This window comes from Vulpes lagopus, chromosome 13, assembly GCF_018345385.1.
Source record: "Vulpes lagopus strain Blue_001 chromosome 13, ASM1834538v1, whole genome shotgun sequence".
NCBI classification, from domain to species: Eukaryota; Metazoa; Chordata; class Mammalia; order Carnivora; family Canidae; genus Vulpes; species Vulpes lagopus.
In genome coordinates, this window is record NC_054836.1 from 38,098,972 (window position 1) to 38,363,558 (window position 264,587).

The 264,587-nt window shown below is 41.2% G+C and overlaps 1 protein-coding gene across 5 annotated transcripts; it reads right to left on the reverse strand.

The window, feature by feature from the left end:
• Positions 1-1,864: 1,864 nt before the first annotated feature.
• OSBPL3 (oxysterol binding protein like 3) lies at positions 1,865-177,758 on the reverse strand. 5 transcript variants are annotated; one of them, XM_041727835.1, is made up of 24 exons: positions 177,487-177,758; positions 112,035-112,166; positions 88,629-88,868; positions 67,236-67,352; positions 67,019-67,072; positions 65,944-66,057; positions 62,106-62,273; positions 61,428-61,551; positions 59,423-59,526; positions 59,124-59,216; positions 57,937-58,093; positions 47,734-47,864; positions 44,697-44,804; positions 38,173-38,307; positions 37,174-37,267; positions 32,412-32,662; positions 29,476-29,613; positions 19,247-19,310; positions 15,853-15,931; positions 14,306-14,450; positions 11,280-11,424; positions 7,149-7,275; positions 5,893-6,015; positions 1,865-2,215 (listed from the first exon to the last, which is right to left on the reverse strand). In XM_041727835.1, exons 3-24 carry the CDS (start codon positions 88,722-88,724, stop codon positions 2,119-2,121), a joined length of 2,664 nt encoding a protein of 887 aa, XP_041583769.1. In that variant the 5' UTR covers positions 88,725-88,868; positions 112,035-112,166; positions 177,487-177,758; the 3' UTR covers positions 1,865-2,118. The 5 variants fall into 5 exon arrangements, with proteins under 5 accessions (XP_041583769.1, XP_041583770.1, XP_041583772.1 ...); XM_041727836.1 differs by lacking the exon at positions 59,124-59,216; XM_041727838.1 differs by lacking the exon at positions 44,697-44,804 and having other exon boundaries at positions 47,764-47,864.
• Positions 177,759-264,587: the final 86,829 nt, after the last annotated feature.

Consider the following 264,587-nt stretch of genomic DNA (forward strand, 5'->3'; position numbering starts at 1 on the left):
CCAAAATAAAACATAAGGTCAACTGAGATAACAGCAGTGGGACAATTTTTTTAAATTTCCAAATATGTATAACAAAGCTACATCCATTCAGGCTGCACGTCTTGCTTGTGTTGTGGGTTTTTTTGGTTTGTTTCTTTGTTTTTTGTCTTTTTTTTTTTTTTTTAGCCAGCCTCTGGAGGAGGCCCATTTAATAGTCAATATCGCTAAGAGTCTACATTTTCCTTCACAATGTGAAAACTAGATTTGTTTTCCTCTTGAGCATCCTTAAATCTACAGCCTGCTTTTCCTGTCTGTGGAGAATTTGGATACATGCTTGAAAAGAAAAGAACAAAAAAAAAAAAAAAAAAAAGAAAGAAGAAGAAGAAGAAAAGAAAAGAACAAAGCACATACCAAAGAATTGGACTGTGTCATTTAAACTGCTTAGAAATGGAAATGATATTCACATTGTACTCATCTTGACTTCTTGATATGGAAGGAATGGATGCAATATTTAATGAGCCATTTATTGTCTTAAAAATGCTACTCACTTGCAGATTCCAAAAGGCTGCTAACTCCATTTTGAAAATGCAATGCTGTCCGACTACTTGGTTATTTGGTGTGACACTGAAAAAAAATCATGCGTTTTTTCCCTTTACTTATTCTACTTTTCATTCATAGAATTCTATATGCTCTGGAATTATTTAAGTATCTGTAAGTGTTTTCTGGAGAAATCTTTTTACTACACCATTATACTTGATATTCCATAGGATTGTTATGGACATGAGAGCAAAAGGCTTAAAAATCAGGCTTTGGTTTTAATGTAATCTGGGTAGAAGATGGCATTGCTTTGATAACACACTTCGACTGCTGCATAAATTGTGTTTTTGTACTTTAAAGTAACATATTTAAAAAGACAAAGTTTCCCCTTTCAGTAGTTATAATCTGTATTACTCAAGACTGCTGCAAAACTCACAAAAGAGTGAAATGAGTAAGAAGAAAGTATAGGGAAGAGATAAGACAAAGCGTTATCAGAACACAACACAAAGGAAGGACATGAATTCTCTACATTTGTCTATAAGGCAGATGGTCAAACTTTTTATACAAGATCTAAATTACGGTGTTATTAAGAGGTAGAAAATACCAAAACAGTATTTAAGAAAAACTTGTTATTTAAAATAATCAGTTATTTTGCTAAACCTTTAGAAAGTCGAACTGCAGTGTGGAATGTACTGTATGTTTTATGCTAAACTGGAACATTCCACACTCAACAGAGCTAGAGTAAAGGGTGGGGAACCTAGTGCGGGGTGGGGTGGGGGTGGGGGAGGGAGTGGGAAGCAAAAAAGTTAACTTGTCAAGAATTCAGTTCTCACGAAGGAGAATCTCCTACTGGATCTCTGGGATGCCACTCTAGCATTTAATTAATGGGAATTTGTCAGATTAATGACAATTTCTCTGAGTAACAGGGTACAATTTTGCACATAAGGCAATAAAACTCTAGGGAGGGATGAGCTCAAATGCTTCCTCCTCTTCAGGAAGGTGCCACATCTATCTGATATAAAAACATACATTCCACTAATCTTATGCCATCCTCCCAACCACCAAAATGCAAATGCAAACATTCTTCAGACTCCAGCACCAGCAGAATTGTTCTGTATGAGCAATTCAAGAGCTGTCGGAGGCAAAAAGATATCTGAGCTACCAAATTAAACTTGGGTAGCTTACGCATGAGTGAGTAACCCTGCGTATTCTTATTTCTTAATGCACCTGGGAGAGATAAATTTTTTTCTCCAACACAATTTTATAAGGCATAAATTTAATTTGAATTTTCCTAACCTTTGGAAAATTAGTGTTAAAGCTGCTTTTTTTTTAAACCCACACATTAACATTCAATCTTTCATTTTATTAAATAGTTTATATATAAAATGAAATATCAAGGTGTTCTACATTCATATAAACAATCATGATAGCATTTGAAATTGTAAAGAAACCTACTGAAGAAAATACATAAATACTTACAATGCTAAGCTAAGCACAGGTGATCATTCTAGATAATTTCTCCTAAATACATAGACACAGGTTTGTGGCTTTGGAAAGCAAACACAGGAGAAGTCTAAGGGTGCATCATTCTTCTTTCCTTCTTCACCACAAGACAGGATGGTCCAGTTTGGAAAAACCAAGATCTTTTCTAAGTTCTAAATAGGTACCATTGCTCACCCAGGAGTCATCACTGGATTTCCTGTGAAAGAGAAAAGAATTTCTTGAAGGTTATTGAGATTATTGTCACATTATCTCTTTATCTCCTTTCTTTTTCCCCAACCCTGGGCCTGGCTGTCTTTCTCATAGGCTTACGATAGCCCTGACAGTCTCCTAAGGGACCTGTGAGGGAACAGGAAGCCTGGAAACCAGGCTTTGTTACTCCTAGCTTTGCCTTCTCAAACTCAGAGGCTGTGAAAAATGGTGCTTCCGAGAGAAGCATGGATAAGGGAAGAGTCTGTCATACACAAAACACGGCTGGAAAGAAGGCCACCACCTTGGGTGTGACTATGTAAAAGCTGCAAATCAACCAGGTGGTTGATACCAAGTTACAAGTTCACGTTTAAAACAAAAGGAATTGGAAGACATAGGAGTCAGGAGAGAATAGCCTTGGTTTACTTTCTTTGAGTAGATAATATAATAAATAGATAAAAATTCAAAAGCTACAAAAGAGTGGATAGCTAAAAGTTTTCTTTCTATTCTTATCTCCCAGACTCCCAGTCCTTTTTCTTCAGAGGCAATGATCTTATAAGCTTCACTCTTTCAGAGAAATTTCATGCACGTGTGAACATGCGTACATATACATACACGGTCTCTCCTATTTTTTACACAATGACAGCACCGTATGGTGTCCTACCCTTTGAATTTTTGGCATAACAATATCTACTGGAGATCATTTTCCATTGTCACAATAGAGTCAACAAACTATAGCCCAAGGGCCACATCCAGCCTTCTGCCTATATTTGTAATATTGTTTTTTTTAATTGAAGTATAATTAACATACAGTGTTATATTAGTTTTAGGCGTACAACATACTGATTCAACAATTCTATACATGTCATTCTATCAGTGGTTACCATACATTATTATAATATTATTGACTATATTACCTATGCTGTGTTTTTCATCTCTGTGGCTTATTTATAGCTAGATCTCCTTTAATCTTACTACCTTTTTATTGGAATATGACCACACCCCTTCATTTAGCTATTGTGTTTGGCTGCTTTTATGCTGCCCAGTGGGCCTGGGTAATTACTACTAAGACCTCACGGCCCACAAAGCTAACAATATTTACCATTTGTCTTTTATAGGAAGAGTTTGGTGACTCTGGCAATAGGGAATCCTAATTTCTTTTTAAAGAATTGCATGATATTCCACTGGAGAAATGGACCACAATTCAACAAGTACCTCACCAGTGAGACTTAAGGAGGTTATTTTTAATCTCTAGCTACCACAAACATATGTTACTAATGTGACAGACATTTAACAGTATGTAATTTTATATGAGTGAGAACAGTTACATTAAAAATTAAAAAAAAAAAAAATTCTTGTTAAGTAGGGACGCCTGAGTGGCTCAGCGGTTGAGCACCTGCCTTTGGCCCAGGGCCTGATCCCTGGGTCCCAGGATTGAGTCTCACATAGGGCTCCCTGCTGGGAGCCTGCTTCTCCATCTGCCTAGGTCTCTGCCTCTCTCTCTCTGTCTCTCGTGAATAAATAAATAAAATCTTAAAAAAAAAAAATCCTGTAAGTAGAACTGCTATGTCAAAGAATATGTGCATTTGTAATTTTGTCTCATATTTCATGTTTTAGAAGCAAAAGTGGAGAGTGCCTGCTTTCCCATGCTCTCAGGAACACAGATTTTTGTCATGCTGGGTTCCCTCTTCTAATAAAGAGATATGTCTAAAATGAACCAGTCTGCATTTCAGATACTTTACTATGACACAAGGAGCCTCACTCTGTCCCAATTCTAGTTTCTACTTGAAATTCCTGCTGATGCTTTCTTTGTTCCTACAGGCCTCTCTGTCACCTCTTTGCCAGGACCACTACTCCTGAGGATTCTTTGCCTTTTTTCCAGCTCTTTATTTGCTGAATCCAATACTCTGAGAATTTCATAGACAATCACAAGGAAAAGGAGCTGTGGCCACCTGACTGCAGCTGTGTTCAGTCCTTTTCCATTCCATTCTAGGTGGTTGCAACAACAGCCTAAATAAGGTTTTATATTTTGCATTTAAATATTAATTCATTTCCCATAGAGTTCCACAGACTTTGTGAAGTTATTTTTGATGCTTTCACATTAGGTTGAATTGATGAATCTCCCTACCTAGTTCTTGAGACAGCTTGGTTACCCGCAAGTTTTAATGATCCTAAAAAATACTGCAATGAACATCTTTATAAATGTAGACTTCCTTGTTCAAAATGACACTAGATGAATTATGAAAGAAAAAAAGAACTGACCTACTTAAGGGTATATGTGTATATCTACCAATTGATCAGTAAATCAATGGATCAATCTGTTAATCCATCCATTTATCTCTCGCCTTTTTTTTTTTTTTAAGATTTTATTTATTTATTTGAGAAAGAGAGCAGAGAGCACAAGGGAGGAGTGGGAGTGCAGAGGGAGGGGGAAAAGCAGGTTCTCTGCTGAGTGGGCAGCCCGATGCAGGGCTTGATCACAGGACCGCAGGATCATGATCTGAGCCAGAGGCAGACGCTTAACCAACACCCCTATCTCTTGCCGTTAAAAAAAAAAAAAAAAAAAAAAAGTTTAAAGTGTCTTGTTTTTAAAGTATTTAAACAGAGTCATGAATATTTTGGGATGAAACTCTGGCCAGTTGAATAATCTTCATTTGCTTGTAACCTGAGTTTGTAGAAATGATTAGAAGGGATCTGAAAAAATTCACATTGGTTCCAGGGGGAAAAAAGCATTATATTTTAGAGATAAAACATTACTTGTTGCTATTTTGCCATTTTGGAACACACACTTCATTGCTGCTGCTGCTGCTAGATTAGTAGCTAATTCCTGTTGTCCACTAAAACACAGTGACAACAACAAAAAACCCCTTGAAACAACAAAACCCAGGCTGCCCTGAAAGTATGCCTGAGGTGGAATGGGTAGGGCAAGAATCTGCTGTTCTTCTATATGGGCCTGGTTTAATGTTGATTTTTATTTATTTATTTATTTATTTTAATGAACAAACAAAAAAAGCCTCTAAAACCATACAGAGCCCTGGGTTATAGGCAGGAGGGCCAAGCCCTGGTCCAGGACATCTGACTTGGGCCTTCCATAGATCACCTATGTTCCCCGGGCCTCTGTTTCTTCTCAGTTAATATAAAAGAAGGGGTGAAGGGCTGATGATCTGTGATGCTCCTTCTAAATGGTTAAGTCGATTTTTAACAACACCTTTAATGGCAAGTTATTTTAAAATTAATAAGAGGGGCACCTGGGTGGCTCAACCAGTTAAGCATCTGCTCAGGTCATGATCTCAGGGTCCTGGGTTCCAGCCCCACGTCCAGCTCCCTGCTCAGCAGGGAGTATGCTTCTCACTCTCCCTCCGCCTGCTGCTCCCTCTGCTTGTGCCCTCTCTCTTTCTCTCCCTGTCAAATAAATAAATAAATAAATCTTCAAAAAAAATTTTTTTTAAACTAAAATTAATGGTAAATGTTCCCAGTCCAAACTGCAGTGCTTTGGAATGAATCAAGCATTAGATCACTTGCAAGTACCATGTTCCAGAGGAGAGGTTTTGGCACTCTGAAGCAGGAGAGACCCCCACATCGCTCGCATAGGGGGAGGAGACGCCCCCTCCCTTTCCGTCCCTGTGAACCAAAGCCTCAGGAGTCATCAGTCCCTGCCAACCCAGGACCCACGTGACGTGCATGCACCTGAAAAACCGTGGCTGGTGCTCCACGCTGTTTTCTTCCAAGACCCGCCGCCTCTCTCGCTGCAGCTGCTCAATCCTCTGCTTTTGTATTTCAGCTTCTTCTATATTCCCTTCTTCAAGGAACCTGGGGCATTAAAGGGGAAAATAATACAATACAAATTCCAAGAAAATATTGTAATCACGACTACTAGAACTATGTTTCTAGGATTGGAGATTCAGTCCACTTCCCTAATCATCAGGCCCCTCTCCAACCCTAAAGATAGTATTTTGTGGTACTTAGTGACATAGTATTTGTTGAACTGGTGGTACATAATGGTTCAAAAAATTCTATCTATAAAAAGGAATTTGTCCCTTTTGTCCCTGTCTCTCATCCCACCATGCCTTTTTCCAGGAGCTGCAGAGCGCATCAAACTGTTGAGTCTGATAGGTTAAGAATTAATATGTCAACATGCTTTTAAAAATATGTATTTCTTTCAGTGAGACTGAGCATCTTTTCATATGTTAAAGGGACAGTTGCATTTCCTATTTCATGAGCAGTTCATTTTCCTATGTCCATTTTTTTTTAATGAGTTGATCTTAATTTTTGGAACCAATTCATGAAATAAGTCGCAAATATAGATTTCTCAGTTTGCCAGTTATGTCATTGATTCTGGGTATGTATATATACATGTGCATATATGTATATACACATCTTTAAAAATATGAAAATATATATATAATATACAAAAAAAAAATATATAAGTATGAGTGTATATGTAGTATATATGTTACTTTGTCATGAAGAGGGAGTCTCTTTCCTTCTGGGTGGGCAGAGATAATTATTTCCATTTTTCAGAATAAGAAACTGAGACTAAGAAAGATTACATAGCTTATTGTCAGCAAATGTAGGATCAGAAGTTAGATTTTTACACACTAAAATAACTTAAATCTGAGGTTATAAGGGAGTTGGGTATCCTTCACTCTTTCAGATACACGGAAGTTCTATATTATTGGATGCAATAAAACTCTTAAAAGTAAACACTTTTTTTGGGATATTTCAGTAGAATCAAGGCTCTACTGATGAATAAAGGTCAGGCCACATGTAGAATTAAGCTGGGTTCCACTATTTCCATGACATGATTGCTTAGAGTCCCCCTAGATCTCTACTGCTGATGACACCATCTCTCGGGTGCCTCTGGTGGTCTGGGAGTTGTTAATAAGATTTTTCATAAAGAGTTTTACATCTCTGGAGATAAAGATCTTTTAAAAAGTACTTACCTTTGGTCTGGTCTAAACCGAGTGTCAGTAGGTGGTAATAAAGGCTTTGAAAATGGATCCATTTCATTTAATTCTAGTGCAAATTGTGTGAAGCCATAATATTGCTCATAGCCTTTTGGCATGGGGTCTAAAAGAAAAAGAAAGCATTCATCTCTAACTTGCTTTCATTTACATTATATTTTAATTCCTTCACCTTTTTCATCTCAGACCAGCTATAATTTTTCTCTCTCAGTTTTAAATTCCTCCATTTCTATTAAAGTATTCTGGCTATCAAACTGGTGGTGACCATTCTTGTATAAATCTTTTTCTCCAGAAGTTTTCTTCTACCTACAAGGATAAGACCTCTTTTGTGTGGTCATATAGGGAATTTATGTAATGCCATGAAGTTTTTATACTGTGTAAGCTATAAAAAAAGTTTGTTACAAAAATAAACATGTTAAAAAGAACTCTGGGTCCATTTTTTTCCTGACTAACAAGACTCTCACCCTGGAGAATTGATTTTTCATTTAAAAGATGTCAAATCCTCCTGGAACTCTGTCTAGTTCCTAGAATAGTGCTGAACCCATAGCAAGTGGTCAATGCTATTCTTTACTTCCATTCCTGCCCCCCCTTTTGTTTTACCAACTCTTGTCCCTGCAAATGTTATATATTTAAATTTAAATCTAGTTCAGCAGAAGCCAGGAATAAACAGGGATTAAACCAGCAGAGAAATGCTGCCTGATGTAAAGAGTACAGAGAAAATGGAACCGAACGAAGTAAGGCTGTTGGGCTACTGCCATATATAGGATGGGACCCTGGAGCTGTCCGGCTGCAAACACAGATTATCATTCAAGAAAAGGCAAGAATGAATGGGAAGGTGATTCAGAGATCATTAGTGCTGCCCTTCCCACCACAGGCCCAGACTACACAGGCCCGGGGGGAAGGCTGCTTCCACCTTTCAAAGGGTGGGGCCACTGGTGGAGTTTCAACTTGCCATGCTGCCACCACCCAGAGCCTTAGGGACCTTGGGACAGAGCCACTGCCCCAACGGATCTGGAGGGCGGGGCACTGAGCCAAAAAATATCATCTGCTGTCTTAGGATCTAATGGCATTTGCTTTACTGGGTTTTGGACTTACCTGGTACCCATCGTCCCTGTCTTATGCCTCCTTTTTTGGAATGAAAATGTCTATCCTATGCATGTCCTGCCATCGTATTTAGAAGCACATTTTGGCTTTATGGGTTCACAGCTAGAGAAGATGAATTATACCTCAAGTCTCACCCATACCTCATTTAGATGATATTTAGCAGAGACTTTGGATTTTAGACTTTAGAGCTGATGCTGGAATTAGTTAAGAATTTGGGGGCTGTTAGGATGGAATAAATATTTTACATGTAAGGAGGCTGTGGCTTTGGGGGGCCAGGGGCAGTGTTACAGACTGAAGGTTTGTATCCTTCCAACATTCATACATTGAAGCCCGACCCCTTCACATGGCTGTATTTGGAGAGGGAGCCAAAGAAAGTCATTAAGGTTAAATAAGGTAAAAAGGGTGCAGCCCTGGTCTGGAGGCTGTCTGCAAGCCAAGAAGAGGCTCTCCCCAGAGCCCAAATTTGCCAGCACCTTGATCTTTGATTTTCCAGCCCCTCTGATTTTATCCCTAGAGCTGTAAGAAAACACATTTCTGTTGTTAAATCATCCAGTCTGGGACACCTGAGTAGGTCGGTGGTTGCCTTCTGCTCAAGGCGTGATCCTGGAATCTCTGGATCGTATCCCACATTGGGCTCCCTGTATGGAGCCCGCTTCTCCCTCTGCCTGTGTCTCTGCCTCTCTCTCTCTCTGTGTCTCTCATGAATAAATAAAATCTTAAAAAAATAAAATAAATCATCTGGTCTGTGGTATTTATTATAGCAACCCTAGTGGACTAATCCAAGTGTATTGTCTTAACTTGAATCCCAGCCAAAAATCAACCTTTTTTTATGCTTTTTTTTATATTGGGTAAACCAAATGTAGACCAATAAAATCCACTTCTAGCCTTAGCAGGCAGGCATTGCTTTCACATACAAATACAAACACTTTCCACGAACTGTTCTGTAGACCCAGTTTTCCAAGCTTAGGGAGTCCTTTCTGTCTAATTTAAAATCTAATCTGCTGTGTATCCTAGTCATGAAAATAGCAGCAAAGCTTCCTATCGTGCATTCAAAAATCCAGCCCAGTCTCCCAACCACCAGAGTGAAGACAGTGCTTCTTCTTGAAGATGGGCCAGCGACTCTTATAGCCAAGGCAGAAACACAAAGTCAGTGAGCAACAACAAGAAGCGTAACAGCTCACACCGTGTGCTTTGTCAATGTGCTACTTTAAATCCCAGAGACAATGGCTGTTCTCATCTCTGATACACACTTTAAGCAAAGGATAGTTGAGTGTCTCTCTGAACTTCAAAAGCTAGGAAGGTGGCCACTGGTGCCAATTCATTCTGGCTTCAAGGCTACCTCTGTGACAGTAGATGATACGTGGCTGCTACCTAGCAAAAGAGACACTGTTGGTTGCTTACCCTACAGTTATTTCCTTTTCTTACTTGCTAATGGGAAACTGATCTGTTCAAGTGGCATTGTGTCCTCCCTAGGGAGTGAATCTTCTTCTTTTTTTCTTTTTTTTAAGATTCTATTTATTTATTCATGAGAGACACAGAGAGGCAGAGACACAGGCAGAGGGAGAAGCAGGCTCCCTGCAGGGAGCCCAATGTGGGACTGGATCCCAGGACTCCAGGATCATGCCCTGGGTTGAAGGTGGTGCTAAACCGCTGAGCCATCCGGGCCAGCCCCTAAGGGGTGAATCTAAGCCCACCTGAATCTATCCTGCCTATCCAGTTGCCCATGACTGACTCAAGCATGGGTTTGGACCCACTTGAAGCTGACAAAACTTAATGACACGTTTGCTGGGGAATCCTAATAAATATTTCATTCCTGAAAAAAGAGAGGCACAAGAGAGGACAGTGCTTTTGTCCTTGCTTCTCCCCTGCCTAGTGAGCTGTCACATGAGGATAAGATAGTGAATCATGATAAATGTTTTACACCCATGAACAGAGACATCACTGCCATATTGGGAGTGGGAGAATGTGGTCTATGCTCTTGACACAGGTAACTTGCCTGTGTAGCAGCAACAACTTGCCTATGTAAGGCCATCCAACCCCTTCCTGGTTAAGTAATAGCACACATCCTAATGGTTTAAGTCACTATTAGAATGGTTTGTTGTTGTTGTTGTTGTTGCTTTATTTTGATCAGCCTAAAGTGTGCTAATGGTGGTATCTCAGAAAAATTATTTATAATATGGCCAAGACTTGGCAATACACTTTTCAGATTAGAAGATGGAAAAAAGTCTTAAAATGTTTGGGGGGACATGTTATGAAGGTTTGGCTTCCCTGGCCCTTCTCCCCACAGCTGCTTCAAGGGCTCAATATTTTTCCTAGAATTACAGGAGAGATCAGAGTGGCTGATGGTATTGGGTGAATCTGGGAGACCCCTCACTTTGGAGAAGCCCCAAGTCACTCTTCTTGTCTAGAACACTTTTCTCTTTATTTATTCCTACTCCAGAATGACCTCTTGTACTTCACCGACACTCCTTCTCCATACTCAGGGTAGGCACAGGAGTGACATGCGGAGCCTGGAAGATTTCCTCGGAGACAGTGACCATGGATTGGCAATGGCTTTGTCCTAGGATTAAGAACCTAGGAGACCAATTGAGGTGTGGATAAGCAGGAAGATGAGTCAGATAGGATTAGTGAATGAAAGAAGGGCTGGTCTCTTGAACAGAGTTCAAAGGTGGGAAATGTCAGAAAGGGAGACAGAACATGAAGACTCCTAACTCTGGGAAGTGAACTGGGGGTGGTGGAAGGGGAGGAGGGCAGGGGGTGGGGGTGAATGGGTGACGGGCACTGAGGGGGGCACTTGACGGGATGAGCACTGGGTGTTATTCTGTATGTTGGCAAATTGAACACCAATAAAAAATAAATTTATTATTTAAAAAAAGCAAAAACAAAAAAACAAAGCAGGTAGAGGCTGGAGACACAGGACTGTGGACACAGATGCCAGCCCCTCTGCAGTTCCTTTGGCCATGTCCGCCCACCCCCTGCCCAAGACTGATTAACCCAAATACTAACTCGCTCTCCAGACACAAGCGGATGAGGAGGAGCCACCGCAGTAGATGCTTTCATGCCACTTCCCGAATAGCCGATGCACCGCCTTTCCATTCTTGTCAAACACTGTACCTTCAATCTCACGAGCATTAGTGCTCCAGTATTTTGCCTATGATTCAAATGAGAGTTATCTGTTTAGTCCTTTGGAGTCAACTTATTACAGATACAAGAGAAAAAAACCCCTAGGAGTGATTCCACATTGCAATGAGTTTGCCAGTTCTGGGTTCTGGGCTTTTTTTTTAGTCATACTTTTAATGACTTAATAAAAATTAACACTAACCCTTTATTTATAGTTTGCAACGCAACAGCGTTTGTGAAAGATACAGGCTCCCCCCTATCTTTGCTACCTACAACATCAGAAGGAAAGGCTCAGGTCTCACACATTGGCCAAGTAATGTGGTTGGGTCCTAAGCCCCCTCCTCTGGCATAGCTGCTCCCTGGATGTCACTGCGGCTCTATTGCAATTGAAAAGTAACTCATATATATATTTTTTTCCCGGACAGTCTTTAGTAAACCACCAAAGGAGGCTCCTTTGTAAAGCACCCAATTTTCCATTTCTCTTATCATTTCTCCCCCAAACCAGATTTGTTCATCCAATCCCCTGGCACGTTATACAGCCCATATGTACCCCGTGGAGGGGTCCTGGTCTGAGAGCAGCTCAGCCCTGCGCAGCCCTGCGGGTTTCGTACAGTACCGCAAGGTGGCCAGCAGAGGGGGGTCTAACTCCCTAGAGTTGATTCTTCCCCAAGTCTCCCAATTACCTGGGCGCCCTAGAAAAATCTCTACGAAAGAATGGAAGGCATTACTTCATAAATCACAATTCCTAGTGCTATTTTCAGCCCAAACAGAATCCATATTTGGAAACCAATAAAGCTGAGCGGCACTTTGGGGCCACATTCCGATGGTCTAGTTTCCTCATTCTTTGTCTCTGGGGAAGATGGGAAGGAGAGAGCGCAGCAGCATCACAGAGCTGAAGCCCAAACCTCAACCTGAAGTCTCTACTCACATAAAAGTGGAGGAAAAGGGAAACAAATGCTGTCTAGGTTCGTAAGTTTATTCCAAAGCAGGTGTCAGATTTTCTGTTACAGACATTTGCTGACCAATCCAATGCTGGCAATACCGTGGGATGCCCCAGAGGAAGGCAGTCATGCTCCACTGGGAACGGCTGTATCTGCTTTTCAGATTCTCTCCCAACAGCAGAGGTACAGCCGATGTTCTAATTCCCTCCTCTCTCACAGCCACAGGAATCAATTCTCTTGCCCTAAGTGTGCAAGGACCAGGTGGGTGGTAGAAATGGGACTGAGCACCTTTCCTCGGGGAAGGTGCCGAGAAGTGGGTACCCTCACGTAGACTGGGGGTGTAGATCCCCACTCCAGCTTGCCTTTTTCTTCTTTTTGCAGAGAGCCTGCATGAAGTTTGAGGCAGGTTCATTTTTATTTCACCCTAAACACTATTAGCTTTTTACCTGTCTACATCCCAGTCTGAATTAAAGGATATAAGAGAGATCCCAATCCACCTCTCTCCATAGTGTCCCCTAGTATCAATAGGTGGTACAGAGAAGCACTGCATGAAATTCCACAATTAGAGCCTAATCTCTCTGCTTATGATTTTGATCCTAATTAAATGCAAATATTCCTGTAAGACCATTTTAAGTACATGAAATTTTTAAGGGCAAGAGGAATCTAAGGGAATCGAAGCATTTGGAAAGGTAAGCAGACTATTCCATGCTTTTGCCTTTGGCCAATCTGTTCATTTATCCTATGAATGTTCATGAGCCTTTCCAGACATCAGCCTACAGCAGTGAGCAAGATTAGATCAGGCTTTTGCTTTTCCGGAGTCAGGGATGGTGAGGAGGTGCAGGGAACAGAAAATGAAAATACACAAGCAAACCAGCAGCGAGCAAGCTAACTATGGGGAGGAATAAAAACTCTGAAGAAAATGGGATATGACAGGAAGTAACTAACAAGGCAGGGCTGATGGTGGAAGGATCTGGGGAGAGGGGCTCAAGCAGAAGGAGGTGGAGTGAGAAAAGCCAGTGTGGTCAGAGGATGGTGGGGAGGGAAGGGGAAACGGGGTGGTGGGAGCTGAGGTAGGAGAGGAATGAGTATGTGTGTGTGTGTGTGTGTGTGTGTGTACATACCTGTGCATGTACAGGTAGGTGTGTATGCATGTGTGCACACATGGGTATGCACTTACAGCCATGCATAGGTGTGTTGCATGCACATATATGTGTTCACACACATGCATACTTGCAGGTGTGCATGTGTGAACATAGGGCTGGGTGGGCAGTGTATACTGCATAGGGTCTTGTGGGCCACTGTCAGGAGGCAGGCTTTTATACTGGGAAAAATGAAAGTTGTTGGAGGATTTTTGTGATATACAGCATAACTTTCTTTTTTTAAATTCTAGTAAAATAGACAACAAAATGGACCATTTTAACCATTTCTAAGCATATAATTCAGTGACATTAAGCACATTCAACATGTTGTATAACTTACATCATCATTATAAATTTCCAGAACTTTTTCATCTTCCCAAACCCCAACTGTGCATCCATTACACACTAACTACCATTACCCAATCCTCCAGCTCCTGGCATCACCATTCCAAATTCTGTCTCTAGGAGTTCAACTGCTCTAGGTACCTCATATAATATGCATCCTTTTGTGTCTAGCTTATTACACTCAGCACATTGTCCTTAAGTTTCATCCATACTGTAGCATGATGAGTTATGTTTTAAGAGGGTCCCTTTGGCTGCTGTACTGAAAGACAGATCATTAGGGAGTATGAGTGGAAGGAGGAAGGCCAGAGCGGCCATGGCCCTGATCCAGGTGAGAGAGGTTGGCAAGGGGACACCAGGGAGTCCCTGGCATTACAGGCCTGATGGTGCAAAGGGGAAGGTGAAAAGTTCCCTGAGATATCCTGTGCCCTCAAGCCCCAGCTCGGCCAAGGCCTTTCCAGGGTCAAGCTTATGGGGCCACTTGGGTTACCTTTATAAAATTCACTTTGCAGTGGCAGGAGTCATCATTCAGGTTCTTGATGACAATCTCTCCATAGTGCTCAATCCATCTCTGCCCACTTAAGATGTTATGGATGCAAGAGGTCACTTTGTTCCACTCAAAATGATCTCCAAAGCTAAAAAGGAGGAAACAGTGACGTTAACAATTCCCAGAAGAGACAGCAGTGAATGCAAACAAATATTGCTATTTAAAAAAATAAGTCACAGTGAATTACTCATTCCTCCATTTATGGAAGCAGCACTGACTGGGCGCCTAAGCCGTGCTGGGCTTTCAGAGCTTCCACTCTCCAAGGAGACATGCATGCCACAGAAGGCCACGGCAGCCAGAATCAGGCACTCTGGAAGCTGCCAGGGACCTTACCAGAAGCTGGTGAGCTCCTGGAAAAAACCACTCTCTCCTTGGAAAGAGGAGAAAACTGAGAGCCAGAGATGACTTGCCTAAGTCAGCAAACTGGAAAGAAAAGGGAAGAGGCAACGGGGAAGGTGTGGGGATCTTTTGCAATCTGCTCTCTCTCTACACACATACATACGTGCATACACACAGAGATATGTGTATGTGTATATGCAGAGCCATGCATCTACCTTATATATAAATCTTAAGATACACATATCTTAAATCTTCTCATAATGAGAAAGTATTCAGATGCTACTTACAGAGTCATACAACAGTTATGAGGATAATGGTAATGAGACCAAACACTTACATGGCATAGACCCTGTGCTAAGTACTTTTTTTTCTATGCTTTACGTATATTATCTGTTTAATCTTCACAACAGCCCTGCGAAGTAGGTGGCTTGTTATTCCCATTTTATAGATGAGGGAACTAGTGATCAGAAGGGTTAAGTAACCTGCCCAAGGATCTGCAGTTAGTAAGCAGCAGTGAGCACATGAGTCCTGTTGGTCCTGTCCCAGGAGCCACCCTTAGAGCCAATTTGCTTTCTAAATGAGTATCAATAATCTCTGTTAGATCAAGATCATATTTTTCTTAAAAGGAATTTTGACAGTGAGATAGGACAACAAATGAAAGCAAAACTACCATTCTTAATTTTGTTAAAAGGGGAACTGAATTTTTAAAAAGCTTCTATTCAGGGAACTTTGGATTCCAGGTAGCATTCCTATTTGAAGGAAAGAAAATGTGAGCTTGTCAAAATGAGCTAAATTTGAACTTACTGTCAAACCAATTAAAAGAAAACAAACAAACAAACATGTACTCAATACCCTTGATGATAAATGGGAATGCCATTCTTAAAGCTATATCTTGGCCCTAAATTCTTTTTTTTTAATTTTTATTTTTTATTTTTTTTATTTTATGATAGTCACAGAGAGAGAGAGAGAGAGAGAGGCAGAGACATAGGCAGAGGGAGAAGCAGGCTCCATGCACTGGGAGCCTGATGTGGGATTCGATCCTGGGTCTCCAGGATCGCGCCCTGGGCCAAAGGCAGGTGCCAAACCGCTGCGCCACCCAGGGATCCCTTGGCCCTAAATTCTATACAGTTCTTAACCACAGAAGAACTTACGCTGGTAGAGTCACATGGGTCGTGCCAATGGGAACAATTTCCATGGATTTGCCCCAGAATTTGTTTTTCCATCTCACATCTGAAATGAAATACCAATTAGTACATATTTGGCAGGAGAGCTACATAGATCAAAGAATTCTTAGACTGGATAAATGATCAATCAGTATATAGAACAATCTTTTCATAATAAAATCCATTATCATATAGAATAATTTTTCATTCAGTATAAGTACCACTGAGTAGCTGGAACAGAATCAGGAAAACTAAAATTATAAGATAAAGTCCCTCCCTTTAAGAACTCACTGTACATAAGGCAGACAAAAGTGAAAACAAGTAATGTTCAAACAGAGAGCCACGGGCTATAACTGAGTATGTTGTAAGATGAAATGGAGCCAGAGACAGGAATGATCAGCATGCTTGGGGAAAGCATAAGGAGAGGCCTGTCTGAAGGGGCCACTTAGCCTGGGCTTTGAAGAATAAGCAGGAGTTCACCAGGCAGAGAAAAAGCAATATAAAGCAGAAGACAGCTTGTCCTAAGGGAGAGATGTATAAGAGAACAGGGTGTGCCTCTGTCTCATGGGTCTTGGATTGTTTAAAAAGAAGAGCAGAGGAACAGATTGAGTACAAAAACAGTGGGCTCAGAAGCCAGGCTAAGAAATCTGGTTTACATGCACTAGGGGAAAATAAAATGTTTATTTAGCCAGAAAACTCATGTGATTAGATACAGACTTTGCAAAGATAATTGGGAGTAATATGGAGAATGGACCAGGAGCACAAGAGATGAGGAACAAAATGAGGAGTTACAAGGCTGCTGTAATTGTTCAAGGGATAAGTGAGGGTGAAGTGAACTGAGACAGTAGCAGATAGAAGGGAATGATCCCAGAACCATGAAAGACATAGAAATAGAACTAGTTCACAAATTAGATGCAGATTCTGAAAGACAGGGAGAATTTGTAGACAATTTCATATTTTTCTCATTTGCATAAGTAATGATGGCACCAACAAGGAGATCAAAATAGAAAAAGAATAGGATAGAAATAGAATTTTAGAAAGGATGGCAGAGACAGGTGATCCCTCTGACTGCCACATGACAATACACAGACCACAGGGGAGCAAAGGTAAAAGCAAGGATGCCAGTAGGGGGCCATGGCCATGACCCAGAAGAGTGATAGGGCTCGGACCAGGCAGCCCCTAGCCACATATACATGATTCCACTTTTATAAAATATCCAGAATAGGCAAATCTATAGATAGAAAGTACATGAGAGGTGGCCTAAGGGTGGAAGAGGTTGATGGAAATAGGAAGTTGGGGTAATGGGTGGGTATTGGTTAAAGGGAGTTCTTATTGGAATGATGCAAAAAATTTTTTTAAGATTTTACTTATTTATTTATTTGTTTATTTAGAGAGCTCACATGGAGGGGGTGGAGCAGAGAGAGAGAGAGAGAGAGAGAGAGAATCTCAAGCATACCCTGCACTGAGTGCAGAGCCTGATGCAGGGCTCAATCCCATGACCCTATATTGTGGGGTTTATAATATACATAAATAAAATGTTATGTCCACAATAGCACAAAGGTTAGGAGAAGGGAAGTGGAAGTATGCTTTTGCAAGTTTCTTATACTATTTGTGGGGTGGCATAATATTAATTGAAGACAGACTATGATATATTAAAGATACATAATACAAATCCTAAAGTAATAACTAAAAAATGAAACAGAGGTATAACGAATAGGTCTGCAAAGGAGATTTGATGAAATCATAGAAAGTACTCAGTCCAAAAGAAGGCAGAAAAAGGGGGAAAAAAAAGGGAGCAAAGAATAGATTCAACAAACAGAAAACAAATACTAAGAGGCCACATTAAACTCAATTACATCAAAAATCAAAATAAATGTAAATGGTCTAAACAACCCGATTAAAAGGCAGAGAAATGTCATATTGGATTAAAAAGCAAGATCTGGGAGTCATGAGCCTATGGGAACAGGTGGGATGGCCCAGAAAAGGCTGGTGAGAAAGAAAAGAAGGGGGCTAAGGAAAAACTGTTGTATAAGGTAAGGGGCACACAGAAACTACTTGGAGAAAATCCTTCCCATTACCTAATCTATAACTTAAAAATAAAAAGTGTTTATAGTGTCAATGACACTTAGTAATTAAAAGGTTAGAGGTCTTATAAGAATTATTCCCAGAGGGTTTCAGTGAAAGCTGGAGACATTTCTAATCAAGCTTCAATTCTAAACTTTAATAGCAAAGCTTCAGAAAAATTAATATGGTACTTGTAAATTACACTGGTAATATTGCCTCCAGAGCAAGGAACTGGGTAACTGGGGACCTGGGTGGGGGAAGGAACTTTTAAAAAAATATATTTTTTATTTATATGTTTTTATTTAAATAGTTATATATATTAAAATATAGATTATATATATTATAAATATATATATACTTTAAAAACTTAAATTTTATAGATTTTTAAAATTATTTTATTTTTTTAAGATTTATTTTTATTTATTCATGAGAGACACAGAAAGAGAGAGGCAGAGACATAGGCAGAGGGAAAAGTAAGCTTCTCTCAGGGAGCCCGATGGCAGCACTGGATCCCAGATCCTGGGATCACGCCCTGAGCCGAAGGCAGACGCTCAACCACTGACCCACCCAGGTGTCCCTATAGATTTTTTTTTTAAAGGCAAAGGTGTAACCTAGTGTTATCACTGTCAACAGAGAAAAATGCTTTAAAAACTGGTGTGTGCTCATTGTTTAAAGAGCCAGGATGCTCATATTTCCCTTGTATAGTACACTCTGCCTTTTGAATAAATATATTAAGTTAACAAAATTAATTAATCCATTTAGGAAACATTTGCTGTCTTACTTATTCTACAGAACAACCCACCCTCCAAAATACAAACTGAATATAGAGACAACCTCCAAACCAAAAAAAAAAAAAGAGTCAGAAATCTAAAATGTGCTGTCTAGAAAAAAATTAAAACTTTCAAAAGCAAAAAGAACTCTGTTGTCTAGACTCTGATAAACATCTGTAAATATTTAGTGTCTCTTGAAATACACATGGCATTAGAGAAATGTTACACAAGGAATTAGAGAAATGAAATACACAATGGATTAGAGAAAAAGTTACAGGAATAAATGGTGGTGGCCCAGACAGAGATGAAGAATTTTTTTTAAAGGGGGAAACAACTAAATTATCCTTCTAAATCCTTATTTATGAAGTAGGCAAGTATCAGTAATTGTTCAGGGAGGAGAGGCAAGAACAGCAAGTGGTGCAGATCCATGCAACAGGGCCCAAGTCCGGGCCCATTTTTTACCTTAACAAGCATCTGCAGTAGTTCCTGAATGAAATAAATCTGACATTACAAAAGATGATGAAAGACTAAATACGTGAGCACATTACCTTGCCAGAAAACAAAATTTCCAGACTCAGCATGACATGCAGAGATAGGTGGATGGTGGCTGACCTGATGGAAACAAAGGCCAGAAAATAAAAATTAATTCATTTTTCTGTCTCATGAAATCCTTTCCTTTGCCCTTGCCTTGAAAGTTAACACAGTGGGCAGCGTCTAAGTGAATGAAAACTTTAGCTTTCCTTCAACAAATCTGTCCTCAAGAGGGCGCTCCTGATACAGTCAGCCCCAATTTGTTCAAGTTCCTAAGGCCTGGGAAGATAGGAGGTGAATGAACTCACCAGTGAGGAAAAATTAAGAGAGGGAGACAAACTCCTAACTCTGGGAAACAAACAAAGGCTTGCTGAAGGGGAGGTGGGTGGGGGGATGGGGTACCTGGGTGACGGGCACTAAGGAGGGCACTTGATGGGGTGAGTCCTGGGTGTTATACTATATGTTGGTAAATTGAATTTAAATTTAAAATTTTTTTAAAGAAATTAAAAAAGAAAGAAAGAAATCAGGTGAATGGAAACTTCCAGAAGTGTGGGAAAAACAGCCAAGGGGCAAATGCTGAAGATAGAGACACATTTTGAAAGATATGAAAATGAAAGTAGGGTCAAGCAAGGAATGCCTGCTCTTAAACCATATAATCTGACAGTGGATACCAATGTAATAATCTCTATTAGCCGCTGTGAAAGTACCTGCAAATGTTTTAATTAAAATACCAGATAATAGATATTTTTAAATGCTACTCCTGAGCAATGCAAAAATGCTCTTGGCTCAGCAGGTTTTGCTCTCTTGAAAACCCTGCATTACAAAACTCAGCCCCTTTTCAAATCACCTGTAAGAACAGATCCAAGATAATTTTTTAAAAGAATAATGTTTCTATTTAAAAAAAAGAAAGAAAGGGCCAAGCAGTTATTAAAGAAGCGTTAATCAACCGGTAACAAAAATATTTTATTCATTTTTTTGTCAAGATAAAAATATCTTGAGTAAATATGTAATTTTGTCCCAGGAAGGAGAATTCCTGTAATGGACACTGTCTCACATTTCCCTGTGTTTTGTCACTGGGGTCATTACTTCTGTTCTATTCACTAATGAAGAAGCTAATGAGAAAATGGTTCCTGAGTTGGATTTCTTCATTATCTTAGTAACTCAAGGCAAGTGAGTGGTGTCCGTACCATGATCATAATTCAGTACCAGTGAAACCAGAGTAATGTTACCAGCAGTGCTTCAAAATATCTCTGCCTTAGCTGGCTCTTAGGAAAAGTATCTTACATTTAGAGCAGCTAGCCTAGCTAACTTCATATTACACAGGAGGAGACCAAAACCAGAACAATTCAGTAATGCTTCCTAAACACACCGACAGGGAAGAAACAAAGGTAAAACCCAGCATTTTGGGTTTACATCGGTGGTTTTCAGTGGGGAAGTGACACATCTTCAACCGTTCACCTTGCTCCGGACCCTCAGCTGTAATGAGGAACACAGTCTGGAAACCACTTTGTATGTGCCTGCCACTTTAGGTGGAGAATTCAAGGACAGGCTAATCTAGAATCGTGCCACATGCACATTTAACTGACGGAATTTTAACTGTACCAGCTTGATTCAAAGAAAAGTAGAGACAAAGATTTCAATAGTTCCATGCATCTTTCAGGTCTCAAAGAACACAAATGGCAGATCTGATATGAGGTGGGAGATGTAAATTTGCTACCCCATGGATGGTTTTCATTCCCATAGGCCTCTTAAGAACGTAGCCTCTCTCTGTGCCTATGAGACACAATTTTCCCGGGGGCAATTTTCACTTCCAGCACGATTTAAAAGCCTAAGTCCTAAAATGCAACTCTCTGCTGGCCTTCATTGCCTTTTTTCCATTGAACTCCTTGGAGACACTTTATATTACAAAATGCTGCATCCCTTGTTCCTCCTCCCTCCCTCACCAGCTCTCAATGTAAAGAGTGGAGTTAACTTTGAAACCTTGGCATCATATAAAACTGATCCCTTTCCTTCCCTTTTCCCTTGCCTACCCCACAGTGCAGCAGGTGAGGAGCTATGGAAAGTTCCCCCTTTCCCCAGAACATAGGCATATTTTCAAGTAGACTATTAAAAGTAGATCATAGTTATTCTCACAGAAACAATGTAGTAAAAAACATAGGGACCACAGCTTTGATCAAGAGCTTGGCCATTTTATAGGTGTGCCAAATGTAAACATCAAAGCAAAATACAGTATATACAAACTATAAACTTCCTCTGTAATAATTTTAAATCCCATAAAATAGGGACATATTATCCATATGAATTATAAAAGAAGTCCTATCATACCATAAAATATATATATGTCCCATAAAACTGCAACTTTGACCTTCTGAAGCTCTCGTGTCAGATACAGGAATCCGTGCTTAGCAGAATGCTTTTATATGGATTCAAAAGCTGCTTTCTGAATGAAAATAAGGTTTTTGAATAAGAGTATTATAAAATAATAATAATAATTGATATTTATTCAAATAAATGTGACTTTGTTTATCTTTTTCTGGCTTAAGAGGGCCTTTGGGAGTGATGTATTTCGCACACGATGCTTTTAAGAAGTTTACAAAGCTTCCCAGGAAAATTAAAGTGATTTATTATTTTTCTTCGATACATTTTCTCACAACAGGTATTTACTCATGTAACATTTCTGGAGCATCTGCCGTGTGCTGTACTAGGGTCAGGGAGTAAGGGAGCCTTCTAGAGTCCCAGACGTGTAGGTCCTAACTCAGCAACATCATCTATTGGCCAAAGGGCCTTTTTAAGCCCACCGGGCCTGAGTTACCTCATCTGTAAAATAGGGCTAATACCATGGGCTTTGCAAACACAAAGATGACATGTATAGTGTTATAGGATCCTATGCTGTGTAGGAAGTGGGCAGTGGCTACCTTTTAGCCATTTTTCATGAGTAGTATTCCCATTTAGTTATCATAATGACCTTGTGCCTTCGCTAGCCTTATTTTATAAATTAGGAAACAAAGAACCTGTCCAATGCTACACAGTTAATGAGTGACAAGGGGTGGCACTTTAAGCTAAGGTCCTCTGATTTCAGATCTAATGCTTTTTTTCTTTATGTCCCGGTTGCCTCTCTATGGCTGCTCTCAAAGCTGGGCTCTGGTCCTCCCAATGCCTCCGTACACCATTAAGATCCCATCTCATGGATATTTAGACAAAGAATCTTTTGAGTCTGACCTTCCAACTTCTCTGAGTCTCATTTATTTCATTGTAAAATGAGGTCGGAGGGTACTTCTGACTTCCAAATGCCTCAAATCTAATATCTAATTCTCAGTGTCTCTTCAAATTCCAGCATCGGTGGATGTCGGCCAATTGGAAAAAGATTATACTAAGCCTTTGACTAACTCAAAGGCCCATTGAAAGGGGGATAATTCAAGGCTCATAATTTAATTTTTGTTGATAGCCATCTTTCTAAAATCCACAGGAGTGGAGAATGATGAGCACATTTTAACCTTAGTGTGGGACTTAGTTGACTTTTTATTCTCATTACATCTTAATCCAGACATAACCCAGAAAGGTATCATATTTTGAGTCTGAACTGACCCAAGCCTGAAGCAGACACTGACTGTCAGTATACTGGATAAATCCAATTGAGATAGGCTTTTAGCATCCCTCTCTATCTCTTCCTCTCCAATCCCAAATAAGAGCAATTTCCAATTTGTAAAGATTCCCAAACATTCAGGAATTTAGTATATATGGCTTTTCTTTTTAAAGATTTTATTTATTTATTCCTGAGAGGCAGAGACACAGGCAGAGGGAGAAGCGGGCTCCATGCAGGGAACCTGATGTGGGACTTGATCTCAGGACCCCAGGATCATGGCCTGAGCCAAAGGCAGACGCTCAACTTCTGAGCCACCCAGGCATCCCTAGTATATATGGTTTTTATTGTGCAGGTATTTATATGTATCTTTGTTTCTATAAGCCCAGAGTCAGTGAGTTCCCCGACTAATTGAGAATTCCTGTGGTTTATTTGTATATCTCAAGACTTTCTTCACCCTGGCCTGATCATTTTTGATTTATGCTTTGAATGTACTTTATAAAAGAGGTGAATGGTATAGGGGAAGCAGATGGGGAAAGACTATATTTAATATTTGAGTATTTTTGTGACTATATCTTTTTCAGATTTAGAAAAAAATCCCTTAAATACATCACTTCTGCAGCTGCCCAAAGATGTAACTATACAGTCTACCTAGTTCCTAACTTGCCTCTGAACTCGATGGGCAGCTTGTAGAAAAGAAGACAAATGCCAGGTGAGAAATCATGCAGGTACCAGGTGAGAAATCCCATGGCATTCCCCATTCACTGACTGCCTTTGATGTGTCAGGCACTGTCCTAATCACTGGTGATATAATGCAAAACAAATGAAACAAAAATCTTTAGCCTCTTGGGGTTTACATTTTAGTGCAGAAGTGGGAGAGATATATAATAAAGAAATAAGGACATAATTTATAAGTAGTAACGGATGTTAAGCAGAAGCATGCAGGGCGGGGGGGGGGGGGGGAATGGTAAGTGGGCATGCTATTCCAGACAGGGTGGTAGGGGCAGGACTCTCTACAATGGAATCATCTGGGGCTAAGAGAAATAAGAAGTTAGCCATGTGGAAAACTGGGAGGAAGGCATTCCCAGCAGAGGACACAGGCATTGCTCAGGGCTGGCAAACGCTCCGTATGTTTTAAGGGAGGCAAGAGGCCAGTGTGGCTGAAGCTAAATGAGCAGGGGTGGGAGAGGCATGCTTTCTGGGGCTAGCATCTTTGGGGGGGGGGAGGGGGTGCTTTGTGGGGCCATGGCCAGGACTCTGGATTTTATTCCAAGTGACGTGGGAGATCATTGGAGGGTTTAGAGCAGGCTGTTCCTCCTATTTGGAAGCAATCGCTCTGGCTGTTGGGTGAAGAATTGGCTATGGAAACCAGAGACAGTTAATGAGTCTACTGCAATGATCCCAGTCATTGATGACCTTGGCTTGGGCTTGGAAACCAGCACCAGTGAGGGAGGCAGGGACAATAGGTGGCTGTGTAAGGCATGCTTCGGGGGGGAAGACCCCAGGATTCGCTGATGAATAGGATATGAATTCTAAGAAAAAGCTGTTAAGGATGATGCCACGGATGCTGGCCTGATTTTTTGGGAGAATGCTGTTGCCAACTATATTCTCTTCCCCCACGTTCAGAGTTAACCAGTTTGTTTGACAAACAATGGTTTCTTGCCAAAACCAGAAACAAAAACACTTTATGTGATGACTTGACCTAGAAGTGGAGAGCACTGGTTTAGCTGCCTTGTATTTGAACTGTTGCTAGTTTTATTTGAACAGCCTGAATTTCCCTTCTGATAACGTCTTTAAATAAGATGCCACTGTAATCAGTAGTGACTAACTCTGCCTACTAGCAGATAAAAAAGCTATTTTATCATGAGCCAGCATGCAGGGAGAGAAGTGATAGGTATGGTATTTATAAGTCTGTCCAAGAATGTATGTTCAGAGTTCTCGTGACGAGTAACAGAAAAGCAAGGAGAGCTGAGGCCAGAGAGCAAAGGAAAAAAAAGACTTCATTTGAAACTTTGATAGTTTAGTTACTTCCAATAACTCCATTTAGCTTTCCCAGCACAAATTCTCAAAGTGCGTGGCTGGGGGAGCGGGGCCCAAGGGGAATGCATGGTTAAAATGACTCCAACAGGGATCTGACAACCGAAGTTCCAGATCATCAGGAAGAGCCACGTTTAGGTAATAGCTTAACTGTGGAACCTTTAGATCCCAAACCTTTCCCAAAGGTATAAAAAGAGAAGCAGCTTTCTGAAACCACCCAGTCTCCAGTGAGGCTCAAAACCCGTTCGTTAGCAGCCTGCCAGGCAGCAGAAACCAAGTAAGGAAGAACTTGTCAGCAGGAGACTCAGTCCCTGAGGAGAAAAAGGAAGTCCTTTCTGAATTCCCCCTTTTTCTGAGCTTGTTCAGACAGCCAAGGCTGCATCACATTTCTTGGCACAAATCGAACTGCTCCCCTGAGAAAGTGGAACAGAGGCCAGGGATGGTTATGATTTACTCCTGAACGTTGTGCATTCACAAAGGCCACTCCCCAGACCACAACGGGAGCTGGGAACAAAGTCCCAGCTGAGTTTGGAGGATGAAAGGTCTAAGGGACAATGGCAGACAAAGTCCCAAAGTCTGATGGGCATTCAGAACACTTTTTCCCTTCAGCAGACTATGACCCTGGCAGCTCTGAGCCCAGTAACTATACGAGAGAACCCAAGAAAGGAGAGGAAGGGAGGCCACTGGGGTGAAACAGAGGGAGTCAGCTGCGTGGGGCACTGGGAGAGGCTGACGCTCCAGGCCTGCTTCCCTGCCTCTAACTGATCCTCGCTTCACCTGCCACACAGCAGGTATTTTGAAGATCAAATAGATCCTGTACGAGTTTGAAAAGCATAAAGCATTCTGCAAACCTAACGGTTCATTATTGTGGGGAAAATTTGAGGAGCAAATGCTTTCTCTGGTTTCTGACCACATAAATCATTTTGATCTGCATTTTGGGGTCTTTGAAAAGGTGAGAGACAATACAGAGGAACAAGCTGTGATGTAACCAAACTCTGTGAAGAAGCAATTACTTCAATTTCTTTGGCCACTGACTACTTCAAACACCCACATCCCCAGCCAAACCCCAAGACAACTACATCTCTGAGCTAAAGGCTCGGAGAAAACGAATAGATGTAGCTTTTCAAATCTAGAAAATTCCACAGAGACCCTTGTTTCCTTCCAGGTCCTTTCACTGGGATATATGAGTTCCATCAACATCCTTGTTTGAATAAAACTCCACCCAAAAATACTAATTTGGGAGTCCTACCTGTTTATTACATTAATCATTCAGTAGGTAGAGAGGTACAAGAAAGCAAAGCAAGCCCCAAACTCCGAAAGCTGAAGCATATCACCTACACATAATGCATACTGGTAGGGTCTCCATCAAGGTAGAATGTCTCCCGGGCCAGAAGAAGAAAGAGCCATACTGGCAGGTCCCAGCATGAAACACAATAAATAGTCTGGCACTCTCTTTCATTGTGTTAAATTAGAAGCTCTTCATGCACAATGAGTCAGAGGTCAGGGTAAACAAGGGTGAGAAAGGCAGTGCAGGAGGCTGAGCTGATGTGTCTCCTGGTGCCCAGGAGGGTCCCAAACGCCTTCCACTCTGGGGGCGGTAGGCAGCTGAGTGCCTCGAATTCAATAGCCACCTGTCCTTCTCATTGTACACGTACCTGGTAATTAAATTCTGGTTTCCCAAGTAATCTGTTCATGGAGAAAGTATGCCTGGCCATGTGACCAAGGCCTTCTGGGCCCCATGGTAGGTCTATTTTTTAGAATTTAAAATTCTCAGAAATAAATAAATAAATAAATAAATAAATAAATAAATAAATAAATAAAAAATGTCACAGAATAGCATTCTAGGTTGTACATCAATTTCTTAAAGGCTTAGCTAGGGTGACTCTGTCCTTGAGAGACTCATCCATTCTTGGGTGTTGTAAAAGAACCAACTCTCTGAGGCCATAAGGCTAAGGTCCAGACAGATGAAGTGGCTCCATCATGATCAGGACTGGGGGTGCACTACACAGCTGGCTTTCCGTCAGACACTCACCAGGGACAGAATGCCCCCTTCAAAGCACTTGAATTAGTAGAAGAGATCTATCTTATTTGCTATTCTTAACACTGCATAAAAAGCAGTTTTTAAAGCTGCCCCTAAAGATGAGAGCAATAACCATGTACTGAGCACTTACTGTCTTCGGTGTAAGTATTCTTTATCTCAGGGTAGTATTTCACTTGAGCCTTACTGCAACCTATGTGTTAAGCATTATCATTCCTATTTTATAGCTAAAGACATTATTGAGGCTCAGAAAGTTTACATAGCTTATACAAGGCCACACACAGAGGAAGTGGTGGGGTCAGGGTGTGAAGCGGGTCAACATTACACCCAGCACACCCGAGACTACGAATAATGGCCAGGATCCCTTTCTTGCTTATTTCCTCGGGATCCATTGCATGGAACCAAAGACTGAGTTATGTAATGCTCTTTCTGTCTTTGTGCACACGTGCCCACGAGCTCTGCTTTCTCTCTCCGTGTCACCGTCACAGGTAGGCAAGCAGATCCTGAATTTGGCCCTGCCCTGTCAGGGGCTCTTGGGATGGAAGCACAGCTTTACGCAAGCTCATGTTACTACTCTTTTCTTACACCATTCATCCTGTCCTGATTGTCTGCTGTAGTCTGGGCTATTTTGGGCCTTTATTTTTTCACATGAGTGCATATAATGCCATGGTAACCCAATTATATTTTCATTTATTCTCTTTCCATTTTAGCTTTAGTATTTAAATAACCCAGTTGAGTTTGAATCAAATTATCTTTTCCTTTTAACTACTGATTTAACTCTCACTTCCCCAATATCAGTATTTAATTTGTTTTAGCTTCTAACTGAAAATCTACTAAAAATGTGCTTTGGGATTATCGTATATTCATTTTCCTTTGAGTTTCAGAGAACACTGCTAGTAATTGACAGTCAAGACCAGCACCATCCTCCTAAGTCTCTCACCACCTTTCCTTTCCTATCCTCCAAATGCAAAGCCATTGATCAAGGAGGCAGCAAGATAACAGGAAGGAAAATAATATGCTAGCAGCCCACCCATTTTCCCTTAGTTTCCTAAGAACTACGAGAGAGGTGTATCAAAGCAATGGTGTTTAATATTCCCAGGCTGACATTTAGGGATATGAGGAGGGTGGATGTGTTGAGTCATTGTTTCAACTAGGGGTGAGAGGAATATTTTTTATTTTCAGTATCAGTGCATCCTATTTTAGCTAAACAATTGCTTACTGACAGATATTTGGGATGTTCCCAATATTCCACTATTACAAACTATGGTGTCATACAGCAATAATGACAGCAACCACTCATGTAACACTTCATGTACCAGACACCATTCCAAGTGTGTGGTAGAGAGTATCACTTATTTTTTAAAAATTTTTATAAGATTTTATTTATTTATTTGACAAAGAGAGAGCACAAGTACGTGGAGCAGCAGGCAGAGGGAGAGGGAGAAGCAGGCTCCCTGCTGAGCAGGAAGCCTGAGGTGGAGCTCAATCCTAGGACCCAGGGATCATAATCTGGGTCATAACCAACTGAACCACCCAGACGCCCAGAGAGTATCTCACTTAATCATCACAAAGCCATCTGAGGTCTGTCCCACTGTTATTATTTCCACTTTAAAGAGGGAAACTGAGGCACAGAAAGGTTAAGTTTCACCCTGGGTTACAAACCTAGTGAGATGTAGAGCTGAGATCTGAACCTAGGCTGGCTCCAGAGACCCTTCTCTTTCTTCCCAAATATTATTATGTGCTAATGCTTAGGTGCAAAAGTCTCATGGAACTTCAAGGAATGCAGGCTCCATAAGTACAAAGTATGTCCATCCATCAAATGAAGACAGGTATTATCTGCCCCCAGCCCCCATCCCAGTACAGTCTTCTCACATCTACAACAAGGCTGTGTATGAGTTACATGCATTTATTGAGGGTGCCTGGGTGATTCAGTCGGTTAAGCATCTGCCTTTGGCTCCAGACATGAACTCAGGGTCCTGGGACTGGGCCCCACATAGGGCTCCCGCTGAGCAGGGAGCCTGCTTTTCCCTCTCCCTCTGCCTGCTTCTCCCTTTCTGCCTGCTTGTGTTTACTCTCTCTCTGCCAAATAAATAAATAAATAAAATCTTTAAACATATATTTATTGATTGAATATGTACATGAATGAATGATTCCTCTTAAATAAAATCAAGAATAATGCCTTTATTTGGTGCGGCATTTTGATGGGGCATTCATACTCTAGAAGGACAATGTCAATGAGTAAGGGTATAGGCTTTAAACCTTTAAATCAGTTGGGCAAATGTTTCTTCATACTTTGAAGATTTGTCTCACTATGACTTGACACAAAGGGCTCTGTTGATGGATATAGTCAAAGGAGTGCTCAGCATTGCCAGTACCTTTGTGCTAAGGGGGTGGTTTGGTTTCAGTAGAAGGGAAATCATTCCTTCTCTTTATGTGTAAAAGCACTGTAATTATCTCAGTTGCTTTAAAGCCAGTGAAAGGTGGACAATAAATATTTCAAAAGCACATGTAATGGAAGGCGTAAGCAACTCCTCCAGTGCAAGTGGGCAAACAGGGTGTATACAACAAACAGAAAGGGTATATGTATCCACCTGTTCGGAAAAAAAACGGAAGCCTTTGTCCTCACGGATACACTCATAGGTTTCTCCAAGAACAGGATTAAAGGGCTTGCTCCCGGCTCGGAAGTAGCTGGATGCATACGCCGATACAGCAAAGGCTGCCACATACACCTAAGGAGAAGGAGGACAGAACTTTATTATTTCTCTGTCATCAAGAATTTTTTTTTTACAAAGACATGAACAAAATAAAACACTTATTTCTCTCTTTATGGGTTTATGGGTTATTTTGGAAATCCAACAATTTGTCTCTGGTTTAAAGACAACCAAACCAACTTTGGTTTAGAGTTGGTTATATATAACCAAATGAATGAATAATGTTCATTTTGGCCCAGAGGCCAATGAACCAAACATTAGCAAACTGTCCATCTGTCCTGATTCCAGCTGGTAGAGGCTTTCCAAAGGATGGTATTTATCAAGTGAACCACCCTGTTTTTGAGCTGTTAGGCTAGGTTCAGGGCCTTTAACCCTGATAATATCTGAGAAGCCTGATTTTCAGAAAGGAGAAAGAAGAAGAATGTAAAAAAAATCCAAACTTCCCTCAAAATTCAGGAAAAGGAACCATTCCTAATTTGATACTGTAGAAACTACTCTGACAAAAGAAAATCTGAGATAGCAATTTCCTGAGTTTCCTGTAATGGGCCACAGGACAGCGCACAGTGCCTTTCAAAGAGTCTAGCTTTTCTGGGAGGAAAAATGAAAAATCAAAAGGAAAAGGATAGATTATAGGTAAACATGAAATAAGCATTCACTGTGAAGCTCTCGGGAATTTTTTTTTTAATCAGTTCTCCTTTCAGGACACCAAAGAGACCCATTATTTTTCTTATCTTTTTTGGGGTGGGTGGGGTACAGATAGTTGAACCTAGGTCGTGATGGCAACTTTCTCTTTCTAAGTGAGTAACAATCTCAATGTCTCCCCTTCCCAGCACATTTCATGAAGTTTCTTATCCTGTCAGGGGAATTTGGGTGGGGGGGGGGGGCTGAGTGCCTTTCATAATGTTCACTAGTCATATAACTTGTCTTAAGCCTTTTGCAACTAGAACCCAGTTTACCACTCACACCACAGAATGCTATAGAGCATCTAAGGGTAGCTCATAAAAACCAATTCGGTATGCTCAATTCTCTTTGTTCTGGAAATCTGGGGATCTGTTCCTCTCTTTGTTTCCCCATATGCTTGTTACCTGTTAAACAATAAGCTCACATTGTCTACATGGAATTTTGAATCAACCCTGAATCAACCTCACAATTTAAAATATAACAAAATTTGTAATAGAACCTGGTATCATTCATCATGCTGCAGGGAGAAGGGAGGGAGGGGGCCGACACGATGAAGCATCCTCCTCTTAGGCTTGCAAGAAAAGAACCTATGCAGGCGCAGGAGCTGACCTACAGGGCAGTGAACACCCCCACGGATGCGGTTCCTACACAATGCTTTCCTCTACTTGCCCTTCCAAGTGCACTGTACTGGAATGCAAAGCCTTCCCTCAAATTCCTTCTCAAGGTCAAGTACACCAATCATTCATCTGACATCCTAAGGGTCTCTAAATTGCCACAAGAATGAAACACTGAGATGAATATTTTCATCTTCAAAGTCAATTTTTTTTTTTTTAAGAAAAGAGCCGACCACAAATGTTGACTTTTAACACTCATTTTAGAAGCTATTTGCCTCTCTTTGTTTGGCAGAAATTATCTAGCAAAGAGTAGCAAAGAAGATTAAAAAAACACACACAGCTTGTTTTTTCTCTCCTACTCTTATTACCATTAGTATCAAGAAAGCCTCTTTGATGGAGAAGTCCCCAGAGACCTTGGAAGGAAGGACGGTGGGATGCTTCTCTCATCCACCGCTGGATTTCCCCTTCATCTTCAAACCACTGAAGTAATGAAGTTTTAATAAGGGTCAAACCTATGGAATGCTCAGAATTTTAAAAAGAATGCTGTCTTCCATCAGTGAAGGGATGATTTAAGGTCAGGTCCATGAAGCCCAGGGATGTGCCGACACCAGTTTAGCCCACCAGTAAATGCCCAGGACAGAGACCGCATTTGTCGGGGAGACAATGAAGTGCCAGCCTCCCATTCAAGCAATGACCTGACTGTGGGGCAGGTAATATATGAGGGAATAAAAAGAGGAAGGAACACTCAGTTTCAAAGAACAAAGTTAACTAACTAGTCACCAAAAGGGCTGATTTGGCTATCATCTGACCACGTGGTCCCTTATCTCCCCCCACCCCAAGACAAGGATGAGAAACACGTGGGGGCCCATTCATGGGATGACCCATCACTTGATTGGAAGTAATACTGAGTAGAGGACAGAAGGTGAATTTTTTCTAAGATGAGCTGCTTTTTTTTTTTTTTTTTTAACTTACTCTATAGAATAAGAGTCAGGGTGGAACAATCATCTTTCTTCTGTAAACCCCTTGACTAGGAATGTTATTTTCGAAAATCTCGTCACTCGTGGGACAATTCCAAAAAGAAACAAAAACATTCTCAAGGGAAATTCACCCTGGACAAGAAAAACAACTTGAGAAATTAAAGTCTGTCCACCCGGGATCATAAAAAAAATAAACGTGCTGACAGCCCGCAAGACATGTTTTCCAGTCGGGCCTATCAGAACAATCACTTGGAAGGTTCTGGAGAAAAAGGAAGTGTAAAACCACAAAGCAGAACTACCCAGAGGCACCAACCGTCACATAGAAGCTCCCCCAAATGGCAAATCCTGACACATGCCTGAAAACAGCCAGGCATAGGGGATCTAGGCCCTGGTGAGAAATGACCCTATCTAAAGAATAATCCAAAGGAAAATCAGAGGAGCCCAGAGCTCAGGCCCTGCACATCTTGGCTCTGCCTGGTGGCTCAGGAGCAGAGGCTGGACCCACAGCTGAGCTGGACCCACAGCTGGGCAGGGGGTTCCTCACCATCCTTTCCAAGGCACTGGGGATTTGTGCGGCCTTGTCCAGAAGCTCACTGTACTCCAGCTCCTCGCAGAGCCGCTGCAGTGTGTTCAGGGGTTCATTCAGCTCCACTGGCATCGCCACCTTAGACAGATCCTTCCCAATGTTATTCCTCAGAATGTTCCACAAACTGATGTTACTTGCGTTGGGGCACGGAGCCGGCAAGCAAGTTCTTCTTCTGGACTTGGCTTCTCCACCACTTTCAAGCACAGGCCCTAAAAGGGAAAGAAGCCTCGTTGATTTCTGGAAGACTTTTTATTTTATTGTATCATTTTTAAAAATTCAGAAATAAAACCTTACCCAGCAAGTGCTCAATTCTACTGTTAATCTCAGTTGCTGAGAATGGGACCGCAAGTCAGAAAATAAAAATTCTGTGCAGCTAACTGAAGTCAAATTGCATGCCCTAGAACTCATGGCCTCCTTTCCCAGGGAGGTCTTCAAGGTCTGAGTCAGAAGCTAGTGCCGCATAGCTTAAATAAACTGGAAGCTGGACTTGTATGCTCATAGCAGGTTACTGTTTATGTCTTTAAATGCTTTATAAATTTTTATTTAATTTTTAATCTTTTTAGTGTGGGGTTTCAACTTCTGACCTGGAGATAAACACCTGAGCTGAAATCAAGAGTCAGACCCTTAATTGACTGAGCCACTCAGGTACCCTCAACTCTTTAGATTTTTAAAAAGCACTACAGACTCTGGATAAAAACTTTTCAGCTGTTTTAAAAATCACTTCAAGGGGCACCTGGGTGGCTCAATGGTTGAGCGTCTGCCTTTGGCTCAAGTTGTGATGGTGGGGTTCCAGGATCGAGTCCTGCATCAGGCTCTCCACAGGAAGCCTGCTTCTCCCTCTATGTCTCTGCCTCTCTCTGTGTCTATCATGAATAAATAAATAAAATCTTAAAAAAAAAATCACTTCAAATTCTGATAAAGAAAACAATTATGTTTATTACAGAAAAATGGTAAGAGAAATTAAAGTCTTCCATTATTCCACTACCCACAAATAGGAGCTATTTATATCTTGGAGTATTTTCTCCATCCACAGAACTCATATAGCACATCTAGTTTTATGTTCTGCTCATTCCCTTAGCTATTTTTCCATGCTATTCAATATTCTTCTAAAGCATCATTTATAATGACTGAAAAAAATTCCATGCTATGGATTTGCCACAATCTACTAAATCATTCCCAAATGATAATGATAAACAAATCATAGATTTGTTTCAATGTTTTGCTATGATGCAAAAAGGAAAAGGTAGTGAATATTTATATTCTTAAAATTTGATTGTATCTCTGAGCGTTCGCTTAAGATACATAGACATGAAATTACTGTGTCAAAAACTAGAATCACTTTTAGACATTTGATTCATATGATCAGATGGCTCCTCAAAAAAGCTATATCAATTTCCTATTTATCATCAGCATATATGTGTCAATCTCCTAAGAACTTTATGGGCTTATCATCATTCATTTTCGATTTCTGGCCAATTGTTGGGTGGATGGTGTTATTTCTTTGTTTTAACTAACATTAAAAAAATTCTTAGTGTGATCTGGAATGTCTCATGAACACTTCTTTACTGAATTATCTGCTTTCCTATTTATATATTAAGATATATTTTTTTTGTTTTTATATTTCTTTTACAATCAAATCCCTATTTGTCATTTATCTTTAAATTTGGTACATGTGGTTAGTTGATGAATAAAACATTTATATCTTAGGTATTTACATTTGTCAGTCTTTTCCTTTGTGACACTTCCATTGGCTCAGGCTCTGATAGTCTTTTCCCATCCCAACTGAGCCTATGCAAATGAAATCTCACCAACATATGAGGAAAAGGGCATTTTATTTGTATATATTTATCTATTAAAAGTAAATATTTAACATTTACTCATTGTAAAGCCAATTGCTCTGAATAAAGAGGCTTCTTTGATAAACAGAAAAGTATGAAAATGGACTCACACTTTGCAGTGTCACATTAACCTAAGCATCCAATTTGTTGTTGAATTTATTTTAATTGCTTGACACAAGCAAAAATCTGATTTGCCCAAGTAAATAGCTGCAAATGAAAGTAGTTTTTAAAAACAGTTTTCCATGTAATCTCAAAATATTTTCTCTGATTGCACAAATCTAGATTTTGAAACACTATATGATGATTACTATCAATGAATGACCAGTATCTATCTAGTTTTTACTCTGGAGCAGCAGGTCTTCAAGCATTTTACATATATTACCTCAGGTATTTTTACATATACTTTACATATATTACCTCGTAAGTAACTTGTCCTAGAACACATTACCAGCGAACGGCAGAGCTGAGGTTAACGAAGGCAACCTGGTCATGAACTTACTCTCTTAAGTCCTGAACCTCCCACAGCACCCATCACAGTGACAGATCCTAATATTTGCCTCCTGATTTGGGGAGGAAGAAATCAACAGGAAGCATTCTAAGTATCCAGCATTTACTATGGGCCCAGAGAAATTCTCATATCATAAATCATCAAGAACTTGATTCAATCCCTATTTCCTTTCGTAGGCGAAACTGTGTCATATAATGCAAAGGTTACTATTTTTACCTCTAGTCTTCTCGGTAGTGTCCTGATGTTTAGAAGTCTAATCTTCAACAGAGACAGTTAAACTGGAGGACACCTATTTTTACCTCTAAATGCTGAAGAAGAAAGATGAGTTTGGTCTAGTGTTTGTTCAAGCCAAGGCAATGTGTTAGTCAGTACTTCAGCAAAATGAATGTGGAGTAAGGTAGAGAGAACCAGCCTTAGCTTCTCTGCTTTTCATGGCTGATGCCAACTCAACATAGCTGTGGTCTTAGGTTCTGGGGCAAGTCTTGTTTCCACCTCTGACCTCTGAACCCTCTATCCCTGCACTCCCCTTAACCCCTTCCTTTAGGCCTCAAAGAGAATGAGGACTGCAGCATTTGTCTGTCTTCCTCATCCATGGTGGGAGTGCCATTTCAGTGGGTGTGCTGTCTGTCAAGGGGATGTGATGTTTCTTCATTTCTCTTTCAGTTCACTTCCTTGTTTTTCTAGAAAAACAAGTAGCTCCTATAGTGTTGGATTTCTCCTTTGAACCACTGGTTCTGACTTTGCACCAAAGGGTTCATCTCTTCAGAAACATTTCAAGCAAGATAGAATGTAATGAGCATCAGACTTCTAGCAGGTCTGACGATGAAAGGATGTTTTTTCCAAAGAAGTAAAATTACCTGCCTTTTCTGTGGTCCCCGGAGAGTAGGCCCTTTGGCATTCAGATAACGTCTCATCATTATCATATTTCACATATACTTACTAACCTGGGAAGCACTAAAATAGAAAAAGCAATGACATGGTCCCTATTCTCTGGGTAGATATGAAAATAGGTGGTGCTCTGGTATCCAATACATGGCACAGACAAACCCCAAGATGTACTGAGTACAAAGACTGGGAATATTTGGTGTTACAGGATCCATGCCAAGAACTGTCCAGTGGGCCAATTCTTCTTAAGGGCAGGCACCTTCTTCTTCTTTTCTTTTTTTTTTTTTTTAAGATTTTTATTTATTTATTCATGAGAGACAGAGAGAGAGAGAGAGAGGCAGAGACACAGGTAGAGGGAGAGAAGCAGGCTCCATGCAGGGAGCCTGACGTGGGACTTGATCTCCAGGATCATGCTCCGGGCCAAAGGCGGCGCCAAACCACTGGACCACCAGGGCTGCCTGGCAGGCACCTTCTTTTTTTTTTTTTTTTGTTTTGTTTTGTTTTGTTTTGTTTTTTTTAATTAATTTTTATTGGTGTTCAATTTACCAACATACAGAAAAACACCCAGTGCTCATCCCGTCAAGTGTCCACCTCAGTGCCCGTCACCCATTCCCCTCCAACACCCACCCTCCTCCCCTTCCAGCACCCCTAGTTCGTTTCCCCGAGTTAGGAGTCTTTATGTTCTGTCTCCCTTCCTGATATTTCCCAACATTTCTTTTCCCTTCCTTTATATTCCCTTTCACTATTATTCATATTCCCCAAATGAATGAGAACATACACTGTTTGTCCTTCTCCGATTGACTTATTTCACTCAGCAGGCACCTTCTAAAGAGACTTTAGTCTGCCTATTGAACTCCTAAATCAGAGGTGTCTGGGGAGACACTCCAGGTACCCCAAGGCTCAAACTAACATTTCTTGGGCATTTTGCTCTTGGGATCAATCAGTAATAAAGGAACATCTTAGGATAGCTTGACAGCCCCATCCTCCCTTCTAGGAGGTAGCAGTTTGTTACTTCTGAGGGGTGGGGGGAGAGTACTTTTAAATGTGTTATCTTGAAGAATCTGAGGCTAAATTACCACTTAGACCAGACCTTTTTACTACATGATTTCCACTGAATTCCTAAATCATGAAAACCACTAGGTATCTAAAGGCAAAAAGCTGTATTATAATATGTTTGCAGAGAGAATTCTTGACCATATCAGAAGTACATGTTGTACTAATTTTTGATATTTATGTGATAATTGGTATACATTCACTTTATAAAATAGAAGTTTTCATGAGCAGACAAGTATATTTGAATGAATACATTTTTAGCACACGTGAGTGCTATCTCCCTACCTCGATTATATAAACATCAAGGGTAGGGAGCATGTCTTAATTTTCTTTTACAGCATGTGTTACAGTTCAATGCCTATAGCAGGCACTATATCTGCTTGCTAGTATTCTGTGAAGAGGCAAGGTTTCAGATATCAAATAATTTATATCTTACCCAAGGTCTGTCTCTCATTATCTAAATCATTACTGAGATTATCTAAGGAAAGATTATCACTTATGTCACTGACATAGGAGTCATCTTCAGAAATCTGTGGGAAAAGAAAAATACATTAGTGTTAAAATAAACCAGATTTTCATCGAACCTTTATTCCAAATCAAACATCTTGAATCCCACCATTAAAAACCTACAGAAATAATTTTGGGTTGTTTTCATAGAGGCCTATACACCAGTCTGCATTGGAGGTGTTCATAATAAACACCTGTTATTAACATTTTTATACTTTCTTGGCCAATTATCCCAAAGAAAACATAAGTAAACTCAGGGCTGCAGTTATTACAGAAATTCTTATTCAGACTGTGTTTTCAGAATTTGTTACTGTTTACATAGAATGAGTTATAATTTGTCTTTTAACCACTTGTGAAAGAAAAGAATCTTCTATGGAAATTAAATAAGATTAGTACTTCTATACTTAAGAGAGAAAATTATCGATCTGCATTTTCACAAAGTAATGCCAACTATGGTGTTTGCTTATTCAGGAAACTGATTTTAGTGCATCAATATAAAACAGTATTATTTTATACTAATTATTATAACACCCATATTGCAATTATTATAATAATATAATAATTGCATGTTATAAATTGGTATTGGTCAAATTCAATGATTAAAAAAACCCAAGATGCTAATTTCCGGCTCTGTGATAGAAATACTACATCACCAAATTAGCTAGTAGTTAAAATTATGACAAATAATTGAAAAGATGTAAAATAAATCAAGTAACAGAAATGAGGAAGTACCCAACACCTTCTACTTTTCCAACCTTTTCCCTAAGGTCTTGTATCTTTTGTGTTTTGGGGGGTAGGGGTGAGAAGAAGATCCTCAGAATGGAATGGCAGAAAGAGGCCATTGAGTTTAGCATTTCTGAAGATGGGTATTTACTGGTAAAGCCACAAAAGAGATTTTGAGGCATCAAACTGAAAACAGTGCTCAAACCTCATTTTCTGACGAGCTTGGAGATAATAGAACTTCCTGTGCATCAAAAAACTCTGAAAGGGAATCAGTGATGGAGAGTCTGCTCTCGTTGGAAAGCTGATGGACCAGAGCTCGGTTGTCATCTCTCAAGTTTTCCTATTTGAAACACAAACACAAAGTTGCATATAATTAGAAACAGTCTCCAGAGAAGTAAAATAAACAACTGATTTCACTGCACAATACATAAGGTCACAGGTGCATGCAAACAAGCAGCTCAAAGCAGAGGTCAGCTCCCAAGTGGAGAAGCAGCAAGCCTTGCACAAAACAAAATGAAAAACAAAGGTCTCCTCCAAATGGGTGCCTCACTGTCGCGGCTCAGGCTCATGCGACACATCTCAAAGCAAAAAGAGACTCTCCAGGCCAGTCTTCGTTCCATTGAAGAGGGGGAAATTCCCACACTCTCTGAATCATATCCTCTTATTCTCTACCACTGCAGGATGTTTCTTTTCATCCTAAAATTTCTTCTGAATCAGGGAATGTCCTGGTGTGGCTGATTCAGAGCAACCCTGCTTTCTTCTGCCCCCACGCTCTCCCAGAGGCCTACATACTGCTCTGGAGGCATCCCTTGACAAATCCATAGCGTGTTTTGGACTAGAAGTGCCCCTGGTGGCAGATCATTCATTATTCATGGATGACTGAAAGGAATTCTCTTTGCCCGGCTCTCTCCAACCACAATGACTCTAAGAGCGAAGGAAACTCTCAATCCCCTTTAGAAACCTCCCTTTATAAACAACACAATGGCATATCATGATTTTCTCATCTTGCACAGCCCTCCCTTCCCTACTTCACTGGGTCTAAACTCCCACCCTAGGAAGGACCTGAATACTTTGTGTGGGCATGTGCTTTGTGCAAATTCAGTACAACTCAACAAATTGAACAACCGCTCTGTGCTGGCCTTGGGGGTGATACCAGGATGAATGAGACAAGGTTTCTGGCCTGAATGAGTGGCACAGAGAACGCACCCAACACAGGAGATTGAGGCTGTGGAAGGGAAAGTATACAGAAGGGAAGAGGAAGGTGAGATTGATTCTATTTAGGGCTTTGGTTTAGGGAGGGCTTCAGAGAAGAGGTGACGCCTGACTGGACCTTTGGAATGGGAACAGATTCAGGACAAGATGACTCAATCCCTTCAAATCAGAGGAGTAGATTCATGCTCTGAACTTCCCTACAGCTCACATTTCTCAGGGCTGATAAAGGAACTGCTTCCGCATCATTGTTGTGTCTGAAAAATGAGTCCCAGAATAATTTGAGGAACAAGAGTTAAGGCAGATTATGTCTTTTGCAGAGTTTTTTTTTTATGAGTTCAGTATATACTCTTCGGTCTCCTAAACAAATTATATTCAAGAAGGGAATGTGATAACAGGAGGGCCACAGCAGATTTTCAAAGTGGCCCCTTTGGGAAATGTTTCCTTCGGGAACTTCCTCTTTGATTCTTCCTAAATAAGATAACTGGTCTCTCAAAGTTCTTAGCCATTTTAATACCCATACAGCATTGTGAAAAGCATGCATCTTCTCTGCCCTGATCAAGAGACCACTTTAGGATCTACAAACAATTACCATAGCTGTCACCTTTAAGGAAAAGGCCTGTCTCCTCACAGGAGGAGTCACCTTAGTGAGTAACTGAGCCCCTTCAACACCCACTGAAACAGAATCTTCCCGTGTCTTTGGTGTGCTACTGCCGCACAACACTCTCATGATTTACTTACTTGCTTTATTCACAAATTCATCATTAGTCACTCCTGCTCTCTTTCTCCTTCTAGACTGGTGGATCAGAAGGATTGGTTGATCAACAATAAAAATTATACACCTAGCCCTAGCCCCTTCTGTTCCACTGCTCCAGAAACTTCCTATTAATACCCACTGAAAACTCAATGGACTGCAGCACCCCGAGCCCCAGCGTACTACCTTACTTACACACACAGGACCACACTTCTTAAATATCAACCTGGTCAGTTCAGTTCAATGATTTCCCCACAAGTTTAGAAGGCCTGAATGGTTGTTTTATCTATTTCTTACATTGAAAAAAGATAAACAGAAAAGGGAAGGAGAGGAGCACTCATAATCCTATCACACTAAAACCACTATATGCATTTTGATACATTTCTCTGCCATCCTTTTTTTTTTTTTAAAGATTTTATTTATTTACTTATGAGAGACACACAGAGAGAGAGAGGCAGAGACACAGGCAGAGAGAGAAGCAGGCTCCATACAGGGAGCCCGATGTGGGACTTGATCCCAGGACTCCAAGATCATGGCCTGGGCCAAAGGCAGGCACTTAACCGCTGAGCCACCCAGGGGTCCCTCTCTCCTTTTTTGTACATAAAGCCTTGCTTTGTTTTAAAATAACTGTACATGCGTATATATTTATAAACTTCTCCCAAACATTATACCATAATCATTTTTTTCAAAATTAACATTTATCTTGAGGGTAAAAGTAGTATGTGTTTAAACTAGAAAATACAGAAAAATGTAAATAAAATACATATCATTTAAAGCCTCATCACTCAGATGTGACCCCTATTAACCTGTTGGTGTATTTTTTAATATTAAAATATTTGGGTGGGTATGTATATGGTATGTATGCGTATGTATATATACTATATATAGACTTAAGTTTAAAATACAGGGATCACACTGTACAGTCTTTGCATAGTCCCCTATATTCATTTAACATTATATTGTGAATTTTTCCCTAGGCTATTAGTTTTTTGAGACATTAACTTCAGTTGATAAATAATATTATATACGTGCCTTACAGAGTAACCCTTTTATGTACTGGAAATAAAAAATGCTTCCAAATTTGTAAAGATGGTAAGCATGTTTGCAGATGTCTTTTATAAATAATAAGCTATTATCCTTATTTTTTAGAATCACTATCTCTGTTTAGAATAACATCTCTATGGCTAGTTCCTTTTAAAAGAAAAAAAATGTTAGACCTAATTTTTAATAAAGAAATGCAAGTTAAAGCAATTAGGTTAACATAAATTTTTCTGAATTGCAGTATTTATGCCCTTAAACATAGAGAAAACAGAGATTCTCAAGTTTGTTAATGTAATTAGGTTTTACATATATATATAATTTTATATATATATATGTAAAACCTAATATATATTATATGTTATATAATATATAAAATTATATATTATAATATATAAAATTTATAAAATATATATAAAATATATATTTATAAAATATATAAAATGTTAACACTAGGGGAGACTAGGCCAGATGCATGGGACCTCTCTCTGCATTTCTTTGAACCTTCTGTGAATTTATTAGTACAAAGTCCAAAACAATCTGTATTTGGGTTTTTTTTGGTGAACTGTGTCTTTTTTTTTTTTTTCATTCATTTGTTGAGGTCTTCAGTTGCTTGTTATTACTTATTAATTACTTACATATCAAAGACATGCTCACTTATTTGGCATTACCTGTCATTTTTCCTGACAATATTTTTCCAAGTTTATGATTTGTCTCCTTATTTTTTCACACACAAATTTTTCCCTAAAAAAAAACCAATCAGATCTAGTCAACATTTCTTTTGCATTTTTTCTATTGTTTCCAAATTTAGGAAGTCCTCCCTACTCCAGCCATTTGATAAATATTTAAACTGATCTATTTCAGCTTGAGTTTTTATATTTAACTCTAATTCACTAGCGATTCATTTTAGTGTGCAATGGGAAGATTTAAACTGCTTTCCAAATTGCTTTTGAGCTGTGCTAACTGAATTTATTGAATAATCCATCTCTTCTCCATTGATTTTTTTTTAGTCTCTTCTATCATATATTTGTTTCTTTTATATGAAATAGTGTTTATGTCTGAGATAGTTATTTGGTCCATTCTCACACCATCCCCAGAATATTCTCACTACTGGAGCTTCACTCTGTCTTATTTTCTGGCCTGGCACATTCCTCAATATATAGCAGGAGTGTGAGACTATTGAGAAAACACTTCGGACTCATCAGATGGGGACTGAGGTTCCAGCTAGGTCTCTTACTAGCTGTGTGCCCTGGGGGTAGCTTTTTTAACCTCTCTGATTTCCTTGTCTCGAAAATGAGACTACCATCACCTACCTCAAAGAACTGTGGTTAGAATTTTGTGAGTTAATGCATTCAACTGCATATGGAATATAGCAACCAGATAGGCAATTAAAAGAAGTTCCCTTCTTTCAGATGTTTCTTTAAAGTCCTTGCCTACTTAGTTTCTTAAATGGACTATAGATTTGGTAGAATGTTATCCCCCAAAGTCACTTAGCCTTTCATATGAAACCTAAAATAATATAAAAACTAACGTGTTGATCATATTAAATTTTCACATTCAGAAACACAGAACAGGAGAACTTAATAGAATAATGTGGGAGTAATTTCTGACAGGAGAGGGGGAGATTCTAGAATCCGGGAGCCAGGTTCAATGTCACAGATGGGTAATTTGCACAACTCAGAGGTCAGAGGTAAGGGAAGAAAACAGAAACACAGAAAACAGCAATCCCACTGTGGAGACTGTCATTCCCTGATGGAATGCTTGGGGTATCTGAGCCACCAAAGAAAAATAAACGGGAATGGAATTTTTAGGCTCTGGGGCGGCCACTTCCACTCCCTCTCTGGTTTCCTGAAGACAAGAATGGCTTTTCCCTTTCTGGGAAAGTGAGCCTGAGTCACTCAGTAAAAGCAGGATAAGACATGGAGATCAGAAAATCACTGCAAGAGGAAACAGCAAGGAGAACACTCCATCGACAAGATTCCAGAAGGCTGTTTTGGAAAGTGTGAATTTGGGCGATGTTACCACTCCTCCTCAAGGACATTTAAGCCTTCACGTACCTTCCTTGTTAGATCAGTTTAAAAACCTACATTTTAAAAGACCTGTGATTCTGGTTTCCTTTCCCAAATGCAAATAGCCCCAAGTACATAGAATCATAAATGAGGGATCACCTTGCTTACACGGGTGAATATAATGAGGTGGTGATGCTATTGAGAAGGCAAGCACTGCCTGGAAACAGACACGAACCCCACCCCCCTGCCACCAGCGCCATGGCATGTGGCAGCCCACAGCACTTGGGGATGTTGGGTCACACTGATTGCTCTAAAGATGATTCAAGGGATCCCTGGGTGGCTCAGCAGTTTGGCACCTGCCTTTGGCCCAGGGCGTGATCCTGGAAACCTGGGATCGAGTTCCGCATCGGGCCCCCTGCATGGGGCCTGCTTCTCCCTCTGCCTGTGTCTCTGCCTCTCTCTCTCCTCTCTCTCTCTCTCTCTCTCTCTCTCTGTGTCTGTCATAAATAAATAAATAAAATATATTTTTTTTAAAGATGATTCGGTTTAGAGCTGAGCTAAAGTGACTGAAAAGATCTTTTGGTGGGGAGTGAGCATGGCGAGGAATGTCATGGTCAACCACTGACACGTCTCGGAAGTAACAGTGGCCTGGGAGTCTCTGCAGAGATAGGGTAGGTTCCTCGACAGAGAAGAGGGTCCCTTGGCCTGTGGCCCAGCCTGTGGTCCACGGGCTGTGGGTGCCCAGGCCTTGCTGACCACCGTGCTGATTTCAGCCACTACCCTTCTCAGTGCCTGAACACGTGGCTTCCCGCAGAGTGAAGTAGTGTGTGGGGGTTTGGCTTTCTTTGAGGACAGGAAAAGGAGGAAGAAGGATTAAGCTTCAACCTTAGAAACACCTTTTAAAAATTTACATACACACGCACACACACGCGCCTGGTACATCACCTTCCTTCTTTTTAAGTGCTCTCAGTCTAATAAGTTAATGAAAAATTTAGCATCTCTGAGGCAGGCACATACATATGATAGCCAAAAACAGTTTCAAGCCTTATTATCCTTTTCTATTTATTTTTTTAATAATCCACTTCTATCTTTTCTGCAGTTTCTCATTTTAAACACAGGCAAAGAACATTTTGTGTAAACATCCTGAGTTTTGAGAAAAGACATTTTAACATCCTACTGGTTGACCAAAAGTCTTCAAGTGTAACACAGTATTTTTTCCCCCTCACAGGGTACAGCCGTGCTTTGAAAAGAAAAAATAAATCACAGGAGAAGAAGAAGGGAACAGCCACAAAGAGAGGGGAGAGGGGATCTCATGGAAGGGGGCAAAGAGGAGGGGGGCAAAGAATGCTGGCGGGGACTCTGGGATACCGCAGGGCAGAGAAAATGAAGATGCTTCAGAAGGAACAGGAGAAAATGTTTGTCCTGCATTTCCACTCTGGTAGTAACTAATAAAAAGATGATACTTAGGAGGAATGGGGGCAAGAAATACAAAAGGAAGAAGACTTCTGGGGGGAAGAGCATTTAATAATGCAGTTAGCAGGTACTCAGGAAAGCCTTGGAGGGGGGCTCCCAGGCAGCTCCGGGAGGAGGGGGGCGGCCAGAGATGGGAGCACCACCTCCCCCTCCGCAGGGGGAAACAGGTGCAGAGGGACCAACGGAGGGTGTCAGGTGAGGGGCCGGCGGTCGTGGAAACATTCCCAGCCGAGAAGCCTTACCCACCTCTGCCAGACTGTCACCCGAGTTGGCAGCAGCAGGGGGATCGAGGAGCAGAGACTCAGCATGGATTCTGCATAAGCGTTCTTTAAGGTCTGTGTTTTGTGCTAGGGCCTGGAACATGTTAAAAATAGTGGGGCTCTGTTAATAAATACATGTAGTGGAAAAGCACAGCAGTGCGCCTAGTGGGACGGAGCCCTAGGTAGGGGCACTTCCTGGATCTTCTTGAATATCATCCCACAGGACACTGGTTCTGGGATGCTCCTGAGATCAAAGACCCTAAACTTTGGAAGTGATGTCCGTTTTCTAGTTCTCACTTCTGCAGGTGGAAGCAGGGGTTGGTAAGGCTTTCCTTCAGGTGGAGAAGGAAATCTCCAGCATGTTCAGCTGGCATTAGGGCCAGTGGCTTCGTGGCCCTGCCCCCTCCCCAGCTCCCTCCTTATGATCCCATGTGTTTCTCATCTTTAAAGAAGACGTTGCTCCCACCCCTTATGATTGGACATCTTTTAATGTTATTTAATTTTCATACCAGTTGAACTGGATCTTAGGAAGTATGCTTGGAAGTAAGGTTTTGTGGAGGATTAATTTTATTTCCCAGTATAGGTAATGACTGTTTTATTCATTCTTCATGCCTACGACATTTTTATTGAAAACAACAATAATAACACACCTTCACTTACCTGGGTAAAGGTTAAGGACCAGGCCCTGGGAATGCAGGAAGGGATGTGAGCACATGTAAACCTATGCCCTGGGCAGGTCAGATTCCCTCTCCCAACCTCCCAAATGGAAAGGAACTGGCTGGAAGGTAGAGGAAGATGTTTCTAAATGATTTTCTCTCAAAAGGGACAAGTGTGCCTGATTGTCCGCCCAGACACTCCCACAGTCAGCTCCTCAGGTGCCCGCACACAGATCTGTCTATCTGTCTTCCAGGCTCTCTTCCAAGAAGCTTGGATCCTTTCCCATCCATTAGTGCCCACAGGATCTACCTGCTGAGACCATGGAATGGTTTGGCACTGTCTGATTTGCTGCCTGGATCTCAAACAAGATGTTGGTTTTATTTTTTAATGCCTAGGAATGGAACGGGTTATTTGGAAATTCTTGAGGATCATTTAGGAAACACTGAGTAAATGTCCTTAATTCACACAACTACATGTAACAATCTCTGTGGGGTACTCACTTTTTTCTAACATTTTGCTGGTTATCTTAGCATAGGTGGCTAGAATCTTAGCATGGCCTGGAAAATGTATTATTTCAGCAGCTTCTGTTTCCTTTGTAATAGGCAGATGAAAGAAGAATACCAAGATTGCATATACAGCACAAACACATCCATTCTGATAGCCCTGAGATGACACTAACATTTTTATTTTTAGAAGACAGGTCTTGAATCTAACCCAGAATCTAAGCCAAAAAAAGGAAAGAAAGAGTCATTCTGTTATATCTTAAGTTTCCAAAATCTGAACATGGGAGAGAATAAATTCCTTAGAAGAGTAATGACTTTGGCCTAAGGATACTATGCCCTCTATAAGACAAGCAGATGAAGAAGAGTCGTCCAGACCTCCAAAGGAGGAGGGCACGGGAGAGGAAGATACCCCCGTGAAAGGGACTTGTGGGAGCCCATCAGAAGTATCTTCTGAAAGTATTAATGGTCAACCTACTGGGAACAATAAGACATGCTTTGTAGCACTAAAAAATAAACTTAAAAAAACAAACAAAACAATAACCTCACTTCTCTCAAACCCAAAAGCACCCAGTGTGCAGCTGGCTGTCCCTTGCAATCTAAAAGAGGGTGTTTCTGTCCCTGACCTTAGAAAACCCAGAACTTCTCAGGGTTGGCAACATTAAGACTCTCTGCATAGAATAAGTCCACACTATTTTTTATTTCTTTCAAAGATAACACACTTGGAATGTCAACAGAGTAAATATTCCTTAAGTATTTCTCAACAACAAATATGTACTACTCGTAATGTTTCTCATTAAAGTGTCACACCAAAATCATTTCTTTTCTCAGTAACATGATGAATCGAAAAGATGAACGGATATTTTCTAGTTCTCTCAAAGCCTGAATCAGCCCCTGAAAACAAGATCCTAAAATTCATCACCCTAACCTAACCCTAACTGAAAAGTTCAGGATTGCTTCAGCTGGTAATTTCACAAGTGCATGCATACTCTCTCTTTACAGTAGGGATTCCAAAGGACAAGCAAAGATTTGGAGCAAATAAAATAACATAATAAAATAAAATAAATATATAAATAAATAACATAATAAATATGTTATTTTTAAAATTCTCCAGATTTTCGACAGATACAGAGTGAACAATCAGACAACAATGCCAGCTGTTCAAAGCAGAGTCCTAGGACACTGCGCCTGAATGGAGCCCAGCTAGAATCAAGAGGAAAAAAGCAGAGAGAGTGAATAACAGAAGGGCTTACTGAAAAATATTTGAGGCTTGACAGTGAGTTTTCTGTTATGAAAACACAATGATTATCTGACATTCCTTATGACTCATCTCTTTGTGCCCATGCAGGAAAAAGAAGCTAAATGTTTTATATTACCAAATCAAATCAAATGACTTCCAAGTAACTTTGAAAGAGTGGTAAGTAGGATCAGTGCTGGGCAGCAGAGAAGATAAGAGTGAATTTAAAATTGCCTTCTGCTGTCATTTGCAAAGTCAATCTAAGCTTGAGAAGTCTTAGGTGCGGATATCTCCAAACCGCTGGATTTTGTATTAATAGACAAATGTCTGTAAGGCCCACACAAACGCACAACAAACACTTTACAGAAACTAAAAATCAAGATAAACAGAAGGAAACCAAACTTAAAGCATCTAATGCTCTGTGAAATACTAGCTACTAAGACTTGAGATAGGCTCGGTTTTGGTGTTCAGAATTAGCAGATCTGATAAAAGGTTAAAATAGAATTTAGATAACTTGTTTGGCTTTTTCATGAATTTTCAAATACAACCATGGAGTTGGGAAATATTAAAAAAATTCATGAGATTGGCCACGTTGTCAAGTGTTTCTGTGACACAAACATGCAACTTACGGATGACAGGGCACGCTTCAGGCCAATGACCTGGGCAGAGGGGGAGGAGGAGACATCCTGTTCCATCAGCTGCTTCAGCTTCTCTCTCTCCGTCGATATGGTATTAAAAGCTGACCTTAAAGCGAAGTAAACTATAAAGATATAATCATTATAAAAAGGAGTAAAGGAAGAGGCATTATTAAAAACAACACATGTATTTCTTATTTTAAAAAAATGTAGAAAAGTAACGGCCCTGAATAGTGAACTGAATAGTATAGCAAATGGACATTCTAAATTGACTTTTAAAAAGCACATCTGGTTGGGGCACCTGGGTGGTTCAGTGGTTGAGCATTTGCCTTCGGCTCAGGTCATGATCCGGGGGACTCTGGGATTGAGTCCCGCCTCAACATCCCCAGGGGGAGCCTGCTTCTCCCTATGGCTCTGCCTCTGTCCCTGTGTCTCTCATGAGTAAATAAAATATCTTATAAATAAATAAATAAATAAATAAATAAATAAATAAATAGCACATCTGGAATGTACAACACCAAGAGTGAACCCTAACTTAAACTATGGACTCTGGATGATAACAATGCTTTGTTGTAGGTTCACTGACTATAACAAATGGACCACGCTGGTGGGATGTCGACAGTTGGGGAGGTTGTGTAGGGTGGGTGGAGGGGACATTCAGAACTCCGTACTGTTTGCTCAATTTTTCTATGAACCTAAAACTGCTCTAAAAAATAAAGTCTATTTAAAAATTTAACATTTTTAATTTTAGCATATACATTGACCAATTCCAAACCTCCTGCCCACTATACAATTCTAGGAATTTATAACTTCTCAAGATATTTGGACACTGGAAAGAACACTTCTGGATTCTCAATTATCAGTATTTAGTTTTGTTTGTATCCCCAAAGACTGAAAATGTTTGCAAACAGAGCTTATTGGTTGTTGGGGAGTCATGGCGACAATGCAACCAAGAAACCAGACAGCACCTTAACCAGGTGACCAAAATGAATCACCAGGGAGGCTCAATTGGGCTTTTTGTGCCTCCAGATGTAATAGCCAGAAAAATACAACACCTTCATTTTTGTTGTACCCCGAGCCAGGGAGAGACCACTCCAAAGTGAGGAACATTCTTATGTTTAAAAATTGACCTGTACCTTTCAAAAGCATCAATTTCATCAAAGAAAAAGGCTGAGGAACTATTCCCAAATGCAAGAAACTGAAGAAGAGACATGACAATGAACACAATACGTGATCACAGGGGAGATCCTGGATTGAAGGGGAAAGCGCTCTTTGAAGGACACTGGAACCACTGACAACACCTGAACACAGAAGATAGAAGAGATGAAGGTACTGCTTCAACATTAAATTTCCTGAAGTTCATAACTACGCTGTGGTTAGGTAGCAGACTATCCCTATTCTTAGGAAATAGAAACTACAGTACAAAGGCACTTAAAAAAGATATGATGGATGATTCTTACCCTCACACGGTTCAGAAAAATAAATATGTACACATGTGCACACATCTAGGGTGTGTGTAGAAAGAGGTAGGTAAGGGACATGTGGCAAAATATAAAAAATGATGAATCTGGTTAAAGGATAGATGAGAGTTCTTTGTATTATTCTTGCAACTTCACTGTACATTTGAAATTATTTTAGGGTGTGGCCTACAGTCTTGTTAGGGTTCTAACTGCTTGATCCAGAATCCGCCACCCAGCTATATACTTGGCATTCAGCTACTCTGTTCACTTCCGTGAGCCCTCGCGTACATGAGAGCTTAGCACTGCTACGCACTCAGATGCTGGCACCAACGTTTTTAAAAACCGCTAACATATACAGGAAAAGATTCGTCAAATTTTGATCACATTTGTATGACTTATCTCCTAGGGATGGGGAAATGCCATCTAACTTACTTATCGTGGATATCACATTTGAATAATATCTTTCCAGTCTCTTTTAATATATTTTGTTTTAGAAAGGTAGGAAGAAGGAAGAAGCAGAGACATACTTCTTCTCAGATGGCCTGGTGTATTATTGAATTCCACAGGCTTGCATTTTTAGAGGCACTGTCATTCAAGAGTGGCCGATTGAGTATCACAGAAACTAAATACACATTATTGACTTACTTCCCTCATTTCCAGAGCCACAAGGACAGCTGCATCTCTCCATAAGCTGTTGCTGAATTTGTCTGAGGTTGTCATGTTCCGGGATGGATTTAGACCGTCTTCGTAAAGTCATCACACAAATTAGTAATTTGTTTAAATACACACACACACACACACACACACACACACACACACACACTTTCCTTAGTTTATTAAGCACAATTTATTTCTTCTGTGAACAGAACACAGGGTAAGTAGGTGCTCAAAGCAAATAGTTACTAAAATTTCCTAACAATGTCTATGGAACACACTTAGCTCTTTGATGTAAACAATTCCATTGAGCAAAATAATGGGCAGCACTGCAGAGTGAGCAAGTGTGAGCTCCAAACCAGCCCTGGATTCCTCCCAACTCTATCACTGAGTCATCACATGACCCTGGACAAACATCTGCTGTTCCTGGACTCCTGTTTCCTCATTTGTAAATGGGGGTCATGATTGCGTTTATTTATAAGATGGCTATGGGGATTCGATATGATAATGCAGGTATAAGACTTAACCCAATGCGTAGTACATGATAAATAATAAATGTTGCTGCCATAATAATGGTGATGGTGATAAAAGCAACACACAAGGGTGAGAGTGATGGTGATTTGAAATATGGGCACGAGTTTTAGGAGAATACGTTGGTCTTTTGCCAGGACAACATTTGTAAATAACTGGATGCAGGATACAGGCTCTATGAAGGAGGGACTGACCAGAATCTGTTCAACAGTTGGAAGAGCAGCCTCAGCTGGGGAGCAATGAGCCCCACAATTAACATTTCACATCCTGTTAGATAGGCACCCCCTCCTCTCACCCACACATGCTCTATGGGATACCCATACCCAGCTGAGGATGGGTGGGGAATTTCTCTTCACTGCCAAGGGGTTTTTTTGTTTTGTTTTTTTTGTCTTTTGGTATAAGTGTCCTTAATTTGGTATTACAGTCCATTTTTTCTCTTTTTTAAACTGAGGTATAATTGATATTAACATTATATGAGTTTTCGTGTTTACCATAAAGATTTTGATTTCTGTGTCCACTGCAAAATGATCCCCACAATAAGGCTAGTGAACATTGGTCACTTTAGTTACAAAAGAATTTTTTTTAATTTTCTTTCTTTCTTTCTTTCTTTCTTTCTTTCTTTCTTTCTTTCTTTTGCTGTCATGTCTATTGCTCTAGAATAAGTAAATGTGGCACTCATCTGGCTGTCACTTTACCAGATCAATTCCTCTGGCTCTTAGACAGCCTGCAGTAAAGGAAGGTCTCCCACTTGATGAGAAGATTCCATTTAAAATTGGCAGTATCTACACTGCTTGGTTCAAAATGGATAGCCGACAAGATTGGAGAGAGCATAAAATAAGCAGAAAGAAACTCATATAGTCACTATATTTAATTTTCAGATGTAAATTGCTTTCTAAACCACCTGACAAAGGAGCTTGGATGATCAAACTGCCATGCACTGGATTTCTTAAATGACTGTTTAGGCCCACTCAGAGGGCATCAAAAGAGTCACTCACAGCAGCCTAAGGATCCAGTACATGCAGAATGATTGCTGGAGGCTGCTTATGGGAGACCATATTTATATAAATCGTTAAAGACACAGGATCCCAGAGGTGAGGAATATTCTCTATGACACAATGTTTTCTCACTAATTTCTAAATGATGCTAGAGAAAAACCACTACAACAAAAAACTTACAAAAATAGAAAGATCCAAATGACTGTATCACATCTGTGAATATCCAACAGCAAATAAAATCACACAGAAAATCTTCAATGCTCAGAGCTGCAAAGAACCCCCAAGATCACTAAGGCCACCTACGGTATAGGATGGCCAACTCCTCTCTGTCTCCAGACTCCCTTGCCTGTGGTTTTGGGTCATGTTTCTCAGAGCACTTGCTATTTCCTAAAGCAGTTCGCTCTGCCCCTAGACTGCTGTGGGGAAGGAAGTCCTCCTGTTTCCAAGTCAAAATTCCCCTCAATGTCTCCTCATTGTCAAGTAGAACTACCTCTTCATTCATGCGGTGTTCAAATATGGAAAGGCAATTATGGCATCTCTGCTTACTCATCTTTCCCAGCCAGGCTTTAGCTGTTTCTCAGACCCCCTCACTGTACTAAGACAGTGGGATACAGACAGAATGGAATGCCATAAGCCTCTCGGACCACTACCTCTCCCATCTCCACAGTCTTCCATGGTATTCTTTTATTAAGTTAGATGGTAAGAGTATAGTTAGCATGGATGGATGGTGAAAGGAGGTACTAAAGGACACCTGTACTCTCAGTCTGCCTGAGCTCTACTGTTTAATGTGCTCCTTTTCTAGCAGTTTCTCCTCATCACAAAAGAATAAGGTCTGGGGGAAGACCAGAAGACAGCACTTTTATGGAGACAGTATGGTCCAAGGCAAAGACATTTTGTAATAAGGCAAATGTGAACCAAAATCCTACTTGTACCACTTGGTTGCCATTTTGATTTTGGACAAATCCTCGGTTTCCATATCTTTTATGTGTGGATAATGCCCACATCTCATGAGTACTCTAAGGAAACAATGAGAAAACATGCTATATTGTATAATGCCCAACCCACAGTAGGACTCATTATTAAAAAAAAAAAAAAAAGGACTGATTATTTTTCTTTCTCTCTTTTTAATGAAAAGCACATTTTGGTGAATTTTCTTTAAAATGATAACATACCCAAAATATATCCAGAGTGGTTTGGTCTTCTGTAATCTGCTTCCTCTAATTTTCAAACCTCACAAAATACCCATGGTTTTAAAATATTTTCTGATATTGTACCCAATGGTTCTTTCATTTAGATGCATTACATAATCTGATTAAACGGTCCCACTTATTTTGTGATGATTTACATAAATACAATTGCTCAGTAGAGTTTTATACTGAATTCTAAATTATGTTTGATAAATGATCTGGCTTTTCTTTAGATTCTGTATGTCTTCTAGCTTTTAATATGTGGAAATGATACCACTGTGACATGCTTGGCTTTTTATCCAATATTTCCAGAAACTCCAAACAGTTCAGAAAATGATCCTGAAACAATTAAAACTCAACACAGGAAAAGAATCAGGAACAAAAGAATACCAAATAACGGAATACAGTTTTTAACTTTGTTCTACTTTTAACCTTTTCATTTGTAAATGAGGATTTCCCTTACTGAAAATATCTTCAGGGAAGTATCATTAAACTTATCCTTGTTTCTTTTCAAAGTAGAATGCAAATGCCCCACTTCCATATAGGATCCTGGTCCCATCCTAGTCCTTTCCCTCCCTATAACTGCTCACCATACTCAACCATTCCTGTTTCAGCTAGGAATAGAACATTGTCTCCTAAAACTTTCATGTAACAATGAGCAACAGCATGAATTCGTCCTATCCAGAACAAAATAATCAGTCACAGAAAACAGTTGCAGAATTTGAGACCAAAAAGTCAGAAGAACTACTTTAGGACATTTAACAGATGAGGCAACCGAGGCCCAGAGAAGTTAACTGGCGAGATGAAAATTTCACAGCTAGTCCTAACAGAATGAATGCCTATCTTCTAACCCAGGTGGTGCAGAGGGTTAGCTCCATAAAGGCTTATTATTTACCATGGTTCTTGCATTATGTTTCTCAAGAACTTTTTTTTTTTTTAAGATTTATTTATTTATGATAGACAGAGGGAGAGAGAGAGGCACAGGAGGAGGGAGAAGCAGGCTCCATGCCAGGAGCCTGACGTGGGACTCGATCCCAGGACTCCAGGATCACACCCTGGGCCAAAGGCAGGCGCTAAACCGCTGAGCCACCCAGGGATCCCCTCTCAAGAACTTTAGTTCCTGGGTATCAACAGCTACTGGGGAGTGGGGGAAAATGTTCTAAATACATTGAAAATCACTGACTTAAAGCTAAGACTTCTCTGCTGCAGGATTTCTCAGGGCCTTTAATATTTACTATTCTTGTGTAAATTCAAAGGGAGCCATAATCAGCAGTATTTTCCAAACATTTTTAATCCTGTAACTCTTTTGTTTTTAAAAGCATTTTATGGGCAAAGTGTTCAGTGAAATATATTTGGAGAAATGTGAATGTTAATATATGCAATGTAAATTCCTTAATGACTTTAAAGTTTTAGTACTCTTTGTTCTCTGTTTACTTATATGTGTGTCCACATACACGCAAAGCCAAACACATGAACCAACGAAAACTCAATGATATACCATAAAAATCAAATTCTGTTTATGATATATGAGGGATTTTTTCAACTATGATGGGTATGAATTGGTTGTCTACCTTGGATCTAATCTTCTACAAAACAGAATTCACATACATTTAACAAATTAAAGAAAAAGTAGGCAACACAGACTATGTCACAACAGCAGTGGAATTCCTACATTGAGTACATCTGCTCTGGAATCACAGTCAATAGATTAGTCATATAGTCAAGAAAGTACAATAAAAACCGACCGTGACCCGATCAGCCTCACGCAGGAAGAAAGGTCAAGATGCTTTTTTAGAGTTTGAATGTATGGAAGTGAGAAAGCACGCGAGGTCACAGGACTGAGGAGTAACTCCATTCCAGGAGGCCTTTGAGTCACAGCTTGTGTAAAAGCGACTCCCAGAGATCTTTCGGTCTACGCAAGTGGACTTTAGAGCCACAGCACTGAAACACAGCTTGTTAGGCTCCCTGTGGAATTTGAGTCCGTAAACCTGTGGGGCAAAGGCTGTTGGGGAATAAGTGCACCTGGGCCTTTCTCGGAGCTCAAATCTTGACCTACTCCAGGTATGCGGCTGGCTCTGCAGCCAGCTGTTTCTAACAAAGCCTGAAAGGCAAAACATCTGGCCACAGCCCATTATAGACAGTCTGTGAGGCTGAGCCCTCCGCAGGAGGACAGAATCAGTGGATTGACTCAATATGGGCATTCTCTCTCTGCTGAGGGAGCAGCTTCTTCAATTGTAAAAGTCAGGATATCCTTGCTGTGGAGATGCATTTTCTTCTTGTTTATAAAAAGACAGTTTGTGGTTTGGTGTGTGTGTGTGTGTGTGTGTGTGTGTGTGTGTGTGTGTGTGTGTTTAAAGATTTATTTATTTATTTATTTATTTGAGAGAGAAACAGAGAGCAAGCAAGCACAGGTAGGAGGGAGAGAGAGAGAGAATCTCAAGCAGACTCCCTGCTAAGTGTGAGCTCAGCTCGAGGCTCAATCTTATGACCCTGAGATCACCATCCAAACCAAAACCAAGAGCTGGATACTTAACTGTGCCACCCAGGTGCCCTGGCAGTTCATGTTATTTAAAAGTTATGCTCTTTTTCAGGAATTTCCTCCCAAAAAGCCTAAAATACAACACCCTAATTACAATTGATCCTTTAATACTAGAGAACACACAAGGCCTGCGTGAAGAGCTTTGAAAGGCTGGAGGCAGGTAATTCTTCTCCTTTAACAGACTGACCCTACAACTGCATCATAAATGCTGACAAAGTTCTGACAGCAACTAGGACGGGAGTTTGATTGAGGTAGAGGTTTGTAAAGAACAGGAAATGGTTTCCTCATAACCACCATGTTTTATGTTTGTGGGGTAAGGGAAAAGCAAGCTGAAAGAATCAGGTCATGGAAGAAAAACACAGGGCTAGGGGAATAAAGGAGCAGAGCCAGTATCTTCCTTCCTTTTACTTCAAGCACTGTCCTCTCATTTTTAAAAAAAATTTTGTGTAAGAGGAGAGGATGAAGAGGAAGAGGGAAAGTTTTAAGCAGACTCCATGCCTAGTGTGGAGCCCTACATGGGGCTTGATCTCACATCCTTGAAATCATGACCTGAGCCAAAATCAAGAGTCTACCACTTAACTGACTGAGCTACCCAGGTGCCCTACTGCCCTCCCATTTAAAACTTTTAAGCTCATTTGCCTCTTTAAAAAATGATAAATTTACCATATTTTTTAAAAAGATAAATGGTAAGATAATAAGCACTTACAACTGTAGTCTCCATTATTAAAATGCTGGTGTAGAACATTCCAGACTTTTTAGTACACCTATACGTGCCAGATTTATATAGTTTCTGTACAAACAGCATCATACATATACACTGTTTTGAGAGCTGTATTTTTACTCAATGATATGTTGTGAACATCTTTCTATGTCTATAAACATAACCCTGGCCAGCCCATCCATAAGGGTGGTGAGACACCAAGTGAGGAGCACAGACTCGGGGCCAGGCAGGTTAGGATTCAAGTCTCAGGTTAGCCACTTTCTACCACTTTCTTATTTAGGAAGTTTTCCAGCTTCTTCCAGCCTCGGCTTTCTTATCTGTGCAATGAATATTACAATAATATCTGTTCCACAGGTTGCTGCTAGAATGAAATGAAATAGTGCATGTGGGATCCCTGGGTGGCGCAGCGGTTTAGCGCCTGCCTTTGGCCCAGGGTGCGATCCTGGAGACCCGGGATCGAATCCCACGTCGGGCTCCCGGTGCGTGGAGCCTGCTTCTCCCTCTGCCTATGTCTCTGCCTCTCTCTCTCTCTCTGTGTGACTATCATAAATAAATAAAAATTTTAAAAAAATTGAAATAGTGCATGTAAAGTATTTAGTCAATATCTGACATAATAGCTATGTGTTCAATATAAGGAAGCTATTTTTATTATTGTGGCTGTTGACTATTCTATCATATAATTATATTGCATTAAACAGTCCATTTTCCCTATTTTGGGGCATTTAGGTTATTTCTGTTTAAAAACTTTGTATTTTGAAATCATGACAGATTCACAGGAAGTTGCAAAAATACTACAGAGAAGTCCTGGGTACCCTATATCCCATTTCTCACAGTGGTAACATGTTAGAGAACTATGCTACAATATCAAAACCAGGAAACTCACATTGACATAATCTACAGCCCTTATGCAGATGCCACTAGTTTTACATGTTCTCATTTGGGTCTGTGTGTGTAAATACAGGTCAATGCAATTTCATCACATGTGTAGACTCATGGAACCACTACCACAATCAGGATACAGAACTTTCCATTACCATCAAGATCCCTCTTGCTACCCCTTCATAATTCACCCATATTTTTTTTCCTTTTCCTAAGCTCTGGAAACCACTAATCTCTTCTCTCTATAATTTTATCACTTCAAAAGTATTAATAAGTAGAATCATACACTATGCAACCCTTTTGAAACTGGCTATTTTCACTCATCTGTCCTTGAGATCCATCCAAGTAGCTACACATATCAGTATTTGTTCCTTCCTGTTGAGCTGTATTCCATTGCATGGACGTCCCATAGTTTGTTTAATCATGTGCCTGTTGAAGGACATTTGGGTTGTTCCTATCTTTGGCTAATGCAAATTAAGCTGCTCTAAACATTTATGTATAGGCTTTTGTGTGGACTTAAATTTACACTTCTCTAGGATAAATGGCCAGAAATGTGAATGGTAACTGATGTTTAGTTTTATATAAAGCTACCAAATCACTGTCCAGAGTGGCTGTACCATCTTGCTTCACCACCAGCAACATATGAGAGATCCGGTTTCTTCATGTCCTCATCAGCATTTGGTACTGTATCTTTCTGGAGCTCTAACAAGGGTATGGGAATACCTCATCCTAGCTTCAATTTGCCTTTCCCTACAGCTAATGATGTTGAACATCTCTCTAATTTTGGATATGTTAAACAATGCTACAATAGATCTCTTTATTCAGATAAGTTTTAAATTAATTTCTACAAATGAATTTTTCAAAGTGGAATTGCTGGATAAGCAGATTTTTTTTTTTTAACTCAAAACATAATGTCATACTGCTTTCCAAAAAAGCATCAATTTATACTCCCACCAGCAGCATGTGAGTTCCTCAGCTTTTAAAGAATACCTAATGCTCTCACTATCTCCCCTAAGGGCTTAAAAAAGAAACTTTGTGTTAATATATTCCCTACTACCAGGGAAATAAAATAAAAATTAGATTGCCCCAAATCAATTAATAGATTGATTTCTATTTCTTTAATAGAGCAGAAAACGAACCAACCAAGATCCCCTCTCCAAGGACATCCCACACCCAGACATGCATCTGACAGTTTCATCAAACATATCAAGAACAAAGAATATTCACTTACCTTTATGTGCAATATGACACAGGTCTTCTTGCATTTTAGAAAACTCTGACGAGGTTTCAGAGCCATCAGAATAATTTTTCTCTTCTCCAAAATCTAATGTTGACAAATTAGGGTTGGAGGAATGAAGTCTTATTGGGCCCGAGAAAGGTTTAGGGACCTGAAGTGACACCAAAGGGAGACATTTCTTTTCAGATGTAGGTTGCTTAGACTATCTTGTTACTAAGATTAGAAAGCTGTAGGAGAACATTTTATAGGTAAATCTTTCTACTGGGTGATAAGTTCAAAGAAAATAAATGAAAACCCAGGAAAACACTTTCTCCAGCAACCTGCTCTGGCTTCTTGCAAAATAAAAATGGGTGAGAAACCACATTTCTTCTGGAAATGATAGAAGCATTAAAGCTCTAGGTTGCAAATGACAGCAAAAGCTGCCAGGCTCTTTCTCCTTTATACTCAATTCCTTCTTCCTGGCAATAATCATCCAGTATCTGGGTTGTTAACAGTGGGTAGGTTTAAAATGTTTTCTTAATTTGCATCTGGTGCTTCTACAAAACTAACTTCTCATGGGCTTGTACACAAATCACCCTTTACTTTGAAAGTACTTACGTCCAAACCATAAAGTGCTTTGAACCAGAGTCTATGAGAGTAGAACAGATGACTTAGCCATTACGTTTCTGATTTATTTGACCCTAACAATGTCCCAATTTAATATGCAATGACCGAGCTGCAAATCTTGGCCTCTGGCTTAGCTATGCACTGGGGAAGTCGGCGGCTAGCGTAACACAGTGAAGCCCTGATGGGGGTTTGGGAGGTTGGAGGCAAGAGGCAAAAGAAAGTCTGCAGGATGTCGCATTTCCAGAGACTCCAGCCAGTAGGTTCCAAGGGATGGTGAATCCACTGACTGGCATCAGAAGAGGTGGGTCAGAACACACATGCAGGTGGGGAAGAGGGCGGGCAGGCTCTGCATGAAAGAAGGGAAACCGAAGTCCTGGAAATGGCTGTACTCCCTCCCACCTGGTGTCATTTTTCCCTTACCCAATTCCATTACATGCTTATTGTAGCATGCAGAAAATCGAAGTGATTGAATTTCTCTCTGCACAGGGTATTTGCAAGAACAGCCACGGAAAATCCTATCAGAGTCCAAGCAGCCCCCAGCATGAGACACAGAGAGCAGGGGAAGCAATGGTTACCTGTAGCATTCCTTTAGCATCTTTGCCAATAGCTCTGGACCGCCACCTCCTGTGTGATCTTTTTTCCTTTTTGGGACTTTCAAAAGCTCCACCCTTTGTTTCAAAACAGGAAAGAGAGCATAGAAAGTAAGGTCCACCAGACCACAGAGAAAACTGCACAGCAAAGTGACCACCTCCATCCCCTTGAGTTTGGCTGAAGCAACTGACTGGACAACGTCCCACTGTTAGTGGCGAGGCTGGGGAGCAGAAAGGAAAGCAGAAAAACGCCAGAATGCAAACAGAAGAGGGACCTGGCTGACCTGGATGGCATTGATAGCCGGCGCCGAATATGTCCGATGCAGAACATCCATATTCTGTAGGAGCTGGCTCATTTCCACCAGGTAGGCATGACAGTGTGCCAGGTCTGTGCAAGACAGGCAAAAGGAAGATTCATAAGCCCTTACCTTGGCATCCAGGTTTCCCTGCACTAGGGCCAGCTACTTTTTATTTATTTTTATTTGCCAGCTACTTTTTAAATTTAGCTATACTCTTCAATTTATATCTTTATAAAGATGAAATTTTATTTCATTTTTTACAGAAGAGGCAGTAAACTGCCATGGTTAAGGGCACAGATTTGGAGAATCCGAGGCAAGACTGCCTCGGTTTGAACACTTCTTGAACTCTGAATCTTGGGCGAATTACGTAACTTCTCTGTCTTCAGTTTCCTCATCTGGGAAAGGGAGATAATTAAACACTTGCCTTCATGAGACAATCGTGAGTGGACATATGGGGCATGCTTTTAGGATGCTGGCACACTGTAAGCACTCAATAAATCAGCTATCATCATTATCATTATTTCTAATATTGCAATAATAGGGTGTCGTCATCTGTGTTATCAGGACTCCAGGCAAGTAAATGAAACAAAAATGAAGGTTGTACTAGTCTCTAAAGGTAACTGTCAATCGGGGACCCACCTTGGGTCCTCGAGACCCACCCATCAAGATGACCTTGATGATCATCTGCACATTGACCTGAGAGCACCTTAGTGTTTTCACACCAGTTCCTTGGTTGCTAAGTCAAAAGATAGTTCTTAATTTGATGTTCACTGGATGATAGTGGTTATTTCCACTGAGAAATCAAGACCCAAATGGCTCTCAAACTTTGGCATCATCAGAATCAACTGGAGAACTTGTTAAACCACAGATCATTGAGATCCACCCACAATTTCTGATCCAGTCTACCTGAGAATTTGTGTTTCAAATAAGTTTGGAAGCCAGGCCAATGCCGCTGGTCTACAGATGGCACTTCAAGGACTAGCTGTGCCAAAATGTCACTCAGTGAAGCTCACTCAGGAGCTTCACTGAGTGACATTTACTGGGAGGGCAAAATCTCTACGGCCCCAGGTGTGATAGTATCTGAATTCAACAGGAGAAAATGTACTTTTCAAGGCCAATGCCTGGCATCTTTCTCTCATAGTAGTTCTCAATCATAGCTCAACTGGGGAAATTTTTAAAATTCCATATGTCCAAGTCCCATCGTGAGATAATTAAATCAGAACATCCCCAATCCCAGTGGTGACTTGTTTTGTTTTATAGTTCCCTGGGTGGTTCTTAGCTAATTAGGGTTGAGAACACTGAGCTTCCTGATAGAAGTGTTCTTAATCCCGATTCCTTATCAGAATCATTTGAGAAATTAGAAAATCAGTGATGCCAGGACCCAAGTGCAGACCAATTTAACGAACTTCTTATGGAGAGTGGGTATTCTTGCCTTTTAAAAGCTCTTTTGATGAGCACTGGGTGTTACTCTGTAAGTTGGCAAACTGAACAACAATAAAAAATAAACTTACTATAAAAAAACAAACAAAAAGTAAAAGCCCTTTTGGTGATTATAGTGTGCAGCCAGAGTAGAGAACTCCTATTTCGTGGGGATCTCCATTTGATTCACCCACTCACCTTCAGCAATGACTCCCAATTTTGGATATATACTAGAGTCAGTTTTGGCACTTAAAAAAAAAAAAACCATACACAAAAAAACAGAGAGATGTGCAGAGACCACCCAGGGAGACTGTGATTTAGTAGGTCCTCATGGAAATCGCACCTGGGTACTTAAAGAATATGAAAAGAAACCTGTCTGCATGCACACCCAGGTGAAGACGTAAAGCTCTGCAAGGAGAATGTCATTTATTCATCACCAGTGCAAATTCAGAAGCAAACTCTGGAGGGAAATGTAGACCAGTGATGGGGAAATTCACCTGAGGTGTAAATACTCAACAAGCAAAATTTCAGAGCCATGACAGAAAGAAGCAGAAGTTTCAAGTCACTTTACCTTTTGAGCATTTTTCCATGTCCTCTGAAGACTGTAACCATAATGGAACTCGTGTCTCACCACCACAAGAAAATGATAAATTGCTTCCAGTTTGAATCGAGTTCTGCTTTGATATACTGCTACGCTGTTCCACAGATGACAAAAGCATGTTATAAATGAAAACAGAGCCCAGTGGGAACACTTTAGGGTAAAGGACAACAAAGTGAGCTAGTTGCTAATGGAAGCCATCTGCTTGTCATGGGGAAGAAGCTCCTACAAAGCACTCCACTAGAGACCTGAAGCTCTGGCTGTCACCTCAGCCTGGTCATACCATGCTCTCATACCTGGGGCTGCTCTCCTGAATTTCTTCTTTGGTCAAATGCTAATCATGACAAAATAATGATATAAATGTTGAGAAATCTTGCAATCCTGCATGGCTATAAACATACATCCTGCATTTTGCAATCAAATAAGAAAACCAAAGTCAAAATGGTCAAGGGAGAGCTGGAGCATTCGGCCCTATTAAATTCTTCCTTATGTGCTGTTTTTCAGTTACTGTCCCAGTGATAACAGATACTCCTCTGGCCCTGGTTCTGACCAGCAAGGCCAACACATTCCTCCCCACAAGCCCCCCAGTTGGGACTCCCCTGCACAAGCCACCCCCCGCTTCTTTTAGATTAATTATTGGCAAACTCTTACCTTCCTACTTGAAATGGAGTCCAAGACCCCAGGTGCAGAGTCTGTGACAGTGGATCCTGGGAAGTAGTGATTAACCTCATGTGGAAACATGGCGATTTCATTCTGACGATACATTCTGTGGTGGCGGAGTTTGGAGACCCACTCATCAAAGATTTCTTCTGACTTGACCTAAATTATAGTAAAAAGAGGGAAACAAGAGCATCACTCAATGAAAGGAGCAATTATTCATCAAATTGAGACACCTTCTCTTTACATGTTGGCACATGTAGAAATGTAGAGATAAGTTTATTGACTTAGTTCATATTTAGGTGGTCTATGGGAACAAGTTTGAGGAAGAAATGGTGAATAATAATGGTCTTTGTAATCTTCATTTGGCCTCTCCATGAAAGGATCCAATTGTCATGCTGTTATTAAGAAAGCAAACCATTAAACAATGAACTAGAACTCCTATTTATCTGTCTCAAAGCATTTCCACATTTACTTGTCCCCACCTTTCCTATTCTTACTGAAAATATTAGCACCATGTTTCTTTTTAAACTCTTTTATAATTCAGATTTTTCAGATTAATCTTCTCTGAACTGGAACAAATTCGTAAATTCTTCCCAAAATATTTAACCTTGTTAATCTTCTTTGACAAAGAACACATTGCTGAGGAATGTGAAGTCTATTTTAAAACATATTTCTCCTGCACTTGGAAATAGAGAAAAAATGTGAAAAACTATTATTGGTGATTTCCAAGATTTTTCAAACACACCTACACAAACGTTTAGCCACTCTCTCCATAAATGAGTATCAATGTCTACTTTCCACAAAGAATAATGTTTATAACTAGCAACTTTTATTATATAAAGTATTTCAAATGTTTATAAAAGTACTAGAAAGACTATAACAAGCACCTATACACTGGATATTTCTTAATAGTCAATGTTTTGTGTGTGCAAGGGTGTATTAATATTTTTAAAGTGAAAAACAATAGATACCCACATATTAGAACAGACTCATGAAGTGGCAACTTAAAATCACCCAAAAGGATGCTAACCCTTCTAAGAAGAAAACTCCAGGTCAATCTGTTAAATCTTTACTACTACCACTGCTGAGAGCAAGGATGTCAGGAAATTTAGGAAATGTAAGGTCGGCTCTTAGGCTTGTTGTGTTGATTAGAAGTACATGCAGGAGATCCCTGGGTGGCGCAGTGGTTTGGCGCCTGCCTTTGGCCCAGGGCGCGATCCTGGAGACCCCGGGATCAAATCCCACATCGGGCTCCCGGTGCATGGAGCCTGCTTCTCCCTCTGCCTGTGTCTCTGCCTCTCTCTCTCTCTGTGTGACTATCATAAATAAATAACAATTTTTAAAAAGTTCAAAAAAAAAAAAAAAAAGAAGTACATGCAGGACTTAAAACACTTCCAGGTGCTACTGAATATATAATATACAGGAAAAAGCAATACAAACAGACTTATACCTATTTATCTTCCCCTAAATTATGTCCTCGAAATGTATTTCCTTTCCAGATACAGTTATAGCAGGGATTTTACAGGAATCTTACATCATCCTTTGCACTGATCTGCTCTCAGAATCCCTTAGAAATTGGTGCCCAAAGTATTCATCTTGACCCATTTTTTTATTGGTTAAATGAGGTAGAGGAATAAAAGCACTTTATTAAATAACTGTCCAGCCTTCTGTTCCAACCCCACAAGTAGTTATAGGACCATAGGTGGACAGCCACTTAACCTCTCAGCTGTCCTCCCTGATTCCTCATCTATAAAATAAGATGATGGGACTGGATGGCCACCATTTAAAAACTGCCTGACTCAGAGGCTATCAACGAGGACCCTCAGATAACCACACATACCCACACTAACATTCACAGCTGACATTCAAACAAAGGAACAAGAAACATGAACAGAACAAAGTAAATCAACACAGAGAAATATTAAACTGTGTTTCTCATGATATTAGTATCCAATGTTATTCTAACAACGAATCCTTACTAGCTGCTGCACCCCCTGGTTCTTTAAAAATTAGGAATTAATAATTACTTTTAACTGGAGTAGTGGATGAACAAGAACCTATTATTTCCTGATCATGTCAAAACAGAATTAAGCATCATTGGAAGTACATAGAGACACAATTGAAACTATTCTAAAGGAGACTGACCTTTAAAACAAAGGGGGGGGGGGCGGTCTTTCTTTTTTTCTTTTTTTTTTGGTCATTCTCAGCCAAGGGACATTTGGCAATGGGAGACATGTTTTTTTTGGCTATTATAACTGAAGGGGGCTTGTTATCAATATCTAGTGGGTAGAGGCCAGGGATGATCCTCAACATCCTATAATGCACAGGACAGGCCCCACAGCAGAGAATTTTCCAGCACCCTGTGTCAATAGTGCTGAGGGTGAGAAACACTGCTTTACTCTGGGCTTAGGCCAGGAAACAGTATGGATTTGACTATTTTGTGCAATCAATCAACCACACGTATTTGTTATGCATATATTTATGTAAGCACCATATATGTGCTTTGGGGCATCTTAAGACACGGAGCTCATCATCTCATGCTTTCATTTTCCCAACCCCCAGCCTCCATTCTTAATTTTCCAAGTAATTTGTCTAAGTAAGAAAAGAATCTTAACATCCTCTCAATTAATTCCTCACATTTGAGTACCACCTAATAATTACACACAAATACTAAACTATTGAGCTTACAGCAGGCTGGGCATTATGCCAAGTTTTTTACAGGCTGCCTTACAACATGGGCACTATAATTTTCATTCTGGGGAAGGGTAGTGAGAAAACGGAGACTTTCGGGGATTAAAAAAATTTGCCAAAAGCCCATAGCTAGTAAGTAGCCAGGCAAAAATTTAAAACAGATCGGGACCTCTGAAGCTCTTATATCATGCTCTTAACCATCTATGCCACCAGCAGGGAGAGGGCAGAAGGGGTTAGTTAAACCACTTTCAGAGGTACAAATTGGAGGCCCATACTTAAGGAGGAAAGTTCTTGACATTCACTGTAGTATGAGAATTTTAATGGAATCCCTGAAGTGGTAAGATTAATTTTTTTTCCAAGATTTTATTTACTTACTCATGAGAAATACACAGAGAGAAGCAGAGACACAGGCAGAGGGAGAAGCAGGCTCCATGCAGGGAGCCCAGTGTGGTACTTGATCCCGGGACCCCAAGATCACACCTTGAGCCGAAGGCAGACACTCAATCACTGAGCCACCCAGATGCTCCGGTAAGACTAAATATTAAATGTTGTATTTCAGGAAGACAATTTTTTTTTTAATTTTTATTTTTTTATTTTATGATAGTCACAGAGAGAGAGAGAGAGAGAGGCAGAGACACAGGCAGAGGGAGAAGCAGGCTCCATGCACTGGGAGCCTGATGTGGGATTCGATCCTGGGTCTCCAGGATCGCACCCTGGGCCAAAGGTAGGCGCCAAACCGCTGCGCCACCCAGGGATCCCTCAGGAAGACAATTTGAACCTATGGTTAATGGTTCTCCTCTAAAGGTGGTACAGTTTGGGGGAATGAGTTATTTGGAGACATGAAGATTTTTTTTATTACTGATTGTTGGCACAATCAAGGTATGTGTGTTGGAGGGATGGGGGACAAGGATGCTAAGCCTTCAGCAGTTGTGTGAGACAGTCCTGCACAATGAAGACCCATCCCACCCAAATATTAATAGCATCTGTTAGAAATGCTTTTATAACAAAGATCTTCTACATGTTGCTTGGATCTTTTGAAATATTCAAAGAGCATCACCAATAGTTCTTTAACTTACAATCCCTTTTGCAATATAAAGAAACCGTGCCACAGGAGATGGATCCTGGGAAGCAGCCTCACCTTCAGATGGTAAATGTGCTCTTCCGTATCCAGATCTATGCATTTTGATGACTTCTTTACGGACATTACCGAGAGCCCAACATCAATGCAGCCATGCAGCTTCTCTCTCTCTATCTGCAGAGGCATGAGAAGAGGGCGACTTGAGGTTCATGGTGTTAAAAACAGTAGTAACATCCCGGACACTCCTCCCCTATAGCCTCCCCTTCAACATCCACCAATATAAACGCAACAACTACGACTTACCAAGCACTTAGTGTGAATTAAGTACTGTACATGCATTGTCTGTTTTAGCCTATGAGGGCTAAGTACCAAGTGGTTTGCACAGCCAGTGAGTGAGTGAGGAAGCAAGAGAGCAAGCCCCACAGATCAACTCCCACAGCAATGAAATCACCTGTTAACTGCACTGCCTTCCACAGAATTAGTTTCTAGTATCTAAATTCATGTGGAAGTGACTTTAAAAGGAGAGTAAGGGCAGGAAGCTAAGATAAGTCACTGTGGGTTAGGGATTATGCCAAGTTTTCTACATGCAGCCCTACAAAATGAGCACTCTAGGAGTCAAGGGAAACAAGAGAGGATGAGGGTAGTCCTGGGTGAGAGGAGGACCCACACCAGGGGCAGGGTCGTTGTAACAGTCATTCCAGCCCCTGTGAGCTGTCTACATAGTATTAACAACAGGAAACTGTTTCCCCTTCATCAAGCGGCTTCTCCACCAAAACCCCTGGCCCCTGTAATAGTGAAGTGACACCTGTCCCATGTTTTGTTCCTGCTATCTCACTGGGAAAATGTTTTCTCCCACCCATAGGACCCCCTCAGTCCAACCCTAAGACATACACAGACCCCTGGATCCCTAGTAGGATGTTTAGAAGAACCCTTCACCTTCACTTGGTGGGTGAATTGAGCCAACTCAGAACCCAGAGCAGAACCTCTCGCCCATGTGAAAGAACTATTATTACTCCCTATGGTTTCCAGTTCAGAGAAATGCAGTCTCCAAATGTGTACAACCTCATCCATGAGCTGACAACAATTAGCCCTTCAGAATTCTTTAATAACATAGTTGATTAATGAGAAGACTTACATCCGTCTGGCTCTTGGCATATTTCAAAATCCCTTTGTCCAGATAGAAAAATCTCTGTAGGGAAGAAAGTAGAATTCACTAAGACATTCCATTTAAACAAGCACCCTTCTGTTGGTCCCAATTTTCAAATTCAAATTAAATATAAGTGCCTAAGAACCATGTACTGAATGGGGTAGTGTGGAAACAAATAAAGGTGAAGCCAAGGCCAGTGTCTTACCTTGTGCCAGCCTTTCAAGGGCCATTTCCTCTTTTTCAGCAAAAATCCTTTCTGGATGGGTGGCTCCTGGGTGTAACTCATCTCTCCCCTCAGCCCTTCCACCACTTCCCAGCTGTCCTGTTTCAATAAAACAGATCATGCTAAATGTCTACCTTTAATAATAATAATAATAATAATATTCAGAAGCACTTCATCCTATTGGTAAATCCATCAAAGATGGTGAACTTGGCTGGTTTTTGGGGGGAGAAGTTATTAAAAGTTAATTTTCATACAGGTCCTGGACATCATGGATTTAATGCTATAATTTAATGGCATCAAATTTAATTTATTTTTCCAAAAGCCCTCTCCTAGAAGGGAATGTTTCTCTTAGTGCTTGAACATGGCTAATGGTAAAGCTTTACTGTAAGTTCTATACCCTGTTAGCTCACCACTAGACTTCAGTTTGAATTTTAACCAAAAGCTATAGATACCAGGTGATAATATGGTAAAACTGGCTTAAGAAGTGGCTGAAAAATAGGATATTGAATGCAAACTGGTAAACATGACAAATTGGTCAAAATAATGATTCAGTTGCAAATTAATCTCTTCATATTTAAATACTGGAAATACTGAAGCATCAAAAAAATGCTTTTGAAATGAGAATTTTCATCCTCTTTTTCCAGAAATGTTGCCTGCCACACCCTCCTTTTGTTTCAAAAACTTCTGGTGGGGGTGGAAGTAATTATTGATTTACTGAGCTGTTCATAATTTTGAAGAGGTACAAACTGTTATTATAATTAATCTTCTGTTGTTGGCTATCTAGGGTAGTATCAACTAATTGAAAAAGAATTTAAAAGGGAATACTGAAGAAAAACACTAAAAATTCTGAAAATTTATTTTCTAGTGCTTGAAAATGCACAAATCATTGCGAAATTGTCCCAAGATAGACCCAAATTGGCAATATCTATTTTAGTGGCTGAGATAATAGATTTTTAGTTTACTGATGGATTAACTTATGTGAAATGCACAAATCTTAGAAGTACACCCTGATGAATTGAATTTATAGAATGTACACCCTGATGATAGAATTGATAATCTATACCATTAGTAACTACCATTCAGATTAGAGAGAAACATTTCCAACATAGGATAATTTAGTTTTGACAAACATCTCCTTCCCCACCTCCTCCAGCTTTTTTGAGATATTATTGGCATATGACATAAGTAAGTTTAAGGTATACAATGTGATGATTTGATAACCTCTATTTCCCTACCCCCATCATTACCGCTTTTTTGTGTAGTGATAAAACTTAAGATCTATTTTCTTAACAACTTTCCAAGAATATAATATGGCATATAATCACCATGTTGTGCATTAGTTCCCCCAGAACTTACTTCTAGCTGGCAGTTTGTATGATCTGACAAGCATTTTGCCATTCCCACCTCTTCCTATCCCCAGGAGACTCTTTCCATGAGCTCAGCTTTTTCAGATTCTGCATATAAGTGACAACATACGGTATTTGTCTTTCTCTGATTTATTTCACTTAGCATAACACCCTTAATGTCTATCCATGTTGTTGCAAAAGGCGGGATTTCTGTCTTTTTTTATGGCTGAATGAAATTCCCCTCTGTGTATGTATCATGTTTTCTTTATCCATTCATCCACTGATGGACACTTAGGTTGTTTCCTTGTCTTGGCTACTGTGAATAAAGCTGCAGTGAACACAGTGTGCAAATCTCTCTCTAAGAAACAAATGTGTCCTTTTGGTCAAGATTTCATGTTGACTTAACTTGCTCTTAGTCAAATCTCCAGACAATAGGTGAGGGTTACAGGTAGAGGCCAAAGAACTGGGAGATGGACAGTAAGTGTGAACCAGCACCAGAAAGCAGAAGCAATTTGATTTAAGCCCCAGGAAATACTCTAATGACAAGGCATGGAACCATAGGACTCTTGCGTACTCTGGCTCAGTGCTCTGTGTTGTTCTCAAGCTTAGCACATGGGAAACACGTGGTAACAAGAACACTTCTGTACTTTAGCAACCGAACTCTTTTTATGACAATCCTGACAGATCTGCCTTCTATCTAATTGCACTTTACTGTGAATATAGTTAAAGGTACATTCCAGACTTTTGAAATGTGGTAGTGGTATCCCAGGGTCTGGAGTTGTAAAAGGGAATTCTTCAATGGAGAAAAGCAAAGCTTATATTTAGCTCTTTCTTTGGAGGACTTTTTCAGAAAGGCAGCAATGTCAAATGAGATTTCTTTATAGTATTACCAATTATTCAAAGTGACTTAATCATACTCAGACAATAAATGGGGGATGCATATTATTAAGTGATGAGAAGCCTACGTGCACGTACGTGCACACACACACACACACACACACACACACACAACTTCTGTTCGCATGTATTTCAGCTTAGAAAGCCATTCCTCAAAATCTAAAGTGTCCTCCCTGTCAAAATTGTAATGAATTTTTAAGGTCAAGTTAAAAGTTCCAGCTCCTCTAGGAAGCCTTCTTCAAAGGAAAGTACTATTTCATTCTAGAAACTCCATCAGCATTCCATCTACCTTTCCAATGGTTCACCACTTATGATATTATATGTAAGATTTTATCATCCCTACCAGACAGACTCCTTGAGGATGTAAAGTGTCTAGTTCATTTCTGATTTCTTCACAATGCCTAACCTGCTGTCCTGTGAATAGTATAACGTCTGGTTGGCTAATAAACAAACCTGGTCTTAGAATAAGACTGCAAACAGATTTTTGTTCTTGGAATATTATAAATCAGCATGCATTTGAAATGTTCCCAAAATCTTTGGGCCAAATAACTATTTACAAACTAAACAGACTACATTCATATTTGTGAAAGAGGGTGCATGTGTGTGTTATCATTATTAATTGGGAATCTATGGCTCAAAATCTTTTGGAAAGTATTCTAAGGGGATCAAGTCCTATCGATTTGTTTAAGACACCCAAACAGAAGGCAACACACAGTGATAATACTAGACAATCATGCATGTCTGCTCAATACATTCAATTGTGCAGAATGCAAATGCCAAGAGGGATTAGATGTTAATTGCATACTTTACAAAACTGAAAAAAAATGGAATGAGATCATATCTGTAGTTTAAAGAAAAACAAGAATTAAATTTGAAAATTGTCTCAAGGATTCACGTTAGAACTGGATCTCTCCTGAATTCTTAAGACATAATACATTCCTGCCAGTGAGCCAATGCGGAGGGCAGGGAATCAGACTGCATTTGTTGGCATTTAAAGGAAATAAGTCAGAAAGGGTTTGCATTTATTCCAAAGAAAATATCATATTTTTTCATCACTTTATTTTCTACCTGGGCTCAGAACTTAAAAGTCTTACCAGGTTGGAAAAGCCAGATTTGAAGTATTTAAGAAAGTGAAGACTCTGCTTGACTCAGGAAGGAAGCTCTGCAGCCAACTCCTTTTCTGGGCTTGCCGTCCAAATCCTCCCCATCCAACTTCCTTGTCTGTCACAGTCCTTGAGTCACTTGGCTGAAACCTAAGAGCCAGCATTCCCAGTGGGGGCAGTACCTACCCTCTGGGGCTGTGAAACAGTGGGGGTACTTTTAGTTCTCACAGTATCTCTGATCTAATGGTTGGGGGATCCAGAGATGGTAAATGTACCACAGTGCCTCTTAACAATGAAGAAGTTGTCCCACTTCCCACGTGACTTTCCAAAGTGCCAGTGGACTCTTGTAGGTGAAATCTGTTTATAATTTCTTGAGCACAGAATTTGACTCTGTTTCACATCCATACCAAACTATTTCTGCATGGTTTTTATACACTTTGAATTCTTGGTATTGCAACTACTGGATAACTGAGGGAGGACTACATTTCCTTCTGTTCAGGACTTTAACAAGCATCACCCGCCATTTTGGAGAATTGTCACTGAAGGCCAGGCCACTTGTGGTATTTGAGTTAGTAGCACAACACACCTATGTGGGTCTGCATTAGTAGCTGTCACATTTTATATATAGGTATATCTGACCACATCATTATATCTTCTGGCATAATCATATGTGGGCTTCTACACAGTAAAATAAATATTTTAATATTAACCACTTTCTTTGAGTTTTCCTTTGTATTTCAGTAAAGTATTACGGTGATATTTTCAGAATTATGTGTACAAATAAGTCAATAACAAATTTCATTTGAGGAGAGTAAAGGGGTCATTAAAATATTGTCACAATATGGGATATTGTTTTGGTGGAATTAAGAACCACTGCAGAACCTGACACAAATTCTATGAGAAGAAATTATATGTCCTCATGGAGTAGTGAAATCACTTCAGAATTGTGAGGGCCTAATTAATTAATTAATTTCTCACAAGTAGTCCTATTGCTCTCATCCTCAAAATGTTTATCCTCTATGTCCCTTCTTCTCTGTTCCCCAGCCACCATCCGGAACCCAAGCTCTCATCCAACCTGGCTTCCCAAGACTCTCCACTTCCATAATCATTCATGGGGCCCCATTATGCCCTACTCTCCATGCAATATACAAATGAATATAATACTTGTCTGCATTTCCACTTCTGTGGTTTATTTATATTGTTCAAGCCTTCCAGAATCTTCTCTTAATCTTTTCTACCCATGCAAACCCTTCAAAATTTTAGTTCAGTTTTTGAAATTTTCCTAAATTACCTAAACCACATTAATCGTATACTCTTATAAATATAATAGTATTACTGTCTATTACCAGATAACTTAGTGTTTAAATAACTCATGACTTTTTTTCCACTTTCATCCCCAGGGCTTTGGTGTTTACTCCTCGGAACAGTTATAGGGACCATCTTTTCAACATGAGATATAGATATAGATATAGATATATAGATATAGATATAGATAGTTTTTAGCAATAAACTATATATATTTTTTATTTCTACATCATAAATATCATTCTTCTACATATTATAGTATGATGCATATAGTATAATGCATATTTTTTATTTCTACATCATATATATATCGTTCTTCTACATATTATAGTATAATGCATATTCTGCTATAATTTAAATACATAAATTCTAATTATGAACCAGAGTAAATGCCAAGCAGTGGCCAAGATCTCGAAGCAATTTGAAGGAGTTAGGATACACCGTCCTATAGAGACCAGCAAGGTCTGGGGTCCTGCTCGGAGCTACCAGGTTTCCTATCTGTAATCCCACTGAACTAGGACAGGAAGTCAGCCTGAGCTATTTAATGCTGCCAATTCTTTGCTCATTCACTTTTTTATATTTGAAATGACTGCCCCCATCTACTTCTCAGCCTGAGAATTCTCATTTGCCCCAAACCTTCTCCTTGGGGCACAAATTCTCTCCCTCACCAGCACTGACACAAACCTCACTCATACGAGTCTCTCTCTGAACCAGAACCTGGGTTCCAGGAGAACAGGGACAGGGTCCCTCTTTGCAGTAATCTCACTGCTTGGAGACATGGGGGCCCTGAATAAAATATTCACTGAATGGGCCAGTCTGAGGAGCAAAGGGGTGTGAGAAAGGCTCAGCAGAGTCCTCGGGGTGAAGGATTTGAATCCTGTGTACTGGAATGGGGCAGAAAAAAAAGCAAAGATACCAGCTTCTCTTGGCTAAAGGGACCAGATGTCCTGAAATAGCTGTTTGTGTTCCACACACCTGGTGACCGGGCAGTAGGACAAGCACCTTGAGCTGAATGTCCTAAGATACAGTACAGGGTGGACTCGGGGCCCTGGGGAAGATCAAGGCCCTACTGAGTTGGCCCAGCAAGGCTGGGCTGGTGTCCTGCCCTGAGGGGGAGTCAGGCCAACCACTCACCATGAATATAAGATGGAGAAAGAAATGCGACAGGATCTGGGGAAAGCGGCTTCTTAAGGTTTTCACTTCATTTTAACTGAAGACAGTCTGGCACTGTCGTCCGGCATTAAATTCAGTCTGTTTTACTGAATGTCAAAAGAGTGCCAAATATAGAAAGCTGCTTTGTGGTTGGAAAGGCAACTAAGCATTTATCCATGCTCATGAGCTGGCACGGTTCATTTCCATATTGCTGAGTGCACGAGTTGAAAGCCTTCCCCGCACCCCCCCAGCACAGCTGTTTCCACAGTGTACGTCTCCTCTGCAACTTTCAAATGCTGGATTCTCAGCACTGTCCTTCCAGTGTTGTCAGAAATAGAAAATGACCTAAAACTTTCATTTTTCCTGCAGCTGAAGAGTGTTGTGGAAGAAGTTTTGTGGCTGCCTCTCCCTATCTGGCATGACCGGGGAGTGGGTTGCTCTGATTATTTATTTGAATTGCTTATCAGGTTTTTTTTTTTTAATTCATGAAGCAGCAACACCCAGCATTAAATCACATGGAGCATAATCTAACGGGTCTTTAATGATTTTAAAGGCATTTCTGATATTTTTTAAAGAGTTTATTTATTTGAGAGAAAGGGTGTGAGCATGGGGTGAGGGGGTGGGGCAGAGGGACAAGCATACTCCCCGCTGAGCACAGAGCCCAGACTGGGGCTCGATCCCAGGACCCCTGAGATCATGACCAGAGCCAAAGTCAGATGCTTAATTGACTACACTGCCCAGGCACCCCAGCATTTCTGATTTTCTCTCTCTTTTTTTTTAAGATTTTTATTTATTTATTCATGAGAGACACAGACAGAGAGAGACAGAGAGAGACAGAGAGAGAGAGAGAGAGAGAGGCAGAGACGCAGGCAGGGGGAGAAGCAGGCTCCATGCAGGGAGCCCGACGTGGGACACGATCCCGGGTCTCCAGGATCACACCCTAGACTGAAGGCAGCTCTAAACCGCTGAGTCACCCAGGCTGCCCATTTCTGATTTTCTAAAACCTCGGGATTATCAATATTATCTTTTATGATTATACTATGAACATATGGAAATACTTCTCAGTTAATATAACGACAGCTTTAACTGATGCCAGATCAATTCTGTACTTATATTCAATCACTGAGAGTTGTCATTGTTACTTCTTGTCCAACGGTTTCTTCCTCAACTCAAATTTTTTAGCATCAGCAGGCCTGACAGCAAGAGCAATTTATTATTTTTTTTTTTTATGATAGTCACACAGAGAGAGAGAGAGAGAGAGGCAGAGATACAGGCAGAGGAAGCTCCATGAGAGGCAGAAGCAGGCTCCATGCACTGGGAGCCTGACGTGGGATTCGATCCCGGGTCTCCAGGATCGCGCCCTGGGCCAAAGGCAGGCGCCAAACCGCTGCGCCACCCAGGGATCCCAGCAAGAGCAATTTAAAGGAACAAATTAGTTGGGGGGATGATGTGTTTGAACTAACACAGTGCTTCTCAACCTGTACCGTGCATACCAATCACTGAAGAGCCTTGTCAAAATGCCGATGTTAGGGGCAGCCCAGGTGGCTCAGCGGTTTAGTACCACCTTCAGCCCAAGGCCTGATCCTGGAGGCCCAGGATCGAGTCCCATGTCGGGCTCCCTGCATGAAGCCTGCTTCTCACTCTGCCTGTGTCTCTGCCTCTCTCTCTGTGTGTGTGTGTGTGTGTGTGTGTCTCGCATGAATAAATAAATAAAATCTTTAAAAAATATATTATTTTCAGTAGGTCTGGAGCGAGGCCTGAGCTTCTGCACCTGCCCAGGTGAGGCTGCTACTACTGGACCACGGGAGCACTTGAGAGTAACCACACTCCAGGTGACCAGGCTGTCTTGAAGAATTGGGGTTTGACTTCATAGGCTCTGAGGGCCAATCTGGGACTAATGGGGTAAGAAGTACAAGGCCCTGGATCCCAGTACTGCACAAAGGACAGATCATCTGATTCTTTAATAATCAGTGCAATGAACAATTACAAAAGCAACATGGAGCCAGTTGCCTAGTCACTGGAGAGTTCCATCGGAGGCTGGCAGAGGGACTCCAGGGGGATTCCTAGACCAGGAAGGAGGTCAGAATAAATGGACGAAAGCCCGTCCAAATCTTACTTCCCAAACTCATGTCATGATAAAATTGGTACAAAGTCTCAGTTATGTAGGATGAGTAAATTCTAGAAATCGGCTGTACAACACTATGCCAATAGTTAAAAATATTGTATTGTTATTGTATTGTGAACATAAAACTTAAGATAGAAGATCTGTTAAGTGATCTAACCATAATAAAAATAAAAATAAAGTAAAATAACATAAAATAAAATAAAATATTGGCTGATAAAGTCTCCTAAAGCAAACCAAAAACCAGTAGCACTAGCTTCTATCTAGTAACCTCAGGTACAATCCCTGATCTTAGGGTCTCAGTGAGAAGAAAAAAGGAAGTCTACACAGGGAAGAACCCACTCTGAAGGCTACATGGGGAAGAGAGTCATGACGTGCCAATGGCCATCTCCTTCCTCTCCCTTCACACTCAGAGATGCAGCTCACGCCCAGGTGGGAGTGGCAGGGGGATGACATTGGGATGACTTAGTCCTTAAAATGTGTTAAGCCTTCATTATTTGGGCAGTCACAGACCAAAACTCTGGTGTCTTACTTAGATAATGGCGGAGTATGAACTCAATCTTGGGGGTGAACTCTTGAGCTAGCACAGGAGGTGAGGGGGAAGAAAAGGAGGGTCATTGGCAGCAGGTGATATCGACAATAAGGAGAGAAAAAAAAAAAAGAAAAACCAGGTGATGTGTCAGCTGTGTTGCTAACTCCACCTGAGGTCCAAATAAAAGAAAAATGCTTTCTAGTCATGTTAACCACAGATGGATTTATAATTAAAACAGTATTAATAAAAAAAGCCTTTAATGTACACATAATGATTATTTCTACCCTGCTGCGCACTCAGCAGCTATGGCTGTAATTACACTGGTACTTTTTTTAGGATCTTCAAATAGATTTGTGGGTTATTCATTTTGTTAAATATCCCCCTAATTGTATGCAAGCTCTTCAAGACTACGGACAGCATCTTTTATGCACTCTTTTCTCTATAATCCTCTCCTCTGTCAACAGGACCCAGAGAGTTGTAGCTATGTTTAAGATAGAGACAGCAAACCTATAAATGTCATCGTGCTGTGGCCGTGCAGCCCACCAGAGAGGTGGGAAGGGGCGATAGTTGCTACTGTGGTAGCAACGATAGGAATACAAGTAATAACTACTGCTTCTTGATGATCTACTATGTGCCCCCAATGACTCCATAATGAAGGTATTACTACCCTCACTTTACAGATAAGGAAAATGAAGCTCCTATGTAGTCTGGCCAACATCACAAACTGGTAAGTGGGCTGCAGATCACACAGACCCTGTCTGCTCAGTGTCCACCCAGGGTGAGATCACCTATGGGTAAACTAGAGACCATGCAAGGCCACCTGCTGCCCTGCCAGCCTAGCTCCTCGCACCCTGCACTGTTCTCTCCCCAGGCAGAATCCGTCTGTTTCTGGCAGCACGTTCCTGCACTTAATAGGTACGTGTGTTAGCCAGTGATGACACGATAACTCTATCCACTCAAGGGACTCAAGAGACTCTCCTGGGTTTTTTTTCCACACCCCCAGGGTACAGAGGTACTGATTTGTTTTCCCTCATAAAGTCATGGAATAGTTTTTTTTTTTTTTTTAAAGATTTTATTAATTTATTTGACAGAGAGAGAGCAAGAAAGCACAAGCAGGGGGAGCAGCAGAGGGAGAGTGAGAAGGAGGCTCTCCACTGAGCAGGGAGCCTGATACAGGGTTCGATCCCAGGACCGTGGAATCACGACTTGAGCCTAAGGTAGACGCTTCTCCGAACTGAGCCCCGCCGCAGGCTTCCCAGAATAATTCTTTTAAACCTCAGAGTTTGAAAGAAAACGTGGAAGTCATATACCTAGCTCTTTCATTTTAGAGATGAGGAATCCAGGATAAATGATTTGTGTAGGACCACGAAAATAGGTGAAGGGCTTCTGAGGACCAGGACCAATCTTCCGACTCCAACCTGGTACCCTTGCCAATACCCCTTGCTAAGAATTCTCTCACTGTCACAGTGGCAGACGGCCTCATGGAAGGCTCCCCACCCCCACCCTGGCTCACTCACCACACAGGGGCAGGTGCATGTGGTGCCAGGGAAAATCTCCCACATGGACTCCTCTGTGAGTGGAACTCAGCCAGAGGCACAAAAGGGGGAGACTCTCTTGCACTCTTTGTTGTATACCTTCCAGCACCATTTTAATATTTTATCTTTACTATCTTTTCATTTAAAAAAAAACCCATACTCTTTTTGGCATGTTGTAGAGCTCTGCCCTTTGGTGTCTGAGCCTGGAGAGAATCACAGACTCTCTGTATTCAGACATAACACTTTGGCACTCCAATTACGGGGTACGTAACTCCTGAAGAAAACCCACTTCATTGCTGGATGGCGCTAGCTGATAACAGTGTTCTGACAAGTGTGCTCAAAACTGTTTTTTCAAAGCTAATTAAAATTTGCAATCAAAGTAGAGACACATTCTGGCTAACTAATGCACATATAATTTAGAATCATAGTAGTAGGTGCCAGAATAAACTCTTCCTGTCCCTGATCCAAATCATCCATGATTTTTTCCTCCGTCTGTAGAAGAATAACTGGTTCTCTAATGAGAACCTAGTGACAGGATAAGATTGTGGAGAGCCTTATGAATCAAAGAAGGAATGATCCAGGTGTTCAGTTAGACTCTGATTCGTAACTGGCCTTCTATTTAATAAGGCAGCTTCTCCTCATAGGTCTGAAGCTTAGCATCAGGCCCTAGAGATGGAAAGATGTAAAACCAGGTGCTGGCCTCCAAGAAGCTGGCATATATTAAAGATACAACAAGGAGATAGCACAAGGCCGAAGACTTGAAAATGCGGAATGGGAGATTCAGAGGAACATGCTGCAGGAGTTCTCGAGCACAATCACACGAGCTAGACCCACCTTAGGAAGAGGACTTGAGCCAGGACTCAAAGAAAAATGGACACAGAGTGCAAAGGAAGGTTTCTGCAGCTGTCTGTACAGCTGGGTGGCTTAACACAAAAGCCATTTATCCCCTCACAGTTCTCCAAAATTGAAGTATCAGCAGAACCTCACTGGCTCTGGAGGCTCTAGGGGAGACTGTGTTTGTATCAGCTAACGTTGCTATAACAAAATACCACAGATTTGGTAGAGGCTGGGGAACCTAAGATCATGGTGCTGCTAGATTTGGTTCCTGGTGAGACTCTGCTTCCTGGCCTCTACACAGCTGCCTTCTTGCTGTGTGCTTACATAGCCCTTCTCCTGTATATGAGAGTGAGCTCTGGTGTCTTTTCACTTCTGATAAGGGTCCTAATCCCATCATGAAGGCACCAGCCCCCATGTCAGCATCTAAACCTAATTATCTCCTGAAGGCCTGCCTCTAAATATCATCAGGAGGGTTAGGGCTTCAACATATGAATGGGTGGCAGGTGAGGGAGACACACACATCCAGTCCATGAGAGCATTACTTGCTTCTTCCAGTTTCTGGCGGCTACTGGCATCTTTGGCTTATAGCCACATCACTCTAATCTCTGCTTCTGTCTTTGTATCCATGTCTGTATTCTCCTCTGTTTGCTTCTTACAAGGACACTGGTGATTGAATTTAGGGCCAACCTGGGTAACCCAGGATGATCTCCTCATCTCAAGATCCTTAAATAAATCACATCTCCAAAGACCCTCTTCCCAAATACAGTAACACAAGTTCCAAGAATTAGACTGTGGACATATCATTTGGGAGGGGAGGACACCATTCAGCCCACTAACACAACACTTTCTTTCTCTGGCAAAAGAAACCACTAAGCCAGAGATGTGCCAGGGATGTGCACCCTCTGGAGTGGGACAGAGAGAAGGTGATTTTAATTGTGATGCAGGCTTGTGTACAGATGCAAAGGGAGACACAACTGCACTGGATGGTAGGGCCAGTGTATAGAGGATTTAGGAGGGATGTCAGATTATTCTAGAGAAGTCTTCCGTTTTGCCACTGTCCTACTTCTTACACTATTGTTTCTGGGCCTTCAGCATTTTATTTTATTTTTTTTATTTTTATTTATTTATGATAGTCACACAGAGAGAGAGAGAGAGAGAGAAGCAGAGACACAGGCAGAGGGAGAAACAGGCTCCATGCACCGGGAGCCCGACGTGGGATTCGATCCCGGGTCTCCAGGATCGCGCCCTGGGCCAAAGGCAGGCGCCAAACCGCTGCGCCACCCAGGGATCCCATGCATTTTAATATCATCCTATCACTGAAGTAGATTTAGACTACCCCCTCCCTAGGAAAGAACAGTTGAGTCAATTTAATTCATATTTATATGTATAACTTCTAGAGAAAATACAATAACTGTAGAGCCAGTGAGCTGTGCCCTCAACAAAACCTTTTTTGGTCACTCTTCTGCTTTCCTGTATCCTGCCCTATGGCCGATGCCAACCATAGATAAATATATTGACTTTCTTAGGGTACCCTATGTAGTTTCCACCAAGGTATTGTTTCTAGAACCCACCAGAATATATTTGCTATGCTCATCCTCCTGCAATTGCACAACAACACAAACAGGTTTCTGAAAACCTCCAGAAGTGTTTCAAAAGTTCAACTTTTCCTGCTCTTCATAGCGGGAATACAGCTGACAGTCTATCATTTGTGGACATGGAGAGTAACAAAGAAGCCCCAACAATTCAAATATGTTCTTTCAGCTGAAGTCTTCACCTCTTCTACTGAACATTTATTTTTTTCTCTCTAAGACTCTGAGTGGAAAGATACTGAGAATTGAGCCTTGTATCTTTGCCCTGCCTACTTTCAGTGCATCATATCAGTGTGACTTGTTTAGGTATGATCAGAAGGTAGGCAATAGCAAGAAATAAAGGCCCAGAAAGTGAGAATCTGGAAAGCTAACACAAAAACATAGGTTAATTATTTTTATCTGTTGGGTCAACCAGAAAAAAAAAAAATCAAAACAAAACAAAACAAAAAGCACTCCAGAGAGACCTCAGGGATCCTAAGACCACCTCTGTGTTATCCTTGTCTCTGCATGCAGAGAGGCCTTAGCTTAGGGAGCTTTGTTACAATGACAATCATTTGTACATGAGGCACATAGAACTTGAATGAACTTCTAAAGCAGCTTTCTAGCACCCACAGAAATCCAGAGTTCTCCAAATAGATGGCTGCCTGGTCCCCTACCATTTCCCTAGCTGTGTGACTCTGATAAGTCGGTTAGTACCTCTGAACCATATTTTCTTTCTAAAGTTTCTAAAATAAAAACAGACCTTACTGGGTTGTTCTGAGACTCCAAGGGATGGTATGAAAGGATATTATGAGCTGTAAAAATGCTAACAGATACTTGTTAATTTCTAGTGTCCGTCACTAACTCTTCCTTTCTCAGACCAGTCCAGACAGCAGAAGCCAAGCTATGTGACTACACTGTGACACCCAGCTCGTAGCTGAAAGGAGAAGTGGGGAAGCAGTTATCATGTGGTATTGCATGAGGACTCCTGGGCCTTCTGCTTATGGAAGGTGATGGTTTATGTATCTAACATTCACGTAGCACCTACCGCAAGCAGCCTTTCTTCTAACTCATTTGCACAGCCTTATAAGAAACCAAGGCAAAGAGAGTTAAGTAACTTGTCCAAAGCCTAACTGCTTATAAACAGTTCAAGATTTAAACTCAGGCCACCCAGCTCCCAAGTGAGTTCATGCTTGCTGCCTGTCATCTTTTGTGACCATCGTAGAACAACTGACTGACACAATCGACATTCTTAAGTCCCTCCTCCTTGACTGGTCTTCCTTGTGGTGTTTATATAGCTCATGCTTACAAAAAGCAGATATTAAATCTCAGAGTCTCTAAAGACATGATCATTTAAAAGAAATAAGTAGGGATCCCTGGGTGGCGCAGCGGTTTAGCGCCTGCCTTTGGCCCAGGGCGTGATCCTGGAGACCCGGGATCGAATCCCACGTCGGGCTCCCTGCATGGAGCCTGCTTCTCCCTCTGCCTGTGTCTCTGCCCCCCCCCCCCGTGACTATCATAAATAAATAAAAATTAAAAAAAAAAGCTAGAACTTTTAAAAAAATAATAAAAGAAATAAGTAGGACTAATCATGTTCAATACCCAGACAGCTGAAATTATTAACAGAAACACCTGAGCATTACGGCTTTCACTTTTCACTCCTTGGTTTATATATTCTCTCCCATTCAGGCTCATGTCTTAGGTGTCCTGGCACCAAACCCAGACAGCCTCGGCTCCCTGAAGCACAGCATAATCTAATAGCCTGCATAAATAAACCCTCATCAGGTGACCCTGAGAGAGCTCAAACACCATCTCAGATGAGCCCAGGGGCAGGCGGGTGACCAGAGCAAATTGCATAATTGTATGGAGACTTATCTCGCAATGGCTCTCTCCTTTCAAATCCCCTACAATCATGAGTGAAACAGTTGCCAACTACTTTAAAAGGATTCACCTTCTGATTTCCAGCTTATACAGCAAATACTAACAACACATTAAGAAAGAAAGGAAACGTGTTCTCTTTACAAAGCAATCTCCCCAACAGAGTCAATGTCTCAATAGTGGTCTGTTGAGCTGTCCTGTCCTTGGTAGCCTCACATAACCCTGGCCCAGGGTCTTTCAATAATTGCTTCTTAATAGATATTGGCTAAAATAAAATAAAATAAAACGTTGGCATACAGGACTCTTTCAATAAAGAGAAAACTTATTCATCTTTATCTAGCTCGGTCTGGCTTCTGAAATGTGTTACTTTGAAAGTTCTAGGAAAAAAATGTAAGGGGGCAGTGGGAAGAAGGCGAGAGGAAATTACTCATATTTTACAAGTTCAGAAATAGCAATTCTCTCTCCCACTTAGGTATCCCTTAACCTACTTAATATATCCACAGAACTTTGTGAATAGTCATCTTTCAACCTAGCAACTGCATGCTTATTCATTCATTAATCCACACTTACCTCATGTCTACCGTGTGCTAGCCTAGGTACTTCATATTTATTACTTCATTTAGTTCTCCAAAGGAAGCACAACGATCCTAATTTCACAGCTGAAGAACCGAGACTCAGAGATTTTATATAACATGGCAAGGTCACCCAGCTAGCAGAAAAGCAGAGCCCGTGTGAATACAGGTCAGCTTAAACAAAGACAGCCCAGGTGGCTCAGCGGTTTAGTGCCGCCTTCAGCCCAGGGCATGATCCTGGAGACCTGGGATTGAGTCCCATGTCGGGCTCCCTGCCTGCTTCTCCCTCTGCCTCTCTCTCTGTCTCTCATAAATAAATAAATATCTTTAAAAATAAATAAAGACAACCTTTATATCTGTTCCATACTTTCCAAGAGAGTGTTTGTTCAGAGACCACAGGCATAGAAAGCATTTAGGAATTTCATCGTTTGCCAGAAGAAACTCACTGGAGAGGCTTTTGTTCATTTTTGAAGATCCTCACAATATGTCACTGGAATGAGGGAGCTCAGGGATTTGTGGGCATTCTGCTCCCATTCCCCATGTACACCTGGCCATACATTCTAAGCTGCTCTGATGGATACCTGCTATAGGCATTCAGTAAATTTAGTCCAATAATTGGAATCTGCCATGTGCAAAGCCTTATGCTAGGTGCTAAGAGGACTAAAAAGATGTGTGAGTAGAAACCCAGGACTCTGAGAACTATACACTCTTTCAACCAATGAATTAATCAAATGAGGGTTATCCATGTGAGGAGAGAAAAGGGTAATGTTTAGCATGGCATTACTTAAGCTCAAGGTTCTCAGATGGAACATATGAAGGCTTCTCTCAAATCCTGTCTGGGGCCTGGAAGAATTGGGGGGTGTCCTCTTTCTCTTTTCCTATTCTCTCGTGAATGAGCTCTAACCAGCCTTTCACACCTGCCTCTCCTACTAGACAACACCAACTCTGACCTCCACAACCAACGGTCATTCTCAGGCTTCAATTGATTTGGCCTATCAGCAGCATGCATTAAAAGTAAATGAATCAAAGTACTGCAATTCAACATAGATGTGCAGGTACCTTGAAAATGATCTGCAGTGAGCATATATTATTTTTATAAAAGTTATTTTTGAAGTGTTACGGAGATAAATGAAGATTCTTTTCCAGAAAAATCACAAAAGTCAAAAGGATAGTACAGTTTCATATGGATCAGTCTAGCTGAAGGGGTAGCTGAAACAAAGCCTGAGGCAGGGAAGACTGCTAAAGCAAAGATGGACCTAGATCACTACAAAACAAGAGGGTATGAGTAAGACAATCAGAAGGGACCAACGGCCTGTTCCTTGGGTAGGCTGGTTCCTTCAGTTGGGGGATTTCCTTGAGAACAGGTATCTATCCTACAAAGGCCCTGTATGGGAAGGATGCTCTGCTCCTCTTCAAAGAGATTCTTTTCTTCCATGGACTATCAGGGTTCTTGACCATTTCAAGACCATTTGATTAGACCATTTCAGTTCTGGCTCTGGAACTGGTTTGAGTTCAAAGGGAGCTGATCTGTAATGGTCAGAGTTTCTTAAATTTACAGAGGATCTTGCTCCCAATAGTTTCAATATCTTTTAGCCAGTAAAACATTCAATTTTCTCTCATAACAACCCTGAAAGGAAGCAGGAGGCAAGTTTTGTCTCCATTTCATGGATCAAGAACTGAGGCAAACTTCACTTGCCTAAAGTTTCTGCAGTAGTGGAAAATAAAGACTACAGCAGAGATTGCTGGACTTCAACCCTCTGATATCACTATGGGGTGACAAATGTGGCACCTGCGCTGCCATTCACCCTTCCTATGCCCATGAGCCACAGCTGAAAACGTGGCACTCTTTTTCATGATAGTCAGTCTCAGCTGTAGAATCCATCTCAACGCAACGCTCTAAGCAGCTACTACCATTAGATAGGCCCTGGCAAGGGAAGAGATAAAAAAAATATTTATACCCAGGAGAGGACAAGGCCCAGCAGAACAGAAAAGGGTAAGGATTCACCAACTCTTCTTACTTGTTTTAGGTATGAATTATGCCAGATATTGAAGATTCCAAATGCAGCCCAAATATTAAATATTCTATTACATTCTTCTCTAAAGGCATTTTGGGGATGCCTGGGTGGGCTTAGTCGGTTAAGCATCCTACTCTTGATTTTGGCTCACATCATGATCTCAAGGTCATGAGATCAAGCCAGTGTGTCTAACTCTATGCTGGGCATAGAGCCTGCTTAAAATACTCCTCTCTCTCTCTCTCTCTCTCTCTCTCCTCTGTCTCTCCCCCTCTACCCATGCATTTTCTCTCTAAGAAAAAAAAATTTAAATAAATAAATAAAAGCATTTTGTTAATGTGCATAAAAGAAGGCACTTTTTATTTTAAAAGTATATATTCATATATGGATTGTATACTTTTGTAGGCTTTTGTACAATAGTAAGGAGGTATGGATAGATACACTTATAATGCCTATAGAACTTTCTAGGGGGAAAAAGCAGAACTATTCTCTATGAGCACTTAGATTTTCCATAAATAAGTTCAAATTAATGTTAACTATAACAACAAAAATGAGTATTAATATGAACTCTGGACCTATTATGAGTCTGACCCTAGATGCTTTAGTTTTAATCCTCACAATAATCTGATGTGAAAAAGAACTATTATTTCAATTTTACTGATGAGAAACAGAAGCTTAAGTTTAAAGAGTTTAAGGTCACAGAATCAATGATAGGGTGGAACCAAAGCTGGAGGGTTCAAGTTCTAATCACTAATGCAGACATTCCTCCCAAAATTATCTTGATGAGATTGTATTTGCAGGTTGTTTCCATACTGAGAAAATGAGGCATACTAGACTTAAATTTCAAAAGCCCTAGTATTTAAGCTAAGAGATGACAGATCCCTTCTTGGGTTTTCATGGTCTTAAGTTGTAAACTTGGGTCAGATGTAAAAACAAAGACACTGATCACAATTTTTGGTCATTCTATCCTTCAAGGAAGCAAGCTCTTCTCACAAGACATGCAGATAGGGGAATATCTATACATAAATGCATAGCTCCTTGTGGTTTCATGTGAGGAGGCTCTGGGGTAAGAAGGCCACGTTCAAATTCAGTTCAAGAAACAAGAACAAAGGCAAGTTCAGTGCAAGGAACTGAAAGAAAGCCAGTGTGACTGGAGTACAGAGACTCTCAATGTCACCTAGCGATGCTGGAGGAGAATTTAAGTAAAATGACTTAAGACAACCAAGGCTTCCAACCAAGACTATCTTGTTAAGTTTGGGCATTCAGTACCCCTCTCTTATCACCACCCCAGCCCCAAACAGCAAGAATATGGAAAAGTTACAAACATGTAGGGGGTTTGTAAGTGTGTGTGTGTGTGTGTGTCTGTGTAATTCAAAAACAAAGATTAAATATCTCCATGGGTCTAAATAAATAAATAAATATCTCCATGGGTCAAACACAAATAGAGATGCAAAGGACACTTTGAAGAGTCCAGGAGTCCTACTTCTGTGGGCCACTGGGGCTGAAAATGTCCACAGGGACCTGAGCTAGCCTCCCTCCTAGAAATAAGCAAATGCAGAAGGGGAGCTCCATACCACAATGAAAGGGGGCTTTTAAACCTGCCTTATCCAGGGAGGTAGCAGAAGGCAGACACAGCCTCACAACCAGACCTGGGCCATGGGTACTGGCCTGGTCGTGGATCTTGGATGTTTTATCATTGAAGTGGAACAGAAGCCCCCAACTGCTTATATACCCCCTGGCTCTGGGTTGGGGACTTTGGTGGTAAGAAGCAGGTAAAAGCAAATCCCTTGATAGGGCAGGGTGAGAGCAAGGAAAGAACAAAGAAACAAACTCAAGATCATGCTCTAAAGCATTATTCCAAAGCATATGAGAAGAACCAGCATTAAAGAGGGTCCAATACAGTCAATATCAGACTGTTCCACCCCCTGCCCCTGCCGTGAAATGAAAAGAACAACCTAATAGTGACTTTAAACTGGAGCTTTATAAACATGTAGCTTGTTGCACAGACTATCTGGATCAGAATTCAACATTCCTCACAGTAAATTTCTTATTATATAAATCTTGAAGTTTGAAGTGTTGAACTTGTACTTTCCAGTGAAGTGATCAGAAACACAGCATCACTATCTTTAGCATCTGTGAGACCATGGGCTATGGCCCTGTTCCCTCCAAGCCATGAAGGATGAACTTCCAAGGTCTCTGCACCTCCACAGCATCTTTAGAGAATGAAAGACAACCTTGGGACAGTTTGTGACAGCAGAACAGACATGGCTGCTAAGGTAGATGATATGGATGGAAAAGCTAAGCCAGTCCTGCGACAGAACACCTCTCCCTGATAGAAGGATGGGAAAGTGGGCAGAGCAAGAAGATGGTTCATGAAGTTAAATTGGCCTTTATAACTAGATTCAGTCTCGAGTTAGAATGAACTTATTAAATTCTCCACCTGCTCTGCCACAGAACTGTTTATGTTTACAAAGCAACATTATATGTACTTTAAAATGGGAGATCCTAAATATAAAAGATGGCCATTCGATGAATGAATAGCTGAATGGGCCAAATTATCCTAAGTTAGAAAAAAACTGGGGCATCATGCATATTCCTCTTACTTTTCATGACAAGCTCAAAAGAAGCTCTGTGAAAACCAAATTAATCAATTCAAATAATCCACCAAAAGAAAGTTTCCGTAGTATTCAATTGCAGAAGGTCACAGCACTGCTCCAATTTCAATGGTGGTATAAGCACTGGCTGTTTAAATCAATCATGTTCCTTCTCTTTTCTCCAAGAAAGACATAGTACTAGATGCTACTAAGTACAAAGGATGAGGAATAGATCACATATTCAGGCTCCAATCCCAATCAGAATTTTGGTTTAGGGAGAGAAATACCTTCATGGAAAGCTGACAATGTGGGCAAGCATATAGCCACCCTTGTGAAACTACAACTCCAAAGAAGCCATGATGCATTAGCCAAGGACTAATTTTAGTCTTTTTTTTTTTTAATCCCAGACAGCAGTGATTACAGTGCTGAAAAAAATGTTTTCTTCCTAACCCCTCACAGGAGATCTAGGAGGGCTCCCCAAATGTCTGGTCTGGGGTAAAATCTAATCTGTCAAAAACTGCAGATTCTAATGACAAGATGCAGCACTGTGAAGTGGCAAGCTCCCTGTCCCAGGCGATGTTCAGATGGAGAGACCCGTGATGATGCGTCATAAATGTGCGGACGTGCCTGAGGTGGGAGGTTGCTGGATTATTGCTTCCAAATCTGGAACCAAGGACTCTGGGCCAATTCTTAGGCCAGCACTTCCCATGGGGGAAAGGCAATGACAGCACAGCCGCTAGATACTGAAAAGGCTCAGAGACCACTTTGGTTGTGAACCTATGGCTTGTTGTCAGCCCACTCTCTACTCTACTGCAGGTGACAGACTTATAATGATTCGTAGGCATTTAGTGCCACTGACTTAAAACCAGCGAATTCTGCTAACAGAGATTTATTAGAAAGAAAATCAAGAAACAACGTATAATTACAGGTGACGCTTAGTTAGCAGTTAATTATTCAGTTCTTTGTTCCACTCCTTTCTTCTTCCTACTTAATTCCTTTTGGCCACTTCTCTGTGAATTCACTTCCTTCGTCCAGTGGATAAATAAAGCAGGTGAGATTCAAAGTCCCCAACAGGGCAATCTGTGGTTGGAAGCGGTGGGAAAAGGCTTGGGAAGGGGAAGGAAGGCAGGAGGATATTAAGCTTACTGGAAAAGTGATTGTGTTTTTTTGTTTTGTTTTGGTTAGTAGGGTATAAAGTCTGGAGTCAGACTGAGTTTTGATTTCTTGTTCTGCCACTTACTAGCTGTGTATCCTTGGGCAAATAACTCGGCTGGTCTGACTCAGCTTCCTCATGGAGAAAATAGGGATATTAATATCTGTGTTGGAGGACGGTTGCAAGGATTGGATAAAATAATGCAAAGAGCCAAGTACGGTTCCTTCCCATCTGGTAAGCACTTAAGCTGCATTATTAAAAGTACCTAAAATTTACTCTTCTCATGTAATTAAAATATGTCTGAAAGCTCTTACACTGAGAAGTAGGGGTTCCCAAGTATATGCACACATATTAATCTAAAAATTTCTTAGTATAAATTTGCATTGCTTAAGGGTGGCTCAGCTGGTTAAGCATCTGCCTTCGGCTCAGGTCATGATCCCAGGGCCCTGGGACTGAGCCCCAGAGTTAAGCTCCCTGCTTTAGTGGGAGCTTCCTGCTTAGCCTGCTTCTCCCTCCCCTTCTGCTGCCACTCCCCCAGCTTGTGTGCATTCTCTCCCTGTGTCTGTCTCTCTGTCTCTCTCTGTCTCTCTCTCTGTCTCTCTGTCTCTCTCTCTCTCTCTCTCTCTCTCTCTCTCTATATATATATATATATATATACACACACATATATATATATATCTTTCTCTGGTTTTCACTCTTGCTCTATCTCAAATAAATCAATAAAACCTCTTTTAAACATTTTTAAAAATTTGCATTGGTTAAACTTTACCTGTCGACTTCCCTGCTTGGAGGAGCAGCTACTTGTGCTCCTTGAAGGGGAAACCAGTTTTTGGGACACCCCAAGGTTCTTCTCGTCACTCATCATGAGCAGTGGGTCACTTGGCCTCGATGCAGTCAAAATGCCATCAGAAGACAGTGGAGCTGAGAGTATGGAAGTCCCACACAGGCAGGTGGCTCAGTTCTTATCCAATACGTCTTAAAAGCATTTTGGATGACCCAGAGGAAATCTCTAAAAGCAAAAGAAGGATTACAGAGAGGGTCAGAGGCATCAGACACCATCTAGAATTAGCCACTGATAGACTGCAAGTGGTTTGTCTATGGTTCAGATCACAGAGCCATGATGCTCAGTTGTATCAAAAACTGTGAAGGAAAAGATGTTTTTATACCTATCTTATATTGGAAATTATGTATAGGTGGTTTTTCATGTAGTTTTACAAAATGACAGAACTAAGAACAGTAGTAAGAAAATATGAGTCCAGACACATACAAAATCAGTACTATAAAAACCATCTGAAACCACAATGAGATACCACTTCATACTTACTATATAATTTTTTTTAATGGAAAATAACAAGTATTGGAAGAAACTTCAACCCACAGGCATTGCTGGTAGGAATACTAAATGGTACAGTGAAGTTGGAAAGAGTTTGGCAGTTTTTTAAAAAGTTGAACAGTACTATCATCTGATCCAGGAATTCCACTCCTAGATGCATCCCCCAAAGAACTGCAAACAGGTGTTCAAACAAAAACTTGTACAAGAAGGTTCACAGTAACATTATTGGCAGTAATCAAAGGTAGTAACAACCCAACATCCATCAACTGATGAATGGATAAACTACATATGTATATGAGGTATTTAGGTCCTGAGGACACAGCCTTTATGAATGGAATTAATTATAAAAGAGACCACACACAGCTCCCTTCCACCATGTGAGGATACAATTAAGTATGAGACCCAAAGAGGGCCCAGTGCCCACACTGGCATTGTCTCATTTTGGGCTCCCAGCCTCCAGAACTCTGAGGAATAAATTCCTGTTGCTTATAAGCCACCCAGCCTGTAGTATTTTGTAACAACAGCCTAAATGGACTAAGACTGTATATCCATTCAGTGGAATATTATTAGGAATTAAAAGGAATGAAATAGTGATACATGATACAGCATGAGTGAACCTTGAAAACATCATGCTAAGTGAAACAAGCCAGACAGAAAGACCACATATCTTTCTATTTATATGAAATAATCACAGTGGGCAAATCCATAGAGGCACGAGGCCAAGTATGGGTTGCCAAGGGCTGGGGAAATTGGGAAATAGAGTATGGCTATGAGGTCTCCTTTTAGGGTGATTAACTTCCGGAACTAGATAATGGTGATAGCTGTACAACAGTGTGAACAACTAAATGTCACTGAATTATATATGTGAAAATAGTTAAAAGTTGCTTTTATGTTATATGTATTTTACTGCAATTCAAAAAAAAACTGTTGTGTGGTTTTTTTGTTTTTGTTTTTGTTTTTGTTTTCAAGGATGGGGTGGAAGATTTGTTCTACCAAAGGTTTTGGAGACATTGTCTAAAAACACTATTACATAGTGTGACAAAACTATGAAGGAAAACAAAACTTCCCACATCACCTAGAGAATACTACTAATTGAAACAATAATCATCTTTGAGTCCATACTACTTACTGCCAAGTCCTAAAATAAGAGTCTCCCATACACATTATCTCATTTAATCAACAGTCTGATGGGAGGAGATTCTCTCTCCTTTACAGAGGAAAACACTGAGTCTCTGAGAAGTTAAATAACTTGCCTCCTCGCAAAGCTGGCAAGAGGCTGAATCCACCCTAGATGCCAGGTCTTTAACCTTGGGGTTGGAATTCAGCATGCTTTAATAGCCAGGTCTGGCGACAACAGCCACTGCCCAGCTCTGGGATCCAGTAGAATCGAGAAGCTGCCTAGAAAGACTCAGGAGGGCATACATCCTATATCAGCTCTGCAGAGGTACCACCCCCCTCCTTCCCACATCCCACAGCACAGGACCTCTAAGATGGCAAAGTGTCTGAGGTGGGGAAGGGGACTGATCGGGTAAGGGGCAGGGACACCTCTTACAGTAGTTAGCTGGGCTGCCAGCTGCCACCCGCAGCTCTTCCTGGGTGAACCACTGCCTTCACCCACAGCCCTGAGCCAAGGGTGAGTAACATGTTTGGTTTGGGCTGAAGTAGGCCAGCCTTTTATTTGACATACTAAGTTCAAATAAACTCTGTAACTTTCCCAAGCATATTAACAACAACAATTTAAAAAAAAATTATATCCCATCTATTTGGTTCTTAGTGTTCACATAGTCTAATTTTAAATAGAAGTGTGTTATATAATCATCCGGGACCCAGCTAGTTAGATAGTATTTTAAACCTTCGGTTAATTATTCAATACTCAATCTCCTATGCCCTTCATTAACACTTAGCTCTTTAAAAACGAGTCTGCTAATCAGCAGCCGGTGATGTATGGAAGTTTTGACTCACTATAGTGTACGCCGGAAACCAATACTTCAGTGTTGTTAACTGGGATTTATTTTATTTTATTTTATTTTATTTTATTTTATTTTATTTTATTTATTTTTTATTTTTTATTTTGTATATTTTATTTTATTTTATATTTTATTTTATTTTATTTTATTATTTTTTTGTTAACTGGGATTTAGATAAAAACTTTTAAAAAATGAGTAGGCTAAAGCCATCAACTAAAACCAAGACAGTGAGGGGAAACCTGGGTGGCTCAGTGGTTAAGCATTTGCCTTTGGCTCAGGTCATGATCCTGGAGTCCCAGGATGGAGTCCCACATCGGGCTCCCTGCGTGGAGCCTGCTTCTCCCTCTGCCTGTGTCTCTGCCCCTCTCTCTCTGTGTATCTCTCATGAATAAATAAATATAATCTTTTAAAAATAAATAAATAAATAACTTAAGACAGTGAGAAATATCATCTCAGAAAATAAAATTAAGGTACTTGTGGAGCTAGAGAACTCAATTTGCACGTTGCTTTCCTAGAAACCCCCCAAATCTCTGAATTCAGATATATTGGATCCAACAATAACTAAGACTAACACCAAACCAACAGCAGCTTGTCCACAAAGTCAGCGTTACTTGTGGGCCATGACTAATTGGACCCAAACTTAGAGGCCAACACCGTTGAGTTCAGAAACTGCCAAGCAAGGCTGTACGGATATACTAATAGTTGGGTTTAATAGCACGGTGGCTGTTGCTGTGTAAGAAGGAGGGGGGAAGAAAGCTGTGACGGGAACCCCAAATGATGAACTGTGTGCGGGGGCAGCCGTTGCCATGACGACCGATGCCACAGTGGATCCGGAACACCAGCAAAGGGTTTGTGCGTGTGCCCGCCAGCATTTTTGTCGTGTTTTTAAAAGCTGAGGCTCCCCTAGGGTGAGTGCAGGCTGAGGGGTGCTGTCTAACGACTGTGCAGCAGGGGCAGCAAGGAAGACTTGGGCAATGAAGGGTCGCAGGACTTCTGAAACTACCCGGTTAGCAACACAACAACCCTGTCCCAGAGGCAGCGGATATACAAGGTCATCTTTATCTCTGAGCTCCACTAAATTTCACCTTGAAAGGAAGAGCCAGCAGGGCCAGGGCTGTGAGCAGGCCAAGTGCCATACTCACTCAAGTGGGTACTTTGAGGTCCGGCCTCTCTTTCTCCCTCAGGACTCCAGCCCCTCAACATCCATCCTCGAAGGAGTCTGGGATTACCACCCAGGCAGATGCATCTTGTTTCATCCCCCAGAACCTTCCAGCCTAGCTGCATCAGAAACTCAGTTAAAATCTCTAGTTAAAAATCAGTTCACTTACGGCTTGAAAGGCAAAAGAGGTCAAAATCATGGGAAAAGGAAATACTTGAAACAGGGCAGAACAAAGCGTGAAGGCACCAGAGGCCCAAGATGAAGGTGCCTTGGGAGTAAAGTGGTCATGTGGAATGAGTAGTTATTGTGACAACCTAGAGGACCCTAAGGGTTAGCCGGGAGGGTGCTCAGAGGGAAGACCCTGACAGGAGTCCCAAGACAAAGGACCCTCACAGAGGAGTCACACAGAAGGTTGGGGTCTTCTACACCAAGTACTGACCTAGTCAAATGGAGAAGACAAAGCCCTTAGGGGTGATGGACATTGGCCAGGGCCCAGGGCCGCTGGTTCAGGGGTATATGGACCTATGAAGGCGCTTTGGTGCCTTCTCTTCTCCCAGTGACCCTTCCATGGAAATCCTCTAACTTAAGGGGTTTTTATAAAATAGTTTCCCTGCCTACATGCTGTGAATGACTTAAGGACAATAGTTTATCCTTCCTCCCCTTATTTTTTTCACTGAAACATAACTTCCATATAGTAGAGAGAACAAATCTTAAACAGACAACTCTATGATATTTTACATTGGCAAATCCTGAAATAATCACCACCCAGAGCAAGAAATAGAACATTTGCAGGCTCCCCAGAAGGTTCCTCCATCCCTTGATCCTTGATCCAATAGGGAGAGGAGCAAATCCTCCTGCTGAAAGCTGTGGTACCTGCCCCCAGTCAACCTGTCTGACAAGTACTTGTCTAAGCCTCCAACAGACAGCTGAGACTTCCCAAACTTATAGGAACAGCTCGTATGACTGCTCTTGTGCCTTCTACCTAATGCAAGTGTTTGCTGCAAGACAGAACTCAGTGTGGAACCCGCTTTCATTTCAACAAACCACCTGGTAGCCAAATACAACGGGTATGAGAAGCTCAATGCACTTAGGTCAATTAAAAAATGCCCTTCTGAAAAAAAAAAAAAAATGCCCTTCTGGTGCTTCTAAGATGAGCTAGGTCCTTGCACCATTGCCAGTCCCCTTGGAAGCTAATGGGTCAGACCGAGGCAAAAGTAGTATTCCAACTAAAAGTCCAATGTGCATGAGACATGCAAGCACAGCGCTTCCATGAGGAAAAAGAGAACTCTGATTTCTACCAAGAATGGGGAAGAATAAATGATCAAGACACTGCCAAGCATTTGGGCCACAAAGGCTGATTTTAAGACTTATTGTGGCTATTTTTTAAAAAGGATCTCATTTATTTATTCATGAGAGACACACACACAGAGAGAGAGAGAGAGGCAGAAACACAGGCAGAGGGAGAAGCAGACCTCCACGCAGGGAGCCCGATGCAGTACTCGATCCCAGGACTCCAGGATCATACCCTGGGCCGAAGGCAGGTGCCAAACTGCTGAGCCACCCAGGGATCCCCTGTGGCTATTTTTACTTAAAAAAAAAAAAAAAAGAATACAGAGTTTGGAAAAAGATGTAAAGGAGATGTATAGACTAAGATGTTATGTGACTCAGAAGGAGCTTTGAATTGGTGCTCTCTTATCACAAACTCTGCACACCTTGACAGATGTAGTAACCTCTGTGATCTTTAGGGTTTTCAGGTAGGAAACGGAGCATCATGCGGATTAAATGAAAAATGAGAACAAGGTGTCTGGTGTGTATAGAATAGACACTCAACAGACGTTAGCTCCATTTTTTCCTCTCTTGGCTTCCTGAAAGTGGCATATACAGCACCAAATAAGATCCTATACTCCTCTTACAACCAAAAACAAATAAGAACTCTACAGAATTTTAAAACATATTAACATTTTCCCCAAATCCGTACCACAAGTGTGAACAGATTTTTAAATCCTCAAAACAGCATGCTTACTTTGAATAAGACATAAATGCAAATGATGAAACCCACGTTATTCATCAGCATTGGCTATCCAAGAAAGCAACTTAACAATAACGAGTAAGTTTGAAACAGTGGCATATAGCACAGCTATTTATTATTCTATTAGGCCTGGGAGTCTGCACTCACACACTTGGTCATGTTTGGCTGAGAAACAGCTTTTCTTTTCATCCTCGAAAACACCTCATAAGAAGGCCAGATGGCATACAGTTCTAGTTAATTTAAAATTTCCCAGTATAATATATAGAAGAATTATGTCCCAAATTAACACCAAAAAAAATCATAATGGAATATCCATTTCTGGTCTTCCAGTCTGCTTTGGTAAAAGAAAATTATTCAAATCCTGGATATGCATGTTTTTAGAAATGATGCCCACTGAGACATCCTGATTTCCACGATGTTTACATGATCAATAGTAGGGCTTTGGTCATTTGACTCTAAGATCCATACATTGATCAGAGGTTTCTGGAAGCAGGTTCTAATCACAATGGCCTCAAATAGCTTGATCCTGCACCTCGGTGTGTAATGCTGGCCAATATGCCTTAACTACATGGATGGCTGACTTGATGCAGAGATGTTGCTGACTGCTCCTGGGGGGATAAGTATTGAGGCTCACAGCCAAACTCATCTCCAAAGAAGTCTATTCTAGACAGTTTTTCAATTAGAGTTGAAACCTGTCTCACTAGGACACACTGCTCCCAGACCTGCCCTCTATCATGACACAGGGCAAGATTAACCATTTCTTTTTCATCAATGCCTACACTGGAACCACCACCACTCCCCCATCCTGCCCAGCAAATCCCTTTCTTCTCCAGACCAAACAGTCCTATTTTCATCAGCCATGTCTTATGTAATCCTTATGACCACAGCCATCCCATTCTGATTACACTTCCATTTGTCTGTGCTTCCCCAAAAATGGTGCCCAGATCGAGGCAAGCTCCAGGTGTGGTCTGCCCAGAACAGGAGGGCAGAGAGCACTCAGGCTCCCTGGCCACGTTCACACCACAATTGTAACCACTGCCTACTTGTGTCTGAGCTCTAGGGACACCCACACCTCTTTCTAGCACTCCCCATCCTTACAGTCCTCTAGGGCTCTAATGTGGCAAGAACCATGAAGAAGCTGGGCTTTTCTCTCTGAACAGGACTCCTTTCCTTCCTTTAGCTGAAATTCAGGACTTGCCTATTCTTTTTTATTTCTTTATTTCTTCATATTAGTTTTGACCCCTGATTTCAGTCTGTCAAGACATTTCTAGGGACCAGTTGCCATTCAGTGTTCTTGGCTGGTTTTTCCTTTGTGGAAGCAATCACAGATTGCATAGGCATGTGAATTCTGTCCTCATCTAACAAATGATACTAGGACATTTACTAAGAAGAGCACCAATGGCACTGAAATCCTCTCCAATGCTTGATGCTAATTTATCCCTTTATTCTCATTTCCGGGTTCAAATTTGCCAACCCACTGCAATCCCCCTACCTGTACAGTCATGCCCAATTTCTCAAAGTATCCAGATCCACCTTCTTCAAAGTCTCCTGGATTCTTGTTTCAAATGCAGATTTTGGAAGCTCCACTTTAGATGGATTGAATCAGAATATCTGGGGATGGGGATGGGCCTGATAACCTGTACATGTGACACATTCCCCACGTGATTTTGTGCATGATGTAGCCAGTAGTGCTTAACCCTTCTTATCTCACCCCGAGCCAATCCTTCTATTTGTGTATCTGTGATGTAAGCAGAGTAGATAGGAAGCCAAAACTCCCTTTTATTATCCTAGGCCTGTGGTTTTCAAAAACTGGTCCTCAGAGCAGCAGCATCAACATCACCTTGTTGGAAATGTTTGCTAGAAATGCCAATTCCCAGACCCCACGGAGGACCTGCGGAGCAGGAGCTGAGGGTGGGACCTGTTTTTAGTAAGCTTTCTAGGTGATTTTGATATACGAGTTTAAGAACCACTGCCCTACGTTAATATTCTAGCCATGGAATCTTGAGGTTTCTGGTATACATTTGTCAGGGACTGGACTAGATCCTGAGCTCTCCTCTGAGAAAGATTCTGTCCTGTGGCTTGACTGTTCCTTTAAGCCAGGGATGGCAACTACCAGATACATGTGCTTCCAGTCCCCACTCCCATGCTTAGTCACCATGGCACATTTTCTTGACCCATCAGAAAACAAAGACAGAGGGGGACAGACTAAGGCCCGTGCGGGCATGGTGGGGGTGGGTGGAGATCCATGCATTCCCTTTTCCTGATTAGGAGCCTTCATTTCGTGAGACATTAACTGCACTCTGATCACAAGAGTCATCACATATGAATCTGTCCTTGATCCTCAACACAAAATATCTACCCTGGAGGCTCTTGCCAAATATCATAACCTTGAGTGTTGTACTGTCTAGACTCTGTAGAGCAGTGGATCTCAACTCTAACTGCACCTCAGTATTATATGGGGAGCTTTTAAAAATGCTGATGACCAGGCCCCATCCATGGTCTAGTATGGTGGGATTTGTGGTGGGGCCAGGCTTTGAAAGTCCTAAAACCTCCACAGGTGATTCTGATGCACATCCAAGGTTGACAGGCAACAGTAATGATCTAAAAAGGTAACATAATGTGTGCATGTAGCTCAAGCCAGATTCATCAGTGGAGGAGTTGGTCAAACTGCACTGTTCTCAGAACCTCTAAAGAACTGCTTTGCCTGCACTGCCCTCTGAGTCCTGCCCTTTGCCTACAGTGAGAGAGATCATATTTACAAAAATAAACAACCAACCCACCCAATGATATTGGAAGGTTTTATACAGTAGTGTAATAATTAAGGCCATGAGCTCTGGATTCAAACTGCCTGGGTCCAAAGCCAGTCTTCCTAAGTGGCTTTCAGCAAATTTTGAGTCTCTCTAAATCCTCAGTGTCCAGTGTGACAAATGGAAATAATGAAAGGATCTTCCCAAAGGGGTTGTTGAGGTGATTAGATGAGCTAATGCATACAAAGGCCTATGAAAGGTGACAGGGCAGTCACCTCTCCATGAGCCTGCCAGTGTACAGTGCTGTCGTCACTCTTGTGCACAACATCACAGTGGCTACTTTTCTCTTAGAATCAGAAAAGTAGGGCAGCCCGGGTGGCTCAGTTTAGTGGTTTAGTGCCGCCTTCGGCCCAGGGCCTGATCCTGGAGACCCAGGATTGAGTCCCACATTGGGCTCCCTGCATGGAGCCTGCTTCTCCCTTTGCATGCGTCTCTGCCTCTCTCTCTCTCTCTCTCTCTCTCTCTCTCTCTGTGTGTGTGTGTGTGTGTCTCATGAATAAATAAATAAAATATTTTTAAAAAAGGAATCAGAACAGTAAGAAGGATATTTACAAATATCCACATTCCTATTACCTAACATTAACAGGTCTCCAACCTTATTTAAACAATATTTTATAACTACCATTTTTCTGGCTTTTAAAGAATTTTGCCTAATGTATAGTATCATACCTTACATTTCTTCTGTAGTAGGCTGATTTTCAATCACAATCACTACACATGCATGCACTCTAGTTCATTCGTGTCACACAGTTTCATGGCATGAATAAGCCTTAACTTACTCTTCCTTTACGTTGTTTTGGATCCTTTGCTCTTAAAAACAGAGGGGCAGGGTCTGCTCCTTCTGATGCTATGGAGTGATTTTCTGAAATAAGTGGAATGACCGTGTATCTTGAGGTAGAACTCATTTTAGTTCCAAACTGCTCCTCAAACTGGTCATACCACCTTACACAGGGTTTCTTTAAAGAACCTTTCTAAGAAAACCGCCAAGTCTCAGTATCAGAGTGCCACTCCCAAATGATTGGTGTGTTCTCCACTTTTGGAGCCTGGGAATTCACAGAGAACATATCCCTCTTTGCTTGGGGTGCCAGGGTGGACAGAGAACTACCATAGTGAAGGTGAGCATTTCTGTGTGCCTGGCTTACCTTATTGTCACTGTGCTCTAATTCTCTCAACTACCCACTAATTTCCTGGATCCTGTGTGTATTCTTGGGAACCATTTCAAATACTTTGTGAAATAAGACAACATTTAAATTAAAAATCTGTTTTTTGTTTTTTTTTTTTAGCTAGAAAGTAACATGAGCTGCTGTTGGCAAGATGTCCTGATAGTGGGCAGCTTCCTCCTCAGCTCCCTGGGATGCCCCTGTGTTATCTTGTGGGGGAGCCCCAGCCCCGGCCTCACCATCCAGATGCCCCAGAGATGCTCAGAACAAGTGAGAGGGGCAGAAGGGGCCGACACACAAATAACCCCTAGCTCACAGAATCGGCAAGTGGCATATCAAAGGTGCCTGTTAGTAAAGAAAGGTAAAGGACAGGACAATTGGAGGAGATCCTAGCGGCCACAGCTGCTCACTCCAGCCTTTCAGAGGGCACAGATGGCCAACTCAAAGCTGGCAGGATTTCTAGGACAGAGCACTTGCATGCGGATATGGGGAAGGAGGTAAAGGTAATTTCCAAATGATTCTTATTTTTTGTCCAAATGATTATTATGAAAATTCCATGTCATATACCTAGATGAATCCTACCCTTTAACAGGAAAAAAAACAGGAAACAGGAAAAAAAGCTTTTGACTCAGACCTTAGATTTCTACCTTGTTCACAAGGAAATCACAAGATAAATACTGTTGCAAATACATCAAATATGCTTCTTCGAGAAGTCTGACATCCTCCGTAAAACATGGGAAAGGAACCTGCTACGCAAATACGCTCTTGTCTGGCAATTCCAGCTGGTTGCCTTGATGCCCTTCCAGAAAATCCGAGCACCTACTCCTGGTCACACAGGCTGCTCCACTCTTGGCACTCATTACGTCTCTGCCCCTAACCTCTGACTTCCCTCAGGATAGTGGCTTTTGCTGCTGGCACAATTTGATCAGCCTGTGTCCTCTCCAGAAGTACTATATTCTCACCATTGTCCACCTGAGTGGTTTCCAAGGTCATAGATCTCACCTATGGTTCCATCGCAGCTCTCCCAGGACAAGTTCCTGACCTGAGGGTGACCCAATATCCTCAGGTGTCAACTGGTAGAAGGAGGATATACTCTCATCTGTGATGTTTTTCATTCTTGATTCATTTTTACCATCCATCCATTTCCACAAGGGGAAACTAGAATAATTCAGCCTGTCTTAAGTATACCCAAACCGAGTCCCTTTCTAAATGTAAACTGTTCGCTTGATTAGTAAGACTACATTATAGAATTCTGCAGTGGACAGCTGGAACTGCTCGGTGTGCAGTTTTGATTCTTAGCCCTGAGCGCTTGTTGGAATGTCCTCAGGGGCAGTACAATGTCCTCATAGCCCTTTCATCGAAAATTTAGGGGTAGGACCTGGGCAGCAATAGTTTGATAAAAGCTCCCTAGTAGATTGCAATGTGCAGCCAGGATGGAGAACACTGCTCTCAAGTTTTCAGGAATTTCCTTTCTCTAATATTCTTAACAGCATATACCCATTTTTAGGCTTCTGATACCCATCGCATTCTCTTTCATCCAGCACAGTTTGCTCCCAGAGGTTCTATGAAGATCAACTCAGTCCCCTGGTGTGTTCTGGTTGGAACTGACACCCAGAACCCATTTCGCAGTGCGAGGTACGTGTTTCCTATCCCTTCACCTATCTTGGGCTTCAATTTTCTCTTCTCCTGTGTGTATTCAATTCTTTTCAGTTAGTACTACTCCTTTAGAATATAGATTCAGGGGATCCCTGGGTGGCTCAGCGCTGCCTTCCGCCCAGGGTGTTATCCTGGAGGCCTGGGATCGAGTCCCACATCAGGCTCCTTCATGGAGCCTGCTTCTCTCTCTGCCTGTGTCTTTGCTTCTCTCTCTGTGTGTGTGTGTGTCTCTCATGAATAAATAAACAGAATCTTAAAAAAAAAAAAAAAAAGATTCAGAGAAGGAAAAAAAAAAGTGGAGTTAGAATAATTCTTTTCACTCCTGATGTTTTGTGAAGAGAAAGTTTCCACACCCAGAAGCTTACTTTTGTTTGTTCATCTGGCTCTGGATATATGTTTGAAAATCTGTTTTTGTAGCTTTTAAGCACTTTTTGAATGCCTCAGCTCATTCCTGACAGTAGTTCTGCAGACTTTATTCTAGCATGCTTCCATAGCACTCTTCATTCGTTTCTCTTAACTTTCAAGTGTGGCTTGTTGGATCCTCTTTTCCTCTCTCAAACACACAGGCATTTACCAAAGTTTTGTCCATCTACTTCCTTCCACAAGCTTTAGCTCTTGATCATCTCACCCATGGCCCTGACTTTCGTAAGGCAGCTGTCTACCCATTCCGCGATCTTGACCCTCCTTCAGACCACAGCCTGGACTTACCACTGGAATATGAAGCCTACTGCTTATTTCAAAAGCAAACTCATCACTCCCTCAGGCTGACACCTGGGCTGAGTTCCCCGACTCCAAGACACCCACCCTCTCCTGGTCCACCCCAACTCCCTTTCCCAGATCCCTCCATACCATAGATTCCAGCTCTGACCTGACACCCACCTCAGCACCCCCAACTAGATTTCCATTCTTCCATTCCCAAAAGCACCAGTCCACCCTAGACCCCCACTGGGGGTCTCTCCCATAACTTCAATCTACCTTACTTTTCCTCACCCAGCTCACCTTCCTCAAAAGATTCCAAGTGTCTCTCCTCAGCTCAAAATTCCCTTAGTTAAAAATCCTAAGCCCTTCACATTTCAGTTAAATTTAGCTGGCTTTGGACTCCAGCTCTACCCACCACTCACTGTGTGTTACTAAACTTCTGAGTCATGCCTCATCTGAAAAGAGAATGAATAATAGTATTAAACTTTTGTGAAGATGGACTGGACTGAGACAATGCATAGAAAGCACTTGACATGGTACCTGGCAGACATGCTCTGTTATATTTTAGCTGTTATTAGTTACATTTCATCTCCAAAAGCTCACATAGTACACCCTGTATTCTGAAGTATGGAATATACCTGCAGTTATACCACTCTGCATTGATCTTTGCTAATCTCTCTCTCTCTCTGTGAAGCACCCTGGAACCCACGTTTTTTCTCCATCTGTGAAAATGTCCTCCACCCTCCAAAGAGCACTTCAAGTGTCATCTTCTCCATTAAACCTTTTCTGAAACCACCCCCACCCATGGTTTTATTTCTTTTTTGAACCCCTGTGCTCTCTGAAAGTATGTCTTCTGTGTCCTGTAACTGACTCACTCTTCATACACCCACCACTAGATGTTAGGTCTACATCTAACTCAGGGACTGCATTTTACTCATCTTTACATTCCGTGGAAAAGTAACTTACAAAGATTGGTAGCAATGATGATAATAATAATTGTTGAGCCAGACTGATATGAGTTTCAGAACGTTTTAGCCATCCCTTCTTTTTGAGGTCTCCTTACCATTTTATCTTTGGCCACGAGAGAGACCATGTCTCTCTTTTGTCTGAACTCTTGAAATGTTTCTAGAACCATGCTTCTTTAGGGATTTCCTCTCCTGGTTCCTGTTACTTTATATCGCTAGCCAATGCTTCTTGGTTGGATCAGAAAGAAATCCAGAGATGTCAATCCTTGCATTATTTTTTCAGTCTTAAAAATTAAATGGTCAGCAAAACAAGTGAAGAGTTTATCAGAAATTAGCAGAATAAAACTTCTGGTGCTTTTATCAGCACATTTGGCAGCCACCTAGATTTATAGTCTCTGGGGAGAAAGCATCATCTATAACCTCTGTCTCGCAATCTATAATATTGATCCTACTGTAACAATCTTTCTGTGGCTTTTTTCCCCCTTACCCAGCAATTCATCTTTAAGGTCTGGATATTAATAGGTCTGCTTCTTTAAAGCAAAGTATTCCCCTCTAGAATCGTATTTCAGCCACGAGAACCACCCTCACCTTCTAGGTGAGGTGATCAGATGATCCTATCTATATCCAAGTTTTAATATTTCATGTTTACTTTGCTCTGTCTTCATAGGCTGTACAATGGCAGATGATACATAACCACACTGTTTCCCAGGTGTTTGCACAAATTACTAAAGTTCTCCTCTGTTACCGCTCTTTCATTTGTGATGCCTATTGTTCTCTGTCCAATCAAGTCTTTTTTTTTAAAGATTTTATTTATTTATTCACGAGAGCCGGGGGAGGAGGGGGAGAGCAGAGACATAGGCAGAGGGGAGAAGCAGGCTCCATGCAGGAAGACCAAAGTGGGACTTGATCCCAGTATCCTAGGATCATGCCCTGAGCCAAAGGCAGACACTCAACTACTTAGACACCCAGGCATCCCAGTCCAATCAAATCTTAACGTTACTTCCCTGCCATTAAATTGCAGTTGAACTAACTCTCTTGACCAAGCTGGTGAATTTCTTGGCAAACGCGCTTGCTTGCAAAGATGCCATGAGGCTGCCCTGCAAACCAAACCCATTTGTCAACACCATCTGTGCTCTGGCTATTTGTCCACTTTCTACATGTCTTCCAACTCATGGACTCCCTTCTCCTGAAAGGCAGAAACACCACATGGCCCTCTGGAGAGCTTCAGTGTCCTACCATGACTTTATAGCACTAGAAATACATTTGAGGTTTCTTTTGACATCTTAGTGTATTTTTAGCCAAACCAATGAACAGAGGTGATAGTTGGTAGATCTAATATTTTGGCAGATAATTATGCACCCCTCGGCTTACAGTTCACTAATATCCATTCTCCCTTTCTTTAATAAAAGAACTCTCAAGTTGTAGTAGAGCGCAAGGTCATCCATCTAATTAGAAGCTATATTTCCAGCTGACCTTGCAGCTTGGTTGGGGGGTCATGACTACGTACTGCCAATGAGGTACAGTAGGAGCTGTTCTAACAAGAGAAGTGCATGTGTTTTCTATCCTTTCCCCATTGCTGAGTGCTGAGAGACCGTGACAACTGGATCCAGAAATGAAAGCCATTGGTTGAAGATAGTAGTGTTACTGCGCTGGCTCGGTAATAGCTGTATTTGGACAGTTACATGAGAAAGTAACTTCAGTTTTGTTAAAACTACTTAATCTGGGGATCTCTCAGTTACAGAGGTGTGGTGTCAATAATGTATGTCCTAGAAGGCAGCAGGCCTTAAAATTAGGAATTTCAGTAACCTCTGTATCCCTCACCAGGAAGGTGTCAACCACCCTTTCCCTCGTTAGCTTTCTGGGCCAGAAGTGGGAGCCCCTGAGACACTGGCAGTGAGAATTCACAGTTTGACAAAGTACAGAAAGCTGCTGTGTTCCAGTTCCAGGGGCACAGTCTCCTGGAACAATCCCATATTCTTCAGTAGGCTTTCCATAGAGATTCATTCATCTACACATCTTCATTTTCTACAGCAGGAGAGCCTGCCTCATTCGCATTTGCCACCCACATGGTCCTGAGACCCACTCTAGAGTGGGATGGCTTCAGTGTTCTGATTGGAGAAGGAGGAGTCCACAGGTCAATTCCCCCCAGGACTGAATGGCAACACCAGCCACTGCCTGAGTTTCCTCCTCCTGCTGCTCAGCCACTCTTACTTGCCCTGTTGTATCTCAAGAGGAAGAAACACTTATGGATAGATGTGAGCTAAGAAAGAAAGTGCTAATGTGCAAGAAGCCAAAGGAGAATGGCTATTTGGCTGAAAATTCAAGTCAATATACATATATAAAGTACCTACTAAGCATCCACAGCTGTGTCAACCCCTGTAGGATGAAAATTAAGTTACCAAAGTAGTGCAAGAAAGAAACCACTCTGATCAAGGAGATAAGCTGTGTGTAGATGAAAGAGCCAGAACCCACTCATGGTGGGATATCTATCTAGTCAGGGTTATGCGCAGTCATAGGGAAGGGCTCAGTGGGGCTGGAGTTGTGAGCAAAAGCTTGAAAGAGGTGGCCTGTGTTGAGAAGCTCCCCTGGATGATCCTGTCATGTTAGCCAGGCTTGAGAAATATTGCATGAGGGCACCTGGCTGCATGACAGGATCACCCAGGGGAGCTTCTACAAAAGACCAGTCTGGCCCTGCTCCAAGCCAATTCATCCAGGCACTCTGGGATGAGGCCCGGGCCCTGGGGAAAGGCATCTGGAAAGCTCCCCAGGTGATTTGGATGCACCTGGAGGGTTGAGAACCACTACCCTAAATCTGGCATCCAGAAATGATAGCAAGCTTTACTCCACAGACCTGCCCTCTTTTATTTTGGCATTGTTTTATTTTAGTATCTAACGCTAGACCTGAGTCTACTGCATCTAATTTATACCAAATTAAAATGCAAAGCAGGATGTGACTTAGCAGTTTAAAGGGTAAGAAGAGAGAGCACCACCCAAGAACTTAAAATAACATCTTGTGGTTTGAATTTTATCAGTGGGTGTTGTTATCTGTCCTTACTGACAACTGCTGGTGGAAGCAGGGTAGAGTTTTAACAAGTGGCAACCACAGGCTACATTTCAGTATTTATCAAAAAAGGCTATCAACCGAGTCACTGTGACATGTGAATACGAATTTTAAAAACTTCTCTATCTTCTGTAAAAATCTACTAATTGTCTTGCCAAAAATGTAAACGTGAAGCTAGATGTAAACATGAATAATGCTCCATAAGTGCTACCTGAACCTTCTCAAGTAACAAGAAACTAAATACCTAGTGGATAATGTATCAGATGTGCACACTTGAATTCCTTTGGGCACCTAACAAAAATAACCCCAGGACGGAGAATCTAAGCTGAAAAAAATTCCTATAAGACAAATTTCTCGAGAGACAGTTTGGGGGCATCTTTCCGGAATTAAAGGTGCAATCATAAACAATGTGTTTTTAAGAGTCTCGAAAGAAAGCAAGAATTCACTAATTTAGTGAATGGAGGTGGGAGGAAAAGGGGATATAGGGAAGTTTTACTCCTCGGGGAAGGACTGTTGCAAGAAAATGAACATACAACACTTTTAAAACTGTGCAAGCTGAATAAAACTATAAAGAGAATTGGATGGAAAGGGCGGAACAGATTTTAAAGAACAGAAAGATGTCAGGAGACTAGAGCTAAAAAGGGAAGAAAAACATAAAAGCCCCTCTATAACTGATGCCGACAATGCCATGCTTATTTTTTCTCTCCAGTAGTGTACAGACCAGAAGCAACTTGAAGGTGCGTCTTATTCTTTTTTGGTTTTGTTTTTTAAATTGCCTCCAACTGGCACAGAACCTGGCCTGTGGCAGCTTATTTATCAAACTGATGATCTGTGTATCCTCTTCCCCCTTATACTAGCTACTAGATTTTTGCAAAAACCTATTTTAACCTAGAAATAGAAAAAGAAATATTCCCAACTATCCCCATTTATCAAATGTAAGAATGCTAAGTCTGGATGGATCCTGTTTAGAAGCTTGTGTCTTATGAGAGCGCTATAAAAGTAATAAGGAACAGAAATTACAAGAAAACCTAAGTCAGAATGTGGGATGTAAATAATGTATCAAAACTCTAGCTGGATTCCATCAAATTAATTTTAAAAATGATGGTCAGGAGTCAGAACCCTGCTCTTCACTGTGAAGTCGTCCCCAGTGTTGGGCATTCACTGCAGACCCAGGCTGAGTCAGGGAGGGGAGCACACTGGAGGTGTTTCAATACTCTATTTTGTATTCAGACAAGCATCTCTCATCGAAGAAGTCCCAGTGCTATGGAAATGGCAACCCCCACCTTCATCCCCAAAGGCAGACCAGCTCTGGCACAGCACAATGACAACCCTCTCCTGAAAGGGAAAAGTGCCCCAGTTTCTAGACACAGGTCAGATCTCAAGGCTTATTTATGGTTTAGCGAGAGCTGATGCCAATTCTGATTCATCATTACCAGGTATGGAAGACATAGTTTTCAAAGATGACGCCACGAATAGACATCTCATTCCTAAAAACGCTGCTCCCCTGATTGGTGGGGTATATGTTTCCTTCCCGTGAACTCGAGTTTGCTTGTCATTATGGCCAAAGTGATGCTGTGTGACCTCCAAGGCTATGTTAGAAACGGTAACACAGCTTCCACCTGCTGCTGTGTCTCTCTCAGGATGCTCAGTCTTCAACTTAGCCATCATAATGTGAGAAGCCCAAGCTAGGCAATGTGGAGGGAACACATGGGGAGGGTCATTTCGAAAAGAATTGAGGCCACACCCCCACACCAGCTGACAGCCACCACTGACTAACTCTCAAGCCTGTGAGTGAGTCTTCAGAGGTTCCCACCCCTACCTTTTCACCATCCCAACTGACACAGAGTGGAGTGGACTCCAGCTACCCCCCCAAATCCTGTTCACATGGCAGATTTGAGGGATGAATGAAATGTTAATGTCTTAGTCCACCAAGTTTTGGGGTTGTTACATAGCATCACATAACTGTAACACTAGGCAGGAACTCTTAGCAGACCCCCCTTCCAGGTGGGAAGCATGAGAACATGGGGTCAGAAGGACAGTTCAGTCAGAAGTAGTGCCTCCTCCTCCTCCTGACCCTCAGGCCAGCAGGCTCCTCCTACCAGAGCGTCCTGCTCCACTCAGGTAGGTCAGAATTAGAAGTGGGCTCCTTGGTCAACAAACCCCAGACCTTCCCTAGAAAGTCACTTACATAAGGTACACAGCAGGGCATATGAGTCAATCAGCTGATCAAGGTGGGTATTACCTGGTAGTCATGAGACTACAGATGGGACAACAGAAGAAAACAGGAGAAAGATGAGAAGATAAACAAACCCTTAAGAACACTTTCAACGCACCTTTTAGCACAGACCACAAAATTTCTCACTCATCACTTGGCATTTATCAGTTGCTTAAGCTGCGTCTGGGAGTGAGTTCTCAGCTTGCAAATGGGCCACAGAGAAATTCGTACTGAGGTCACAGGGTCAGTCATGGGAGAGAACCCAGGACTATACTCTCCCATCAAGAACACACACCCAGGGATCCCTGGGTGGCGCAGCGGTTTAGCGCCTGCCTTTGGCCCAGGGCGCGATCCTGGAGACCCAGGATCAAATCCCACGTCGGGCTCCCGGTGCAGGGAGCCTGCTTCTCCCTCTGCCTATGTCTCTGCCTCTCTCTCTCTCTGTGTGTGACTATCATAAATTAAAAAAAAAAAGACTAAAAAAAAAGAACACACACCCAGAGCCAAAAAAGGGCATTGAAGTAAAAGTCCTAAGTAGATACATTTACATGTTGCTAAAGAGTCAGGTGGCAGCTGGGTGGCTTAGTCAGTTGAATGTCCGACTCGTGCTTTTGGCTCCAGTTGTGGTCTCTGGGTCACAGGATTGAGCCCCTCACCGGGCTCCATGCTCAGTGATTCTCTCCCTCTGCCCCTCCTCTGTGTGTGTGTGTGTGTCTCTCTCTCAAATGGGTAAATCTTTTTAAAAAAAAAAAAAAAAAAAAAAAAGTCAAAATCCCTAGCACCATTCAATTCTTTGGTAAGAACACTGAGAAGCTCTTGAGACTTGGCCAGAGTGTTGTCAAGCTGACCCTGCAGTCAAAGATCTAATCCAGTCCATGCACAGGGTTCCCAGTGGGCTATTTGCGCTCAGAGACCAGAGGGTACCAACAAGGCAATAAGGAGAGCAGTGCCTCATCATCTGAGTTAGAGCAGAAAAAAGACTGAAAGCAGAGGGAAGGAGGGAAAAGAGCCAGGAGACCAACTCATTCAGGCTATAATGAGCCTTGGATAATCATGATATCGTGATGAGCATAGAAACCAGGGCTAGCCAATAGAATTTTCAGTGCTGTCGGATACCACGGCCTCTTCATCACATGAGGCTGTTGAGCACTTGAAATGCGACCAATGCAACTAAGAAACTGAATTTTAAATTTTATTTAACTTTAAATAATTTAAATGGACATAGTCCCATGTGACTGGTAGCTGCCATACTAGACAACACAGCTTTACCACAGCATTCTAGATCACGGATTTCCTCCTAGCTTTCCTTTGGCACAACGTGAGAGTGCCTTCAGGACACACCTGCCTCCTAAAATCTTCCAGATGTGTTCTTACCCCTACCAACTAGAAAAAGTCAGTGGCTGGCGTACAGCCGCATCACCGTAAAGGATGATGGCCAAAATTTAAATGTAGTAACTCATCTGAGCAATTTTCTTTCCCACCCCCTCTATTTTTTGGGAATGAATTAAAAGGTGAGACAGGTTGTTGGTTTTCTACATAAGGTCAGTGCGGAATTTTATTAAGAAGCCCAACCTAACAAACTATGTCAGGACGGAGATTAGCTTCTTTCAAAGAATCAGACCTGGGACACCTGAGTGGCTCAGTGGTTGAGCGTCTGCCTTCGGTTCAGGTCGTGATCCCGGGGTCCTGGGATCGAGTTCCACATCGGGCTCCCCACAGGGGTCCTGCTTCTCCCTCTGCCTATGTCTCTGTGTGTCTTATGAATAAACAAAAATCTTTAAGAATACAATAAATAAAAGGATCAGATCCTCCAACTCATAATCCATGAGGAACATTACAAAAAAGATGTATTAAGATCATGTGTCAATTGGCCAACAAGCACATGAAAAAATCCTCCACATCACTTTTCCCATCAGGGAAATACAAATCAAAACCACAATGAGATACCACCTCAGACCAGTGAGAATGGGGAAAATTAACAAGACAGGAAATGCCGGGACACCTACACCCCAATGTTCATAGCAGCAATGTCCACAATAGCCAAACTATGGAAGGAGCCTCGATGTCCTTCAACAGATGAATGGATAAAGAAGCTATGGTCTCTATACACAATAGAATATTACTCAGCCATCAGAAAGGATGAATACCCACCATTTGCTTCAACGTGGATGGAACTGGAGGGTACTATGCTGAGTGAAGTAAGTCAATCGGAGAAGACAATCATCATATGGTTTCACTCATACGTGGAATATAAGAAATAGTGAAAGGGATTATAAGGAAAGGAGGGAAACTGAGTGGGAAAAAATTAGAGAGGAAGACAAACCATGAGAGACTCCTAACTCTGGGAAACAAACAAAAGGTTGCAGAAGGGGAGGAGTGGGGGAATGGGGTACCCGGGTGACGGGCACTAAGGAGGGCAGGGCACTTGATGGGATAAGCACTGGGTGTTATATACTATATGTTGGCAAATTTAATTTAAATAAAATATTTTTTAAAAAAGGTCATGTGTCATTTAGGAATGGCTGATAATAGCTGCTTAGTTGTAAGACAACAGTCAGTGATAGGCAAAGATCATATTTTGTAACAAAAGAAATGTTAGTTCACACAATTATCAGATGTCAATTTTTTTTGTCAGATGAAGACATTTACCACTTCCTACTATCTTCAGAAGACAACAAAATCTACTCTTGGCCAGCCAAGTGCCTGTTTACAGAGAGTGGGGAGGTGAGAAGCCTTTTAAATTGTTCCTGCACAATTTACAACGTCCTTGAAACAGCTCCACGGAGCTGCCCAGTTATTATCATTTGACCTGCAGTAAAGTTGTAAATTTGGCAAGGAAATGAAAAGTTTACTGAGAAAACAGCCAGTCTCCCAACATTCAAGTGTTTCCATAATCTGATATCCAATTTACCAAATTAAATATATTTCAGCCAGTATAATAACCACTTCTGGGGCAGTCCCGGTGTCCCAGCAGTTTAGCACCACCTTCAGCCCAGGGTGTGACCCTGGAGACCCAGGATCGAGTCCCACGTCAGGCTCCCTGCATGGAGCCTGCTTCTCCCTCTGCCTGTGTCTCTGCCTCTCTCTCTCTCTCTCTCTCTCTGTGTGTCTCTCATGAATAAATAAATAAAATCTTAAAAAAAAAAAAACCACTTCTGCTTGCCTAAAATAACTATTTCAGGCAAGTAGACATTCCCCAAAAGCTCCCAATTCATGACAGGCATTCTCATAAATTGCTAGTAGCCCATAAATTGGCACAATCTCTTTAGAAGAGATTGCAATAGCAAGGCTGTCTTTCAAAAATAAAGGCAATAGGCAATAGTTTCCAAAGATAAACAACTCAGAAAACATGGCATCCAAAAGCCCTTTTCCAAAAAAATCTTAACGACAATGAAACCCAACCAAACATTAAATGACCGAGAATGAGGAAGCCATGGAGAAAGACCAACGGTTAACAGTGCATGGATTACGAATCGAGCACTGGGAGAATAACTAGGGGAATTAAAGCTAGTGAGTGTTAGAAGTAAAAATCCTAACAAAATAAAAATAAAACCAGTGACAACCATCTGAAACCAAGGGAGGGATGCTGGGTAAAGACCTCAGATTGTTTATCACATTGTTACAGTGCGTGCAACTCATTCTGACTCCCACAATGTTGGAGGTGTTCATCTCTCTTCTGAGCTAAGAGAATTAACCCTCTTCGGATAAAAGATGGCTTTTCAGGAGATTGACAATTTATTTTCCTCTTGTTAAATTCAAGTAAGATCAACTAGAATATTTTACTTTTAAAACTCCATTTAGGGCAGCCTGGGTGGCTCAGCGGTTAAACTCCGCCTTCAGCCCAGGGCGTGATCCTGGAGTCCCGAGATCGAGTCCCACATCGGGCTCCCTGCATGGAGCCTGCTTCTCCCTCTGCCTGTGTCTCTGCCTCTGTGTGTGTGTGTGTCTCTCGTGAATAAATAAATAAAATCTTTAATAAAATAAAATAAAAATAAAACTCTGTTTAGTTTGAGCTCAATCTTTCACAATTACTTCTGCCTGCCATTTATCTGGCCATCCCTCTGTCCAGCTCTCTCACTACAGGTACAGAGGCAAGCCTGAAACAAATGTCAACACTGGTTTGTTTTTGTTTTGTTTTGTTTTGGTTATTTTTTGGTTGAGATTTTTTTGGGGTAATATTTTCATTTCTCCTTTGAGCTTTCTTTGTTGGGCTTGATTTTTTGTTTCTATCAAAGATTTTTTAAAGATTTTATTTATTCATTCATGAGAGACACAAAGAGAGAGGCAGAGACACAGGCAGAGGGAGAAGCAGGTCCCATGCAGGGAGCCGGATGGGGGACTCGATCCCGGGACTCCAGGATCATACCCTGAGCCAAAGGCAGACGCTTAACCACTGAGCCACCCAGGCATCCCCGTTTGGCTTGATTTTTAAACATAAGGAACACATATCACTGATATAAAAAAGGAAAAAAGCAATACTTTTCTGACTTGAACTGTTCATTTTCCTAAAACAGTCACCTGATCCATGCTTCTCTTATTTCCCCAGCCCCACCAACCTCAGATTCTGACTCAAATACTTTCAGCAGGTCCTCTGCATTCTCTGATCTTTCTTTCTGGCTTTTGCCTTAGTTGTTAGAAACACATTATAGTCCCAGTTAGAGAATCTGCCTACGTCACACCTCCCCACAGGTATTGAACAGGATAAGGCAGCAAGCCCCAAGAACGTGGGCAAGACAAACAGCGGTGCTTGGGTATTTAAACTATAGGTGTGAATGGAAACTACTGACACTGGGAATCCCATCTGCGCTGTTACTCCATCACAGTGGTGACACACCAACCCACTGCATTTACAAGAAGTGAAGACAGCTCTACCACTAAGTCCCCTTCCAATCTCTATCTCTCTCTACTCTCCCCCCACCCCTCACCCCCTCTCTCTTAATGAAAGTCAAAGAAATAAACCCTATCAGACATGGAAGCAAGAAGGAAGGGTGGGGGTTTGGGTAGAGGGAAGGATAATGGAAAAACAATGAGGGGAAGAGAGTAGCCTATATCCACACTGGGAGCTGGATACAGTTTTCTCTACCCCAAGACTCTAGGAATGGATGCCAGTCATCACAAGCTTACCTGACACTCCGAACAAGGTAGCTGTCTGGGCTTTGTTTATTCCATAGAAGTCAGTGGCCTTTGTTGGTCAGGGTCCTCCTTCTCCTGCCTCTTCCTGTTCTTTATCTTAAGGAGTGCGTATCACAGCAAAAGCTGCAGAAATCAAATTTTACAAACTCATTAGATCAGGGATTATTAGACACCACAAAAACCAAGCTGTACCCATAACAGATTAAAAATAAATAAGTATTTAGCTCTTGGAAGATAAAATATCTTGTAAGTTAAATATACATATACATAGTATTTCAGGGGTTTGATTATAGCTCCTAGTTTAAGCTCTTACTTTTTGGACAGATCTCTTAGTAACACAATAGACACAATCATTTTCTATGTATCTGCAGTCATGGCTCCCTAGAAATAGCAGATCAAAAAGAGTTCATGTCTGAAAAATTAAGGTGCTGCTCTGGATCATAATTATTCATAAATGCTAACTACCAGTCCACAGGGTTCTCTAGCGGCAGGGAAAAATAAGTCCCCACACACCAGTCACCTTGGGGATTGCTGCTCCTACCTTCCCTACTGAAGACATGTTGGCACAGTAAAGGCTCTGAGAAGTCCTGCAGTTAAATGCCAAATCTGTTAATTTTGTTGAATCCATTCCAAACCTATTTGACCATAGAATGTCTTCCTTGAGGTGACATTAATGATATTCCTTCAGCCTGACAATCCTGTCTAGCCTTAAAACTAAATTATCCTGAGTCCGTGAAATTATTTGAACTCTTACCTTTCAAGGTTTATCCATCAAGTGGATAGTAGCTTAACATGCACAAGCACCACTTCTTGGTTATAAATTAGGCTCACAAGAGCCAGTAAATAACAGTTATTCTTTGCTTACAGTTTCATGTCTAGACTTGGTCTAGAGAAACCACAAGAAACCATGATAATCACACAAAATCAAAAGCAAGTCTCAAATACTGGCAACATGCTTCCCTGTTTGACCCAATCTTCTCTAAAAGTACCTCCCTGGTCTTTCATTATCACACATCTTCCTCCAAACCCAACGTCCCCATTCCCAGTCCCCTCTTGCTTTCTAAAGTTTATACTCAAACTTGATTCTTTCTACTTCAATCTGAAATTGCCCCAAAGAGGAAACATCTGAATAGGAAGTAAAGTATCATTTAGAGAAAATAAGCAGCACTCCATAAGGAGGCATCCCAAATTAACTGGACAAAATGCTGAAAGAAATATTGTGAAAATTATCTCAGAAATCAAATACTTACACAACTGTTATGTAAGCTTACTTAAAAATATAGCTCAAGGGGCAGCCACCCAGGCTGAGTGGTTGAGCGTCTGCCTTCAGCTTAGGGCATCATCTGGGGTCCGGAGATTGATTCCCACATCAGGCTCCCTGTGAGGAGCCTGCTTCTCTCTCTGCCTGTGTCTCTGCCTCTCTCTCTCTCTCATGAATAAATGAATCTTAAAATATATATATAGCTCAAGTGGGGCACCTGGGTGGCTCAATGGTTGAGCATCTGCCTTTGGCTCAGGATATGATCTCAGGGTCCTGGGATCGAGTACCACATGGGGCTCCCCGCAGGGAACCCATTTCTCCCTCTGCCTAGGTCTCTGCCTCTTTCTCTGTGTCTCTTAGGAATAAATGAATAAATTCTTTAATGTGTGTGTGTGTGTGTGTGTGTGTATACACACATACATATATATATAAAGCAAAATGTTTATTGATTACTTATTGTTGGTCAGGGACAATTCTAGACAGTGGGGATAAAGCAATGAGCAAAGTCTGAAACACTGCACTACCAACAATACTACAGAATAGATTGGAAAACTCAGTAATACTCACTTACATGATAACTTTGGGGAAAACAGTTTCTAAATTGAAGAAGGCTGATTTTAGGAAAGAATTTAAAACTATCTTATAAGGCACAAAGTTTTCTTGCATCTGTGAGAAGAATATGGGAAAGGCAACAGGTATTTATTTTGTACCTGTCATTTCCCAGACACCATGCTAGATGCTTTTACATATGTTATGTTATTTAATTCTCAGAATGATCCTTTGACTTAGGTTTCAAACATCATTCTACAGTTAAGAAACCGAGATAGAGCTAGTGGTCAAACTTTTGTATATGTCCGATTCCAAATTCATGTCTTTTATACAAGAATAGTGAGGTTCAACCTGAAATGGAATTCATGGCCGCTTCAAAGTAACATTTCTAATTTGACTTTACAATGGCAGAAAAAAACATAAGCCAAAACTATATGAGGTAGGAGAATGGGCATCAACATCACATCCAAAAATAACCTTCACATATTTGTAAGAATCATACTTCCCGATTTTAAAACTTATTACCAAGCTACAGAAATTAAAACAGTGTGTACTGGCATAGAGAAGGACATAGAGATGAAGGGAACAGAATTGGGAATGCAGGAATTAAACTCACATACATGGTCAATTCATTATGAACAAAGGTGCCAAGACAATTCAATGGGGGAAAGAATAGTCTTTTCTAATAAATGGTGTTGGAAAAAAGTGGATATTCGTATGCAAAGGATAAAGGTGGACCCTAACTTCATACCGCATATAAAAATTTATGCAAAATAAACCAAAAACCTAAATGTAAAAACTATAAAAGTCCTTAAAAGAAAACACAGAAAAGAAAATTTTCTGTCCTTAAATTAGGTCATAGTCTATTAGATACAAATAGACCTAAAGCAAAAGCAATAAAAGAAAAAAAAAAAAAAACACAGGACTGGACTTTATCAAAATGAAAAAACTTTTGGGGTGCCTAAGTAGCTAAGTCAGTTAAGTGTCCAACTCTTGATTTTGGCAGGCCATGATCTCGGGGTTGTGTTATCAAGCCCCAGGAAACATCTGCAAATCACATACCTGATATGGGTCTAGCATCCAGAATATATAAAAAATTCTTACAACTCAACAATAAAAAACAACCCAATTTTTTAAGTAGGCAAAGGACCTAAAGAAATATTTTTCCAAAGAAGACACACAAATAGTCAATAAGCACATGAGAAAATATTCAATATCATTCATCATGAGAAAAATGCAAATCAAAACTATAAAAAAAATACCGCTTCATACCCCTAGGGTAGATACAATAATTAAATAAACCAACAAGCAAACAAACAGGCAGATTAGCAAGGATGTAGAGAAACTGAAGCCCTCATATATTTTAGTGGGAAAGTATACATTAGAACACAGTCTGATGGTTCCTCAAAATTTTAAACAGTTACCGTATGAGGCAGCAATTCCACTCCTAAGTATATATACCCAAGAGACCTGAAAACATGTTCACAGAAACACTAGTACAAGAATGTTCATAGCAGCATAATTCATAAAAGTTAAAAGTGGAAAAACTCAAATGTCTATCAACTGCTGAAGGAATAAACAAGAAGTGAACAATCTATACATTATAGATTGAATGTTTGTGTTGTCATTCCAAAATTCATAAATTGAAGCCTAAGCCCCAATGTGATAGTATTTGGAGGTGGGGCCACTGAAAGTTAATTAGATCATGAGAGTAGAGTCTGTGTGAGATTAATGCCCATATAAAAAACAAACAAACAAACAAAATCTTGCTTCCTATCTCTGTTCCCAGCCATGTGAAAATACAGCAAGTTGACAGCCAGGAGGTGGGCTCTCATCAGACACTAGATCTACTGGCACCTTGATCTTGGATTTCCCAGGCTCTAGAACTATAAGAAATACATATTTACTTGCTATTTAAGTCAAGCAGTCTACGGTAATTTGTTATAGCAGCCTAAACTAACTAAGAGACCATGTGATGCAAAACTATTCATCAATAAAAAAGGAATAAGGGATGCCTGGGGGCTCAGTGGTTGAGCGTCTGCCTTTGGCTCAGGGTGTGATCCAGGGTCCTGAGATCAAGTCCCACGTCGGGCTCCCAACAGGAAGCCTGCTTTTTCTTCTGCCTATGTTTCTGCCTCTGTGTGTGTGTGTGTCTTTCATGAATAAATAAATAAATAATCTTTTAAAAAAAAAAAAGGGAATAAAACACTGAGTCATGCTACAAACGTGGATGAACCCTGAAAATGTGCTAAGTGAAGGAAGAGAGGTTTAAAAAAAGAGCCCACGTATTATATAATTCCATTTATATGAAATGTCCAGAATAAGCAAATCTATAGAGATAGAAAGTAAGGAATGTTTGCCAGGGCCTCAAAGTAGGCAAAATGGGGAAGAATGGGATTCCTTTCAGGGAGAAAGAAACAACGTTCCAGAATTAGATGATAGTGATGGTCACACAATTTTGTGACTGTACTAAAAAAAACAACAAACAAACCAAAACAAAACAAAACAAAAAAACCCACTGACTTATACATTTTAAAGGGTAAATTTTGTGGTATGTGAAATTACATATCAATAAAAAACATCCTCCCCTCCTAAAAATAATCTCTGAATCAAATAGAATCAGATCGTTATCCATCTTCCCCCACAAAACCACTGGCATGAGGTAAATCTACTTTGGTTAAATCACATATAAGACCCTGGAATCTAGTCCTCGGATTCAAAAAAGAACTCTTCTGTGTTCTGAAAATGCTTTAAGACAGCATATTCAATTAAAAACAAATTAGCAGGGGCATCTAGGTGGCACAGTTGGTCGAGTGACCACCTCGGCTTTGGCTCAGGTCATGATCTTGGTCATAGGATCAAGCCCCCAGTAGGGTTCCACACTCACTGTGGAATCTGCTTGAAATTCTCTCCCTTTGCCTTCCTGCTCATGTGCATGCACGTGCCCACTCTCTCTCTCTCTAATAAATAAATAAATCTTAAAAAACAACAATATAATATCGACATGGAAGCCTACATCTAGATTAGTCTACTGATAAAGTCTTTCAATCTATATGTGCTATGGAAAGGAAAAAATGAAATAGTCAAGTCAAAGGTCAAAGTCAACTTCAACACATGGAAGCACCAATACAAATCACAAGATGTATCAACCCCGCCTGTCACATTAGTCATCCTAGAAATCATGAATGAAAAGATCACGGACACTCCTTCTCATTTGAGAGGTTGCTGATAATCATACCTAGAAATGAAACAAAGGGTCCTCCCTCCAAGATCTCAAAGGCATTCTTCTATGTTGGTAGGCAATAAAAGCTTCCATCACCGAGGGCCTAGTTACAAGCAATAGGGTCTAATTAAAACCCTCACAGAATGATTGAAAACCAAATATGGATATGATGTTAAAATGACTTTCAAGCTTTGAAACAGTCAGTTGATCTTTGATCTTTACTCCTGCTTTACATTTAGTCATACTCAAATCCACATTTTTAAAAAAAATTTACTACAACTTTAATTCTCAGAAATATCACCATGTAGGTTAAAATAGATATGTGCGCACACATGTTCACACAAGCCAACCCATCACTAGTCAAAAGAACACCTCAAGCTAATGAAAAGCCTGAATTCCACCATCTGTAGTAAAAGAGCAGGATAAAATTGAGCAAGTACAGATAATTCCAACTTTTGAGAGGTTATGTTCTAAAAGGTAATTTTAAATCAGCTGTTTCACACTCAAAACATTCTTCCATAAAAATCTCTTAGCTTGTGATCATGTACTCAAGCTAGTCCAGAGAGAAGTACACAATGCACTTAAAGTAGAAAGACGGTGGCACTTATAGGGGGAAAATACCTTCCATGTCCACTTCAGAATATAGCTCAGAGTGGCAGCACCCCAATTGTAGCATCAGGAAATAGGATGGGAACTCTCGTCCCATTATTCCCCAGCTATTCTCAACTGGTGCACACATCAAGGCCATGCTTCACAGTGGGAATTCCTTCCTACTCCTATTCAGACATAAGAATCCTTCTTCACAGGGACCTCTAAGGTTGAGAAAGTCTGTGGTTTTTCTCTACTCTACCAAAGTTTTTGGTTTTTTGATTTTGGTTTCGCAGGATTTTTTTGAGAGAGAGAGAACACACATGTGAACAGGAGGTGGTTGGGGCAGGGAGGGCAGAGGGAGAGAGAGAATCTTAAGCAGGCTCCATACACACTGAGGCGCCCAACATAGGGTTTGATCTCATGACCGTGAGATCATGACCTGAACAAACTCAAGAGTCAGACATTTAATCAATTGAGCCACCCAGGTTCCCCTCTGAAGTTCTAATTTCAGTAAATGTCTGCTTATCCGGAAATGAAAGCAAATCAAAGAATTCACATTGTAAGATTTTTTTAACCTTTGTTGAATTATAACAGTCCTATAGAAAGTCACATTACTGAATTTTTTAAAAAGATTGAGTGATTGGTTGATTGACTGGAGAGAGAGAGATTGAGAGAGAGAGAGAGAGATTGAGAGAGAGTGCAAGCAAAGGGAGGGAAAGGGACAAGCAGACTCCACACTGAGTGTGAAGCCCAATATAGGGATCATTCTCACAACCCTGAGATCATGACCTGAGCTGAAATCAACAGTTGGACTCTTAACTGAGTGATCCAGCCAGGTGCCCCCAAATTGCTGAGTTTTTAAAAATGTATTTTGTAAAGAAGATATGTGGAAAGTAGTGATTTTCAGCAACTTCTCAAATGTTTCTACAGTCAATGCAGATTCCATTCTTCATTACAACTATGTCCTACACCTAGCAGAAGGCTGCCCAGAGCAAGCACCTCAAAGACATCTATGGACTCTCTGTACCCTTAACATCATTAGTATTGTGCATATAGTTTATTTTTTAAATACCCTAGAATAACTACTGTACACTGTGTTAGGTACTAACAGGTTTGGCCTGGCCCTAGAAAAGATATCATGCAGGTGAAAAATAGAACATTTTAAAAATAATAATAACTATCCTTAAAAGCTGCAGCGTCTGGACTATGTTATAAGGAATTCCAACGGGAAGCAATGGGATGCAGTGGGTACAGCACAAACTCAGATGGTAGAAAGGCAGGCCCGCACTTGCCACAGTGTGACCTTGAGAGAGCTGCGTCTCAGTGCCTCAATCTCCTCAACCACAGAACTATTCTCACCCAGGGAATTGTGTGGCTGAGTGGCCAAGATGGGAGGGAAGTTAAGTTTTCAATGGATGCCCTTGGTGCCTTTAGAATGTGTTTCGCAAATGTGTATCACTCGGATGCATTATGAGATTGATCATTACAGTGACCCCACATGAGAACTGGGCAGTGCGTAACAACTCAGGCCACCCTCTGTAGACCTTCTCTCACCACCTCCCCACTCTCCTCTCACTTACCCTGAGCTGCCACCCCAGCCCCCATTCTCCAGCCCGACCTCATTCTAGCCTGACCACCTGGTTCTGACTCAGCCTTGCTGTGAACCCTGCTATTTGTGCTAATCCCCCTCCAACCCTGCTTCAGGTTTTCAGGTCAAGGATCTGTCTGTCTCCTCCACACCCACCACCACCTGCCAATGCTGGCACTGACCCGCAGCTTCCTGGGTGAAAGTGATGATGAATCGGCCTCCTTGTAGAAAACCACTGGGGTAATTCTAAATACAGAGTGAGCTTTACAGTTTAGGAGCAGAAAAAAAGAAAAAAGCAAACCTGTAAGTACAGCCATCAGAGATACTGTGCAGTAGACCTCACCTGCCTCCCCTGCACACCCACACAGTGTCGGAGACGGGGCCGACCCAGCAAATTCTTCTTTGCTTCGGGGACACCAATCTCATCCTACCAGGTAGGTAATCTATCACAAAGGATGGAAACTGTCAAGAGAGGTTCTGACTAATCCTCTTTCTTAAATAGATCCTCAGATAACACAAGGCAGACTTGTTGAATCGTCTCTGCAGAGAAGAGCTCATCATGATGGGGTGGGGAGGGGAGCAGGGGAGGGTCAGGACTCTACACAGTCTCACTATAGGCACCTATAAGAGGGGCTCCTCTTCACAGCACCCTTCTCTCCAAGCACCAGCCCACCCCCGGCCACTGGAGTGACCCAAACCAAGGGCAGCCACTGCCCTGACTAACCAGACCCAACATGATTCTCTCTGTCCAGAGTTTGGAAGGCAGACACAGAACTTGGAGACATGTGGGACTGCCTGGGGTGCTGTTGTGAACCATGTGCAGGGAAAGCAAAAAGACAGAGATGGCAGGGTGGGCAGAAGGAGAGGGGCTGGGAGACAGAGAGACACAGGCCTAACAGAAACAAATAGAAATGCAAATAGAACACAGAAGAAAGATAGGCAGACCCCCCCCCCCCACCCCCCCACACACACACACACACACGCTAAGGCACAGCCCAGGGCAACATAAGAGGCACACAGAGACAACTCAGATGCAGAGGCCTAGTGGGGTAGGCAGCCAGGTGGGGGGATGTAGATTTGGGTGCATCGCTGCCATGTCTGAGGCCCTACTGCCTTTCCGCTGTGCTTCCTGCTGCCTGCCCTGGGCACGACCCCTGCATCCATCCAACAAATCCCTCCCTCAGGGGCACCTGGGTGGCTCAGTGGTTGAGCGTGTGCCTTTGGCTCAGGTCATGATCCTGGGGTCCTGGGCTCACTGCAGGAAGTCTGCTTCGCCCTCTGCCTATGCCTCTACTTCTCTCTCTGTATCTCTCATGAATAAATAAATAAAATCTTTGAAAAAAATGTTTTAAAAGAACCCTCCCTCAGCTGATCCAGTTGCATACTATTTTCCATGTGTGAAATCAGAAAAGTAATTTTAGTTATCAATATCCAAGGAGAGGAAAGATGGGCAAATTTTAAGGCATATTGTTGATTACAGTACAAATAAGTCAAAATATTTGGGAAACCTATTGAGCAATTGTCATTCAAATGTTATGAAATACTATTACCCTTTTACTCATATCATAATAGGGAAAAAGTAAATACAACCTTAATGCCCAAGGTAGGAGAAAAGTTAAGCAAACTAAGTCTGGAATATATTATTTCACATCAGGAATAATATTACCTCTAAAATCATTTGCCAAGAACGTAACCAGTAAGTTGTTCATGTTAAAAGAAACATGCTAAATATAAAAGTGCAGAAACTATGTAAAATACATATATTGAAAATAAAGATCATAGTTAACACTCAAAGAGACAATGGGGAGCTACATTTGGGTATCAAATAAAAGGGGCTCCCTGCACCCCCCCCCCGTGCTTATTAATGTATTTTCAATACTTTTATGAGGGTATATTCAAGACAATATATTTAATTGCTTAAAATAAGAGGGGGAAAATAGTAAGAGTCCATCCCCTCACAATTTCCCACTTGTTATTCTCTCTCTCTCTCTCTCTTTTTTTTTTTTTTTTTTTACAAATTTATTTCCCACTTGTTATTCTCAAGCTGTGACTTATTCTATTGCTATGGTCCCTCTATGGATCCTTACATAGAACCACTGATTCCAATAACCAGGTTAAATTTCTTGCCAATGCTGCCACATGGACATTTACTTACTACACATTCTCCCCAATGCCTGCCCACCTTGTACAAGGCTGGGTTTAACTAGTGCACACTGATAGGCAGCTTCTAACTTTCTGAGGCAGCCATTCCATTTTTTAAAAGATTTTATTTATTTATTCATGAGAGACACAGAAAGACAGGCAGAGACACAGAAAGAGGGAGACACAGGCTCCCAACAGGGAGCCCAATGAAGGACTCAATCCCAGGATCCCGGGATTAAGCCCTGAGCCAAAGGCAGATGTTCAACCACTGAGCCACCCAGGTGTCCCTTTTCCATTTAAAAAAATAAAAATTTTTTAAAGATTTTATTTATTGAGAGAGAGAGAACGCAAGCAGGATGAGCGGCAGGAGAGAGAGAATCCTAAGCAGACTCCATAAGGGAGCATGGAGCCCAAAGCGGGGCTAGATCCCATGACCCCAAGATCACCATTGCAGCCAAAATCAAGAGTCAGGAGCTCAACCAACTGCGCCACCCAGACACCCCAGCTATTCCATTTGTGTTTTAATGATATCAATGATCTCCAGCTCAATCTGCAGTCCCGAGGCCTCTGGGAAAGGCTCACCAACCTACCAGTGGTCAGGAGACTGTTCCATGTCCAACAAGGTCCCCTCTCCCCCTGGATATTTAGACCTACAGCTGTGCTACTCGAGGTTCTGACCAGGAATCAGATTTGTCCTGGCTCAGGCTGGTTGCTTGTCTTTCCTTCTTTAGGGAATAATACAAATCAGCTCTATTTGGCTGTCATTAATGTTCCCCCTTTCATTCCTCTTTTTATGTGCGTACATACATAGACGCAAAGGGCACAAGGGAGGAGGCATAGCAGTTTCTCATTTTTATATATGTTTTCGAGTCTTTACAACATAAGAGCACTGTAGACCTATACATATATATAATTAACATTCAAAAAGCGTTATTAAAGATTGCTAAATAAATGGTATGACCACAGAGTTCAATGTTTTAAATACCATATATAAAAGCATGAGGTCTAATTAAAAGGAGCCAAGAGGGGCAGGTGGCTCAGCGATTTAGCACCGCCTTCAGCCCAGGGTGTGATCCTGGAGACCCGGGATTGAGTCCCATGTCAGGCTCCCTGCATGGAGCCTGCTTCTCCCTTTGCCTGTGTCTCTGCCTCTGTGTGTGTGTGTGTCTCTCATGAATAAATAAATAAAATCTTAAAAAAAAAAAAAGCCAAGAGATGAAAGAAAAATTATCCTGGTAGGTTCTTCACTGACCTACAGCTATAATACCAAACCCCTTTCAGCCACCCCTTTCAACATGCGTCCCAAGAAGCATGTGTAGATGGAGGGTGGGGAGGTCAGTATACTTATTTTTATTATTTATTATTTACTTATTTACTTATTTATGATTATATACTGACTTTCTTATTTGTTGTCTAGATATTGGAACACTAAAAAGGATGCCCACCTATTAGAATATGTGGCCAGATGCCTTTTCAAGACTAGAAGTAATATCCCAATTTCAGCTTAAACATTCCAAAACCCAGGACACTTTCCACACCTCTCCTTGGTGAGCCTCTCAATTAATAACAAAAACTTTCTTCCCCCCAGGAGGCCAGTAGGCAGGCCTGCTTGGAGTGAGAAGTACTGAAAGGTCTCTAATGATTTCTACAAGGATGGCTTTTCTTTCAGGTTCAATTCCTGAGAAAGGCAAACTTTCCTGCAGGAGCAATCTCTAGCTTCTTAGAGCTAACGATGCATTCCGCAGTTCTTATCCTCATGGGAACATTTCACTCTTTGTGTCACCGTTTGTAGCAAACAGCATCACTGGGTTACACAGGAGAGGAGAAAAGCAGAAAGAGGTGGTTCCATTAACTGTTTAAATCAGGCTTTCTCCTTTTCACTTCACTGTGGTTAGAGCAGATTGCTGGCTGGTGTGACGCGTGCAACCCCACAGCCCTTATTTTACCCATATTTGTGATACAGGAAAGGTTGAATAGAATAACTGTTTTGGCTCCCATGGATCACTTTTTTTTTTTTTCCCCATGGATCACTTTTAAGACAGGGTAGCACACCTGGAGTTAAAGAGATATAAAACTTACTCTGTTACATTAAAATGATCCTTAAATAGCCATAGAGTAAAACCTTATCAGTCTTTGGTTTACTGTGGTGTGGTGAAGAGGCGGACGCAGTGACTAAGTGAACTCCTCTAACAGGGCTCGGTATGCAGTGGTAACTGGAACCTATTATTTATGTCTAGAACAATGACCCTCTGGGTGTTGAGTTGAGGGAAATGAGGGAAACACAGAAACAGTGTTTACAAGATGATCACCAGTTCACAAAGTTCTCCAGTACGTGGTTTGAACGTGTCAGGGCATGTCGTGCCCCTGTTCAAATTTCTTCAGTAGATACTCATTACCTACAAATAATAAACTGCAAATCAGAGTCATCTGTGGACATCTGAAAAACCAAACATGCGGGCAGCCCGGGTGGCTCAGTGGTTTAGCGCCACCTTCGGCTCAGGGCATGATCCTGGAGACCAGTGATCGAGTCCCACGTCGGGCTCCCTGCATGGAGCCTGCTTCTCCCTCTGCCTGTGTATCTGCCTCTCTCTCTCTCTCTCTCTGTGTGTGTCTCTCATGAATAAATAAATAAAATATTTTAAATTTTTTTTTAAAAATGCTCAAGTCCTCTTCCTGAAGATTCTAATTCAATGGTCCTGGGATCCAAGTATGAACATTTTTTTTAAGGAAAGCTTTCCAGATGATTAAAATGCACAGGATTGAGGACTACCAATTTACAAGAGGAGGTCTCAAGCCTTCTGTACTATATACAAGCCTCAATTCCCATACCCCTCCACCTCACATTTCACCTTCCAATACCACCAAACCACTAGCAGTTCCCTATAAACTGTCTCTGAGCCTTTGTGCCCACCCCCCTGCCCTCGCTGTATGACAGATTAGCCACCATCCAGGTTGTGGTTCGAATGAGGCTTTCTGCCCTAACATTTCCAGAAACACAAAAGATACAGAGAAGGGGATCTAAGCAGACCAGTACAGAAAATCATCAAATAACAAAGGAAGAAAACAAGAGAAGAATAGGGAAACAAAGGGTTGCAAGACAGCCAGAAAATAATTAATAAAATGCCAATAAGTGCATATTTATCAATAATCACTTTAAATGTACATGAACTAAATTCTCCAATCTAAGACACGGGGTGTCTGAATAATCTAAAAAGACTCACTTCAGAAGTAAAGACACATAAAGATGGAAAGGGAAAGAATGGCAAAGGATATTCCATGCAAACGGAAATAAAAAGAAAACTTAGTAGCTATACTTACATCAGGCAAAATAGACTTTAAGGCAAAGACTATAATAAGAGACAAGGAAGGTTATTATATAATGATAAAGAAGTCAATCTAACAAGAGATATAATATGTATAAATATTTATGTACCCAGCATAGGGGCACCTACATACATAAAACAAATACTAACAGACTAAAAGAAGAAATAGGCAGCAATACAGTAACAGGGGATTTTAATGCCTGCTTTTGTCAGTGGCTAGATCATTCAGACAGAAAATCAATAAGGAAACACTGGCCTTAAATGACAAGCTAGACTAGATGGATTTAACATTCCCAGGCTGGCGCACGCCAGGCTGCCCTTGCACACACCTTATTCTAGCAATCACATTTATCACAATAAAGTTATTTGCTTGCCCATCTCGTTACTGAACTGTAAGCTCCTGGAGGACAAACATCATTCTTTTTCTTCTTTATATCCTGCTGTCAAGCAAAATACCTGTCATGTGATGGGTACTCAATCGATTTTCGGTGAATGAACTAATAAATGCATCATGTAAAGGTAATATAGCCAAAAGTATGATAAACAATACTGCTGGCATTATTCTGTTGAGCAAAAGAAATCTTGAATAAACAAAAATTGAATTGTTATTCAATTAAATTCTCCATAATGTGCCTGGGCAGCCTGGGGGGCTCAGCGGTTTAGCGCTGCCTTCAACCCAGGGCCTGATGCTGGCGTTCCTGTATCGAATCCCACGTCGGGCTCCCTGCATGGAGCCTCCTTCTCCCTCTGCCTGTGTCTCTGCCTCTCTCTCCCTGTGTCCCTCATGAATAAATAAATAAAATCTAAAAAAAAAAATTCTCCATAACGTGCCTTGGGTTCTAAAAGTTACTTAATAATCCTCAAGCACACTAGAAGGAAAAGTCTTGGTTATCTCTGACTTGGTTAGAAGCAATGCTGCTTCCATCTTATGTCTAGAATTCATTTCAAGGGGACTCATATGACTTCAATTCTAGTCTTAGACATTGCTGAAAGAAATATCTGAAAGAAACTGGCAGGAGAGTTGGCAAGACAAAGATACATTATATATGCAGTTTAAGGTTTTCTGAATAGCATTTTGCTAAGCTACAGGCTTACAGGATTTAAAATATGACTCAGAACACCAACTATGATGCCAACATTTTTATTTTTAGATTTTTTAGCAGAGAATATGGCTATAAATTCAACCTACTCAGTCTACAAATCCTTTAAACTTCCTCCTAGAGAACAGAAAAGGACTTGGCATTTCTCCGGGTATTATTTTATTTGCATATATAGCGATGCTGGTAAAATTTTGGTAACTAAAGAAGAATTAATAACTGAAGCTCTAAATGATTCCCATGATTACTGCTTAAGTTGGCAAAATATCCTTAAGCAAAGAAGACACTTGCTCATGGAAATGTGCATGGGCGGATTGTTCAGTTTTTTTCACAACGGTATGCTCGCTTGTAGTTATATCTGTGTTCTCAGACAAGTGCCAAGGGGGCAATAACAGAAGGACCACAATTTTGAGAGGCAAAATGGGACCACAGAAAATTCAATGGCATGGTAAAAATATTTCATCCCTCATACCAAGTGTGCTTTGCTGTTTGACACTTTAGCTTTTCATGATCCTATTTCTTATTTTTAAAAAAAATTTGATTATATTGAAGTATAATTTATATACTACCCCTGTTAGGTGTACAGTTGGATGAGTTTGGACAAATGAATTTACACCACCTCAAGCAACATATACAACACTTTCCTCACCAAAAAGTGACCTCCTGCAGTCAACTCTTACTCACTTGCGCCTCTGATTTCCAACACTATCAATTAGTTTTGTCTGTTCTAGAGCTTCAGATAAATAGAATTGTGCAGAATATGCTCTTTTTGTGTCTGTTTCTTCCTTTCAACCTGTTTTTGAGTTTCGGCCACAGAGTATCAGCAATCCCTTCATTGCTGAGTAGTATTCCATTGCATAAATGCAAATTCCATTGCATAAATGCAAATTCCATTGCATAAATATACCACAAGTTATCTGTTCATCAATTGAGGAACATATGAACTATTTCCAGCTTTTAGTTTTTATAATAAAGCTGCAATGACATTCAGATATAGGCCTTTCTCTTGGGCAAATGTACAGGAGCAGAACTGTTAAGCCATATGGTAAATGTGTTTAATATTAGAAACTGCCAAACTGTTCTCCAAAGTAGCTGTGTCTTTCTCTACTCACCAGCCATGTCTCCTGACCTCTCTAGTTGCTCCATATCCTAGTCAACACTTGGTATTGTCACTCTTCTTTTTTTTTTTTTTAAGATTTTATTTACTTATTCATGAGAGACACACACAGAGAGAGGCAGAGACATAGGCAGAGGGAAAAGCAGGCTTCCCGCGAGGAGACCAATGCAGGACTCGATCCTGGGACTCGATCACGGGACTCCAGGATCACGACCTGAGCGGAAGGCAGATGTTCAACCGCTGAGCCACCTAGGTGTCCCGGTATTGTCAGTTTTTAAAATTGTAATCATGCTGGTGGGTACAGGTATACCTCACTGTGGTTTCATCTACAAGGTATGAAATGTGTTTCCTTCATCATTCAAGATTTTCCTCCTCCTATAGAACACTGGCAATATGATATAATAAAAGATCACTGGGTTAGTTTCTGGAATCTTGAATTTTATCACCAACTTTGTCACTAAATAGTTGCATAAATGCTGTAAAAACTATCTACCCTGACCTCATTCTTACCCCTAACTCTAAAACAGTTAAGTCAGCCTAAATGAGACTTAAATTCTTGTTATAAATAAAAATGAGCATAAATTAGTTTTATCAAAAGCAATATATTCCTTTCATAGTTAAGTATTATTTTTGCATAATGTCCCACAGGTTTTTTTTAAAGATTTTATTTACTTATTCATGAGAGACACACAGAGAGAGGCAGAGACACAGGTTGTGGGGAACCCGATGTGGAACTTGATCCCAGGACCCTGGGATCACGATCTGAGCCAAAGGCAGATGCTAAACCACTGAGCCACCCAGAAGCCCAATGTCCCAAAGTTTTCAAAGAGAACTTCTATCTACCCCAATGCCAGAGTAATAATTATCTTCAAAATACCACACATTTACAAAAAAAAAAAAAAGGAATAAGAATTCATCAGAAAGGAGATTGCATTCAATGTAAGGACTCCCTCTTTTGCCTGGTGCTACAAAGCTGGTTTGCTAAATCAGTTAACCTTCCTGAATTCCCTTTCATAGTCCTCTGAGATTAATTTCCAAATTGCTTTTAAAAACCTTTCTGATTCAAAAAATACAAATAATCACCTTTGATCACTGAAGTTTTACACACTAAGCTTTAAATTGCATTTTGTGACTCAATTAGCAAATCATTGGATTCATTGGCCATTTAACCTTATGTACATCAATTTTTCTTTACTATTTATTGTGAAGCTTCATATATCTAGCAACTTAGAGAAATCAAGCAAATTCCAAAAGTTAGTTCTCATCTCTTGTGTTTCCATAAGGCAAGGTAAGGCTAAAGCGAAGGTGAAGACAGAGTTAATGATAAAAGCAGGAAAATGTCATACATTCTTTATGAGGAAACTTAAGGAGTTGGAAGAAAGGATAAACAGTGATCAAAGGTGAGGGGAAAATGCATGGCAAAACACTAAAGGAAATGAGTTTTCAGTCCGAAGAAATATGTGCTAAAAGAAAAAAATTGCAAATAAAACATCGTGTTCAGGGAGATATAGTGGGAAGAACACAACACTTTTTACCTTCAATTCCCATCTAAGCAAACAAATTAGAGATTGCCTACCCAAGATTCAGATTACACTTAACAAAGGTTTCCCATATCTTGTTTGTTCTAAAGATATCTCAGAATATGCCAGCAGACAGAATAAACCCTTTATTGCTGACAGCAAAAAAGACACGGGCTTCAGTGGGAGGTCTATTTCAATATGAATGAGACAAGTTGAGTTGCAGCTAAAAAAAGATCACATCATTTATTTAAAAAACATATATTTATACAGTATACTTCCAAAGGTCTTTTACCCATCGAGGTGAAAAGGAAAATAATCCACCTGCCATCAGTTCAGTTGATCATTAACCTTTCCTGGGTCACTAACCTCTTTAAAAGTCTAATGAAAGTTAGGATGCAATCTTTCCAGAAAAACAATCCTAAGGCTTTGCAGAGCCCCACGTGGTTCAGCTCCATGAAAGGCCCTCTGTGGAGCCTTGAAGGGTTTAGGGACCCCGGGCTTAGATGAAGTGCCCCTGATTAAATAAATTTGTCAGTGTGCTTTCTGCTGCCAATAATTCAAATCGAATCTGTATCCAAAAAAGAGGAAAGCAAACCTCTCCTAATCCAAACCCCCAATATAATACACAGTAGAATCTGAAGATGATTTTTTTATTTTTCTTTTGCTCTTTTACGTTTTTATGTTTTGTGAGTGTATGACTGTTTTATTTTTTAATATATATATTTTTTATTGAAGTTCGATTTGCCCACATATAGTATAAAACCCAGTGCTCATCCCATCAAGTGCCCCCCTCAGTGCCCGTCACCCGTTTACCCCAACCCCCGTCCACCTCCCCTTCCACTACCCCTTGTTCGTTTTCCAGAGTTAGAAATCTCTCATGTTTTGTTACCCTCCCTAATTTTTCCCACAAAGATGCTTTTTTAAATTCCAAAAATTATTGAATATTCACTTATGAAGTGTATGTTCAGAAGTAGAAAGTGAGCTATAGGGATGCTCCCCAACATCCATTCCCTAATCATTGCCCCTCCAACATCAGAGTCAGACAACAAGTATGAATAGTCATTTGAGTGGGTGATGTCAGCGCCTTCCATTTCTAGAATAGTTTTATTCTAAAAGGAGGAATTCATTATGGGGCACAGAGGGAGGAGAGTAAATGGCTAGAAAAATGTATGGGAACAAACTGATGTGATTTAATTTTGAGACATTCAGAAATATAAGTGAAAAAGAAGGATAATTTGAGAACTCTGGCTTGTACGGCAGGTGTCTGTGGCAAATAAAATAACAACCCCCAAATATACCCACAGCCTGATCCCTGGAACCAATGAATGTTACCTTATATGGCAAAATGGACTTTAGAGACATGATTAAAGTACAGCTCTGGAGATGGGGAGGTCGTCCAGGATTATCCATGTAGGGCCAATGCGAGGACAGAGTCCTTATAAGAGAGAGGCAGGCGATCTGTGAGTAGCCTGCAATATGATGAGATGTGATGATGGAAAATAAGATGTGACATGGGACCATGGGCCAAAGAATGCAGGTGGTCTGGAAAAGCTGGAGAAAGCAAATAAGTAGATTTTCCACAAGAACCTCCAGAAGGAACACAGCCCTGTTGACAAGCTGATTTTAGACTTCTGACCTCTAGTACTGTAAGTGAATCGATCTGTATCATTTGAAACCACAAAACTCAACAGTTTAGTTTTGTGACAGCAGCACTAGGAACCAAGCATGCTCTCCATCTGTTTTTTTTTTTTTTTTTTTTTAATGTCAAGGAAACAAAGGGAGGTATGAAACAGCATATTAAAAGTATTTTCTAGGGATCCCTGGGTGGCGCAGTGGTTTGGCGCCTGCCTTTGGCCCAGGGCGCGATCCTGGAGACCCGGGATCGAATCCCACGTCGGGCTCCCGGTGCATGGAGCCTGCTTCTCCCTCTGCCTATGTCTCTGCCTCTCTCTCTCTCTCTGTATGACTATCATAAATAAATAATAAAAAAAAAAATTAAAAAAAAAAAAAAGAATAATTAAAAGTATTTTCTAATGAATAAATACCTCCATCAACAAGGTTAAGAATAGTTCAAATCTGGCCTTGAGCCAGCAACACATGGGGAAGTTATGTGATATAAGGAAAAACACTGGACTAGGAGTTAGAAAATTTGGTTTTTCATCCTCACTCTTCTGTGTACAGCTATGTGTCATCAGGCAAGCACAACCTCTTTGAGTCTCAGTGACTGATTTTTAAAATGAAACGTGGAGACTACACACAAATTATAACATCTTAACAAAGGCCAAAGAACCTTCTCTAGTGACTAATTCTAACCAGTGGCCTGTTTTCCCATTACTTAGTGGTTACATGTCTCATCTTAATCCTTATATCACCCTGTGAGGTTGGCCACACATTTCCTATTTTAACCTTAAAGAAGTCATGTCCTTTGCCCGCCATCTTGGGGATCTGAATGTAGGTCTGGGGATCCTTGGGTGGCGCAGCGGTTTGGCGCCTGCCTTTGGCCCAGGGCGCGATCCTGGAGACCCGGGATCGAATCCCACATTGGGCTCCCGGTGCATGGAGCCTGCTTCTCCTTCCGCCTGTGTCTCTGCCTCTCTCTCTCTCTCTCTCTCTGTGACTATCATAAATAAATAAAAATTAAAAAAAAAAAAAAGATGAATGTAGGTCTGTCTGACTGGAGACCACCTTACTCTCCACTGTACTGTGCTGCCTTTCCAAGCCAAGGTGCACACCGTGGGCCTAGGGACCTGAGACAGGTTGGTACACAAGAGCTAGAGAAGACCACCAATACCAACCAGGATCATGGATATGCTTAAGAAAATAAAAGAAAATCGGGGATTGGTCAGGAGACTAAATTATATCCAAGCATTTTAAATGCTGGACATGAACTTCTGGGATCACTTTTTTTTTTTAAGATTTTATTTATTTATTCATGAGACACACAGAGAGAAAGAAAGGCAGAGACACAGCAGAGGGAGAAGCAGGCTCCATGCAGGGAGCCTGATGTGGGACTTGATCCCAGGACTCCAGGATCAGACCCTGGACTGAAGGCACCGCTAAATCCCAGAGCCACCTGGGCTGCCCCTGGGATCACTTTTTTTTTTTTTGGTGGTGGTGGGGGGAATCACTTTTTAAAACAAAAACATTTCATGACACAAAGGGGCCTTAGAGGGCAGACACCTTACTGTTCTCTGAGGTAGAATGCTATATTCCAAACCAATGAACTTCTTTCTTTCACATTCAGATTCCACACTGGGCCTATGCTGCTGCAGCAGCTCCAGTCTTCACGGTTCACGGGAGGAGAATGGAAAGCCTGCGGCCCAAAATAGTTTAATAAGGCCAGCAATGATTCATGGAGTAATAACAGGCCAAGCAGGCACAGGCCTGCAGAACTGAGGCCCAGCTGGGAGGGGGTTTCACGGCCCAAGGTTACAATGGAGAATACAGAGGACATTCATTACACATTTTCAAGGAGAGAAAGATCATTAGTATCACCTGCAAACTCCCAAAAAGGAAGTCAAATATGAGGTAATTCAGCCTGACAATTTATTAACACTGTCCTAGAGTTCAAATGCAACAGACCCATAAAGGTAAAAAGCAACCATGTAAACAAAAGCTCTTGAGAATGTCTTCTCTCTCAAAGGCTCTAATTTAGTCCCAAAATTTGCTAAATGAATTTTATGTGCATAACTATCTTATGTCGAGGAATAGTTTAAAAGAAGCAGAACATGTAAAGAAGAACAAAAATACTCAGAAAACTGTAAAGAGATCAACATTCATAGGCCAGTCTAAAAACCCAAACTTGAATAACCCCACAACATAGAACATTTAGGTCATTAATGATATTTCTGATCATACTCCTGTTCCCAAGGAAAACTAAGAGTTGAGCAAAAGTTTAAGCATGCTTAAACTTAAGCGTGCAAAGAAAAAGAAAATTTGCAAAAGTTGCAAAAGTTTAAGCATGCTTAAACTTAAGCGTGCAAAGAAAAAGAAAATTTGCTTTTCCATAATTAATCTACCTTAAATTCCAGTTGAGGCAAGTATTTGCATATGCTCCCAGTTCTCTTCTGAAGTCAACATTTACATAATTAGTTATTAGACAAATAAACAGATGGGTAATTCACAAAGTTAATCACTATCTGCTTTTGCTATCAGAATTTTGTATTCCAGCCAAAGAGGGAGTCAAATATACCTATGCAAAGATACATGCAAGAGTTACATACGGCCTAAATTGAAAGGGTAAAACAATAAACACAAAGATTCACTGGCATTACAGTGGTTTAGTCTAGAAATAGCTCTGTGGATAAAATGAGAAAAGCAAAGTTTATAAGAAGGAAGAGACAGAATGTGATGAAGCTGATGAGAAAAGGCAGGCCATATGTGTAACTGCGCTAAAATGGGACTGGGAGAGAAAGTCAATTTTTTCAGCTGGAGTTGAAAGTAAGAGTTTAGAAGTCATGGGAAATATGGTCACGTGAGAGCAGTTTTTTTACAGGTGAAAAGGTAAATTTCACAACTTCAATGAAGGTCCCGTGAAAATCACCAATATCAATGACCTCAATGCTTTTTTTATTCAAATATTAGTTAGATAACCACAGCATGCTCAACACTGATCTCACCAACAAGTGTGAGTCTTTGCTGGAGAAGCAATAATCTTTTCATTATATTCCTTTCATGTATGTGAGTTAATGACAAATTACTGAGTTCCTGGGATCAAGAAAAAAATTGCCAATAATAGAGGTGAAATGAAAACATTTGTCAAAAAACAGCAACAACAAAAAATACCTTCATCAATTATTAGAGCATATGATATCTGCTGAGCCAAAATGGAAAACAACAACCCTCATTTCACAGGTGCTTTGCCAAAAATATATCTATCTTTTCCCTCTCAGCCACTCAGGAGTAGCAAAAAGTACATTATGGTTTCCATAAGGCTGGTCTTCAGAAAATCAGATTGAAAATCAGAATGAACAGGGGTGTCTGACTGCCTCAGCCCCATAGAGCATGCAACTCTTCATCTTGGGGTCATGAGTTCAAGCCTCACAGTGGGCATAGGGCTTACTTGAAAAAAAAAATCAGGATAAAAAGAACACCAGGAAAATTTAGTTTAATTACTCAGATGGCTTTATCCTTAAAATAAAGACTGTAAAACTGAGTTTACCATACAGCTTACCTTTGAGAGAATCTTCTATAAATAGTTCGCCCTTAAAAAAGCAATGTAATGAGCTATGTTTTAGTTAGGCTGCACTTTCATTTAGATCTTCTATTCCTTGGGCCTCAGGCAGATGGAAAAGCCAGAAATTACAATTTTGCTGAAATGCCTTCTTCCTGGGAGGGCTGATTTTCCCCACTGCACAGGTTTGTCTCACTTTATGTAATGCGTGATCTTGAAAATTGCTTGTAGTCATTGAAAAATAATTTCAAGAACCCTGTAGTAGCTTTTTCAAGATAAGACACCTTGAATAATACATACATGGTTGCTTGCATTATATACAAGCATAAAGCTGTTTATGAGTAAAAACTCCAGAAAATGAATAGAGAATTGGTTATATAAGCTATTATATATCTATACAGTAACCCATAAGACTTCCAGTAAAATAATAAAACAAGCATGAAGATTTTTATTAACTTAAAAAAAATAATTATGGAATCACTAGAAGTTGCCAAAACAGTGTAGAGTGTTCACTGTGTCCTTCACCTAGCTCCCACCAATGGTACTATCTTACATGTAATTAGCCAAAATCAGGAAATTACCATTGGCACAATACAATTAGCTAGACTAGAGTCTATTCTGATTTCACCAGCTTTCACATGCACTCATTTCGTGTGCATGTACATGCATTGTATATAGTTCTATAGCATTTTATCACATATATTTTCAGGTACCCACCACAACTAAGACAGAACTGTTCCATCACCACAAAGGAACTAAAACGGAGCCTTTTGCAGTACTAGTACATGTTCTCTATCTTGATCTGGGTGATGGTTATGCTGTACACTTAAGATTTATGCAATTTAGAATATAATTTATGTCTGTATTTAAAAAGAATGATGATGAAGCTCTATTCATTGACATGGACAAATATTCCAAAAAGACTAAGTTTTAAAAAGTTATAAAACAGTCATTAGAAAAGGATCTTATTTTTGTATAATTATATATCCCAGTGTGCCCAGAAAAAGAAATCCCAAAACAACAACAAAAAAAAGCACATATATTCTCAAAGAGGGAATCTTTTTTTTTTTTTTTAATCACCACTTAATTCACTCTTAGGTTTCTTCTGGTTGAAAAGTTAACTTTTATATCCCCAATACAATCCTTTTTATCACTCCCCTAAAAAGCAATGTCAATCAACTTTATAATGAATGCGCCTCAGGCTACCAGTTCTAGTAAAATATGAACTTGAAAAGGCCTTCCTCCTGAAGCCCGGTGTGTTAGAAAATGTGTGAATTTTCCAAAGGAAGCTGAGACACTGAATATAGACTATTTAGGGCTAACTCTTCCTCTCACAATTTACAAAACAAAAAACAAAAAACCCACTACATTCTTTTGATACAACCTTCAATCATCACAGACTGCAGGCTAAATATGCAAAAGAACTCTAGGGACCTCAAAATGCAGAAGACAAATATCTCCCTCTTAACAAGATCAAAACTGCAATACAACATGCCAAACTCTTATACCACCAGCAAGAGGAAAGTCAGACAGCAGAGTAAAACATCAATTTTGTCTAGGAGCAAGAAGGTGGAAGTATTCTAGTCAAAGGATGACTTTGGATCTGGGCCTTGAAAACTTCTATTTGGGCTTCCAACAAGTGGAAAGGAATGAGGAAAGAGGTGAGAGTCATTCTAGTCAGAGAAACTGCTATAGACACAGGAACTCCAAGGACCTGCTGGATGACAGGAACCTATAGGACAGGGAATATTTGAAGGGAGATGATTCTAGAAACAATCTTAAATATCATGCTAGAATTTTGGTCTTCATTATCTTTTTTTTTTTTCTTCCTAAGTAGGCTCTACACCCAGCTTGGAGCCCAACATGGGGCTTGAACTCACAATTCTGAGACTAAGACCTGAGCTGAGATTTAAAAAAATTGGACACTTAACCAACAGAGCCACCCAGGTACCCCTGGACTGCACTATCTCATATGTGGTAGAAAACCCAAGAATTTTTAAGCAGAACACTGAACTGGTGGCAGTGTTTAAAGTGAACTGGGATGGAGAGAATTGAAAAAAAGATAAATTACTGAGCTCTTACCAGTGTACTGGGTGAAAAATGATGAGAATCAAATAGGGGCAGAAACAGCAGGTATAACAGAGAAGGATACTAATGAATAAATTTGATTTGTACTTTTTCCAACTATATAAATGGCATCAGGCTGTATATACCCCACAATATGACTCTTTTTGTTCAACATTATTCTTGAGATTTACCTATCACAACCCATGTAGTTCTAGGTCTTTCATTTTAAGCTCTAGAGAATTTAGTTGATTGAATACACGATCACTCATCCATATCTTGTTCATGAACATTGAAGTTCATTCCAATTTTTTGTTCTAACAAACAACAGAGTGGGGAACAGAGCATACCTACCTCCTAATACATGTATATGAAACTTTTACATATTTGGAAATAGAACTGCTGGTTTATGGACTCATAAGGTTTGAACATCTTAAACCAAACTATTTCTTGCCAAATTATTCTCTGAAGTGGTTGTTCCAAATGATATTCCCATAGGCGAAAGAGGATTTTCCATTCTACATGTGCTTACCCCCACTTGGTAGAGTTAAACTGTTTAATTTTAACAAATCTGTGAGTGTAGAATGGATACTCTTGTCCTGGTTTTATATTATGTTTCCAGGGCCTAGGGCTATTTCCAAAGGATAATCCACGAATTAGAATGTATTTAGTGAGGGAGAGGAAGAAAAACTATGGGGTGTGCTGCTTGGGTAACAAGCATAGAAATACCTGTTAGCAATTACATTTAGCTGCAATGTACATACACACTCACGAAAACACACACATACACACACAAATGGTGGCCTAAATAAACAAGGACTTACGTCCCATGAAAAAAATCCAGAAGGCATTCCAAAACTGTTATGGCAGGCAGTTCTATGGTCACAAAGAGCCCAGCATCCTTTTATCCCAAACTTCATCTGCAAGGTCACTGGAGGGTCGAAGATGGCGTCTGAAACTCTAGTCATGATTCAAATTGGAAGGCCAGAAAAAGGAAAGAGATTTGGGCAAAAAGATCATTATCTCTCAGCGAGAGAGCTGCTTTTTTTAGCCTTCCTGGAAGTCCCACGAAAGACTTCTAGTAAGACTCAATGGCCAGCTCTTAGTCCTGTGGCCATACTTAGCTGCTAAGAAGATTAGATAATGAGGTTTTGTTGCGTTGTTTGTGTTTGTATTTTTTAGGTAAGGTGCCTAGGAAGAAAAAAGGATTCTGTTACTAATGAGAAAATGTCCAATGGGAGGCAAAATTCTTTGCCATAAGTAAATGATATGATTAATGAAGATACAGAACATAACAACAGACAAGAAGAAAGGATACGGAGTTCAAACGATAAGAGGTCAATGTAGAGATCCAGATTTAGGAATTGTCATCTTGGAGCTATAAGATATAATCATGGGAATGACTAAACTCTGGAAAAACCACTGATCAAGAAAAAGACATGGTGAGGTGACTGCAAAAGGAAAGAAAAAATTTAACAGGAAGAAAGAAAGATCAATGAAGGGAATCAACATATAGAAAGAGAATATTCAAGAAGGAAGATAATCAGTGCTTTTAACTCAAAAGGAGCAAAGTCTTTGAGGACTGAGGAGGCAGGTGTATAAGCTACTAGTAACGACATCTTCAGTAGCCTCTCTACCAGGCTTCTTTGTTGGTAATAAAATTCCAGTTTTGTTCAGCTACTGTCAACTTATGTACTTGAGAGGAGCCTGAGCTCCTCCCCAACGCCAGGCTAGAAACCTAGATCATTCCAAATCTATCAGGAAATCCCATCACCCTGCCATTGACTGGCTTAGGCAAAGGCAGGGATGCAATCCTGGTCAGTGGGGGTCCAGGGTCAGTTTGAAGAGGAAATACAGGGCAGCCCGGGTGGCCCATCAGTTTAGCGCTGCCTTTAGCTCAGGGCCTGATCCTGGAGACCTGGGATTGAGTCCCATGTCAGGCTCCCTGCATGGAGCCTGCTTCTCCCTCTGCCTGTGTCTCTGCCTCTCTCTCTCTCTCTCTGTGTGTGTGTCTCTCATGAATAAATAAATAAAAACTTAAAAAAAAAAAAGAGGAAGAGGAAATACAGCTAACTAACATGCTATGAATGGGAATGGCAGGGAGGAAAGACTAAAGAAACCCCATCTTAAAGACACTATCAAGCCATTAAATTAAGCTAATCTGGAACTGTCTTACTTCCAGACTTCTTTTACATAGATGTCTCTCTTCTTAGAGATGAGAGAGACAGAGAGAGAGAGAGAGAGAGAGAGAGAGAGAGAGAGAGAACGAGTGCCCATGCACAAGCTGGGAGGGGCAGAAAGCAAAGGGAGAGAGAGAATCTTAAGCAGGCTCCACACCCAGGGCAGAGCAGAGGTGGGCTCCATTTGATGACCCTCAGATCATCACCTGAGAAATCAAGAGTCCTTAACAGACTGAGCCACCCAGGCATCCCTTTGTAGCCTCTAATTTAAGCCTCTTGTGTTTGGGTTTTCTGTAATTTCAGCCAAAACCATACTAATTGATAAAATAATCAACAGTATCAAAAGTTATAGACAGGCAAGATGGCTTCAGGAGGCCTAGGGACATGGGATTTAGAATGGAATGACAGACACAGTTCCATCACTGAGAAGGGGAAACATCAACAACTCCGAGGGCTGTGCATCAAGTTGGATGAATCACTTCTCATTGACCTCTGCTTCTGGATAAGACAAGGACAAGTTCAAATGCTGAGAATGAGGTGGTGGAAGAAAGTTGCCTCCCTGAAGAGAATAATAAAGGTTTGGAATAGCTGCTCCAGAAAATGGGAAAGAGTACAAACTTTGGATCAGCAAAAAGATTTCAAGTAGCATCAAGGGTTCTGTTAACCTTAAGACCATACATTTGGGGATCCCTGGGTGGCGCAGCGGTTTGGCGCCTGCCTTTGGCCCAGGGCGCGATCCTGGAGACCCGGGATCGAATCCCACATCGGGTTCCCAGTGCATGGAGCCTGTTTCTCCCTCTGCCTGTGTCTCTGCCTCTCTCTCTCTGTGACTATCATAAATAAAAATTAAAAAAAAAAGAAAAAAAAAAAAAGACCATACATCTGTTAGGGAGTCAGTGATCAGTTACAGAGTGAGTACAGAGATTGAAGAGGCTGTGGGGTTGATTCAGAGGTGGAAAAAGAGATGATAAGTACTTCTGCGGAAGATCCTCGGTGACAGATCATCAAAGTCACTGACCACACTGCCCAGGCACACCAGGGAAAAAGTGAAGGTGGAGGGGAAGTAAAGGCCAGAGACAGACAGAAAACAGGGTGGATATCAAGGAAATAAATTCAGAGTCTGAAGAACAGATTTGGTGCAAGAAGCAGATGACAAAGTGGGCACTCTAGCAGAGGGAAAGAAGCAGATGACAAAGTGGGCACTCTAGCAGAGGGAAAGGTAACTCAGAAGCCAGAGTCCTCAGGTGGGATTGGGGGGTGGAGGGGTTGTGAGGCAGGGTGGAAAGGAAGGTCACTGACATCAAGGACACGGGGCACAGTGAATGTGGATGCCAGATTCATCCCCCAGAAGGGCACATCACAAGCCAGGAGCTCAAAGGAAGTCAGGAGATGGCTACAGAGTGGGAGCTGACACCACCCAAAACCACTCTTCGCATTTCTTCTCATTTCTGAACACTTGTGGAATCCAAAAATTTCTTAAGAAGAACTCTACTAGCCTGCACAATAGTCTCAGGCAGATAACCGTTAGATATAGATAAATATAGATATAGATATAGATATAGATATAGATATAAATATAGATAGAGAAAATCTATATATATATATAAATTAAAGGTGGCCCTGAGCCCTGGGAAAATCCTAGAAAACTCGGTCTATTATCAGACAACTCCTCCTAATGAGGTCTTTCCTTCTACCAATTTAAAACACCCTTCAAGAATGAAATAAGAAAACTGCATTTAACAGATTTCTTAAAGTTTCTGCTTCCAGCATTTCCCTTTTTTCTGATCCCACTGCCACCTGCCAGGCTTAGGCAGAAATTACCGCTTTTTGTCTACAACAGCTCCTACCCAGCTTGCCGATCACGGGGTGCTCCCCATTCAAACCATTCCATACATACTTACCAAGCCCATCCACCTAGAGCATCTCTCTGATCACATCATTCCTCCTTGCAGACGCCTGCAGTGACTCCTCACTGCCCAGGACATCAGCTGTCAAGTTGAGCTCTTACAGCCTCTACATCCCATGAGAGGCGTGCAAGTGCTCCCACCATGAAAATCAAGAGATGCAATCTGTTCTCAAATTGCAGAAAGAAATAAAATTAGAGGTAAGATACTTTTCCTCCATGTTAAGCTTCTCTCTTTTTTATGCTTTCTTAACTTTTGATACTGCCTCCCTCTTGTCCATATTACTACCTAATGGAAGAAATATCTAATCTAACATAATTATCTTTAGTTACTTGAAACATAACACATCATTTTGTGGAATGCTTTTCCTTTTTTCTTTAAGATTTTATTTATTTATTTATTTATTTGAGAGAAAGCAATGAGAGAGAGAGAGAGAGAGAGAGAGAGACAGTGAGCATGAGCTAGGGGAAGGGGCAGAAAAGGGAAAAGTATAATACCCACTAAGCAGGGAGCCAGATGCAGGGCTCAATTGCAGGACCCCAGAATCATGACTTGAGCTGAAGGCAGACACTTAGCCGACTGAGCCACCCAGGCACCCATCATGGAATTCTTCTCTGTGCAAATCTTGTGAACAAATGATACACAAAATAAAGTCCACCTATGTAGGGCTGGTTTTCGAGGCCCTCCTCAGTTCTGATCCAACCTTCCTTTCCAGCCTTACCTCTCACACTTTTGTCTACTTATCTTAAATGCAAAGCAAGCTGGACTGGCTTCACAGTTATTTGTATCCACAGTGATCTCTCTAAGGACGTAAGGCTGAATCTTGCTCACATTTCCCTACGTCACACATAACACAGCATGTAGGAAGCAGCTTTGCTCTGCAGGCCCTCTGCTCATCTGCTTCATATACTTTAGGCACCACCAGAAGTGTATGTTGAGTCCACCTGACTCAAGTAAATTTACCTTAAAAATCTCAAGATGTTATTTCATGAAACTTTACAAAGAAAGCAATGGATTACTTGAAAAGAACAGAACTTGCAGAGTATAGAATATACCAAATGTATTAGTCAGTCTAAGTACAGGCGTTCTCATATACAGCAATAATGAATACAGAGTTCAAAATAAAGCTAAGACCTTTAGAAACACCTGGGTGGCTCAGCGGTTGAGCACCTGCCTTTGGCCCAGGGTGTGATCCCGTGGTCCCGGGATTGAGTCCCACATCAGGCTCCCTGCATGGAGCCTGCTTCTCCCTCTGCCTGTGTCTCTGCCTCTCTTTCTCTCTCTCTCTTTGTGTCTCTCATGAATAAATAAATAAAATCTTAAAAAAAAAAAAAAAAAAGCTAAGACCTTTAAAAAGTGAGGAGGGAGCCTGGGTGCTCGGTTAAACGTCTGCTTTTGGTTCAAGTCATGATCCTGGGGTCCTGGGATCAAGCTCCAGGTCGGACTCTCTGCTCAGCTCCCTGCTTCTCCCTCTGCCTCTACCTGCTGCTTCCCCTGCTCGTTCTCTCTCTCTCTCTCTCTCTCTCTCTCTCTCAAATAAATAAAACCTTTAATTTTTTTAAATAAAAATAAAAAATAAATTTAAAAAATAAAGCTAGGAGCCACCCCCCACCCCAACACAGCATTAAATCCAGGTGAAGCCATGGGTGACTAAATTCATGACGGTCCAGCTCCTACCCGGGCACTTTACTTCTTTTGTTTCTTGGATTTAGATCCTTTAGATCTTCTCTGTCCCATGATGATCCACATATTCCATGCTGCTGGTCATCAGAATAGGAACATCCTGGTATTGGGTCTTATTTAGTTAGCAAGAGAAAATTCCAAGTCCCTGAAATGTGAAATTAGGACAAATGCAAAGTACAAAAGTTTCTGTGTTTCTATGACAATGGCCATTTCTCGCTCTGTTAGGTCCAAATCTTTGGTCCCCTTGCTGAAACCTTTGAGGCCAGAAATATGTAGAATTGTTTTTGTTCTTAATTTTAGAAAGGTATCATGGTACATATGTCATATAATAATAGCTCCAGCAGGACCTGGAGCAGCGTCTCAGAAAAATACATTAACATTTCTGCAGCAAAATGTATGAACACCCCTATTAATTGGAACAAAAGCCATAAATAGCCTCCTGTCAGTTCAGGGCCGACTTTGCCTTCAAATGAGCTACAAAAATACCAAACCAAACCAAACCAAAACTTGTTGCTCTTCAGATTTCACAACTCTAAAAAGAGACTGAATTACAAATAACTGCAATGCTGAGCTTAAGAAGGTGACCACTGCTGTTGTTCCTTCTGCAATGATATGATATTATGGGAACACCTGCCTGAAAAGGCCATCCTATCAGCAGCTCCAAAGAGAACAGCCTCAGGGGCTGCAAGAAACATCCAGGTCAGATGCAAGCTCAGGTTTTCCCCCATAACTTACAAATTTCCTCAATTTATTATTTCAAGTGCCATATATCACGAATTCCTTATTATAATCATCTTGACTGTGGCAGCACAGGGTTTTAGGATTCAACCAATTTATGCCACGTCCTTATGGACTGCACCATACACAATGCTATATGGCAATGTTCATGCTGAAGGATCTGCCTCTCAGTGCACTGGGTCAGACCACACCAATTCACGACGCAGTGAGCTGCACGAGAATGCTTCTGCCACAGAGGCAGCTTTATGTATCTGCTTACTCATCCTATAAGTTTAAGGAACAGAGAGGAAACATTTCAGTCTGTTCATTCATTTGGCCATTTCATTCCAAAACAAAAATCACCAAAAAAGGACTCTAGCTTCTAAACTGGCTCCTCTCCACCGAAGATTATTGAGCAGGAGGACAGGCTCATTTAGAACTTCCTAGGACTCCACTTCCCAGCCCGTTGGCAACTGGCATTTAGTAATCAGCAAGCTCATCAGCAGAAAGTTAAAAAAAAAAAAAAACAAGAAATGAAATGTGCCAGAAAAAATGGGGCATATGCAGACCCAGAGATGTAAATAAAGTAGTTTGAGTACACATTTGTGGAAATGCATGACCAAAGAAAACAGCCTGAAGGCTATAAAAATAGTTATCAAGTGTTTATGTCAGGTTTGTCTCATTATTTATGTATGATGTCAATTTGCATTTATACAGATTAGGTTGCAGCATAAAGGCACACCTGTATTTGGTATAGTTTGGAGGAAACATAGCCCAATACTAAAACAAAAACAAAGATCAACCTCAATCCTCTGAGCAAGATGTCACAAATTCCCTCCCAGGTTCCCTCCACGTTTCTCTAAAGTCTTCAAAGTCTGCAATTGAGACAACAGAGTTCTTTTTCTCTTAGAAGATTAGAGATTTCTATTTCTAATAAATAGAAAATGTCAGTTATATGCTCATTCTCTTTCAATGGTAATATGAATTCCATAAGTTGCTGGGATGGAGCTTGGGATTTGCTAGGTACAGGGAGCCACAGGATCTGTTCCTTTTGGAAGACCTATCTATAGTGATACCTAAAAATGCCATTCCTCATCTCTACCTTCCAAATCACCCTTGCAAATTCACAACAAGAAATGTATCACCTCAAGTCTCATCTCCGCAGCTTCTATATTTGCTTTTGTGGAAATTTTAACAACCTAAATAAATACATACTTTTCCAAGAAGGCCATTAAACTAGATAAGATCAGGGTTAATACTATATATCTATGCATATCTCCAAGGAAACTCATCTAATATTAGAGCCATGCTAAGAAACAGATTCAATTTTGAAAGAAACCAGGCAAGTAGAATTTAATAAAATGGAAATATGACTCTAAGAAGAGCTTTCATGCTCCCTGATGCTGACTCTATCTTCACGATGACAATACTATGATGAGATGAACTGTTGAAGATGTCACAACCCACAATCCGTATAAAAAACAGATGTGACTTTGGCTGGTCCATTCTGAATCTTCCTTGACACTCATCACTGTACTCCATGGTAGTCCATTTATGACATAAGTGGTTAAATTCAAACTAGAAGAGGCAGTAATAGTCAAATTAGGAATCCTTTACTCATTCAGTCTTCCTCATATATAAGAAACCATAAGAAGTCAATAATTTCAAATGCAAAGAAAACCAAGGAAGAAATGAAAGTGCCATTCTGAAGTCAAGAATAATTTAAGAAAATAATTTTATTGGGTAGAAACCAAAGATTAAAAAGTTATCTGAGGGATGCCTGGGTCGCTCAGTGGTTGAGCATCTGCCTTCTGCTCAGGGCATGATCCCAGAGTACTGGGATCGAGTCCGGCATCAGGTTCCCATCAGGTTCCCATCAGGTCCGGCCTGTCTCTCCCTCTGCCTATGTCTCTGCCTCTCTCTGTGTTTCTCATGAATAAATAAATAAAATCTTAAAAAAAAAAAGTTATCTGACTTTGAGGGATGATAGGCTGATCTTTGTATTCTAAAATACAACTTTCTGGGCTACAAACATGACTGTAACACCTCCTACACTTATGATGGCACTCTGAACAAGCGCTCCTATTTCCTTATTCGCATTACGCTTATCTGACTCCATTCCTGGGATTATAGGGCGATGCTAACCAGAAGAAATTTCAGATGTTAAAAACACCTTTAAGAATAAAGACTCAATAACTCTGACCCATCCTTCCTTCCTAAAAGACAAGGAATGCCAAGGGCTCTTCTGTAGGCTCTATTTTATCCAAAGGTTTGTACCACGTCAAAATGGTGTTTGTGTTTGTATTCTCCTCATCTAACAAGGTACATAACTCCTTCATAAGGCTTTTTCTATTTTCTTTAACAGTAACATGTAAATTAATGAACAACTGACATCTACACTGTTGTCAAAATATCTTAGAAACCATAAAACGTGAAGCAATAATTCTGGCCCAATGAGTCAACATCTGAACTTTTTTCCTGATGAATTTCATAGTTAGCTTTTTTCTTGTATTTGAGCAAGCAACATTTGTAAGCCAAACAGCCATGGCCACCTATTATCAAATAGATGGAGTTGATCAAATAAGGCACTATTTGATAATAAAGCAACAAAAGAAAATCCACTTTATTTCAAATCAAGCACCATTTCTCTTCCCCATGACAAGCTTTCCCTCCTTCAAGCAAGTCTTCTTCAAGGCTGAGCATCTCCATTTCATTCACTCATCCTCCCACAACACAATTTCCTGTCCCTTCTCCATCTTGGTCACTCCCATAAGGACAGAATCTGTTTTGAGTACATGTTCTGACCATCTGACATGGTGTCCTGTATCTACTCACTCAACAGAGGCTTAGTGAGCAGCAAGTATTATACTAGGAACAAGGGATACACCTCTGGCAGACTCACTGCTCTCTTGAGGCTTAGCATCTCCTGTAGCACCTAGAACAATGCCCAACACAAAGTAAGCACTCAGTTTTTTTTTTCAAACAAACAACTCTCATCAAATATATAGCCTGCATTTGAACATAATATTACAATCATAAGATTTAATGTCTTGAAAGTGGTACTAGAAGTATGTACAAGACTTTGAAAAGCTGAGCCATCTAGCTCATTGTATAGCTCAAGGATATAACTATGTTAATCATAATATAAGATAATAATAAAGGATATAAGATGCTCATGGTTCATAAGAGGTTCAAATTATGTCTGCATTCTATTCAAAAGTATAGATAATACATTTTAGAGAGATGCAAGACATGGTTGATTTAAAATATTTCATTTCTTTGTATTTGTTCCAATTACTATTGCTAAGTAACAAATTACATTGGCAACTTTAAACAACTATCTTATGTGGCTCAGAATTTGGAAGGGTCAAGAACTTAGGAAAGGTGTGGCTGGGCAGTTCTGGTTCAGGTGTCAGAAACCAGGTGGGGCTGGAGTCATCTGAAGGCTCAATTGGGCGGATATCAAGAAAGCTGGGAGCTGTTGTTGGCTGTTGGCTGGGAGCTCCTCCACATAGCTTCTTCAGCATGTTAACCTCAGAGTAGTCCTATTTCTATATTGCACTTGGCTTCCCCAGAACTAGTATTTCAAGAGAAACAGGCAGAAATTGGATGGCCTTTTATGACCCAGTAACATAAGTCAAATAGTGTCATTTCTGTCATATTCTATTGGTTAAAGCAGTCACAAACCAACTCAGATTGAAGAGTAGGGTACCCGGACCTCAGCTACCAATGTCAGGAGAATTCTGGCCATTTTTAAAAATATTGCCATAGTTCTTGGGACACCCGGGTGGCTCAGCAGTTAAGCATCTACTTTTGGCTCAGGGCATGATCCTGGAGTCCCGGGATAGAGTCCCACATGGGGCTCCCTGAGGGGAGCCTGCTTTTCCCTCTGCCTATGTCTCTGCCTCTTTCTCTCTCATGAATAAATGAATTTAAAAAAAAATTTTTTTAATTGCCACAGTTCTTAAAGGATAAAGTTTCAAATATTTTTAAAATGTGGGGAGGTAAAATACTGTGTCTAAACGTGAGTCATTATGGGAGAAATATTATCTGCTACTTTGCTCGGTCCAAATATTTTCTTTTGTTAAATAAGTTAAGCTTAACTAATTGATTAGCTAACAAGAGGGTAACAAACAGCTTTCAAACTTTGAGGCTTCTATGCAACAAAAGGCCACATGAGCATGAAGGCCTTCTCTTAAGGACTTCTTAAGGACAGGCTCTGGGTTCACCTGACCCACTCCATATGGTAGTGATTTCACCCTCCTCCGCTCCGCACCCTTAACTTTTCATCATGTACTTCAGACTGATGAGTTGTAGAAGCAGGTGGGAGCAGAGGCAGTGACAGAGACTCCATCTCTTCTGTTAGTTTTGTGATGCTAAGAACTATCTGAATTCTTTCTTTCCCAAAGCATCCAGCAGGCACCCAAAAAAGGTTTCCTCCTTGACTTGTGCTCAGTCTTAGTGCTCATTATTCTTGCCCTATTGATATTTTTAAATGGCTGAAACAAGATGATCTGGATAACAGAGGCTGGACTGGTGAGTTCTAGAGGCGCTTAGAGCTATCTAAAACAAAGACGGGAGTTCCCCATTTCTGACAATGGTCAGGTCTTCAAGGTCTTTAAAGAGGATTAAAACATCTCATGGAGGTTGGACTCAAAGATTCTAAAGGCCTTTCTGAGTAAGACCTCCATATCTCTGTAATATAGGATTTATAAAATAAAAGCAAAATTGAATTCCTATAAATGTGTGAAATATTAACATTCACTATCTTCCTTCCAAAAATGTATTAAGATAGAGAAAAAGCACTTCAGAAACTCTGAATCATGCATCTTAATTGGGAGGATATATGAGGGAATACTCTGGAAAGAAGCTTTTCTGAGATGTATATACAAAGCGTATGGTTGTGTATGATTCAGCAAAGGAAATCAGTTGTTTCTGGTGGTGGTTGCTGCTCCCTAGTCAACAGAGCAGTAATTAATTGAACAATATTCGGGAGAAAGCTTTAGACACGACTGTCATGATCTGTCAATGACTCACCAAAGACTCCACAAGTCATGATTTCTCTGGGCCTCTATTTTTTCTTTGTCAGTTTCTTGGTACCGTGTACATTCTCACCATGAAAATATCACTAAGTGATCTCATCCCACTGGGAAGAATTAATGTTAGCAGTTTGATGTGAATCCACCTAGAATTTATTGATCGATTTATTTACATTAAAGCAATATTTTACATATTATTATATGTATGTATGTATTCTGCAGATTTCATTTAACACCACATCATTCCATGATAAACCATACAGACCTACTGCATAGCTTCATAGTAGTCATCATATACTGTGTTTCATCAATTTTAGGAAATGCTTTTCCTACATTTTTAATATCCCTGATGTTAGGTGTGCCTCCTACTTTACTTGGCAGCATATTTTTCTTCTTTAGTGGTATATTTTCTTTCTTAGTGTCACATAAGTAAATGGTGGATCTTACCACTAACAGCCTTTGGTTCAGTGATATAGTTGGCTATGCTTTATATAACCAATCCACTTTTGGTGTTGGTGTTGGCAGCAGATTTTCTTGATGCCCCTCATCATGTTTCCCCAGCCCAGCTCTGATTTCAGTCATAGCCATGGTAGGGAGTTCCAAGTGGGATAGGTACAGGCTAATGACTCCCACCACAAGCACCACAGGGATCTCCTTGGTTTTCCAGGGTATTCTCTGAAATTGGACACCAACTCTGTCCAAAGGCAAAATTGTGAAGGTATTAATGACCTAGGTTACAACCTCATCCAGGAGGCTACAGGGGTGGCTATGTAAATGCACTAGCCTCCTTCCTTTCCAGAGGAGGAATCTGGGGGTAGAGCCAAGCCCCAGTTACCTACAGTATCAGCCTTATGACAAATTCTTATCTTGGCTTGGCTTTTCCTTCCTCCCTGCCTCTTTCCTTGATCCCTCAATTCCTGCTTCTTGGGATCGCCTCCCAAATAAACTACGTGCACTTAACTTCTTGCATAGGTTGTGCTTTGGGGAGAATCAAAACTAAGGTAGTGGTCATTTCAGTTATTTCTAGGGCTCAGTTCATCTATAAAGTGAGAAAATGGACCTAAAATTCCTTCTAACTCTCAAATTCTTCAACTCCAAGGAATCTCCTTCTCCTATATATCATATAAGGGTGACCTCTTGAACCCAGAGGAGCACATTGGCTCTTTCTTTTTCTATCACACCAATAAGCTCTGATATTCTAAAACCAAGGCATTAAACTTTCTGGTAAATATTGGACCAGGCCTTCGAAGCAAGACAAAGAAGAAAGCAAGAACCACTCAGAGGTGCCATCATTGGTGGGTGATCTGCTTCAATATGGTGATAATCACATTAATGAACTCCCTTGACGAGTCATTAACACAGAGATCCAGCCCCACCTGGAGAGTCCAACCTGACTGTACTATTTAGACAACCTTCAGGATGCCTGGGTGGCTCCATGGTTGAGCGTCTGCCTTTGGTTCAGGTGATGATCCCAGGTTCCTGGGATGAGTCCCATATCAGGCTCCTCTCAGGGAGCTTGCTTCTCCCTTTGCCTAAGACTCTGCCTCTCTCTCTCTCTCTCTCTCCGTATCTCTCATGAATAAATAAAATCTTTTAAAAAATAAAAACAGCCTCCAAATTTCCAGTGAGTTTTGCTTCAAAAGTTTGTAAATCAACAGCTTGGCCTTTGCAATTTACTTTTCCCAGAGAAATGTTATAAATGATTAGGTAGGTTCCCAAGCCAAGCCATTGGAGGTATTCATTCTGCAAAAGCACCAACAAAGAAGTTCCTAAGGAAACATAACTTTACCATGCTGCATTTCCTAACCACAGAAAGTATTTAGTTATGCAACCAAGATTCCCAGAACAAATATTCTCCCCACCCCAACACACAGACCTACAAATATACATACTGGTGAAAGGAGATTTCTCAAGAATCAAAATGCTGATACCATGTTCTTTTATAACCGATTTTGAAATCAAGATAGGGAAAAAGAATTTAAACTCACCATAGCTGTCAAAGGTGAAAACAAAGACAATTAAGTCCAACACAAAACATGTAAAACTTCTTGGCCAAAGATAAGCGTAAAAAGAAACAAAGAGGGCCATTCAGAACAAGTATGTTCAGAATTAAAGTGGTTATATAATTTGAAACTCAGACCACAAAAGACTGTTTAAAGTTAATGCCCAACAGCTAAAAGCTAAGTTACATAAATCACAAGAGACTAAACCTAAGTTGAAAAAAAAATTAGTTTCATATTTTATAAAGTTAAGCCTGAAATCTTAGTTAACAGATAAAAATTGCATTTATATGAAATTACATCAAAGCCCTACAATTAATATTTGTTCATTTAACATCTGATCAACCACCAACACCTCATAAAAAGACTTTCCTGATACTTGCAAGTCATGTATCTCATAAAGAGTCAATATCCAAAACATATAAAGAACTCATGCAACTCAATAGCAAAAATACCAATCTGATTAAAAAGGGGCACAGGATCTGAACATTTTTGCAATGAAAACACACATATGGTCAATAGGTATATGAAAAGATGCTCAATGGCACGAATCATTAGGGAAATGCAAATCAAAACCATAATGAGACAGCACCTCATACCTGTAGAATGGCTATCATCAAAAAGACAAGAAACAACAAATACTGGCAAGGCTATGAAAAAAAGGGAAGTACGTACACTATTGGTGGGAATGTCAATTGGTGCATCCACTGTGGATAATAGTATGGAGGGTCCTCCAAAAAATTAAAAATAGAACTATGACATGATTCAGCAATTCTACTTCCAGGATTTATCAGAAGAAAATCAAAACAACCTCAAAAAGCTATCTTTACTCCCATGTTAATTGCTGCATTATTTACAATCATCAAGATACAGAAACAAACTAAGTACCCACTGTTGGGTGAATGGATTAAAAAGTTGTGGTATTTATATACAATGGAATATCATTCAAGCCATCAAAAAAGGAAATCTTGCCATTTGTGACAACAAAGGTGGACCTGGAGGGTATTATGCTAAGTGAAATAAGTCAGATAGAGAAAGACAACTACTGTATGATCTCACTTATATGTGGAATCTAAAAAGAAAAAAAGAAAGAAAGAAAAATTTAACTCATAAAGAACAGATTGGTAGTTGCCAGAGGTGGAAGTTAGAGGGAGGACAAAATGAGTTAAGGGAGTCAAAAGATAACAAACTTCCAGTTAAAAGTAAGTCCTGGGGACAGCATGGTGATGATAATTAATAATACAGTACTGCATATTAAAAAGTTGCTAAGAGAAGGCACTCCTGGGTGGCTTGGTCAGTTAAGCATCCGACTCTTGATTTTGGCTCAGGATCCTGAGATCAAACCCCACATTGGCTCCAGGCTGGTGGGAAGCCTGCTTAAGATTCTCTCTCCCTCTGCTCTTCTCCCTACTCCCCTGACTGTCCCCCATCCTGCTCCCTGGTGTGTGTGTTCCCGCTCTCTCTAAAAGAAGGAGGAGGAGGAAGAGAAAGAGATGGAGAAGAAGTAGTAGTAGCAGTTACTAAAAAAGTAAACCTTACAAGTTCTAGGAACGAAGGGAGGAAGGGGGGGAGGGAGTATGGGAGGGAGACTGATTTTTCCTAACATCAGTTACTGATAATTGTGGCATCAGGGAATAGAAAGTGGAGAGGAGGGGATCCCTGGGTGGCGCAGCGGTTTGGCGCCTGCCTTTGGCCCAGGGCGCGATCCTGGAGACCCGGGATCGAATCCCACATCGGGCTCCCAGTGCATGGAGCCTGCTTCTCCCTCTGCCTGTGTCTCTGCCTCTCTCTCTCTCTCTCTCTGTGACTATCATAAATAAATAAAAATTAAAAAAATAAATAAATTTTAAAAAAAGAAAGTGGAGAGGAAGAAATGAAGAAATCTGGGATTGTGGAAATTGTCAAAGAAATCAGTCAAAATCTTAGTGAAAATCTTTCATGGCCTGACTTAAGTAGATCCCAAGGTGATCTTTTCCCAAGTTTCTTAAAAATAAAAATGCTTTCAAAGAAAAGCAATTCAAGAAGAAGAAGAAGAAGAAGAAAGAAGAAGAAAGAAAGAAAGAGAAGAAAGAAAGAAAGAAAGAAAAGAAAGAAAGAAAGAAAGAAAGAAAGAAAAAGAAAAGCAACTCCTTGCCGAAGTAAAAAGTAAATCATGATTACTTTACAAAAACAAAAAACTTTTAGAGGCAGGGAAAAAAATGGTTTACAAAAGCCAAAGACAGTGTTTATGAACTAAACTTTATTATTGTACATATTCTGCTTTCCTCTCTTTCCCCCCAAATTCCCGAGTTTACCTGTAAAGAGGTAAGAGTTGCACTTAAAGAAACAATATTCTTTCACTTTTTTCTTCCCTGTAAGGGCTGACAAAAAGCACCACAGGGGAGAAACTGGTATTAATCATCCCCATGGTGTGCAAGAAAAGCTCTTTATTAATTTCTGTCTAAACAAATACAAATAAACAGAGACAAAACACTCTAGACATCAACCTGCTGCAAAAGCTCTCAGAAATCAGACATAACACCCACAGTACGTCTTTCAGCTTGAACTGAATAAACACTTGTAGCAAGACCTCAAATGTTTTCACTTTCTTAAAACATAAAGGGGGAATCATGTTATTTAAGCATGGATGAAACTGTAGAGAGCTTTTGTATTGTTGATAGCAACATTTCTTGGGGATACTAATACCTGGTTTATATCAAGGAATAACTAAAAGGAAGAACATTAGTGAAAGCAAAGGGGCCACCTCCCAGCCATCCTTTCATGCTTTGAAAAGAGAGCTCAGGCATGGACAGTTTTAGAATGCAATAGTCAAGAGGCACTTGACCTACCCAGGTACCAGAATGATGCACAAAATTCTATGACGGAAACTAATATTTGATTGGATTAGGATCAGTAATCACAAAATTAAGGAAAAGGATTTAGGAAACTAAGTAAAACATACATAGGTCAGCCTTTTATTTTAGGGGCAGGGAAACTGAGGCCCATAGGTGGACTCAAGATCTGCCCCATGTCATGTAACCACTAACCATATAGCTGCTTAGCTTATCTAGGTCTCAGGATCCTGCTTAAGATTCTCCTTGTGTCTGCTTTGACACTCAATACAATGCACTATAGCAGACTGAAACCTCAGAAGGTTAAGTTCTAACCTTCCACATCTGAAAAATTATTTTTAACATCCTTAAACAATACATGAAATGGGGTGAAATTTGTGGTGTTGCTCTGCTGATAAGGAAAGCCTCACATGAGCCATCTCAAGAGACTAGGCATTAATATTTTTCATCTAGTTCAATGTAATTCATCCAGGCAGATGTATAGTCATAAACAAAATTCTACAACATTCTTAATTCCATGTATTATATCAACCCTAAAGAGCTTAGGTTAAATGGTTAGGTAATTTCTAGGATTCCCTGGACTTAAAATCTGCAAACCATTAGCTAAATCTATAAATAAGAGTACTAACAGAGTTCCCACATCTAAAACATCCCCACTTCGCACCCCAACCAATTCCCTTTCCCCTCCTCCATCTCACCCAAAATAACTCTGGGCTTTTTCAAATGTATACCACCTTAAAAGGTGAAAACCTTCTCTCACTTGAAGGGTTTAGCATCATCATTCTAATTGTCCTGGTGACCCATCTACAGCTTGATTCCCAATACTCAACCATTTGTCAGCTCTGCCAGGGAGTCAGCCCATATGTCTCAAACCCAGGAACTCTTCCCTGGAGTTTCTTTCAGGAAGAATTATACCAGCAAGTTCTAATTTCCTATCCCTGTAGGAGAGGCTGCTCGGAGCCTGAGTTTTAATGCTCTTATTAAAGTATAGCCTGCCTGCTGAATTATGACCAGGTTTTCAATCATCACTTAAATAGGAGTTTATTAATTGAGGGCTTATTATTCTCAGTATGAAAGTCAAATAGATTCACAGAGGAAGGATGAAGCATGATAAACAGCAGTCAGATTGTGTCACTGATTACACACTCCATAGCCATGGACAGAAGCTCACTCTATACAGAAGCTGCAGGTTTATCTCCACTCCCCATTTTAGGACCTGGCACAATAGATGTTCGATAAATGCTGAATGAATGAAAGGAAATAAAACTCCAAGTCACTTTAGACCAAGGCACAGTTGAGGTTCCATTTTATAAATGGTCAATGCCACTTGGCACTGCGTTACATGCTCAACAGCATGACTACAAGGACAGTACATGTAGCTGAGGATAACTCTTGCTAAATGTTAGACAAAAAAATTCACGAAGAAAATCATCTTCATGCCAATCAACATAACAACCATGATAGATGATCTGAAACACATCCTTCATCATGGGGACAGGCTTTAAAACATACTCAGAGAAAAGGGGTCTGGGTAACATTGGTAATAGCAGCCAAAAAAAATTACATGAAGCTTTATTCTACTCAAGACCTTTCTTTCTCTTTATTCCAACCTACTATCTTCCCCCCCCAAAACTGCAGTTTTCACGTAGGCAAATAAAGAAGCTGTGATGTCCAAATATACAGTCACTCATGCCAAAACATCATCCTGAACCCCCGGAATAAACTAGTTGCATTATTAAGTTATGAAAAGTCTTTCTAGTCAAACATTTTGGATTGTTTGGGTTTTTTAATGAAGTTATTATTTATTCTCTGAACCAAGACAGACTGTTATATCTTAATCCTTTCTCTGTAAGGATGTCAAAATCTTTCAGGCTCAAGGTAAGGCATCAAACCAAAATAGCTTTAAAAGTTCCATACAATTACGAATGTCTTTACAGCTACTCTTATGCCAAGAATCATGTTACACCACTTGAATTCATATAAACACATTCCCTAGAGACCCATTTAACCTGGGCATTTCCACTCCAAAGAAAGTATTTAGACAAACAGCACTCTCACCGTTCCAAGCATATCATTCAATGCTGCCTGGCCAGTTTTCCCACACAAATCAGGAAAAAAGTGTGGGCGGGGGGGGCACAAAAAGAAGAATCCTGCAATCCTTCTCACCCCACCTCCTGCAGATAAACATAGGTTCTGTTCAAATAGCACAGTAAAAAGAACTGAAAAACTTGACCATAAAGAGACAAACAAAAATCATTCTGCATTGACGCATTCTCTAAATTCAAACCTAGAGATTTCCAGCAGGACTATGGTAACCAAACCATACTACCTAAAAATTATAAAGGTAAAAGACACTCTCAAAGGATTTTTTTTTTTTAAGCATAAGAAATACCATCCTGAGTCTTATAAGTGGTCTCTCTGGCCCAGGGTTCTTGCCAATGATATTAAAGGTGATGGAGTCAAGTATAAGCAATTGGGCAAATAAGGAAAATCTAATTATGCCTTCCATAATCATGATCTCAAAGATCCATGATATCCTTTGATCACCAGAAGTTTCATGAGAACAGGGATTTTCTCACTGCTGTATATAAGCCTAGTACCTGAACAGTATCTGGCCCGTAAGAGGCTCCCAAAACATTATTTTGGGGGGCTCCCACGTGGCTTGGTCAGTTAAGCACCTACCTTCGGCTCAGGTCATAATCCCAGGATTCAGGGATGGAGCCCACATCAGGCTCCCTACTCAACAGGAAGTCGGCTTTTCCCTCTGTCCCTCCCTCTACTTGTGCTCATCTCTCTCTGTCTCAAATAAATAAATACAATCTTAAAAAAAAAAAAATACTCTGAAAGGAAGGGGCCCAATCCAGCTGAAGCAACAGAATTCACTCATGTGGTCTTTGCCAAGATCATGGCAGAAGACACATCCATACACAAAAGTCGCCATTCAACTAAGGTTTGTGAGAAACAAATCCTCCCTGAAAAAACAAGATTACTTACACTTCCAGACCCCCAAAACAAACAAATCCAAAGGTTGCATTAAATAAAATATTATCAAGCCATCAACCATCTCTTTCTTAATAAATTTCAACTTTTTTCACCCAGAGATAGTTTGAAACCCAGCTCTAATCTAGATTGAACAGCTGAGATCTGATCCCAGGGGCAATAGTGGATACAGATAAAAATTGCTAATAAACACTTCTCAAATCACAGCTTCAACTACTATCATTCAGCACATACTCATTCTCCCTAAAACCACCGTCATGTGGTCTGGTCTTTGGTCCTTTTGTTAAAATTCTAGTAAATGAAGTCATTTCTTAAACTATACACTTGGTCTCACATCTAGCATCAGCTACTGAAAGATTTTGCACAAACTGCTTAAATATCAGAGCCTCAGGTTTCTCATTTATAGAACAAAAAGAAATTCCGCTTTCTCACTTGGTTGTTATAAAGATTAAAAGAGGGAATACATGTGAAAAAGTTTATAAATGCTAAAAAGCTGCACAAAAATTCAGTTGTTAAAAAAAAATTCAGTTGTTAAGACTACAATTTAGTCTTGTGTGGCCTCACTTCCTATCTGGGGAAGGGGGGAGGGGAATAATTTTACTTATTTTTAGTAGGTAATACATTCACATGGTTCAAAATTCTAGTCTTACCAAAGGGTATACAGTAAAAAGTCTCCCATTCCTTCCTACCAATCACCTAATTCCCCTGTCAGGGAGCAACTAATGTAATCAATTTCTTTCTTTCTTTTTTTTTTTCAGACACATGTGCATTTCCCCCCAATTTTTACATAAAGGGTAAAATACTATTCACCATTTCACACCTTTTTTCTTCCAATTGAACAATACATCTTGGGGACTGTCTCATTTCCATACATCAATAGAGAGAGCTCCTCGATTCTTTTCACTGGCTGCCAGGGAAGCCATCAAGTGGAAGAATAATGATTTATTTCCCTGTCTCCCACATTTAGGTTATTTCCCATCTTTTACTGTTACAGCCTTTTGTTCCTGTATAAACATATTTGTAAGATACATTTCCAAAATGAAATTCGTGGTTCAAAAAGTATACACATTTTCAATTTTGAAAAAGACTGCCAGATTGCCTTCCATAAAAGTTTATAGCAACTGATTCTCCTTCCAGCCATAAGTGGAGACTACTATTTCTCCACACACTTGTCAATAAAATCTCTTGTCAAACGTTGTTAAATCTCAGCCAATAGGACAGTGAAAAATGGTATCTGTGTGTTTTAATTTGCTTTTTCTAATGAATTCGTTTCTGTCTTTTATTGATCAATAGTCGCTCTTTCAATATTAAGAAAAATTCTTTCATTCCCATTAACTTTCTTCCTCTATATCCCTCTATACATCTTAAGGTCCAGCCACTCTGAGCTGCTTGCTATCCCCAAATGGGCCACATTTTGGGAAATGCCCATTCCTTCTAACTCCACTCACAAAATTTTTTGACAGTCAAATCCAAAGGCATTTCAATGTTTATGAAATGTTCCTGTATTCCTCTCATAGGACTTAATACTTCCTTCCTCAGGGAGCCCAGGGCACATTTACAGAGCTTCATAATAGTGTCATTTCACTCTGCTATGTACATGTAGGAGTTTCTTAAAGTTTAAAATTAAATTCTCCATCTTAGCATCCCCTATTGATGTCCAACACATTCACTCAGTTATCAGAGTTATCAGTTATCACTCAGGGATCAGAGATTGAATTAGAAATAGAAAACTGTGAATTTCTTCTTTTTTTTAAGATTTATTATTTTAGAGAGAGAAAAAGAGTACTCACAAGCGGGGAGAGGGGCAGAAGGAGAGGAAGAGGGAGAGAGCAGACTCCCCACCGAGTGTGGAGCCCAACTAGGGGCTCAATCTCAGGACCCTGAGATCATGACCTGAGCCAAAACCAACAGTCCTATGTGTAACCAACTGAGCCACAACCCAGAAAACTGTGAATTTCTAATTGTGCGTGTGTCCTTAACCTTCCAAAATAACACTGTAAATCTAGCAATGGGGATAATAAAATAAAGATCTGGGGACTTGTTCTTTGGTGTAGAAGGTCATATCATAACTTAATAAATGCTAATAAATCCTTCTTCTAAATTTTTTGTTTAATGTTTGTTTGTTGGTTTGTTTTAACACCAAATCCTGACTGTAACTTAAATGATTGAAGAACATAATAAGTAAGATCAAAATATTTTTAAAGCAATATATTAATTCCCAATAAATCCATGAAAAGGGGTTTGACTTATTTAATAATCAAGGAAATGCAATCTAAAAATCACAAGATACCAATAAACTACTATCAGAATGGCTAAAATGAAAAAGACAGAAAATGTCAAGTATGGGTGAAGATCAACTAGAACTCTCAAATACTACGGGTAGAAATGTAAATTAGTAGAACCATCTTAGAAAACTGTTGGGAGAAATCAACTAAACCTACACATATGCCAACCCTGTAACCCAGAAATTCTACTCCAGATACATACTCAACAAAAGTACACATGTTGTTCACCCAAAGCTATGGTACAAGAATGTTTATACCAGGGATCCCTGGGTGGCTCAGCAGTTTAGTGCCTGCCTTCGGCCCAGGGCATAATCCTGGAGTCCCAGAATCAAGTCCCAGGATCGAGTCCCACATCAGGCTCCCTGCATGGAGACTGCTTCTCCCTCTGTCTGTGTCTAGCCTCTCTCTCTCTGTGTCTCTCATGAATAAATAAATAAAATCTTTAAAAAAGAGAGAGAGAGAGAGAGAGAGAGAATGTTTATAGCAGCATTAATCATAACAGTCTAAAATGGGAAAAACCCAAATTTTATCAACAGATAAATAAATTTTTAGTACATTCATACTGTGAAATCCTTTTTTTTTTTTTAAGATTTTATTTATTTATTCATGAAAGACACAGAGAGAGAGAGAGGCAGAGACATAGGCAGAAAGAGAAGCAGGCTCCATGCAGGGAGCCTGATGTGGGACTCAATCCCCAGACCCCAAGACCATGCCCGGAGCCAAAGGCAGATGCTCAACCACTGAGCCACTCAGGTGCCCCCACACTGTGAAATTCTAAGAGCAATGGGAATGAGCAAACTACAACTTCACACCAAAACATGAATGAATCTCAAGAGTCTATAAATTCCTATTTATGTAAATTACAAAAATAGTCAAAGCTAATCTGATGGTGTAACAAAATCAAGAGAGCCCTTTGGGGTGAGGATATATGAGGGGGCTTTTAAGGAGCCAGTAATATTCTGTTTTTTAATCTGGATGCTGGTTACACAGATGTGTTCATCTCATGAAAACTCATTAAACTATGCATTTGTGCTTTGCATAATTTTCTGCATATATTATACTTCAATTAAAAGTTTACCTAAAATAAAAGCAGTAGGCTAAATCTTCAAAAGAGAATATATTTCTTTTTAAATACTCTTCATGTATAAATTTTTTTTAATATCATGGTGATTATCTCCTGCTTGCAAATCCAACTAACATGCACTGGTTTGATCCAAGAGCCTACTACTAAAAAGAGATCCCAGTAAAAGCAATTTTCTATTTCCGAAACAATGCAGGAGCCACAAATGATATGCAGACTTGTTTGATTGAGAAAAAAAAAATGAGGTGACCAAAGGAGACGAGCTAAAGGGAATAAGCAAAAATTGAAGAAAGGATGAAAAGAAACAGAACCTCCTTAAAATATACAAAAATAGCAATTACTCTTACGTGAGCTTTCTGTGGAGCTACTAAGAAAAAATAACTATTTATTCCAATGCAGATACATGCCTCAGAACCTTGCTTCCCTCCCAGTATTATTTTAAAACACTGCACAACAGACAAAGGAAGAGAGAGTGCCATGGGAATAGTAATTAATGGCAAATGCAGGTGTCTGAATAGAGGAAAACCAAGGGAAATGAAACACAAACCCTTCCACTTCATTAGTGTTCTAAAAATAGTCTCATAATGCAAAGGCTTGCCTTGCTTATGTAGTGTGTGTGTGTGTGTATATATATATGTATATATATATATATGAATGAGAAACTCATCAAAATGGTTTTTGGGAATCTTGACCATTACCCAGATATAAATACTTCAGAGATTCAAAACAGAAGTCTAAAAACTGATGGCACTGAATTAGTCAAGCAGTGCTTCAAATAAATAGAAACAGACAAAATAAATGTAAACTCAACTGTCTGTTGAGAACGAACACAGATTTTTTTTTTTGGCAATAAAAGTTTATTTATTTATGGGGAAGGGGGACAGAGGGAGAAAAAAACCCAAGCAGACTCTGTACTGAGCATGGAGCTCAATGTGGGACTTGATCCCATGACCCTGAGATCATGATCGGAGCTGAAACCAAGAATCGGATCCTCTAACAGATATCCTTAATCGGATATCTTTTCTATTTGGTTGTGAAATACAAAAACAACACTCCCTCAAGACTGATGAATGGACCCAAACACTTATCCTCTTCTGAACTTGACATTACTTTCATGTTTAACTTGATCTCAATAGGATTCGAGAAAAAGGCAAAGGAAAAGATCTGAATTCCAGGCAACTACGACAGAGAGAGGTGACTTTGCAGCCAATGTTCAAATTCCTGTTGACAGGAGAAAGATGGTTAACTGAAATTCACAGATAATCTGTCACAGTTCATGTTGGTCAATGTACAAACTGGTTTTGCACAGAAACATAGCCAAGGAGATAGCCCCTCCAGGAAGAAACAAGAAAAAAGACAGGATGCTGTCAAAGTTGTAATTACATAGACTCCTTGATCTTGTCTACCTTCAGGCAAAGGTGTTAATAAGCAGTGAAATTTGCAGAAGACAGGTAGCAACAAGGAAAATAAGCAAGAGATTTGAATAATCAAACTTGCAGTTAAATTTTTTATTAAACCTGGAACTAATAATTCTTGGCTCACGGAATGATAAAAAAATAAAAATTGGTCTCCTCTTACAGAGGGATTAGAATTAGCTACTAATGATCTGAGCAACAAATAGCATCAAGGGAAAAAAGAAGATCAGAAGTCACCTCCCTTCCCCCAGTAGCAGAGCAGATTTAATAAAGGCATCTATGCTGACCATTCGGCCAAAACCAATCATAAATTGTCGAACACTAACATGGTTAAACAGGTTCAAAGACTGGATCACCATCATCTAGCCAAGCCTAGCTGAAATTGGCCTCACAATTAGCATTAACAGCAAGAGGAGCATTTGCTGGAGGCCTAACAAGGGCTGGCAGTCAGGTTAGTACATTAATCAAGAAATGACGCGGAGGTCTCTCTAAAAGAACTCACAAGTCTACAAAATAAATGAATAGCTTGGGAAGGGACTAAATAAACAAATGTCTAAAGAGCATGAGAGCTGAGCATCTACTCATCCATCAAGCATTTACCCTGAGTGTTCAAAACACTATAAAATGGCCTTCCATTATTTTTGTTCATCCAGCCAAGTCACCTGCCTGGCAGCGGCACCTCAAACTTCCTCAGAGGAACCATCCGTTGCCCTGTTCCACAGAAAACACCAGGCCTGCCCCCAGCTAGGGACAGCCCGGATAATTCTGGCCCCAGTTACTAGTTCCGAGGTAGGAGCATGAGCAAAGGCAGGGACAACCAGAGGCAAAAAACATCCCCAGAATATAGCTGCTTGGCTTGCAGGAAAAAGCCAGTCCCTGCTAAGAGGTACTCAGGTAGAGAAAGCCTGCCTGAGAATGAGGCCAGATAAAAACAGGGTGTAGGAGATGGCAAGAAACAGCCCTGATGACATGATTTGGGCCCCTAAATCCAGCCATGCCTGAAGCTTAGCCCTGCTCTTGGACGTTTTAGCAACATAAACCAGCGAATTTTCTTTTTTTGTTTTTTAAGATGTTTTTTGTCATTTAAGATTTTATTTATTTAGAGAGTGCAAATAGAGGAGGAATAGAGGGCGAGGGAGGATCTCAAGCAGACTCTCTGCTGAGTGCGGAACCCCACAGGTGACCCAATCTCACTACCCTGAAATCATGACCTGGGACCAAAACAAGAGACGGATGCTTAACTGAATGAACCACCGAGGTGGCCTGCAAAAAAAATTTTGTAATTGTCTTTAAGCTCAATGGGTTTCTGTTATTTACAAACAAAATATCCTATAATGAATGTCCTTGTCTTTTAAACTCCTTTATAGGAATAATTTTTCTGCCAGAGCCCTCAACCTCAATTATTACAAATTTTTAAAAAATATCTTTTGAAGTGAAACATTCAGAGAAATGGATATGAAATAAGTTTGTCCTTTATTATTCCCTGAATCTTAGGAACCTTTTTGTGGCTGGATTATTTCCTCCCACAAAGTAAAATAAGTTTCGTGGTATAATTGATTATTCACACCAGATCCTAATAACTGTTTGTTTGGGCCTTTAGAACACCCAAAACCTTTTTTGTTCAGCTCTTTGTACATCCCAGGAGTTCACAGGAGGAAGTGAAATTTGAAGGTTTTGCTCCTTGAATTCACTTCTTACTGCCTCCCCCACCAAAAGGGGAGAGCTCCAATGAAGAGTGCGAGGATTCTATAAGCCTCCCTTCCTTCTGTCCCCACTTCCCCACAAAACAGAGGCCGGTCACGTAGAACCTCAGTTTCTAGGTGCTTCTGTGGGTTTGTTAAGTCATTCACATTACAAAACCCTATTCTGACTGGAAAACACACACTCGCCGTGGCAGTCTCCACCAGGAATCTGGCCAGCACTCTCTTAGGTCTATCCTGGGTAGAAGCAGTACATCCAGTTGAGTTCACATTTGATTGCCTATGCACAAGGATGTGGGTGAGATGGGAGACTGATGAACCAGGTTCCAAATGGCAAAATTTGCCAACATAAAATGAGAGAAAAGACCCGGAACTACGAGTCTAGAGGACCTGGAACTGGTCCTGGCACCAGCTTTGCTACCAACTACGCATGACCTTGGATAAGTCATCTCACCTTTTACGGTGTCAATTTCCTTACTTGTAATATGTGATGAGTAGAAATGGATCAGTGTCTTCACTGTGGGTGATGACTCAGGTAGTGGATGATGAAATCAATTTAGTGGATCAAGACCAACATTAAAAACACTATTCTAGGGCTAAGTAGGGATAATACAAGATAGTTCTAGAGCATCTTGTAGCTCCAGAAGGTAAGAAGACACACACACAAAAAATCAACAATGATGGGCTTATGTCAAAAGAACACAGGATCCAACTGAAAATGTGCCTACTAGTCAGAACTGATACAATTAGAGAGACAAAATAAAGAAAGCACTATTGGACTATAACCCAAAACATGAAATAAACATCCATGAATTCACACTGATATAAATACTGATTAACTGAATAAATCGATAAATGAAGGACAACCTAACATGCAGAAAATACCAAATCATGTGTGTAGACGCTCCATCCTCAAGGAGGTGAACATAACTCTCTACTCCTTAGGTGTGGACTGCACATAGCAGGTTGGGGAAAGAGTAACATTAGAGCAGAGAAAGCTGACAAACAGTACCTCAACAAGGTGATCAAGGTCACATGGAGAGTGATAAATCATGTTGGCAGTATGTACCCTCATTACGATGTGGGGAGAATGGCACTTCATCTCTGTTATCTTTCTCCCCAAAACCCATAACCTAGTCTAATCATGAGAAAAACACCACACAAATGGCAGCTGAGGGCCATTCTATAAAATGCCTGACCAGCAGACCTCAAAATTGTCAAGGTCATCAAAAACAAGGAATCCTGGAATAGAAAAAGTATATTAGGTAAAAACCAAGGAAATCTGGATGACGCATAGACTTTGGTTAAAAATAATGTATCGGTGTTGGTTCATTATCTGTGACAAATGGAACTTCCTCATGTAAGATAGTAATCATAGAGGAAATTGAGTACGAGGCATATGGGAATTCTAGTATCTTCACAACTTTTCTGGAAATCTAAAACTGTTCTAAAATGAGAAGCTATTTTGGAGTCAGACGGTGATTAAAACAAAGTCTGCGCATTGTCAGAGCAGCTCATCTCTGTAAAGGCTGGTAAAACCAGAAGAACACTAAAGCTGCAGTAAGAAAAACCTGGATGTAATCTCAGTTCTGCAATTTGCCCCTCAGGTAAATCACTCACCTTACCCAAGTTCGTCAGTCTGATTCTCCCCAACTACACAACACAACAAGGTCAATACCTGTTCTGCCTACCTCACAGCGTTGTTTTGTTGTGAGAAGCAAGGTATATTAATGCAACTTACAAACATGGAAATCCCATACAAAATATGGGGGTTATGATAACCAGATTTCTCTGGTCCTTCCCCAAGTCAGAGCAGGCTCAGGGCTGTCGAGACTCAGTTTGACTACTGAACCAGTTTGGATTTTCAAAGGGGTCCCTGGACCAGCAGCCTCAGGATCACCTGAGAACTTGCTAGAACCACAGAATCACAAGCCCCACCATACATCCACTAAATCAGAAACTCCAGGGGTGAGGACCAGCAGTCTATGTTTTAATAGGCCCTGCAGGTCATTCTGGAGCTGCTGAAGCTTGGAACCACCCAGAGTAAATGACAGATCACTGGGACTGTGAGTCCCATTCACATGGGCCACATCCCTCCCGCTGGCTTCCTGCCCAACTAGCAACCACGTGGCTCTCATGACCTCCGGAGCCCCCTTCACGTCTACTAACACTGAGCCAATCCTTACACAACTCCTCTGAGAGAGTGGAGGAGCCACAGTACTCTCCACAGGGATGTGGGCAAGTCCATGATATGCTAAACTTCAGTATGAGTTAAGTACCTGGAGCAAGATGCAAGAACATGGTTTTATTTTGCCCAACGAATCTGTGACGTTCTTAGCAATGAGGGACAATCAGGGCACCTCTCAGGACCATACACCAAACAGTTTACCAACACCCAAATTCCAACATTCCGTCCTTCTGGTCCCAGGCATTCGGCAGACAAGGTGTCTTAATCTGTGGATCAGAAAAGGCAGATACCTTACACATCCATCTATGCCTATCTACATACACCTATGAAAATAAAACCTTGGGATGCCAGAGAACGAAAGAGACTTCCAGGCCTTTAAACAAGGAACAAATGATGCAGAGCTAAAAGTAACAAACAAACTGGAATGCTACTAGAAAAACAGGAAGTACAAGTCCGGAGCACAGCTCCTTAGCAGCTTTGCATGAAGAAGCCCATGCAATCCTTTCTCTGAACCTCATTTAAGCCATAGCTGGTACCCCTTTCCTTTTTCATTCAGTACTAGCATCATTCCCAAAGATACACGTATGGTAAATGGAAGCCAATACTGGGCTAGAAAAAGACAGAGTTGAACACCTAACTGGGTGAATTTTTCCCCTGGTTGGAAATACTCTGTGGCTCTCCAACTGTAGAGGATGGAGTGGCCCGAGCTTCCCTGAATCTCTACCCTCCAGCTACATCAGATAGCGCCTCTTTCAGCCATTGTTCAACACTCCCTCTGCCTCAAAAGGCGTGACCTTTAAAATCTTACATTTCGAGGTCCTGCTCTGTTCACATCCCTCCCAGGAGCTCTATCCTGCTTTACTCTTTAGAATTACTTTTCTGCATTCACCGGGCAATCATGGAAGTCACATACCCCATCCCCACCCCCTGCCACTGAGGGGTTGCAAAAATTAAATCCAGTGATGTTCTTTGGCAAAGTACTGAGAATAGTGCCTCACTTTTTGTAGATAACCCATTAAAGGAAGCTTCTATTATCATCATTATATGATCCTTCTATCTTATGACAAATCACTCTTCCCCAACCTTCCTCTTAGCTGGCATTTCCCAAGGTACCACATGCACCCATCCCCCTTTTGCTCTGGGGACCTGCCCAAATGTTGTACAGGTTGGGCCTCTCTTAGAAACTGCCATAATTTAAACTAAACTCCTGACTCACAGAGGTGATTAACAGCTTTGCCCTCTCTTCTGAGTTACCTGCTAGACATCTCTAATGATGTCACCCATCTCCAATGATGCTTCAAGCTGAGCATGTTCAAAACCAAAAGCTTTCTTTCCCCCTAAAATCTACTCAATACCAGATAGTATTTTTCCTTATAGTATTCACAGGCACCTTAACTAACACAGTCACATCACATAGGCCTGAAGCTCTAAAGTTACTTTTTTTGTTTGCTTTAATATTTACTGCAGAATAATACATTGGTGTGGGACAAAATTCAAGACGTAGATTTTCAATCTCACAACTGTCCTTTTGCCACTCATTTTCCCTTTCTTGGGGAATCTGATGTTACTGACCTCTTGTGTATCCTTCAAAAAATACTTTATATTTATGATACACAGTGAGTACCAGTAAATGTTTATGAACCAGTTGTCTGGCAAAACAAAAACAAAAATCCTGATTTACTGCCTTGGCTGATTTCCATGGTATAAATGCTTCCACTGTGGCCAATTTCAAACTACCAATGCAAAGCCACCCACCGAGGATTAAAAAGAAATGCACACAGTTGGCTCTCACAAACTACTGCAAGCTGGCTTCAGCCCACTGGGTTATAATTGTCATAAATGCATACATGCTTATGTATATATACATATAAAATATATATTATACATGGGTATACTTTCACTCAAATGGAAGCATACCATACGTGGTGCCTTGGTATGTGCGGCATGTATGCCACAAACCTATGTAATCTACACCTCGCTTTTTTTTAATTTAATAAATCTCAGAGACTATTCCTAATCAGTAGCTATAGAGCTGCTTCATTTTTTTCTACTATACTTTTTTTTTGAGCTGCTTCATTTTTAACCGCTCCATTATTTATTAATCAGTTCTTATTGATAGACAATTTGATTATTTGCAATTTTGTATTTATTCAAACAATGCTGCAGTAAATAACTTTGTACATAAATCATTGTGCACATTTATATATTTGTAGGATAAAATTCAGAGTTACTATATGGCTGGTTCAAAGGGTGCATGCATTTGCAGTCTTGATAGATATTGCCAATTGCTCTACACAGAGCCATTTCATTCCATCCACCATAAATACCTGCTTCCTCAAAAAGCTATTGCCAACAGTTTTATCACATTTTGTTTTATTTGCCAATCTGATAGATGAAAAGTAGTGTCTCACGAAAGTTTTCATTGGCATTTTTCTTTTTATTTATGAACGAAGTTAAAGTTCTCACATATTGAAGAGTAATTTCACGCTCTTTTGTAAACTGTTCATATTCTTTGCCTCTACAGTAACTATTCTTTCCCTTATTTGTTGTAGTTCTCTATATACTGACAAAATTATGTCTTTGGGACATGTGTTGAAATTATCTAAGCTTATTAACTGCCTTTGGACATAGTTTTTTAAAAAAACAGTCCTGCAAAAATTAAATATAGTCAAATAATTCAATCTTTTGTTTCATCGGGTCTGGATTCTGTCTTGAAGGAATTTTTCAACTCCATTATTATTAAAATGATATTTTAATTTTTTTCCTAGTTGTTTTCAGGTTAGTTTTGATCCATGTGGAAGTTATCTACGTGGAAGATATGATGTAAGGCTCCAGCTTTTTTACCTGATTGTACCCACGCCACTTATTATCTCCCATAGAATCATCTTTGCCTTCTCCCTCAAACCTGTCCCCCAGATCCCCAGAGTTCCTAGGAACTGTCTCGTTCCAACCTTCCAATATGTCTGAGTTGTCTTTTTCCTTTCCTCTCCATTGTTCCCTCCCCAGGTCAGGCTCACTGTGTTGTATTCCCAGCCTCTGACCTTCTCTTCCAGCCCTGGAATACCTCCCCTAACGTGGCGCCCACCACCTCACCTCCTTGTTCACTCTCTACAGAATAAAGTCCAAACTCAGGATCCACTCCAGTTCAGCCTCAACCTACCTGTGTGTGCTCATATCCTGTCACTTCTCCCAATTAAAGCAATCCTTATCATTAAACTGGAAGGTTCCTCGTTCCTTAAAATGCTACTATGCCCTGACTCATCCTGCATGCTCTGTAGGATGTGCTTTCTAGCCAGCCCTCTGTTCCCTTCCTTCATCCCAATCCTATACATCCCTCAAGGCTTGCCTCAAATGCCCACTTCCCTGCAAAAGCACCTCCCATCGTTCTTTCTCTGCTCCTCTAACTCGGCAATACCATCTTCACAGCAAGTACCCACCCCTCCTTGTCTCTCACAACTGTGCCTTTATATCTGTCTCCTGGAATGAATGTTCCCTGAGAGCAGCGCTGTGACCAATTTTTTCATGCTCCCTCCTTCTAGGAAGCAACTTATACACAATAAATCATGTGTATAAATTTAATAAATGTAATAAATAAAATGTAAATGTTTTTTTCTGTGCATCAGGATCACCCGAAAGGGCTTGCAAAAACACAGACTGCTGGGCTCCCCTGCAGAGCTGTCAGTAGGTCTGGGGTAAGGCACAAGAATCTGCACTCCTAACAAGTTCCCACATAATGCCGATAGGGCAACTCCTGGAACCCACTTTGAAAACCACTGCCGGGGCAGCCCAGTGGCTCAGCGGTTTAGCGCTGCCTTAGGCCCAGGTTGTGATCCTGGAGACTCGGGATCGAGTCTCACATCGGGCTCCCTGCATGGAGCCTGCTTCTCCCACTGCCTATGTCTCTGCCTCTCTCTCTCTGTCTCTCTGTGTGTCTCTCATGAATGAATAAATAAAATATTTAAAAAGAAAAAAAAAAGAAAACCACTGCCTCAGACTACACCTCAAGCCTCAGACTGAAAGCTTTTAGAAACTGGGACACCGTATGTCCAAAAATCTCACGGAGGAGGACATCTCAAGTTGGCTGTCACGTAGACATGGGTAGATCTCATCCTGTCCACCCAGTTCGCTCTATAAAGGCAGTGACTGGCCCAAGGCTAAGAGGCAGAGGCACTGCTGGGAGTGGATCCATTCTCTGATTCTCTGGCTCCCAGTCCAGTGCTCTCCCCACACTGAGGAGCCCTGTGCTCAACGGCCTGGCAGTAGAAGCAGAATGACTGGACTGTACCCTACTTCTGCCATCCATTTGTGACTATGAGTAAACTACTTAAGCCTCTCTAGTCTATGACCCCCAGGGGTTCTTTGAGTGGAAGTCCGAGAAACCAACCTGGCAAGTGAAACCAAAAAAATATATATCTTGGACAAATACCAGTGTCAAGAGCACACTATGAAGTCGCACACGCGAGTTGTCTTTCTGATGCCAGCTTTATTCAATTGTAAGGCAAAGTTAATCATAATTATAAAGCAGGTTCAGGTTTCAAAACTCAGTGACATTTCACCATGTGATTAAACTTGGCTTCTTACAATGCACAGAGAGCAGAAGACAAGCCACACAACAAACAGATAACAGTGGGTGTAGGAAGTGAGGGAACCAAACGTGAAGTCAGTCTGTGGGCCAGCGGTTGAGATAAGGCCTCAGTCTGGTCTGGTCTGGTCTGGTCTGGTCTGTTCCAGGTCAGTTCTCAGCACTTATTGCTTCTTGTGTTCAAGCACAGAAGGATCTGTTCTGTTCCAAGATCAATCCGGCAGAGCCTTTAGGGGCAGGTGCCTTTTTTTAAGTGGTCAGACGTAGAGGGATCAGGTCTGAAGAGTCTGCCCAAATCCTCCCCTTTTTAATGGGATTTCATCAGTCCCGGGCCCCTGCAGACCTCCTCTACTTCTGCCTATTATGGGTTCTGGAGTATCGTCAGCTGATGCTGGTCCCAGTGAGATCTCCTCGCTGCAGTACCTTAGCTGCTTGCACCATTGCTCGACACAGGCCCCTGCTTGACACGAGAGACTCCTTGACAACCAGTTTAAGGAAGTAAGAGGAGAGGCAAGCCCTGGCACAGCTTCACGAGAACGGAAGCCAGACCACAACAATGTGGTGTAGACAGGAATGGTCTGGTCGGACACACCCTCTGCAGCAGAATGTCCACGGCCCTTGGCATTGGCCCCGGAGTCCAGCCCGGCTCACAGGCCTACCCATGGCCAAGGAGAATGGAGCCCCTGTTCTGGAATCAGCACACTAGATGCCAAGAAGTGATTCTTCAAATGGAAATCAGGAAGGATGAGTAGATGCCGGACAACCAAAGAACAAGTAATTCCTCCCCAGCCTCTGTCTGGTCTCCGGTAAACCGAGATGATGACAGCGACCTCACAAGTTACCCGAAGATCTAATGAGGTCGTGGTAAGCAAAGCACTTAGGCTAGCACACGGTGAGTGCTTCACAGTTACTAGCTGCCATTGCTGTTTTCATTATTCTTTGTAGTCATCATCACCACCTCTAAGGGCTGCATGGTTCCCCATTCCCCAATGACTCCAACAAGCTCCAAAGGACATCTCCATTAATTATATATATGCTAAAGATCTGCTGCTTGAAGCAGCTCTGAACCTGTGAGAAAAACCCAAGTGGATCTACCCTATATGCTTTGAGGCCTACAAATACCCCACACTCACTTGTAACTCAGATGCTAGACAATGAGCTACTCTAGAATTAGAGCTGGGAAGGGATTCTAAGCTACTTTCATGGCTATGCTAGAGAACAGGTTGTTAGATCTCATTCAGTTTCAGCTACAAAGGTGGCAAAAACTCAACTTTGGTTTCAATTCCTGTGTAGCATCATAGAAAGCAATTCAAAAGCTCAAAAGAGACGTTAAGCCCCTCCTCCCACTCAGTTCCATCTGGCTGCCACAAGCCACACACACACACAAAAACAAACAGGACAGGATTTTGCCTGGGTCATCCTCTGAGGATTCCCAGCCCCATTCTCTTTCTCCTCCTCCTTTAGACAATCAGCAGCCTGGATCATGACCTGTAGAAAAATGGAAATCTTCTCCCCAGAGTCCCAATTAAAATCCAGACTCATTCCCTTTGAGCTACGTGTCCCCACTGTAACTAAAACTCGATCCCCTTCTAAACTGTAAGTTCCAGGAGGGGAGGTTCCACATCTGTCCAATTCACCATATCCCCCTGTACACAGCCTAGCACCTGACACAATACATATTATGTGCGTGAGCAGAAATCAAACTCCCACGTTTTCATTCCAGGGAGGCATTTACTTCAATTTTTATAATGTTTGTGAGATTTAAAAAATATTATTATTTAGCTTTTGCTTTGAAACATTTCAGATCACTGACCATCACAAACGATTTGGGGAAGAAAAATTTGTTTTCTAAGACTTAAACTATAACTTTAAATTTTTTGTATTACAGCATTTGATATCAAGAAAGTAAGTATGGGATTCTTTAACTATACTACATTTTAATACATAAGTGGAGAAATGTTATACTGAGGAATGTGATCCACACATCTTAAAAATTAGATTTTAATATGTTAACTGTAGAGAGTAAACAAAATAAATTTGATTTTATACTGACAGTCACAGATCCTTTGATGATCTCTTGAGCTGTTCATGGCAATTTGATTATGTTCTGCTTACATTAAAGCTATTTTTCAATTCAGGTCTACTCTCTGTGAGTAAACAAAGACATCCAGAGAGTGACATAATGCTCATCTAAAAAAATTTTATATGAAAGCAATGTGCTTCTCAGCCGTAAATCCACTTATTATTTAAGAATCATATTCCACTCATATTCCAAGGGTCTTGGGAAGCCTAGAAACAAAACAATCACATTCTGACTCACAAACAAACAGATTTAGGCAGGGTGATTATAAATCAAGTCCAGAAAAATTCAATTTCAGGGTATAAACATTGTGAATAAGAACAATGACATTACCATTGCATTTTCTCTATTTTTCCAAGATTTATGAAATATTTCATCAACTTAAAAACAAAAGAATCAGATAAATAACTAAAGGAACAACTCTCTCATGCTACTACTCCATTTATTATAAAAAATTTTTAAATTTTCACATCGAAGAAGCCCAGGAATGACACTGCAAGACTACAGCCTGCCTGCCACAAGCTTCCCACAAAGAATCATCTTTGAACAAATCAATATTTCTCAATCTTTTCATATAAGAGGAATCATTTATGAAATGAAAAATATTTTACTTCAGACTTTTAAAAAATTCAGATATCTTTAATTTACAAAAAATCTCAGATACATGTAACAGTATACAGTAGCACTACCCCAACAGAAATGTAATATGACTCATATACATAATTTTAATGTTTAAGTAACCTATTAAAAAGATCAAAGGAAACAGATGAAATTAGCTTTAATTATATATTACCATACTATATGCAAAATATTATTATTTGAACATATAAACAAAAATTGAGATAATTTTACATTCTTTTTTGAACTAACTCTTCAAAACGCAATATATACGTTATACTTGTAGTACATCTCAATAAGCATTAACCACATTTCAAGTGCTCAGTAGTAACACGTGGCCAATGGCTGCCCTAGTAAACCGAAATATAGAGAATAGTTTTTAAAACCCCATGAATTAATCACCCAGCTTCAGTCATCATTAACTCATTAACTCATGGATAGCCTTGTTCCCTCTAAATTCTCTGCCCAACCTCAGATTATTTTGAAGCAAATGCTAAAAAATCATAACATTTCATCCATGTCCAAATTCCTTTATCTCCTTTTTTAACAACTGTACCATTGCTCAAATTGGGATCTAAGCAATCAAATATGAAAGCTCTTTTAAACATTTTTTGAAGACACCGACATGATAAGAATTGTACTTTTAATAAAATGCTTCTTTGATTCAGATGTTTATTACACACCTATCTTGTGCCAAATACTGCTCTCGTCCCAAGACACAGTGAACAAGACTCAAAGGAACTTCTGGTTTAGTTCCTGGCTGCACACTAGGACCACTCAAGGGGGACTTAATAATACTAGTTCCATCAATGGGCAAATGGATAAATTAAACATGGTATTACAAACTATGGAGTGGTATCAGGCAATGAAAAAGAATGAAGTCCTGATCCAAGCTGTAACAGAGATGAACTCTGAATACAACACTTCCATTGATAGAAGCTAGACACAGAAAGACCACATACTATATGATTCCAATTACATGAAATATCCCAATAGGAAAATCCATACTGGGGATCCCTGGGTGGCTCTGGGGTTTGGCCCCTGCCTTCAGCCCAGGGTGTGGTCCTGGAGTCCCAGGATCGAGTACCTTATCAGGCTCCCCATAGGGAGCCTGTTTCTCCCTCTGCCTCTCTCTTTCTGTGTCTCTCATGAATAAATAAATAAAATCTTAAAAAAAAAAAAAAAAAGAAAGAAAGAAAAGAAAAAAGAAAATTGATACAGACATAAAGTAAGTTAGTGGTTTCAGGGTGACAGAGAAGACTGCTAATGGGTGTCATCTCTTTTGTGGGTGATAAAATGTTCTAAAATTAATTACGGTGATGGTTACACAACTGTGACTATGCCAGGAATCACTGAATTGTATACTTTAAGTGGGTGAACTGTATAAAATATGAAAGCTATCTCCATAAAGCTGTTGCTTTAAAAATAAGTAACTGGATGAAGTTTATGCCATTCACACAATGGGATACTATCCAGCTATGATACAGAATGGGGAAAAAAAAAAAAAAACTCCTTTAAAGCAAAACAAAACAACACAACCCCAGTGATCAGCTCTTTTTACCCCAAGCCCCTTGATCCAAAAGCTTCAGGAGTGGGGCCTACAGAGGGAAATTTATTAAAAGCGATTCTAATGTTCACCAAATAAGAGTCAGTGGCTTCAGAAAAGAGTCAGTCAAGTGATCAACAGTTACAAAATGGTATGCTCACTGCTCCCTATAAAATGGGTAGGCCCAGAGTGCCAGGAGCATTCTCCAACTTCAATCTGGGGAGACAGCAGAGGACTTCGTGCACAGGATATCCATGCTGAAACATGACAGAAGAGTGGGACTCAGCCAGGTGGATGTGGGTGAGGAAGAGGAGATTACAAAGAGGATAGAAGTTTATGCAAAACTGGGAGGCCAGAGCACATGACACATAGCCCCGCGGATATAGGCAGGGGCTGAATTGAGTTCAACGTGACTGGGAAACACAGCAAAGTGATGAATGATGAACTGTGAACCAGAGCTGATTCATGGAGGATCTAGTAAATCTGGTTAAAAACGTGAAATGTTCATTTATCTATAAAAAAGTGAACAAGGGACGCCTGGGTGGCTCAGTGGTTGAGCATCTGCCTTTGGCTCAGGGTGTGATCCCAGTTCCGGGGATCGAGTCCCACATCAGGCTTCCTGCAAGTAGCCTGCTTCTCCCTCTGCCTATGTCTCTGCCTCTCTGTGTCTCTCATGAATAAACAAAATCTTTTCTAAAAAGTGAACAAAATTTAGTTTCAATTCCATACTGTTTTAATCTGTTTTTAATAACATTACCAGATATATGAAAAAATAGTGCATTTAAGATAAAAGACATTTATTCTACAATGTTTGTTTTGTGAATGGGTCTGAGAGTTCCTTGCAGTATCTCCAAGGTGAAAACAATCAGAATGGGCACTCTGTGGATTTCAATAAATAGGATTTCTTTCACTTCAACCTAAATTGATGAAGACATTACGGTATTGTGGACCAAAATGTAGAAAACAAAATGCTACATTCCAATGACTTTTTTCCCAGAATATTCTAACAATATAACCAAATATAACACTTTCATATTCTCTCTTTAATTGAGCACCTACTATGGATAGCCTACTGTGCTTGGCGATCTGATGGATAGAAACAGGAGGCATGGACACATGCTTTCAAGGCATTTACAGTCTACTGAGGGAGGCAGTACATCTGAATAAATAACAAGCCAGGAGGCACCAGAGTGGAGGAATTGGTTGAGAGCGGGGGGAGATATGAAAGGAATAAAGGGCGAAAGGAAAGAAAGAAATCAATATACTCAGTGGTCAGAAAATGAACTGAGGACTTTCACTTTTTAGTTCAGCCTTGAAAGACTTGGTTTTTCACAGCAAGAGACAATGAACGTGCTTTCTAGGCAACAAGAGGGTAGGCAAAAAGCAAAATGCTCAGTTGCTGAGTAAAGTGCAGGCTGCCAGTGCTCAGGGTTGGGGAATGAAGGGTAAAGGCCGGCACTGAGCCCAGGCTGCCAAATCCTGACTCTAGGCTAAGGACTCTACGACTAAATGGGGAAAGAAAGGACCTGGGGTTTCAGTCTCAGATCCATCTAGTATTAGCTGTAAAGCAGCCACACCTGGAGCTATAACAGTACCTACTATGGGTGCCTGGGGTGGCTCAGTCAGTTAAACGTCTGCCTTTGGCTCAGGTCATGATCCTGGGATTGAGCCCCTTGCTGGGCTCCCTGCTCAGTGGGGAGCCTGCTTGTCCCACCCTCTTGGGCCCTCTTCCCCAACACATGCTTTCTCTCTCTCTCTCCCATAAATAAATAAAATCTTTAAAAATAATAACAGGCCTACTCTGGTATTGCTCTGAGGATTAAAGGCAATAAGTCATTACAGCACATAGGACAGTATGGCACAAGAAGTTCAGCAGCTTCTGCTGCTGCTATTAATTTCATTATCATTAACTATATAAGCCACTCAGGAATTTTTAGCAACACAATGACAGCATTTAAAGAATTTACCAGCCTGTGATATGCAGGAGAGCCCGAGGGAGGAAAGTCCGCCTGTAAGTAATGCTAGGACAGTGCGCAGAAGTCCCTAAGACCCTGAACTAACAGGGTGCAGGGGCAACAGGAAAGGATCTGTGTGAAAGGTGCTGAGGAGGAGAGAGCCAAGAGTTCGGGTAAGCATAAACTGTGGCCTGAAACAGTAGCGATTGGGAAGTCAAGACGGAATTTTCCAGAAGAGAGGACTGAAAAGCTGATGAATAAGATGTAGACAGAAAAGAAATTCACAGGGAACTATAAACAACTCTCAATTATGCATGGAAGGCTCTTTCAACTGAACAGCTTCCATCTTCCTCTTTATGCACACCCCCATCACTTCTGTGGGCATTCTAGGTTGGAGGGTTCCCCAACCCCTCCTGGGGTACTCCTGAAGTGGAATTAACAGTTAAGAAAACATAGTATTTCTAAGAGGCACATTATAAATAAAACTGAATTATTCAGCCCCTCGTGTAGGGAAAAACATTAAACGACCCCCTAAAACTGGAATGGAAGTAGAAGAAAAAAAGGATCCCAAATTCCTTTCCACCCTATTTTGCCATTAGCCCTTTAGGTGGTAACCATGAAACAAACTTCTCCTTGCCCTCAGTTTCAGTACAAGAGAGCAAAGAGCTGAAATGTAGCATCTTTACTAAAAGGTTGCTGCAGGAGCATTTAGAGCTTTCTGACTCTCCTCAGTTCTAGGAATGGAAACAGAGAAACCAGCTAGCTTTCCATCACTTTTCCTTCAGAGGCATAAAGCATCCCTGTGTTCAGAGTTCATTTACCATAGTGGGTAAGACCCATCAGGTTTCTCTTTAGATTTAGGTGAAAGTTTCAATGTAAGTGAAAGAATTTCCTTTCCTCCTTATTATTAAATGTCCCCCATCTACCAAGCCCACAAGCCATAAGCTCAACCACAAAAATCAATGGCAGTAAGAGTCTCAACAATTCCAAAAACAGTACAAGTAGATGCTTGATACCGACAGGAGTTAAGTGCACAGCCCAACCTGGCATGGTTTAAATGCATTTTATCACTGGACTCTATAAGTCAACAACTCATGGAATAGCGGGAGCAGGAGAGATTTCTGTGCCGTGGAAGGAGCTAAAGATTCGGAGTCAGAAAGACAATTAACAAAATCTAGTTCAGCAATTTACCATCGACCTGGGGTTAGTTCTTGAACCTAGGCTGCAGTTTCTTGATCTGAAAAATGGAGACAACCTCAAAACACTGCCTATAAGAGGGTGAAGATTAAATCAGCAAATGCAAGCTATGGCAGCTTGGTGGGATCTGTCCTACAATAAAACTATTAGCTAGTATCAAAACTGTACCTCAATAATGATAAAGCACCAAGTATTCTTTTGGCTGAGCAATACAGTTTTTAGTATATGTGCTGCCAACTCCAGCACTAAGCAATACAGTTTTTATTACAAATCAAGCTAAATGTCTATCGGCTGTAATGGTGAAAACCACATTTTAGCTTCTTGGAAGTGGTCCAGCACAACAGAAAATGAACTAGAATTTTAGTTCTGCCAGGATAATCTTGGGGAAACTGGTTAACCTGCTAGAGCCTCAACTTCCCATCTGCTTAGAAATACCTAACTAATAATAAGACTATGATAATGTTTAATGAGATAATCTATATAAATCTCCTAGCACATATCCAGTTCTTGGTAGGTACTCAATTAATCAGTTACTGGTACACGTTAATTTTCCCAACAGGAAAAAAAAAAAAAAAAAAAGGATATATAAGCATGAAAATCAAAACCAGCTGTGAAATCACCATTCTTCATATTTTACAGAGAAGTTTTTATTCATTTATCCCATAATTTTTTCTTGCATCCCTACTCTGTGTCAGGCACTCTTGTTGACTTTGGGAATGGAACGATGGACAAGACAGATAAGGTCTCTGCTTGCCCGGAACTTCCACTCTAGTGGGGGGAAGGCAGACAGTAAACAGCCCCAGGAGATAATTTCAGACAGAGAGGAGTGCTATGAGGAACACAGAACAGGGTGGGGTGCCAGCACGCTGGTCGGGGGGCTGCGGGGGTGATGGGGGAGGAATGATCATTTAGCTAGGGTGCATTTCAGCCCCGGCCTGCCTGATTGGTGCCCTTTGGCCAGAAGGGGGAAATTCATCTTGTATGACATTTAGAGGTAGAGTCTGGATGATCAGAAATCAGACCTACATTTTTACCTGTGTGGGGATCTCTTCTGCAGCTGCAGCTTAAAATATGTCTAAATACCCAACCCAGCGCTGCAACTGTGAGGGTCCGCGCAACATCTGGGGGCTTGCGTGGTGGGGTGGGGAGGGCTTCGGATGCACCCAGCACGGTTCCCGTGCACGTCAAAAGCGACAAGTTCAGAGTCGCCCCCCCTCGCCCCGCCCCCGGGTCAGGGTCCTGCTGAGGCTGGTACTTTGTGAGACGCAGGGGGAAGAGGACAAGCGTGCAGAGGTGGCCGGCAAGTTGCATTAACGAAGGAAGGCGGCTTGCCCGGCTTAAGAAATATCTGCACGATCAACCATAACGCCCTCCAGTGACTCTAGGGGCTGCAGACGCTTCCCAGGGCGCGGGACGCCCAAGGGGCGGGTGCCCCCGGCGGGGCAAACCGGGAGGGGGGCAGGCGGAGCCGGGGGGCGGCGAGCGGGCCCGGGCCCCCAGCACGCCCCATCCCGCGGATGTGGCGCCGCCCGCGCTCGGCGCCCCACACAGGCTTCCTGTGTCTCCCGCCGCCTCCGGCGCCCGCACGCCGCCGTCGATCCCGCCGCACCGTCCCCCCGAGGACCGCGCTCCAGGGTGGGCAGCAGCAGCCCGGCCCTGCCCCGGAGCCCGGCGCCGGCCGCCGCAGCCATCCCCGCTTCTTCCCCGGGTCCTCCGGGGTCTGGGGCCCCCCCAACCGCGGCGCTTGCGAGCCCCCACCCCCAGGGCCATTCAGGCGGGCGTGCGGGCGCTCACCTGCCGCGCTCAGCCGCGGACGCCGTCTATGGCTCCGGTGCCGACTCCCGGATCCGTCCACAGAGCCGGGAGGAGGCAAAGCCCGCTCGTCCGGTCCCGCTCCAGCGCCAGCCGCAGGCGATCGAGGCGGGGACGGCCCCTAGCGGATGGACAGCGGGGCCAGAGCCCGCACCGCGCGCCGGCCGCCCTGCGCCGGGGGCCCCTGCTGCCCTGCCCGGCTCGCTGCCGCCGCGCTCGCGCTGCCAGTTCCCGGTACTTTGCCCAGAACTTCTCGGCGCGCCGCCCGTAGGTGAGCGGGAGGAGCAGCGCAGGGGGCGGGAGCAGCGCAGGGGGCGGGAGCGAGGGGGCGGAGCCTGCGGCGGGCCCGGGGGCGGGGCCACGCGGGGGGCGGGCGGACGCCGGCAGAAGGACCGCACCCCCACCAATCAGGAGTCGGCTCCGAGGAAGGAGGCGGGGCGATGCGCTGGGAAGGGGCGAGCGGATTCCGTGACGCAGGCTGGGCAGTTGGGACCCAGGTTCCCGGCAGGTGGGGAGGGAGGGGGGAGCGGGGAGCTGCAGCAGCGTAGAGAAAGGGCCGCCGGCAGCTCCGCGCGCAGCTCACGTGCTGTGGGGGCTCAACGAATGTCCCTCGAGCGGCGTTTCCAGGCCCGGGAAGGAAGGAAGAGAAGCAGAACGGGGAGACGAGAGGGCGGAGCGGGAGGGGCTGGTTCAAGGAGACAGTGCCAGGGGACACACGTGCAAACGGGCAAAGAGGACTCGACCTCTTGAGGGTGTCACAGGCAAAGGGATGGAGAACGGAGAGGAAAACATAGTGAAAGGAGCGCTAGGCATCTGATGACATCGCATGACAAAGGACAGAATCGGCGTGGGACGCCCGTCCAAGACTGTGACCCTAACATCCCGAGGCAGTGATGCAGAGTCGTGCGGGGTCCCAGGAGAGGACCTGAGGGGAGTGTGGTGGTTTTGTTCCATGCTCTTCATGGACGAGGGCGCAGGGGGAGAGGGCATCGTAGTTGCAATGAAACTGCCGAGCTCCTGGATGGACACGCAAGTCCGCCCGACCTGACTGCCCACTCGCTCCTCGCCCCCTTTGACCCCAGCAGGAAGGCAGCCTGGGTCACCTGGGGCCACGTTAGAGGCTGCAGCACAGCGCCCCAACTGGCCGGGTGGGGAAGGGAATTAATTTACTCGGCGCCTGCTGCGGGCGCCTGGAGCAGATGTGGGCTCGCTTGGGTGATGACGGCACCCGGGTTCCTGCTCTCAAGGGGCTTACGTTCCAGCGGGAAGCGCACCAGGCACAAAGAACGTAGACCAGTGTAGACAAACGAGTAACTACTGCTGAACTCTGAGGTCATTGCTAAGTGGAGTTGTCACAAGTATGCGGTGGGGCGCTGGGCAGTGCCCTGAGGGCTTCTAGGCGGAGGTGGCTTGCTCTCTCTTTTCTTTTTCTTTCTTTTTCTTTCTTTCTTTCTTTTTTTTTTCTTTCTTTTCTTTCTTTCTTTCTTTCTTTCTTTCTTTCTTTCTTTTCTTTCGATTTTATTTATTTATTCATGAGAGACACAGAGAGAGAGGCAGAGGGAGAAGCAGGCTCCATGCAGGGAACCCAATGTGGGACTCGATCCCGGGACTCCAGGGTCACGCCCTGGGCCGAAGGCGGGAGCTAAACCGCTGCGCCAGCCGGGCTGCCCCGGAGGTGGCTTTCTTGCAGATTCCAGAACCGGGGAAAGGAGCGGCCACACCGCGCTGCAGGCAAAGGAAATGAAGCTCCCTGGAGACGCAGCGAACCTGCCCGAGCGAGCTGAACAGTGCGTGTGACTCGCCCGCTCCGAAATGTTAAATTGCAGCGCCACGTATCACCTGCGGCCCTGGACGCGTTTCCCGCCTCCCAACTGACCCCAAACTGAGGTTTCCAGGTGTCTTGCCAGAGCCACACTATCTACAATTCACGGCGCTAGGTTTTCCGCGTGCTGGGGCGATCCCCGTGGCGTCGGGAACGTCCGGGCGGCCCGGTCTGGGATCCGGGGGCGGCGGGCGAGGGCGGGGGCGTCCCCACGCGCGCAGGACCCGCCTCGCGCGCACCCAGGGCCTTCGCGGGCCAGACCTGAAAGCGAAGGACTCGGAAACTCTCCAGTGGAGCCCCGCCCCGGCGGAAGCCAGGTGGCCCCGCAGGTGTGGCGGGCGCCCGAGCCAGTCCTATAGATCTCAGGGGGCACCTGGGCCACGCGCGCTCAGACCTTGTTTTCCAAACCCTTCCTCCAGTTTTCCGTAATTCCCCCCTGGGAGACAGGCTCGCCCTTTCCTCCCTCTCCTCCAAGCTCTTTCCCCCCCCCTTTTTTTTCATTTCCACTCTCAACCTCCCACTCTTCACCCCGTTTCATTAGCCTTGTTTTGTTTTGTTTTGTTTTGTTTTTCTGCAGGGGACAAGCTTTTTTTTTTTTTTTTTCCATTTTCCCAAGATTAAATGTTTATTTTTTAAAAAGCACGGGGGACAAGCTTTAAATCCTAAAGGAAGTTATTAGCATAGGGCTTTCTTGTTGAAACTAGCAAACCCTTCCTAGCTTTTTCTTCAATTTCTTCCAAATAGCCAAGTGTGTCTATTTGGTTTTTTCTATTTGTACTTGCCATTAGAAACGACAAATACCCACCATTTGCTTCGACGTGGATGGAACTGGAGGGTACTATGCTGAGTGAAGTAAGTCAGTCGGAGAAGGACAAACATTATATGGTCTCATTCATTTAGGGAATATAAAAATTAGTGAAAGGGAATAAAGGGAAAGGAGAGAAAATGAGTAAAAATATCAGTGAGGGAGACAAAACATGAGAGACACCTAACTCTGGGAAACCAACAAGGGGTAGTGGAAGGGGGTGTGAGCGCGGGTTGGGGTGACTGGGTGATGGGCACTGAGGGGGGCACTTGGCGGGATGAGCACCTGGTGTTATGCTATATGTTGGCAAATTGAACTCCAATAAAAAAATTTTTTTAAGAAAATTTTTTTAAATGTACTCAAGGCAGTTAATTGGATAGGATGAGTTATTCATATTCACACTGCGACTCACCTCCAAGAAAGAAAGGAACATACTGTGCCTTTTCAGTTTCATTTCCTCTTCTAAATAAGCTTCCAGGTTCACCAGCCTCTAAAAACAAAAGGAAAAAAAAAGTTGAATCCCATGCAGAGCTCTAATTTTTGAAAAATCTCAATATCCTAAATCAGCTTTCTCCTCAGTTTATTTTATTTTATTTTATTTTATTTTATTTTATTTTATTTTATTTTATTTTATTTTATTTTATTATTTTTTCCCTCGGAGTTTTATTTTAAAGCAAGGACCTGAATGTCCCCTCCGGTGGAGATGAGTGGTTCTATAGTAAGAGTTTCTGAGGATCCTCTTTCAACTGTTGAACGAATACTTTCTATCTTTGGAGGCATACCCATCACGGTGGGAATTTTTCAGAATTGACTGAATGTTCTGAGCTTCTGAAATCGGTAATAGGCAAGATGTTTCTCGTGTACATGTTTTGATGGTAAAGGAAGTTGATGATAATGGAGTGTCACGGTGCAGAAGGCCCGAGGCCTCTAGAATAAGACTACCTGGGTTCCTGTCCGGTCATGACCACTTCCTGATTCTGAGATCACCTTTCTCTGTTTTCTCATTTTCTTCCTGTGCAGTAAAGGCATTGGATTGGATCAGGGGTGACATATCTTACTTAGCTTACATGCTGCCATCCCCCGCCCTGCCTCATATCAGACATCGCTATTAAGTAAAGGCTATGGGGACACCTGGGTGGCTCAGCAGTTGACTGTCTGCCTTTGGCTCAAGGCATGATCCTGGGATCAGGGATAGAGTCCTGTATCAGGCTCCCTGCAGGGAACCTGCTTCTCTCTCTGCCTGTGTCTCTGCCTCTCTCTGTGTGTCTCTCATGAATAAATAAATAAAATCTTTAAAAAAAAAAAGTAAAGGCTATCTTTCCTACTGAGATAGGAGTCCAAATAGGGCCTCAGAGTCCTTCTCAATACAGTGCTTTACAAAGCTGCTACTGATAAATCTGTCCAGTGTCCACATGTCGGTGATACAGAATCACCATGCTGGGATGGGGCTATATGAACTTTAAGCCATTTTATTTTATTTATTTATTTTAAGATTTTATTTATTTATTCATGAGAAACACAGAGAGAGAGAGGCAGAGGGAGAAGCAGGCTCCATGCAGGGAGGCCGATGTGGGACTGGATCCCGAGACTCCAGGATCACACCCTGGGCCAAAGGCTGGCGCTAAACCGCTGAGCCACCCAGGGATCCCAAGCCATTTTAAGATTACGATCTTACATCATCTTTCCCCCAGGGAGCCTGCTTCTCCCTCTGCCTGTGTCTCCATGTCTCTGTGTCTCTCATGAGTAAATAAATAAGACCTTTTTTAAAAAAATATCTTAAATCATCATACAATTAGAGCTTCAATCTTCTAGAATGGTGAATATATGACAAATGTGATGAGAAGGAACCATAATTCATCACCTCATCAATCCCTTTTATGGGGGTGGAGGACAGAGTTCATTCCAGCAATTGGACTGTAATCATACAGCTTTATGAGTGGCTAGACTCTGAGTCTCCTACCTCCTCAAAGTGTCCTCTTTTTGCCACCTCCATCGTCAATGGGAGGTGGAAGAAACAGTTGTCTGAAGTGACGATACAACCTTCCCCATCCTGTACATATTTTTTTCTCCTGAATCTGGAATATGAATCAAAGTATTTAGTCTCATAGGAACACCTTGTAAGCATTCTTTCAAAAGCATTAGTCCTCATGACGAAAGACTGCACAATGGAGGAATTCACCAATTCCCCTATTAAATGTAGATTGACAGGCTCCTTTGTAAAAGGATCCATTTTTAGCAGGCACTTTAAGAGATCCAAAGATGAATCAGTGGGTGTCCCTGCCCTCAATATTTTTATAGTTTCATATATTGGACAGATCATAAATGGATATAAATAACCAATACAGGCTAAAAAATAGAAAAAGTCCTGCAAGAGGTACCAAAACTGTGTTTAGAGAAGCGTGAAATCATTTGGGGAGTTGGGAGCAAAGAATCGCTTCCTGCATGTCTTGTTGACATTTTTAGCTTTTTGATCAAATATTGCTATTTACTGCAGTCAAGTCATCCTTGTAGAGGGAGTGGCACCACTGTTAGGGTTCCTGGGGTAGACAGAGTTCCTGCTCAGTTTAAGTGGATACTACCAGGGCAACTAATGTTCATTCTCACTCTGATAGCGATCTTCACCAGATGTTGAAAATCTCTGGAATGTTCTAGAGAAAGACTGCTCATCTTTAATGACAATAGCCTAGGTTTCTGCCAAGCATCTGATAGAACCAGTTTTTTAGCACATTATACTGTGGGAGCACAGGCTACATGTAAAAAAGGGAACATGGAAGAAGTGAAGGGCACTAACGTCATATACATTGAGCCATGACACCATATTTCCTTTAGGACTGAGCTACCTTGGAAGTCAAGCTGAGCATTCCATTGACTTTTCAAGACTGTCTTCCTAGCACACGGGCATTCTGTAGTATTCTTTTGGGTAAATATGAAGTATAAAAATAATAACCCACACGTGTTAAGTATTTACATAGCAGCCACAGCCGAACTGGGCTCCTAAAATTCTGTCACTCCTGCCACCGTCAGGAGGCTGCCCATCTGGATAGATGCCTGGGTGGCTCAGCGGTTGAGCGTCTGCCTTCAGCTCAGGGTGTGATCCCGGAGTCCCAAGATTGAGTCCCACATCAGGAACCCTACTGGGAGCCTGCTTCTCCCTCTGCCTATGTCTCTGCCTCTCTCTGTGTCTCTCATGAATAAATAAATAAAATCTTTAAAAAAAAAAAAAAAAAAGGAGGCTGCCCATCAAACCAGAAAGACTTGGCAAAAGTGCCAGACCCAAGCCCCTCTTGCCCCAACCACAGCAGCAAAACGATGCCTCGAATCCTGCTTCTCCTCTCTTACCTCATTTCCCAGTTCATGCCTTGCGTGCATGCATCTGATTGGTACATTCCAAGTCACATTCACAAGTCTACCTGCAAGGAGGGCTGGGAAATGTAATCTTCAGCTTTTCAACCTCTCCAGTAAGGCACGTTAGAAGGAGGTTGGGTCAGATTGAGTGAGCATCCACCACGTCTTTCCTTCAAAGCTCCAACAAGCGTCTTGGCAGAAAAAAGTCCGGTGTTATATCCTCTTTGACATGTTTCAGTAGATATAGAATAACCCAGAAAGCCAAGACCTGTACCAGCCTCCCTCAGTTCCCATCTCAGTCTCTCCCAGCAAGGCCACTGTATCCCAAAGCACCAGCATTTCTTGCCTCTATTTAGTTAGGTGCTCATCTGATATTCGCTTCTGGATTATAAATGCTTTTTCTTATTCTTCCCTTCAACATAACACAGTGTTCCCTACGTAAAAGATGTTTTATCTGTTGTTTATTGAACAAATGCATAAACATATTTTTCCCAAAACTATGAGCTAAATTCATTTAGCAAGGTAGTAAAATCATGTTCCTCTTGTCTGCTAGAATACTTTGGCTTCAAAGAAGAGAAAACCAATTAAAAATCACTTAACAGGAAGGAGATGTATTATCTCACATTACAGGAAGTCTGCAGATATAGTGATTTCGGTGTTGGTTCATTCAGAAGCTCAAACATGTCAGCAATAGTCCCAGGTTCTTCCTGTCTTTCTGCTCTGCCAAGCTCACCATGAGGGCTTCCTCCTCAGGCTGGACATGATGCAGATACACCAGTTACCAACATCATGTTCAGAGGCAGAAAAAAATATCCCTCCCTTCAGTCATAGTCTATAAGAAGCCTCTCCTACAAGTTCCCCAGCCAGGTGATATTCATGTTTCACTGGCCAGAATTGGGGCACATGGCCATTCACACTTAAAGCAGTTACTAGCCAAGTGTCGGCATGATTGATTTAGACCAGGTTCTCCCTGGAAAAATGAAACCAAACAAAAAGCTGGAGTTCAATTAGCAAATATTGTAGACTGTGTTACATTTCATCAATACCTGCTTTCCTTTACTAAGAGAGGATTATACTCCCCTTCCTCCCACCCACTACCCCATCCCCACCACCCACTGAAGTCAGTCTTAGCCACATGACATACTTAGCCACTAAAATGACAGTAGAAGCCTTAAGAGCCAGTGCTTGCCTTGCTCTGCTAATATCCTATCATGGGCACCAGCACTCTTGCAGTCAGAGACTGTTCCCTCTGCCTGCCTCCTGGTGTAAGAAAGATAAAGATGCAGGAGTATGGACCCAACTGAGGTGAAATACACTCTTACCACAAATGAGAAATAAATTTTTGTGGTTACATCATTGAGATTTTGGAATTGTTACTGACGTATATCTTAATGCATTTCTCCTGTTACAGCAGGAAAAAAAATGAGGAATAGATGTTGAGAAAGCAACCCCAAGTGTTGCTGTATTTCATTCCAAAGAAAAGAAAACCAGTATGAACATAGAAGTGATATGACACACCTGACATCAGCATGTCAAAGCATCCCTTGCGCCCTAACTCAGGAGCTGTGATTGTGAGGGACTAAGGGGAGGGCAGAATGGGAAGGAACTGCTTAATGCGTATGACCTTTGACTTTGGAGTGATGGGAATGTCTTGGAAGTAGATAGAAGAGGTAGTTGCACAACACTGAGAATATTCTAAATGCCACTGAATTGCTCATTTTAAAATGATTAGTTTTGGGACTCCTGGGTGGCTCAGCAGTTGAGCATCTGCCTTCGGCTCAGGGTGTGACCCTGGGATCTGGGATCAAGTCCCCCATTGGGCTCCCTGCAGGGAGTCTGCTTTTCCCTCTGCCTGTGTTTCTGCTTCTGTCTCTCATGAATAAATAAATAAATCTTAAAAAAAAAAATAAGATGGTTTGTTTTATGTTATGTGAATTCACCTCAATTATTTATTTTTTAAAAAGTCAAGGGAGGAGCATCTGGGTGGCTCAGTGGATTAAGCATCTGCCCTTGCCTGGAGTCATGATTCTGGGGTCCTGGGATCAAGTCCCACATCGGGCTCCCTGCTCAAGGGGGAGTCTCCTTCTCCCTCTGCCTGCCAATCCCGCTGTTTGAGCTCTCTTTCTCTCTCTCTTTCTCTCTCTCTCAAATAAATAAATAAATAATATTTTTTTAAAAGTCAAGGGAGAGGGAAAAAGGAGTCAACATTTTAAAAATGCTGCCTTGAGGGGATCCTGGGTGGCTCAGTCCATTAAACCTCTGTGGTTAAACCTCTGCCTCCAGCTCAGGTCATGAGCTCCTGCTCAGCGGGGAGTCGGCTTCTCCCTTGGCCCTTCCCCTGCTCATGCTTGCTCTCTCTCTCTCTCCAATAAATAAATAAACAAAATCGTTTTTTAAAAATGCTGCCCAGAGAAACAAATCATAAAATAGGAAGGCTTTGATGTCCATGGAGAGCAGGTTTAGTGGAGGCTAAAGACAGATTTTTTAAAAATATAAACTAAGGATAAATGTACTCTAGGCAGTGAGGAAAGCATATGGACTTTGTGACATCATCTCTTTTGACTGTACAAGACCTTTCATGTTTAATTTTTTAAAGTTTTTTTTTTTTCTCCAGAAAGTTGGGATTATTAGATAACCAATCCTTGAATACATAGTTTATTCTTCTAGGTAAATTTCTTGTATATACGTTTCAATTGTACATGGTTTAAAGACCAAGGATGGTGTCCCTATTTCTACTGGTCCCTGCTTTCTCAGGCCATGCTGTGTATACCAAAAGCTATCAGCAATGCATTTCCATTTATTATGGTGGGATCTGCACTCCCAGCTAATACAGCCGCAGTCAGCTCTCTGCCCATTCCTTAGTGAAAACAAATGGGCCACATGAAAGCTAGGAGCATTCTGGAATTGTCATTCCCAAAGTTGGACAGTGAGAGCTGCCCCTCAATGCCTGGAGCTGCCAGGTTCTGCACCATATGGGCTCTGCCACAGATGAGGGTGTGGACCTCTCATTAGACCTCATCTGAACCCAGATCATTGGACTCCTGGATCTGTCCTGAGCATCCTGAGAATGATCCATTTGGTGGAGAAGAGCACGGAGAAATTCCAGGGTGTGGCACAGAATTCCAACTTCTGAAACACCTAGGCTAGATGAGAGATTCACTTCAAAGGAATATCTGAGAACCGCATATTAGAAATCAAAGCTTTAGCAAATAATTCCCGGAGGACAATCATCCTCAGCTTCCTGCATACTCACTGTTCATTATTCATTTTTGTTTCCCTTTCTTTTTTTTTTTTTTTTTTGTTTTGTTTGTTTCCCTTTCTTAGAGCGCTTTTTTGTGGCTCTCTAAAATGACATTCCTCTGAAGTTTTGTCCAGGGATGACCTTCAAACTTCAGATAACACTTTGTATAAATTTCTTCCTTTTTTTTTGAGATTCTATTTATTTATCTGAGAGAGATAGAGAGCACCACCTGAGCCACCTAGATACCCCACTATTTCTACATATCTATCACTCCAGTAAAAAAAAAAAAAAAAAAAAAAAAAGTAAAGCTTGGTTTAAATCTTTGAAACAAAACTGAATTTTCCAAGTAAGTTATGACTTGAGATTAGATGCCACTTAATGGTTAAAAAGGAGGAGAAAATGGTTTCTAATTAGTGTTGGCCAACTGGTCTGCACTTCAGCTCTCTCATGGTTTTCTTAGGTTTATGTTCCATGAAAGGTAAAAAGAGTCTCCCGCTTGGTTGATTGCCTTTTCCTGCTTGTTATCCAGAAAACTATTTTTTGTATAGCAAGCTATATTCTATAGTTATCTCAACTGGAGTGCTGTAAAAGTTCCAATGATGTCAAGCATCAAATTTTGTAAGTATTTGGCTTAAAGAATCTTTTCATTCTGCTAACAGCTGCTCTCCTATGTCAAGGACTTCTGAGACCACCTCCACATTAGAGGATTCATTAAGAGGATGCACAGGTCTTAGCACAGTCATACTCATGACTCTGATTTATTCTAGCCAAAGCATACAACTCAAAACCAGCAAAAAGAAAAGGTGCATGGGGTGAAGTCTGGTGGAAACAAGGCACAAGCTTCTAGAGTCCTTGCCCCATGGAGTCACACAGGATAAGACTTGCTTAATTTCTCTGACAATGAGTGTTGCAACAACCCAATGAAGTGCTCCCAACTAGGGAGGCTAAGTGTCTAGGGCTTTTATCAGGGGCTGGTTCCATAGGCACCCTCTGCCTAGCATATGCTACAACTACAACTCCCAGAAGGCAAGCAGGTGTTCACCATAAGCCACATTGTCTGCACAAGCACTTCAGGCACAGCAAGCTACTCAGCAGTTAAGGAATTGTGGGAACTTTGCCTCCATCTAAGTTTCCAGATGCTAGCCAACAGTCAACCTTGGGAGCAGGACTCTCACAGGATCATTGTAGTCTGAGGCCTGTCATTAACTCTTTCGCACATCTTCTCTATATTTGAAGTGTGGCTTGCCTACCCACAAACTTAAAATACCCCTTAAAATAATGAACTGTATTCTTTGCTTCTCAAGAGTGGGCTGAGCAGGTACATTTCCAAGGATCTGTTTCCTGTCTTGACATTCTATGGTAGGACCTACATGTCTGCTTTCAGGAAAATGAAGCAGTGTTTTGCTGGGAAATATGCACAGACTGAGGATACTAGTGTGGCAGGCCTTCTAGGACTGTTCACAGAATAGCCAAGACATGTTAGTGAAGCTTTGGTCAAATCAGATAATAATGAGTCCATGTATTCACTATTTTATTTATTTATTTATTTATTTTTAAAGATTTTATTTATTTATTCATGAGAGACACAGAGTGAGGGAGAGAGAGGCAGAGACACAGGTAGAGGGAGAAGCAGGCTCCATGCAGGAGCCTGACATGGGACTCGATCCCAGGTCCCCAGGATCACAACCTGGGCCAAAGGCGACACTAAACTGCTGAGCCACTCGGGCTGCCCTATTCACTATTTTTTTAAAAGAGTCTTACTCTTCAATGGCATACATAATCTTCACATCCATCTTGTCCATTCTTTTATCTCCCATTAGTGTCATTAGTCATCATGAAATATAAATCCAAGTGGTCATGGTTTTAAGTACATGCCCTTATTTTAACAATAAGCAAGTAAATAAGGCCATTGTTGCCTTTGCTGATAGTAGAAATCACATTTTCAAACAATGCTCATAATAAAGAAATGAAGACCTCATAATGTCAGCAAACATGTATAGGCATCCCACAGTGTTACAGCAGAGACTTTGGCCAAGTTGGTGTAGAAGATGTTGCCCCTGGTTTAGGAAGAGGATGATCACTAGTGATCACATGGAACCTTTCCTTCAAAGTAGTAGTGGGTTTGATTTATTTCCTCAAGTATGAAGATGGATTTGTGTTGTTCACGCTGTAGGTTAGGAGTGGCAAGAATAGAATGTTCTTCCCTCTCCAGTGAAAAATCAGTATCTTGGCTTTGCATGGTGCCTTCAATTCCCAACTGAATGGATCATTACTATGGGTTGAATCATGTCCCTGACAATTCACGTGTTGGAGAGTCTTGTCCTCCAGTACCACAGACTGTGGCCTTATTTGGAGATAGGATCTTTACCAAGTTAAAATGAAGTAATTATGATGGTTCCTAATCCAACATGACCAGTGACTTATAAAGAAGGGAATTTTGAACACAGATACACACACTAGGAGAAAGCCATGTGAAAATCAAGGCAGAGGTTGGGGGGATGTGCCTGCTAGCAATGGCAGAGATTGCCAACAAACCACCAGAAGCTAGGAGAAAGACAAGACACAGACTCTTCTGCACGGCTCTCAGTAGGGACCAACCCCGCTGACAAATTGATCTCACACTTCTGGCCTGCAGAACCGCAAGATAGTAAATGTCTGTTGCTTAAGCCACTGTGTTTGTGGTACTTTTTTACAGTAGCTCTAGCAAACCAATAGGACCAGTCAGTGAATTCCATAAAGGTGTACAGAGCTCTGAAAAGCCAGAGAAAAGGATTAGGTGCTGTGAGGAAGCTTACACTCTGGCAGGAGAGGCAGACATACACACAGCACCCACAGGCTGCCACCCCTATGAACTCCCAACTTTGTTATGTCTGCTTTTCAGAAGGATCCCTCTCTCCCCAAAAAGGTCATCTATAAACCGTCTATACTATTAGGTTTAACTAAAAATAACACTAAGTAAGAATAGTAACCAAAACTGCTTAAGGTCGTGGGTGGCTGAGTTAGTTAAGTGTCTGCCTTTGTCTCAGGTCATGAACCCAGGGTCCTGGGCTTAAGCCCCATGTCAATCCCAGAGGGATTGAGCATGCTCACAGGGAGCCTGTTTCTCCCTCTCCTCCCTGCTCATGCTCTAACTATCTCTCTCTCAATAAATAAATAAAAGCTTTTTAAAAATTGCTTAAGATTCTATCCATGAATAATGAATGACCACAAACCCTTCCGAGGCTTTACACCTGTGTAACATCTCATTTAATCTCACAGAACCTTTGCAAGATGGATCCTAATTTATCCTCACTTCTCAGACTAGGAAACTGGGGTTCAGAAGCTTCACCTCTTACCCTGGGTTCCGACTTTTGCATGTCGGAGTGCCCAGCACGACTCTAACACACTCCTGACAGTGTTTCAACACATGTAATCTGTGGCCTCCACATCAGAATCAAATTAGTCACTTGTTGAGATGAAGAGTTTGGGGCCCAGTCCCAGAATTACTGAATTAATTAATCTTGCTCCTGAGAAATCTTTTCTGTTTGTTTATTAACACTAAGTCTCCTGGGGATTCTGACTGACAGGTACTATTAACGCAGCCAGTGAACTCTGCTGCCTTTGAAGAGCTTCTCAGGCAGGTCGCCTGTTACTGTCAACTGAGTAGTCTTTAAAACTCCCAACCTCAAAAAAAAAAAAAAAAAACTCCCAACCTCCCCTCCCCACCTGAGTCAGAGTCCCGGGTAGTGTATCTATGTATCTAGGGAATCATTTCCTTCTTTTTTTTTTTTTTTTTTTTTAAGATTTTATTTATTTATTCATGAGAGAGAGAGAGAGGCAGAAACACAGGCAGAGGGAGAAGCAGGCTCCACACAGGGAGCCTGATGTGGGTCTCCTCGGTCCCAGGACTCCAGGATCACACCCTGGGCCGAAGGCAGGCAGTAAACGCTAAGCCACCCCAGGTGTCCCTAGGGAATCATTTCTAAATATGCTGCAGGTGATTTGAATGGCCAGCTCCCCCCATTGAGAACTGCTGGTGGGGCATCCATATTTCTAATTCAAAATGTTGGACTCCCTCTGACAAAATAAAAGGCAAATCTAAACAACAACCAAACAAACTTTTAAGAGCTATGACTTAAAGCCATCTGAAGGTAGAAAGAGGATTCTGATGGAGGAAGGAGGACCGTGGAATCAGTGCGCGCACCTGAGCGGGAGTGGACAGACGTCAAAGACGGGACTGAGAATAGATCAAAAGGCCTAAGATCAAAAGAGTGAAACACCTGACAAGATATTCTGAGTTCATGCGACACCTGGGTGGCTCAGAGGTTGAATGTCTGCTTTGGGCTCAGGGTGTGACCCCACCACAGTCCTGGGATCAAGTCCCACACTGGGTTCCCCACAGGGAGCCTGTTTCTCCCTCTGCTTATTGGCTCTGCCTCTCTTTGTGTGTCTCTCATAAATAACATAAATAAAATCTTAAAAAAAAAAAAAAAAGATGTTCTGACTTCACAATTAGCCTCAAACTGACTTCTGGAAATGCTTTTCAATATCCAAACTGCACAGGACAGCCACATGTAATACATGTGTATTACAGAGAATTATCTGGTCCAAAATTATGCAGTCAGTAGTGCTGAGGTTGAGGCTTAAACACGAGTTCTTTTTTTTTTTTTTTTTTAAGAAATAATCCAAGCTAATAAGACCCGCCTAGAGCTCTGCCCCTCCAGTCCTGCTCCCACCTACAGATCTCTAACTTCAGCTCAGTGACCACTAGTGAGATTAAGCAGGTGGATTCATCTCTTTTTTTTTTTAAATAATCCTTTTTTTTTTTTTTTTAATTTATGATAGTCACAGAGAGATAGAGAGAGGCAGAGACACAGGCGGAGGGAGAAGCAGGCTCCATGCACCGGGAGCCTGACGTGGGATTCGATCCCGGGTCTCCAGGATCGCGCCCTGGGCCAAAGGCAGGCGCCAAACCGCTGCGCCACCCAGGGATCCCTTAAACACGAGTTCTATCACGGCCTTGAGCTTAACCCCTCTGAACCTCACTCCATCTTCCCCTATGAAAAGTGGGGAGAATAAAAACCCGTGGCATAGTAGTAATACCTACAATGCTTAAGAAGTGCTTACTGTGGGCCAGATGCAGGAAACCAAGATATAGAAATTGATGTTCAGGGGCACTTGGGTGGCTCAGTGGTTGAGGTGCCTTTGGTTCAGGTCATGATCCCAGGGTTCTAGGATCGGAAGGAGGTCCCAGGATTCTCCTGTGGGGAGTCTGCTTCTGTCTCTGCCTATGTCTCTATGTCTCTCATGAATAAATAAATGAAATTTAAAAAAAGAAATTGACGTTCAGAGAGGTTGGTGACCAGCTCAAGTTGGACAGCTAGTGAGTGGTCGAGCAGGATCAAACACTATCCCTTACATCAAGGGGCCTCCAAGACTCCAGGTTGGGCATAAGGCTCTCTGGACTATTCAGCTGTATCCCATAGCTTTCTCCCTGAGAACTGATCAGAATCCTGTACATCCATTGGCAAGAATTTGTTCATCTGGATAAAGCTGAGGTGTCAAAAAAAAAAATCATAATCAGGAGCCAAGAATGTAACAGAACTAACGGCCAAGTATCTCCAGAGGGTTGTGATGCACTACAATCAGTGGAGGATAGTCATATTGGATGTAAATGGACAATCTAACGTCACTTTTCCAGGAACAAAAACCCTGACTCTAGCTCTTCAGAACCTTAAGATGTTTAAATTTTCCAACACCATGCCATTTACTGCTGCCAAACCAATAGCTAAATTGCTTTAGCTGGAAGCTTCCTACTCAAATGGGTTTCTTTGACAGAAAATGATGGCTCTATAAACTTAATTACCAAACAAAGGTCTTATCTTTTTCTTTCGTGGATGTGTATGTCCATTGCTTTTCTGTCTTCAAACTTACAACACTTATTTTTTTATCCTGAGCAGGATTTTGTGACTATAAGTTACAAAATTCTAATTCATTTATTTTAAGGATTTCATTTATTTACTTAAGAGAGAGAGAAAACATGAGAGGGAGGGGCAGAGGGAGAAGCCAACTCCCTGTTGAGCAGGGAGCCTGACGTGGGGCTCGATCCCAGGATCCCAAGATCATGACCTGAGCTGAAGGCAGCTGCTTAACCAACTGAGCCACCCAGGCACCCCTCAAAATTCAGATATCAGATATGGTTCTAACTCTGGATATACTACCCAATTTTCCTGGGTTTAAGAGTCTAGATTTATAGAAAATAACATTCTCAGTTTATGTAATAGTGACATCTAATTATTACATGTGTATTATAGCCCATATGCTTGACGTGTACTATTATTCCCATTTTACAGTTGAGGAAACAGAGTCTCGGTTTCCTGATGGTAGCTTGCCTAGTCACAGAGATAGGAAATGACAAGGTATTTAAAACTGGGGCTCTCTGAATCTGAAGCTTGACATAATGCTGTTACACCCTAGCAATGACAAGTGTGATGCAAGCACAGTGACCTACCATGACAGCTTCAAAGAAGAAAAGGAAATTCTAGAACTAGGATTAGTCATATCTTTAAATGCGATTTCAGCTACTTTGCCAGAGGCAAAAGGCGGTTGGTTAGTAAGAAAAGAAGGGAAGGGGTGCCTTGGTGGCTCCATTGGTTAAGCATCCAACTTGACTTCAGCCCAGGTCATCATCTCAGGTCCTGAGACTGAGCTGTAGGTCAGGCTCCACCATCAGCAGGGAGTCTGCTTGAGATGCTCTCTCTCTCTCCCTCTCCTACCTCCTACTGCCCCTCCCCCGTACACATGTTCTTTCTTTCTCTCTCAAATAAATAAAATCTAAAAGAAGAAGAAGAAGCATTTCCAATCCTTGCACCCATTTCTTGAAAATCCTGCAAGTTGTCCTAATTCACAGCACCTACTACACTTCCCAAGCTACTCTGGGATTTCTGATATGCAAAATCACAAAACTTTCTCAAGCCCCAGCCTCACTCCTGTGGTTGTGGGCAGACCTCAGTCCTTTGCCACACCGGCCTCTCTGCAAGCTTGCATCAGGACATGGCTGCTGGCTTTCCCCAGGGCGAGTGATCTAAAACAGTGTGTCCAAGACAGAAACCAAATCCTTTTTATAACCTAATCTTAGAAGTGACCTCTCATCACTTCTGTCCTATTCTGTTCATTAGGAGAGAATCAATAAACCTAGCCACATGCAAGGAGAAGGGATGACACAGGACATGATTACTAGTAGGCAAGGATCATCAGGGGCCCCCAAAGATTGCCTACCTTATTATTTTAGGTTATAACAGTATTCCAAAGTTTGGACAGACTATAATTTTTTTTCACTATCAGCCATGATTTCTCATTTCTTGATTTTTTTTTTCTCACTTTCTACTTTTTGTTTGGCTCTACTTTTTCCTTCAGTGTTTTGGAATTTATATATTGTATTCATGTTGACTGGTTGATATTTTTGTCAGGATCTGTATCTTACTACCTACCCAACCCTGAGAATAAGACAAGACTCTCAGGATACTTTTACTCCCTACCTACTTCTTTCTTTTCTTTTTACCTTTTTTTTCTTTTCTTTTTTAAAGATTTTATTTATTTGATGGAGAGAGAACAGAAGCAGGGGGAGTAGCAAGCAGAGGAGAGGGAGAAGCAGGCTATGATGCGGGGCTCAATCCCAGGACCCCGGGACCATGACCAGAGCCGAAGGCAGATGCTTAACCAACTGAGCCACTCTACTTCTTTATTTTCTTAAAATCATTTACACTCTTAGGTCTAGATCTGTGCTGTCCCATATGGTCACACTAGACGCATGAAACTATTGAGCACTTAAAAGTTGGCTGGTCTGAACTGAGATGTGCTTCAAATATAAAATACACACTGGCTTTCAAAGACTCAGTATGGGGAAAAAAGTGAGATACATTGTTAGTAATTTTTATACTGATTATATTTTGATTATATTTCTGATTCTGGTGTACAGTCAGGGTTGGGAACCACTACTGGCTTCAAAATACACAACAGTGGAAGAGGAAGAGGAAATGAGAAGCTCTTATCAATACCAAACATACCTACATTATCTGAAAATCAGAACAAACTAGTGAATACAGATTCGCCCTTTTATTTTATTTTTAATTTTGTTTATTCATTTGAGAGAGAGAGCAGAGGGAGCACAAGCAGGCAGAGGGAGAAGGAAAAGCAAACTCCCCACTGAACAAGGAGCCTGATGTGGGGCTCAACCCCAGGACCCTGAGATCATGACCTGAGCCAAAGACAGCTGCTCAACTGACTGAGCTACTCAGATACCCCTATTCACCCTATTAAAAAAGACCTTAAAAAAAAAACACAGCACACTAGATCCATAGATATGTTGGTTGGTTAGAGCTCTGTACTCAGAAATAGAAGTTATGAGGAGTCTGCAATGGCTTTTTTAAATGATTTAGTATTAAATTCCAAACCATAGCAAAGATTAGCTAGCCTAAGCCTGGCCCCTACTGGCTCTAAATATGACTTTGATCACAAGATTTCAAAACCTAAATAAAACACTTCTTTTTTTTAATGGCATCTCCTCCTCTCTGCCCATTCGATGGATGCTGCTAGGAGACTGAGGACGTACAGATGAAAGGTTTTATTGCCTGAAGACCAAGTGCTAATAAAGCCTAACTCTGAATTTTCAGAACTTGCTTAGACAAACAGGAAAAAAAAAATTACAGTCTAATTTTCAAGTGCTTGCAACTTTTTTGGAGGAAGGGAGCAGTGGGAGAGGGCTTCTTTGGCAACTCTAACCATCAAAGGGGATTTAATAAACAGTCACTTGTTAGTGTGCTAAAAGCTTGCCCGCACTAAGTGATACCCCTTAGAGATGACAAAAGGGTCTTAGATATTTTGCTAGAAACCAGCACTCGGTTCTACAATGAGCTAGAAACTCCACCACCTACAGGACATTTCTACAACGAGCTAATGAAACTCCTACCGGACATTTCATTACCAAATGACACACTGGTAATGAAATGCAGCAGGAGTTAATTAAACCTTGAATATTGATCACTGTGCTTTTCTACTTGACCATTTGTCCTTGAATTCCAACAGCCGCAAATACGTGAGACCTGGTTTGTAGTTTATTAGCAAAAGCAAACACTGCAGCTATGTTAAAGCCTAGAGGGATTGTATATGAACTAATTTCTTTTCTAATTTTTGGACTCAGAGAAGTGGATATCTGAGCATCCAGCCACCCTATGCGTCATACCTCCTACATACTGTATGTCATCCTTTAGAATATGTATGGTCAAACACCTTTCAAAGTGTTTTCAAAGAACAGCCTTGTGGGACAGGCAGGAAGTATTACTGACTCCAATTCAGGAGGCGTATGTCTGTCAGGAGGACTTCAGCTGCAAGTAATGGAAAACCCAGTTTATGTAAGAAACATTATCTCAAAAAAAAAAAAAGAAACATTTATTATCTCACATAATAATTGCAAATAAACACAAACTCGTTTTTTCTACACAGGGGAGGAAGTCAATTTAAATCACTACCTGACAAGATGGAATTTACATATCTATCAGTTAGTTACCTACCATTCACAAAGAGGTGGGACACCTAGGTGGCTCAGCTTTTGAGCGGCTGCGTTTGGCTGAAGTCATGATTCTGGGGTGCTGGGATCGAGTCCCACATGGAGCTCCCACAGGGAGCCTGCTTCTCCCTCTGCCTATGTAGCTGCCTCTTTCTGTGTCTCTCATGAATAAATAAATAAACTGGAAGTTCAAGGTATAATGGTTTGGGGGGTGGCATGCTTGGGTGACGCAGTTGGTTAAGTGGTAGACTTTTAACCTCAAGGTCCTGTGTTCAAATCCTGCTTTAGGCCCCATGCTGGGTGTGGAGCCCACTTAAAAAAAAAAAAAGTATTGTGGCTTTTCATTGGCTGGGTAGTGACAGTCTCTCATTAGCTGGGCTATTGCCGGTGGAGGAAAAGAACCTTTCTTCCTGCTGGGGATAGTAAAGTAATAGCTAAAGTACTAGGAACTTACAAGCTCTTTTCTTCCTGGTTGGTCTGCAAGTGGCAGGGAGTGGTAGGGCCTGAGATTTCCCCCTTCTGACCTCTCAATTCCATTTTAAACAGTGTTTCCCTCTACTAATTTTCACAGAACCAAAGAGAGAGTCAGCATCAGTCAGCAACCTTAGAGTGTTGGCCCATTGAGCTCAGAGCAACTCACAAAGAAGAACATGTCCCAGGGTCAGAATTTGGGCAAGCATGAGGCAGGTACAGGAATGGTCCGAGCTTGAGAGAAGTTGTAGAAACTAGATGCTAAGGCTAAGTTCAGAGTCAAGCTCCTGGTGAATCCTCTATTTCAGGTCTTGGAAATCTGAGCAAAGCAGTTGGTAGAAGCCTAAAGGGTCAGGAGGAGTCGAAGAGCATTCTGGACCCAATTTGTGGGTTCAAAGTCAAGGGAAGCGGACATTTACTGATCACCTACAGCATGACAAGCAATTTCTTTTTTTTTAAGATGTTATTTATTTATTCATGAGAGACACCGAGAGAGAGAGAGAGAGAGAGAGAGAGAGAGAGAGAGAGAGGCAGAGACACAGGCAGAGGGAGAGGCAGGCTCCCTGCAGGGAGCCCAATGTAGGACTCGATCCTGGGTCTCCAGGATCATGACCTGAGCCGAAGGCAGATGCTCAACTGCTGAGCCACCCAGACATGCCATGACAAGCACTTTAAACATACATCCTATTTAATCTAACAACACTAGAGGGACTATACCTGGTATGTTCTGTTTACATAACTATTCAGATCCACTCATCACTATTCTCCACCTTCCTTTGTGCCAGATGTCATCAGCAGTTCTCCAAGTGTGATCCTCTGATGGGCTGGATCAGCAACACCTAGGAACATGTTAGAACTGTCAAATCCATCCCCTATCCACCACCATTGAATCAAAAGTTGTGGGGTTTTTTGTTTTGTTTTTGTTTTGTTTCCGGATGGCTGAGTGGCTCTATCGGTTAAGCATTTGCCTTCTGCTCAGGTCATGATCTCGGGGTCCTGGAATGGAGCCCAGGATTGGGCTCCCTGCTCAGTGGAGAGCCTGCTTCTTCCTCTCCCTCTGCCCCTCCCTCCATTCAGGCTTGTGCAATAAATAAAATCTTTTTAAAAAACCCAAAGTTGGTTTTTCAACAAGACCTGCAGGTGACTCTGATTCAGGCCCAAGTTCCAAAACCACTGGACTTCATCAACAGGCCCTCTCACCCTTTGGATTCAGGTTAGGTTCAACAACAAGGAAGCGAGTGCAGCAGGTGAGAGGGAGGAGGTGTCTGAACACAGGTTGTTCCCCCAACTTCTCACCTGCATAGTGACCTCAATCCTACAAAAGGTGCAGCTCCTGTTGGGTTGGCCTCAATGAGATGTGCTTCATCTGTGTTTGGGTAATGGACACTGCCTTTCTTCTTCTTACATACAGGGGTGAAAATGGCCCTCACTGTTTCTAGCCTTGAGGTACTGCACTATCCCAGTTGCTTCCTTGCATCTTGCTCATGGTCCTTTTAGTAGATTTTGTAAAAATAGTCCCTTTAATCATTTTACTAACTTCTTCTCAAATTATATTTAGAAGACTAAATATTGAAGGGAAAAAACCCCAGCTCTTTACAATTTATTTATTTATTTATTTTTTTAGCTCTTTACAATTTAATTTACAGCTTTAAAGTATTAAAATCTAGAATCTCAAAGGACTATTTTAGAAGAAACAAACAAAACAAAAGATTCTAAAGTTTATCCAGAAGAGTAAACAGATTGGTAGTGCCAAAAGCATGTGTGAAAAAGATGAAAAATGGGGGGAAAATATTCCTAGCCCCTACCAAAAGCCCCCCAATTTTTAAAAACTCTAAATATATATCCTGGTATTGAAACTGGCATACAAATCAACAGATCAGAATAGATTGCTAAAAAGCAAACTAAAGTATATAAACTAACTCATTTGTTATAAAGGAAGCCTTACAAATCAATCAGATAAAGAAGAATCATCCCATTAATAAAAGGGAAATTGACTTACATATCAGGGGAAATAGATCATTTCATATTCTCACCTCACAATATCATCCAAATAAGTCCTACATGAATCAAAGAGCTAAATGTAAAAGAAAAACAAAAGAAAATGAAAACAAAATACCACAAAGTTAGTGGAAAAATATTTTTCCTAACAGATAAGAAAAGCCTTTCAAACCTGAAGTAAATGAAAAATAATCAAAAAAGAAAAAGTGATGTGATTATATTAAAATATATTAAAAATAATTACAAGGCTAACAAGTTATGAAAAATATCTAGGACCAAAAATGCAAATTTTTTTCTAATATGTAAATATTTTACAGAAATCAATAAGAAAGCAGTAATGTATTTATAAAACAATAAGCAAAAGATAAGCGCTGACAATTTTTTTTTAATTTTTTATCTATTTATGATAGGCACACAGTGAGAGAGAGAGAGGCAGAGACACAGGCAGTGGGAGAAGCAGGCTCCATGCACCGGGAGCCCGACATGGGATTCGATCCCGGGTCTCCAGGATCGCGCCCTGGGCCAAAGGCAGGCGCTAAACCACTGTGCCACCCAGGGATCCCCAAGCGCTGACAATTTAATTACAAAAGACCAAAGGGATTTTTTTTTCTTAAGATTTTATTTTTAAGTAATCTCCACATCCAACATGAGGCTTGAACTCACAACCCTGAGATCAAGAGTTGAATGCTCCACCCACTGAGCCAGCCAGGCACTGCTAAAGGAAAATTTTTTTTAAAGATTTTATTTATTCATAAGAGACAGAGAGAGAGGCAGAGACACAGGCAGAGGGAGAAGCAGGCTCCATGCAGGGAGCCCCATGTGGGACTCGATCCGGGTCCCTAGGATGGCGCCCTGGGCTGAAGGCGGCGCTAAACCGCTGAGCCACCCAGGATGCCCCAGAAACTTTTTTTAAAAGAAGAAAATTCAATCTCATTGAGCATCAAAGGATGCAACTTTCATAAGAGGATAATATGTTCAGGAACTTGAGGTGTATAAATTTTCATTAAAAGAACCTGACATGCATTAACTATAAAGGGGAAAAAAATGGATAAACTGGAGTCTATTAAAATACATATGGTTTGCTAATGGAAAGTGAATACAGACAATAATATTGTATTATAATCATTAAATGTGCTAAAACACTAGATTATAATTACTCCAGCCATTAAAAAGAAATGATAATTATGAGACATGATAGAGATGCTACATTACTACAATGGCCATCATATTACAATATATAAATGTACTAAATAATGTATTGCACACCTTAAATTTACACAATGTTATACGTCAAATATATTTCAAATTAAAAAAGAAAAAGATAGGGATCCCTGGGTGGCGCAGCGGTTTGGCGCCTGCCTTTGGCCCAGGGCGCAATACTGGAGACCCCGGATCGAATCCCACGTCGGGCTCCCTGTGCATGGAGCCTGCTTCTCCCTCTGCTTGTGACTCTGCCTCTCTCTCTCTCTCTGTGACTATCATAAATAAATTTAAAAAAATAAAAATAAAAAAGAAAAAGATAACAAAAAAGAGAGAGAGAGAGAGTAACCAAAAAACAGACTCTTAACTGTAGAGAACTGAGGGGAGATAGGTGGGGGGTGGGTGAAATAGGTGAAGGGGATTAAGTAGACTTGCCATGATGAGCACTGAGTAATATACAAAATTGTTCAGTCACTGTATTGTACATCTGACACTAATATTACACTGTTTTTTAAAAGATTTTATTTATTTATTCATGAAAGACACAGAGGAAGAGAGGCAGACACAGGCAGAGGGAGAAGCAGGCTCCATACGGGGAGCCTAATATGGGACTCAATCCCGGGACTCCAGAATCACACCCTGAGTGGAAGGCAGATGCTTAACTGCTGAGCCACCCAGGCGTCCCACACTGTATTTTAACTATACTGGAAAAAACACACATACACACACACACACAACAAAAATAAAACTGAATTTATGCTGCTGCCAAATCATGGAAAGGGGGAAAAAGGGGAAAATCTTTTTACTTTAAAAAAAGAAAAAAGTCTATATCTTCTGTTCATCAAAATATCATTAGGATGCCTAAGAGGCTCCTAATGAAATTTTGATTGGGTGTCTGCCTTCGTCTCAGGTCCTGATCCTAGGGTCCTAGGATCTAGTCCCGGGTCCAGCTTCCTACTTTTCCCTTTCCCCGTCCCCCTCCCCTGGCTCATGCTCTATCTGAAGAAGGGAACCCCAAGAGTGAAAGATATTTGATACCTTATGGAATAATTTTAATCTAGAATATAAAAATAGCTTATACAATTCAATGAGACAATTTAAAAATGGACAAAATACTCAAATAGACTGTTTACAAAAGAGGGCATCTCTGAATGGTCACTAAACACATGAAATGTTGTTCCACCTCATGAACCACCAAGTAATGCAAATTAAAGCCACAATGATATATCATCACACAGCCTAGCAAAGCAGCTGAAGTGAAAAAGAACTGATTATATCAAGTTTTACCCAAAATTTGGAGAAGCTAGAACTCTTATACACACCTTGTAGAAGTCTAAATTGACACAGCCATGCTAGAAATTGCTCTCTGCCAATATGTATTTTTATTTATTTACTTTTTTGAGAGAAAGAGAGAATTAGAGAGTGGGAGAAAGAGCACCAGCAAGTAGAGGGGAAGAGAGAGAGGGAGAAACAGACTCTCCACTGAACAGGGAGCCCAATGTGGAACTCAATCTCAGGACCCTGGGATCCTGACCTCAGCTGAAGACAGATGCCCAACCTACTGAGCTACCCCGGTGCCCCTCTGCCAGTATGTATTGAAGCTAAATATATGCATACCCTATAGTCTAAGAATTCTGCTCCCAGGGGCATGAGTATCAAAAATACATACATGAAGTCATCAAAAGAAATGTATAGAATGTTCTTAACCCCAAATCAAAAACTACCAGATGTTCATTAATAGCAGTTAAGTAAATTGTGATATACTGTACTTATAAAATGGAATACTGCACCAAGATGAGAAACCAAATGGAACTAATCCAATGTTGTTAGAAGTCAGAATGATGGTCATTTTTGTGACAGTAATAACAGGATTGGGGGGCAAGGGGACTCTGAAGATGGTGAATATGTTCTCTTTCTTGGGATGGATGCTGATTACTCAGGTGTGATTGCTTTGTGATAATCAGACACTTTTCTGCATATATCTTTATGCTTCAATAAAAGCTTTACAAATAATCAAATAGCAGTTTTTATTATTTCTAAATTGATAATTCTCAATGTTGGCAAGGAAACAGAAAATGAGTGCTTTCATATACTGTTGGCAGAACTGTAAATTGATTCTACCTTCCTGGAAAACACATTAACAGTATGTATAAAATTTTTTAAAGTCTATGCTCTCTGACCCATTAATTCCATCTGCATGAATCTAACTTAAGGCTGTAATTCATGCAAAAAACTGACAAAGAAAAAGATTTATGACAGGATATAAAACTATGTCTAAAACTACATACATATAATACAATCCCAACTATTTTAAATTCATGTGGAACACAAAGAAAAGACTAGAAAACTAGAATATGTTGTCTGCTGAACATTTGTGTCGCCCACCCCACCCCTCCCTATACATTCCTGTGTCAAAGCCCATCCCCAGTGTGATGGTTTTGGAGGTGGGGCCTTTGGGAGGTACTTAGGTTTATATGAGGTCATGAGGGTGGGGCTCTCATGAAGGGAGTAATACCCTTTTTAAGATGAGGAAGAGATAGAGAGCTCTCTCTCTGTACATCATGTGAGGATACAATAAGAAAGCAGCCATCCACAAGCCAAGAAGAGAGATCTCAGCAGAATCAGACCATGTTGGCACCCTGATCTTGGAACCTCCTGGCCTCTAGAACTGCGAGAAATAAATGTTTGCTGTTTGAGCTACCTCAGTCAATGGTATTTTGTTATAACAGCCCCAAGCAAACTAGATAATGATCAATAGTCAGATCTGACTTTATGAGATTATGAGTAATTTTTGTTATCTCTTCTTTCCATTTTTTTCCCAAAATTTCTACAATCTTTATGAGTTACTTTTTAATTTTTTTCTTAACTTTATTCAAATTCAATTAATATGTAGTGTAATTTTTTTAAAGATTTTATTTATTTATTCAGGAGAGACACAGAGAGAGGCAGAGACACAGGCAGAGGGAGAAGTAGGCTCCCTGCAGGGAACCTGATGTGGAACTCAATCCCAGGACCCCAGGATCACGACCTAAGCCAAAGGTAGACACTCAATCACTGGAGCCACCCAGGTGCCCCTGGGTATAGTGTATTATTAATTTCATACATAGAGTTCAGTGATTCATCAGTTTTATTTCTTTTTTAAAAATAATTCTTTTTTTTTTTAACGATCTTATGTATTTATTATTTTAGAGAGGAATCTCAGGGAGAGGCAGAGGGAGAGGCAGAGAATCTCAAGCAGACTCCTCCCTGATCATGTAGCTGACCCACAGCTATATTTCATGATCCCAAGATCATGACCTGAGCCAAAACCTAGAGCCAGATGCTAAACTGACTGAGCCACCCAGGTGTCCCTGAATATTTATTTAAGTAATCTCTGCACCCAAGGTGAGGCTCAAACTCATGATCCCAAGATCAAGGTTCACATGCCCTTCCAACAGAGCCAGCCAGGCACTCCTACTTTTTTATTTCTGTAATGCATAATTACTCACTAATACGTGAACAGCTACATCCCCATTGCACAAGTCAAACAACAGAGAGATAAAATAAAACACCAACAGTCTTTTTTAATATATTTTCTCACCAATCCCTCTTCCCCAAGTTTGGTTTCTTAAAGATAAGCATCAAGAAAAAAATTTAAATATATTTTTCCAGGTATTTTATTTTGTGTTTATAAACATGCACATGTATAGGGAATATGCATATCAGAGTTTGTTTTTTGAATTATTGCTTATAACCAGCCTTAGGGGAACTGGATATACCCAGTAGAGTGTTTTGTTTGATCCACACAATGATTTAAAATGTTGCATAGCTAAACAAATACAACTTTTCTGCAACATAAACATCTTGGTGCCAATTGTCCTGTAGCTGGCCCTTCATACTTTTGATACCTGTGGGGCCTCCCTATGTTTTTGTCTGTGTCACCCTGATCTCTTAGCATATTGCCCTACAATATGTTTAAAAAAAAAACAGAACAAATAATAAATATGTCTGCATATCAATATACTTACTTCATTCTTTTCCACTTAGTACTCCATAGTCCAGATCATTTTTATAACCAAGATTTTGGAAAGCACATATTTTATTTTAAGGGAGGTTAGATGCAAATTTCCAATGTGATTCAAGTTTCCGGAATGTGTTCCTGTCTCACATAGCTCATTAGCTATGAAGCAGGAAGTCTTTTAGTCTCTGTTTAATTTTTCATCAAAGATGGTTTGTGAAAGGGTGCATCAGTGATCTGGAAGGCATTCTCATACTGCATCCTACATCAACAAAGACCCTGTTTACACAGTGGAAAGGCAAAATTATTATTTAGAAACTCCCTTGAGGAAACTGGCTGTTTGCATAGAATGGATTATTTGTCTAAATGTCAAAGGACTCTCTATAATTTTGGTAAATATTCTTCATGCCCAGGAAACAGGAGTTGGATGGAGATTTTGTGACGTATGGTTGCCTCTGCCACCCTAGATATAGGTTAAATATTTGATTATACTCAGTTCCATACATTTAGGTATACTGTCCTACTATATGTTCCAACCATTTCATATCTTCATTTAAATATTTAAGCCATGAGTCCCTCAAATACGGTAATTTCCTGGAGAAAAGGATTCTTTTATCTCTTTGCAGACAAAACAAAACCCTGGCACCCACCTGGCTCTGTCTCAACAGGGAGTTGCAGATTGATTCCAACAGTCAAGAGTAATTAGGGGTAATTCCAATCTTACTGGCATCTCTCAAATATCATTAAAGTGAATCCAAATCATAGCCTATGGTGACAGTTCTCCAAATGCTCTTCCCCTAGTCCTCTGCATTCCCTACCCTTCTCAAAAATCTGGCTAAACACTTTTCTTCCTGTAGCTCTCTCTAATTTCTCCCTCTCAAAGCCAATCGCCATCCTGGCTTCCCTGTTCTTCCCAATGAATGGCCTCCAATATATAGTTTAGAACCCTGGAGTAGGGGCAGATGAGGAAGGGCACAATCCTATCAGACAACACCAAGATAAACCTAGAAGGAGGGGAGAAGGCATGAGAGATGGGACAAAATCGAGACACTTCTGCCTAATGTATTTTTTTTCTTTTTGTACGTATTGAATATAGCTACCTACCAGGACTATATTTTTCAGATGAACAATTCATATGCACAATCTAGAACTGGGCAGCATATTGAAGATATGAAGATATACAAGATTATTTTGGAAAATCAAAGGACAGGTATGTTTGTGGTTTGTTAGTTTGTCTCTTGAAAAGCGGTGGAAAGTAACGTTTCCTGAGTGCAAGATGCTGTGGAATGCCTATTTCGCATGTTATTTGGGGTAGCTGGCACAACCACCCTGAGAAAAATATATTATTGTCTCCATTTTCTATTTGAGAAATGTAAGGGACACCTTTGGTGTATTGGTCCATCTCCTTCCTAAAGAGCTCTGCATTCTCTAGCAATTGTCCTGTCAAATTCCCTGCCCAGGAAGGGAACTTCTGCTCTGGCCAGTGCTGATTAGCCAGAGGTGTGAGCATCCGACACGAGGCAGGCAATCAGAGATTCTTCTGCAGAAATTTGAAATTGTGATTCAGAGACCAAACTGGAACTGGTAAGATAATTAACCCTCTCAGAGAGTGGGTCCTGGTGTCTGGAGAATCTCTGCTGGAGGACTGCCGTGGGATGGTGGGTGGTGCTAAGAATTCACAGTCAGTTCTAGAAGCTGGGGGAAAGTGTGTGGCCCTACTCAGGACGAGAGGTGGGGAAGCCTGGTGGAGGTGAGGTGCAGTGAAGAATAGGAAACTCTGGAGTAAGCCAGAGGATGGGTGGGGACAAGAGACAAGAACCCTTGATTAGTGTGCTGCTGGGAAGCTTTGGGGACATAGTGGGGATTGGAAAAACATGCTGGGCTGTGTGCAGGGTATTCCCTGCTCTGTCCTTCCCTTGAATTCCTCAGTAAACACGGTTGAGTCACTCATGATTTCCAGAGAGCAGGCTGTTTCCCGAGTGGTGCTGAACCCAGTGTCTGAGGTGAGACAGGCACAGGGAGGGGACAGGGGGACAGCCAGCATTTGGGCTGAGTGGGTAAGCTCAGGGGCTCTGGGAGGCCCATGTGGAGAGGGAGTGGGTAAAGTTGGACTGCAGAGAGAGAGAGAGAGAGAGAGAAAATCTGGCACCAAGAGAGAAATAAAGATGAACAACAGAGCAAAGTCTTGTTTTGTAGGTGATGGTGCTGGTTTATTATTCCCAGGACTTGGTTCTAGCTCTTTCCTGCCCTTGCTTTCTGGGCAACATACTGTGTACGTATTATAAATTCTTTTTGGTTCAACCTAGCTCAAAGTTGGGTACTGTTGTAATGAGAAATCTTAGTAATTACAAGGAATCTAGGGTTCCTAGAGTTAAATTAGTTGAGAAAAGTTCTATGGCTCCTTAGTGATAGGAGGTGGGGTTCAGACCTCAATGCACTCTCCCCCTCACTCTGTCTGCTTGAGTGATACTGGCTGCACCACTATTCCACAAACACAACAGGCTCCTGCCCTGCCTCGTGGGGTCTGTTTCCCCTGCGCAGAACAGGCTTATTCAGGTCTCAATTCAAATGTCTTTCAGAGATACCTACCCTAACAACCTCACCTGAAATAGTCACCCTCCAACCCCTTCCTCTGCTTTATTATCATTTTTTAATAACACTTATCACTACCCGAATATATATTACATAGTTATTTCTCTATCTGCCCCCACCAGACCATAAGCTCCTTGGGGGCTGGGATCCACTCTCTCATTCATTGCTGGATTTTTAGTACGTTGACTAGAAGAGTGTTTGATATATGGAAGGCACCCAACAAATATTTAATTAACCAGTTCATTAAACTCCGATCTGTTTCTGACTTCCATGCTATTTTCATGGTCCCAGGGCATGCTATGATTTGAGAATCACTCAGAAGAACCCGCCTGGATTAAGGAGGGAACCCCTGTCTGAAGGACATCTGTGACACTTGGCCCATGGTCACAGAGGGAAGGGGGAGGTGTGCTGGCTATTTGTAGGGACCGAAGGGCCGCAGGAGGTTGGGGCAGCATGCCCTGGGCCTGGCATTTATAAGAACCAAACTGAAAGCTGGTACACTTGTTTCTAGTTGTTTTCTCCTCATTAGTTTTCTGGTTGGGAAAACAAAGCTTCAATGACAGTAAAAATGCTCTTGTTCCCGTGATACCACACATTAAATAACAAATGACATCTACTTTGCTCTTGGGTTAATGTTCTTTTCTGGGTCCATTCCATAAGCTTGTTTGCATTTATCATGCTCACTGCCCCTGAGCTCACATGTCGGCCTGAGACAGGTTCTGGCTTGCTGAGAATACCCTGTCCCTACAGAGCTCTACGGGAGGAAAGCTGCGGGGGACTCGCTTGGGACCCGAGGGGGGAGACAGAGGACATGGGCCCGCTCCCATCCCAGCCTCCCCAGGCTCTTTCATAGTTTGAGAGAGAAACCACATCATCAAGCAGGGAGTCACTTTGGTGATGGCTTTCAGACCGTGTCCCCCACCCCTAATACATATGCCAATGTCAATGGTGGCTCCTAACTTGTTATCCTAACCCATGTGTCGTTTAATCTGTTTATATATTTCATGATATACAGTTGGCACCTACATATTGCTCTGAATGACCCTAATGTCTTCACTTTCACAGCACTTAATGGGTAAGAAACTCACCGTGATTAAATGGCACCATGATTTTGGTTCTTCAGCTAGTTAGTGGCAAGGTGAGAATTCACACTCAGACCTCTAGACTCCAAGATCAGGGCTCTCACCCCTGCAACTGCCTCTCTACCTTTACCTGCCAAGAAGGTTTGCTATAAAAATTATTTTTCATAACTATGTTGTATTGCAAAGTAAGCAGAGTCTTTAAGGGCCATAAATTCAGAGAAAGCTGAAGATAAATCAGCAGCCTATAAAAGACAGTTGATAACTTCTATTTGGGAAATGACCACATTAAGTCAGACATTTCCCCACCTTTGGGTGATAGCTTCATTTCTCCTGAGCGCCGAGGCCAATGCAGTGAGAAGATGCAGGCTCAGGTTTCGAGCACCCATCTCCACCGCCTGGGAGGCAGTGCTGGAACCTTCCTGACCAGCAGTATGGAGTCAGTCACCAACAGGTTCAGTTCCACAGATGGCAAAGGGCACGTCGCTCCTTGACTGATTCCTACCAAAATTAAAACCCTGGTGTCAGAATGGCCAAGCAGATAATCATTCCCTCACCAGAACTCTCATAGAAAATGAAGTGAATTCAGTTCCTCTCTACCTAATTCCGGCAATTTTAAAGACGTTAATAATTAATTCTACTTTTCCCTCCCTCCCACCACTCACTGATGCCAAACAAAGGGGAGTTAATGTTTGCTCGAATGATCCAGATAATTGCTTATTCTTTCCACTTGCCTGAGCAGGTTCTGAAAGCAAAGATATCAATTACCACCAGGAAGTGGTGGTTTCCCCCCTTACCTCTTTGTTTTATCATTTTTAAAAAAGTGTAATGTGACCAGAGGGATAGTCCAGTGCCCAGAAGCTGAGACGTGTAAAGAGATGGGGTGGTAGGAGAAGGGCCCTGGCTGTATACAGAGATCTACAGGTGGAGGGAAGGGCTTATGGGAAAGAAAGACAGCAGGAAGAAATATCTTTAAACTTTGCTTTTAAAAATCCTAGTTTTTAACCCAGTAATTCTGCTTTTGAGAGTTTACCCTTGTATCAGCAGAGGTCCAACCGAGAAAGGAGCGATCTCTCTGAGTGGTTACAGCAGGGGGACCCCAGAGTTGAACACCATCAAGAAGCCTCTCCGGTTCCCTAGGCTGAGGGGAAGTTGGTGGGAGGACCAGGGTCTGGTCACCTGATGGAAGCAGGGATCTTGATGCCCCTGTTGGGCAATGTTGGGATCACTGAGGAGAGAGACACTTAGCGCTGGAGACTGAAGCCTCCTGCTCTCCTCTATTCCCCCCTCCCACTGGACAAGTCAAGCCTGAGGAGCTCAGCCTGAAGGGTGCACCCACCACTAGGGACACAGCAGAACTGAGGGAGGGCAAGAAGTGGCTGGGAGGGCTCCAGGCCCAGGAAAGCACCCTTGACTGAAGTAACAAGAAAATTGCTTGCAAATGGGTAGATGAGTTCATGGATGCTTGTCCCTTATTATAAAGAGTGAGTTTGGATTTAAGAGAAATGAGGTCATCAGAAGCACTTGAGGAAAAGAAGTCCCGGAAATATAACAAACATAGGCAGAATAAAAGCTAGAGTTCAGATAGATAAAAGTGGAATGCATATTTGTAAGTGATAAGGGAAAGAGGGAAATAACCCTGGTGGAGAGAGGGAGAACATGCCATGATCACTACCGCTTACCTTCTCACGCGTGAGCTGGGCCTTATTCATAACAGTAGAGTGTCAAAACAATTGCATGATATGACATGAGACGAGCCAGTGACAAAGAATCATAGAAGGTATGATTCTCTATCTTTTTTTTTTAAGATTTATTTATTTATTTATGATAGACATAGAGGGAGAGAGAGAGAGGCAGAGACACAGGAGGAGGGAGAAGCAGGTCCACCCCGGGAGCCCGAGGGGGGACTCGATCCTGGGACTCCAGGATTGCGTCCTGGGCCAAAGGCAGGCGCTAAACCGCTGAGCCACCGAGGGACCCCCTGATTTTCTATCTTGAAGTCCTACCACCTGTCCAGACACATGTTCGGTGTCTTGAGACCCTGCAGTCAATATCCTGCTGGATGATCAGGAATAAAGGATGAAATGGACAGAAAAGCAGTAACACAAGGGGCCATGGCAAAGCTGAGGGACATGACCTCTAGTGACGTGATCAGAATAGATTAAAAATCAACAGGCAACTCAAAGGGATGGCTAACAATGACATCCTAATTGTTATTTTGCCAAGAAAAGCCTAAACAACAACAACAAAATATATATATATGAACTACAAATACCATATATCACTAGAAAAATAGGAAGACAAAGAAAATCTTAGAGTAAGGCTAGGTCTTTACATTGAATACATTTAGATAAACTAATCAGTGTCTGATTTTTCTCCTGCTACAAAACTGTATTTGGTAACTACCAGATTTTATGACCCCTGAACCTCTTCGCATTCCCAAGATTCGATGATCCTGTCCTATTTTGTTAAAGCAGTTTGTTCTATAGGAGGCACAAGCTGAAGAGATTGCTAAAGAGCAGGTTTAAATTTGATTAATATCTTGCCAGGTGATTGACTCGCCCTTACTAAAGGGCCCTACTGGCAGAGGGAAAGTTGCCCTCCTCCACCAAAGGAAAGAGGAAACAAAGTGGCCACCCCCTCCTCCCCGGCAACCCCTTCACCCTTGTTGGTGCCAGACGAACATAACTTCCTTTGGCTACCGATCTTTGGACCAAACGCAGCTCCTGACTCCAGTGTAATCAATCTCCAAGTCAGTCAGAAGTTTAGGGGGTGGCTCTGGTACAAGAAACATTGTCCAAACAGGGATGGTGATGGCTCAACAGACTCTTGCTCTTTTTGAGAATTTGACTATGAGACATATGTGGAGAGAATTCAGTTCCCGACCATTCTAATGATGATACTGTTGTGAAACTAGAGATGGCCTGATACCAAACATGGTAGCCTCTGCTTGGTATCTGCAGTGTGGCTGTGTGAGTGGCTCCTGAAAGCCTAATCTTGAGCTTACTTTTCCCCTCCCAATGACTCGATAAGCCGCTAATATCTGCAGGAAATCCTTTCTAGCTTGAACCGGTTGGAGTGGATTCTGTTCTTTGCAATGGAGCCCTGACTGATACAAATGTAATTTCTGCATTCAAGGCATGCAGCCTTTGGAGGAGATGGGTGTGTGAATGAGTCCCAGAGGATATTTCTATAATTCAAGTGCTTACAGAGGACCTTGGGTACATAGGGAAGCAAATATCTAAGCTTGTGTGTGAAGGAATGACTCACAGGGATGAAATTTGAAATGTCTAGGAGGTTAGCAGAAGTACAGGAGAGGAGAGCTCACTGAGAAAATGGTGAAGATACAGATGATAGTGTTGAGGGACAAGGATGATGAGAGAAGGGGCTGGTCAGGTTGCAGGCACATGCGTGTTAGGGCCGTAAGAAGCTTTAGGCACATTCTAGTGCCCTCCATTTGTTTACATATCCAAAAACTGAAGCCAGAGAGGTGACACGACCAGCTACAGATCAATCTAGCTTCATTGTCCATGCTGGAGCACAGGTCTCCTGACTCCCAGGTCAGTGTCCTTCCAGGTAATATACACAGACCCTGAATGTATTCTTTGGTGGTGAATGTTGTAAAGAACAGAATAGAGAAAGTGGGTGAGTGACAAAATGTCCAGAGAGCTGAGAAGGGTGAGGCTGGGATACCCTGAGCCAAAGAGGCAGGAACTGCCTGATTTCACTCCTCCATGTAGCGCACAGCCCGTCGCAGGGGACCCCTTTGGCACATTCCTATTGATCAGCCCCTTGTCTACCACATGTTTCCAGTGGTCCCATGTGGGTCAATCATCTTGGCTCTGTTCTGTAAACCAAAGACCCCTTGTCACCAGATATAAAGGAAGAAGAAGGGAGAGACTGTTGGTAGAATGGCTCAAATGTGTGCTCAGACTGCTTCTGGAAAAGCATTGTGGAGATCACACTCTCTCCTTCATCCCCTACATTGAAAATTCACTTATCAATTTCTTTCCCATCCATCCAACCGCCCATCTATTTCTCTGTCTATTCTCTCATCCCTTCACTCATCTGTCCTTCCCACCACTTATCTGTTAGTATTTCTACATATCTATTTATTTGTCTATCTAACAGCTACAATGTCAAATACTTCCCCAGTGCTTCCCCTATGTGAGGTCGTGCACTTTATGTGAATTAATTCAGTTCCCACGATCTTCACATCCCTGGGATATATTCTTTTTATCTACATTTTACAGTTGAGGAAAATAGACACTCACAGGTTAAGTAACTTGCCCAAGGTCACATAACTTAGATCTGTCTACCTTCTTTCATGTTTCCATCCCTTCTCCTTCCTTGACGGGTGACTCATCCCACTGATCACAGACTTTGTTGTTTTTCTTTCTTAGTTACCTCTCAACCTGTCTCCTTCTAAGTTAGTCCTGGCCAGCTCCTGATTTTGGATGACTGCAATAGCGTTCCTGTGAGTCACTCTGATTTCAACCTATACTTCCTACATCACACATTTCCCCCAGCAGAGGTAGAGTGATGGCTGTGAACAAGTGTTTCTCCGGGGAGCTGTCCTGAGCATTGAGGGAAGTCTGGTAGGCCTGGCCTCCAACCACTAAGTTAACAGAGGCATCCCTCAGTCATTGTGAGAAAAGAAATGCCCCTGGACATGTTCAAACATCAGAACTGAGAATCTCTGTTAGAAACCCTACATAAGATCATCTTTCTTAAACTTACTAAAAACCCTAAGGTGGGTTTTTTTTTTTTTTTTTTTTTTTTTTTTTTTTTTACCTAAGGTGGGTTTTAACAAACAAATATTTAACAACTATGTGTTAATCTCTTCCCATGCTGGGTTCTGGCCTAGATGGTGGAGACGTAAGCAGTGAACAAGCCAGACATGGCTCATCCTCATGAAGCACACTGTCTAGAAGGGATGTCGGATGTTGAGCAGAGATGTGTTCAGTGTTACACAAGAGAAGTGCAGGCAGGGGGCACCAGGGGCCCAAGGGACCAGGAAATGTTCCCTGAAGGATCTAAGATTTCAGCTACAACCCAAAGGGTTAGCAGGAGGCAACTGGGCAACTCACCACAGCAGGGAGTGGGTGAGACCTTCAGGGTAAAAGAAGAACCACATGGGAACAGTCCTTAAGGACGAGAAAGGCATGTCGAGTCCTGCAAGCAGAAGCAGCCTGGCAAGGCCAGGGCAGAGTGGTTTGGAGAGATTGTTCACCAGTGTGGAGACAAACAATGGATTCAGTGTTTGGCCCAATGACTGGGAGGCACCAAATGCTATGGAGAGGAGATGAGGATAGACGAGTGGCCAAAGATGGGTAAAGGGTCAAGGAAAGACTTGTTTCATTTATACATTTATTTTCTGCCTTTATTTATTTGTTTGAGCAGAGCAAAATATTTCCTTTCTGCTCCCAGCCATCTGCCTTTTGTCCAAGGAGAGTGTAGTCAAACTCGGATGGGTTCCTGGAAGTGGTGCAGAATGAGACAGCAGGTTTTCCATAGAAGTGAAGGAACCAGAAAAGAGGAGGAGGCTGAAGAAGACACAGGAGTGAGGGGAGTCACAGGGGTGTGTGAGATGGGAGAGTGAGAGCACCAATCCTCAGCAAGGCCTCAGGTCCTTGCAGGCTCCGGGGGACAGAATTGGCAAGAAAGCCTCACCAGAGAGATGAATTGTGCCAATTATTCAATGGCCTGCAATCCTGAAACACTGGTATGATAGTTGGTACCTGCAGAGGAGGCTCAGGGGAGGCTGTATTTCAAAAATGAGATCGATTAGTTGAGCTCTTTGATGAGAATCTGATTGACCTCTCCCTCCATTCAGCCAAGCCCTGATCACCCTATAAGTCTCCTTTCAGGAAAATTGATTTCACTTGCAATTGAAGGACCTTCAACAGGGAAGGCACAGCCTGCGAGTGCAGAGCTGAGGGTGAGGAGCCCTCTTCCCTGCAGGAGAAAAGTCTTTTCTGCCTCCTCCGTCTGCTCCTGACAACTGCTGACCCTAAGGACAGCTTATGGGGATGTTCTCTTCCTTCCAACGGTGGGAGGAGCACCAGATCCCCAATGCTTCTGTTCCTATTACAGAACAGCTCTGCCAACTTCAGTATATTACACTGTGGACGAGTGTATGTTCTAGACACATAATTATGCAGATGCTGTCAACATGTTAGACACTGAATTCTCTTTCAAAAGGGAATGATGGTAGCTTCTCTATGTCTCACAGCCCTTTGCTGATCTACTTGTTATAAAGCTAATCATATTTCACTTATTTCTCTCTTTTTTTTAAAGATCTTATTTATTTATTCATGAGACACACAGAGGGAGAGGCAGAGACACAGGCAGAGGGAGAAGCAGGCTCCCTGCAGGACTCGATCCTGATCTCCAGGATCATGACCTGAGCCGAAGGCAGTCACTCAACCACTGAGCCATCCAGGCATCTCTACTGAGTTCTCTTCTTTCCCTTTTTTTTTATCATCCCCAGCATTCTGTAAATTTTCCAAGAGCATAATTTCTTCCGAGATGAAATTCTTGACTCCTCCTTTCCCTTTATTTCCATATTCCATCAGTCACCAAGTGCTGTGAATTTTATCCCTCCTTTTTTGTGTCTTTATGCCAGGGTGACACTCTGTGTCTTTTATCCCCACAAACAGATAAAGTTTGGCCAGAATCAGGATTGCAAGTAAGACGAAGTGAGCAAAGTGACGCAAAAATTTTAAGGGAATGCCCCCCCCCCCCAAGCCCCTTCAGCCATCAAGATAAATAGTATTTTAATGCAATCTTTTAAAAAATCAATATTATGTAAAAAAAAGTCTATTATGAACAAATGCCAAATTTTAAATAAAGGAGTGCCTTGCTGAGTCACATTAGAGCCTGAGGCAAAAGGGAAATTCAATAACAACCAATACTATCTTTATTTAAAATTTTGTGTTAATAAAAAGAAGAAAAAAAAAGAAAAAGAAATAAATAAAATTTTGTGTTAAAATGTTATCTTGGTGACTGATGCTTTGACACCCCTTTAAATTTTGCACCCAAGATAACTAACTTACCTGCCCGGCCCTAGGCCTGGCTCTGGCTGGAAAACTCCTAGACTGTTTAGGACAGCATCCCCGATTTGCTTTTAGGTTTAGCAAATGCCGAGGACCGTAATCTTCTGTCTAGAACACCATCTTTGCCCCTTTTCCATCTCCTCTTTTACAGAATGCTTTAGTCAGACTAAACCATCGGGAAGTCTCACATATTCTTTGCCTTTTCATACCTTTCTCTCGTGTATATGTTAACATACACCTGCTGCTTGAAATGCTCTTCTGCCACTTCATAAATTCCTAGTCATTCACCTGACCCAATGGAACCATCACCTCTCTGAGCCTTCTTTTACATCTCTAATAAGAATTTACTATTTACTTCCTCCTTCCACTTATATTATAGCACCAAAGACACTGCATGGCTGCTATTTATTTATTTATTGGTGTATTTTTTTTAATTGGTGTATTAAGAACAAATGCTTGTCTTAAATTGGTTCCAGATTACCCTTAGGGAGAGAATTGTCTTTATTTCCTCTCAGAGGGCACAAGCCATTTTTACTTAGATATTAAAGGTGAGGTGACTCCGTAACGTTGGACGATCTGGCGATAAACATATTTTCATTTCCCAAAGGACCATGAGTTCTCTGAAGACAGGGACCATGTCTTTTTTTATCCTCTAGTAGGCATGTGGTGAGCTTTCAATAACATTTGACTAGAATTTGGACTCAGTGTGCTAACACTGCTTCTATCATCCCAATCCTACTGGTTGTTGGTGGTAGATGTCCATCAATGGAACAGAAGAAACAAAACATTACTATTAAGAGCTGTTCAAAAGATAATTTCTCTCTTTCTTCAGATTTTTTAAAAAAATGTATTTGAGAGTTAAGAGACTAGGGCAGCCCGGGTGGCTCAGCGGTTCAGCGTCACCTTCAGCCCACGTGTGACGCTTGAGACCCGAGATTGAGTCCCACGTCGGGGTTCCCTGCATGGAGCCTGCTTCTCCCTCTGCCTGTGTCTCTGTCTTTGTCTCTGTCTGTCTCTCTCTGTGTCTTTCATGAATAAATAAATAAAATATTTTTAAAAAGAGAGACAGAGAGAGAGAATGAGAGAGAGAGAGAGAGAGAGAATGAGAATGAGCGCATTAGTAGGGGGAGGAGCAGAGGGAGAAGCAGACTCCCCACTGAGCAGGGAGCCCTGAAGTGTGGCCTTGATCCCAGACCCCGGGATCATGACCTGAACCACAGGCAGTCACCCAACTGACTGAGCCACCCGGACTCTCCAAAAGACAAATTCTTTTTTCAAAAACTAAGACCTATGTGGAAAAATAACCAAATGTGAACTTGTGGTGGAAGTATAGTTAGTGATAAGGTATATAAATCTTGCAGCAGAGCGGGAGGTCTGGAAGCCAAAGAGACAAGAGGCTGGTTAAGAAGACGTTACCAGTCAGTGCTCTCTCTCTACAGAGGCAGAGTTAATTTGAGGTGAAAGGCTTTTGGGGTGTAGGAAAATAATCACTGCACTGCTTTCAGTGGAATTCTTAGGACCACAAACCTATTCTTTGGAGGAAGGAAAGGGTTCGCAGCTGACTATTCTCTTTTCCCCTTAGAAGCCACTGGAAAGAAAGAAAAAAAGGAAGGAAAATGAAGTCAGGTGACTCAATCAAATCTCCTTGTAAACAAACATACTAATGATTTGCCTTCTGGAAAGGAAACAAATGGATACTTATTAGTGAGAGAGCACTTACCTGTGAAAAACTTTTTAGCAGGATGTACTTGGTCGATCTAGGATGGCTTATGACAAATACAGGTGGAATGTAAGGATTTATGGGGCACAGCTCCCTGGAAAATGACATGTAAACTATGTAACTATGTGAGCATAAAACTGAGATGTTTTATGAGCCAAATTGTTCTTTTTGCTTTAGTGATGACAATGCACATGATTTAGCGATCTCATATGTTAAATCTGGATGAGAGCAAATTCTAATGTAGCAAGAAAGGATCCAGAGAGCTTCTTTCATGGACCAGGGTCTCCAGGATTCACCTGTACCGCACAATTACCTGTATTCTCAAAATTATTAGTAACTCTTGTTACTGGACAAGATCTCTAGCTCCTGTGAGTCTGATTTGACAACCTAACCCTTTGTGTTATCTTCAATATCTAAGTCTAATACACAGTTTATATGTTTTTTATTTACCTTAGTTTTTAGAAATATTGCTTTAGGTGAGATATTTATAAAGCCCTGGAGCCTGATACATACTAGAGCACTCAATAGCTACTAGTTTATCCTCCTTGTTCTGTAGACATGTAGGCTTCTCTCCATTATGCTGATAGAAAAATAGGAGAAAAAGAGGGCACCATGTGGTGGTGGCATTTGGGATAGAATGGAAAGATTTCATAAAAACAAACACTCAAAAAAAAATTAAAAAAAAACAAAAAACAAAAAAAAACCACTCAAGATGAAGGACCTGTTGAGTACTTAAGCCTGCCTTTCCTTTTTGGAGATTATTTTCTATCAGGAGCTCTTCTCTGCTTGTGCATAGAGAAGTTCCTAAAAGAAGCCCAGGGAACACAGTCATGGTAAGGCTATAAAGGTCATCCGTGGAAGGTTGAGGCTCACTCAGGTAGGGTGCCTTTCCTCATTCCATGCCTCTCAGTATGGAGCACAGCTCTCAGATCCACAAGCTCAGATACCTGATTTGTTAGTGCCTCAAGACAGAATCCATCTTGCAGGGGCGGACTCACGTTAACCACACAGAGGCTGAAATCTGCAAACACAAGCATGCATGTATTTATTTATATGGAAAATAAAGGGAACAGGAGACATCCTTGTCTCTGGAAGGCACATTCTCTATAAGCAGTCTATTTGGAAAACTAGAGTCAGAAGGTCATTTGGTGAGTAGGCATTCATTCCAAAAAATTTATTTAGTCCCTACAAGGGATACCAGAAACCTTTGGGAACAGAGGTTACAACAGTCAACAATATTTACAAATCCCTGCCCATGGAGGGGGCACATTCCTAAGGCAGGGGAGCCAAGAAACAAACAATAGTCAAACCTATCTCCAGATAGAGATAAGTTCTATAGAGAAAATAAAACAAGCTGAGGAGATAGAGTATACTGGGTGACAAGGGGAAGGCATGGTAATTGGGAAAGTAAGACAAGAAAGAGCCGGCCACAAGAGCTGGAGAATTGGCAGGTAAGGTCCTAACACAGACAGAGTTGGCCAGTTTGAGGAACAGAGAGAAGGCCAGTGTGGCAATAGGAAAGTGAGTGAGGGGCAGTGTGGTGGGTGACAAAGTAGAGAAGGAAGGTGGGCTTCAGAGGCTATGACTAGGAGTTCGAGCACTGTTCTATGTGCAGTTGGAAGCAACTGGATGATTTCAGGCAAAGGAGTGACTTTACAAACGATTGTTTGGTAGCTGAGTGGACAAAAGATGGGAGGGCAGAGAGAATGCAGGGAGACCAGTGAGGAGGCCATTGCAGTGGTCCCAATGGGGTTTGGGGTTTGGGGTAAGAGCCATGGTGAAGACAGATTCAAAAAACATTTTGGAGGTGTTGTTGATAGGGCTGCTGGATGTATAGGAAAGGAGAGGATCAAGTATGCCTCCTGGGTTTGGATAGTCAGAGAAGGGGTATTAATGATGCATGTTTTTATAGTGTAGAAACCTGCCACATTAGCCTGCTGAATCTCTCTTTATTTCTGCCTCCAAGACCAGGGAGATGAGCCAAGACTGTCCTTCTCTGGGCACAGTGGGGGTGAAGAGGCACTGCCAGTGTTGCCTTTTGATCCTCTTTCCTGTGCAGCCATTCAATTCATTCACCCAGTCCTAATTACTCTTTCTGCATGGCTAACACTGTTTTAGGTCTCAGGACTATATCAGCAGGGAAATAACGCCATCAAATATCACCAGTGCTTTGGGAGAGTTTGTGCTCTGTGGAAGAAAGCTAGTCCCTATCCGCCCTCCTCCTTACCTTTCCTTACAGCCTCTCACTTCCATAGAGCTTCTAATAAAGCTTTCTTTGGGTCTTTCCTCCATCAATCTGCCCTCCCTTCCAACTCTTCCACCACCATCCTCCCTCCACACTGGGCAGAGCCTCAGCAGGCTTCTGTAGTTGGTTCCCCCATGAGCCCTCCTGGTTCTTCCCCTACCTCCCAGCTGTGGACATTCAGCTCTCATGAGTCTTCCCAGTCCAACCTGGCAAATCAAAGACTGATCATCTTGCAGATGGGGTGAGGCTGGGTTTTCTTTAGACACGATCTAGGAGATGAGCGGAGGGACTTCAGGAAGCTGCTGAAATCACCATGAGTTCATGAAACCATGGGGATCCCAAAACACCTTTACTTCTGTGTCCTTAAAAAGCCCATCTCTCTCCTGCATCACATCAGAGCAGTGATTGATGTGATTAGCTCATTTTTAGAATGGGCTCTCCTAGGTACTTGTTCCCGCCCTCTTCTCATTCTCAATAAGAACAAGTCACTTTATATTTGTATAACATTTTGCAAGTTAAAATGTGCTTTACCTATTTGACAAGATCTCACTTCATCTTTAAACAACTGTGGGCAAGCAGATAGTGTAGATACTGCCATGTCCTCTGAACATGTGAATGGCTTGTCTGAGGCCACAGAACCTTTCAGTATAGTGATATATTTACTGTGGCCACATTACTCTTTTACTCAAAGCTTTAAAAAGAGCATGTTCTTTAACAATGCCCATATGTGCTATCTCTAAATATGGAAAATACCCATAATCTGAATGTATGTTGCCCATGCTTGCTTTCCTCAAAGATATATTCCTGGAAACTATCTGATAAAGTGGATCCAAGTTTCCCATAGAAAAATGTAATCTCTGAGAATTATGTTGCCAATGACCCAGTACCAACAGAGTCATAGATTAGAATCAGAGTGTGTAGGAAAAGCAGTTCTATCAAGTAGAAACTCCTAAAGCAATCTGATTCACCACTTAAGATGATAAATAATGGGGGTTTTAGAGCTAGAAGGAACTGTGAGGTCATGTAATGCAATTCATTTATTTTGCAGATAAGGTCCTTGAGACCCATACAGGCAAAATGAATCCCACAAGGTTATGTACATATCTAAATCAGGGAAGGGACTAAGACCAGAAGGAAGTTTCTGGTTCTTGCCTGGTACTCTTTCCACCACTCCGCTTGTCTCCACTTTATTTTTTTTTTTAAAGATTTATTTATTTATTCATGAGAGGCAGAGACATAGGCAGAAGGAGAAGCAGGCTCCTAGCAGGGAGCCCAACTCGGGATTCAATCCCGGAACCCAGAATCATGCCCAAACCAAAGGCAGGCGCTAAACTGCTGAGCCACTCAGGCATCCCTTGTCTCCATTTTAAAAGTCCTAATTCTACCCACACTCATTATTGGAAGAATCCCGGGTGTGAGGGTGGGGATGGGGGAGGTTCTTGTCTCAATTCCTGGTTCTTTTTTTAAAAAAAAAACTTTTTTTTAAAGATTTATTTATTTATTTGAGAGAGAGAGACAGAGAGAGTGCCCACATGAGAAGAAGAAGGGGCAGAGGGAGAGAGTACCCAAACAGACTGTGTAACGAGTGCAGAGCCTGAGGCAGGGGTTGATCTCATAACCCAGGAGATCAGGACCTGAGCCAGAATCAAGAGTCAGACTCTTTAAGAGATTTAACCACCCAGGTGTCTCCTTTTTTCAAATCTTGAGATATCAGTTACATACAAAGGCTTTAAGTGGATGGTTAGATGAATTTTGACAAGTGTATACATCTTAAAAGACATTTCTAGGAGTTGAATTGGTGGGTAATAGGATAGATATATAATATGAGAGTTTCAGTTTCTCCACAATCTCACTTGTATGCTCAGTCTTTTAAATTTTAACTATTCTAGGGATGTATAGTACTATCTCATTACAGTTTTAATTTATGTCCCTGATGATTTTCCATCTTATTATGATCAATTTACTATTGCATGTACATAGAATAATTTACACATTCAAGCAAATGAATAAACAAGCTAAAGAGTGATAATTTTGTTAGTTTCCTTAGAATTGAGGGCTTCCACAGGAAAGCTTGGAAACCTTTTCTTTTCCTGAACTCTCTAGGCAAGATTCAACTGATGATTTCTTTTCGGTCAGCAAATTATTTGTAGCAAGCAGATATATTCAAAAGCACACCATTAGTGATTCTTTCTAAAGTAGTTGTCCTAGCAGTTAAATATTTGATGATTTCAGTGAGGACATTAGTTATAAAAATTTAAGAGGGCATCAATGGAGTGTAAGGAAAGTGTGGCCTTTGATGTCATAGAGAATTAGATGTTTTAAAGATTTTATTTATTTATTTATTCATGAGAGACACAGAAAGAAAGGCAAAGACATAGGCAGAGGGAGAAGCAGGCTTCCTACGAGGAGCCCAATGCAGGACTCGATCCCAGGACCCCGGGATCATGACCTGAACCAAAGGCAGACACTCAACCACTGAGCCACCCAGGTGCCCTGAGAATTAGATTTTGATCCTGACTCAAGTTTCAGTTTTCCCACCCATAAATTGAAGACAAGGATACCTACTGTAGTTGTTTTTTATGAATACTCTAACAAATTATACAAATGTGGTGGCTTAAAACAAATCTACATCTGTGGAGTTCAGAAGCCCCAAATAGGTCTCACAGAGTTAAAATGAAGATGGCAGCAGGGCTGCCTTCTGGCTTCTAGAAGCTGCCTACGTTCCTCGGCTGGCGGCCACTTTCATTTTTATTCATGGCTTAACAGGTATTTTCCCAGGCTGGGGTCCTAGGAGCACAACTGGCCACAATAATAGCAACAAAACAACATTTCTCTGGTGTCAGCCCCAGTCTGCAAAATTATAAGGCCTCTAAATCTGCCCCCCGCCCCCAAGAGGCTTTCCCTCCTCTGCTGATGTGCTGGCAGCCTCAGCAAAGCCGGTAACACTAGGGCCAAGACCTGAGCCAAGTCTCTGTCAGACCCATGCACACCTAACCTTTTCTATGTCTCCACCTCTGTTACCTGCTGGGGGTCCCAGGGTGGTGTTTCCACGGTCACGGCTACCACCCACATGCCAGTTCTGCGTGATTGTGCAGCTCACCCAGGCCTGGTCTCCACTGAAGTCACTGAAGCCATACCTCACTATCCACCCCTCATCTACCCCTCTGACCACCCTGCACATCTCCAGAACACAATTCTTCCCCTCACCAGAGTACCTGTGCATGTCTATTACAACAACCTTCCAACAGATGGCGGTCTAGAGCCTTGAGGAAGGTCGTTTTGTTTTGTTTTTAGTATAATTGACACACATTATATTTGTTCCAGGTGTACAACATAGGGACTCAACTTCTCTATACATTATGTTTATGGGAGTAGCCACCATCTGTCACCATACAATGCTATTATAATACCATTGACTAGGGATGCCTTTTCTAAATCACAAAAAGAAGGACTAGCAGCAGTGTACCTGCCACGGAAGAGCCTTGACAGCTTATTACCTTATTATCTCTCTCTTGCAACATGTGAGACAGATGCAGCCCTGCAGATCCTGTGCTTTCAAGCCTTGATATCAGCCCAAAGGATCCGGAGAGCAAGTGCTAACATCAATAACATCAATAAGCATGAAGGTGCCCAGCATGTACTGCCCCCCCCCCCCCGCCCCAGGCAAAAGGAGAGGAGTACCACCTCCCAAGTGCCATCAACCCCTCTCTGTCCCTCTAGAAGAAGGAAGGCCTCTGGCTGGAATGCAGGCAGGATGACACTTCGCACTGTCGCTCTCTGCCCTTCCCCCAGCTGCCAAGGGCGCTGCCTCTCAGATGTATCAGGGTCAGAGGATGGTTTCCTTTGCTCAAGGGAGCAGAAGCTTCTCCTTTTCTACTCCGTGACTCCATAAGGCATGGCAACCAAGGGGAACCTGTACAGGCCTTAAAGAATGACATTCAAGGGTCCTTCAGGTGGCCTTGAATGTGTTCAGAGTGAAACCAGAGGCCTTGAGAAAGCTCAGGCTGCCTATTTGGATAGAATGAGTCACACAGAGCAGAGGGTGTGAAATATTCAACAGCTCAGCCCGAAGCACTCTGATAGTTTAAATGCCAGTCACTGCCCCAGGAAGCAGCATGTGGGGGTGGCGGGAAGTCGCAGACCCTAGGGCTCTGGTGGTCACCAGTTCTGTCAATTAGTGCTTGTGTGGGTGGTTGGAGTGGGTGACACCAGAGGAAGATGATTTCTGCGAAGGACCCAGTCTGTGTGGGGAATGAGCTGGTTTAGTGACTGATAAAGAAATTAATGATGAAGTTAATGATGAAATTAGTGATGAACCAGCAACTCAGCAAACATCAGCAAAGAGATTCCTACAATGGAAAAGCCTTCCAGATCTTCTTCCTCCTCCTTCTTCCCAGGACCAGGAGCTGATGAAGATTTGCAGATGGTTCATACACATGCACCTGCTCAACGGAAGTGAGGGGTCTGTGAGATCTCTCAGACTTCTTATGTCATCTACACTGTTGTCAGAGAGCAGTTTTAGGAAGATGCCTGTGTTCTCGATTTTCTAGCTTTTACTCTGAAAAGGCTCAGCTATTTCATCACTTTCTAACCACTGCTTTCTGGAAAGATGAATAGCTATAACAGCGATATAAATAAGTATAATAATGGTAATAATGATATAATAATATCATCTGACTTTCTGTACTTTAAAATCTTTGCTATGCATCATCCCATCTGGAGCTATCTGAAGCATTAGGGTGCTGTGGAGAAACATAAAGTACTTTGTAAATAATTAAATACCATTCATCGCAGTAGAATTCTTTAAAAACAACAACAATACTTTTTACATAAAAGACCCCACCATACTCTGAAATTTAAAATATATTTTTTTAAGATTTTATTTATTTATTTATTCATGAGAGACACACAGAGAGAGGCAGAGACACAGGCAGAGGGAGAAGCAGGTTCCCTGTGGGTAGCCCAATGTGGGACTCAATCCCAGGACCCTGGGATCACTGTCTGAGCCAAAGGCAGATGCTCAACCACTGAGTCACCCAGGGACCCCTGAAAATTACAATATTGTTAAGATAAACTGATAAAACTTTAGTACATAAGTGAAAATGCCTTATTCATGCCCTGGAATACTCATTCATGTTAACATACCATTTCTCTGCCGATTGATCGAGAACCTGAACAGAATCCCAATCAAAATCTACAAACTGATTCTAAAAGTTATACGGAACTTCACAGGATCTAGAAAAATGAAAATGACTTTGAAAAAAAAAAAGTTGAAGAGCTCAGATGTTCTGATTTGAAGCTGTAATGTCAAGCTACAGTTGTCAGGATAGTAAGTACATCACTGGCATATGGATTCATCCTTGTAGTAATTCCAAGGGAAAGTAGCCTCGGGCTATGTTAAGGGCTTTCACGGTAAATAAGCCACCATAAAATCTGTTAACACCAGTCCTCCCTTTAAATTGTCCTCTGTCTTTTAAAAAGGTTGTGCTAAACTGGAAGGAGCAGAGCAAACGTTTCAAAGCAGGTGGATCAAAAGGGCTCCTAACACACACCTTAGGCAGCAACAAAGAGTGTAAGATTGACATTTAATTGCAGTAACAGAGTCATTTTATGACAGTGGTCTTTCTCTTGACCTTTTAGCCCACACACAGTCATGGCCCCCACCCCCACCCACCTCATGCCATCTCACCCCCTGGCAGGAAACTTTACCCAGGAGATTTTTTTCCCTTACCCTTTTAACAACTGTGTAATTAGTACATAATCTAAAAGGTTAAGAACCACCTACATTTTTTCTTTAAGATTTTATTTACTTATTCATGAGGTACACACACACACACAGAGGCAGAGACACAGGTAGAGGGAGAAGCAGGCTCCATGCAGGAAGCCCAATGTGGAACTTGATCCTGGGACTCCAGGATCACGCCCTGAGCCAAAGGTGGACACTCAACCACTAAGCCACCCAGACATCCCATCACCTACATTTTTATTTACTTGTTTTCCGAAAGAACAAAGGAGGTACAATAGTTAATTTTTGCTGCTTGCCTTCTGGCTATGAGGTAATACTACCTTAAGTTAAAGTTACACATTTGCAGGTTAATGGTGATTCACTCTCTTCAAACAAGTAAAAGTAATTTGTACTTTTTGCCATTTTTGCTTTTTTTTTTTTTTTTTGCCTTATTTGGTATTGCCTAAAAACCACTGATGGTTATGTAATAATGGGCAAGTTCCCTTACCCCCCTTATCCCGAGGAAGGGCACATCCTTAGATATTGAAATGGGCTGTTGGGACTCCTGGGTGGCTCAGCAGTTGAGCATCTGCCTTCAGCTCAGGGTGTGATCCTGGGTCTGGAATCAAGTCCCACGTAAGGCCCTCTGCGAGAAGGCTGCTTCTCCCTCTATCTCTGTCTCTCATGAATAAATAAATAAAACCTTGAAAGAAAGAAAGAAAGAAAGAAAGAAAGGAAGGAAAGAAGAGAAAGCATTTCCCTAACTGGACCCTCAAGATGCATAGGTCAGGGTAGAAAAGATTCCTTAGGACATCCTGGGGCTGCAGTCAATGACCTTCTGTGGACCTAGCCACCCTGGCCATGATGCGATGTCTCAGGGGAAAATGTGTGTGTTTCCGCCTAAGGAGCTATGCCATTAAAGGGCTCTAGTGTTGGCCTGGAGCATCCAGAGTAAACCAGGAGACAGATACTTCTTCTTAGTGACCCAGGACCCAAAGCTCATTCATTAGTGGTTCAGCTCATCAAAGCCTTTTACGTGGATTGCTCAGACTATGGGGTTAAAAGATATCAGTGGTGAAATCTGCCTACGTCACCACAGATGATCTGACAGTGGGTGGAAAGAGGTTATCAGGTAACTGGCTGGCCCATTTGTAGGGATCATTTTTACCCCAGAGAGGAAGCTTTGAAAATGTTTCTGATGATAGTTTATGGATATTATCAGCAAGTTTGTAAACCATACCAAAAAGTTGTGAATTTATAAGAAAATCAATTAAAATTCTTTTCAATTGACTATTAGCAATAAGTAAATATTTAAAATCAATAATTTCATTGATTTTGTAAGACTGTTTTGTGAGATGCTGTCGTAACCATGGATGCTGGTCAGCTGTTGGAAGTGTCAATCTGTGAGAGGATTTACATGTAGGAAGCATTGAGGGGCCTGGCTGGCTCAGTTGACTCAGTTGATTGGGCATCCAACTCCTATTTTCAGTTCAGGTCATGATCCCAGGTCCTGGAATGGAGCCCTGGGATGGATGAGCTCCCACTCATCAGAGACTCTACTTCTCCTCTCCCTCTGCCCCTCCCCTGCTCATGCTCTCTCACTCTCCCTATCTCTCAAATAAATAAAACTTTAACAAAATAAAATAATGTTGGGAGCTTGTGAGGTGCCTGGTTGGCTCAGTCGGGCTCTTGATCTCTGGCTTGTGAGATCTCTGGCTTTTGTGGCTCTATACCCCACTTTGGGTATAGAGACTACTTAAAAATAGAAAGAAGGAAGGAAGGAAGGAAGGAAGGAAGGAAGGAAGGAAGGAAGGAAGGAAGAAGGAAGGAAGGAAGAAGAAGAAAGAAAGAAAGAAAGAAAGAAAGAAAGAAAGAAAGAAAGAAAGAAAGAAAGGCTGGAAGGATTTGTGAGTGGTGCTAAGAGAGTGCATGATGAATACATAAAATGACTGGCTGGCTTCAGAGGCCCAGGCACACAATATAGGTCACCACCAGGCAACACTCTGGTTAACATCCCAGATCAGTATATCCTGACAGAGCCTTAAATTCCAATTCCAACTGTCTGTCCCCACTTACAGCCAGCTGCCCTTCCATTCATTGCTGTGGCAAATGTCTATCCAGTGTTCTTTCTGTCTCAGCTATTGGCCTGGGTGCTGGAGACAGCCCTCAGCGAAGTCCTGGCTGATGTGGGAAACAAAGGCAGAAGAGAAATTATTAAATTTCCTTACTACCTACAGCCCATTGACAAGTCCTTGAAACGGGCAGAGTGACCTTCCTCTTGAGACTCAGCAGACTCCATGTTAATACTTTGCCAAGGGCAAAAGGCAATCTTAGCCCGACCAACCCTCCAGGATCCTGTAGGTCTATTTTAACATGTGGATATTTCTTTGGACGCTCCCCTTTTCTCCAAAATACATGTTAGGATCATCCTCCAAATATATGACCCACTAATAGACATCTGAGGGGGTCTCATGACTGAGAGTTTACTGAACAATAATAAATGAGCTTTCCCAACAATAGCTAGCCCCCTCAGGGTCCTAGAATCTTGTTTCCAAAATACTTTAGAGGTTTGTTTTGTCCCTGACCCCCTCCTAACTTGAAAGTCTATACTGGGCCATTCTCATGACCCCAGTGCAGCTCTTTCTGCCCACGGGTCCTGGTTTCCTTGCTTTAATAAAACCACCTTTTTGCACCAAAGATATCTTAAGAATTCTTTCTCGGCCATCAGCTTCGAACCTCAACATCTTTCCTACACCACTGACCTCATGTAACTTCTATTTGTAGCAGAACAAAGCAAACAACAAGCAAATATAGTAACATATAACCTAATATCAGGAGGTGATGGGGCTATGGAGAGAAATAAAGCAGGGCAGTAGGGAGGGGCATGTCATCTTAGTATAATCAGAGGAGGCCTCCCTCATGAGGCCACCTGGAGCCAGGCCCTGAATTGGTAAAAGGATTCTGAGCAGGAGTGGCCAGTGAAAGGCCCCATAGTGGCCCGGGGAGCTGTTAGGAAACCACTGTGACTGGAGTGAGGTGAGTGGATGAAAGAGCCCTGGGAGCTACAGTGGAAGAGATAACCAAGAGAGAGGTCAGGTAGGGCCTAGGCAGGCCATGGTGAGACACTTGGATGCTATTTCCAGTGAAGTGGAAGTCATTGGAAGGTTTTGAACAGGAGAGTGACCTAATCTGTTTTACTTTGTTTTATCAGTTTTCTGGAAACAGTTCTTTCTGTTTGCCTTGAAAGAATGGCTCAAAAGTGGTGGGCGAGGTCAGGACAGGGGGTCTGGTAAGACGGTCGTGACATATCTTGTGGAAGTGTGAGAGTGGAGATGATGTAGGAAACAAGGCAGAAGGAAATGTAAATACAGTTAAATGTCCTTATAACCTGCAGCCCATTGACAAATACTTAAGGCAGGCAAAGTATAGGGTTCTTCCTGGAAACTCCCAACTCTCTTAATGTTAATGACTTACTAGAGGGAAAAACAACCTTAGTTTGACAATAGCCAGGCCTCCGGTAACCTGTGAGTCTTCTTTAGCATATGAAAATCCTTTCGGGACTTCCCTTATCTTTACTTCCCCTGACCCCAAAGTATATCATCAGTTGCTCCTCATAATCCTGGGGCAGCCTGGGGGGGGGGGGGGGGGAGCGTCTCAATGTTTTAATAAAAACCACCATTTTGCACCAAAGACATTTCAAGAATTCTTTCTTGGCCTTCGGCTCTGGATCCCAACAACACTACTCAAAAAAAAACCACATCAGAGATGATGAGAAAGTATCTGTTTTGAAGCTGAAGCCAATAGGAGTTGCTGTTGGGTTGGATTGGATTTGGTGATGGAATCTGGGAGAAAAAGTGTAGAATGAGTCTACAGTGTTTGACCCATAAATAAGCAACTGGGTAAATACAGGAAATTGGTAAGGTTTGAGGAGAAGCAGGCTTTGAAGGCAAAGGTAAGAGTTATTGACAGGCTGAACTTGAGACAACTGTTAGATGACAAAGTGGAGATGTCAAATAGGCAGCTAGATGTGGAGGCTGGGGCTGGGGGAGAAATCAGGGATGAGATATTAATTTGGGAATCATAGTGTACAGATGGTATCCAAAGCCTCTGGGCTGGATGACATCACATAGGGAATGGGCTTGGCTACAGAAGATCATGGCCCAGCACTCCCCAGTGAGAGACCATGAAGGTGAGGGGGAGTCAGCTGAGATTAAGAAGGAGAGAGCAGGAAGGTCAGAGGCAAGCCAGGAGAATGCAATTCAGATGAGGGGGTTTCAGCAGGAAGCATGGTGTGACCAACCTTGGCAATTACAGGCGAGATGGATGAAGACTGTGAGTCTACCGAACAGTAGATTTGGCAACATGAGGGAAAAGAGTTTTTTCAGGGTACATAGTGGGAATAAAACCTGATGGGAAAGAAAATGGGATGGGAGGAAGTAGAGACAGTGCGTATAATCAACTCTTGAACTTTCCTCTGAATAGAAGCAGAGAAATCAGACAAAAACTGGAGGTCAACTGGAGCCAAGGGAGGACACATTCAAAAATGGGAGATTCTGTGGCATGTCTGTCTGCTGATAGGAATGATTCAGAGGACAGAAAAAAAAGTGATGATGCAAGAGTCCAGATGAATTCTAAAACAAATAACCCAGTTATTCAAAGCTTTTGGATTCCAGGATGTATGCTCTCTTCCTTCCTCACTTGCTTCACTAACACCTGGGGTGTAAGGGTCCCTCCCAGATGTAGAGTCAGGTAGATGACGACAGTAGATAATACATGTATCCAGATGTTCAAGTTTCTCTTGTAAATTATGACCTTATTATATCTTGACATTTAGCAACAGGATTTTACATTTATGTTTACATTCTTCAATCTATTATTTAAAAAATAAATCTCTTAAAACAATGAGAAAAGGTGAATTGGACTGGTGCAGGGTGGATAACTCAGGTTTCAATAGTGACACCTAGTGGCAGTAAATAGCACTAGCTGAAAAGAATTCCCTGACAGCCAGTTTTCTGGTTTTTAATTGCTGGGGTGGTAGTAACTGAGACGGACCCTTAGTATTAAATAAATGGCCCTAAACTTTCTTGGAGTGGCCTGAGGAGGGAAATCTCCAGAAAAGAGAAAAGCCTATTTGCCTGGTGGATAGGATGGGGGTCGAGAGTCATAATTTAATTTGAGTAACAAGGACAAACTATTCATATCTTCTGAGCTTAAATGCTGTTTGAGTAATTTGGGGGGGTTGAGTTCTCCCCTGACCTTAATTTTCTGAGGAGTCGTTTGGGCTGTTACTTACTACTTACTTACTTGTTAATCTTTTTTTGCTAAATAAACTGAAAGGAAGGTTGGAGTAGACTGGCCAACAGAAGGTCTCACCTTATGACTTTGAACTGTGGTGTAAGGGCAGCAGTCACAGGTGTTCACTTCCAGTGAATTTTGGTTGGCTCCTAATTTATAGCCAAGACCCCCAGAGCTACAGTCAATTTTATTTTATTTTTTTATGTTTATTTATTCAAGAGAGTGCGCTCGCGTGGAGGACGGGGAAAATGGAGAGGGAGAGAGAGAATCTTAAGCAGGCTCTGCACCCAGGGTGGAGCTCTACTTGGGGCTCAATCCCAGGACTCTGAGATCATGACCTGAACCGAAAGAGTGGGTTGCTTAACTGACTGAGCCACCTGGGTGCCCCACAACAGTCAATTTAAAAGGCAGCTTTAAATTTCATCTTTTTTTGCCAATAGCTCGATGCTGCAGAATGTCCTCAAGAATCTGTAATTCCCCAGATGTGAGAGCCCATGCAATTTCATTAGTGTCACAGGTATATCATATTCTCAGTCTTTATTTTAAATAATGAAAAGAATAAACTGTGCAAATAGATGAAAACAAAGGGAGAAACTCACATAGCTGAAAAAAGGTTTCTACCCTGAAGTATTTACCATAATAATATCATAAAAGATCATGACACAGATGGGAATATTACAAGGATTAGGAGAGAAATAAAATTCATGGGTTGGGCTTGCAAATCAACTTCTTGTTTGGATTCTGAAGCGAAAACAACAACAAAAAACCATGAAGCAAAGCACCAATAACTCTAAATTTGCAGTCATTTGGTTTTCAAGCACTTTGTGAAAGCAGATTTCTTCCCATCCTATTCCAGCCTGGTATTTATTTTCATGTTAGCTCTGTTCTTGGCACTTTTATTTATTTATTTAAAGATTTTAAAAATGTATTCATTCATAAGAGACACAGAGAGAGAGAGAGAGGCAGAGACACAGGCAGAGGGAGAAACAGGCTCCATGCAGGGAGCCTGACGTGGAACTCGATTCCGGGTCTCCAGGATCAGGCCCTGGGCTCAGCTAAACTTCTGAGCCACCCGGGCCTGCCCTGTTCTTGGCACTTTTAATGTGTAAGGAAAAATGTATGTTTCCTTGGAAATTCTACATTGTTTATACAAATTCCATCCCATCTAGTAGAAGTTCAATTGACTTCCTTCTCCTACTGTGAAAGGGGTCAGTTTTGCCTTTATTTGTACATTCATTTCAATATTCCTGCTCTTTAAATATTTCATTTTTTCAACTTCTCCTTTAGACTGGTTGTAAAACTCTTCCAACTTCATGAATAGAATAACACACTTTGGGGCAGCCCTGGTGGCTTAGCGGTTTAGCGCCACCTTCAGTCTAGGGCCTGATCCTGGAGACCTGGGATGGAGTCCCATGTTGGGCTCCCTGCTTGCTTCTCCCTCTGCCTGTGTCTCTGCCTCTCTCTCTCTCTTTCCGTGTCTCTCATGAATTAAGAAAAAAAAAAAAAAAGAATAACACCCTTTCACTTTATATCTGTATTTATGTCATGATGCTACTCTACTTAGAAAACATCATTTTTGAAATCACCAAGTTATTTTGAAAATAATCTTTTTGAAAATTATCAGTTCCTATCTTTTTTCTAAAAGTTCTTATGTTACTTCCTTTTTATATTACCTTATTATATTTTATATAATTTTTTAAGTTGCCTTAAATGCTTTATGAAATAAGTTAGGGTATAAATGAATAAAGGACAAGTGTTTAACAATCAAAATGTTGGTTTGCTTGTTTTTTTTTAACAAGCAAAATGTTTAGGTGCTCTTTAAAGTTCTTTCTTTGATATTCTATTCATTTGGGAATAGGAAGTTCAGGGTAAAGCTTTTTGCCTGATATGATTTTTTTTATTGTGACAAAATACATATATAACATACAAGTTACCATTTTATTTTATTTTATTTTATTTTATTTTATTTATTTTTAAAGGTACTTCCAAGCTTTAACACATCTATAGTGATTTTATTTTTTTAAGATTTTATTTATTTATTCATGAGAGACACACACAGAGAGAGAGAGAGAGAGAGGCAGAGGCACAGGCAGAGGGAGAAGCAGGCTCCATGCAGGGAGCCCGATGTGGGACTTGATCCGAGGTCTCCAGGATCAGGCCCTGGGCTGAAGGCACCGCTAAACCGCTGAGCCACCTAGGCTGCCCCACAAGTTACCATTTTAATCATCTTTTAAGGCATATGCTTTTTTAAAAGAAAGGTATGATAGTTCTCTGAAAAAATACAATTGATCTGGGGAACAATGATTCTTAGCCAAGTCCCAAGTTCAGAATTTGATCCCCCCTGATTTGCCATTGGGGTGCCCCCATTTTCATGATTTGGAACAAAGGGCTTTAATATCATGCTGTGGTTGGGAAGACAGCATTGGTTACACCACTTCCTACTGTCACTGCTGGAAACCACAAATGCTTGATTTAAATAAATTTTTGAAGACAGAATTCAGCTATGACATTTCTTGTAATAACTATGCTTCCTGTGACAATAGTTAGGGGAAAAAACAATCAGAGTAAAACTTCATGCGGGAACCATGTGATATATGCTGACTGTTGGTTTTGCTAAAGGAAGCTGGGAAAAAATGAGGGAAGGACTAGCTTGCCATTGGCCAGGGTTTAATCATTTGTGTAACTCAAGACAGAAAAAAAAGTCTTACTGGTTTTAGAAAAGACTGTTTTATGATCTGTCAAAACTGAAGGTGTTTTCACTGCCTAGGACAGACCCTTCATCATTGTCATCATTGTCATTATTATTTATGAAGAAACTGAAGTGTCAGGACACTCTGAGACACAGGATGGACAAAGGATGCTACTATCCCTTTTTTCATTGACAAAATATAAGACTGAACTTTATCCCAAGATCATCTGTACTGCTCCTGCACCTCTGTTTGAAGGAGCGTGTCTTAATTATCTGAATAGTCCAGAGCACCAGAATTTCAGGCATATGGGGGTCGGTCACATAGCGATGGGGCTGTCCCGACTCCAGGCTGCCAAAGTGAGCAGGAAACTGTTCCAAAAAGGAAAGGTGTTCTGAAAGCTTTCATTGCTTTTTTTGGGACAGAAAATGTGAACTAGAAGCACTCAATCATAACTCTCAAAGACAATGATGGATGAGATGTTTTCTTTTCCTTAAGAGAAATATTTTTTTAAATAACCAGTGCAGAGGCACCTGGGTAGCTCAGTGGGCTAAACATCTGCCTTGGCTGAGGTCATGATCCCAGGGTCCTGGTATAGAGTCCTGTGTCGGGCTCCCTGCTCAGCGGAAAGCCTGCTTCTCCCTCTGTCTGCTTGTGCTCTCTCTCTCTCTCTCTCTCTCTGACAACTAAATAAATAAAATCTAAAAAAAATAAATAATGAAAAATAAAAAAGCAGTTGTTCCTAAACCAGAAGAGGAGGCTGCATAGAAGAAAAAGATATCCCAAAAGAAACTGAAGAAACAAAAAATTATGGCCACAGGAGTAAATTCTGCATAAAATACATGCAAATGAAAGTAAAAGAAACAACAAAGCAAAACAGAAACAACCAGAATACAGAAAACTTACACAGTTTTCCTACCCAACCCAAATTTTAAAATTTGGTCATTCCTATTATGAATTTTCCCCCTAATATGATCTTTTTTTTAGTGGCTCAGTTTTATCACTGTAGGATAAGAATTCTATCCCAAAGAAGTAATTTTATTTATTTATTTATTTAGATTTTATTTATTTATTCATGAGAGACGAAAGAGAGAGAGTGGCAGAGAACAGGTAGAGGGAGAAGCAGGCTCCATGCAAGGAGCCTGACGTGGGACTTGATCCCAGGTATCCAGGATCACACTCTGGCTGAAGGTGGCACTAAACTATCGAGCCACACAGGCTGCCCCTAAAGAAGTAATTTTAAAGATGGGAAAGCTTGCGCACTAAGATGCTCTATGCATTATCATCCATATTAATGAAAGAAAAATTAGCCTAGGTAAAAAATAATGTTTCCCTATTCAAGAAAATACTAAAGGGTTATAAGAAATTTTTTTAACTTTTTAAAAAAATTTTTATTTATTTATGATAGTCACAGAGAGAGAGAGAGAGAGAAAGAGGCAGAGACATAGGCAGAGGGAGAAGCAGGCTCCATGCACCAGGAGCCTGATGTAGGATTCGATCCCGGGTCTCCAGGATCACGCCCTGGGCCAAAGGCAGGCGCCAAACCGCTGCGCCACCCAGGGATCCCAGAAATTTTTATATATATACAATGTCATAGTGCTTATAAAACAAGTGAAAAGAATATAGAATTATAAATGGATTATTAAATTATTTTAAAAACATTGAAGAATAACATAAAGGAATTAATTTCAATATTAATGGGAATGTGTTTATTAGAAAATTTTTTTTAATTTTTATTTATTTATGATAGTCACAGAGAGAGAGAGAGGGAGGCAGAGACATAGGCAGAGGGAGAAGCAGGCTCCATGCACCGGAAGCCCGACGTGGGATTCGATCCCGGGTCTCCAGAATCATGCCCTGGGCCAAAGGCAAGCGCTAAACCTCTGCGCCACCCAGGGATCCCTGTTTATTAGAAATTTAAGTAACTTTTTCTTTCTTTAAAAGATTTTATTTATTTATTTATTTATTTATTTATTTATTTATTTGAGAGGGACAGAGCATGAGCTGGAGGAGGACCAGAGAGGAAGGGAGAAGCAGGCTCCCCACTAATCAGGGAGCCCAAAGCACAATGATGCATGATGCATGAGGCTTGATCCCAAGACCCTGGGATCATGACCTGAACTAAAGGCAGATGTTTTACCGATTGAACCAACCGGGGGCTCCATGATTTATTTTCTTGTTTTCTTTGTGATAAAAATAAAATATTATTTACAAAACTAACATCTTGGAGTGCCTGCCTGCCTGGCTCAGTTGGAAGAGCATGTGTCTCTTGATCTCTGGACCATGGGTTCAAGCCCCATGCTGAGTATAGAAATTACTTAAATAAAAACAAAACTTCAAAAAAAATTTAAAAGGTAACATTTTATCTTTGTTTACATTTTCTTGTTACAAACGTCTTCCATAAACTGCATATCATACTTAGAAATGCAGTGATCCTATGTGATAGGTAGAGCATGAAATACTAGTCCCAATTTACAGAAGAGGAAATTGAAGCTCAATGACTTGTCCAATATTACATTTGTCCAAGTGTCTGCATAAGGGATGCATGAAAAGTAGATAATGGTTTTATTTATTTGTTTGTTTGTTTGTTTGTTTGCTTATTTATTTATTTTTAAAGATTTTATTTATTTATTCATGAAAGACACACAGAAAGACAGGCAGAGACAGAGGGAGAAGGAGGCTCCATGCAGGGAGCCCGATGTAGGACTCCATCCCAGGACTCCAGGATCGCACCCTGGGTGAAGGAAGGTGCTCAACCACTGAGTCACCCAGGCATCCGTAGACAATGGTTTTAAATGCTCATGAAACTTCATTTCAAATTATGTCCATGAATTCCTTATGATTAAACCTGTCCATCAAGTTATTTGAATTATCATCAAACAGGAAATGGCAAGACTTATATGAACAAAGAACAACCTCTTAACAAATAATTCAACATTGTGGGCTCTCATGTCTTATCTCATTTAATTATCACAACTTTATATGGTGGGTGTAATTATTCCCATTTAATAAGTAAGAAGTTGAGTTCAGGCAGGTTAAACAATTGCCCAAGTTTGTACAGCTAATAATTAGCAGCTGGAATTTGATGCTAGATCTTTTGACTCTAAGCTAAGAGGTTATTCTCTTACATGATAGCTACCCATCATGGCCACATGTCCTCTCCTCTCTTCTTCCAAAATACTAGCACTTGGGTTTCCATTATCCAGGCTTATTCCTCTCTATTGAGGATGATTCCCCTAATCACTGAAGCTGACTCAGAGCCCAGGATGGTTCTGGCATTGGGAAAACATAGGCTAAGGAGAGTATGACCAACAGTTCCTGCTGACCTGTTTGGTATGGGGCTCGAGGACCTGAACTTGTGGCTTCTAGAGCTACTACAGCCTTTTTCATGCTACCAGGACCTTTAGAGACTCTACTCATCTTTTTATCATCCATGACCTTATTCACTGGGGGCCTCACTTGTAGAGTATATCAGGACCTAAAAAATAATTTTTAAAAATTATTTAAAAATTACTAAGTACAGGTAATAAGGAATAATTGCTAATACTAATTTATAATTAAGTGCAAAATTTTAAAGTTTAATATAGTTTTAAAAAGTAGTATTTATTCTTGAAAAATACAAGCCAAAAAAAAAAGAGAAAAATACAAGCCAAATGTATAAAAACAAATATTAATCCTCTCCAACTTTTCTCCATTCTTCACACTCGAGGTAACTGAAGTTAATAGCTGATATAGAATCTTATACATATACACAAATATGTATAGGTTAATTCATCATTTGATATCTACAGATATAGGATCATAGTGTGCATATTGGTCAGCAATTTGTTTTTTTCACTTAATAATATTTCATATAGCTTTCTCCAGGTCAATGGATACATTTATTTGGATATAAGTTTAGTTGCTATATCAAAGGGATTACAAAATACAGAAATTTAAATGAGACAAAGGTTATTTACCTAGTCAACTTGATTGGACTAACACAGCTATTATAACTATGCCCTGTGAGCATAAATATGAGGTAAAGGTAAACATATTTGAAATATATATGGAAAGTTCAAAGTCCTTAGCAGAGATATAGAAGCTGTATAAATTTTAGAATGAAAAAATAGGGACGCCTGGGTTGAACATCTGCCTTTGGCTCAGTGTGATCTCAGGGCCCAGGGATTGAGTCCTACATTGGGCTCCCTGCAGGGAGTCTGCTTCTCCCTCTGCCTATGTCTCTGCCTTCTCTCTGTGTCTCTCATGAATAAATAAATAAGATATTTTTTAAAAACCTAAAAAATAAAGTAGTATCTGAAATTGAAAACTCACTGGGTATGCTTACTGTCAGGATGGAGAAAAGAACCAGTAAACTTGAAAGTATATCAATAGAAATTATCTAAAGAACAGAGAAAAAAAAGAAGACTAAAGGAAAAAAAAGCAGATTCAGAAATCTGTCAAAAGCTTGAAAACACATTTCATTGAAGTTCCAGAAGAGGTGAAAAATTTGGCTTAGACAAAAATTTTGAAGGAAAAAGATGGCTGAAAACTTCTAAGAATTGGTAAAAAGACATAAATTTAGAGATTCAACAAGCTCAGCCATCCCCAAAAGGGATAAATTAAGATATAACCATTCCTAGACATTGCCTACTCAAATTGCTGTGGAAAAAAAAAAAGGAAAAAATACGTTAACAGCACCTAGAGAAAAACGGACACATTACATACTGGGGGATCACTATGGAATTCTCATCAGAAACCACAAAGTTTTTCTCATCAGAAACCACAGACAATGGAGGAACATATTTAAAGTGATAAAAGAAAAGACTTGTCAACCTAGAATTTTACAGCCTGAAAAAATTACCTTCCAGAATGAAGGTGAAATAAAAGACATTCGTGAAGGAAGAAAACAAATGGAATTTGTCTCCAGCAGCCCTACTCTAAAAGAAATGTGATAAGGGGGGATCCCTGGGTGGCGCAGCAGTTTGGCGCCTGCCTTTGGCCCAGGGCGCGATCCTGGAGACCCGGGATCGAGTCCCACATCAGGCTCCCGGTGCATGGAGCCTGCTTCTCCCTCGCCTGTGTCTCTGCCTCTCTCTCTCTCTCTGTGACTATCATAAATAAATAAAAATTAAAAAAAAAAAAAGAAATGTGATAAGAAGTCCTTCAGGCTGAAGAGAAGGAAGCCTACAAGGAAATCTGTATCTTTAGGAGTAAAAAAAAAGCAACTGGTTACCAAAAGAACTGGTAACTATCTGTTAATATAAATATGAAATATACTATATATAAACAAAAATTTTTTTTTTCTTCTGGAGTTGTTTAGAATATGTGTGACTGTTGAAAGCAAAAATTATAACATGATCTAGTGGGGTTTTCAGTATATATGCATGTATTACAAATGACAAGTATAACATGAAGGTTAGTGGAAGGGCAGTTAAAGGAAGTATATACATGGTTGCAAGCCTTCTATGGCTTACTTAGTTTGGTAAATATTAACTCTAAGTTGTGTTAGTTTAGAAATGTATACATAACTCTAGAGTAATTGTTAAAGGGGAAAAATATGAACAGATATAGTCAAAAAGCCAGGATCCCTGGGTGGCGCAGTGGTTTAGCGCCTGCCCTTGGCCCAGGGCGCGATACTGGAGACCCGGGATGGAATCCCACGTCTGGCTCCCGGTGCATGGAGCCTGCTTCTCCCTCTGCCTATGTCTCTGCCTCTCTCTCTCTCTCTCTGTGTGACTATCATAAATAAAAATTTAAAAAAAAAAAGATTAGGTATAGTCAAAAAGCCAATAAACTAAAATGGAATATAAAAAATGTTTCTAATAATCCAAAAGAAGGCAGAAAAGAGGAACAGACAAACAAACAAAAACAGAAGGAAAAAAGAGATTATAATAAAATGATTTAATTAATAATTAATAAGTCTTAAAAGATTAAACTTTAAAAATCTTAAAATAAAAAATAAAATCTTAAAATAAATAAATCTTAATAATTTAGATTTAAATCCAACCTTGTCAATACTTACATTAAACATAAATGGCCTGAACATGCTAATTAAAAGATAGACATTGTCAGACTGAATTAAAAAACATGGCCCAGGATCCTGGGTGGCGCAGCGGTTTTGGCGCCTGCCTTTGGCCCAGGGCGCGATCCTGGAGACCCGGGATCGAATCCCACGTCAGGCTCCGTGCATGGAGCCTGCTTCTCCCTCCGCCTGTGTCTCTGCCTCTCTCCCTCTCTCTCTGTGACTATCATAAATAAATAAAAATTTAAAAAAAATGTTTAAAAAAAAAAAAAAAAAAAAAAAAAAAAAAAACATGGCCCAATTCTATGTTACTCATGAGAAACTCATTTTAAATATGACACATACACAGGTTAAAAGTAAAGGACAGATAAAGATACACCATGCAAACACTAATCAAAAGAAAGCTTGAGAACTTACACTAGTATCAGACAAAATAGGTTTCAGATCAAGGGGTATTATGGACAGAAGTAGTACCATATACAATGATAAAAGATGAATTCACCAAGACAACAATCGTAGCTGTCGATGTAGCTAATAAGACTTCAAATTGCAGGAAGCAAGAATTGGCGGAATTACAAGGAGAGAAAAAACTCCCCCAACCCCTAGCAGAATACATACATATTCTTTTCAACTACACAAGAAACATTCACCAAGATAAACCATTTTCTGGGCCAGAAAACAAATCTTAACACATATAGAAGAATTGAAATCATACCAAGTATGCTTTCTGACCATCATGGAATTCAAGTAGAAATCAATAATAGGGGACACCTAGGTGGCTCAGCAGTTGAGCCTTTGGCTCAGGGCGTGATCCCAGAGTTCCGGGATCGAGTTCCACATCGGGCTCCCTGCATGGAGCCTGCCTCTCCTGCCTGTGTCTCTGCTTCTCTCTCTGTGTCTCTCATGAATAAATAAATAAATAAAATCTTAAAAAAAGAAAAAAAAAAGAAATCAATAACAGAATGATATCTAGAAATCCAAAAATCTGTAATTGAAAATTTAATAAATGTCACTTGAGTGTTTTCCCAAAGTTTTAACAAAGCAAATGCCCATGTATAAGAGTGTTTGTCCTGGAGAGAACTTTTTTCTTCAAAGGTGGTTTGGAGGACAAATGAAATTCAGGAATGATCTCTGGTACAAATATCCTAGAAGAGGGAGTATATTAATAGAAATAGCATGAGGTCTGGGACTAACTGTGTGATATTAAGGAAAACACTTCACCTCTGTCTCACTTCCTTGTAGTAGAGTCACTACTGAAGACTCTAATGTCTGAATATTGGACTTCCAATCCTGAGGCCATCACCTGCTCATGTGTAATCTTGGGCAAATTAATTGACTTCCCTTTGCTTCAGTTTCATCACTGGTGTAATAATAATAGTAATAACAATAATAGTAATAATAATTCAGGTCACTGTATGTCCTGATTTTTCTAAGACAGTCCTGGCTTATGTTTGTTATTTGGCTATAATTAGTAATAGGGTCCTGATTTTGGTGTTAAATTATATACTCACTCTAATAATAGTACCTATATATTAGAGGTTTGTTGAGAGGATTCAGTTTGTCATTATGCATAGTGTTTTATTTATTTTTATTTTTAAAAGATTTTTATTTATTTATTTGACAGAGAGAGCGAGCAGAGGGAGTAGCAGGTAGAGGGAGAGGGACAAGCAGGCTCCCTGATGAGCAGGGAACCTGATGCAGGGCTTGATCCCAGGACCCCAAGATCGCAACCCAAACCAAAGGCAGATGTTTTGCCAATTGAGCCACCCAAGTGCCCCATGTGAGGTGTTTTAGAATGGTGCAGGCAGTCAGGCTCATATCCATCTTTTCAGTATATCTGAGTGCCTGCTGTGGTCCAGGTGCTTTCCTAGATGCTAGGCTATGGTGCAGACACCACACCAGAGTTGGGGGCCTGGCATAGTGGTGATTAAGTGCAGACTCTGATGCGAGACTACCTGAGTATGAATCCTGGCTCTGCTTTCTATTAGCTGTGTGACTTTGAGCAAGTAATTTTAGTTCACACCTGTCAAATGACTTGTTTGAAGACTGAATGGATTAATATTTACAAAGCACTTAGATCAATACCTGGTACATAGTAAGTATTTGTTAAATAGAACTTATATTACAAATGTTAGGAAGATTAAATGTGTTGGTATATGCAATGTTGATATGCGTTTATACTGGATATTTACCTTTTATTACTAAAGTTTGTCTGTTCTGGTGTTTTTCTCAAGACAAAGGAAATCTCCAAAGGTGAATTGATGGCTCTTCCACTTCTAGAGACAGTAGACTTCCAGGAACTTTTAGAGGATTTTTTTTTTTTTAGCTTAAGAAAAATATAGTCCTGTTATAGTCTCACAACAACTGTAGTGTTATTTATATGGTTTTTATAAGGAGACAGGCTCAAAGGCTCACCAAGGTCACGGAGCACTGTGTCCTTCTGATCAAGTCTTTGGTCAAGCTGTTAAGGTGAGTGCTGCATTTCATTGTATTTCTAGAGGACAGCAAGCAAGCTTCATTTGCTGAATGAGGCCAGAACAAGTTCAAGGAACACATTATCAAAACCAACATGAAGAAGCTAGATTGTTCCATTATCAGAGATAGAAAAGCTGTAATAATAAAACCTTAATATAAACACAGGCAGTCTAACTCCAGAGACCATATACAGAAAATTGCAGCAAGAGAAAAAGAAGAGATCCTGAAGTTGATGAGTGCTATAAATAGACAAGTCAGCCCTTCCCTGTCACAGGATAGGATAAACACACCCTCCCAAGTGCCACCTGCAGCCTAACTTTCTGCTGCAGTTTAGGGATCCTTCACACCCATCAACTCTGTGACTTCGGGGGATTTCACCCAACACCGTTTCTGACATCCATATGCCCAAGGAGCACTTTATTTTCTGCTAAGAGACTCCGGACAATTCCAATGACTAATGCATGTGAGTCTAATTCAGGCTTTGCTGGCTGAAACCTGACTACAGTGACATTTATATGCCATAATATACGCAACTGATGCACTCAGCAATGCTCCTTCCTCACCCCCAGCCTCTTGGAATGTGCAAAATGTGCCTGTTAAGTATCATAATCCTTTTTACTTTGAGTGCCTTTTCCCCTGGAGCCTTGCAAGTGCTCTCTGCTAATGGTCTATTTTTAAGGATCTCCTTGAGACAGGAGATGACACCCGGGCCTTACATCTAATGGCATCAGAGCCTGTCCCCGTTTCAAACATTTCTAATATGCTCAGAAAGCGGTCCTGAAAAATGGACTATCTTTACCCTTGGTTTCTCATGTGCCCTAGGGAAGTCCTGATTTAGAAGATGCCCCTCTCACTTAAACTTAAGCTGCTACTGCTGATGGCATATCTGACTGTGAGCTGGTGTCTAATATCCCTGAAGTGGGCCATCAGCCTTTGACCCATGTCCTAGCCTCTTCTGGATACATGTGTGGTTTTTCAGGGCTCTAAAGGAGAACGATAAAGAGCACAGACTAAACATTTCAGAATTGTAAAAAAGAGGAAGAATCAGACATTTTTCTCTTCAAATATTAATCAGTTTTATTTTTTTTTTTAAAGATTTTATTTGTTCATGAGAGGCACAAAGAGAGAGGCAGAGACACAGGCAGAGGGAGAAGCAGGCTCCATGCAGGGAGCCTGATGTGGGACTCAATCCCGGGACTCCAGGATCATGCCCTGGGCCAAAAGAAACGCTTAACTGTTGAGCCACCCAGGCATCCTAAATATTAATCATTTTTAAATGTGCAATCTGAAGGATGCATTTATCCTGCTTGACAGGCCTTGCAAGGAAACCTCCTTTCCTTCCTTCTCTTCCTGGTTTCCCTTCCAGCTATTAGATCAAGCCAGAGGCGAAGCTCCATTGAGTGAAACTGCTAGAAAATCTTATGATTCACTTGGTGAGTGATTCTGAATTAATAGTTAATCTGGTGGTCAGTGTTAGTTTTTCTACCGGGTTGTAAGTTTCTAACTCTTGAGATGCCAGGCAAAACCACTTGTGAGAGAAAGCAAAGGAGAAAAGGATGAAGAGTCTGAGATGTGCTTTCTGTGCTGGAGCCCTTTCTGTCTTCATACCACGGGAAACAGAAGAATCATCAAAAACCCATTTATGAAAATAGTGAAAGGGAATAAAGGGGAAAGGAGAAAAAATAACTGGGAAATATCAGAAAGGGAGACAGAACATGAGAGACTCCTAACTCTGGGAAACGAACTAGGGGTGGTGGAAGGGGAGGTGGGCGGGGGGTGGGGGTGACTGGGTGGCGGGCCCTGAAGTGGACGCTTGACAGGATGAGCACTGGGTGTTATTCTGTATGTTGACAAATTGAACACCAATAAAAAATAAATTTATTAAAAAAAACATTTATGATTAGTGGTAGTGGAACCAGGAGCTTTGGAGGATATCAGTCCTGCACAAAGGCCAGGAGTGGCGAATCTCGATAAATTTTGCAAAAAAACCCCACAGGATTTTAAGAAGTTGAAATACAGTGTCATATATTAGTTGCCAAACTCATATGGCTCTACTTAAGGTAATTTAAAAAAGTATATGTTAGGGACATCTGGGCAGCTCAGTCAGTTAAGCATCTGCTTTCAGCTCAGGTCATGATTCCAGGGTCCTGGGACTGAGTCCTACATAGGCTCCCTGCTCAGCCGGAAGCCTGCGGCTCCCTCTGCCTGCCAAGCCCCTGCTTGGGCGAGCTCTCTCTCTCTCTCTCTCTGACAGATAAATAACAAATCTTAAGAGAAAGTAAATGTTATAAGGAAAAATTCCCTTTAAGTTTAAAAAGACTTATACATATGCAGGAATGAACTTTTTTTTGGGGAAATTGCCAGAACCACAACATGTTACTGGTCCATGTTATGCTGATTAATGTCTGCTCAATGAGAGAAATTCAAGGGTAAGATATTCAGTTGTGGCCAGTGAACTGACCACATTGGGCTTGAGGACTTCCCCCAGGACATTAAGTTCTTACTGTCACCTAAGGTAGCCACCCAGGAGAAACTTGTACTATCTCTGTGCTTCTTCACCAGGGGCAGAGAGGACCCAATGAGAGTACAGATTTCCCTAGCTATCTGAAACTAGAATGTTCTTATGAAACCTTCTGAAAGCAGGAATGGCATAAATTGAAGAAGCTATTACCATTAATTTACATGGTAAATTTATTGAGCATTCCCAGACCAAAAACATAACTTCTCTTGGGCTTTTCTGACACCTGAGAACACATCTTGCTAACAGATGCACAAAATAGATCAAGATAAAGCACAGATGCTCACAGACACCGTTGAAAGCGAGGCGGCTTGATACAGAGAGGTAGCTCCCAGGGAAGGAGCCTGGTGGGCCCTCTCGCTGCTAGGTGCATGCTGCTGCTACACGCCTCAGTGCAAAACAAATGCCGAACACTATTTTCACCTTTCACCTTTTTTTTCCTAAAAGCAAAAATCCCCTCTCAGTTACCTTCGATTAGCAAAAACCGGTACTTAACATAGCTCTTCCGTAAAAGTGGTGTGATGTGCACTTTCGAACAGCTGGCAATGCCTGTGTGACAGGAGTGGTGACAGGAGCGATACATGAAGGGGCTTGAGTGGAGCCGGCACGTGAACTCACACAGAAGCCTCCTCTGAGTTCTTTGCCTTCCTCCTCAGCTCCAGCACATCCGTGATGCAATTTGGTTTCCCTCTTTCTGTAATGAGATCCATCCAAGTGGCCACCAGGTGTTTATTGCATTTACTGCTCGAAAGCAGACAAATCAATCCATTTACCTGCTCTGCAAATACTATGACTTAAGAGGTGCCTGGGTGGCTCAGTCAGTTCAGATCCAGCTCTTGATTTTGGCTCGGGTCTTGATCTCAGGATTATGAATTTGCACCCCACAGTGGGGTCCACACTGGGCTTGGATTGGAACCTACTTAAAAAAAGATAACTGTGATTTAAGGTTGTGCTAATAGAACATGTAAATCTCTGGAGCTTCCTGGTATTCAGAAGCAGAGGAGAAAGTCATGCTATATTTAATAATCATGTTTTTATTACATAGCTCTATACTATTTACAACATTATTTTTGGGGGCTTGCTTTAGCAGTACATAAATTAAATTATTTTTTTACCAGCATCATATTAATTGGCAGGCAGCCTTGTTTGGTGGGGAAGAAACGCTTTGGAGTAAAACAGACCTGTATTTTAATTCTTGTGCTTCTATCAGCAACTCTGGAACCTCACAAGCTGAACACTTTACCCCTCTAATCTCTGTCCCTCATTAGTAAATGTGGGTGATGCTACCCAACTATGAGGAGTGAAAGTGATACCACTTTCAAGTTCTCAGTAGAGTGGCTGGTCTGAGGAACACACTTTGAGAAACGGAGACCTAGTGACTATTATCATCATACTGTATTTTGTTTTCTTTTTTTTTTTTTATCTTTTTAAAAAATACCTTTATTTATGATAGTCAGGGAGAGAGAGAGAGAGAGAGAGAGAGGGAGGCAGAGACACAGGCAAAGGGAGAAGTAGGCTCCATGCACCGGGAGCCCGACATGGGACTCAATCCCAGGTCTCCAGGATTGCGCCCTGGGCCAAAGGCAGGCGCCAAACCACTGCGCCACCAAGGGATCCCTGTATTTTGTTTTCTTAAACAGGACATAAACCTCCCATTCACACTGATGTGTCTTGCTTTTAGTTTTATTTTTTTTATTACTATCAGAATTTAAAAATTACTTTCTTGACAAAATCTCCTGTCTTCAGTTATTAGTGTTTTTTTCCTCCGTTATGAACAGAATTTTTATAAATTTTATAAATTCTAACTTGGTATAGCAATGCAGTTGATTTGTGTGGATGTCTCTTAAATTCTGTAACTCTCACTCATTTTTAATTTTCTTCATTTGGTTGTGTTTGTTGACTTGCCTAAGTATATAAATAATAGTGTAACAGGTACATTAGCTGAAAGCAAGTACAATCAGAAAACTGTATTTTTTTTTCTCCCACCACCTTTTAATCACACTCTTTCCTTCTGTCCCTAGACAAAATCCGTGGCGGGCCTCAGGATTTCTCTGGTCTGTTTTCTGTGAGTGTGATATAAGTCCTTAACCATTGTTGGGGCGTGGCCCCAAACCTATCAAGACCCAGACTGGCCCAAGTGCTAGACCAGGCTTCTGGAGGTACCCTGCGGAGCCAGGTGTGACCTCTTTAATTTCTGCATCTTGGAGCCTATGGGGAGTTCTAGGAGAAGGGCCATGTCGTGTGTGTGTGTGTGTGTGTGTGTGTGTGTGTGTGTGTGTGTGTGTGAGTGAGATTGCATGTGCATGAGGGAGCTCAGGTTGGAATGTTTACCACCTGCTATAGGAATTCTTATGTATTTTGATGATTGAGTCAGCCATACTGCTGTAGATCGGCTCAGAATCAGTCTTATTCTTAAGTAATAAAAAAATTGACTCCTCATGTTTAATGTCAAGTCACTGATTAAAACTTTATCTGGTATATTAGGGAAAATGCTAAATTTCATTTAATATTAAAGCGTTTCTTCTTCCCCAATTGGGGAAAGAAGGGAAAATCAGCTTCTTTGTTTCCTTGCTATACCTTCTGTTCCCTTCTTTCCCAGTCCTTAGGATGACTCTGGCAACTTCATCATCGACAGGGTAGGGGCCCTGCGGAAGCAACTGATTAGGACCAGGGAAGGTGGAACTTCACAGGCACAGATGTAATCTGGCGCCAGGGTCTTTGATGTTGGCAGTATAGAATACTGTCTGCAAAAAATAGATAGCTACTGCCTATATTTCTAGGACTGTAACAAATCGGAGTGTATGTTAATAGGGGCTGTGGTTATGAGGATGTAGGTGGCAGTCAGGATCGAATGTTGATATTGCCACCAACTGGGCACAGAATGAAATGCAGCACTTTCTCAGAGCGAACTGGACAATATTCTATGCTTTTAAAAAAGACTGTTAAAAAAGGTGGCTGAGGCAACATGTACACACCTTTTAAAAATATTTGGTAAAATGATGAAGAGAGAACGAAGAGTAGCAAAAATGTATGTATGTGTATTTACAATTATCTTCAATGATCAAACATTACCAAGAAATGCAAAGCATATAGAAAAAAGAGAAGAAAACAGAATCCCTCCACCTTTTTATAGTTCAAATTTTGGTATATTTTCTTCTAGAGTTTTTCCTGTAACAATATTCATTACTAGGTAGGGGCACCTGGCTGGCCCACTCAGTGGAGCATGTGACTCTTGATGTTGGGGTTTTGAGTTCAAGCTTCATGTTGAATGTAGAGATTACTTTATAAAAATCCTTAAAAAATTACTAGCTGATATTTAGCAAGCTACATACAATACAGAAAAAGTATTATATGCCAAATACTTTTTTAAAAAAGATTTGATTTGATTTGATTTGATGTGATTTGATTTGATGGAGATAAAGACAGAGAGCATGACCAGGGCGAGAGAGAGAAGCAGATTCCCCACTGAGCAGGGAGCGTGATGCAGGGATGGATCCCAGGTCCCTGAGATCATTCATGACCTGAGCCAAAGGTGGACACTTAGCAGACTGAGCTACCCAGGTGCTCCTATGCCAAATACTTTAAAAAATGCTTTTAAAATATTGTCTCCACAGGGACGCCTCAGTGGCACCGTAGATTAATCATCCAACTCTTGGTTTCAGCTCAGGTCATGATCTCAGGGTCCTGAGATAGAGCACCATGTAAGGCTCTGAGCTCAGCAGGGGGTCCACTTGAGGTTCTTCCTCTCCCTCTGCCCCTCCCCTTCATGCTCTCTCTCTCTCTCTAAAAAATAGATCTTTGTCTCTTCAATAAATGGTGCTGGGAAAATTGGATATCCACATGCAGAAGAATGAAACTAGACCATTCTCTTACACCATACACAAAGATAAACTCAAAATGGATGAAAGATCTAAATGTGAGACAAGATTCCATCAAAGTCCTAGAGGAGAACACAGGCAACACCCTTTTTGAACTCGGCCACAGTAACTTCTTGCAAGATACATCCGTGAAGGCAAGAGAAACAAAAGCAAACATGAACTACTGGGACTTCATCAAGATAAGAAGCTTTTGTACAGCAAAAGAAACAGTCAACAAAACTCAAAGACAACCTACAGAATGGGAGAAGATATTTGCAAATGACGTATCAGATAAAGGGCTAGTTTCCAAGATCTATAAAGAACTTATTAAACTCAACAGCAAAGAAACAAACAATCCAATCATGAAATGGGCAAAAGACATGAACAGAAATCTCACAGAGGAAGACATAGACATGGCCAACATGCACATGAGAAAATGCTCCGCATCACTGGCCATCAGGGAAATATAAATCAAAACCACAATGAGATACCACCTCACACCAGTGAGAATGGGGAAAATTAACAAGGCAGGAAACCACAGATGTTGGGGAGGATGTGGAGAAAGGGGAACCCTCTTGCACTGTTGGTGGGAATGTGAACTGGTGCAGCCACTCTGGAAAACTGTGTGGAGGTTCCTCAAAGAGTTAAAAATAGACCTGCCCTACAACCCAGCAATTGCACTGCTGGGGATTTACCCCAAAGATACAGATGCAGTGAAACGCCGGGACACCTGCACCCCGATGTTTCTAGCAGCAATGTCCACGATAGTCGAACTGTGGAAGGAGCCTCGGTGTCCATTGAAAGATGAATGGATAAAGACGATGTGGTCTATGTATACAATGGAATATTGTGCTGAGTGAAATAAGTCAATCAGAGAAAGACAAACATTATATGGTCTCATTCATTTGAGGAATATAAAAAATAGTGAAAGGGAATAAAGGGGAGAGGAGAAAAAATGAGTGGGAAATATCAGAAAGGGAGACAGAACATGAGAGACTCCTAACTCTGGGAAATGAACGAGGGGTGGTAGAAAAGGAGGTGGGTGGGGGGTGGGGGTGACTGGGTGACAGGCACTGAGGGGGGCACTTGATGGGATGAGCACTGGGTGTTATGCTATATGTTGGCAAATTGAACTCCAATAAAAAAATAAAAAATAAAAAAAATAAAAAATAGATGTTTAAAAAACTAAAATATTCTCTCAACAAATGAATGAATAAATGTGGTATATATATATTTAATGGAATATATTATATATATATATAATGGAATATTATTCAGCCTTAAAAAGAAATTCTGACACATGCTATAACATAGATGAACCCTGAAAACATTATGCTAAGTGAAAGAAGCAGACACAAAAGGACAAACATCGAATGATTCCACTTATATGAGGCACTTGGGATAGGCAAAATCATAGAGAGAGAAAGTAGAATAAAGGTTGCCAGGGGCTGAGGGAGGGGGAATGGGCAGTTTTTGTTTAATGGGTGTAGATCTTGTTTGGAATGCTAAAAAAGTCTTGGAAACAGATGTGGTCATGGCTGCACAATAATGTGAATGACCCTAATGTACATTCAATTGTACGTTTAAAAATGGTTAAAGGGTAAATTTTGTGTTATGTATATTTTACCACAAAAACATGTTCTCAATCAAATCTCTTTATAATACTGCGAGTTATATGATAGATGGATTTGAACCAGGCAATCTGATTACAGAACCTGGGTTCTTTGCCCATATTTTTAAAAGACAGAATGGTATAAAGAAACCTCCATGTACACATCACTAGGCTTCAACAGTTACCTGCTTATGGCCAATCTTGTTTTGTCTCTTCCCTTCCAACTCCTGTGCCACCCCCTTAGCTAGTTTGATGGAGGTCCGGACATCATTTAATCTGCAAATGTTTCAGTGTATATCCTAAAAGAATAATTTTAAAAGGGCACCTGCCTTCAGCTCAGGTCATGAAGCGATCCCAGGACCTGGGATTGAGTCCCATATCAGGTTTCCTGTTCAGTAGGGAGTCTGCTTCTCCCTCTACCCCTTCCCCCTGCTCATGCTTTCTCTGAAATAAACAAACAAGTAAAAATATTAAAAAAAAAAATACACACCAGCATGGTAGCACCTAAAAAACCCCTAACAATTGTTTAGTATTGATTATTCTGTTATTGTTCACATTTCTCCAATTGCCTTATAAATTAGGACCCAAATAAGACCCACACATCACAACTGGTTGAGGTTTCTAAGTTTTCTAACAATAACTTTCCCTCCATTTTTTGCTGTTGTTCCTGTATGTTTTCTTTTTTGTTGTTGTTGTTGTTGTTGTTTGTTTGGTTAGTTGGTTTTGTTTTGCTTTGTTTTATTATGTGTATCATTTGGTTTGTGGAGTTTTCCACAGTTCGGATTTTGTTTATTGTATTTTTTGGAGTTGGTGAATGTGTTCCTTTGTCCCCTGTTCTATAAACTCATGGTTTGCTCTGGAGGCTTCACCAGTTTTAGGATCTGCTGTTTTGGGAAGAAGTCATAGGTGGTGCTGTGTACTCTTGTCAAGAGGCACAGAATATCCAGATGTCTGTTGCATTTTTGTGATGTTAGCTATCATTAATAATTATTGCCCAGATCCATTAATTCATGGAAGATTGAGAAATGATGGTGTTCTCTCTTAATATAATAGCTGGAATACATTTATAAAGAAAAGTTTTCCTTTATCAACTTTTTGGTTCCTAAGGAACAGTTTGAACAGGAAGGTCAGGATGACTACTTGATCATTTCCCTTTATTTATCAGTCTTCAAAATACTGTGCCAGTTTCCTGGCAGTGAGCTCTGTTTGTCTTCAGATCACTTTGAACGTATGCATTTAAACATATTTGGTGTGTTTGAATCTGTTCTAAATAACTGTGGTAGGCCATGTGGCATGTCTATGTCCTGATCCCAGGAACCCGTGAATATGTTCCATTATATGGCAAAGAGAAATTAAAGTAGCAAATGGAATCAAGGTCACTAACCAGTTGGCCTTAAAATAGGGAGATATCCGAGGGCAGCTCCGGTGGCGCAGCGGTTTAGCACTGCCTGCAGCCCAGGGTGTGATCCTGGAGACCTGGGATCGAGTCCCATGTCAGGCTGTCAGTCTCCCTGCATGGAGCCTGCTTCTCCCTCTGCCTGTGTCTCTGCCTCTCTCTGTCTCTGTCTCTCTCTGTCTCTATGAATAAATAAATAAAATCTTAAAAAAATAAAATAGGGAGATACCCTGGAATACTTGAGTGGAGCCTAATGTACACACAATGTCCTTAAAAGTGGAAGAAGGAAGTAGAAAGAGGAAATCAGGAGTGATGGGATCTGAGGACTCTACCATTGCTAGCTTTGAAGATGGAAGAAGGTGATCATAAGTCAAGGACTGCTGGCAGTCCCCTTGCATTTATTTCTTGGTCATGCTGGGAAAGAAAGAAAGGAAACAGATTTTCTCCAAAGGTTTCCAGAAAGGAATGCAGTTCTGCTGACATCTTGATTTTAGCTCAGTGAGACCCATGTTGGACTTCTAATCTATAGAACTGCAACTTTTGCAGTATTGATTTAACCAATTAAATTGTGGTAATTTGTTATAGCAATAATGGAGAACTAGTACAGTTAGTATCCTTATTGATATTCATGTTGATTCATCTTTGGCCAGTGTTATCCTTTTCAAACTGGTTTCCATATCCTTGAGTTTTCTTTCTTTCTGGTATGACAAGATGTTTCTGGCCTACCTACTGGTAAACTCTTGGAGTTTGGCTTCTACCTAAACTTACCTTGTTCTCCAGTCCTTACTGTTTGTGTCTTTTCTGTAGCACTTAACATTACTACTCCTTTCCTTGCCAAAAGACATCTATCCCTCCCTATGATATGACCACCGAATATTATCCCATTGCCCTTCTTGGGTCTTCCTTCCTAATTCTCTAAGGCTGTCCTCAGGCTTCATTTCTTCTTTCTCCACACTGGTCCTTAGTAATCCCATACATGGGATCCTATGCCAGAGGTTCCTAAATCTATATTTCTCTTCCTCATCTTCTGGTACCAATACAGGACCTCATTTTCAACTGCTTGTTGTTGATAGCTGCTGTCACCTATACGAATGGCCTGTATCTCAAATTCAGTGGCAAAACTTTTACTGCTATAGTCTCCCATCTCTTTTCTATTTCTGCTAATGATTGCCTCTGACACTCAGATTCAAACTCAGGGTGCTGTTTTAAAATCTTCCTTGTCTTGTGACCTTCCTAAATCAAGAAATGTAACTGCCATCAAATAATTATATCACTTTTGTTTTGCCATAAGAAATAAGAATTTTATTTTCTTTAAGATTTATTTATTTATTCATGAGAGACACACAGAACTAGGCAGAGATACAGGCAGAGGGAGAAACAGGTTCCCTGTGGGGAACCTGATCCAGGACCCCAGGATCATGACCTGAGCCAAAGGCAGACACTCAACCACTGAGCCACCCAGGCATCCCAAGAAATAAGAATTTTTAAAGTTTGTTTTGCCCTTGAGCATCTGTTTATGGACACAGACCTCTTATGAGAAGCCAAATAATCTCCAGAGATTGCTTTGTGAGCATGGAATTAGAGCACGAGGGTTAGATGGTTTGAAGGGTTAATGGTGTTCAGCTAGAATGGTGTGAGTAGATGGGTCTTCTCATGGGATTGCAACATTTGAAGTCTTTGTTTAGTCTCCCTCTTCACTGAGAAAGCTTGTGGGGGCGGGAGCCGTATGCCTGGGTGGCTCAGCGGTTGGGCATCTGCCTTTGGCTCAGGGCATGATTCTGAATTTCTGGGATCCCTCTGCCTGTGTCTATGCCTCTCTTTCTGTGTCTCTCTTGAATAAATAAATAAATAAATAAATAAATAAATAAACAAATAAATGTTTTTAAAAAGAAAGAACGAAAGCTTAGGGGGTTCCTACTAATACTTCTGCAATGTTTCTATGTCCCCATTCCTGACCAACCTTCTTTTGATTTCCTTAGAAATATCAGTATCTTTCAGGCATAGAAAATTACAGAATTAACTGAGATGAGTGTCTACTAAACTAGAGGTAGATATAACTAGAAGCCTCTGTTTAACACTTGATATAAAAAAAAAAAAACAACACTTGATGTAACTCTTAAAAAAATATTTTAGGGAAAAAAATATTTTAAGGGAAGCAGCAAAGGGAGAGGGAGAGGGAGAAGCCGGGTCCCCACTGAGCAGGGAACCTGATGCAGGGCTCCATCTCAGAACCCTGGGATCATGACCTGACCTGAAGGCAGACGCTTAATAACAAACTGAGCCACCCAGGTGCCCTTCACTTGATGTAACTTGAGGGGCACCTGGGTGGCTCCGTTGGTTAAGAAGCTGACTCTTGATTTTGGCTCCCCACTCAGCAGAGTCTGCTCAAGAATTCTCCCTCTCCTGCCCCTTCTCCTCCTAGCTCTCTCTCTCAAATCTGAGAGAGGGAGAGAGAGGAAGAGGGGAGGAGAGAGAAAAAGGAGGGAGAGGGAGGGAGAAATGGAGGGAGAGAAAGAGTGGAAGGGAGAGGGAAGGGAGAGGGGGAGAGGGAGAGGAAGGGAGAGAGGGAAAGGGAGAGACTGGGAGACAGAGGAAGAGAGAGAGGGAGAGGGAGAGGAGGAGAGGGAGAGAGAGGGAGAGGGAGGGAGAGGAAGAGGAGAGAGGGTGAGAGAGGGAGGGAGAGAGAGGGAGAGAGAGGGAGAGACAGGGAGAGAGAGGGAGAGGGAGAGAGAGAATCACTTGAAAACTGCTATTTGTACCTATGCCACGATGCTAGATGCGGCCTTTAGAAGCCTATGCATCATTGTGGAGCTTCGCGCCCTCTTGTGTTCACTACGAAGCCGCACAGTGGCTCTCCAGGATTTGCCAATCATATTTTGAACATTATTTTATGGGGAGTGTCTGAGTCTGGCTATCAGTTTTTAAAACGACCTGTCACCCTGAGAATCATATGTACACAGAGCCAGCTCTAGGAAAAACTCAGGACATACTGAGGAAAAACTGAGCTCCTTTATTCTCTCTTTCATCCTATTCTCTTTCCAACACTTTCTTTTGCCCCATTTTATTCCCTCTAGAACTCCCAGATCATATCTGATCTTGTGACTTATTAAGTCATCTAAATTTACATATTTTTTAATGCTTCCAAGGAATATTTTCAATTGGGCACCAAACTATGTTATATAGATGGAACCAAAGAGAACTCAGCCACATCAGATAATGAAGAGTGCTGGGGGAGTAAGGGGTGATGAGGAAGAGGGGAACTGGCAGGCAGTTCTACTTCTCTGTGACCCCAAATAGTGTCTTGTGTTCTGGAAGAGAAGAGAGTCTGGACAATTACTAAACGTAGGTGGGTGGAATGATCCGACAGCCATAGGCTTTAAACCTCCATTGCTATACTCACCAGCTATGCAAACTAACCTTCCTGAACTCTAATTCTCTTATCTGTAAAACAGTAATAATATCTACGTCACAGGGCTGTTAGGAGGACTACATCAAATAATGTATGTAGCATATTAATAGTATATATATAATGCATAAAAAATCATGTTGAATTAAAAAAAAAACAGACATAAGGCAAATATAACACTCAAAGGCCAAACAGGACAATGTGAAATTGCTTATTTTTGTTAAGTTTTGTACTGAACGATTTATAGAGAGAAAATGACATATTGCTTTTGTAAATGGTTATTTAAAAATAAAGTGTCATAGCTCTAGGCTCCAATGGGAAAAACATTTAACCTCAGGAACAAGCTGGCTTTTTAGTAAAAGGCATGGAACCAACTGTGAAGAAAGGGACAGATTCACAAACTCTTCCGGAATCTCAAATCTCAAAATGACAATGACAGCTACAAATCAAAGAATAGGACATTTGTACCCTAGCTCAATGTTAAGGTCCAAATATCCAGGATACACTAAACAAGATTAAATTATACACAGTCATGAAATTCTTCTGGCTCTCACTTCAGATAACTTAAATAAACATTTATTTTGAACTCCGCGTAAGGCCCTTAACAGACATGCCAGTCACGGGGCCTGGCAGGTCCACTAGTTACTTCCTCCTTGAGAATCCTGAGCTAATTGAAGTGGGCTTTTGCTAGATCGTTTGTGGATTAAGAGAAGACCACCAATTAGGACAGAGGTAGGTACCTGGAAACCTATGAAGCAGCTTGGCTTAAAAAGCTCTACATATCGGGGATAGTTAATAAAGTAATTGGATTTTTTCCCCCTCAGGTAGTTGAATGGGAAAGTATAGGCTAGTTGATAACAGGTGTAGACAGGACATAAAAGAGAAGCAATTAAAACCAGAAGTCCTATTAATGGCAGCCTGTTAGGTTAGCAGCTTTAGATCCAACAGCTCTTGCTGGAGGAGCAAACGTGTTAATCTGGCCCTGAGAGCTGCCTTAGACTGAATGGTGCTATTCTTAGAAGCCTGTATGATACCAGCCTCCCTCCTTGCAATGAGTTTTTTTTTCCCAATAAACCCCCACTACTTGAGATAGTGCGAGATCTCTGGTTCATGCAATCAAAAAATAGTAATTAACAACTGTGGGAGTTGAAATGAAAGGAGACAGTCTCTGCCATCATAGAACTTAAGCTGTAGTTGGGAAGATCATGCATTCATGCAATGTTAGTTTCCTACTGTCGAGTAGTGTATTAAGTGCTAAGGATACAAAGATATGTAGAACAAAGACCCTCTGCTCCAGGGACTCAGAGACTCCAAAGGGAGGTGGACAGTGTGAAGGGAATGCCCAGCATGTAAAGGAGTTGGGGAGGGGCAAGTTACAGATGGTTGTACCAAGAATCTGGATTTTTTTTTTTTTTTTTTTTTTTAGAGATAAAAAGGTCCTTAAAGGCCTTCAATCATCTTTGTGTGTTCTCAGCCACTAACTAGTACTTAGGTGTAATATTCCTAAATTTTGTTAACAGCATCTGCAAATGTTCTGTGTGTCACTGCACTTTAGCTGTTCAGTCAGGGTGATGGACTATCCACAGTCTCACCAGGGGTGGTCGTGATGACTAGACTGGGCTGAAGTTAGAAAAAAAATTTTTAAAAGATTTCCTTTATTTATTTGACAGACACACAGAGAGGCAGAGACCCAAGCAGAAGGAGAAGCGGGCTCCTCACAGGGAGACCGATGTGGGCCTCTATCCCAGGACCCTAGAGCACACCCTGAGCTGAAGGCAGATGCTCAACCACTGAGCCACCCAGGTGTCCTGAGGTTAGAAATTTTATGTGGCATCAAGACACTGAGAATTAGGGGGCAGAGGGCAGAACTGTATTAGAAAGAGTAAGGGCTTTGGACTCAGACTTGACTTTGAATCTTAGTTCTACCACTTACTAGTGAGCAATGTAAAATCTCTCAGCTTCATTTCCTGATAAAGTGTATTTTTATCCCTGTCCTGTATAGGACTGTTGTGTTAAATGAGACCAGGCATAGAAAACACCTGATACCCATGCAACTGGAGCACAAAATAGCAGAACTATAGAATAGCTACCATTATTTTTTTTTAATAGGGATCTTTGACCTTGCTTACCAACATAGTCACAAACTGACTCATTTATAATTTATAGAAGAGAATGCAACCTACAGGAGGGCTAGTAAGCCTTTTATTTCAGGAATAGTTTGAAATCAGAAGGCAATGGTGTATCTGAATGTCAAAAGGAGCCTACTTTCATACCTGATTTGGAGCTGGCAAACAACTTCAGAATTATCAATGAGGAGAGAGGAGGATTTAGAAAGCAGGTAATCCTACTTATTAGAAAAAAACAGAAAACAAAAACAGAGAAAGCCTAAGTGTTATTCGCTCTGGCCTAGGATGCAGAGTAAAGCTGGTGTGGGTCGGGAACTAAACTGGAGTGAGGCACTGTTAGATTGTAGAGAAAGAGAGCGAACACCAGCCTTCTGTCATTAAAGCAGGGCTCAGATGCCAGGCAAATCCTTTACAGGGGCAGGTCAGAGGATAGAGCCTGAGAACAGTTCCGAGGCCTGGTGGGCACCTCTCTCGCACATGTGGAGCTACAATGAAGTAGATTACATCTACTGCTCGAAGATAATGGAGAAGCAATCAGGTCTTGAAAAGATAAAATCTTGGAGAAGGGAGAATTTGAGGGAGAGGTGAACCCACAATGTGTAGCTGTGTTCTCTTTCTGGGCAATTACTTAGTTGGGTGTGGGTCAAAACCCCTAAGAACCCAGGGGAAGCACTTGGGCAGAGGGCCTCTACCAAAAGGTAGAGAAACTTCTCGGGGATGAAGAAATGAAAAGTAAAGAATGGAAGGGTGAATGTCTCAGTAAGAAGGGGCAAAATGTGTACCCAACACCCTGCCCTTAAGACATTTGCCAAATTTTCAAGCTGACCAGTGTTAAGAAGCCAAGCAGACAGGCTCTGAAGAGCACAACGGAGCTTGTGTCAGTCTAGTAGCGCTGAGCAGACGAGGGTAGAGCTCAAGATTCACCTTGGGATGAGCTCAGTCAACTCCCCACACTTGATCTTAGCTACAAAGCTGAGAAGTGATTTCCTGGTATCCTAAAAGGCTACACTTTAACATCAGGGTAAACCAGACATAGAAAAAGCTTTTCCAGAATTTCAGCCCAGCCTCAAGCCAGCTCAGTCTCTAAATGGATCAAGGTAATCAGCCTCCATTCTAACTACCCCGCAAAGAAAGGGTGAACTACTTCTGGAGGAAGGTATATTCCAGAGCTACTATAATTTTTAATACTCCATGTCATCCTTCAATTAAAAATTACTTGGCATGTCAAGAGAGATGTCAAAATGATTGAAAACTGAAGGGAATAAAAAGACAATAGATTTATAAGTGATCCAGATATTGACACTATTGGTCAAGGACTCTAAGTCTTACAATTAATAACAATAATAACACTATATCTTGAAGATATAAAGTGAATATTGCAATAAAGTAAAATTTACAATGAAGCAAATGATGTTTTTGGTTTCCCAGTGCATATAAAAGTGATGTTTACATTATATTATAGTCAATTAAGTGTGAAATAGCCTTATGTCTTAAGAATATATACATACTTTAATTAAAAATACTTTATTGCTGGGGAGCCTGACTGGGTCAGTAGGTAGAGTGTTTGACTCTTGATCTTAGGGTGTGGATTCGAGCCCCATGTTGAGTGTAGAGCTTACTTAAACATAAAACTTTAGGAGTGGCCTGGGTGGCTCAGTTAAATGTCTGCCTTCAGCTCAGATCATGATCCTGGGGGCCTGGCATTGAGCCCCATGTTGGGCTCTCTGCTTGGTGGGGAGCCTGCTTCACCCTCTTGCTCTGCCTGTTACTCCCCCTGCTTGTGCTCTTTCTCTCTGTCAAATAAATAAATAAATAAAATCTTTAAAAATATTGCTAAAAAATGCTTCCAGTGAGTTGTAATCCTTTTGCTGGTACAAGGTCTTGCCTCCATGTTGATGGCTGCTGCCTGATGGACTAGTGGTTGTTGAAGGTTGGATGGCTGTGGCAATTTCTTCAAGTGAGACAACAGTGAGGTTTGCTGCATCAACTGATTCTTCCTTTCATGAATGATTTCTCTGTACTGTGGGATGCTGGTTGATGGCATTTTGTCTACTGTAGGACTTTTAAAGATTTTATTTACTCATCAGAGAGTCAGAGACATAGGCAGAGGGAGAAGCAGGCTCTTTGCAAGGAGCCTGATGCGGTACTCAATCCTAGGACCCCAGGATCATGAGATGCTTAACCACTGAGCCGCCCAGGTTCCCCAAGGTTGTAAAACTTTCAAAATTGGAGTCAGTCCTCTCAAACCCTCCCACTGCTTTCTCAACTAAGTTTATATAATATTCTAAATCTTTTGTTGTTGTTTCAACAATCTTCACAGAATCTTCACCAGCAGTAGATTCCATCTCAAGCAACTACTTTCTTTGCTCATCCATAAGAAGCAACTTATCTTTTCCTTTGCATTCATAACTTGGCTATTTGGCACAAGAGGCCCAGGTTTTGACTTATCTCAACTTTTATGACATGCCTTGCTCACAATTTCAGTTATTTCTAGCTTTTGAATTAAAGGAAGAGACTGACTCTTACTTTCACTTAAACCTTTAGAGTCCGTTGTAGGGTTATTCATTGGCCTAACTTCAATACTGTTGTCTTGGGGAATAATGGGCCCAAGGAGAAGTAGAGAGACAGTGGAACATCCAGTGAAGCAGTCAGATTACAAACACTTCTCAATAAAGTTCTCCATCTTATATGGGTGTGGTTTCTGGTGCCTCAGAACAACAATAGTAACATCAAAGATCACCGATCACTGTAATAAATATGGTAAAAGTGTGAAATATTGCAAGAATTAACAAAAATGTGATACAGAGACACAAAGTGAACAAATGCTGTTGGAAAAATTGTGCCAATAGACTTGCTTGATGCAGGGTTGCCACAAACCTTCAGTTTGTAAAAAAAAAAAAATGTAGTATTTGCAAAGTACAGTAAGATATGCCTGGAGATTTCATGAGGGAATTGGAAATTATAATCATCATGACTGGAGTGGTTTAATATAGGAGGGTAGAGAGACTAGTTTTAAGACTATGGCAGGCTTTCTCAACCTTAGCACTATTTTAGGCCAGAGAATTATTTGTTGTGGGGACTGTTCAATGTACCATAGGAGGTTCAGTAGCATCCTTGGCCTCTACCCACTAGATGCCAGCTGACAGCACCCCTACACAGTGGTAACAACCAAAGATGCCTCCAGAACTTTGCCAAATGTCCTCCTCCCCTGCCCAAGGTGGCACATTTACCCCCAGTTGAGAACCATTGTGCTACCATAACTGTATGATGCAAGATAATGCAGACAAATTAGGAATTGATTTCAATGACAGTATATAGAAATGAAAATACAAAGTGATCAGTGAAGGATGACAGTGGGGCAAATTTAGGATATATGACTAATTTCATATATTTCATATTTTGGATGATATAATAATCAAGACAGGAAACATAAAAGGTTCAGGTTTTGGGGGAAAAGTTGATGAATTTATTTTGGGATATGTTAGGTTTGAGATGCCTGTATCAGTTTCCTATTGCTATTGTAACAAATTACCATAAACTTATTATCTTATAGTTCTGGAGCTCAGAATTCCAAAATGGGTCTCAGTGGGCTAAAAATCAAAGTGTTAGAAGGGCTAGTTCCTTCTGGAGATTCAAAAAGAGAATCAATTCATCTTTCTTCTAGTTTCTGGAGGCTGCCAGCATTTCTTGGTGTGTGGCCACATTCCTCCAATCTCTGCTTCCATTGTCACATAGCCTTCTTCTCTGACTAATCAAGCCCACCCGTATAAGCCGGGTTAAATTATCCATCTCAAAATCCTTAACTTAATCACATTTGCAGTCTCTTTTGCCATATAAGGTAGTGTTCATAGGTTCTAGGGATTAGAGCACAGACACACTTGGGTTGCCCCTTTTCAGCCTACCACAGTGCCTAGGGGGTAACCCAAAAAAAGATGTACAAAACGCAGTGGAGTATATGGTTTTTGAGCTCAAAAGGGATTTGGACTGTAGATATAGATATGAAGTCACCAGCATGTGTGTGGATATACCAAAAGGAGAATATGTAAAGAAAAATATCAAAGACATAATTGTGGGGAGCACTAATATTATATAAGGGGTGGGCATCAGTTAGGATTAGAATTAGCTGCATATAACAGAAACTTAAATAATGATGGCTTAAATAAGAAGGAAGTTTATTAAACTATTAAAGAAGTCTGGGCTAGTATGGCAGTTTGACCGTATCACAAATGTGCTAGTTCCTTCTATCTTTCTGCTGTGCCATCCTAAGGTGTATGGCTTTCATCTTCAGTGATGCAACACAGTCCAAAATGGCTGCTAGAGTTTTGCCATCCCATCAAGTTTCTAGGCAGGAAGAGGAGAAAGGGTAAAAGGGCAGTCCTCTGGCTGAGTCAGATCTCTCTAGAGATTTCCTGTTAAGTCCCACCCAATTGACTTCCACTTGACCACTGACCACACCTAAGGAAGTTGGAGAGTATAATCTTTTATAGGTATATTACTACTGTTAAAAAAAAAAAAAAAAGACCATCAACATTGTTACTAAACACGAAGGGGAGAATGGGTATCAAGTAGCCAAAAAGCAGTCTCTTTGATAATAGACAATACACACACATAACCAAAAAACTCCACAAATGAGGCTGAGAAGGAATGATCCATGAAAGAGGAAAGGAGCTAAGGGTGGGGAGTTTGGAGCTGGGTCCTAAAGGGCAGTTCCCTGTCAAGAGTAGTTGGATTCAGAAATTGCTCCTGTGTGTAGAAGGCCAAGGGTAAAGGTATTAGTTGCTTACTTTCAAAATATTCTGTTGGAGAACCAGCATGGGTAAAGAGGACAACTGCTCCAGCTGAGAGGGTCTCTTACAAAATCACACACCTTACCTGAATTCTCTTGTATCTTACAACAGAGAGGCCTTGGTTGTGAATTGCTTCATCAACTTCAGGATGGAGAATAGAAAGAAAGCTTTCAGAATTTCAAGTAGGATATCTACAGTGAGAATTTGGCATACACAGGCCATGTTTGGTTTTGTTATGCTATAAAAGAGCACTGGAGTCTTTACCTTATCTTGATTTCTAATACTTTATTTTGAGAGAGATCATGTTGGGGGCAAAATGAGCAGGTCCTTCCTATTTTTCCACTAAGCCTTGGTTCTTTAAAATTCCTTTCCCCTCTAATATTATGTATGTACCAAGAAACCAAATATCTTAACCTATTCTGATTCAGGACACTCACAAATTAAAGATCTTTCCCACAGATCTCTTCCCATATGGTCTCTAACCTGGGCACATAAATGTTTGGCTAGTATAGTGGTATTTTGTTACATCACACATGACCCATCTGAGAATTCTACAAGGTGCTGGTTTCCAGAATCAAAACTCTTTAAAAATACAACTCCTGAATATTGCTCGTGATGTTTAGCAACCACTGTGCCAAGCTGGGAAACAGAAGCACTAGTTCTTCATAGGCAAGGGTCTTATAGGTGGTACCATAGTATGACCTGGATTTAGCCTCCAGATAAATCCTTCTGGGAGGTCAAACAGTGGAGGGCTGGAGTCAGACTCCTAAACTTTGCTCTCTAAGCTGCCTTTATTATTTGAGAGAGAGAGAGAGAGAGAGAGAGAGAGAGAGAGAATCTGAAGCAGACTGTGTGTGCTAAGTGCAACAAGGGGCTTGATCCCAGGACTGAAGATTATGACCTGAGCTGAAACCAAGAGTTGGATGCTAACCAACTGAGCCACCCAAGCATTCCTTTAAGCTGCCTTTAATGACATGGAACCATTTTGTCTTTCTTGATTAAAGATTCAGAGGTTGGCAGATTGGCATAATCCCAGTAAGTAGGGTACTAACAACTATGTCTGTCAGGATGCCAGAGAAACTGGATACCAGGGTATGAAAATTAGGTGCCCATTCAACTTTATTACATCTCAGATCTCCCTCCAAAAACCTCTCAAGGTAAATGGAATTGATGGATGTTGGACTTCATTGATTTTTGTTCCTGGTCACTAATAAGAAGACATCACCGTTTGAGTTATCAAAATTATGGACCAGAGTCATGGATACAAACCTCTAATCCCAGGCACTTCTCTTTCATTATACCACTTCAGTTAGAAGAGTCTTCTTGGTCTTGCTTTTGTGCAATCTGTCCAGCTATTAACAAACTGTACTGCCCACCCAGTTCAAAATTAATGTTTGAGAGTGTTTAGAGTGCCAGGCAATGTGCCAAACACATTCTCTTGTTTAATCCTTACAACGACCTTCAGGGCTATTGTAATTAATGTCAAATTACAGATGAGTTAACTGTAGGCACATAAACGTTACTGTGCAGGATTCCACTGAGCAGTGCCAGCAGAGCTCAGGTCCTACCAGTAAGAAATATAGTTTTATGTGACAATATGTGCCAACTCAGTGCAAGGGACTTAGAAAACCTACAGATTTCCCCTATCCTCCCCAAATTGTAATGATTTTTTTTTAGTCCAGATGTATTACCCAGGCCCAGCTACAATTTCATTAAACTAAGAAAAGCTGTAATTTCCAGTATTTGTTCTGTTGGGAGTATGGTTCCCAATGTTAAGTTCCTACATTGAAATGAAACCGTTTAGCTCTTTGAACTTCTATGGGAGAGGGAGGCAGAAGATAGGGTTGGAAATGGGTGTTATATTGACCATGCTGGAGTGACATCTGGAGCTCTTGACATAATTGAACGTTCTGAACGATATCTTAATTAACAAGGTGGGGGATGGGAGATGACAAAACCCTTGCTTGAGAGTCAGGAATAATTCACCTCTGAAATGGGGGACAAGGTCATTCATCTACTGTGAGGAGAGATAAGCCGGAGGAGCATGATTTTTTTAAAATTAACCATGAGGAAGACTAGGAAAAAATGGTTCTATAAAAGAACAGTTGTGCAGGGTGTCTGCTGGTTCAGTTGAATCAGAGATTTATAACAGTGCTGCCATTTGGCTGATGTAGATTTTCTCCAGTAATGATCAGATGGGGTGTGGAAGTAGAGAAAGCAGACAGCTGGGCTACTCCCAGGCTGGGTGTGTGTAGAGTAGATACCACAAAAAGGAACAGAGGTGACAAAAGTAGAGGGTGCAGGCAATACTGTGACTGAAAAGATATATGGAAAAGTTGGCTAAGGAAGGAATGCCACAGGGAATGATCAGGGACTGGAATTCCAAGTTCAAGGAAATAGAACAGATTAAGACATGAGATAGTATAAGGTTGTATAAGAGGATTTCAAATTTCAGTAGAGTAGTTCTACAGCAACAAGTCTAAGTAGCAACCATGGGAAAGAAGCACTAAGAATTAAAATCAAGTAAAAAAATTTTGAAAATTGAACACCAATAAAAAATAAATTTATTATTAAAAAAAAAGTAAAAAATTTTGAGGTGATAGTGGTACTAAGGACAGGTCATTGGTTCATTTTTATGTAGCTGTTACCAGTATAATTTTTTTTATGTTGGAACAGGGGCACCTCAGTGGCTCAATGGTGGAGTGTCTGCCTTTGGCTCAGGTCATGGTCCTAGGGGTCCTGGCATCAAGTCATGAATCAGGCTCCCCATGGGGAGCCTGCTTTTCCCTCTGCCTCTCATGAATAAATCTTAAAAAAAAAAAAAAGAATTGGAACAGAGTACATAAATTTTCAATAAACGTAGTGAAGGTCCACTAGTACAGAAAACTGCAAAGGATCCACAAAGATGTCATGAATCTCACACAAGTAGCTCTGCCCATGTGAGGAAGAGCAATGACCTGGAAAATGCCAAGACCACAATGGCCTCTGTGGTGGACAGTGGGAAAGGACAAGCAGGCTCTACTTACGAGGGCTGCAGAGGTTGAGAGGTCTGGAGAACGTAGTCTTTAGCAAGAAAAGTCTGAGTTCTGTGAAGAGCCCAACAGATAACCAATTTTTTTTTTTAATGTAATTTTTTTAAGACTTTATTTTTTTTTTTTAATTTTTATTTATTTATGATAGTCACAGAGAGAGAGAGAGAGGCAGAGACACAGGCGGAGGGAGAAGCAGGCTCCATGCACCGGGAGCCTGATGTGGGATTCGATCCCGGGTCTCCAGGATCGCGCCCTGGGCCAAAGGCAGGCGCCAAACCGCTGCGCCACCCAGGGATCCCAGATAACCAATTTATATGGAGTTTTAGAAGACAGTATAAAAAGGCAAGTCAGTTTATGTGATACTACTCCATAATGCCTGTGTGACCTTTGACAGCAACAACCCCTCTGAGCCTGTTTACTTTTGATATAAAAAAGGAGACAGTAATTGTCCCATACACCTTATGAGGCAGTGGAGATAAACTGAGAAGTGAATAAAGTCTATAAAGCAATCTCAGTTATAGGGCTAGAATTTGGCCAAAATGTCATGTGAAAAAAATGTATTTGGATTGGCAGATTATAGCAACATGTGTAAGGATTCTATGACACCTATGTGTTTTATTCCACATTGAGTGCGAAGCTAACTTAAACCAAGGGAGAATAAAATAAGTCAAGGGTGCCAAAAATCCTAGGGATCATCAGAGCTAATTGAGAGAAGAAAAAAAAGAACACTAGATATGACAATTCAGTTACTTCTTTAGAAGAATTTGATGTGGTTATAAAATGAAAAATATTCCAGTGCTTACCAGTTGAGTGCTTTCTGAGATATCAATGCTCTTACAGCCGTCTTATAGCCATTTATGGCTAAAATTTAGCCATGTTTCAAGGGCTCAATTGCCAAATGTGATTAGTGGCTACTGTATTGGACAGCACAAGTATAATCCATCATCACAGATTTTTCTAGGCAACATCTAGAGTGTAGGTGGCACTTGGAAGAAACACTCCTTAAAAAAAACATCTGACTCATTTGTGACAGCACCAACCCACCT

Coding starts and splice junctions, on each gene's coding strand:
- OSBPL3 (XM_041727835.1), bottom strand. CDS start 88,724: ATGATGAGTGACGAGAAGAACCTTGGGGTGTCCCAAAAACTGGTTTCC. Junction 58,094..59,123: donor ATGCTAAAGGAATGCTACAG/GTAACCATTGCT, acceptor GTGTCACTTCAG/GTCCCTAAACCTTTCTCGGG. Junction 38,308..44,696: donor CGGGTGACAGTCTGGCAGAG/GTGGGTAAGGCT, acceptor TGTTTCAAATAG/GAAAACTTGAGAGATGACAA.